At 46.1% G+C, this 286,844-nt stretch overlaps 12 protein-coding genes, 1 long non-coding RNA gene and 3 other non-coding genes across 23 annotated transcripts; 10 read left to right on the forward strand and 6 right to left on the reverse strand.

The window, feature by feature from the left end:
* Window positions 1-5,208: 5,208 nt before the first annotated feature.
* On the reverse strand, window positions 5,209-19,812 carry ZNF143 (zinc finger protein 143). The gene is made up of 15 exons (XM_053448874.1): window positions 19,711-19,812; window positions 15,763-15,876; window positions 15,591-15,683; window positions 14,704-14,781; window positions 14,386-14,463; window positions 13,915-14,111; window positions 13,316-13,390; window positions 12,551-12,670; window positions 12,219-12,294; window positions 11,703-11,828; window positions 10,176-10,355; window positions 9,771-9,998; window positions 6,454-6,581; window positions 6,077-6,223; window positions 5,209-5,874 (listed from the first exon to the last, which is right to left on the reverse strand). The coding sequence occupies exons 1-15, from the start codon at window positions 19,754-19,756 to the stop codon at window positions 5,791-5,793; spliced, it is 1,770 nt and encodes a 589-aa protein (XP_053304849.1). The 5' UTR covers window positions 19,757-19,812; the 3' UTR covers window positions 5,209-5,790.
* A 1,962-nt stretch (window positions 19,813-21,774) lies between these two features.
* Window positions 21,775-34,741, reverse strand: IPO7 (importin 7). 2 transcript variants are annotated; one of them, XM_053448790.1, is made up of 25 exons: window positions 34,563-34,741; window positions 31,137-31,218; window positions 30,775-30,928; window positions 30,391-30,549; window positions 29,962-30,118; window positions 29,784-29,873; window positions 29,557-29,651; window positions 29,311-29,395; window positions 28,676-28,810; window positions 28,373-28,472; window positions 28,209-28,285; window positions 27,976-28,092; window positions 27,560-27,649; window positions 26,932-27,097; window positions 26,124-26,284; window positions 25,731-25,859; window positions 25,491-25,557; window positions 24,989-25,114; window positions 24,611-24,708; window positions 24,383-24,478; window positions 24,051-24,271; window positions 23,681-23,886; window positions 23,373-23,576; window positions 23,039-23,155; window positions 21,775-22,846 (listed from the first exon to the last, which is right to left on the reverse strand). In XM_053448790.1, exons 1-25 carry the CDS (start codon window positions 34,644-34,646, stop codon window positions 22,749-22,751), a joined length of 3,114 nt encoding a protein of 1,037 aa, XP_053304765.1. In that variant the 5' UTR covers window positions 34,647-34,741; the 3' UTR covers window positions 21,775-22,748. The 2 variants fall into 2 exon arrangements, with proteins under 2 accessions (XP_053304765.1, XP_053304764.1); XM_053448789.1 differs by having other exon boundaries at window positions 23,373-23,579; window positions 34,563-34,740.
* Window positions 25,206-25,385, reverse strand: LOC128468078 (small nucleolar RNA SNORA23). The gene has a single exon (XR_008345796.1). It is a non-coding gene; the product is annotated as a small nucleolar RNA SNORA23 (small nucleolar RNA).
* LOC128468080 (small nucleolar RNA SNORA23) lies at window positions 27,335-27,514 on the reverse strand. Its single transcript, XR_008345798.1, has one exon. It is a non-coding gene; the product is annotated as a small nucleolar RNA SNORA23 (small nucleolar RNA).
* Window positions 29,017-29,196, reverse strand: LOC128468079 (small nucleolar RNA SNORA23). Its single transcript, XR_008345797.1, has one exon. It is a non-coding gene; the product is annotated as a small nucleolar RNA SNORA23 (small nucleolar RNA).
* Window positions 34,742-37,696: 2,955 nt separating the features above from the next.
* TMEM41B (transmembrane protein 41B) lies at window positions 37,697-43,629 on the forward strand. The gene is made up of 7 exons (XM_053449159.1): window positions 37,697-37,873; window positions 39,497-39,614; window positions 40,078-40,206; window positions 41,188-41,281; window positions 41,508-41,612; window positions 42,628-42,766; window positions 43,291-43,629. Exons 1-7 carry the CDS (start codon window positions 37,702-37,704, stop codon window positions 43,458-43,460), a joined length of 927 nt encoding a protein of 308 aa, XP_053305134.1. The 5' UTR covers window positions 37,697-37,701; the 3' UTR covers window positions 43,461-43,629.
* A 1,835-nt stretch (window positions 43,630-45,464) lies between these two features.
* On the forward strand, window positions 45,465-60,574 carry DENND5A (DENN domain containing 5A). 2 transcript variants are annotated; one of them, XM_053448847.1, is made up of 23 exons: window positions 45,465-45,669; window positions 48,709-48,780; window positions 50,417-50,526; window positions 50,923-51,574; window positions 51,767-51,954; window positions 52,890-53,228; window positions 53,301-53,516; window positions 53,872-54,106; window positions 54,676-54,826; window positions 55,314-55,407; window positions 55,559-55,690; window positions 55,798-55,950; window positions 56,028-56,109; window positions 56,263-56,347; window positions 56,529-56,657; window positions 57,078-57,199; window positions 57,360-57,505; window positions 58,044-58,162; window positions 58,607-58,788; window positions 58,944-59,026; window positions 59,424-59,547; window positions 59,871-60,039; window positions 60,309-60,574. In XM_053448847.1, exons 1-23 carry the CDS (start codon window positions 45,564-45,566, stop codon window positions 60,490-60,492), a joined length of 3,873 nt encoding a protein of 1,290 aa, XP_053304822.1. In that variant the 5' UTR covers window positions 45,465-45,563; the 3' UTR covers window positions 60,493-60,574. The 2 variants fall into 2 exon arrangements, with proteins under 2 accessions (XP_053304822.1, XP_053304823.1); XM_053448848.1 differs by lacking the exon at window positions 48,709-48,780.
* A 4,584-nt stretch (window positions 60,575-65,158) lies between these two features.
* Window positions 65,159-89,885, forward strand: SCUBE2 (signal peptide, CUB domain and EGF like domain containing 2). The gene is made up of 23 exons (XM_053449109.1): window positions 65,159-65,257; window positions 68,572-68,694; window positions 69,916-70,041; window positions 70,343-70,477; window positions 76,021-76,146; window positions 76,742-76,858; window positions 77,160-77,228; window positions 77,352-77,468; window positions 77,965-78,087; window positions 79,310-79,426; window positions 80,895-81,017; window positions 82,207-82,323; window positions 82,469-82,546; window positions 82,708-82,812; window positions 83,715-83,849; window positions 84,061-84,258; window positions 86,232-86,402; window positions 87,066-87,233; window positions 87,459-87,620; window positions 88,109-88,306; window positions 88,582-88,734; window positions 89,104-89,183; window positions 89,652-89,885. The coding sequence occupies exons 1-23, from the start codon at window positions 65,167-65,169 to the stop codon at window positions 89,802-89,804; spliced, it is 2,985 nt and encodes a 994-aa protein (XP_053305084.1). The 5' UTR covers window positions 65,159-65,166; the 3' UTR covers window positions 89,805-89,885.
* Window positions 89,886-92,384: 2,499 nt separating this feature from the next.
* Window positions 92,385-101,453, forward strand: NRIP3 (nuclear receptor interacting protein 3). The gene is made up of 7 exons (XM_053449327.1): window positions 92,385-92,744; window positions 95,526-95,687; window positions 96,353-96,435; window positions 98,496-98,635; window positions 100,595-100,647; window positions 100,807-100,901; window positions 101,348-101,453. Exons 1-7 carry the CDS (start codon window positions 92,565-92,567, stop codon window positions 101,361-101,363), a joined length of 729 nt encoding a protein of 242 aa, XP_053305302.1. The 5' UTR covers window positions 92,385-92,564; the 3' UTR covers window positions 101,364-101,453.
* A 354-nt stretch (window positions 101,454-101,807) lies between these two features.
* On the forward strand, window positions 101,808-102,801 carry LOC128467518 (uncharacterized). Its single transcript, XR_008345732.1, has 2 exons — window positions 101,808-101,882; window positions 102,027-102,801. It is a non-coding gene; the product is annotated as an uncharacterized LOC128467518 (long non-coding RNA).
* A 3,250-nt stretch (window positions 102,802-106,051) lies between these two features.
* Window positions 106,052-109,066, forward strand: TMEM9B (TMEM9 domain family member B). Its single transcript, XM_053448662.1, has 5 exons — window positions 106,052-106,232; window positions 106,671-106,762; window positions 107,077-107,185; window positions 107,496-107,630; window positions 108,658-109,066. The coding sequence occupies exons 1-5, from the start codon at window positions 106,146-106,148 to the stop codon at window positions 108,811-108,813; spliced, it is 579 nt and encodes a 192-aa protein (XP_053304637.1). The 5' UTR covers window positions 106,052-106,145; the 3' UTR covers window positions 108,814-109,066.
* A 4,312-nt stretch (window positions 109,067-113,378) lies between these two features.
* On the forward strand, window positions 113,379-118,984 carry C10H11orf16 (chromosome 10 C11orf16 homolog). Its single transcript, XM_053449217.1, has 8 exons — window positions 113,379-113,410; window positions 113,468-113,609; window positions 114,003-114,225; window positions 114,453-115,142; window positions 115,517-115,695; window positions 117,119-117,291; window positions 117,900-118,149; window positions 118,558-118,984. Exons 1-8 carry the CDS (start codon window positions 113,379-113,381, stop codon window positions 118,702-118,704), a joined length of 1,836 nt encoding a protein of 611 aa, XP_053305192.1. The 3' UTR covers window positions 118,705-118,984.
* A 592-nt stretch (window positions 118,985-119,576) lies between these two features.
* Window positions 119,577-123,155, reverse strand: AKIP1 (A-kinase interacting protein 1). Its single transcript, XM_053449218.1, has 4 exons — window positions 122,925-123,155; window positions 120,797-120,877; window positions 120,350-120,457; window positions 119,577-120,044 (listed from the first exon to the last, which is right to left on the reverse strand). The coding sequence occupies exons 1-4, from the start codon at window positions 123,087-123,089 to the stop codon at window positions 119,868-119,870; spliced, it is 531 nt and encodes a 176-aa protein (XP_053305193.1). The 5' UTR covers window positions 123,090-123,155; the 3' UTR covers window positions 119,577-119,867.
* Window positions 123,156-132,239: 9,084 nt separating this feature from the next.
* DENND2B (DENN domain containing 2B) lies at window positions 132,240-189,228 on the forward strand. Of its 3 annotated transcripts, none has more exons than XM_053449005.1 (20): window positions 132,240-132,296; window positions 158,507-158,611; window positions 165,774-166,976; window positions 167,116-167,252; window positions 171,782-171,930; window positions 173,002-173,211; window positions 174,562-174,658; window positions 175,236-175,280; window positions 175,530-175,714; window positions 175,800-175,909; window positions 176,171-176,240; window positions 180,658-180,735; window positions 182,949-183,089; window positions 183,320-183,468; window positions 187,401-187,578; window positions 187,897-187,938; window positions 188,258-188,369; window positions 188,528-188,767; window positions 188,912-188,998; window positions 189,166-189,228. In XM_053449005.1, exons 2-20 carry the CDS (start codon window positions 158,532-158,534, stop codon window positions 189,198-189,200), a joined length of 3,348 nt encoding a protein of 1,115 aa, XP_053304980.1. In that variant the 5' UTR covers window positions 132,240-132,296; window positions 158,507-158,531; the 3' UTR covers window positions 189,201-189,228. The 3 variants fall into 3 exon arrangements, with proteins under 3 accessions (XP_053304980.1, XP_053304979.1, XP_053304981.1); XM_053449004.1 differs by lacking the exon at window positions 132,240-132,296 and adding an exon at window positions 145,815-146,127; XM_053449006.1 differs by lacking the exon at window positions 132,240-132,296 and adding an exon at window positions 145,815-146,127 and having other exon boundaries at window positions 167,116-167,183.
* A 6,728-nt stretch (window positions 189,229-195,956) lies between these two features.
* On the forward strand, window positions 195,957-210,080 carry TRIM66 (tripartite motif containing 66). Of its 4 annotated transcripts, none has more exons than XM_053449332.1 (18): window positions 195,957-196,026; window positions 196,910-197,057; window positions 197,353-197,482; window positions 197,878-197,994; window positions 198,817-198,931; window positions 199,310-199,456; window positions 200,058-200,175; window positions 200,365-201,260; window positions 201,540-201,707; window positions 202,050-202,316; window positions 202,686-202,905; window positions 203,414-203,477; window positions 203,782-203,959; window positions 204,320-204,723; window positions 205,144-205,282; window positions 205,929-206,003; window positions 206,630-206,782; window positions 209,798-210,080. In XM_053449332.1, the coding sequence occupies exons 1-18, from the start codon at window positions 196,018-196,020 to the stop codon at window positions 210,050-210,052; spliced, it is 3,603 nt and encodes a 1,200-aa protein (XP_053305307.1). In that variant the 5' UTR covers window positions 195,957-196,017; the 3' UTR covers window positions 210,053-210,080. The 4 variants fall into 4 exon arrangements, with proteins under 4 accessions (XP_053305307.1, XP_053305310.1, XP_053305309.1 ...); XM_053449335.1 differs by having other exon boundaries at window positions 206,648-206,782; XM_053449334.1 differs by having other exon boundaries at window positions 201,540-201,698.
* Window positions 210,081-213,061: 2,981 nt separating this feature from the next.
* STK33 (serine/threonine kinase 33) lies at window positions 213,062-231,631 on the forward strand. Its single transcript, XM_053449336.1, has 13 exons — window positions 213,062-213,184; window positions 222,962-223,078; window positions 223,261-223,374; window positions 223,645-223,749; window positions 223,911-224,049; window positions 224,291-224,379; window positions 224,740-224,827; window positions 225,832-225,907; window positions 228,425-228,537; window positions 230,000-230,085; window positions 230,336-230,569; window positions 230,695-230,778; window positions 230,865-231,631. The coding sequence occupies exons 2-13, from the start codon at window positions 222,962-222,964 to the stop codon at window positions 231,063-231,065; spliced, it is 1,446 nt and encodes a 481-aa protein (XP_053305311.1). The 5' UTR covers window positions 213,062-213,184; the 3' UTR covers window positions 231,066-231,631.
* Window positions 231,632-286,844: the final 55,213 nt, after the last annotated feature.

Here is a 286,844-nt window from a genome sequence, read left to right on the forward strand (position 1 = left end):
ACCATGGAATATTCCGCCCTTTGTGTCCTTAACCCGGCATTCTTCGCTCTCGCCCGTTGTGCTTTTACAGTTTGTGTAGTTTATAAAATTCATATAAACGGCATTACGCCTGCCACGCTCTCCGAAATCCTCGCCTGCAGCCCAGATTTACTGCACGGAACGAGACAAACCGGTTGTGCGGGGGCCGGACGGGGGCCGTTCTGCAGGAGGTTTCAGGTGACACGTTTGGCAGGAGGAAGAAATCAAGTATATTGTTAAAGGAGGAAGTTTGGGTTCTGTGAAGCAGATCTGATGGTGTTTGAACGTTTGCATTCAAATGCATTTAGAAAACGCGGGTAATAAATCAGTATTTCTGCACAATACAGGGGGGGCTTCAGTGCAAGGTGGCCAACGTAGACAAAGACGGGGCCTCGGAGGTCTCTACTTCAGGTAGAAGGGCAGAATAAGGAGAGAAGAGTCTTAGAAACATATAATATGAGCGTCTGAGAGGATTAACATCACGGTAGATGCGGGGCTGTGAGACGGTCCGGGACGCGGGATTAGCGGAGCCAGGATGAACAGAAACAGATTAAGAGCCTGAATAGATCTAATCACAGAAGTTCATAATGAGTCAAAAAACCACAATCTTGGTTTAAAGCAACTCTCTTGGAGTTGATATATTTTAATTCTGAAGTTTTTTAGCCGTGTGTGTTTTTTGACACATTGTATCCGGACTCGCTCCGCTCAACGCTAAAAGTGCCCCAGGAGGCAGCCTTTTCTAGATAATCATCTTTGTCATTCCTAAAATCCGCTGCCGTCCGCTGCCCGCTGTACGGGGAAAGTCAGCCTCCTGGGCTCTTCCCGTAGACAGTTAAATCACCTTCTGTTTCATGAGATTTCCGTTAACGTTCCAAACAAATGAAAGTCTTTTTTTTTAGCCTGTGACGATGGCGTGTTTCCTCCGCGTGCCGCTCGCTCTGTGTTAATGTTTTTAGGGTGTTGTCTGGTGCCATGGAAATGAGTTAAATGGAGCGGGGCGACACGATAATATTCTGGCAGATTGTGTGGTTTTGGGTGTTGACGGTGCCGGGTGACATTATAATATTCTGGATGACATCACGCCGTTCAGATTGTGTGCGAAGAATCAAAAAATAAGAGGGATTTGATTCTTTGGAAATTAAGGCAACCCAGAAAAAGCAATTTTGTATCTTTAAATACGCCAAAAAGTATCATAAAACTACAAAATAGCTCCAAAAACTTCACAGCATGCAGCCAAGGCGAGAATGGTTTGTCTCTTCCATATTGGATGCTCCTTAACAACTTGGAAGATGTCTCTTAAACTTAATCATGTGGCACAATCCCAAAAAGCTGACGGGCTCAAGGCTTTGTTGCCATTGCAGCACCCAAGTTCTCTTTTTTTTTAAATTTGTAAGGAATAAATCTGTAGATTTTTTCTTTGTAACCCCTCGGTTACTGCTTTCGGTATCACGGTTCATGTAACCTATACACTTTATTGGCATACAGGTGGCAGCTCCGGGCTAGGAATTCACCGGTTACTCTGTAAATGACTCTGTAACTCTAGATATCTGTATTTTGGGCTCACCCCCACACACCCTCTTACGGGTTGACAATAGCCGACAGACGGGTCGCCGAGCAGCAACGGCTCGCGCAGGAAGGCCAGACAAATCCTCTCCTAACGGCGGGTGGGAAGCAGGACAGCTGTGCCCTGTGTCTGAAATAGCACAACGGCAAATACAGCAACGGAAAACTAGGCTACACCTGCCCTGGGACACTGGGAATCCAGAGCAACACTTCACAGGGGTAAAGAGGGACACCTTTGCTTTAGGGGTGTGGTTAGAGGCGTGGCTGCGGTGTGACCAGAGGCGTGGCTGGGGTGCGGTTAGAGGCGCAATGGGTGGGGCTTTAACCAGACTTTTTATGTGACTTTAAACCCTATCGCTGGGTATTTGTGTAACTGGGCGGGGCATTTAGAAGAATAATGGGGTTCATTTACCCCATTTAATGTAAAAAATTACTCCCTGCTGTTTCTATGCACATGCGATACCCAGCAAACATTCTGACCTCCTAGAAAAGAGGGGGAGGAATAAGGGGATTGAGGGCTGAAAGAGGGACTATGCCTCCTAAAGAGGGAGTCTTGGGGAGTATGGAAGTTGCACGATGGAAGCTGCAGTCATTCGGTAGATTGCCCTCGTTATTCTGCCCCAAACGTTAGCCGTAACCGATGCTTCAGGGCTTTCCAACTAAACCATTTCAGATATAAAAGGGTTACAGGGCCAAACCCCGTACACGGCGCAGAAGCTGCCGGAACCATCACAGGTTAACAGAAAACCTCACAGGTTTATGTGAAACGGGCACCAAGGTGTAACGCGTGCCGTGCGTATTAAACAAACGGGCCAGTGTGTGCCGGCCAGTCCCGGCGTGCGATGTTTAAACAGCGCCTAACAGAGACTGACAAACAGGGCCCTGCTTTACTAATCAATGGCCCTATGCTTATTCCACAGCGTGGAGACGGCGGAGAGGTGGGGTCGGGGGAAACGCTGAATGCGTGCGTCCCAGGGGTCCCTCTCTCTGGAGGGCCCGTCCCTCTCCGAGACACAAATCTCTCTGTCCCTCTTTCCTCCCCTGTCTGTCCATTCTCTCCGCGGGCTCACAATGCGCGGAGTGTGAGGGATCCCTCAGCCCACGGCAAGAAACGCAACTGAGCCGGTAAATACGTCCATGATTTCCCAGCAAATAAAATCCTCTCTGTTCCAAATGATTTAACCCATTGCTCCGGTAGCCAAACATCGCCATGAGGTCACCCCAAACATCTCCGGAAAGCCCAGCCCCGCAGCCACGGCCCCTAAACCGAGATGTCGGGCGGGGAGCCGGCGGGGAACGTCCGCGTAAAGGGAAAGCAAAAAGCCGCCATCCACAAAGCGGGCCCCGGACGCCGTACACCCTGCCACGGTCCGACCCACGGAAAGGTCAGAGGTCACGCGATGACACATCTCCTAGTCTGACTTCATGAGGTGACTCACTTCTTATCAGCAACACAATATAAAGAGATTAGCCAAAGACGAAAACATTTGTGTCGTCTCAGTGTGCGAAAGGTGAAGCGGCAGAGTGCGAAAGGTGAAGCGGCAAAGAGAACGCGTTACAAACTATTAAAGAGAATGGAAAGGATGCTCCACGTCAGTCGCAAATCATACAATGGCTTTAAAAACTCTCATAAGCAGATATATATATGTACAGATTAAATGGTGGGATCGTTGGTGTATGAGATGCCAATGCACCCCCCCCCCTCATTGTAACACCGCTACGGAATCTGCTAGCGCTCTATAAACGCATTAACGAGTCTCTCTTGTGGTCTGGCACTGCTGGTATACTCGTGTGTTGGGCTCCCAGGGGCCCTGCTGTGGCTGGGAGATGCGGACCCCGACACTTGAGATAATTCCCCGGCTGCAGGGCCAGCTCCTCACATCCAGTTTCTGACAGTCGCTGCCCTTCCCCCACCAGAAACTCCGTCCATTATTACCCAGTCTGGGGTCCGTCTCCCAGTGTGAGCGCAAAGTACCCAGTAGATAAAAACAAGTGGCTGTGTAAGGAGAGCCAGGACAGTGCTTTCTGCCCCAGTCAGCAGGTTAGGGGCAGTAAGGCACTTAGTGCCCCAGCGGGTGGGCAGGTTAGGAAGGGGCAGATGATCGGAGAGGTTACCCATGACACAGGGACCCAGGTTTGTTTGCTTTGTGTTATTGGTTTCATTTGCTTTGAGTTTACAAACCACCCATTGTTACCTTGTTTACTAATCCAAACCAGTTGACCCCCCCTGGGCAATGTTTTTTTTATTTAAGTTGATAAAATTAACCCTATATGAACCCTCAGGTCTGACTGTCCATCAATTTGCCATACTCGGTACCTAACACTGCACAATGTCACGTGGCTTTTTTTGTCGCTGATCTGTTAAATGGGGCACCTTGGTGAGTATTTCTGGAGATCCTGCGGCTGGTGAAGTCATTTAACCTTCGCCCCCCCAGATAAATCTATGCACTTGAGGTATTTGCTAATCCTATAGGAATGCGCTGCCCATAGGGAGTGACTTCCCATCAAACCCTCCCAACAGGGAAAAAAACGACTCATTTAGGAATAAAACCCAGATAAGAAGAGGAATATTTTTAAAACAATTCTCATGCGCCCGGAAAGTAACAAGGAAACATTTTTACGAAATTCCTTTATTAATCTAAGTTTATTTACATTACAGATCTAAGGGACACTACACAAAATAAACAGTAAAAAAAAGCAAAAAAAAGCGTAATTGCATATTTTATACAAATAAAAACACTGCATATGAACGCATCAGAGAATCCGTCTGAAACCCCTCTGAAAAGTAACACTGAATTTCATGCAGAGAAGTTGATTTGGTTGCATTTGGGCTTCAATCAGCTACAATTAAACAACGCGCTGGAAGATACACAATGTAACATTTTTATTAAGTAGCTCAGCAGTTTTTAATTCATTTTCAACAAATGTTCCGACCGGTTTAGCTCTCCGGGGGCTAATCCGGTTTTTGTTTTATTACTGGTGCAGGACTCGAAAGAGAACGACCTTCCCTGGCCTGGAGCAGAGATAACGCGAAGCGCGTCAGGGATGTCCTAAGACTTAGTAAAATACGTTTAAAAACTGCTGAGCGTTTCAGATGACGTTAAAGTAACGTTTCTGCGATATTTCTACCAAGTTCCAGGGGATATGGGATACAAGACTGAAATTCAGCCAAAAACCTATATCGGCTCAAAGTATTTGCTTTAATCACAACAGTAACTCATCAAAATCATTTAAAAAGCCTTAAATATCCCATTTTCCATGGAAAAAAATGAATCTAGAGGAAGCTCTACAATCTACTGTTTTTAACGTGATTTTCCCAGGATTACCTAAACTTTTGACGCCTTGATGTTAGATCTGTATTTTATAGAAAAAAATGCAGAGATCGGGGTAAAATTAGAACATAAAGGATTATGTATTATTAAAAAAAAATGAGCAATTCTTGTGCCAAGTGCTAAATTTAGAGTAACCATCAGAAAAAAAATCACTACAAACGCGGCACGCGGCGCTGGAATTGCGTCAGCTGCGTCTCAATAAATAGGGGTCAATAAATAAAGCCGGGTAACGCAGTTTCTCACATCTCTGAGGAAAAGCTTAGGGGCCCCTGTCATTAACGGGTCTTAATTAGCTAATCGAGGGCAGAACGAGGCAGACGGCCCCCCGACGTGAAACGCTGGCATTATACTTCAGATCTGAAATTCATAGAAACTATTCATATAAATTACAGGAAGAAAAGACATTTCATGTTTAGAATAATCTACAACCAAAACATATATTTTTTTACATAATCAGATGAAAAGATAAAATGGAATTAGCCCTTTCAGCATTAATAATCTTTATTTACAAAGAGTACAAGATAATAGAACAGCCAATGGGAATCAGATGAATTCTGGGAGCGAGAAAATACCTGTCCTTGTCTGAGGGTCTGTCAAAAACGCAGCGAATACTGGAAATGTCCCTGGTTTTCCCTTAAAGTCCAATTTCCTAGAAATTGTCGTTATTATACAAATCCGAAAGCGCTTGCCGTGGTCGCCCGCGGGCTCACCAGAAATGTGCAAACGCGTCTGGTTACTAAAGCTATACAAATCCGCCTTGGATCCGAGCGCCGAGGCAGGCGTCCCCGTCCTCAGCTACCGGCGCGCAGAGCAATCGCTGGAACCGGCAGAGAATGTTCTAATAAAAGCGAGAGTAACTGCTGAGGATTACTGGCCGTTAATCCTCCATCCCCGGGGATTCGCCCTGCTGTATTCTCGATGCTATCCTGATGGCTTCTTCTAAAGACTGCTGCTCCCCGAGCTGATCGAGACACAAAAAACACAAATTAATCATTGAGAAACAACAACTAAGGTAACTTAGTTACAGGGCTGGAGGACCCGGCTAGAAGCGGCAACTACGTGGGGTTGTCTGGGTGCATGCGCGGTCACACATGCGCGTTATTCCGTAAGCGGCAGTGAAATGCGACCGGGCTGCGTAGCTCACGGTCTCTTGCTCCGCTCACCTGTACTGCAATTTGCGTTCCGTTGGACGTGGCCAGTAGCGTCACCGGTCGGGACTCGGTGGTCACTAAGTGGTGACCGTGCTGCTGATGGCCGATCTCTGTGGACGCCGCGTGGAATGCAGATAAGTCTTGGGCCACGATTGCCACCTGCGTTATAAATGAAAGTAATTCACCCATAAAAAGCACTCGGCGGACCGAATCCTAAAGGGGTCTACTGGGGGTTAATTCCACCTCGAAGAACCTCTAAGAACCTTGACCTTGAGCAGAAGGTCACGGGATATAAGCCTGGTCCATGGAGATGGAATAAAACAGCAAGTCATTTTATAGATTAAAAAGCCTTTCTTTATTAAACGTTTCTTGGCGGGAGCCGGACTCACGTGTTGGGTTCCATCTTGGGAAATAAGCGCCAGTTGTTGTCCAGACTGAGTCACGGCGGTCGGGAGACCATCCTCTGTCTCCACCCCAGTCACATAGGTGATCTGAGAGCCTTTCAAGACATCTTCCGCTGAACCAACAAAAAACAATCAGGATTAGGTGCAAGAAGCAAGGTTTCCCCCGAGATCCACAAAAGACAGAAGGGCGGTAGCGCCACGATTTCCACGCACAGGAAGTGACATCACGGCACCACTTCCTGCGCATGAAACACAGGCTTGATTTTCACACATGCTCAGTTTTAATGTTTGATGAATCCCGTTGCTTTGGGAGATACGAGACGGGGTAAGAAACAGATCAACCTCCCACCACATGGGGAGCGCGTCTTTCTGATAATTCGATTACATTTATCATCATTTCCCAACGACCCGGACAGACCCCCTCATTTAAAGCTTTTACTGAGTACAACCCTCTCGCCCCAAGCACCGGACCCAGCTGGTAGCAGGTCACTCGCCCTTGGGGTAACGAAAGGCATCGAAACGCAAAAACAGACACAATATACCCAGCACTGGTTAAACGTTAGCCGCAGAGCACACACTCCGCCAGACTATAACCGTCCCCTCGCCGAGATTAAACTCTGATGGCTCTGAAGTTACACAATAACCGCATTGTGTGCAGAGTGAGGTCATCACAGTGTTTTTGGTTAATGAATAACTTTGCAGAAACGTTGACTTTGATATAAAAAGAGCTGTCGCTCAGCATTTGTCATGTAATAGACCGGCTATTGCGATATAACGCCACCAAACTGTTTTTAAACCATAACGTTCCTAACCTGCCCCTGTTTTACCGCATTACCCCCCCCCCGACCTCTCCCATACTACGAGTTAACGTTCCTATCCTCTTCTTCGTGAAATAACAAGCTCTTAAATGGCGCGTCTTTTTGCACTTATTATACACGGGGGAAGAGACAGCGGCGCACCGGAAAGCAGAAGACCCCCCTACACGAGGGTCCCTGCCAGGTCTTCTTTTGCTTTCTGATGTTCCGTTTGGTCCGGTCTGGATCTCTGGCGCCGGCTCCCGTCTTGTGCGGGGAACGCGGTTGAACTCGGAAGCTGCGAGATCTATGCTTGGCGTGCGGCTCGCTGTACTTCATTAAAGAGACAAAGGCCCCCCCGTGTTACCCAACTGCCCTAAAGCTATAAAGTAGACGATACGGGCACTTATTTCGGGGTGCACAGATCAGATTCTGGCTCGCAGCGGCATCGGTGACCCAGAGGGCCGGTTTGGACCTCGGAACGAGCGTTAGGGCAGACAGGGTCAGGGTACGTGTTGTGGTTCCAGCATTTGGATTATAGTTTGGGCTGCTGAGCGCCCTCTAGTGTTCACTTTAAAGAGCGGGCATCATCAGCCTGCATTACACGGATGTGTTTCTCTATGGCAACGGGTGAAAAGGGCCAATAAAGGTGCCCCCCACCCGCTCTGCAGAAAATATATTTATATGTCTTTACAAAATGAGAAGAATAAGGATGTCCTCCCTAAGGAAACAAATACTTACTGCATCAGAAACATCGTCCCAGTAGTTTTACAAATGCCACATTTTGCCCTATTAGGTGGGCAATGATGGGTAGAAATGCCTGGTTACCATAGCAGCAGGAACTGGTTTTTAAGAACCTGGGTGTTATTTTTGGGAGTTTAATCCTTTTAGGGGTAAAATGGCAGATCAGCTAATGTTTCTGCGGGTTCTAAAATAACAAAATGTTTTCTCTGCGCCTTCAGCGTTTCCGTGTTGTGAAACGCGTGTTGTGGCGGAGAAACATTTCTGCAGCCATGTAATTAAACGTAATGTTAACCGATATCCGCGTATCCCGAAAAGCGTGCTGTCACTGGGGTTATACAGAGCGGGCAGCTGCTTATCTGATAAACTCCGAAAGCTCTGAATAAACAAGAGAGAACCATGACTCACACTCATAACTCACACTCACGACAACCACCCCTGTGCAGTCCGTTCTGTTTCATTGTTAAGGACAAGAAACAAAGTGTGAATAAAACGTGTCAGCCTTTATAACGTACACAATGCCAACAACGCTCCTGCTTTACCCCGTGATTAATCTCGGCCGATATAAACCACATGCTGTTCTGGGCTTTGGTAGAAGGCTCAGCTAATTAGTAGCCGATTTATTAAATAACCAGAAGCCAGGCGGTGGATGTTAGTGATAGGTGTGAATGCTTACACAGAAACAGCCAACTTTCATACCTCACCTAGAACTGGCCTTTCACCAGAATGCTCACACAAACACACTAATTAATTACTCAAATCCACCAAAATCTTTAAATATCCCTCTATATTCCTCATATTATATATTATATACTCCTGTATATATTACATACTCCCCCGTATAACAAATCCCGCCCTTATAACCCGTTATATCCTGTATATTCCTCATATTATATATTATATACTCTCCCCCCGTATAACTAATCCCGTCCTTATAACCCGTTATATCCTGTATATTCCTCATATTATATATTATATACTCCTGTATATATTACATACTCCCCCCGTATAACTAATCCTGTCCTTATAACCCGTTATATGCCTCATATTATATACTCTCCGGCCGTATAACTAATCCCATCCATATAACCCGTTATATCCCTGTATATTCCTCATATTATATATTATATACTCTCCGGCCGTATAACTAATCCCGTCCATATAACCCGTTATATCCCTGTATATTCCTCATATTATATATTATATACTCTCCGGCCGTATAACTAATCCCGTCCTTATAACCCGTTATATCCCTGTATATCCCCCATATTATATATTATATACTCTCCGGCCCGTATAACTAATCCCGTCCTTATAACCCGTTATATCCCTGTATATTCCTCATATTATATATTATATATTCTCCGGCCGTATAACTAATCCCGTCTTTATAACCCGTTATATCCTGTATATTCCTCATATTATATATTATATACTCTCCCCCCCCCCCCCCGTATAACTAATCCCGTCCTTATAACCCGTTATATCCTGTATATTCCTCATATTATATATTATATACTCTCCGGCCGTATAACTAATCCCGTCCTTATAACCCGTTATATCCTGTATATTCCTCATATTATATATTATATACTCTCCGGCCCGTATAACTAATCCCGTCCTTATAACCCATTATATCCCTGTATATTCCTCATAATATATACTCTCCGGTCGTATAACTAATCCCGTCCTCATATCCCTGTATATTCTCATATTATATATATATTATGAACCGATGAGAGGTGAGTGTTGCACGTGGTCACTTACGTGGCTGCGGAACGAAGAAGCTCTCTGGCTCCTCTTCGATGGGCTCCGTGTCGTTGTGCGCCGTCCTCTTGTGCATGGCCAGCGTGGAGATCTGCTTGTAGGTCTTCCCGCAGTGGTTACAGTTGTAGGGTTTGGAGTGCGTGTGAACCACGTGATGTTTGTACAGACTGGAGTATTCCGTGAAGCGTTTGTCACAGCCGGGTACGGTGCACACGTACGGCTTCTCTCCTGCGCAAACAAACGAGAGGCTATCGGCAGGAGCCTGGAACATGGCGGCACAAATAACACGCGCTAACTAAACACGAGCCGTACTAAGAAACGCTGCAACGAATATAGGGCATTTGCGAATGAATGAAAAGACCTGCGTCCCCTCCTGTGGCGTGACCACAGACGTGGGGGCCGTACCTGTGTGTATCCGCACGTGGTTCTTGTAGTTGGTGGCGCTGGCGAACGCTCTCCCGCAGCCGGGCTCGGAGCAGTAGTACGGCCGTTCTCCCGTGTGGGTGCGGATGTGGACTTTTCGGATATTGGATGTTGTGAACGATCTTCCGCAGCCTTCGAACGGACACTTGAACGGTCTTTCACCTGCGCGATAACGGAACGGACCTGTCATTTAGTGCATGCGAGTCCACGTTCTAATTTGGGCCAGGACTTCACTTTGATGGCCCATCCTCACAACCAATCATTCTCAAGAACTGACGCGCTGTTTAGAGCAGGGCTGTCCAAACTCCGGCCCTACAGCTGCTGCATGACTACATCTCCCATAATGCTCTTTCAGCCAAGGGGCTGGCTGAGGAGTATGGGAGATGTAGTCCTGCAGCAGCTGGAGGGCCGCAGGTTGGACACCCCTGGTTTAAAGGCTGGGGGACACATCAACAAGGTGGGGATTGTTGTGTCCTTTGTAGGTCTGGTAACAAGACCCCTGTGGCGCCAACGCACACGATTTCAGAAAGCCAAAGACTCGTCAGCTGTCCTGAGCCCCGGAGAGGGGTAAATAAAATGCAAAAACCTTAAAATATATAAAAAATATAATTATTGTAGAGGATATGCTGGGTGTTTAAGGCTCCGCTGCCGCTGGATTTTGGCTGCCGGGTGTTAACGGTGGTACCTGGCAGGCAGCGCTAACAGCCAATAGCGTTCATTCTGGCGATTTCAAAAAAGAAAAAAGCCGTTACGGCTACTTGTTTCCAGAGAACATCGTGTTTATTTTGGACCGAATGCCGGCTTTTCTGTGCGGCGAATTCAGATGCTTTCTAAGGAAAATATGACAAGAAAGCGAGTCTGTCGGCGGAGAACAGAATGTGCCGTCCTCACCGCTCCCAAAACACACAAAGCTCTGACTCCTGCCAAGGCCCGCCGGCTGTTACAATATTATATAATTTCCCGTTTCCACGGCAGCAGCAATCCTTCCACAACACGCAACGACGACATATGAATGAGCCGGACCGAGACCCACTTTAAAGGGCAAGAACATCAAAAAATAACGGAAAGTCTTATGTAACCAGAGATGAGACGCACGCGGCGGCTATTAATATATAAAGTTACAGGGCCGGAGTCCGTCCTCGGCAAAGAAAACCCCGGCAGCCTCACTAACGTCCTCCGCTCCGGCCTCCCACCTCAAGAAAACTGCACGTTTCTAACATCTTTGGACGTTAGGTTGTTTTTTTCCTTCTTTTTGTTTATATATCAGATAAAGAATACACTGAATTATTGCATTAATGTCCAAAAAGGTTAGCAGCCTCTGTGCACTGCGAGTACAGCGCTGTGCAAACCGTTCACATATCAATGACAAACGTAGCCATACCCCTTCAGCTGGAGCTGATCGCGCGTGATCGGAGTCGGCCATCCTGTGCCCTGTACAGTCCCGAAGGGACGACTATTAAGAAAAGTACTTTCACAAAGTTTGTTTTAAGGCTAAAGAGCGAGCCCGACCTGTGTGAGTCCGGATGTGTTTCTGGAGGTCGCCGGACGTTTTGAAGGACTTGGTGCAGTTCTCCTCCGTGCACCGGTACGGCTTCTCCCCCGTGTGCGTCCGGACGTGGCTTTTTAACCCGTAACCTGGGGGGGGGGGACGCGCACGTTAGTCGCTCTGATCGTGAAACTTTCTGATATTATACACAACACGCTTTATCGGGAAATGAATCGCTTCCCGGCAGAAACAGACGCAGTTTCATTCGGTTAATATTTTTCTAAATAAGAGACAGAAACGACACGGAGAGCGTAGACATAGAAGCTATAATCTGCCCCACATAATCTGCGCGATAACAACCTGAATCAAGATAACAGCGGGAACCAAAAAGCCCCCGTTCAGGAATCATCGCTGAGACAGAATCTGGCTGTATTTTACAGAAATTCTAGGATATAAAAATAATGATAAACGTAAATACGGCCGTTTTAAACTCGTATAACACGATTAATAATAATAATAATTATCGGCCGCACAATTACCTGTCGCGAACGCTTTCCCGCAGCCCCCGTGCTCACACTGGTACGGCCGGTCCCCCGTGTGCGATCTTTCGTGGACCTGAGGGGGCAGTTTGGATTTTTAGGAGATGATCGGGGGGGGGGGGGTTTAAAACATTAACATTAGTATCACAGAAATGCGATGTTAACCCTTGCAAGGTTTTATCTGAAATCTGCAGAAGCACTGAGAACGGACATTAGCGAGCGCTAATGTTACCGGCGCCCGCGGCTTATCTACGGGCTGCGGGTGAGTGGCATGTACCACGTGGCATGTACCGCGTGAAAGAATCACACGGCCCGCCTGGCCGCACGGTTACCTTCAGGTGATGCGCCGTCGTGTAAAGCTTTCCACAGCCCTCGTAGTCGCAGCGAAACGCCTTCTCGTTGGTCTGGGGAGGTTTGGCGGTGACCCGGGGCCCGTGGCCCTGTAACACAATCTGCGAAACAAAAGCTCTTATGAGGATCCGGAAATCATCAAAGAGTTTCTGGGCGGCCGCTCAAAGCTGTTGTTCCACTTGGATAAAGCATTACTTGCACTCTCTGTATGTTTGTGCCGATTTAGTGACAACTCTAAGAATGTTTTTTTAATGTTCTTATGGAAACTGCTTTATTATGTCACGTGACACCCCCCCCCAAGAAAAAAATACAGATGAGGCAGGAGTTGTGTTTCTAATTCTGCATTTAATTACAAAAAAAGCTTTAAAATCAGCAGCTCTAGAAGGACTAAAAGATAACCAGCAGCTTAGTTTCTAAAGGTTCATAATGTTGCCGATTTTTATGGCCGTTTTACTTGAAATTGCTGGTATTTAGATCACGGTATTTTTGCGCAGAGACCATGATACGTGTCGCGCATGTGTGTTAGAGCACAAACCATGCATATGGTGATACGTGTCACACATGCGTGTCAGAGCACAAACCGTATATACGGTGATAGGTGTCGCACATGCGTGTCAGAGCACAAACCGCACATACGTGATACGTGTCGCGCATGCGTGTCAGAGCACTAACCGTACATACGGTGATACGTGTCGCGCATGCGTGTCAGAGCACTAACCGTACATATGGTGATACGTGTCACACACCTGCATTTTCTTCTCCGGGTCAGACTCCGTGATCAGGGCGCCGCTGCCGACACTCTCACCTCCGTCTATAGGCACCTAAAAACAGACGCACCTCTTAACCCTTACAAGTCATAAAATAACGGCTGCGCCCGCTGCTCGGCCCTTCGGCTCAGATCGAGCGAGTTCCCGCGAGAGAGGGAAAACTCGGTCGTCTGGCCCGAGGCCGGGATAGCGTGGAGCCCTGCGGCTGACGTAGAGCCCGCTGTGACGTAGAGCCCGGCCGGGACGCGTCTCCACTGGAGTGTGAGGTTAGGATACCACCTTTTATGTTGAGCACCGAGTATCTGAGCACTCGACCCATCCACGCACTTTTTATGTACACTAGACTTTCAGGCTCGGCATACATTACATTTTTATCACAGCAGCCTAAAGAGGCTTCTAAACAGAGCACTTTTTGAATGCAGTTTAAACATAATTTTGCACTGGTTTTTCCACCATTCACATATTTCCTTCCTTACATGACACGTGACATACGGTGACACAGCACAGCACACATCACACGCCACGGCTGGCATCGTTCACTTATTACTACACGGCGGAGCCCCTGAACCTCGGGTTACCTTCGCTGCATATTGCTCCAACGCGCTGATCGTGTCCGGGTCGATGGTGGCCTCCGCGGTGTGAAGCCCTGCCACGGTGCCGTCGGCTTGGATCGCCAGAATGGTATCGGGTTGCGGGACTTGGACGGTGTGGTGGATGTACGCCGTCGTGCCGTCTTCTAACTGAACGGCCTGCACCGAACTCTGATCGTACGTGTCTGAAGGAGACAAAGACCCAGGTGAAGCAGAGAAGGATCTACATATCCAGCCATGTCTTCACTTCGAATGCAGCCTCCCTTTATACAGGGGTAAGAGTCCTGCTAAGGGGGCATCTTTAAGGGCAGTAAACCTCTGACTACCCAAAAAAGAACATAAATCCTGATCCAAACGTTTGCCGGATTACTCGCTAACAATCCCAGAGCTTCCTTTTGAGTTATACACCGAACGGGGCACAGAAACCCCACCAAGCGGTGATCCCCCCCCCCCGAATACCTTTTGTGGAGTGGTGGATATACGCGGTGGTCCCGTCTTCCAGCTGCACGGCTTGTCCATCTTCCAGACGCAGGCCGTCTATAGTGCAAACACACGCCGTTATTACAAATCACTCTACAACAGACCGCCCGGCTGCTTACACCCCTGAGACCTCCACGTGGACCCGCTGGACCCCCTATGGACACTTCTAGAAGTCCCCCAGAATCATAAGTTCCATTTACAACAACACAACGGGCTCTGCTTTTAGCGAAGGAATGAGGGTCTTCCCCTCTCCAGATGGATGTCAGGCAGTTCTAATGACTTCATATATCCACTTACCACTTTTAGGGACATGTTGTACATACGCAGCAGAGCCGTCCTCCAACTGGATGACTTGTCCTTCCATCAATTTACCATCTAAAGAAATACACAGAATGGAATCATCCCACCGATAACAAGAGGCAGCCAGCGTGATGAAAATCAACACCCATCATTCCACGGGGAATCAGACAACCTCCCCACCTCACTAACCAGAAGCCGGCAATTCACCCCCACCTTACTACCCAGAAGCCGGCAATTCACCCCCACCTCACTACCCAGAAGCCGGCAATTCACCCCCACATTACTACCCAGAACCCGGGAATTCACCCCCACCTTACTACCCGGAAGCCGGCAATTCACCCCCACCTTACTACCCAGAAGCCGGGAATTCACCCCCACCTTACTACCCAGAAGCCGGCAATTCACCCCCACCTTACTACCCAGAAGCCGGCAATTCACCCCCACCTTACTACCCGGAAGCCGGCAATTGACCCCCACCTTACTACCCCGAAGCCGGCAATTCACCCCCACCTCACTACCCAGAAGCCGGCAATTCACCCCCACATTACTACCCAGAACCCGGGAATTCACCCCCACCTTACTACCCCGAAGCCGGCAATTCACCCCCGCCTTACTACCCGGAGGCCGGCAATTCACCCCCACCTTACTACCCGGAGGCCGGCAATTCACCCCCACCTTACTACCCAGAACCCGGCAATTCACCCCCACCTCACTACCCAGAAGCCGGCAATTCACCCCCACCTTACTACCCAGAAGCAGGCAATTCACCCCCACCTTACTACCCAGAAGCAGGCAATTCACCCCCACCTCACTACCCAGAAGCCGGCAATTCACCGGGAGCTGATCAAACGGCGACTGGTCGTCACCCGACATAGAAACATTACCTTTAGAGTTGTGCTGAATATATGCCGTCGATCCATCTGACAACGTCACAGCCTGCAAGCTCACACCGTCCATGGTATCCATACTTTCGCCGTCTGCGGAATAAGACCCTCGGTGAGTACAACATGCGCGACGTCACACAGCACCAAGGGCAGGGTAGAGGGGGTAACGTACCTGCCACGGCCTCGGTGAGGCACAGGGTGACGTGCTGGGCTTCCCCTCCTCCTCCCGGAAACTCGGCCATTCCTTGGGAATCTCGGTTTATCTGAGCGAGCAGCATGTTTTTAACTGAAAGAGAAGCATGCGCCGTTTAGCAAACAGACCCCGAATATACGGGGAGTCTCCGCGTATTTGAGTGAATTATCCTTGGTATTTAGCAAACCCGTTATCAGAGCAAACCGGACGACTGCTCCGGTAAACCCATGGAATGCCGGGGGGTCTGACTATGGCTGCATGAACCCCACTGCTGGCCTGCATGGCGCATGCATTATTGCGACGAGCTCACACGCAATCGTCGCCTGATACCCGCCGCTAAAACAAGTAGCAGGGATCGGTGGCTTCATGAAGCTAAACGGCCAAGTAATGAACAATTATTCCAAATCTGTCATTTACCCCGCAGCGCTGCTCGCTAACACCGGACCCCAACGCTAACGTCTCATAATCCCAGCTTTAAACATAAACATTTTATCCATCGCGCTGTGAAAGGGGCATCTGCAACATCGTATCACCCGGGGCCGACACGCTGCTACATCGAAATCACATCATGGGAAAACCGTTACATTTCAGATTATATCCACTCCCAATCCTTACACCACGTGCCACAAATTAATACTTTTCCTGTTATGTAAAAAAAAAATGTTTTATGTTATACGGGAGCCGCCATCTTGCTCCCCCCCCATCACAGGGTATAAATCTCCCTGAGATATCTGTGATAATAGCGTTACGGAGCGACCTGCGCGGCTGGAAACAATCTCTAGCGCTAGAGGCTCATGCGCCTTCCGCTAAAACACTGCAGGGAGAGAACAGGAAGCGGCTTACAACTTCCTGCTCGGGCTGACGGGAGAGAACAGGAAGCGGCTTACAACTTCCTGCTCGGGCTGACGGGAGGATTCCGACGCATTCCGCACTGAGGGATCATGGGAAACAGAGGGGAATTTGCATGAAGTCTTCTATGGATTTGGTGGATATCTGAGCTGGAGAGCTCCATGGAAAATAAGTTATATCCGAACGCTGCAAGTTCTGCCGCCGGGTCTAAAGAGAACTCACACTGGCAAATACATATTTATATACTGACTGTCAGGCTGCAAAGCTCAGGGGGAGAACTGATAGAAACAATTAAATACTTGAAAGGGATTTAACAAACCACAGCAGGAGAAATATCACAACAATAATCTAAACCTAGACGGAATGGAAGAAAGTTTTACTTTACTGAGAGGGGAGCAGCCTCCCAGAAGAAGTGGTAGAGGGTAATACAGTGAGGGTATTAAACATGGATGGGATAGACATACGGCTCCTGAATCTAAGACGAGGCCAGTGACTGATTAAAGTTGGAGTCTTTAGAGACTAGAAGGGCCGAATGGGGCCGATCTGCTGTCAGGCTCTATGTTTTTCTGTGATAATCTGCGCCGTCCTGTGAGGTATGAAGTATTACCGCGGAGTGTTTTGTGTACCCCAGCGTTGGGCAGTCAGAACGGCCTGCAATACGTTATCATTACGGGAAAAGTGAATCGTAGCATCCCCGATATTCATTCAAACGGACCGTTTATACAGAGACAGAAGTGACGGCTGCAAGCGGGAGATCACACACGCCTTTATTATCGTGATATTACGGGGTTACTGTGACAGATTATCATCGTGATATAGTGCGACAGATAACGGCTCGCCTGCGTCCCACCAGCTCAGTAACATGCAATACGCAGTACTATTGTGATATAATGCAGTATAATTGCCCTGATATGCTGCAATATATATACGGTATTATTGCCCAACTAGTAATGTGTGTTATATACAATAACCAACGATTATTACACCATGACACAGCGCTGAATTATCCTGATATACTGGATTATACAGTTTCCAATATAATCTCCTTGATAACATTTAGTAGGTTATCCCCATAAACCTGAAATATTGCTACAGCTCCCTCGATATATTTACCTAAGTATTGTGTAGTCCAGCTATTATTGTGATATTAGTATGCAGGGTTATTATCCTGCCATATACTGTGTTATAATTCAGCAATATTCTGTATTACTATCGGGATATCAGTCGTTATACGGCGTTACTTTACGATATTCTGTATTACTATCGGGATATCAGTCGTTATACAGCGTCACTCTGCAATATACTGTATTACTATCGGGATATCAGTCGGTATACGGCGTCACTCTGCGATATTCTGTATTACTATCGGGATATCAGTCGTTATACGGTGTTATGCTACGATATTCTGTATTACTATCGGGATATCAGTCGTTATACGGTGTTATGCTACGATATTCTGTATTACTATCAGGATATCAGTCGTTATACAGCGTCACTCTGCGATATACTGTATTACTATCGGGATATCAGTCGTTATACGGCGTTACTCTGAGATATTCTGTATTACTATCGGGATATCAGTCGGTATACAGCATCACTCTGCGATATTCTGTATTACTATCGGGATATCAGTCGTTATACGGCGTCACTCTACGATATTCTGTATTACTATCGGGATATCAGTCGTTATACGGCGTTACTCTGCGATATACTGTATTACCATGGAGATATCACATGGGGATATCAGTCGGTATACAGCATCACTCTGCGATATTCTGTATTACTATCGGGATATCAGTTGGTATACAGCATCACTCCGATATACTGTATTACTATCGGGATATCAGTCGTTATACGGCGTCACTCTGTATTACTATCGGGATATCAGTCGTTATACGGCGTCACTCTGCAATATTCTGTATTACTGTCGGGATATCAGTCGTTATACGGCGTCACTCTGCGATATTCTGTATTACTATCGGGATATCAGTCGTTATACAGCGTCACTCTGCTATATTCTGTATAACTATCGGGATATCAGTCGTTATACGGCATCACTCTGCGATATTCTGTATTACTATCGGGATATCAGTCGTTATACAGCGTCACTCTGCGATATTCTGTATTACTATCGGGATATCAGTCGTTATACGGCATCACTCTGCGATATTCTGTATTACTATCGGGATATCAGTCGTTATACGGCGTTACTCTGCGATATTCTGTATAACTATCGGGATATCAGTCGGTTTACAGCATCACTGCGATATCCTGTATTACTATCGGGATATCAGTCGTTATACGGCGTCACTCTGCGATATTCTTTATTACTATCGGGATATCAGTCGTTATACGACGTTACTTTACGATATTCTGTATTACTATCGGGATATCAGTCGTTATACGGCGTTACTTTACGATATTCTGTATTACTATCGGGATATCAGTCGTTATACGGCGTTACTTTACGATATTCTGTATTACTATCGGGATATCAGTCGTTATACGGCGTTACTTTACGATATTCTGTATTACTATCGGGATATCAGTCGTTATACGGCGTTACTCTGCGATATTCTGTATTACTATCGGGATATCAGTCGTTATACGGCGTCACTCTGCGATATACTGTATTACTATCGGGATATCAGTCGTTACACGGCGTCACTCTGCGATATACTGTATTACTATCGGGATATCAGTCGTTACACGGCGTCACTCTGCGATATACTGTATTACTATCGGGATATCAGTCGTTATACGGTGTTATGCTACGATATTCTGTATTACTATCTGGATATCAGTCGATATACAGTGTCACTCTGCGATATTCTGTATTACTATGGGGATATCTCGGGCCTGTAGGGCTGATATCCCGACACCGGCGGGTAAACAGGGCTCCTGCATGTATATATAACTCTAAACCCGCGCCCGGGGCAGCACTCGGCGCCCTTCTCCCCGTGCGGTGGCTACAGGTCGCTCGAGGCCCGCAAGGAGGAGTGCCCGGCCCTGCTTCTGGCTCCCCGGGCTCCCGGCCGCAGTAAGGCACCCTGGGTAACAGCACATTTATATACCAACCTCCGACACAATTTTCCAACAATTCCTCCGTCCGACCACCATGCATCAGGGCAGGAAACGGCCGCGGACTGGAGGCCCCGCGCTACGGATAGCAGCATAACAAAGCAAGGAGGGGGCGCCGGGGGTGTGACTGAACGGCACGGGTAGGCCTCCCATTGGATAAAGGTGTGGGAGCACTGTGAGGAGCCTCCTGGTGATTGGTGGAACTCGAGGGCTGGCAGTCAGGCAAGCGAAAGCAGATGATATTGTTATACAGCCGGCAGGGCTCCCTTCCTACCCCGAGGGCTCGCTCATCCCGCTGCTCATTGGCTGTGCGAGCCGTGTCGTTCGGAAAACGCGTGCTTTTATTGGGTACTGCCACTGTCAGCTGAAGTGAAGCCACGCCCAGGTGTGGTCAAGCTGATGCTGATTCTGGGGCTGACGAGAAGCGCCGCCATTTTGTAGGTGGCTGCGGGTTGCCTGGGTTGGGAGCTGGATCCGGATTAACAGGCGGGAAACCGCCCGCTGAGGTCGTTTGTGTGTTAGGGGCCCGCGGGCCAGGGCACGTCCAACACTGACACAATAACACAGTGTGTAAACATCAGGTCTGACAAACATTCGCTCGGGGCTCTATGAGTGAAACATTCACCCAGCGTCCGGGGCTCGGAACAGACATTCACTCAGGGGCCGGGGCTCGGAACAGACATTCACTCGGGGGCCGGGGCTCGGGACCGACACAGGCGCCCAGGGGCTCTGTGACTGAAACATTCACCCGGGGGCTTTGTGACTGAAACATTCAACTAGAGGCCCAGGACTCTGGGACAGAAACATTCACCCAAGGGCCGGGGGCTTTGTGACTGAAACATTCACCCAGAGGCTGGGGGCTCTGTGACTGAAACATTCACCCAGGGGCCTGGGGCTCTGTGATTGAAACATTCACCCAGGGGCCAGGGGGCCCTGTGACTGAAACATTCACCCACGGGCCGGGGGCTTTGTGACTGAAATATTAACCCAGGGTTCGAGACAGAGACATTCACCCAGGGGCCGGGGACTCTGTGACTGAAACATTCACCCAGGGGCCAGGGGGCTCTGTGACTGAAACATTCACCCAGGGGGCTCTGTGACTGAAACATTCACCCAGGGGCTAGGGGGCTCTGTGACTGAAACATTCACCCAGGGGCCAGGGGGCTCTGTGACTGAAACATTCACCCATGGGCCAGGGGGCTCTGTGACTGAAACATTCACCCAAGGGCCGGGGGCTCTGTGACTGAAACATTCACCCAGCTTATACGGATTAGACATTTCTTTTCTACGTGGCACTTCCACGCTATTTCATATCCAGAAAAGAACATTTGTGGGGTAAACACCTTGGTCCCGCTGCATTCTCGTACAAACCCAGAACCTGCCGCCCCATCTAGTCTGTTGGTCTCCTCTCTGTGCCATAAGCCTCTACCACTTCTGCTGGGAGGCTGTTCCACTTATGTAGGTGCAGGGACCATGTGCCTATCCTGTAGCAAAGTTCTGCACATTGTGAGGAGACCTAGAAAACCCAGCTTTTTAGTAAGTGGGACAGGATGACAGGCTCATGGAAATTGGGCATGTCACCATAGCAACCAGTTGAACCTTCCTGCTGATCTCACAGGTTGCTATAGTGATAAGACAACTTTTCACCAGAACCATTTCCAGCTTAGGAAGTGGAATAAAAAGTAATTGTCTGAGATACGTATATATTTTTTCATTGATGAATTTGTGCAGTAGTATGTACCGGCGCGAGGGGACAGAATAAGGGGTAACACGTAACCTGATATGGTGACAAATTGCCGCGTCCTCACGGTGATGGCTTTACGGTGTCATCGAGCCGCATCACGGCCCTGTGTCTTGGGGGGGTCTCAGGCTTTATGCATTGAAGCGCATACCGTGATGTCATAATGTAGCTTTAATTACACAATACCACAAAGCGCTTAACAGGCACTTTAACGTTTCAGTAACCCGTGTTTACCATCAGCCACACGAAAAGAAAAAACCATCGGGGGTCCGACCGAGTAAAACATATGAACGTTAACAAACAGAAGGCGGAGGCGCGCGTTAGCCGGATTCATCTTATTTTTAATAGATTGCATATATAGATGTTTCATCCACACACTTCAATCAAACTCTTTAAGAGCTCCATGTCCGATTTACATGCTTCAGAAGAGAAAGGTTTATCTCGGTGCCTACGTTACCGTTTTGTATCCAAATGTGACTCGTACGTTAAGAGCTTTAAGAAAAAAGAAAAAACAAAGGACACGGAGGGTGTTGCCAATTGTAGCAGCGATGAATATTCCTAACGCCTTTTCACAGAGCCGCATTCAAGTCACAACCAGAGGGTGACCTCCACGCAGAGTCACCGGGTACAAAAAGCGGCCAAGTTCATCTTAAATTAATGGCGGCTGCCCCCAGGTCATCCCTTCTGCCAACGTATAAACAGCAAACGGTTTGCCAATTTGTACACGGGGCGAGCGGGTTACTTTCAATATAAAAGTGCCGTTTACACATCTCGTTACTCGTGTAGTGCTACAAGTGTCCAACATTCTACGTTAGGAACAGTCAAGTATTACTCGGAAATGGAAAAGAAGAGCCTTAGGAAGGCCGTACTTAATAAAAGAATTGACATTTGAGGCAAGATACACGGCATCGGCTCGTACACTAAAACTGGTGAAGTAAAATGGAGATCGGCCCTCGCGTGTACAGGAAGATAGTCCCCGCCGCCTGTGGTCTCGTTTGCCTCCGTGATATTTCCGCGTCGGGCTTCAGATGTCCTCTGTTTTTGAAGCTTGGAAGTTGAGCTCTTACTATCGTCAAAGGAAAAATATAAACCCCCGTTTGCTGTCCCAGGGCCAGGCCGCATGATCCGTTCTCACACTTTTCCGGATTCTGATGGTGAATTGCAAAGTCATAATAAGTTCAGAGTGAGCGTCGGACAACATGGACCAGTTTCTGGAACCACTACTGGGAGGAACACAAGCTTTTTTTTTTCTCACTACAACCAGTCACACTTTAGCAGGAAAAAAAAAGAAAGCTCAATTCATTCCTGGGGCTGGCCCGCCGAAATTGAAGGAGCTTGGCACAACTGGAGCGTTAAACTTGTAGCCTCCGTGTTTCTCGATCATCTTGGATTCTGCAAGGAAAAGACCAGTAAAAGAAAGTTAAATGTTATGGACCAATAGCAGAAAGTCCATGGCGGGAAATGTCTGATGTGGAAACTGTGAACATTGGGATCTCATGACATGGCATTAAAATCGGGGATCTCATGAGGATCAGAAACCGGCCAATGGTAGAGAAGAAGAAAACGTCACATCCGTTAACCTACCGTGAGCTGCCCGTCTCTGATCTGCCAGCGTTGCTATGTCCTGTAGCTGTTTTCCTTGTTCTTCATTGAGTCCTTGAGTAAGAGCCTGATACCACTCAGGATCCCCGGCTTGGAGCTCTAATCGGATACACAGTTTACATAGTTTTAGTCCAAGAATATATCCTACAAAACACTGCTTTTCCTAATAAATTATAACTATGTAAGGGTAGCTCGGTAGAGGCTGTGTTAAGACTCATCTAACAGTTTAATCCAATTAATCTGGATAGTTATTTAACCCGCCAATGTGGAGTTTAGATACGAGACTATTGTAGGACATGTAATTCGCTGAACTCACTCTGAAAAATAGCTTTGAATATCTGATATTCATCAACAGGGTTATCTTCATCATCGATAAGCGTCGTGTAACCCTCTAGCGCCGTTTCCTCCGCGTCATCTTCTTCCCAGTCATCGTCATCCAAATCCTCGCCTGCCTGCTTGGCCAAAATCTCCAGGTATTCCTGACCTTCTTCATCTATGTCATCTTCATCGCTTCCCAGCTCTGCTGCAGAGATCCACATTACGTTACTGGGACTTCCGTCCAAGTTTTGAGGTTTGCATTACAAGGCGGACTTAAACAGAAAGGAACATTAGAAGAGACATTACCAGCTTCATCGTCATCTTCTCCATCGTCGTCATCGTCGCTGTCGTTTTCTTGCTCTGCATGGCAGGCGTAGGCTCTTTTCAAACCATTGAACAAAAGGAGGAAAGCTGGCAAGATTTGTGAAGATATCTGGCTTAACACCTGGGGTCTTTGTTCAAGGTCGATAAGCGCACATAAACCGAGTACGCAGATCTTCCGATCATGCAGTCTGAAGGGAAAAAACCAAATGCGTCAGAAATCTCTGCAAACTGATAACATCTGGAAGCCGAAACATGTTTTAAGCTCAGTGAAACAACCTGCTACAATGTAACCAACCCCAGTCCGCACGTGTGAAATACAGGGGCATGTACGCCACGTCTGAGGCAGACTTACCCCAGGAAGCAGTCCACATCATTGAGCCACTGCTTGATGAAGTGGTTTGTGACCGGCTCAACGTTGTTGGGGAAGCGCAGGTTCTCCAGGGTGTTTAGAAGCAGCGGAGGACTGTAGTACAAGGCTGCAATAGCCACCTGTAGGCACATGGTCCGGAGCTCGCTGGTCTTCACTTCCCTGGTCAACCTCTCCAGCGCAGCCTCCACAAACAGCGGAATGACCTAGAACATAGAGAAGCGCGGCACATACTCTTTCAGCACTGGACCTCCAGGTTATTACACATCACAGCAGTGATAACACCAAGAGAGGGAGAGCGCCTTCCTATATCTCACCTGGTCGATGCCGCGGCCTTTACACTGAAGGATGACAACCTCCAGCAGCTTGGCTGCGTGACATTCAGCGTCTTCTCCAGCTACACCCGTCAGTACCTGAGCGAGATGGCCCGGATTAAACACAACATTCACCACCCTACTGCTTTTATGGTAAACCAGAGGAAAGTCCCCAATATAAAAAGGTTATCCTTTAGACCCTCATCGCCATCGATCGGACTCCACGCACACCTTTTTACACATGCTGTAAATCATCTCCAGGTACTTTGTGTCAGACAGGAGGGTGTCTGTATCCACCGTGACGTAATTGTGCAGGAGAGGCATCATGTCTAGATAGAGGAGAAAAAAAAAACAATTAGATCCTAAACACGATTTTATACACTTTCGAATTACTAGCCAAAACTAAAAGGAACAGCATGTAAAATGGCTTCATACAGGAAGGCCGTTGCAGTATATGTTGTTTCTTATAGAATGGCAGCCCTACTCATGCCCTCTTGTCCCGTATTGCAACACGGCTATTGGTAGCCCAAGAAATCAACACATCGCATTATCCTACGCTTGAGGTTGGGCTTTTTAGTATATCACAAGGCAACATGACATTCGACGCACCTGTAAAGTAGTCAAAGCCATCCTGCTGGAAGATCTCAAAAACCAATGGTAAGAGCTGCCACATCTGGGCCGACACCTGCTGGCAGGTGAGACTGTGAGCCAGAGAAAAGATCTCCTCGTAAAACTCTGGAGGACAAGCGGGAGAACTTGATTAGTAAAACCACCGAGAGAACATTCGTCCTCTGGACCTTCCAAGCCAGGTTACCACACAGCATGTGAATGTCTGGGAGTTCGGAGGCCGGCCAGCGGTGTAGATGTCGCGCGGACGTCACTAGACCGGTACTATGATCTCATGTTGATCTCTGGCCACAGGCGATGTGTGAGGAGAGCAGCCGGAATGCAAGACGCAAGCGACTGCTCCCCATAACACAGACTGACACTGTGCACACTGTCCTGCGGCCACCAAAGTCCCTTTACAGAGGACTAAACCGACTATGGCTGAACAAGACACATGGACCCCATACAAGTCTACTGAGGGGGGGGGGGAATCATCCATACATACCCAGAACGTGCTGCTGAAGAACTGTTCCAATCACCTGCAGACAAATTCCTTCCAACTGCTGGGTAATCTGTGAAAGAAAATGTCTCAATGAATCCACATCTAGAAAACCCAAGTAAGAAAAGCGGCCGCAGAACAGAAGACGGTTACTTGTTTCCCCCTCTCGAGAATTCATATCCTGCTAATTATTCCTACAGTCCCACCATTACCACTGCGCAGGCGCAGAACGCAAAGTGTCCTCACCTCCTTGTGGTCCTCAACAACACTGAGCAGAGTATCGATGGTATTAAGGATTCCCATGGCAGTCACAGCTTTGTCGTCACTTCCTTCCTCATCTGGCCCGGTCTGGATCACTTGATTGAAAGTCATTGCCTTGGAAGATATAATAATATGGCCGTTACCTCCCGAGAGCAGACCAGTCCGTGTCCGGTACTTTAGCCGAGCTCAGCCGTTACGGCAGCCGACGTCACTAACTGAAGACAAACACTGACTGCTACACTTACCAAGTGTAACGACCGAAAATACTCAGTCAGCTACATCATCCCTTCCTTTCCGACTACACACATGAATGTATTTCAACTCGCAGCATAGACAGGAGACGCTGCGGCGCGTCCACCAGTCGCACCGAACACTCACCAGATGTTGTGTCATTTCCACAGCAATCGGAGTGACTTCCACGCTGTACTCGCAGATCATTTTCTGAATGACGTTGGTAAGGTCATCATTCTCCGTCTCCCTGATAATGTGCAGCAAAGCCTGCATCACAGGCCTGATGAACGGGGCAATATACTCCTTGGCTAGGGGGAAAAAAAACCAAAAAAACATGCCACATGAAGTCACATTTAAAAACGGAATTCATTCAAGACACTGACTTTTACCCCAATGGGTTAGTATTCTGCTGCAGTCTGTATGTGCAGTCACTCCAGTGACGGGTAGCATGCGGCGGACGAGCTTCTCATACCGTACGGCACAGATTAATTCAAGACAGAGGTCTAAAGAAATAACCCGCTTATCCACAAAAGGAAGAAATAGTCGCCCAGTCCCTGTGAGAATCTATATTCCCAAGAGACACTGACCGGGCTCTCACCGGGCCACCGAAAGCCAAGCTATGGTCAGAGTCGGGCAGAATGGCGGAGGTAATTAATAATACTTCTTACATCTTATTCGTGATCTACTGCTTTTTGTGGCACCCACGACTTTATATTTACACAGCGTTAGGGTTTCATTTGCCAAAGATTAATAAAGGTTACTTTTAACAGGGAGTTCAGGTAGGATTGTTTTCAGTATATATACTGGGATTAGTCCACCTTCTTTCTCAAGTCCCCACATGTTACCAGAGCCGGGTAACCCCTAACTCCACGTACGGTGGAGGATCCTTAAGAACTGGTTTGAAAAATAGGTTATGCTTGAAAATAAAGGAAACGGCAGCAAACAGAAATGTTACCTTTTTCCTGATTGCTGATGAGCACCTGGAGAGCGATGGCAGCCTCCACTTTAACGGGCATCTCCCGGTCATCGATCAGACACCTCCTGGTCAGCTCCAAGGCAGTCTGCAGATTCTGGTCGATTTTGAACTTCACCTCACAGAAGTAGTGGAGAACCCAGCACGCCTGCAAGCGAGCGAAAAACACATGAGCGCAGAAGAATATTAACGCTCCGAAACTACATCCTCCACAAATACGCAGGAAAGAAAATAACCTTTGAGTCTTCATGGCTGGATAGAAATGTATATAATCCCGTACGTAAATGTACATTTTAAGGTTTTTATACATATAGGACATGTCTTAAGGTGTGTGGCCACCATACCAGATACCGTTCTGTAATAAGGGGATGGCAGGTTCGGTAACGCATGTCTGAGAGTTTGGAGGCCGGCCAGCGGTGTAGATGTCGCGCGGACGTCACTAGACCGGTACTATGATCTCTTATTGATCTCCGGCCGCAGGCGACGCGTGAAGAGAGCAGCCAGAATGCAGGACGCAAGCGACTGCTCCCCGTAACACAGACAGACACCGTGCACACTGTCCTGCGGCCGCTGCGATATCGCATATGGAGGACATCCATCTAGATCTTACCCGGGCTCTCATGTAGCCAAGCTCGCTGCTGAATAGAGGGAACACGTGGTTCTGCAGCATAAATTCCATCTGGTCTTTGTAGATCTTTTTCTAGAGATAAGAACACCAGTGTTACAAATAAGAATGTGAGACAGGTGAGTATTTGCATCGTCTGCCGTCTGGTTGGGTTTGTTATACTAGTGACTGTAATTATACTCCCCAGTTATACGATCAGATATACCGGCATCTAACAGAAAGGTTCGGAAACGCTACTAACAAGAGGAAAGCGTAATAAACCGGCAGCTGAAGGCAAAAGCTCCGCCATTATAAGGCGGCAGTAACCAGATAACACCGTCAATCAACGAGGTCTACGCACCAAACAGTGAACCTGAGCCATGGGCAATGGGACACAAAACAAGTTTCACAATATCCCTAACCTTCAATAAAATTTCTGCTAAGGAACCAATCATATGCAGAGCGCCATCTTTCTTCCGAGGATCTGCACCTGGTTCGGTGAGGATCTGATAGCAAAAACCCATAGTCTTCTGGAGAACCTGCACAAAAAGAGCAAAAGTGACAGAGTACTGAGTAAAGCGGTCCTCTCTCGCGGCTCAACCTTTCTGCGTAAACAATTCTGCTACAAGCAGCGGGGCAGAAGATCAAACCTTACCTCCTTCCTCTTACTGCAGGCTGTGAATAGCAGGGTCTGGGCAGCAGTGGTTGGCGAAATAAAATCCTCAAACACATCTAAGAAATACAAAGGAACGTTACCAGCAGCCCTTCAAAACACAGAAACGTTCCAGCCAAACACTGAAAAAATAAAACCCGCCATACCGAACTTCATGCGGATGTACTCGTAGGGGTCTTCCTGCCACAGCTCTTCGTCAGAGTCTGTGTAGCACATCAGAGGGAAAATAACATCTTGAATTATTCCCTGAAGGGGCGAGAGAGAAGCAGATTAGTATCGGGACGTACGAAGAGCTCAAAGCACACTTAACACCAGTATGGCACCCAATTTATAGAGATATACGACCCATTAGCCCACGTGAGCCAGCTTCTCCTACTGCCTTAACACCAGAGGCTTTAGAACATCTAGTGTAAGATCCACAAACACTACCCAGAAGGGGTTAAACTCACCTGGATATGAGGTTTCAGGTTCTTCCAGGTGACGGCATGCGATACCCCCTGATTGAGATAGTTCAGTGTTTGCTGCAGGACGCGGGGGGCCATGTACTGCTTCTCCTTGTACTGGTAGAGAACCTTCAATAAGACCTATGGATGGAAGGAAGCCAGACAGATACCGCTAGTGAGTTTGGTGAAATGCCCCCTTCCTAAGATTTGGCATATATATATATTTATCATAACAGCCCCACGTGCTCAAGAAGTTCCCCCGGTGTTAAATTACCAAGAAATCCCCGATAAATTGGAGCGCAGACAAGTTCTCTCCCCGTGGGAAATCTAACTGAGCTGTAGTGGCGGACTGTCTGAGAGTTTGGAGGCCGGCCAGCGGTGTAGATGTCGCACGGACGTCACTAGACCGGTACTATGATCTCGTGTTGATCTCCGGCCGCAGGCGACGCATGAGGAGAGCAGCCAGAATGCAGGACGCAAGCGACTGCCCCCCGTAACACAGACTGACACTGTGCACACTGTCCTGCGGCCTAACAGAGGAGCTTAGTAACTCCTTAGTAAGGCAGCGGTCCGCACAGGACCAGATTAAACACCTCATGCCTATTTATACCCCTCCATGCAGGATCGCTGGCAATTATTACCTGCTGCACACCAACGGCAAAGGCCTTCAGGAAGACTTCAGCGAATTCATTATACTCCTTAGAGACATTCCCAGGGCTCCCGTACCTGGGGAAACACAGGAGTTAAGCATGTCGCTCACGCCAAACCTGTGGACAGACCTATCCACACAATGGGCCATATTCAAAAAAAACAAGTCAATGCAAAGGTCTAAATGTGGAGCAGTTACCACGGAAACCAACATGACGATCAGCACTTCATACACATACCTTTCAAACAGCCTGGCCATTATATGCAGGGCCCACTTCTTGCATTTCCACCAAGGCAATTCTGGACGGTCATCTTCATCAACCTGGAGGGTTTCCTACCAAGAAGATAAAAACCAACTCAGAGGCCTTTTCCAACCGGGTTCCAACGCACCAAAAAGCATTTAGGGGTGAAGTTCCAAAACAGCATTAATTGTCCCTTTACATTTCTGCGAACCCCAGATACTCACAGCGGGTACGTCTCGATCCACCACAGTCTTCAAAATCTCAACCCATTCTGTCAGGTTCTGCTGATTAATCAGCTCCAGCGGCAAAGTATACTGAAAGCAAATTAAACCGTCATGGTAATGGCGCCATCGATCGGACCCTCGAGATACGGATATACACAAGCCTGCGGAGATCCTTTACCTGGACAAGCGCGTAGAAGATCTTGAAGATCTGTTTCTGGATGAGGACAGACTGCTCGGACGTGTCGGCCAGCAGCTGGATGAATCTGTCCTTCAGCATGGGCAGGAAATGCTGCATCGCCACGATTAGGGGGGTTCTCTCCTCTGGTTTCTTATACCTGCGATTTAAAATGTGTAACAAATCAGGCAAAGCAACAAGAAGAGATGACTGGGGCAGAGGTCAGACCCCTCGGGCAGATGTAAACTGGACGTGCCTTAGCAGACCTGGCACAACGCGTAAGAATTCTCCTAACATGCGCCAAAGGAGATCACCGGGTTTATCTGTTCCTCAAATCATTGGGTAAACCGGATCGGTGCCAGGTGCCAACCCCACAAATCACTTTACTATGAACATGCCACAGTCACGAGGGACTGCGTTCTGGGGTCTTACTCATAGTTCTTCACGAGCTGGTAAAGACAGAGGAGGATTCCCAGCCAGCAGGCGCTGTTATCGGACTGCAGGTAAAATCCGATCTTCTCCACGACCGCGGTCCAGCGATTCGGATAATCGTGTTTAATGATTTGATGGATACAGGTTGTGAGCTGAACTCTGAAAAGAGCAACAAAACCGTTAAGAGAAGGATACAAAATATAAGCCTTTCCACGGAGAACCCGATGCGCACCCTCCCAATGAAGCAGGCGGGCTGCTCATGTGTGCCCCCCAAGCCACGCTGTCTGCACAGATGTGCAACACGCTGCAAAGACGCACACAGGGTGCCGAGTATGCCCCTCCGCCAAGTGCCCCAACCAATATGGACTCCCAAATAGCACATACCTAATCAGTTCTGGAGACTGAATTATCGCCTCTACAATGTTTTCACGGATGAAGTGGCGATCCTCCTCCGGAATGATATGAGGGGGCATTTCTCCTGGAGTCACCTCCCGGTCCGGCCAGTACTGAGTAATCATATTCTTCAAATAAATAACTCCTGCAGGTTTCATAGGAAGAAATCAATACACAGATTAAAGCCAGCAGCTTTACCGCCAACATGTCTGCTCCCCCGCATTACAGACACGCATTGGACGTGTCTCTCGTTCACCAAACCGACGCGAACCACGCCAGCCGCCTTCCACGATTACAAAGTCACCCCCAAAAGCGACAGATCTGAATCCGCCCCGGATGAACGATGAACCTACCTGCCTGCCTTACTGGTAAGTCCAGCTGCTCAGACATGGTGATTTGAAGCAGAGTTGACACGAAGTTTACAATCTTATGGGACTAAAACAGAAACAGAAGTAATTAGAAAGCAAAGTGCAGCGCCCTGGTGGGCTTCATTTACACCGATCCCCCCCACAACGACACCTGGAAACATTCTGAAATTGTTACTCTGATCTTAGTAGAACTTTGTGACACTTTCTGTAACCAGAACGCCGCGTGTCACGCGAATGAGTTTTAAGATTTATAAATAAGGCTGAAATGATTATATTTGAATATTTTGAATGAAGCTCGGAAGCGGCACATCAGGCAAACTCGCTGCAGGGCCACGGGAGGTCGGCCGAGCTGACTCATCACGAAGCACGTTTCAGGAAACCGCACGTCAGCCGGCGGCACACAATGCCACAAAACCCCGACGATTAGGAGGCTGGGAGCCGGCGGACGGTTTGGTTCGTAGCACAGAGGCCAGCCATCCATGAAGGAATCCAGTCTGTGCTAAGACACCACGGCCTCTAACCCTTCACATCGGGAGTTTTCCACTTCTGCAGAACCGTTGGAGCCCCCCCTTTTTAAAGTCCCTTGTTTTCCCCCCTATTTTGTTGACTGGGACATTCCAAACGCCGAGCTCTGGGAACCGAGGAGCACGTGGAGCGGCGCGCTCGGCAGTAAACATGAGCTGGCGCGGCTTCCAGCCACAAGACGATGCCGTTCACTCACATGTCATGATTTGCATTTCAGGGAAACGGCTTCTCTGCTCTCACGGTGACCCCGACAGCCGGCAGGGCGCTATCTACGAGGAATGAGCTGGCGAGGGATCACCCAGAGCGGCAGACAGCTGCGCAGGACAAGCTGAAGAGCTTTCCAGACATACACGTGGGGGCAAAACCACAGACTCCGAAGCAAAAAAACCCAAAAACTTTGCAACTTTTTAATTTTTTTTTACCCATGAAACATGAACGGAAACCATTGTAGGTCGAAAGGGTTAATTAGAATAGACGCGTGAGGGTAGTCGTTACCATGCACCCTACTGCGTTGGCTGTGTATAGTTTGAGCCTAAACAGCAATTTAGGACCAAACCAGGCAGAGAGGCCGTGCCGAGGAACCAGGATCTCAGAACCGCGCTTCATTCCTTCTGACCGACGTCATCTGAGGCAGACCTGGACAGGGTCGCCGTGCAGAGAACTCAGACAGAAGTGAAGGAAGCCGAGGATCCGGCCAGTCGCTCCGCCGATCGGCTGCGGCCCTCGTTATCTGCCCCTTAATCCAGCGGCAGATACACAGAAAAGGAAATCTTACGGCCGGAGAGAATCATTCCCCAAAAAGGCAAAGAAAACAGCCGAGTGCTACGGCTCCACAGATCACATGATCTTAAGAGACGCCCACCCAGCTTTATTGACTGACCCTCTACCCAGGGTCCCCATATTAAAGGAGGGGGGGGGCTTGGCAGGTCCCGGGGTTGGGGTAAGACTCGCCCTTAGACTGTTAGCCTTTCTGCCCAGCTTCACACATTTATGAACACTCTCTGTATACAGCACAGGGGGAGCCGGACGCTCGGGGCAAACCGTCCCTGTAGACCACGGACAGCCAGGAAGTTTGGCTCGTAAAGATGGCTACTAACGCACGTCACATCATATCGCACATTTCTGGATACCATAGGAATATGTTTTACGATAGAGGGATATTACATCATCGTTTTAGAGAAGTAAAGGTTTAACTTGCGTCTTTCTCCAACCTAACGTAACGTTTCAGGCAGAAAGCCTTCTTACGTAACCAGGGCTTTGCATAAAAGGTGTAAGCGGGGTCCAGACAGAGACCCCCAACCTCCGCAATTATCTTGTGTGGTTTACCGACACCTCCCCAACACCACAAGAACTACAACTCCCACAATGCTGTTCCGCCCAAAGAAGACAGCATTGACCGGTCCGTCCGTGAGACGCGCTTTATTTCTTTTACATTCTGGGGAATGAATGCAATGAGCTAAACGGTTAAACTTCTCACAACCGAAATTTAAAGAGAGAATGCGATTGGATGAATACAGTGCGGTCTGTGCCGGGGCCCGTGATTGGTGATTTGTTTTACACGTGTTACATTCATTGTGCGATGAGTATCTGAAGCCTCCACTTCTGCATCTATAAAGTGCCCCCAGACCAGACTCCATGACCCCCCCTCCCTCCAGCAGCAGCGGATCCTGGAGAGTCATCCGACTCCCGGCTGAGCCGTCCGCTCAGGCCCAGAGATCTTTGCAGTAGGAAATGACTAACAGGAGGAGGGCGAGAGGGGAGGAGAGACAGTCCCTGCCCTGCTCTGGGATGCTTCACCCTAGCGGTGGGCTTAACCCTTCCAGTGCTGTGCTGGAGAGTGGCATGTGGCTGTAACAGGACTCGTATAAGAGGGTTAAAAAGCCCCCCAGCAGATTGATACGATGCATAACAGATAACTGCTTTGGGCACAAGATGCCACTTTTCAGGAGTTATTAATATAAATTAACATTTATATGAACGCCTGTAGCTGCGGATGTCACCCGGTTACGCTGTTTAAACGTATCCATGTACCCGCCGCTCATCTGAAGCGTCTGGGTATTGTGGGCTTTTCACACGCCGGATATCCCGCTAGCCGCAGAATGCTGATGGGCCGGGGGTCTCTGTGGTTCTGTGCGCAGGACACAGCTGTCTGGGTAAAGGTTCCGCGCTCTGAGCCGCGGACGCGTCGGTTCTGTCACTTTACGAGACAGAAAGAGAACTTCACGCCAAGAACATCTGTTCCCAGAAATAAGCAGGAAGTGGTCAGAGGCCCCGGCACATAACCCCCGGCCCCTGACACCCGCCGCAGGGCATCACATCCCCGGCGCCTGACACTCGCCCCAGGGCATCACATCCCCGGCGCCTGACACCCGCCCCAGGGCATCACATCCCGGGCCCCTGACACCCGCCCCAGGGCATCACATCCCGGGCCCCTGACACCCGCCCCAGGGCATCACATCCCGGGCTCCTGACATCCGCCCCAGGGCATCACATCCCAGGCCCCTGACACAGGGCACACATTCTGACACCCACCTAGGGCCCCATCACAGGGTGCAGACAAGCACTTTGCTATGAGGATGGTTAGCGGGACTTAGTTATATACACAGGGAATATGAAATATGCGGCACCAAGTCAGCCCTTTAAAGCCCCCCACCCTGTCCTTCCACCTCCCTGCCCAGGGGCTCCCACCAGTCCCTCCACTTCATTGCCCAGGGGCTCCCACCAGTCCCTACAATTTCCTACCCAGGGGCTCCCATTCCAGAACACACTTTGGGCCTGCGGTACGTCACGCAACAGCACATGAAGCAGGCCTGTGTGAGTGACGTCACACAGTCCGACAGTTGCTCACGCGGGGCCCCAGCTACCGCCGCCATGTGGCCCTCTCACCTCGTTGAGCTGTCTCTCGGCCGCCTCCCGCAGGCCCGGGTCCATGGTGCCCCGAAGGGCCTCGATCAGGCGGGCGGGGTCCATGTCTGTCAAGGGGTCAGCCTAGTGCCGAGCTCTGCACATGGAGCAGCCGCCGGCGCGAAAGGAAGGAGAGTGTCCAGAGCCCGGAAACACCTCCCCCCGCCGCGCGTCACTTCTGGCCCCGCCGCGGAGCACCATGGGACCTGTAGTCTGAGCGCAGCCTGCGTTAATAAAGGGAGAGGAGGCTGGCTGAGGTTCTTGGGGGTCACGCTGACAGAGTATCAGCTGGCTGAGCGTAATGTGAGTTATGTTTGATCAGGGTTAGGGAATTCTGCCTCCCCAGCTGGATCTGCATGATGGGAGCCGCACTCCCGGTACATATAATATCCAGAGGAATGTGTGACGGTGGGAAGGGAACTCCCCGGCTGGCTGAGCATCATGGGAATTTCCTTCTTACATGGAAGTCACGGAGGAGGGTCTCCGGCAATCCGGCTGGCTAGATGGGAGTTGCATCCTACACGTGCCGGGGACAGACCTGTGTGCACCGAGTCTGTGTGAGGGTTAAACGGGAGCCCACCATTATCCGGACCTCTGCTCATCACACTCAGCCACGGGTCATGAAATCTCTAAAATTAATCGAAAGGCCAACCCAAGTGTTTAACAGTTGCTTTTGTAGTGTAAGGAAGTTTTACTTTACTGACGGGGTGGTAGATAAGTGGAACAGCCTCCCAGCAGAAGTGGTAGAGGGTAATACAGTGAGGGGATTAAACATGCATGGGATAGACATACGGCTCCTGAATATAAGACGAGACCAGCAACTGATTAAGGTTTGAGTCTTTACAGCAGGAGAAACGGGCGACTAGACGGGGGCCGGATGAGGGCCGATCTGCTGGCAGGTTCTGTATGTAACCCCTAATTTCTGTCCCTCATCCTTTGCCGGAGGAAACCCAGCATTGGTCCGGCGATCACCAAAGCCTCTCTGCGGGGTTACCGCTCATATAATACTAACGTGCTGCCCCGCGGCTTCTATACGACTCCCTAACGCGTGACGCTCGGAAGCTGTCTTTACGACTCCGCTTCCCCCTCAACACCTCGGCTAAAAACAAACGCGTCAAAAAGTCAATGAAAAAATCTATTTCAGGCGGCGATAACAAAACGCAGCGGGGGGGGGGCTGAGCCGACGCGCATCACGAGGAATAAACACGGGGGGGCTCGCCATTTCTCAGTCCTGCTGTCAGTAAGGAGTATATCGTCAGCTCAGTGACATCACAGCACAAAGCCGGCAGCTTACATCCTTTTAATTAATAATAATAATAATTAATAATAAGAAGAGGCAAAACCATTAGCGAGCGTTAGGAAGACTCCGCGGTTCTGCGATCCTCGAGCGCCCCGGGGGAGAGATTTATTTATAAAAAAGTTCTGACGCAAAGTTTTAGAACGTAGTCTTATCACCATAGCAACCAACAGAGCGGTCCAACCAGTGGCAGAATCCGTACGATTCTGTACGCCTTTTGCTAAATTCCTTTTGTTTTTGGCTTAAAACCCCCCCAAAACATTTTAACGAGACCCTTTGAGGAATCCGGGGAGGGCGTGAAGCTTCGTACCCCATCTTTATTCTGGGGCAGTTCTTTCGCGTGACGTCGTCTGTCTCGCAGCTGCACGCAAAGCAACAGTCACCTAAAGAGACGGCTAATTATACACACGCCGAAAATAGGAGTCTATACAGAAGCATCTGATTGGCTGCGGCCGCGATAGGGAGCGCTTCCTAAACGGCGCAGATGGAATGCAAGATTCATCGTACGTTCTAATTAACGCTTGGCAACGGTGCGAAATCCGGCCTCCCGAACCTGACCCCCCCCGATCCGCGGGAACGCCAGGACGTTGATGGGAAGGGAAGGCTATCAGGGCAGAAGTCCTGGCAAAATCAGGGCAGTTGGCAGGTGTATAAGAGGTTGCAAGGCTGTTCGCAAAGGATCCGTTGTGCAAATACCTGAGGAGTAAAGGGTTAAACATGAAATAATTCACCTTCTTAATAACTTATTACTGGTGTAGAAGCTACAATATATATATATATATATATATATATATATTCAGTTCACGGTTACCCCCTTTTACCCCTCCTTTTGCTCCGGTTGGAACGTCAGCTCACGAGCGGGGTCCTCAGGAGCCCAAAGTTCTTGGCAGGAACATTGTATTAAAACGCTGCTATATCTAGATTGCAAGCTCATGCGCAGGGCCCCCAGCTCCTGTTGTATCTGTACGTGTAAAGCGCGTCCTGGATTTGGTAGCTGCCCCGCGGTAAATTGTACTTCGCCGCGGAATACGTTGGCGCTTTTTAAAGAATAATAATTCCTGACGTCTCTGAAATTAGCCGCTAAACAGATCATCAGAAAAGAAACAGGAGAAATCCTCGTTAAGCCGTTTAAAGGGTTAACCTTGGACGTATCAAACGTTACCGGCGGCGATGAGGTCACCCGCAAAGTTTTACATCGTTATTTGTTTATGGTCCGGAGGGGAGGACTAAATACGCTGCGTCACACAGTCTGACTCCTTCCTATTCTCCCCGCTGCGATCATATATAAGACTCCCATTTGGAGCTTTTGCTCCCGGTATGTTATGGGTGATATCCCTGCTTGAATTCAGGTGAAGCTTATGTTTAAATAATGGTGAGTCAAGGTTTCCGTGACGACCGGTATTAGAGCCGTTTGCCGTCACTACATAGAATTACTCACAATGAGCTATTGCAGCACCGGAGATGTTAAGAAATTGATTTTATTCAGCGTCCCAGGCGGTTTGGCCTGCACAATGTATAGATCAAATAGGAAATCACGTGTCTGTTAGAGTTACCCCCTACTCCTGCATCGTCTGTCACAGCCCCCCTGAGTTACCCCTCCTACTCTTGCATCGGCTGTCGCAGCCCCCCCGAGTTACCCCCGTCCCCGGCCTCAGAGCCTGCGCCGTGTTACAGATCCAGTCATGTCAGCGTTACCATAGAGCGGCTCTGTACCAGACAGTAACACTTTACCATCGAGAGGAGGCCTCGTAGCCAGAGCGCCACCCTGCTCCTTGCACTTCCTGGTTGGAAGTGTTCCCGTTGTGCTGAGCCGGCTTGGTGCGCATGTGCAGTTACCGCAGCTCAAAGGTCTCAGGCGGAAGTAGCCGGCTATTGAGATTTGACACCTCGCCGGTGACCGGTCACACACACACCGCAGACATGGCCAGGCCCCGGGAAACCGACACATCTGCTAGCGACACAGAGAGCCGGCGGAAGCAGGAGGAGTATATCCAAGGTGATGACTTGGGGGTGATAGCTAGGGTCACTATGGGGGCTGACAGTGTGTACGATTAAGGGGAGGTAAGAGTGACAAGGAGGGGACCGACCGACGAGCGCGAAATAGCGGGGAACCGACTTGGATGAGTGACTACGAGGGGACAGACTGGCGTGAAGGCTGCCAGTGTGACGGTCTGTGCCTCTCTCTAGTGACTGCTCTGGGGGTGAGTTTGGAACCGAACAGTACCGGTAAGAGTGACAAGGAGGGAACCAGCCGGCGAGCATGACAACACGGGGGCCGACTGGGACGAGCGATATAGAGGGGACCGGCTGGGACGAGCGACATAGAGGGGACCGGCTGGGATGAGCGACATAGAGGGGACCGGCTGGAATGAGCGACATAGAGGGGACCGGCTGGCGAGTGTGACATCGCGGGGGACCGTCTGGGATGAGTGGCAAAGAGGGGACAGGTGTGAAAGCTGCCGGTGTGAAGGTCTGTGCCTCCGGGGTCTCTAGAGTGGCCGCTCTGGGGGTGACTTTGGAACCGAACAGTACCGGTTATAATTTAGTGTCAGTCGGAATCATTTCCGGTATAGGGCAGTTTGGCATCTGGGCTGATACCGGCTGGACTGGCCAGTCCTGTTTAGCTGCTGGTGTTTACGCTGCCGTCGTGTTAAGTCCCGTGCGGCGGATCTCTCTCGGCACACAGATAACTGTCTCGTTTTCATTCTGTTCTGTAATTTGTGGATCGTCTTTCTCTTTGCGCGGCGCGGTAATCCCGCGATGACAGTTTTATTACACAGGCTGCGCGGCGACATCGTCACTGCCAGGATTTGGCTGCGAAGTCTCGACCTGACCTTTTAATAAATATCATTAAGCAAAGCGGGTTTTATTCACCCGTTAACCTCGTGGAAGCCCGCGGATTCTCCGCGTCTCTGTAATTGTTCCTTTAGAACATTATCCATCCCTCTGGTTCCGGTTCTGCCTGCTCTGCAGCCGCTTTACTTGAAGAAGAGGGGGGGGGGGTCTCCTTCCTGACTCTCAGATGAGCTGAGATCTTTGTTGCTGGCTCGATATTTTTTTCTTTGCCAAAAGTAATCATTATAAACCTTTGGCACTAGAAGACGCGTTCTCCTCCTCGTCACGCATGCTGAACGATGCCGCTGACCTCTCTTGGCGGTGAACTCTTAATCTTTACCGCTCTCGCTGTTACGCTCTCTTAGCTTTGCCGAAAGTGAGATCTCCTTAGGGTGTCTCGCGGTGTCGTCAATGCGTTGTATAAATACACAAAACGTGAAGTCTTTTATAATATAAGGGGCCAGGTGCATGCTGGGAGGGATCGGGGGATTTTTGCGCATTGTGCTTCAGAAAGCTGATGTTCCTAGTAAAAAAAAAACAAAAAAAACTAATGCTAAATCCAGATTTGGGTTAAAATTACATTAATTTTTCGTGTCTTATCAGTGGCCGGCAGATACTTTCCTGGAATGTATTAATCGCTCGATGGTTCTAGTGTTCAGCCCCAATAATCCAGCACGCCGGGGGGGTCTGTGTGTCTGCGACCTGCGTGTTTATTGGTGTTTTGTTTGACGGACAGCACATACCGACGCGTTTTACGTTTATCTGCGTTTCTCTTGTTTTGTAGGAAAAGCTCATTCCGAAGGAGGCTCTGCGCGGACGTCGCTCCTCATCCTCGTGTCCATATTCCTGTGTGCTGTGTTCGTGATGTTCCTCGTGTATAAGAACTTCCCGCAGCTTAGTGAGTGCGTATCTTCCACACCCCGTGCGGACAGTGCTGTGTGCCAGTCATTAATGGTTTATACTGACTGACATTATAAATGTAACTTTCCAGTAAGCGGAATACATTGCTGGCGTTTAAAGAAAGGGTTAATAAGGCTCTTAACTCCTGGGGGCCACAGAACAGCCAAAGAAGAGTGTGAGATACTAAAAGCTGTTCTGTATCCCTTTGATTGAAATGTTAATGTTACGGACTGGACGGTTTCACGCTCCAGGCCGCTTTCCCTTTTCTCAATGACCTGCTTAGGATTTTCTGATTGTACTCCGCTGCTGAATATGTTGGTGATATTATGATTGATATACAGTAACTTGGTGCTGGTGAATAAAACCAACTGAACAGGGCAGCTTATTGGCAACAAGGTATCCTTCCTGTGCGACCCAGGCCCGGCGCGGCGTCTTTGGATAATTTGCTTGTCTTGCTTCCTGCAGAGAAGAACGAGAGATGATCAAACTCCCGCGAGACATGGACGACGCCAAGGCGCTGGGAAAAGTCCTCTCCAAGTATAAGGACACTTTCTACGTGGAGGTTTTAGTGGCCTATTTTGCCACATACGTCTTGTATCCTTTTTATGTCCCCTTTTGGTTTAGTCCGTTACATGTTTTGTAGAGCGGTTACATTCTGCGAGGGCAGAGGAAGTCTACCGCCCTCGCACCGGGGACAAGGTGTCCGGCCGGCCCCCTGTCTCCTCTGACAGCCGGAGCTAATGCCGCTTCTGGCTTCAAACGACATCTTTAGCTGCTGCTGCTGCTGCCGAATTTCTCTCCCATTGTCTGCTGATTATTCTGATGCTCTGTGGAGCGCGAGCCCCAGAAGCCACGTTTCCGGCCATACTGGAGCTGCATCTGCTTGAGTGCCAGAGCACGGCAAGTGCAAACAAGAGTCCTGTAGACTCCTCTCTGGTAACCTCCGCTGCTGCCGGCACTTCCTCCGGGGGCTTCTATGGCGGAGCGCCGGCGTGACGTGACCTTCCGGTACTCCATCGTAGAAGCCCCAGCAGAACCAACAGGCAGCAGAGGTTGTCTAGGCGCACTGCGCAGACGACCACTGGCTGCCCCCACTAGACCAGGGAGTCTGGGGAAGCATTGGTAAGTTGGGGGGGTATTTAATGGCATTCAGGTATAAGGCATATCTGGGGGGGCAGATGTTCATAACTGGGGGGGCAGGTTGGAAAATAAAAGGAACTTTAAAAAAAAAAAAAATTCTCAATCATAGTTCTAATTAAATATGAATATTAAACATGTGAATTAATATTTACTAGTAACACTTTTTTCCTAAAGGGCCGTCTTATATTCAGGTTTTTTCTTTTTAATATTCAAATTTTGGGGGGTCGTCTTAGAATCCGGCCGGCTATAAGCTTTGTTCCGTTCCGTGTTTCTCGATCCGGCGCATCCTGCTGGACGATTACAAATCGTTATATTTGCAACATTTTCATTTGTTGCGAAAGCGATTTATTGTAACGTATATTTGTTATTCTGTTACCTTTTTTTTTGTGTTTAGTGTTTTATTTATTTAGAAGATCCTTAGCTTCAATTTCTCAGCCTGCAGACCTTCGCTATTCCAGGATCGATTTTTCTCAGCATCCTCTCCGGGTTCCTCTACCCGTTCCCCCTTGCGCTTTTTCTCGTGTGTCTGGTAAGTATGTCTGTTTCCCGTGGACATGTTTCTTTCCGTGTTTTCCAGCATGGTGACCGGGATTAGATTTCATTGAATTGCCGGTTAGTTGTGTCTAGGGGGTCACTGGTGTGATTTTCGCATCGTTGTCGGAGCAGCGTGATGGTGTTTCAGCCTGAATTTCTGCAGTTAATGTTTCTTGCCATTCTTGCCCCACAATAATCTGTCTCTTCTCCGTGATTTCTAGTGCTCGGGGCTGGGGGCATCGTTCTGTTACATGCTTTCGTTTCATGTCGGACGGCCGATGGTCTATAAGTACCTGACAGACAAGGCAGTAAAATGGTCGCAGCAGGTAAGAAAACCATAACATCCAGTGCATTCTCAAACAAAAGGGAGAGTGTGAGGATGAGGCAGCTGACGGCGCATGCTCAGACTCCTAGTGCAGAGCAGGGGTAGTCGGCGGCAGCTCTCTAACACACCGGTACACGCTTTACGGTCGGGTGCCGGGAGACGCTACTCACACACCAGGCTTTTGCCCTGATAATTAAATGCTCGGCACGATCCTCGTTCCCCTCTGAACATTCGTAACATTTGACCCGTTCACATGGTATTCCGCGTGTAATCTGCGAGCGCTCCTCATACCACACATTCCTCACATGTATGTCAGAATACCGAGCGCAGTATTTGCTTTGGGATGAATTGCTGGCGCCATGTACACGGTTCATAACCAGCACCGCTTTACCGCGTGCTGACTGGCTGTGCCGGCATATTACTGGATACCAGGAGTGGAGGATAAAAGCTGTGCGTGTGAATAGCACCGGTCTGCGCTCCTGTCCCTTATTGCCTGCTTTCCATCCTTGTGATGCCTCCGCTGGATGTCTCGGTATCCGACGTGCCACTTCCCATTTGTGCTTTTAATGGCAGTCTGTATTGGCGCCGTCTCCTCAGGAGAAGTCTGCTGGAATCGCTGGGTTTGGGAAAGCAGTCTCTGTGCCGTCTGCCCTCTCATCGCCGGGAGAGCGTCACTAATTCAGCCCGTCACCCTTATAGTTAAGAGATAATCCGCTCTCTGGTATCAGGCCGTCGCCTGTAATCGCCACGAACCCCAGGACCTGATAGCGCAAACGTCATTGTTGTGCGTCCGTCTGGTTAAATAGGCTACTAGCCACGGCTGTCGGCCAGAAGTGACCCGTGCAGATTTAGGATAAAATGTTTTTATTTGTGCATTGCTTGCCGTTTTTCATCTCGTCGTAGAGCCGCGGTAGTCACAAGAATCGTCCGGCTGAGGGTTTGCGTCCCAGAAATTCACATTTTCCGACTTAAGTGTAATAATTGTGGTTTCGGTTCGTTTTTTCTCTCTTCTCCAGGTCGAGCGGCACAGAGAGCATCTCATCAATTATATCGTATTTCTGCGAATAACCCCATTTCTTCCAAACTGGTTCATTAACATCACGTCTCCCGTCATCAACGTCCCTCTGAAAACCTTCTTCTGGGGAACGTTTCTTGGTGAGTTTTGCCGATCGTTGGTGTCGGGAGCCTCCTGCTGGGAATGGGGGGGGTGGAGGGCATTACTAGCCGCGTTACTCCACCTATAAGTAACACTCACGGCCCGCGGTTATAAATAGAGGTGTCAGGACCGAGATATGAGGCGGCGTGGGGGGCAGAGTGATACGAAGCACCACCACCCGCGTGCTGTGAATTCCAGGCTACGGGGTTATTACGCCGGAATATCACATGGAGACCCCCGCCCCGGGGGGCTCGTAGCTTTGCAACTTTCAGTTATTTTATTATGGGAACCCAAATGAAATAAAACTTTTTTTAAAGGAATTTAGGCCGCGTCCCGCACATTAACATCATGCAGGCGCCTTAATAATAATAATAGATAATTATTAATAATGCGGGGGGCATTACCACGCTCCCCTCTGAACCCCGATAATCACCCGTGGCCCGTTCAGTAGCCGCAGCTTATTGTTACTGCCAGGAATTGTACGTGTCGGGGGACTCTGGTGACGCCGGTGGCTCTTTTGCAGGTGTGGCCCCTCCATCTTTCGTAGCCATTAAAGCAGGGACCACCCTCTACCAGCTGACCACCGCGGGAGAGGCCGTGTCCTGGAATTCTGTGATCGTTCTCATGGTCCTGGCCGTGCTCTCCATCCTTCCCGCCGTCCTACAGAACAAACTGAAGAAGAAGTTTGAATGAGTAATGCGCTCCAGGACTCCAGCCGGGGGGCTCCAGCCGGGGGGCCGGAATTCTATACATTTTCTACAGACTCCGATTTATTAAGATTAATATCGAACATTTATTTCATTTACAGCCTCGATTTACTTTACAGGTCAGACTATTAACTTTTAAACGGCTTTTCTTTGTATTCCGGAAACGGCGGCCATGGAATCGGAATTTTATAAAGCTCCACGACACAGGACTCGGGGGTCTCTGCTTCCCGGCCTGAGAAAGCTCCCTTTTATAACGCCAGCGACCGACCGCACTCCCCGGAGCCCTCCCGGTAACGGTTGTTGGTCGAGTGCTGCTAAGAATGAACAGAACGAGGGGGAATCAACAGCAACGCGCGCTCCGTATGTCGTGTAACGCGACGTGAACGCAGCGGCCCCTCGCTGACCGAACCCCCCCCCCGTGCCTGTATATGAAGTCTGGCCGTTATACTCTATACATCACGGTGCGTCTTTCACACTGAAACGATACGGAACACCGGGGGTCCGGGCCTGGGACACGCTAACAGGACTGGTTATTCCCAACGCGGGGACCACGTGCTTTTTATGTGTTTTTATTTTACTAAACCGTTTCATTTTAATTTATGGTGCTTGTTAGATTTATAACCTGGACCTGGATTTGATGTATGCGCAGCAACCGCCCTTATTACTAGTTCTCCGTGATGATGTTATTCCTCCCCAGTCCCCGCTGCCGGTTGGTCTATAGGTTCTACGTCGGGGCAGCAGCTGTTAAGTTGGAGGTTTTCGGTTCTGTAACTGGACCCCTGCGGCTGTATGAATGAACCTTCCTTGGCGACTCTTTTTCATGCATCCCGGATCGGAACCGGGGGCGCCAGGTCCTGTTTTGTGGAAAAGGGTCTGTTTTTCGTAACTTCCAAAATTTGGACTATTCTTATTGGGATGATGTCATCTTCCACTTCGTTGATTAAAAAGATGTAATAAGTGTTTCTGGAGTTTTTGGGTAATAATTGTGTTTCGGGGGGCAGACGCCGTGGTTTTTAGTAATAGGGGGTACGTCTAGTATTAAGTCGTGTCTCTGGCTGTGTGCAGACCCAGAAGAGGCTGTTCCAGTACATTAACCTTCCCCGCTGCCTGAACATTCCTCCTATCCTCCAACCAAGGTGGGCGCCGGGACCCTCCGTATGCAGCAGCAGCAGTCTGGCTTGGCCGGCCGCATCTTTGTTCCGGACCGCTGTACCGTTCTACGGGGTCTAAGTCACCCTTTTCCAGTTTAAATCTTATCCCGACTGGTTAAGGAACCAGGTGAGAGAACGATGGGGGTATTTTCCGGGGCAGAATGTTCAGTTTTAGGCAGCGTTGTTTAAAGTAATTCACATTTATGCTGAGAATATATATTTACAGTTATATTTCTGTCAGCTTGATTTTTTTCCTCCCCACTGATGTTTCCAGGCACTTTATTCACAATAAACCCCCGGGGTGCGGAGTTTATAGCCTTTGCTCGAGGCCAGCGTGGAAGCGCTCCGTTGTCTCGTTGTTTGTGCTGCGTGGTGAAGCTGATCTTTCCAACCAGAGTCATAGCCAGATGAACGCCGAACAGATTTCCAATTCCCATCACTCTGAGGCAGCCTGCTCATGCAGTGCACTGGAGCTGGAATGCTGGAGGCTGCCTGGACAGAGACACGACCCCCTGTCTATTGCTATCATTACAGCCCCTGCTGATTGGGGGTCCTGACTCTACCTATACCCCCAGCCCCTACCGATTGGGGGTCCTGACTCTCCACCCCCAGCCCCTACCGATTGGGGGTCCTGACTCTACACCCCCAGCCCCTACCGATTGGGGGTCCTGACTCTCCACCCCCAGCTCCTACCGATTGAGGGGGTTTTCTCATTAGACCACCGGCCTCTGCGCTTGCTGGAGCATCTGTCATTATCCCTCCAGCCTAACTCTGGGATGCCGGTGACGTCACCGTCCTGCGCATTGCGCCTGTGCAGCTCCGCCTCCCGCGCAGGAAGCCCCGCCCCCACTCGCACAGCTGGCCGGGGCGCTTCCCGTGATGCAGTGCGGCGGAGCCCCGGGGACCCCGAACCCCCAGACCGGGCCCCAGCGGCAGCCATGAGCGGCGGAGGGGGGAGCAGCTCGGCCCCGGGCCGGTTCGCCGATTACTTCGTCATCAGCGGGCTGGACACGGACACCGGGCTGGAGCCGGACGAGCTCTCCGGTAACGGGGGCAGTATGGGGGGCTGATGGCAATAACACTGGTATCGGGGGGGGGGGGGGGGGGTCGACCTGTCTTTTCCTACAGGGGTATAGAGCCGAGGGGTGGGGCAAATAACGGTCCGTCATTACCGCTATGTACTGGGATATGGAGTAACCCTGAAGGATGTAGGGGTAATTCAGGGGGTAATACAGAGGGTATGGGGTACAATACTGAGGCAGATACAGGGGTATTACTGAGGGGTGTAGGGGTAATTCAGGGGGGTAACGCTGGGGGTATGGGTAGATACCTGGGTATCTCTGAGGGTTAGGCAGCTCTGCAGCACCATGTTTTGGGGCATTATAATACATGGGGTGAGAGAAGGGACTGAAGAGTATAATGCCCCAGTGGGGGTAGATACATGCAGGGGCTGTGATATTGTGGGGAGGGGTAACACCGTATATTAGCCCCCAAACTATTTGACAGGCGGCTGCTTTATATTACAGGTTTTACCGGGGTGCGGAGTGTATTTATCTGAGGTACGGGGTATCACCGAGGGGGTTCTGTGACTGGACGGCACCTGAGCTTCAGGTGTGTGATTGGATTGTACGTGGGCCACTTGTTGTTGGACTGCCCCTGGGTCCCGGGGCCATGTGTGATTGGACGGCCCCTGGGTCCCGGGGCCATGTGTGATTGGACGGCCCCTGGGTCCCGGGGCCATGTGTGATTGGATGGATGGGCCCCTTGATGTTTTTATTAGTTTTTTTCATCATTGACTTCCAAAGTCAACCGGGGGCCACTTTACTGACTTTCCCTGCAGGGGCCCGGGGCCACACACCTTTAGCAGTGGTGGGGTTACTGTGGGGGTATCTGATAAGTATTTGACAGACGGCGCTTTATCTGATAAAGCAGCACCGGAACCTAAACCGGCCCTGTGGCAACTGCCGGTCAGTTTGTCTTTAACCCCTTCAACCCCCACAGCTCTATTACAACCAAATAAGCTTTATTTACATAACCCGTTTAACCCAGCGGCGAGTGGTAACAGTAACCGTGAATTTGGGACCGATTGCTTTGCTAATAGGATTGATGATGTCATAATTATTATTAGGCATCGGCGCTGAGAGGCGTGCGGAACGAGAGGGAACGTCAGCCGGAATCGCGTTTAACCCCTGCGGAATCGGGTCGGCTCTTTGGATATTTATTCATTAATCCTGCGGTTAAAGCACCGGCTTTGGTTGTTTATGTAGATTCCGGTCTCGGGATGCAGCGTTTTTAGGAACCGTCTAAACACTAAAGGTGTCCGGGGGTCCGGTTGGTTCTTCCTTTTCTATTAAGATACAGAATAAATCAATCTGTTTTTCCTTATTTACGGACGGGGCGAGCGCTCGGCGATTGTAAGCTCTGCATCTCTTGGGCTGCGTGCGTTTCTTTTGCCAGTTGCTAAGTAAGAAGAGCGCTTGGTCTATTCCTGGTTAGGGAGCGATCCTCTGAGTGCTGCTCTTTTGCCACCTGTGGCCCCGGGAAGCTCCTCGGAGACACCGTTTGCAGCTATGCTAATAGATAATGGCCCTGCGGCCGGTCGGTATCCAGTTTATTTACCCGCGGGGTGTTATCTGCCGAGCAGGGCAGAGAGTCCCTAAATTACCCCATCTAACGGCCCCATTGACAGGGTCCGGCACGGCGTGTGAATGGACCCCTTCATATGTGTAAAGCTGCTTTCAGACGCGGTGAAGTCAGATCTGTAACCCGCTAATGAATGAACAATAGTTTATTCATTCGCACTCAGGATAAATTATAACCCGACTGCTGAGCAGTTTGCCCCCCCCGCAGTGCCCTGTATCGGGGCAGCTTCTTGGGCAGCCGTGTCCCTCGGGGGGGGGCCGTGTAATCAGCCATTTCCAGATATTTCTTTGCCAAATTACAGAGCGACGGTTACCAGGGCTGACCTGAAATGCTCCTGCTTCGTGATCACAATGCTTGTAATAGACACACAAGGAGACAGTCGGAGTGTGAGCTCCCTTTCTGGAGAGGAGTCGGGAGTGTGAGCTCCCTTTCTGGAGAGGAGTCGGAGTGTGAGCTCCCTTTCTGGAGAGGAGTCGGGAGTGTGAGCTCCCTTTCTGGAGAGGAGTCGGGAGTGTGAGCTCCCTTTCTGGAGAGGAGTCGGGAGTGTGAGCTCCCTTTCTGGAGAGGAGTCGGGAGTGTGAGCTCCCTTTCTGGAGAGGAGTCGGGAGTGTGAGCTCCCTTTCTGGAGAGGAGTCGGGGGTGTGGGGGAGGGGTGCCGTGCAGGAAGCCCCCCAGCCTCACCGCTTCCGTTCAGGGGTTGTTGCTATTTTGGGACTGACTGAGCTCAGATCCGAGGAAATAAGTTTAAAAGCCCGGAATGGTGCGAGCGCCGGCCCTCCGGAGAGGCTTCTGCGTTCTCGCTGTTCCAGAGCAGTGATGTCATAGCAAGTGCAGGAAATCGGAGGCGCGGACTCTGCCAGCGCTGCGTCGCTCCGCTGTCTGCCCCCCTCCAGTGACTGCTAACAGCCCCAGTGTTCACACGGTTAACCCTTTCAGTGCCAGACAGAGCTCCTGAAAGTGTTAATGGTAGCATTGAGCGTTCTGAACACTTATATGTATTGTTGCTAGTAAAGCGTCTGGGTGGTCTGGGTGGTCTCCGCGCTGTTTCCCATCCTTTCATTTTAAGTAATGGCTGCACGAGTCGCCCCGTACATCGTCGCCTTTTATTTAATCAGCGTGATGACAGTGTACTTCAGGACGCTGCTGGTGCAGAATCCGTGTGACGTCTAGAAGCCCCTCTGATGTGACAGCCGGTGGGGGGATCCTGATGGTTTGTAAAGGAGGAAGCAGCGGGTAGGTAAAGGGACTGACCTCTGCATGCGCGTTCCAGCCGTGCCAGATGCAGCGACCTCACTTATCTACGTGTAACCCTGGTCAGGGGAAAGGTTTTCTCGGAGCCCCAGCGACCGTCTCCATCCCCATTGCCCCCGATAGATAAAGCCCCCAGCCCGGTAAATGTTGGTGACGCCCCTTGTAACCCGCTGTTGTTTTGTTGTTTAGCGCTATGTGAGTACATTCAGGCTTCTAAAGCCGGCGAAGGGGTCGGACGTTTCATTCCCAGCAGCGCTGAAGGTAACCGGAGAGGAGCCGTCCGCTCCTCCGACTCCAATTCCCAAAGGAAACAAGTCCCCGTCTCTAGAATGTAGCCTCGTCTGACCCTGAGTGTGCGCGTAGCAGCACCGGGTGTCCCTGGATGGGCCGGTACCGGTACGAGGAGCCGCTGTGAAGACTTCTCTGGGTTCAGCCGTCTCGGGTCTGTCTCTTCCTGTCACAATGTATCGAGATAAAGCGTAACCCCTTAACTCTCCAGCATTCACATAGTTAAGTTCTCTCCCTATTGCTTAACCCCCTATAGTGTAATGTTATATATTATACACGGCGCCGGGTCGCTATGCACGAGCTGGAACGTCTTTTATTTATGATTCCCAAATGAAACCTATTTTTTTGAATCTCTCATTTTATTTTTTCAGAATCCATCAGTTTGTTATGAGACGAGGACATCCCGTTTGTACAGCGCTGCGGAATATGCTGCCGCTGTATAAAATAATATATAATGATAATAATATTACACCACAATAATTCTGCCAGAAATGTCCCAAATATCCAATTACCGCAGCCGCCGTACTGTCCTGGTCCGTTACGGCCGCTGGTTTCCTTGTCACGTTACCGTAGTAACGGATGAAATGGGCAAGCCTCAATTTTTTGGAGGATTGTTCTTAACCCATTTAGTGCCTAAGCATCGATTTGGGTTAAATATGCCCGGTATTAGGTAACTTACGCCTGCAGCGATACATCGACAGGAGCATCGCACACCCCGAACGGCTTCCCGTATAAATCTTTTATTATTTCCCGTATAAATCTTTTATTATTTCCCGAATAAATCTTTGATTTTTACGGTCGGTTCCGGCTTCTACGGCCGAGTTCCGCGTCGGCTACATTCTCAGAGGGGGGGCTTGTGACTTTCTGCTGCCTATGGGCTCAATAACATGATATTCTCTCTACTGCTTTCAGGGCCCTTACTGACGCCGGGCTCTCCTTTTGGGTCCCTTAACGCCGCGTTTGTCAGGGGCCCGATCTCTACGCCGCCCTGTCAGCTCCGAAGGCTCTGAAAATTAACCCTTTGCAGAGTTTCGCTTCTTTACAGCTTCCAGTTTTTTGCGCTTTCTGTGCTGGGATTTAAGCTTCTTGCCACTTGCCTTAAATTTTTTGGTGGGAAAAAAGCAGCAATTCACCTTTTCTGTGATTAGAAGAAAATCTACGCTTTGTGTTAATGATCAGAACCGATGAGAAAGCGCATGTTTTTTCCCCAGCCGTTTCTGATTGGTTGATTTAAGATGAAAGAAGAAGAAGCCCGTCCTATCAGAAGTTTTTATGACGTTGGGCTTTATTCATAATAAAGAACGTATTCTGAATGTGTTCCCATGGTAACTGGAAAACGTTTAATCTCTTAATTTTAAAGCAACAAAAAAAAACCTAGAAAAGTTGAACTGCTGCTTTTTACACGCAAATAAAAAGTGATGTTTTTTGTTCTGTGTGGAAGCCGGGGCGGATGGATCGGAGCCGCGTCCGGAGGGAACATTAACCTGCGAGTCTTTCCTGTCGCCATTCTCCCACCTGTTAACCCGCTTGCCCTGTTTTGAGTCAGAATTCCCGATAACGGGAAAGACGAATAATATGTCCTTTTCTTTTTTTTATATTCCGTATTAAGGAGAGAATTTCGAGCAGACCCCCCTCAGGCGCACTTTCAAATCCAAGGTCCTGGCGCATTACCCCGAAAATGTGGAATGGAACGCCTTCGACCAGGACGCGGTGGGCATGGTATGTGCTGCGGTGGGCTCCGCTTTGGCCCCTGTGATGGTTGAGGCCGGCGCTTTGGCCCCTGTGATGGTTGAGGCCGGCGCTTTGGCCCCTGTGATGGTTCAAACCGGCGCTTTGGCCCCTGTGATGGTTGAGGCCGGCGCTTTGGCCCCTGTGATGGTTGAGGCCGGCGCTTTGGCCCCTGTGATGGTTGAGGCCGGCGCTTTGGCCCCTGTGATGGTTGAGGCCGGCGCTTTGGCCCCTGTGATGGTTGACGCCAGCGGAGGAGCCGCTCCGTGCAGTAAAGTGTCCCTGGAAACGCTGGGGACGTCGCTGCTCGCTGCGCATGCTTTCTTATGGGAATTTGTTGAGGTTCCGTAGCCGCTGGTCTCATGTAGCGTTTCAATGTCTTCGCAGCTATGCATGCCCAAAGGATTGTCCTTCAAGACGCAGTCAGACCCCCGGGACCCTCAGTTCCACTCGTTCATCATCACTAGAGAAGATGGCTCCCGGACCTTCGGCTTCGCCCTCACCTTCTTCGAGGAGGTCACCAGCAAACAGATCTGCAGCGCCATGCAGACGCTCTACCACATGCACAACGCCGAATACGACATCATTCACATATCGGCCACCAACGGCAGGGACGACCCCGACTGTGCGGAGGACTGCAACGTGACGAAGTTACAGCGCTTCAACTCGTACGACATCTCGCGGGACACGCTGTACGTGTCCAAGTGCATCTGTCTCATCGCGCCCATGTCCTTCATGACGGCCTGTAAGAAGGTGCTGGAGCAGCTTCACCGGGCCGTGACCTCCGCCCAGCCTCCGCCACTGCCTTTGGAGAGCTATATCTATAACATCCTCTATGAGGTGCCTCTCCCCCCGGCCGGCCGCTCCTTGAAGTTTTCGGGGGTCTACGTCCCCATCGTCTGCCAGCGCCCGAGTACCAACGAGTTGCCGCTCTTTGACTTTCCCGTCCAGGAGGTCTTTGAGTTACTCGGCGTGGAGAACGTTGTCCAGCTCTTCACGTGCGCCCTCCTCGAATTCCAGATCCTGCTTTACTCTCAGCGTGAGTACGGCACCCCCCCCCCGCTCCAGTACGAGCAATCCGGGGATGCGCAACTCAAAGGGTTAACATGCGTCACTTCATGAACCCGCAAGACCCCCAACAAAGCCCTTCGACCCATTGTCCGTGGCCGCCATGTCCGCACCCCCTCCCCATGGTTGGGTTGGATTAACGGCCATCTTTCTTCTCGCACAGATTACCAGCGGTTGATGACCGTGGCGGAGACCATCACCGGCCTGATGTTTCCGTTCCAGTGGCAGCACGTGTACGTGCCGATCCTCCCGGCCTCGCTGCTTCACTTCCTAGACGCTCCCGTCCCGTACCTCATGGGCTTGCACTCCAACGGGCTGGACGACCGGTCCAAGCTGGAGCTGCCGCAGGAGGTAGGAGCCCCGGAGCCGGCCCGGCAGTCCCGCTAAATAAAAAGCACAGCGGATACCCATTTATTTTCACGATTATTATTAGATTATTATTATTAGATTAGATTATTAGATTATTGTTAGATTATTTATGCTGTATGTTATAAAAGCCAGCTGTAGATATTGTGGAAAAATATCACCCGGAATCAGTATACGGTATAAATCTATTTTGGCTAATTTTTCCTCCCCACTGCTTTAAGACATTTTTTTGCGCAGTATGGCGGACTGTAATGTCTCTTGAAAGGTTACATTGATGGGAGCCCGGAGGCTGCCTGCGCATGCTGGGAAGGCTGCTTGGTATTCAGATGGCTCCCCGTATAATCACGTGATTGTTCTCGTCAATGATCTCTTGTCCCCCTCGTGCCGCCGTCTGACAGAGCCGGATTTCTCCGCCGTCACAGGCTGCCTTTTTATTTATTTCTCCTAAGGAGTGGTGGATCGAGGATCTGCATTGCAGAGGATGAGATAACGAGCCACTTTTCCTGTTTGTTCGATGATCACCTCTGTTTGCCGATCCTCGTTCACGCTGTGCCCCCTTTCTCCGACCCGCGCTGACGTTAACGAATTCACAGACTATTAAAACAGACAGTCAGGACTTATTATTTGAGTGCAGGTGTCTGCGCATGTATTTGCACCAAGCCACTGGACATACACACACACTCCCGGTGCATTCCTGCCCTTCAAAGCGCTGAACCCCCGCAGCTCCCAGAGAAGCTTCAGTAAAGTCAGACTGTCCAGACCACGGATAGATCTTCTCGGGTCCGTGACGGGAGCCTGACGCGTTTCGCGCAGAGATTATTCCCAAGGAGACGGTTTTGGGAAGGGGTTAAAGACTTTCTGAGGGTCTCTGCGCTTTGTCGGGGACCGGAAACATCTAATTGTTCTGCTTTGCCTCATAGGCCAACCTCTGCTTTGTGGACATAGACAACCACTTCATCGAGTTACCCGAAGACCTGCCTCAGTTCCCGAACAAGCTGGAGTTCATCCAGGAAGTATCCGAGGTGTTGATGTCCTTTGGAATCCCCCCCGAGGGTAACCTGCACTGCAGCGAGAGCGTCTCCAAGCTCAAGGACCTCAAAGCCGCCGACCTCGTGTCCGACAAGAAGAACGGCAACCTGGCGGGGACCGCGTTAAACTCCTTCGAGCTCCTGAAGGAGAACGAAACTCTAGCTCGGATACAGGCTCTGGTGAAGAGGACCGGAGTGAGCCTGGAAAAGGGGAGTTCTCGTTCCGCCGGGGTCTTTGGGGCAGCCGCGCCGCTCGTGTCCCCCGTTGGTGACGGCCGTCTGACCGCGTTTTATTGAATGCAGGTGGAGGTTAAAGAGGAGTCGAGCGGCAGGAAGGACGGGACGGCGCAGTGTGACGAGCGTGAGCTTCGCGTCCATCGGCTGAACATCCACGTGCGCGAGGTCTTCGCCAGCCGCTTCACTCAGATGTTTGCCGACTACGAGGTGTTTGTGATCCAGCCGAGCCAAGACAAGGAGTCCTGGTTCACAAACCGGGAGCAGATGCAGAACTTCGACAAAGTGAGTGCCTCCATGACCAGCGCTGGGGGCCGGATGTGAGCGGCGGGACCGCCTGTGATTATTATTATTAGAAATCAGGAACCTGCCGGCAGATCGGCCCCATCCGGCCCCCGTTTAGTCGCCTGTTTCTCCTGCTATAAAGACTCAAACCTTAATTAGATTCAGAAGCCGTATGTCTATCTCATGCATGTTTAATACCCTCACTGTATTGCCCTCCACCACTTCTGCCGGGAGGCTGCTCCACTTATCTACCACCCTCTCAGTAAAGTAAAATGTCAGGGCTATGTATAGCATCCATTCCAAAGTATTTGTACCGTAAAAGTATTTTCTTTTTTTTTTTATTATTCCCCCCCAGGCGTCCTTCCTTTCCGATCAGCCCGAGCCGTACCTGCCGTTCCTCTCCCGTTTCCTGGAAACCCAAATGTTTGCGTCTTTCATCGATAATAAAATCCTTTGCCACGACGACGACGACAAAGATCCTGTTCTGCGGGTCTTTGACAGCAGAGTCGATAAGATCAGACTGTTAAACGTCCGGACGCCGACCCTCCGCACCTCCATGTACCAGAAATGCACCAGTATCGAAGAAGCAGGTGAGACCCGGAAACGCCGCCCTGCGGGAATGGTCCGGACCTCTCCGTCACCGGATACGCAGAGTCTGTATAGGAACCAATCAGTGTGTGTGTGTGTGTATATATATATGTGTGTGTGTGTGTGTGTATATATACTGTGGTTGTGTATACTGTGTATATATTGGATGTGTGTATATTATGTGTATATTGTGTGTGTGTGTGTGTGTTATGTATATATACTGTGGTTGTGTATACTGTGTATATATTGGATGTGTGTATATTATGTGTATATTGTGTGTGTGTGTGTGTTATGTATATATACTGTGGTTGTGTATACTGTGTATATATTGGATGTGTGTATATTATGTGTATATTGTGTGTGTGTGTGTGTGTGTTATGTATATATACTGTGGTTGTGTATACTGTGTATATATTGGATGTGTGTATATTATGTGTATATTGTGTGTGTGTGTGTGTGTGTTATGTATATATACTGTGGTTGTGTATATATTGGATGTGTGTGTATACTGTGTATGTATATAGATAGATATAATTGGCTTTGGATAAGTGTCGTTGTGTTTTTTGCGCAGTAAAAGCGATCGAGTTGCGTCTGTCGAAGATCGATCACACGGCGATTCACCCGCACCTCTTGGACATGAAGATCGGGCAGGGCAAGTACGAGCCGGGCTTCTTCCCCAAGCTTCAGTCTGACGTCCTTTCCACCGGGCCGGCCACCAACAAGTAAGGAGGAGAAAGATATGGAGAGCGGAAAGGGAACGAAATCCCTGCATTTTTAATTAAAAAAAATGGAAAATAAAGGACTCGCGAGAATTAACCTTTATTAGAATTACTTCAAAAAAATTCTAAACCTATAATATATAATCTTAACCCTTCGAACCGGAGCTCCGTTACACAAACCTGGACCTCCTCCCCCCGGGCTGCCTCACCCCGAATGAGATGCCCTGCTTATCCACAGTTACAGAGCGGTGCCGCTAAACTCTCCGATTCCTGAATTATGACCTTAAAATTCTGTCTAGAAGCTGTCGGTAGTTTGATTTCAAACCTCGCGGTTATTAAGCTGGAGTAGCTGTGAATACAAGCAGCAAATAAGAGACCCCCAGAGCCCCTAAAATATCCTTAATGTCACCTGGTGCTGCGTTTACCCCGCGGGGGTCCGGAGCGGAGACCCCCTCACTGATTTTCGGGTGTTTTTGTCGGGTTCTTGCAGGTGGACTAAGAGGAACGCCCCGGCGCAGTGGAGGAGGAAGGACCGGCAGAAGCAGCACACGGAGCATCTACGGCTCGATAACGACCAGAGAGAGGTGAGAGAGCCAGGCGGCCCCTCCGGGCCGACGTCCTCGTGCCCCCCCCTCCCGCGCGCCGGCATCCTCATCGCCCCCCCCGACCTCCGTGTTAACTCTTCGTGCTCCGTTCATTTCACTTAATCCAGAGTTTTTTTTGCTGTTTCTGTAGAAATACATCCAGGAGGCCAGAAATCTGGGCAGTACGATTCGGCAGCCCAAGCTCTCCAACCTGTCGCCCTCCGTCATCGCCCAGACCAACTGGAAGTTTGTGGAGGGTCTGCTGAAGGAGTGCCGCAATAAGGTTCGACTTCCGTGGGGAGGAATAACGTCTTCTAATGTCAAATGTATTTATCTGTGGTACCAGAGCCGGTAGTTTTATAACTTCCGTTATTTATCGATCGTCTGCAGACCAAGAGGATGCTGGTGGAGAAGATGGGCCGGGAGGCCGTGGAGTTGGGTCACGGCGAGGTGAGCATCACCGGCGTGGAGGAGAACACGCTGATCGCCAGCCTCTGTGATCTCCTGGAGAGGATCTGGAGCCACGGCCTGTTGGTGAAACAGGTAAGCACGGCACGACGAGCATCTTAGCGGCTCGCGCCCAACGCTCTCCGACGACTGACCCGTCTGTCTGCCGGCAGGGGAAGTCCGCCTTGTGGTCTCACCTACTGCATTATCAGGAGAACAGGAGAAGAATCGCCGGAGGAAGCGTCGGCACCTCGGGTCAGTTCACCGTATTTAAGGATATTGTACCCGGCGAATGGCGCGCGTCGCGTGATCCCTCCGTCCATCGCAGGCAGCCGGTCCTTGTATAAAGCTGCCCCTTCCGCCGTTACCCCGGCGATACCCCAATAATCTGCTGATGCTTCATTACAGAGATCTTTCTAGATTCAGAGAGGCGTAGATCTGACCCGAACCCCGTGATGCCCCCTCTAAAGATCTCCTTGGTGCAGGACATGCGGTAAGTAACGATACGGATTGCCCCTAGGCTGGGGCAATGTATTAACCCATAGAGGACCCCGATACTTCCAGCTGCCCCCTCCCCATATGGGACCCCTGTTAGTTCTGTTGCACCTCCATATGGGACCCCTGTTAGTTCCGTTAGGCGGTTCGGCGCCTGATCAGCGTCTTCTTGTTTTCAGGCATATCCAGAACATCGGAGAGATCAAGACAGACGTGGGGAAGGCCCGGGCCTGGGTGCGACTCTCCATGGAGAAGAAGCTTCTCTCTCGGCATCTCAAGCAGCTCCTCCTGGACCACGAGCTCACTAAGTAAGACTTTTAACGAGCAGGACCTGCGGCTGAGTGTGATGGGGGTCGCCGGTGTGCGGCTGAGTGTGATTGGGGGGGCGTGCGGCTGAGTGTGATGGTGGTGGCCGTGCGGCTGGGTGTAATGGGGGTCGCCGTGCGGCTGAGTGTTATGGGGGTGCCGTGCGGCTGGGTGTGATGGGGGTCGCTGGGTGTGATGGGGGTCGCCATGCGGCTGAGTGTGATGGGGGTCACCGTGCGGCTGAGTGTGATGGGGTCACCGTGCGGCTGAGTGTGATGGTGGTCGCCGTGCGGCTGGGTGTGATGGGGATGCCGTGCGGCTGGGTGTGATGGGGGTCGCCGTGCGGCTGAGTGTGATGGGGGTGCCGTCTCGCTTATTACTAGCCAGAAACTGTTCTGTTTGTAAAAGACTTTTTCTCCTAGAAAACTCTACAAGCGATACGCCTTCCTGCGCTGCGACGATGAGAAGGAGCAGTTCCTCTACCACCTGCTGTCCTTCAACGCCGTCGATTATTTTTGTTTCACGAACGTCTTCACCACGATCTGTGAGTATCCGGCGGTTTCTGCCAAAAACCCGGCAGGAGATCCGGAGAGACCTCGGCGGATCCCGGCCGCCCTGACGCGGACCCTCGTGTCCAGCATCCGCGGTAAGGCTTTCCTTCGCGCTTCGCTCCTGACCCGCGGCGATCGCTTTTCTCTCCGCAGTGATCCCGTATCACATTCTGATCGTCCCCGGTAAGAAGCTGGGGGGCTCCATGTTCACAGCCAACCCCTGGATCTGCCTGTCGGGGGAACTCGGGGAGACGGGGGTCCTGCAGCTTCCGCGGAACGTCTTTGAAACGACTCACGAGGTTGGTCGGTTTGACTTTTATTTGCGTTTTTCCTCCCGGATTAAGCAGCTGAAACTCGCTGAATACTCTGACAGGACTCATGCCGGCGCTCCAATACCCGCGTGCAGCTCGGCACTGAAAGGGTTAAACGGGAGCTTTAAGCTCCTCGGAGAATTCCTATTTTTGTGCCGCTTGTTCTGGGAAACTTTGTTGTCACGAAGCGCTTCTTCCCACGGGCCTGCGAGAAGCTGCCGGGTCACGTGACCCCCGGGGTATTTGGGTCTCGCAAATTATTTGCCCCGGTGTTTTAGGAGGGAGCAGCGCAATGAGTCCATGCCACGTTTCCGTAAGGTGGGTCTGTCACGGAGGTCATAGAGGTCACAGAGGTCATTGGGGTCACCGGTCACGGAGGTTTGGGGCAGATCCAGGTTAATGGACGGCCAGACACGGTGACGCTGGCTTTAAGCCGTTAGACGCGCAGGGAGATGTGTTTTCGGGGGGCTCCCGGCCGCCGTGTTGTGTAACCCAGCGTGCGATGTTTGTGTCTTTGTTACCCCAGTGCCAAAACCTCGGGAAACTGACGACGGTGCAGATCGGGCACGACAACGCCGGGCTGTACGCCAAGTGGCTCGTGGAACACGTCATGGTGCGGAACGAGATCACGGGGCACACATACAAGTGAGACGCCTACCGCCCCGAGACGTGTAACCGCTCGCCCCCGCGGAGACCTTTACCGCCTTTCACATCCCGCTCCATATCCTCTTTCCGCTTATTCGTTTCTCAGAATTCCAAATGTTTTTTGCTTCTGTGAAGAGAATCCGGCAGCTTGGCTGCCGCCGGACGCTTCGTTTTGTAGCCGTTTCTTGTGCTTCGGGCTGAAATAACGCGAAGCTTACGGGTTCTGTGTCGTTAAAGTGTGAAAAATAATGTAATGATGTCACGGGAGGGGGGGAGGGGGGCTTTAAACCGGATCTCTGGCCAGAACCTTTTGATGGTCCACGCAGCGGCCCCCCCGTCTCCAGGGGTAGAAAGCGGTCTGTAGAGGGACTCGAATAGCCTTTTTCCGCCGGCGGCTGTATAAGCTTTACCCGGATTGGTCGCTGACCGCCGGTTTCTCTCCAGGTTTCCTTGCGGCCGCTGGCTGGGGAAAGGAATGGATGATGGGAGTCTGGAGAGAGTCTTGGTCGGAGACTTACTCACGCCTAATACAGAGACGGAGGAGAGGCCCTGCCGGACGCCCCCGTTACAGCACTCCCCGGGCATGATCCGGAGGCTGGTCGCCATCTCCCCCAGCAGCAGACCCAGTAAGTTACGTGGCCCCCAAATCAACGTGGGACCCCCTGACGGGTTTGGGACCCCCTGACGGGTTCGCTTGCATTGCCTCTTGGCGTCTGCCCACCCAGATCCCCCCTTTTCATTGTTCTCTCCCCATCACCTTCTTTTCTTTATCCTGACGCAGAATTTAATACGGGGCAGATCCAGGAGGCGACCGGCGAGGCGGTGAACGGCATCGTGAAGCATTTCCACAAACCGGAGAAAGAGGTGAGACGCTGGGAGCCGCCGCCGTCCTCACTGTCTCCTCTCGCTGGGAGACACCACCGCCGTCCTCACTGTCTCCTCTCGCTGGGAGACGCCGCCGTCCTCACTGTCTCCTCTCGCTGGGAGACGCCGCCGTCCTCACTGTCTCCTCTCGCTGGGAGACGCCGCCGTCCTCACTGTCTCCTCTCGCTGGGAGACGCCGCCGTCCTCACTGTCTCCTCTCGCTGGGAGACGCCGCCGTCCTCACTGTCTCCTCTCGCTGGGAGCCGGCGCCGTCCTCGCTGTCTCCTCTCGCTGGGAGACGCCGCCGTCCTCACTGTCTCGCTGGGAGCCGGCGCCGTCCTCACTGTCTCTTCTCCCTGGGAGACGCCGCCGTCCTCACTCTCTCTTTACTCCGCAGAGGGGCAGTTTAACGTTACTGCTGTGCGGAGAAAGCGGTCTGGTGGCCGCTCTGGAGCAAGTCTTCCAACACGGCTTCAAGTCTCCGCGGCTCTTCAAAAGCATCTTCATCTGGGACTTCTTAGGTGAGCGCGTTGGGCTTATACCGGGGGGGGGCGCCATGTAGCCGCTATGGTGTTCTCTGGTCTGCAGAGCTTACAATTGAATTGCAGTGGAGTTGTAGGGCGGAGGCCGGCAGGTAAGTTGGTTACCCGCGGGCGGCTTGTGTATAAGAGGCTCGCCCTCCGGATAAAGCAGATTGAATGTGATATTCGGGGCTCCGGGTTTCTTAGCATTTCCTTCCCGCAGCTCCACCCCGTCCGTAGCGCCGTACAAAGCGCTTTATTTATTCCGCCCCCCTTCTCGCTTTCTGCATCCCTGACACTTCCATAAAATGCTTTATTATCAGAAAAAGCACAAGCACATTACGAGGCCCTGGAGCTGAACGATTCGCTACCGGAGGAAGACTGGCGGAAAAGAGCCCGCAATTTCTGCCGTTTCATCAGCGCCATCAACGGCACCCCGAGAAACATTGGCAAGGATGGCAAGTTTCAGATGTTCGTTTGTTTAGGAGCTCGGTGAGTTTGCTCCTCCAGACGCTTTCAAATTCCCTTATTTATACTTTGCTGAGAGGGTGGTAGATAAGTGGAACAGCCCCCCAGCAGAAGTGGTAGAGGGTAATACAGCGAGGGTATTAAACATGCATGGGATAGACATACGGCTCCTGAATCTAAGACGAGACCAACAACTGATTAAGGTTTGAGTCTTTACAGCAGGAGAAACGGGCGACTAGACGGGGGCCGCCGGGGGCCGATCTGTTTGTAATCCACTCCCTCGTCTGTTTCAGAGATCACTGTTTGCACCACTGGATCGCTTTGCTGGCGGACTGTCCCATCATAGCACAAATGTACGAAGAAACGGCGTTAATCAAGGACCATTCGCTGGTGAATTCCTTAATCCGCGTCTTACAGACGCTCCAGGAGTTCAACATCACGTTGGAAAGTTCTCTCATCAAAGGAATTAACATCTGATCCTGACTGAAGCCGTGGCGGGGTTCATACACGGCCCCCGAGCAGCGAGCGACCCCCCCCCGCGCGCTGGACGGGACCGCCGCGGAAATCGCAGCTCCGTGTGAATAAAGGCGCCAGCCAGGGAGCTCTCTCTCTCTCGTGCTTTCTCTCTCTCTCTCTCGTGCTTTCTCTCTCTCTCTCTCGTGCTTTCTCTCTCGCTCTCTCGTGCTTTCTCGCTCTCTCGTGCTTTCTCGCTCTCTCGTGCTTTCTCACTCTCACTCTCTCTCTCTCTCTCTCTCTCGTGCTTTCTCGCTCTCTCGTTTCCTCGCTCTCACACTTGCGCTCTCTTTCTCTCTCTCTCGTGCTTTCTCTCTCTTTCTCGCTCTCACGCTTGCGCGCTCTCTTGCTTGCGCTCTCTTTCTTTCTCTCTTTCTCTCTCTCTCTTGCTCACTCTCTCGCGCTCTCTCGCGCTCTCTTTTGTAGCTGCCGTTAAGTCCTTTCATATGAAAGCGGTCGGCGTGAACGCGGCTCGCGGCTTATTGTAAAGCTGCTTTATTCGCCGGCGCCGACCCCGCTCCGGGGAGAGACTTTTTCTAGAGTCTGTTACATTGTATCGATATTTTGCTTTTGACGGAACGTCCGCCTTTCTTTGCTGTTACAGAAATATCTATAAATATCTATTTTTAAATCTTTTTGTGCGCGGCCGCGTGTGACGAGTCACGAGATTTTTTGTCAGTATTAATTCTGTCTGTGATGGGGGTCCGGAGAGACCCTTTTATATATTTTGCGACACAAATGCACAGTTTTTTTTTTTTTAAATGGTTATTTATTAAACTCTTAATGTTTTTTGCTTTCCTAACCCCTTCGATGCCAGAGCCCGCGGTGCGTTCTTGTAGTAACCCCCGGTGGGGCGCAGCGGAGACCCTCATGGCAGCTAATAAGTTGCCCAAAATGTTCTTATTTTCCGGTGCTTCATTAGCTCCTATGATGCAATAATACAGGGCAGGCGGCAGCCTCGGTAAGAATGAGGAGCCCATTAATGCCGCCGTCTGACCCCTGGATTAAAATTATGTCATGGAATTAACCCTCCGAGCGCTGCCCGCGTGATGCGGGAACTCATTTTGCACAATGCAGGTTACAATAAACCCCTTTACACACCGTGTTTGGCTTTTTGTGTTTTGTTAATGCTCCAATCCCTAGAAAACACTACAAATTGCCCAAAATGGGCCTTGCTCCCGGGAGCTTACAATCTACTGAGTGGGGACCCTCCTCCCGCCTTCCTGGGGCGGCCACGTTATAAATATTTGTTAAATCTATTATTAAGTATACATACGCATATGGACATGCGCCTGATCCTGCGCATCTCCTCCCTTGTGTCTGAAAGCTGTAATGCCGCAGAGCATCCACCAGGTGGCAGTGATTACTCCGGTTACAAAGAAATAATCTTCGGCAACCTACCCCAGCGGGGTCTGACCGTGGGGGCCGCGCGCCTCTGGGGCCACAGCAGGCCTGGCCCTGCCATACTCTCGCTGTGAGGAATGCTGGGGACCAGGACACTGGTCAGAGCTTCGGCGGGGGGTTTGGGGGTAGAATAGGCCTGTTTTACCCCATAAACACGCGGCTGCAGCGGGAAAACAACCGTCACGTCCTCTGCGGAACGGGAACGCCGCCGCGCATCAAACGTTTGGAGAGTAAATAGCGCCGCAAATGCAGGGTTTGGGAAAAGCAACAGATCCGCAACCAGGAGGCTCCAGCAGCCCCAGAGGGGGCACTTTTATTCCCGGGGGTGTGATTAGAGGTGTGGGTGGGGGGATTTATAAGAAGAATATTGGGTTTATTTACCCCGTTTAATTTTTAAAGAACCCTGCGATACCCTCATACCCAGCAAACGTTCTGACCTCCTAGAAGAGAGAGGGGCATCGGGGGGGGGGGGGCGTACAGGTTTACCCCTTCGTAATGCAATCCAATTTAGGGCCTCGGGAATGAAGGTCGGGCAATAAACCCCAACCTGGGGTGACAGCGAGGAAGGGATTTCCCACTTTGGCCAGAGAGGCTCCTCCAATATTCACAATGACCCCGACCCGCCCACCATGGGGTAAGAGACCCCCGAAACCATCCAACCCGCTCACCATGGGGCAAGAGACACCCAAAACCCCCCAACCCGCTCACCATGGGGCAAGAGACACCCAAAACCCCCCAACCCGCTCACCATGGGGCAAGAGACACCCAAAACCCCCCAACCCGCTCACCATGGGGCAAGAGACACCCAAAACCCCCCAACCCGCTCACCATGGGGCATGAGACACCCCAAACCTCCCAGCACCAGAAGACGGACACTTACACCGCCAGCAGCCCGGGGGAAAATGGGTTAAAAGCAGCCAGAATCTAGCGATTTATAGCGGCTGTAAAGGAGATTTACTGACCAGGGCCCCCCCAACCACAACAAAGGGCCCCTCACTCATCCCAACTGCTACAACCACAATAGAGAGGGGCAATTACTGCCTCGGCCGTTAACTCCTTACAGACCGGCAGAAAACGCTGACATTTCACTCGTTTCCTTTTTTTCTGGTCGGAACTGATTTTTTTTCCTTCTTGTAAGGAGTAAATTTGTAAATATTTGTGAAAAACATTTTATTTGATTTATTTTTATTTATTTATTTATTGTTTATTCTCTTAGGAGTTTGTTTAGAAAACAAAGTTACCAAATGTTTCTGTTTACAGGGGGCTAATGGCGGGTTCTTGCCCTAGGGGGGTATCTATCGGCCCCGTGCCCGCAATAAATGTTACAGGGGCCGCCCTTTGTTGGTATTGTTGTGGATCAATTCATGTATCGCCTTCATATTCCGCAGCGCTGTACAAAAGGTAAGACGGAACATGCAGGAAATCACACGATGTCGATAGAAATGAACGCTGACGAGGACCCTGCGCAGAAGAGCTTACAATCCCTGAGAGGGGGCATCAACCAGGGGGAGAGGGGGACATGGAGGTGGGAGAGGGAGGGCAAGGGCCAGGGAGGAGAGAGGGGATGGGGCAGGGGGGAGAGGGCATGGGGCAGGGAGGAGAGGGCATGGGGCAGGGAGGAGAGAGGGGTGTACAGGGAGGTAATTGAGGAGCGGATGGGGGGCAGATGGAGTAGTGGGCAAGGGGCAGAAAGGGCAGTTGGGGAGAATGAAGGTATAATAGTGGAACTGGGGTAGGAGGAGATACTGGGGAGGGGGAGTGGGGCAGATAATGAGGCATTTAGAAGAGAAGGGAATAGGAAAGGCAGGGGAGAGAGTGCGGGCCTGGTGGGCAGCTGGGAGGCAAATGTCAGAGAGTAAAAGAGGGTGAGGGCAGGGGGCAGAATGAAGAAGATGAAACACAGCAGAGGGTGACAGGGAGAGGGGCAGAGAATGTCAGAGAGAGGGGCAGGGGGTGTCAGGGAGAGGGGCAGGGGGTGTCAGGGAGAGGAGCAGAGGGTGTCAGGGAGAAGGGCAGGGGGTGTCAGGGAGAGGGGCAGGGGGTGTCAGGGAGAGGGGCAGAGGGTGTCAGGGAGAGGGGCAGGGGGTGTCAGGGAGAGGGGCAGAGGGTGTCAGGGAGAGGGGCAGGGGGTGGGGTAAAATAACAAAGTCAAATTCACACCTCCCCTCCTCCCCAACCCCAGTGACAGGAGGAGGGGGCAAGAGAGGACGGGGGGGGGGCACCTTCATACTGAAGTGGTAACAAGAAAAAGCTAGGGGGCGTATTCAAAGTTAAAGGGGCAACAAGAGAGATCAAGGGGCATATTCATAGTGCATGGGAAAAAGAGGGCAATCTTATAATAAGAGGCAACAAGTGAGGGCAGGGGCAAAAAGAGCACGCACATGGGGGATCCCTGGGGTGTAGTGGGGTCCCTGGGGTGAAATGGGGTCCCTGGGGTATAATGGGGTCCCTGGGGTGGATGGGAATGCAGGGTCCCAGTGAGTGAGAAGTGGAAGGTGTCGTGAAGGCTGGGAGCGCAGGGTGGATAGGGGGGAGAGGAGGGGGTGGGAAATCTTTAATACAGGGGAGGAGGGGAGTTTGGAGAATATGAGAGGGTGAGAGTGTCGGGGGGGGGGAGAGAGTGTCGGGGGGGAGGGGGAGGGTGACCCGGGGAGGAGGGACCGGACAAAACGGAGCGGAGAGAGGAGAAGAGAAATCAGGAGCCGGAGGAGAAAGTGACAGCGGGAGCCGGACTCTGAGGGGCAGATAGGGGGCAGGGCAGGACAAGAGGGGCAAAAAGAGGTGAGAGACACGGGGTAAAACAGGCAGAGGGGCAGATAAGGGGGTGAGTGGCACCAGAGCAGCCAGGGGAGCAGGGCAAAACGCAGAGGGGCAAAAAGAGTGCAGGGGTGAGAGGCAGGGCATGCAGTGCGCATAGAGGGCAAAGTTTAAGGGGTTAAATAGAGACGCTGGGGTATTGGTGGAGGAAAGGGCAGGAGTGGGGGTCTCCAGAGGGGTCGAGGGTCTCAGGGGGGGGTTGGGGTGTCTGGCGGAGAGGTTGGGGGTCTCAGGGGGAGGGGGTTTGGGATTTAGGATTCGGGGTGAGAGAGGAAGGGGTCTCGGAGGGGGGTAGCTGGGGGTCTCCGGGGTTATTTTCAGTTAGTGAGGCAACCAGTGGTCTCGGAGGGGGTAGCTGGGGGTTGTAGGGTGAGTGAGGGGTCTCTACTCGTACAGTTTGGGGTGGCCCCTGTCACTATGGGGTATTTGGGATCTGCCTCCAGCCTATTCCTGCTCTCGTTGCCCCTGCTGTGTGCATTCAGCCAGCCTGCTGCCCGGACACCCAGCGGTGAGTACCCTGCAGGTAGTGATGCCGTGTGCTGACCTCTCAGCAGGGGTGGCCCCAGGGCAATCTGCCCGGACATGTCTCTGTACCCCCTAACCTCCGAGGGAATCATTTCTGCCCTGTTTATAACTTTATTTACCCCACGTGGAAATGTCTTTACTGGGTGTTACCAAGTCTGGTGCAAAGTGGTAAATGTGGTGCTGTTGTCATAGCAACCGATTCTCCTGGATAATACTACATTCACCACATTGGACCAGAATTGCCCCCCCCCGTGTGTCTCATGTATTATTTGCGTCCATGCTTTTCTTTTTTTTTACTGAAATCTCTCTAATTGAACCCGAATTTGTAGAATGTTCTGAAGACGTCTTATTTCTGTTGAGGATTATGTGAGAAAGTATGAAAACTGGTTTTATCACCGATTGCTATGGCGATAAAAATACTTTTTTACACTTTGCAGTTACTTTTTCATAACATGGATATCCCCCCCTAATACCCCCCCCCGGGGTAACAGGACTGACAAAGGTGCTTCTTGTTTGTGATTCACATAAACCCTTAGTTTTGTGGTGGAATTTACCCCCTGGCTGGATCCATTCTGTGCTTCTGCTTTGGCTGTTGTTTTGGGGGGGTGTTTACCCCAGTGTGCCGCGGGCTGCCCCCTTTCCTGGGTAGTTTGGCCTGGTTTTGCCGCTGGGTTGATGCCCCGTGGAGGAGTCATTAGAGGCTCCCGGGATATCTCTGGAAATATGTAGCTGTACAAAAAATGGGGCAATTCCAGTACAGATTGGTAAATGTGGGCAATCTCCGTAGCAACCCGTGCGATGCTCCTGGCAGTGGCTTCACTTTATCGGTTTGCACCAGAGTTGGTCTGATACCCCACTGAGTCTCTGATCTGCCCCACCAGGTATTAGCCGATTACCCCACACGCAGCCCCAGAGCCTGACAGTACATGGAATGGGGGCTGACGGGGGTCCCGGCCCGGAATGCCCCTGTGGCATTCAAATAGTAAATTCCATAATTCTAACTAACAACCCCCCCCGCAGCTCTGCCAAGCTTAGTTTGCCGTCATGGCACAGATTGCCCCCCCCCCGGGGTTAATCCCATGGCGTTGGGGCCGTTTGCGGAAGGCGGAAAGTCCCTCTCCTGTTTTTGCTGAATTCTGACCTCTCGGCAGCTATGAAATGTCTGGCAGCCGCGGGGTTAAGTGAAGGAAGATTGACCCCGGCTGAAATTGGGTAATAGATTCTAAAATAAACACAAACTCCTGGAAGACGGATTGCAGATGTTTGGGGGAAATGAGTGGAGTGTAAGGCGAGTGCGAGCGGCCGCGTGTCTCAGCCTCCCCGCCGGCGCCTGAGCGTGATGGGAGTCGCCTGTGTGCGCCCGTCACCAATAAGTGATACTTTGTGAATCCGTTCAGCGCTTTGTTATTTATCGGGGGGGATCTGAGGCCCCAAATATAAGGGCAGAAAATGTCCAGCGAAGCTTCCGCCCCCCCTTCTGTTAGGGTGGCGGTAATTCATCGACTCCCTCGGTTCCAGAAATAATAAACATCTTGGACCCAATAACTACCCCCCCCGGTACCGAGAAAAGGGCGATCAATCCCAAACGCGTTTCCCCTCCCCCGCTGCAGCGGCTCCGGCAGGTAAATCCTCTGTCGTGGCCGAGACCCTCGGAGCGTTCGTGGCGTTACCCCCCCTTATGGAGAATTGAACTACCTGCGCCGGGCAGCGGGACCCGAGTGGCTTCCGGGTTTCCATGACGAATTAATACAAATATCCGGAAATATACTGAGAGGGTTATTAGTAGCATTATGACATCATTTGGCTGATGAGGTCGCTGTAGCCCCCCGCAGTCCCCCATATTGGTTCAGTCCAATCCTGCGCCATCAGATACCGGCAAACCCCCCCGGACCGGGTCACTGTTTTATCCCCTCTGATGCCTCCATTCCTGGCGGATACATTTCTGGATAAATTGGTCAATTTTGGTCTAAAACTATTTTTTTTCTTTTTTTCCGAGCTGCGATCGTCCTGGTAACCGGTATATTTTATGTACCTGCGCGTTAATAAACAAATATTTCATGCCGGACCCCTGAATGGAGCCACTATTCCAGCTCCAGCGGACGGTGAGGGAGAGCGTCCGTCGCCCGTCAGACTCGCTGCCAACTTCAACTTTCCACCAAGCAAACCCCCCGCCCCCCCCCCGGCTCCCCCGACGCGTCGTTTATATGATTCAGGGCTGCGAATATTTCACGTCAGGTAGAAAGCCTGCGGTTTTAGGGCAATAAAAACCCTGAGTGTGAACAGAAGCCGGCGGTTTAAATCTCAGCTGCCGGCGCTCCTAGGACCGGAGCCGATTTACCAACGATACGTCACGGGTCACACGGGGGGGGGGGCTTCTAAGGGTTAAAACGTAACCGATCGACCGAATTGTGTCCTTTTCCGTAAGGTCTGGGGTTAAGTAAGCGTTAACTGACTCGGGGGGTCTTATATATAAAAAAACTCCACCGTGTATTTAACCCCCGCAGGGGGCAAGAGAATCGCTTACCTTCTAAGAAAAAAATTTAATGATTTTATTATTTTCAGCTGGCATTAAGAGTTTTTCACCCTAAGTCTTCGGCTCTAATGGATCGGCACTTAAAGGGTTAAGCAGCTTTCAAATCAAGTTATTTTTATTATTTTTTCTTTTAACTTTCCGAAGAAATCAAAGTCTGAAAAAGAATAATAAAATCCTGCGAAAACGTAACACGAATAAAAAAGAATAAAAATACCAAGCCAGCATTTTGTTATAAATTGTAGAAAACAGTATTTTTGGTAAAAAATAAATAAATTGGGGGGGGCGAGCAGAATCTGGGGGTGAAACGCGTTATTCTTTATCCTTCCAGTTCAGCTCGATATCGAGAAAAGACGATTCGTTGTAATTGGTGCAGATGCACTCACGGGGTTAATGAATCAGTCCCGTTTCTGGCGCCGTTTCCTCTCTCGTAGATTTTGTAACATTTTTGGCATAAAATGAGCCGGATTTCTGCCAAAAGTTCCTCCGATTTTATCTTCTGTATCTGCTGGTTAAATAAATAAGATTTCGATAAAATGAAAGAAATGCCTCGGTCTTAATGCCCCCGGGGGGGGGTTTTTAGGGGTCCCAGCCGGATACAGGTTGGAAGGCGAGGGGTCTCCGGTGGATCGGCTCGAGGGGCCCGGATCTCTCGTATCACGTTACCGCGTTGCACATTTAGTGGTTTATGCCCCTGTGATACTCGGCCCCTCTGTATATCACGCACCCCCCCCAGGGCTTTAACCCCTTTCTCTCTCTTCCTGCAGGGGTGGACGAGTGCGCGCAGGGAACCGACAAGTGCCACATAGACGCCATATGCCAGGACACGCCGACCGCCTACAAATGTATCTGCAAAGCCGGCTTCAAAGGAGAGGGGACCTCGTGTGAAGGTGAGACGTGGACTCCGCTGATAACCCTTCCTTCCCCCGAAATATTTCTGCACAATGTGAGGAGCGTGGTTGGGTGCGATGCTCTCCTCCGTGGTTGGGTGGGATGCTCTCCTCCGTGGTTGGGTGCGATGCTCTCCTCCGTGGTTGGGTGGGATGCTCTCCTCCGTGGTTGGGTGGGATGCTCTCCTCCGTGGTTGGGTGCGATGCTCTCCTCCGTGGTTGGGTGGGATGCTCTCTCCTCCGTGGTTGGGTGCGATGCTCTCCTCCGTGGTTGGGTGGGATGCTCTCCTCCGTGGTTGGGTGGGATGCTCTCCTCCGTGGTTGGGTGCGATGCTCTCCTCCGTGGTTGGGTGAGATGCTCTCCTCCGTGGTTGGGTGAGATGCTCTCCTCCGTGGTTGGGTGGGATGCTCTCCTCCGTGGTTGGGTGAGATGCTCTTCTCCATGGTTGGGTGGGATGCTCTCCTCCGTGGTTGGGTGAGATGCTCTCCTCCGTGGTTGGGTGGGATGCTCTCCTCCATGGTTGGGTGGGATGCTCTCCTCCGTGGTTGGGTGCGATGCTCTCCTCCGTGGTTGGGTGCGATGCTCTCCTCCGTGGTTGGGTGAGATGCTCTCCTCCGTGGTTGGGTGGGATGCTCTCCTCCGTGGTTGGGTGCGATGCTCTCCTCCGTGGTTGGGTGCGATGCTCTCCTCCGTGGTTGGGTGGGATGCTCTCCTCCATGGTTGGGTGGGATGCTCTCCTCCGTGGTTGGGTGAGATGCTCTCCTCCGTGGTTGGGTGCGATGCTCTCCTCCGTGGTTGGGTGAGATGCTCTCCTCCGTGGTTGGGTGGGATGCTCTCCTCCGTGGTTGGGTGGGATGCTCTCCTCCGTGGTTGGGTCCGATGCTCTCCTCCGTGGAGGAGGACCCTTTCGGTGACACGGAGGGGCCGCGAGGGCCACGTAAATTGAAAGTCATTTATCAGCAGTGAGTAGCTGTCACGAGTCCGACTCTCACTGCTCTCATCTAACAGAAATCCTCTGTCTAATCCTCATGAAAAGACGTGGCGAGTGTTTCCATTTACCCCGCTGATCCGTGACCCGCTGATCCGTGACGCGCTGATCCGTGACTCGCTGATCCGTGACCCGCTGATCCGTGACTCGCTGATCCGTGACTCGCTGATCCGTGATCGCCTGTGCCCGAGGCGCTCTCATTAATCACACCGACTTTCTTTTTATCCGGCAGACGTTGATGAATGTGATAGTGAATACAATGGCGACTGCGTCCACGAGTGCACCAACATCCCCGGGAATTACCGCTGCACTTGCTACGACGGCTTCAAGCTGGCCCACGATGGACATAACTGCTTAGGTAAGCGATTAGACTGCCGCTCCGCCATATCGCCGGCTGTGTCAGTAGCGATGTACGGTGCAGATTTTATTGCACCCATAGAGGGTAACATGAGTCCCCTTAGTTATAATTTAAATTTGTGCTTGAGCACAGGTGGGTCAGTGACTGCAATCAAGCCTAGAATGAGGATAATGGGAGTTGTAGTTAATACGTATGTATTCTATTTAAGGAGTTCCTTGTGCTGTCTGTTCTCAGCGAGTTGCCCCGGGGCAGGGGGCGATTTTCTTTACCCCTCTAATTCCTCTGATTTTGCCGTTTGCAGACGTGGATGAATGCCAGTCCAATAACGGGGGGTGTCAGCACCTCTGCGTCAACACCATGGGGAGCTACGAGTGCCGCTGCAACAAGGGCTTCTTCCTGAGCGACAATCAGCACACGTGCATCCACCGCTCCGAAGGTAACGAAACCCCCGCGCCACGGGCTGGCTGGGAGTTATAGGGGTTTAAAGACCTAAGGATTGCAAACTCCCAGGAATACCGAAACCAGTTGGAGGCCACGTTCTGCTTTGTTCAACAGGTCTCAGACCCCCCATTCCTTGGTCCCCAGACCTCTCATTCCTTGGTTCTCAGACCCCCCATTCCCTGGTCCTCAGACCCCCATTCTTTGGTCCTCAGACCCCCATTCCTTGGTCCCCAGACCCCCATTCCCTGGTCCTCAGCCCCCCATTCCCTGGTCCTCAGCCCCCCACCATTCCCTGGTCTTCAGACCCCCCCATTCCTTGGTCTTCAGACCCCTCATTCCCTGGTCCTCAGACCCCCATTCCTTGGTCCTCAGACCCCTCATTCCCTGGCCCTCAGCCCCCCATTCCTTGGTCCTCAGCCCCCCATTCCCTTTTCCTCAGCCCCCATTCCCTGTTTCCCAGACCCCCCATTCCTTGGTTCTCAGACCCCCCATTTCCTGGCCCTCAGACCCCCATTCTCTGGTCCCCTGACCCCGGCAGTAGCCCAGGACCCTCCGTCCGCTGCTCCTTGGTGCCTCTCTTCCCGGCTAAGCGTTTTTTTCCTTCCGCTTCTTGAACTTTTTCCACTTTACCTGCTTTCGAGAGGCAATTCTCTGGCGACTGAATGAACACAAAGAGAATTACCCCGCCTGACAAACCCCGAACACTTCATTCCTCGACCGCTTCGCCTCTCGGTTAGTTGACGGATCACATCGCGCTTATTAGCCCAGAAAATGTCACAAAACAGCAGCGTTAATGAGGCTAATTTGTGATGTTATGGGCCGTGCGGGCCGGTGATTGACAGCTCAATGGCCGGCCGGCGCTTTCATGTTTTGTGCTCCGGGTCGGACGCTCCATCTTTGTTTCTGCGGATTTCTCACTGTGGGAAAGGAGTCAAGAAGTCGCTGGAGCAGAATAATCTCCGCGGCTCAGGATCTGCCCCTTTGTTGACTAAAACTCCTTTAATGGCAGCAGAGAGCCCCAGCGTGAAGCCCAAGTGTCAGACCCCAAAAGACCCCCAAACGATCCCATCCAGCCGCTGACTGCGGAGTCACTGGGATCGTCGCTTTCCTCTCCTCGCTCATAAAAAGAGAGAGAGAGAAATGATGTTACATTTATTTATACCCTTCCAAAAACTATATTACAATATATTACACGAAAAAGTGCTGCGGGAATACAAATAAATAAACAATAATAATACAACAAATAATACTCCTTCTCCTACTACTACTACTACAACTACTACTACCAATAATAATAATAATAATACAACTAATAATAATACTCCTCCTACTACTACTACTACCAATAATAATAATAATAATACAACTAATAATAATACTCCTCCTACTACTACTACTACCAATAATAATAATAATAATACAACTAATACTCCTCCTTCTCCTACTACTACTACTACCAATAATAATAATAATACAACTAATAATACTACTCCTACTACTACTACCAATAATAATAATAATAATACAACTAATAATAATACTTCTCCTACTACTACTACTACCAATAATAATAATAATACAACTAATAATAATACTCCTCCTACTACTACTACCAATAATAATAATAATAATACAACTAATAATACTCCTCCTCCTACTACTACTAATAGTAATAATACAACTAATAATACTCCTTCTCCTACTACTACTACTACCAATAATAATAATAATAATACAACTAATAATACTACTCCTACTCCTACTACTACTACTACCAATAATAATAATAATAATACAACTAATAATAATACTCCTCCTACTACTACTACTACCAATAATAATAATAATAATACAACTAATAATAATACTCCTCCTACTACTACTACTACCAATAATAATAATAATAATACAACTAATAATAATACTCCTCCTACTACTACTACTACCAATAATAATAATAATAATACAACTAATACTCCTCCTTCTCCTACTACTACTACTACCAATAATAATAATAATACAACTAATAATACTACTCCTACTACTACTACCAATAATAATAATAATAATACAACTAATAATAATACTTCTCCTACTACTACTACTACCAATAATAATAATAATACAACTAATAATAATACTCCTCCTACTACTACTACCAATAATAATAATAATAATACAACTAATAATACTCCTCCTCCTACTACTACTAATAGTAATAATACAACTAATAATACTCCTTCTCCTACTACTACTACTACCAATAATAATAATAATAATACAACTAATAATACTACTCCTACTCCTACTACTACTACTACCAATAATAATAATAATAATACAACTAATAATAATACTCCTCCTACTACTACTACCAATAATAATAATAATACAACTAATAATACTCCTACTACTACTACTACAACTACTACTACTACCAATAATAATAATAATAATAATACAACTAATAATACTACTACTCCTCCTACTACTACTACCAATAATAATAATAATAATACAACTAATAATACTCCTCCTACTACTACTACTACCAATAATAATAATAATAATACAACTAATAATACTCCTTCTCCTACTACTACTACCAATAATAATAATAATAATACAACTAATAATACTCCTCCTCCTCCTACTACTACTACTACCAATAATAATAATAATAATAATAATAATAATAATAATAATAATACAACTAATAATACTCCTCCTCCTACTGCTACTACCAATAATAATAATAATAATACAACTAATAATACTCCTCCTCCTCCTCCTACTACTACTACCAATAATAATAATAATACAACTAATAATACTCCTCCTCCTACTACTACTACCAATAATAATAATAATAATACAACTAATAATACTCCTCCTCCTACTACTACTACTACTACCAATAATAATAATAATAATAATAATACAACTAATAATACTCCTCCTACTACTACTACTACTACTACTACCAATAATAATAATAATAATACAACTAATAATACTCCTCCTCCTCCTACTACTACTACCAATAATAATAATAATACAACTAATAATACTCCTCCTACTACTACTACTACCAATAATAATAATAATACAACTAATAATACTCCTCCTCCTCCTACTACTACTAATAGTAATAATACAATTAATAATACTCCTACTACTACTACTACTACCAATAATAATAATAATACAACTAATAATACTACTCCTACTACCAATAATAATAATACTACTACTACTACTACTAATAATAATATAATACTACTTCTAATAATAAAACATAATAATAAAACATACTACTACTACCACCAATAATAATAACACCAATAATAATAATAATAATAATAATATAATACTACTTCTAATAATAAAACATACTACTACTACTACTACTAATAATAATAAATCGTAATAATAATAAAAGATAACAATAATAATAATAATAGTAATACTACTACTACTACTACTAATAATGATAATAAAACCAAATAATAATACTACAACTTCTACTACTACTAATAAAATATGATAAAATTAATAATAGATAATAATAATCTTACATCACAATTTCATCAAAAAGTTGCTTTTTGTATAAAATATTTTTAAACTTCGTCACCGTTTCTCCATACACTATGGAAGTAAAGTTGCTACATTTTATTGAGCTGCCGTAGGAAACGATGTAGCGTCACATACAACAAATCATACAATCATACAACAAATCATACAATAATACAATCATACAACAAATCATACAATCATACAACAAATCATACAATCATACAACAAATCATACAATCATACAATACATCATACAACAAATCATACAATCATACAACAAATCATACAACAAATCATACAATCATACAACAAATCATACAATCATACAATCATACAACAAATCATACAATCATACAACAAATCATACAATCCTACAACAAATCATACAATCATGCAACAAATCATACAATCCTACAACAAATCATACAACAAATCATACAATCATACAACAAATCATACAATCATACAACAAATCATACAACAAATCATACAATCATACAACAAATCATACAATCATACAACAAATCATACAACAAATCATACAATCATACAACAAATCATACAACAAATCATAAAATCATACAACAAATCATACAACAAATCATACAATCATACAACAAATCATACAATCATACAACAAATCATACAATCATACAACAAATCATACAACAAATCATACAATCATACAACAAATCATACAACAAATCACACAATAATACAACAAATCATACAATCATACAATCATACAACAAATCATACAATAAATCATACAACATGAGGAGTTTAACAAAGTACAGGAAGGAATTTATTTCATAGGAGGAGAAAAACTACAAGAGACCGGAATCTAACACTAGAGAGTCAGAGACAGAATGGAAGAGATAGAATGGAAGGAAGTTTTACTTTACTGAGAGGGTAGTGGATAAGTGGAACAGCCTCCCAGCAGAAGTGGTAGAGGGTAATACAGTGAGGGTATTAAACATGCATGGGATAGACATACAGCTCCTGAATCTAAGACGAGACCAACGACTGATTAAGGTTTGAGTCTTTACAGCAGGAGAAACGTGTTGTCTAGACGGGGCCGACGGGGGCCGATTTTAATGAATTCAGCTTTTTAGCGGGTAAATCCGGGAGGCAGTCGGAGGTAATTAGACAAACAGCTGGAAGAAAACTGTTATTTGGCACAATTCGTTGCAGACCCTTCAAGAGGTTAGAGGTCAAGCGGCAGATTAAAGGGCACACAAGCAATCTGAAGTTGTAGTTGGAGACAGATGGGGGAGCTTGATGGATGTGCGTGATGGGAGCAGGTGCCCTGCAGGGGGAGCCCCGCTACGTCTGCTCCAGGGGGGCCGCGCTACGTCTGCTCCAGGGGGAGCAGCACTACGTCTGCTCCAGGGGGGCCGCGCTACGTCTGCTCCAGGGGGGCCAGGCTCTGTCTGCTGCAGTGGGGCTGCAGTTTCACAGGATAAACAGAACACAAACCGCACGTTTGTAATTTACAATCTGGGATTTAAGTCCCTGAAATAAGAGCAGCCGACTGTCCTACGTGGAGGAGATGAGAGGAGAGGAGAGAGGAGAGAAGGGAGGAGAGGAGAGCTAAGAGGAGCAGAAATAAGAGGAGAGAGCAGAGAGGAGAGGAAAGAGGGGAGGAGAGCAGAGATAAGAGGAGAGCTCAGAGGAGAGGAGAGATAAGAAGAGAAGGAGAGGAGAGTTCCACTTAAGAACGAGACCCACTGAGTAAAGAAGAAATTATGTATTAAAGGATTTTCTTCAGTTTTTGGAGACCCCCGGAGAGCCGTTTTCTGTGGGGAGAAAGAGGCTGAATTTTCTTTCCCAAATGGGCTGAATGTTTTTTTCGGGGGGGGGGGGGGGTCTTTTCCAAAAGCACTGAGGTTTGGGGGGGGGTCCGGATAGACGCGCTCTGGGGGGCTCTTCTCCTCTGATAATACCCCGTCTGTTTTGCAGAAGGCCTGAGTTGCATGAACAAGGATCACGGCTGCGCTCACATCTGCCGGGAGTCGCCGAGAGGCGGCGTGTCCTGCGACTGCCGGCCGGGTTTCGAGTTGGGGAGGAATCAGAGAGAATGTGTCTGTAAGTGTCCGACGCCAAAAATACCCGGACCCCCCGCCGCAGGGTATCATCACACTAATAACCCCAGTATCTGCCCCCCCATCCGTGGTGTCCCCGCGTGTGTTGTTTGGAAAGAGTTAAATAACTCTCACGATTGTATGGTTGGGGGGGGCGTTTCTGTCAGAACACTAATGAGGCACTCGGGGGGGGGGGGCGTCTGTCACATGCGGGCCTAGAAAATACCCGCGATGGGGAGTGGTTCGGGGCGAGGCGGGTACATGACCCCCCGGGGTGCGCGGCGATTAGAAACAGACCCCTCTGGGGTGTTAGGACGGGGCTCGGGGATCACGGAGGCAGCCATGACCGGGTTCCTCAGTGTATGAGAATACCGTCTATGTAACGGGAATCTGACACGCTACACGCCAGTCACACCGAGCGTCACTCGGATAGAAACCGCATCAGCCAATACCTTGGCCAAAGAGCTAACAGTCAGAAATACAATTACAGTCCCTCCTGTCTGTCTGTCTTTCCGTCCGTCCGTCCGTCTGTCTGTTTCTTGCTATTTTTTTGAAAAAGCCCATTTAATCCAGGTTGGGGTCTCTTGTTTTATTTCCAGTGACCTGTAACCATGGAAACGGAGGATGTCAGCACACGTGTAATGACACGGATGTCGGGCCCGTATGTTCCTGTCACCCTAAGTACACCCTGCACGCCAACGGCAAGACCTGTGTTGGTTAGTAAGGACGGCAAATGCGTTGAACTCGCTTGCGCTCCCATTTATTCCTCCCCATGCGCATTTCACCAAAAGCCTTGGGACTCCTTCTCAGTCACGCTGTCAGTCTATTCCTACCAACTCTCCTGAGTATAACTGGGCTAGTCCCTGCAGAGCGTTTCCTGAATCCGGTTCCCGCATAGTGCTCTCCGTCCAGCGCAGCGTCTGCCGCGCCCCCCCTCCGCCGGGGGGCAGAATCTGGGGGGGGGGGTACCTGGAGCTCGCCTCGGCTTATCTGTCGTCTTCTGTGTTTTCTATACAGAGAAAGAAGAAGCAGAGTTGAACTCCACGTCGGACATGGACAAGCGGGTGAAGCGCCGGCTGGTGATGGGTGAGCGTTAAGGCGCCGGCTGAGTTCCCGTCAGCTTCAGGCGGATTCTCCTGTTAACGTGAGAGACGCCGCGGCGCGACATGCGATGCGTGTTACTAACATATCCCTCTGTCCACGTTTCAGAGACATGCGCGGTTAATAACGGCGGCTGCGACCGAACGTGCCGTGACACCTCGACCGGCGTGCGCTGCAGCTGCCCCGTCGGATTTACTCTGCAGTTTGACGGGAAGACGTGTAAAGGTAACAATTTAACACGGAGAGCACCGAATTCACATTCTATATCAGTGTTAATGTGTGTAACGTGTTAGTATGTGTAAGGTGTTAGTATGTGTAGCGTGTTAGTATGTGTAAGGTGTTAGTATGTGTAGCGTGTTAGTATGTGTAAGGTGTTAGTATGTGTAACATGTTAGTATGTGTAACGTGTTAGTATGTGTAAGGTGTTAGTATGTGTAATGTGTTAGTATGTGTAAGGTGTTAGTATGTGTAGCGTGTTAGTATGTGTAAGGTGTTAGTATGTGTAGCGTGTTAGTATGTGTAAGGTGTTAGTATGTGTAATGTGTTAGTATGTGTAACATGTTAGTATGTGTAATGTGTTAGTATGTGTAAGGTGTTAGTATGTGTAGCGTGTTTGTATGTGTAGCGTGTTAGTATGTGCAGCGTGTTAGTATGTGTAACGTCTTAGTATGTGTAAGGTGGGTCGGGACACGTGGGTGATGTATGTTTTGTGTCCCCGCAGATATTGATGAATGTCAGAGCGGGAACGGCGGCTGCGAGCATTTTTGCAAAAACACGGTGGGCAGCTTTGATTGCAGCTGCAGGACGGGCTTCAAATTACTTACAGATGAGAAGTCCTGCCAGGGTAGGTCTCCAATTGCCCCGCCGCTGGGTTGGGTCGCCAATTGCCCCGCCGTCGGGTTGGGTCGCTGATTGCCCGCCGCCGAGGAGGGGTGGGTATGGCTGCCTGTGTAACCCTTTCAGCTCTGGCTGTTTAATATAACGATCCCACCACATTCAGAGACCGGCCAATCGGGAGACAAGCGGCCAATGCGGGCTTCCTAACATGAAAAATATAACCGAGTAATAATAGTAATAATAATACTAATAATAGCAATAATACTACTACTACTACTACTAATAATAATATTAATAGTAATAATACTAATATGCTACTACTAATATTAATAGTAGTAATAATAATCATAGTATTAATACTAATATACTACTACTGCTATTAATAGTAACAATACTACTAACAGTAATAATGTCAATACTAATATTCTACAAATAATAATAGTAATAATACATCTGATACTAGTACTAATACTGATACTGTTACAAATAATAATAGTAATACATCTGATACTACTACTAATAGTATTAATTCTAATATACTGCTATTAATAATAATAGTAATGCAACTGATACTGTCAATAATGGTAATAATACTGATACTACTAAAAATAGCAATAATACTGATACTGTTAATAATAGTTATAATAACAATAGTAATACTGATACTGTTACAAATAATAATAGTAAAACTACTACTACTAATAATACTAAAAAATAGTAATAATTCTAATATACTAGTAATAACACTACTGATACTACTAGTAATAATACTACTAGTAGTAATAATAGTAATAATGCTAATAAACTAATAATAGTTCTAATAAGTGTAGTACTCCTGATACTACTAATAATAATATCCGGAGTAATATTAATACCGGTAATAATCACAGTTAGCGTCTTGCGGTGCAGGCGATGCTCGTTGGTGAGAATGTATCGATTTAGAGTAATGTTTAGAAACGTTCATCTTGTTGCATAACGTTCCGTATTAAAGGGGTAGCAGAAGGATTATTTTTGGTGTAAATTAAACGCAGACGTTTCCCAAACCCGGTGACGGATCCGCGCGGCGATGACATCACTTTGTGCCGCGCTCCGTCCCGTGAGCTCATCCGTGACCTCGAGGGGGATGAAGCCCACCCGGGGAGTTTAGAATAAATACCCCCTGACGTCTGTTTTCCATTTTTTATTTTTTTACTGACGTTTCGTTATCCGTTTATTTGATTTTATCGCAGATATTGACGAGTGCTCCTTCGAGCGGACGTGCGATCACACGTGCACCAATCTCCCGGGGGCCTTCACCTGCACCTGTGATAAAGGGTACAGTCTGTACGGCCTCACACACTGCGGAGGTGAGTGCAAAGCACCGGATGGGGCAGATAGCGATGGCCGTAGCTGAATTAACGTGGGGGGCGGGGGGCAGTGTTTGCCGCGCTTTACGCAGCGCCGGTGCTCTGACCCCCTGCATGGCCGGCTGGGATCGGTGACCGAATCCTTCATTCATTTTCATTCCTAAAATACGATGCGTTGACGACGTTCCAAACTTCATGCCCTCTCCTTATTTTATGAAAACGAAAGAATGGTGATACCTTCCAGCCTGCGCGCTGTACGTTCTATCGCGCATGTCCGTGCAGTCTGGTGCAGTCCGTTGCGCATGTCCCCGCAGTCTGTTGCGCGTGTCCCTGCAGTCTGTCGCGCATGTCCCTGCAGTCTGTCGCGCATGTCCCCGCAGTCTGTCACGCATGTCCATGCAGTCTGGTGCAGTCCGTCGCGCATGTCCCTGTTATAGCAGCCGCGGGCCGAACATTTGGCTTTCAGGTGTCGGGTTTTCCCGTCAGCGAGTGTTTTTCCGGCTGGCTCGTAGCTCATACAGACGCTCTTATCCGTAACGCCGGTGTTTGGCGAGTCTCGGATTCCAACAAACCGCAATCGCAGCATCAGCCAGACTCTACTGGAGAGGAACGAGACACACGGCAGCTCTTATTAACCCCCTCTGCACTGGAGCTACCCGTAGCAGAGCCGGTGACTGAGAACTGAGAACGTTTCACGTATTTTACCAACAGATTGCATTATTTGGATAAATGCAGCTTTTTCTGCTTCGGGGGGGTCGTGTTTCCGTCCCCCCTGCGGACGTTTATTAGAGGGCCCGCCATAATCCCTTCGGGGTCTGGGGTCCACGCTGTGGCTCAGGGTCTTTTAGCCTATACAATGATTGGTTCCTTTAAATGTATCATGTGATCCGTGCCAAGGAGAGTCTTCTGCCCCCTTACTGGGGTATTATTACACGGAGGGGGGGCCACGTGGGGGGTTGTAAGCCTCTAATTACACCCAATTTTCCTTTTTTTGGTGTAATTTTCCTTTAAGTATAATTGCTCGTGGAATTCTTATATTCCTTCCGTTCCAGACGGAGATGAAACGAGTTCTTTAATAACCGCCTCAGACGTCCCACGGAAATCCAAATAGCCCCAAAATATGTGGTTTGCCGCGGGGAAGACACAAAATAACGATTGTTTTGGTGACGGCGCCGGGCGGAGGTTTCACAAAGTCTTCAAAAGAACCTTTATCACAATATCCATTTTTTTAACCAAATTTTCATTCTTTTACTAATTCCTCCCCCTTTGTGCAAATTTTTATTTTAGCCCACAATACATGTAAAGGCACAAATGCTATTTTTTTTTCTTTCCAAAGCACCAAATATAAGACGTCAGGCGCTATGTAAGCGAGAAAATCAGCCGTCGTTTCGGGGATAGATCCGCGTTTAATTTACGTCGCCGACGTCTGTCTAGAAATTAACCATTTTCCCACTTTTTTGCCCCGCAGATACGAACGAATGCAGCATGAACAACGGAGGCTGCTCGCACGGCTGCGTGAACACGGCGGGGGCTCACTACTGTCAGTGCCCCCCGCGGTACAAGCTGCACTGGAACGGCAAGGACTGCGTCGGTAAGATGCCCCGGCGCAGGGCAGAAGCCCTCTGTAACTGCGGCGGGGGTGGGGTGGGGGGGTGTTTAGTGAAATCCCATTCTGCCAGGCCACAGACCCTTCGGCAGAGAAAGGGTTAATGCATCACATGTCCTGACGTTGGGATGATGGGTTTCCCAGTTGAAACCAGTTCAGAGTCAGCGGGATACAGGAGATACTTTGTCTTGGCCGCCGCTTCCCTTCCGTGTCCATCGCGTGGCGGCATTTGGCGTGTGCCGCGTTAACTCTTTAGTGCCCGTGACGGCGTGTGCGGTTTCATCGCTGTGAAGGCGCTGCTCCACTTTAATAAAAATCACTATCCTAGATCTGTGGGAAACCGGAAAATCTGTGTTTCTAGCTTTTTTTCTTAAAAGTGTGAGGATGGGATTTTGTTGCTGCTATGGCAACGGAGTCTCCCATTGTATCCTATGATACGGGGGCTAGGCGATAGTATCCGTGGGGATGGCCATGATTAATAATATTTTTGGGCAGGGTTTTTAGTGGGAAAAGTGTTAAATTGACCAGGAGTGGAGCAGCGCCTTTAGTGCGCTTGGTACCGGCGGCCGTTTGTCTCGCTCGTGGCAGCCGTGGCGCCGGGAAAAGTTTGTGAACAAGACCTTTGTGACCTGGTTGAGTTGAATCATTCGAGGTTTGGTGAAAGCCCAGGCCAATGATCTGTGAGCCCCCCGGGACTGGGCCGCGGGCCACGAGGAGTCAGTGCCGGCCGCTGCTACCCGGGTAAAAGACCCGACTGACGCCCCGTTACGCTCAAAGTCAGCTCTGGCGAAAAAGGTTTACATTTCTTTTTTTTACGGAGCACGTTTCGCCGAGCGGCCACGGCAGCGGGTTGGCGGCTCCGTGTACGTTTTTAGACGTAGCGGCTCTGAGTTTATTGGTTCCTTTCCCCCCAAACCATCGACCGCACGGACCCCCAACATATAAAAGGTCATTACGGCGGGGAAATGCTTCTTATGTCGGCTTTTGTGACCCCGCCTGGCGCGGCCTGTGCACTCAGCGTCTGTGTCGGAAAATAACGTGGGGGTAAAACGATAAAAATAACAGAGAAACCCCCCAAGAGAATCCTAATTCGGAAACGGTTTGGGGCTTGTGGGCATTTTAACCCCCGGTGGACCGGTCACCCCATCAGCGCTCCTCTTTTTATTCCGTTCAGAGGCTCAGACCCCCCCGGCGGACGCGGCCCCCCCGAGGGTATTCCTACGCTGCGTGAAGAGCGGCGGGGGCGAGAGGTGTTTACTAAGCTGCCCGTCCCACGTCTATTCCGCGCCCGGTGAGTAGGACGCTGCGCCGGTCACCAAAACAGAAGATATTAATCGTTCTTATAACGACCGCCTCGTAACCATAGCGACGGAATAAATAACGGTGAACCCGGGAAGAGGGGCCACTCGGGGTAACGAAACGCTTTGCGTCTGCAGGCCTCCAGGACTCGTACGCCGTCACCTGTGGATCCTCCTCGCCGCTGAGAGCGAAACGCGCGAGGAACGAGACCACAGGTAACAAAAAAGTGTCTTTAATTAGAGCGCTAAATCCCGGGGCAGTTATTGGCGAGCGGCGCATCGTTTAGTTATTCTGGGCCGGCCTCGCCGGGGGTGACGGGGCGCACGAGACTGACCCGCGGGACGGGGGACGCCGCTTCATTCTCTCTTCTTTCCAGATTTTGCAACAATTAAGACGAGCGTCACGTTTAAAGTCGCCGACGGCGCGTGCCGGACGAGGAAGACAGAAGCCCCCCCGGAATTCACGCAGCAGCGGATATCAGGTACCGGAAAGGGTCCGGAATCATCCGCCGATTCGGAGCGACTACAACGGGGGCTACGCGGGGGCCGCAGCCGGCGGATTTGGCGCCCGGGAGGGATCGTGTGTTTGACCCCCTGCTTTATCCCAGAGAATCCCCCCCCCCGGCCCCCGGCCCTGCACCCCGGGGCTCTCTTACCTGTTTCCTGGTGATCTAGGGGGGAGTTTTCACGAGGGGCCACACAGCGCGTCCCGGTAGCTAGCGGGGTACTTGATGTGCGACGTTACCCAGCGGCGTCGGCAGAGACTCAGTGCTCCGCGGCGGCAGGACTGGAGGTCACCGTCTCGAGGCTGGAGGGTTGTGCCGACGCGGGGCCCTGGGCAGATCAGACCACCGGCACGAAGCGCAGACGGCAAAATACCTCAAAAGATTCTCGACCCCCCATCCGGTACAGAGCCGCACCATGAAAAAGAGATTGCAAGCTCCGCAGACTACCCGTCATTGATGTCATAATCTGCCTGATCAACAGACCTAGATAGTCTCCGAAGCTCGCAATCTATTACACTTCGCTCTGTGTCTCTAGCGAACGTTATCGTGCTCTGTGCTCGTCGAATGATCCTTATCTTATATACGGGAGCCCAACGAGGCTTCTTCATGCCGTTACAAGGATTTTCACTTTTCGCACCGATGGGGTTTTTTCTCTTCACAAAGCGCTGCGTTTCGCCCAATTAACCTGCGTGAATCCGGGGGCGGGGGGGGGGGTGGGACGTGAGGTAATTCGGCTCGTGTTTTATGTCGAAATCCCCAAATTCTTTCTTTGATGTGAAGTGCGACGGTCGGGGGGGAGGGCGACGTTTGGGGCGGATGACTTGCGGGGAGGAATAACGTCGCGCTCGGCTGGTTATTCTGTGATTTTGTTTATGCAGAGAAACAGTATCTCGTGTACGAGAATTTCCACTTCTTAAACATAACGTGCAGGAGCGTCGGGAGGAAGCCGTCCGGCAGAGAGGGCGTCATAACGGCGCTGCTAGAGCTCCACGTCAGCCATCACGAGGTCTCAGGTGGGTCGGCGGACCCCAAAACGGCCCATTTCTGCTTAATTATTAACGCTCCTTTCCTTAAATCTGCGGAACTTTCCTCAAAGTATCTCCTGTTTTCTCTCCGCTCGGCGTATCGTCAGGCAGAAGGCGAATGTACTCTGCGCGCTTGGCAGAAGAGCTGACGTTCTGCGGGGACTCTCTCACTAACGTCCTGCTTTTGCCCCCCTTTCAGAGTCGTGCGCCCTCAGCTGCGTCCGGAGGAAAGCAGAGAAACGGCTCCGCAAAACCGTCCGGACGCTGAGAAAGGCGTTCAGCAGGGAGCAGCTCCACGTCCGTCTGTCCGGGAGGGACTTCGAGGTGGCGAGAAAGACCCCCCGAGACGCGCAGGACGCCTGCGGGACGGGACAGGTCCGGGCGGACGGCCGATGTGGTAAGTCGACCGCCGCAAATGCTGCAAAACGTTTGACTTTGTCTAGGGACCCTACTGCGCTTCGCCCCAGAACCCGCCGGGAGATCGGCCCCATCCGGCCCCCATCTAGTCGCCTGTTTCTTCTGCTGTAAAGACTCAAACCTTAATCAAACCTTTAGGGCTCGGGTAACGCCGTCCGACGAGGGCCGCCGAGAGTCTGGGCAGTCCTCCGTTCTATGTGTCTCTGACAACGGGCCGGCCGGCGGGCAAGATAAGGGGGCCGCGTGCGTTCGCGTGTCTCGTGTTCTCACGCGTGTCGGGATTCGGGGCGCGAGAGAATAACTCGTCCGTAACGTTTAAACAAATAAATAACATTTCAAATCTTACGTCGTTATTCCGAAGGTCGGTTCCCAAAATGAAATCCGTTAATGATTATTCCGTCGGGGGCCGGAGCGAGACGCGTTCTCTTCCAGAGACCCCTCCGCCCTCTGGAGACCCGCTTCTGGCGGCCCGTTCCCCCGTCCGGCTCCTCTGTCCACATTGGCCCCTCCACCCTCTGGAGACCGGCTTCTCGCGGGCCGTCCCCCCCCCGTCCGGCTCCTCTGTCCTCCTACCCTCCGATTTCTCGTTTTCTTCCTTTTAGCCCCAAATCTCCTCATGAAAACATCTAATGACCTCGGCCGCTGCGGTCGGTTTTCCTGGGGATTGCACATTTTTTGGAGTAGTCTTTTCTGTCGCCGGTAACCGTCACTTCCTCGCCCGTCCAGCCATCTTCTACCCAAAACCCCACATAAACTGACACAAGTAATGCCTGTGACGCGGCATTAACCCTTTACAGCCTGGAGGGGGGGCGGGCTTATGCTTTGCTTGCTTTTTGGAAATTCCCACATTTGCTAATTATGAACGCAATCCGTTTCCAGGGTACTAGATATGTAGAAATCGCATTGCAGGCGTGATCCCGAGCGCACACGCATGTTTCGCTAGCATGATACAGACCAGCTTTGCTGTACCTCGTGCCGGAGGGGGGGGCTGGGGGGGGGTTACTTATAGACAAAAGGATTCAACACCCGACAAATGACGTCAGCCTTGGAAGTGTTTGGAAGCGTTTACCATAAATAAATATAACGAAGGGCTTTACCTCAGTCCGTCCCGCCGCCGCCAGCCCGCCGAGATGGGACGTCGTTGACCTTTTTATTGACGAGGCTCTCGATGCTCCGCGGGGATCCTCCAGCGATTGTCTCCGGCAAAAGAAAAAAAGAAACTACTTAAAAGACACAAAAGTTCAAAAGGGGCTTAGAGCTTTTTAAATGTCTTTATGAGCATTAATCCGCCCCCCCCGGGCCCCTCTTTGCATCACAAAAGCTCTCGAATTAGAAAAACAGCTGCCTGGGACTTAAGAAAAGGGGTCGTCGGGGGCTGCCGGAGACCCCCGCCGCGAACATCAAGTCTGCTGAAGGCAATTCGGTCTTTTGTGGGAGAAAAAAAAGGACTTTTCCTGAAAAGAAAGGCCTGATGGGAGTGCGAGTCCCGTGAAGACCCCCAAACCACCGGCAGCCCCCTAATCTACTGTAATAGCATTCTGATTACCGGCGGGGGCCGGGGGGATACCGCATGCTATATGGCGTAATATCGGAATATATGACGTAGCAGATACAATGTATCTTGTAAAAAGAAATTGTGATTATTTAACCCTGCAAATTCCGGGGGTTAGCCCACTCATTGCTCCACAGGCAGTGGATTTCAGAGTTTAACTGCCCTTCCCGAGTTCTAGTAATAATAATAGGGGGTCGTCTGCTTCTTGCTGTGTCCATGGGGGCCAAGATTTTCCCCGAGACAGCCTTATAGTGACATTAAATATATTAATACGCTGCGAGGAGTAAAGAATTTATCGCAACTTGAATGTTAATGTTTGACTTGGATGCACCATCTCTGCCGTAAAATCCCGCACGGTATTAACAACTCCGGCTCTCTCTCTGTCCCCTCCTCCCCCCCAGTTAGCTGCCAAGCTGGGACTTACTACGACGAGGAGAAGGAGCAATGCGTTTTATGCCCAAACGGAACGTATCAAAACGAGGAAGGGCAGATAACGTGTGAAATTTGCCCAAATCCTGAGAACCGAGGCGGCCCTAAGAGCCCGGGGGCCCGCGATGTATCAGAATGCGGAGGTAAAAAAACTGGCAGCGAGCGAAATCCGACCGCTTCCCGGCGCAGCCGCATCAAACCCAGCTCTCCGGGGGCCGCTAGGCGCTCGCCAGTCCCGGTCTACAATGCATAGCGATAGGGCGTAGAGCTCTGCCGGGTATCACAGGGCACATACTGTGCATTTATATCCAAGTGGGGCAACTTGGTTAAACGGCTGCGGAATTCTGGGGGTAATTATAGCCAAACGCTGCTTTATGCTAACGCCGGATGGTCACCGTTAACGGCTCGCCTTAAATATTTATTATTAAAGGAACGGCCGGCTGATGACTGAAGCCGTACCAGACGGCAGTCTAAAAAGTGAAAATAGCATTTACTAAATGCCGCTGCACCCCCCCTGCGCCGAGGGTCTGTGTTAACCTCTCGGTGGCCGTGTAAATGGTGCGCACTAAATGCATGGCACGTGTCTGTATTGCGGCTTTATCCAGCAGCGCCCCCTAGCGTGCCGCGTGGTATCTGCAACCTAACCCTGCACCGCTAGCAGGCTAATAACTCTAAAAAATAAAAAAAGCGGATTTTAGATGTTTTTTGGGGAGGGGATTTTTTAATCCGGTTGCATAAATCAGTGACGTTTCTATGAGAGTCGTGCAGGTCTCTGACGCAAATACCTGGAATTGCCTTCGTTGCAGGGCTGTGCCCGGCGGGTGAATTCTCGGCAGATGGCTTCCGGCCGTGTGAGCCGTGCCCGCACGGGACGTACCAGCCTGAAGCCGGGCGCACCTCGTGCTTCCCATGTGGCGGAGGACTCACAACCAAACACAACGGTGCCACGGCGTTTACCGACTGCGAGACTAAAGGTGACTCCATCAATAAGCAACGATCAATAACCTATATATATATATATACGGGGCAGATCCCACCCTGTGCCACCCTGTGCCACGCCATCAGCCCCCACGCCTGAGACTATATATCATACCAGCTTGTTTATTAACCCCCTACATCCTGGTTTGGGACGCGGGGCAGATGTTGGGGTCTTTACCACCCGTTTAATTGTTGGGTGACGCGTTCTCCCCTTTCTGCAGTTCAGTGCTCGCCGGGGCATTTCTACAACACAACTACCCACCGGTGTATCCGCTGCGCGGTGGGGACGTACCAGATGGACTTCGGGCAGAACTTCTGTATTTCCTGCCCGGGAAACACCAGCACGGACTTCGACGGCTCCACCAGTATCACCCAGTGCAAGAGTAAGTGCCCCATTGCTACCCCCGATTACCCCACGGCGATATTCCTACCCCCGATTACCCCACCACGATATTCCTACCCCCGATTACCCCGCCGCGGTACTCCTACCCCCGATTATCCCGCCGCGGTATTCCTACCACCGATTATTACCCCGCCGTGGTATTCCTACCACCGATTATTACCCCGCCGCGGTATTCCTACCACTGATTATTACCCCGCCGCTGTGCGACAGATAAGGGTTAAATAATCCTTGGTTTCATCGTTTTTTCTTTTATACAATGTTACAAAAGCAAGTTATGGCAACGAATACATATATAATACGTATCTGCTCGGTTTCTCGTTCATGAACAGATATTATTATTATCGCTGTATATATATATATATAGCGCCGTCATATTCCGCAGCGCCGTACAATGAGGATTACCGATCCTGATGTGTTTTGAAGGGTTTCCGCTTTTGACGCCGAGGCTCCTGCGCTTTCTTTTCGCAGACCGGCTGTGCGGAGGGGAACTGGGAGACTTCACCGGATACATCGAGTCGCCGAACTATCCGGGAAATTATCCGGCAAACGTCGAGTGCACCTGGAACATCAGCCCGCCGGCCAAACGCCGCATCCTGATCGTCGTCCCCGAAATCTTCCTGCCCATAGAGGACGAGTGCGGAGATTATTTAGTGATGAGAAAAAGCTGTGAGTTCCGTTAGAGTCGATGAGGCGGCGGGCGTGATGATGACATCACACCGCGAGGGGCCGGTATAGAATATTATGGAAACGTAGATATCCACAGAAAAAAAAAGCACGATAGCGCTGTCTCTCTCGTGCGACACAAACGTGCAAATGAGTTCATTAAACGTGATAAATACGTTCTTTCATTTGGTCCGCGGGAGGTGATAAGAGACGGGTAGCGTGTGTTAGAGACTCGGCCGCGTTCTGTCCTCTCACGTGTCATTCTGTCTCTTCCAAAGCTTCATCCAATTCTGTCACCACCTACGAGACGTGCCAGACGTACGAGCGCCCCATCGCCTTCACGTCCAGGTCCAAAAAGCTTTGGATCCAGTTCCGGTCCAACGAGGCAAACAGCGCCAAAGGCTTCCAAGTCCCGTACGTCACGTACGATGGTAAGACTGGCATCTTCTATAGAAAGAGATAGATGTAGAGCAGCCAGCCCTGCCGGGTCACGGTTACATGTATGTACTGTGGGTCGCTGGTGGCGTGTGTGTCCCGGCCTGGGTCAATAATAAAGCTCCGGATCCTTAGGATGGGTATTTATTGTGTATTTAATACGAATTTAGACAAATGAAACCAACCTGGTGCAGAAGATCTGCCCAGAGAACCGCTTTGTATTAAAAAGTATCTTGAAGAAACGGTAAAGAGGGTCATAGGTCGGAAATAAATATTATTATTCATTGTATCATTATATTATACGTATTATGGAGGGTCCGGATCGTCTGATTATGTTTATTCGATGTTCTCGGTCTCCCTTGCAGAAGATTACCAGGAGCTGATAGAAGACATAGTGCGTGACGGACGGCTCTACGCCTCGGAGAACCACCAGGACATCCTGAAGGTATTAAAGAAACGCGCCGTTCCTTAAATGTTAGGTATTCGGGGGTTAAATGTTTAGGGGTTTTCCACTTAAAATCATGCCCAGGGCTGTAATATCAGCATCAGCCACCAGAGGGAGCTCCGGGGGGCACAGGGTGGATCGTTTGGCCAATGTCGACGTCACATCGAAGCCACATCGAGCCTCAAACATCACCCAACCATGCAGTTTTGTCACTTTTAGGATAAATAAAAATATATTCCAACGATCAGCTTAATAATTATAGATATAAATATATATGACATTTGTGCCTTTTTCAAGGACGTGTGATGCTGTTTTTGTTTGAATTACTGCTTTATTAGACATTTGAAACAGAGTATGAATGGCTGAATCGGATCCACGTGGCTGAGCGTGATCTGTGCAGCCGAGCGCGGTGTGAATGCCTGAATGTGATCTGTCAGGCCGACGTGTTCATTATATGTTCTCTTTCAGGATAAGAAGCTCATAAAGGCCTTGTTCGACGTCCTGGCGAATCCCCAAAATTACTTCAAGTACACGGCGCAGGAATCCCGAGAGATGTTTCCCAAGTCGTTCATACGGCTTCTTCGCACCAAAGTGTCCAGGTTTCTGCGGCCCTACAAATAACGACGAGCCCTTGACGTTTGCGGACTCTATGAGAAGATCTTCAACAGGGATTTAACCCCCTCCGTTCCTGTCCTTTTCACGCCAGTCGGAGGGTTTTTGGCCACTTCCGTATTGCCATATTTGTGTATTTATAGCTGATCCTTGGAGCTGTACGTGCCGACGCTCGCCGAGGAATATCACGCGACGCCACGGGGCACCAAAAGGTCTTTCTCCAGAGCATAGTACGGGGACCGTGGGCTTTTCGGGCTCCGTGCCGTCAGCTGACGAAAGAGTCTTGGGTCAAAAAAACAAAAGACTTGGAAAAATGTAACCCACGTGGCGCAGCGACACACGCCGATCTTATTCAGACGTTTTAAGGGTGTCCAATGGTTTGTGTTCTTCGGAAACATTTCCATCCACCAAGGAGTCTCAACAGCTGTCAAAGCGCGATAGCAACAGAGGGGCCAACGGCAGGCGGACCCCCGGCCAACGGCATGCGGACCCCCGGCCAACGGCATGCGGACCCCCGGCCAACAGCATGCGGACCCCCGGCCAACAGCATGCGGACCCCTGACCAATGCCAAGGATCCTGCGGCTTTCTTCAAATCTACAGAATAGGAGCTGAAACATCACAGAGTAACTTAATTACAAGAAGTAGCCTTAAGAAAAGAAAGTTATTTATTTGTTCGGAAGGATTTTTTAGGAGATTTTTTTTTTACAAAGAGCTTCCCTTTTCCAGACATTGAAATGGATTTATCTAGAAGATAATGAGCGCTGAGACCAATGTACTGGGACAGACCGAATATCGGGCGTATTAGACCCAGATCGTACCTTTGGATGATGTACGGAGCGGTTTCCATGGAATCGATAGAATCGGGTCCTTCGGAACCTCCTGAAATGGAGGAGAAATTGTAATAAACGCGAGGGCGATCGCCTGCTTCTCTCCTTGGCTTCAGAGCCTGCGGACTGAGTGGCCGGATCATTAAGGACTCGGCGGTCAGACAGATCCCAGCTGGGAAGGACGCGTGTTCTGTGTTGCGTGTTGCGTGTTCTGTGACACGGAGAACGCCGTTCCGTGAGGCTGGGCCGGGGATTTTCAGATCTGTACATTCTGTAAAGTTTTGGTTAGACGGTATAAATATATGAGCACAAATAACAGAACGTAGCTTTTAGCCTTCTTTCTACTTAAAATGTATGGGGGTACGAAGAGAATATTTTTTTAGTCGGTGTATAATTAAAGCGCTTATCGTCCGGACTCTTAATGCGTGACTGTATTTTTTTACTGTATTTCTTTAATAAATGTATCGTCTCCTCCTCGCCCCTCTTCGGCTCTTATAACTTAAGATTGATAAGTTTTTTGTTTTTTTTATTGAGTTATTTTGTTGCGCAGAACACTGATTTATAGAATCTAGAACCCCGGCTCTCCTTCCGCTCACGGCCCCCCGGAGACGCGAGGACGCGCTCCGTCCGTTGGAGTCTGGAAGGCTGTACGACGCGTTGCGACTCCCCGAGGAATCGATGCTGCGATGGAGACGCGAGAAACGACTAATTATACCTTCCCTCCGACGAGCAGCAAGCGCAAGCAAAGGCTATTAATCCTCCAGATTCTGTATAAACATCCAACGGGCCTTTGTATCTCTTCTTCCATGATCTATCGGCTTGGAGTGCAGACTCATTGGGTTGTTCAGTGAGTTTTTGATCTAGAAAGTAATGAGTTGGGATCTGGACTCATTGAGTAGGTCTGGAGGTCACTGATCTGGAATGAAATGAGTTGACTCCAAACATGTGGTGCAGTCGTAGATAGAATGATAATTTACTTTACTGAGATGGTGGTGGATAATTGGAACAGCCTCCCGGCAGAGGTGTTAGAGGGTAATACAGTGAGGGGTATTAAACATGTATGGGATAGACATACGGCTCCTGAATCTAAGACGAGACCAACGACTGATTAAGGTTTGAGTCTTTACAGCAGGAGAAACGGGCGACTGGACGGGCCGACAGGGGCCGATCTTCTGACGGGTTCTGGGTTTCTGTTTTAAATTCTATATGGAAGCTCCATGTTCATGCAGCCCCCCCCCATAATACTTTCCATTTTATATTAGACGTGTCCTAGAGGTTACTCCCCGTTATCTCCGTCTAAAAATCGTTCATTAAGCCGGATTTCTATATTTAATGTAAAGGAAGTTTAGGAAATTCTCCGTCATCCAAATACAAGATGCAGCGAAACAGTGAAAATGAATGAAATAAGTGATTTCAATTATTTATCATCAAAATTATTAAAGTTTATTATATGTGAAAAGCGACTTTTATTTCCCGGTCGTAAAAAAAAAAAATCCAATTCGTTTTTACCAATTCCTGCTAAAAAAACCAATAATGAGCGGGAAGCGAATGCCGCGGATTCTGAGAAATCTCTTCATTTCTTTCCTTTCATTTCCTGCCCGTTTGGCACTTTTTGGAATCTTCTGAACGAAATCATTAAAAAGAATGTCCCCGGATTCCGTTTTTATTGGATTTGTTCCGCTTTTTATGTTTATTGGGTGAATAAATGTTGACGTACGGCGGGGTGGTCTGTGTGTGCGGGGGGGGGGGGTTCTATTTAGCTCTGTCCTCCAGGGCCCCCACTTGCTGCTAATCCGTCCCTAGGAGCAGCGGCTGTGCCACCTCCTCCCAGTGGCCAAGCACCTGCCTCTCCGCGTACGTCAGCCGATAGCCCCCGGGCTATAAAGCACCAGGGCTGCCGTCTGCTGCCGTGCATCTGGAGAGGCGCGGGGACGCTGGGATATGTTCTATTCCGGGATTCTCACCGACGGCGGCGGCGGCAGGAAAGAGGGCGACCTCCGCGAGGCTGCCTCCCTTCGCCAGCAGAGGAGGATCAAGCAATCCGTCCAGTTCATCCACAAGGACTCCGCCGACCTGCTGCCTCTGGATGGCCTGAAACGGCTGGGAACCTCCAAGGATACGGTAAGGGGGGGGGTCCGGTGCTTCCACGAAATGCCGGCCACCTCGTTGTTAACCCTTTGCGTGATGAAAGCGTTAAACGAAATCCCCATTTCAATTCTGCCTCGATTTATTTTGGGGGGGGGCTGGAGTGGGGGGGGCATGACATTTAAATGTTTACTTTATTCGAAGATGGGCATGGCGCCCACTCCTGGCACTCAGGGGGTTAATGTTGATGGAGGGGCAGAAACTTTTTCATAAGATACGATCTGATTACAGAAAAATCTCGCGGTCAGTTAATATATATATATAATAACAAAATGATAGTTTGAGGTTAAAGAAAATGTGATTTTTAGCGGCGTTGACTGCGTTTGTGCCGTGGATTTTTTCAGGTAATTCATCTCTTTTCACCGTTTTGCTGTTTTTTTTTTGTGTGCCCGGAATCCATTCCTCTCCCGGGTCGGTTACAACGAGCCCAGCGATGGGTTAATTGTTTCACACAATGTAAAAAAAGCTCCATTCCCTCTAAATGTAACCATTTTTGGTTTTAATGTTTCTTTTTAAACATCAACAGTATCTATCGAGATATGAGAGACGTAAACAGTTTCCGCCGCGATTAGAATTAGAATCTCCCCGGCTTCCCTTAGCGCATGCTGGGTAAAGGGGCACTAAATCTGATAAATCTCAGCCACAGAACAATCCAGGGCAGGTGACAGCAGCGGGGCCCGGGGCCCCAGAGAAAAACGTAGCTAAAGATAGATCTGTGACATCAGAGGGGCCGAGGCATGATGTCATAACACAGCTCCATAGTGACTGCTCTGAGCTGTCATGTAATGGTGGGGGGGGGCAGAGATTTGCCTCAGTGGGGGTGCAGCGGTATGATGTCATATCCCCGCGCCGCCTGTGCCGGGAAGAGCAGGCCTAGAAGTCCTATTAGGAGGTTTCTCCATATAAAGTATAAAGCAAAGAGTCCGGGGTGCTGCCAGGTGACGTCTCTGTGACGGCTCCATGAGGGATATGCAGGGGGCGGGGCTAAAAGGCCCAAAATGGCTGCACTCGTGAACTCGATATAATTTAGTAAATCTACTCGCCTGTCATAACCGTGATTATCATTAAATGCGTGAAACAAATAAAATCATCAGACGCATTATATTATTAACCCTGAAGATACCTTCCTTTTATCTCTCTTATTATCTGTTTACTGAGTTGATTATTGAAACTGGAGATAAATATTATTAACGCAGATTACCCGAGGTGACGATGATGAAGATTATTATTATTATCTGTGTAAAGGAGAGAAGTGACGCTCAGGTTTTGTGACTCTCCAGTGGAGATTGACCTGGATTAACACTTTAACGCTCCATAAAGCAGATAAAGGGATGTAATACGGGAATAGTGAAGGAAATACAAGGAAGGGGTTAATTGTCTTGCTGAGGATCTGCAGTCATGTGATTTAGCGCCCCGACAGCCCTTATGGAAAATATAAATTTTGCATTATAATCCATCTCACATGATTTTTTTTTATAAGGGTCCTCAGGTAAAGGCTCCACATGTTGACTTTATGTTAGACTACAATTCCCATCATCCCCAGTTAGCCAGCTTTCTCTATTGTGAAGGTAAGAGCAGATTACAGGAGCTGTAAGCGTGTGATTAACGCTCTGCCACGGCCGGAGGGGCAGTTACTGAAACGCTCCGTTTGTTTTTATGGGTCGGAGGAAATTTTGATGGAGAGATGATGGGTTTTTAATCCCATGAAATGACCGGTTTGCTGAGCGTTGGAGAACGAGCCGGCGATATACTCCCTTCTCTACTAATAAAAAACAATAGAATCCCCAACTGAAGGAATCGCGGCGCCTTAACCACTGAAATAAAACGTAATGAACCGTAACGGTGAATAAAAGTGGAACTTTAAACCCAATTCTCAAACGTAATCCAAGTCCTCATAAAGGACGAGGGGGGGTCTAACACTACAGGATCAGAGGCTGAGATGGAATGGAAGGAAGTTTTACTTTACTGGAAGGGTGGTAGATAAGTGGAACAGCCTCCCAGCAGAGGTGGTAGAGGGTAATACAGTGAGGGGGTTAAACATGCATGGGATAGACATACGGCTCCAGAATCTAAGACGAGACCAACGACTGATTAAGGTTTGAGTCTTTACAACAGGAGAAACGGGGGCCGTTGGGGGCCGATCTACCGGCAGGTTCGGGGTTTTGGGGTTGGGGGTTGCAGGATGTGACTTCCCTTGAGAAATTCTTGTTGTTGTGATAATTTTAGGGGAACTTGTACCGGCCCCGTTACCGGGGAGCGCGTCGGGCGCAGGCGCTGCCAATTTAATTAAACTGGACTCAAGATCCGTCTAAACCAGCTTAACGAGCGTATACATCCGTCTCCTAGCAACTAAGCCTCACCCCCCCAATTACCCCCCCGAATTCCCAGAATTACCCCAAAACTTACATTTACTTATTTACATGTTATTAGAGTCTGCGGGGGGTTAATGACCTGAGAAATAACTCCCTTTCACGGAGATGGATTGCTAGGCGTTTCTCAACATGAAAGCAGCTAAAGGGTTAAATTTATATACATATTTAGAGAAATCTCCTGAATGTAGTTTATGGGGAGTAGCTGCGATACGGCGAGTTCTTTCACCGATATATTACACGTTGTATGTATTATACATATTATTTACTGGGACTGGTTGGTCCGTCCGCACTCATCCGGGGAGATCCTGAAACCTGCGCTGTTGGGGGGCTCATGTTGTTAAGCTCTATTAAGGTGATCGCGCCCCGACGTATTTCTCCCTCCCAGCAACCGCATAACATTCTGCAAAGACGCCTCCTGGAGACCAACCTATCCAAAGTGAGACCGGCGCGCGCCAGCTGGCCCCCGAAGGGCGAGAGCAACAAGTTCCACCAAGCGAAATGCGCCGGGACGGCGGGCGAGGAGGATCTCATCTCCGTTTGGTGTCAGGTTGGGCTTCCTTTCTATTTTATGTTAAATAGGGTTTTATTTCAGATCTGCGGACTCTCCTGGGGTTAATCGGCTGCCCCCCTCCGCCGCGAGTCTGGGGTACGCTGCCTCGACCAGTCCCTGACGCGCTAAGGATTATTTCCATAAAGTACCCCTCATAGCAACGCATGTCCAACAATTACCCCAACAGGGCACATTTTCAACCAAAATCATTGGAATTGAGAAGGTTCTGAAAAAATAGTAATAGTAATAATAATAGTAATAATAATAGTAATAATAATAGTAATAATAATAGCAGTAATAATAATAATAATAACAATAATAATAGTATTAATAATAGTATTAGAAGTAATAATATTAGTAATAGTATTAATAATAATGTATTTTTATTTAGGGGGGCTGGGGTGGGGGGCATGACATTGGATACGGGCATGGCACCCATTCCTGGCGCTCAAGGGGTTAATGTTGATGGGGGGGCAGAATTAAAGTAATAATAATAGCAGTAATATGAATAATAATAGTAATAATAGTAATAGTAATAATAATGGCAGTAATAATAATAAAAGTAGTGATAATAATAATAATAATAATAGTCATATTAATAATAGTAATAATAGTAATAATAATACTAATAAGCACTGTCTCTTGTCTTTGGTCCTGTGCAGTGCGCTGGGAAGGCGATCAGGGCCTCGATTGACACCTCTTGTCAGCATAACCTCATTCCTTCAGCCTGCGTGGAGAGACTCGGGTGAGTAGCTGCGCGACAATGCGTGACAGCGCAGAATGAATGAGTGAATGAATGAATGAATGCGCCGCAGAGCAGGGATTGCGCAGAATGCATGCGCGCCAGGCAAACAGCTGCGGCAATCTGATGCAATGTTGTGGTCTGGCTCAACACAGTTACGACTGGTGAAGAATAATACCAGCACTTCCAAACATCAATAATCTGAAATAATCAGAGCAATAATCGGCGGAGTATTACACCGCTGATACTCCTGAAACCTCGCTATTATTATTATTATTATTATTATTATTATTATTATGTTTAATATTATTTTTATTGTTGTTGTTATTACTGTTTTGTTGCTGTTCTTATGTTTATTTGAAGACATTGTTATCGTTATTGTTATTTATTATTGTTATTGTTCTTGTTATTTTTGTTAGTGGGGATTGTAAAATTCCATTGAACTCCTTTCTTAGTCTTTATACAAATACTCAGGCAGTTTTGGGGTAGAAGCCAGACATCTCACAGTTAAACGGCATCACCTGGGGGTCTCGGGACCCCCTCCTTTCGCTGGTTGGTGATAAGGCGTCCGGAAGGGTTTATTAAGTCTCTGTACTGGATATGGTGTTGCTGGAGTGCGGCATTTTCTGAGTTAATGCCCGGGACGGATTGCCAGCTCCGCGTTTCACGGAAGGCGAGCGCCCACTGATTTCACAGCCCGCGGGGGGGGGGGGTAATTATCACTCGCAGCGAGACGCCGGCCGGCAGCACACATCGCTGGGTCATTTCTAATGATTTCATTTACGCAATATGTGGCGTTTCCAAACTCCAGACTCATCGACACTTACCCCATCCATAGCTGGTCAGCCAGTCCCCGCAAAGACTACATACGCTAATACTTTGCTCCCTCACTGATCCGTTCCTAAAACAAGTGGAATTTGGGGAAAAGGCAGGAATTATCCGCAGAAGGAACCCTCTTGCGCATGCACAGCTCATTATTATTATTATTGGTGCATTTTATCCGTGCAAACATCGGCCCCCAGTTATTCGAGGACCTTCTCGTTCTCCGGTAAATCCTTGAATGCTCCACAAGAAAGTTTGCACCAAATGTCCCCTTTTTTACCCCAAAAATCAGAGTTCCGGGGAAAAAAAAGGTTTATATATAAATTGTATCGTTCATAGAATGTGAGAACAGCGCGGCCGGCGCTACGAGCCACGGATAGATTTCTCTATAGGTGGTTTGGGTGAAGCCCCTAGGTTTGCCCTTGGACTTGTTGATACCCCGATACCCCGATACCCCGATACCCCGATATGCTACTGCTGTTGTTACTAGAACTCCCCGTCCGATCGTGGGGCAGATATAGGGGGCGCAAAATCCATCAATGGGTTAATAGGAGAGTAAATCACAGCGACCCAATCTCCTCTGGTTTAACCCCAGCTGTGCTGGTTCTCACCCCCTTCTGTTATAGGTCACTTTAATGCACTTTGCTACAGAACAGGGCAAATCAGCGAGCGTGAAGGACAGCACCCCTGTAACCCCTGCCGTTCAATCTGCCCCTGCCCAGGGGGGCCGACAATCACTCTGACCATCCATGGACTGCAACTCCCAACATTCTCTCAAGCAGCTGGGCATGCTGGGGGTTGTAGCCCAACGTCAGGCGCTCTGTGATATATATATATCCTGTGCTGGAGCCGACGAGGCGGAAAGCCCCACGCAGCCATTATCAGCTCGGATCTGGCAGAATGAGGTCACTGTCGGCTCTCGGGGGCCGCATGTCCCAACATGGAGGATGTTACTGGAAGATGCAACACGGCCTCGGCAGAGGGAGTTCAGGGGGACGCCATCCCTCTTGGGCTTTTGGAAAATGTTCATTTCTCTCGGCCCCACCGGGCCAAACGCAGCTTGGTGAATAAATCCAAAGTAATAAACCTCAGAATTCCACAACGAGGCAGGTTATTTGGGGTCCCCAAACCCCAGCAGACGGATCATACATACCCCGGTACCCTTGCTAGGGGGTCCTGATTTTGGCCGATCTTGGAGGGGGTCTCATAAACCGTCTCAATTGTTTTTTTCTTTAATTTAGGCTGAAAGAACATTTCCGATCCTGTAAGAACGAGGAGGAGAACGCCGCGCTGCCGTATAACATGACACCCATCGGACAAATCGAGCGATTGGCTGTGACGCTGGGGAGTCTGACCCTGGAGTGCGCTGCGGTGGTCATAGGTACAGATCCAGTCCTGGGGGCAAATGTTTAACAGCAGGGGCAAATACTGGGGGATTTCATTAGAAATTGGCAAATTGGTCTCAAAACGAAAGCAGGGTTAAAAGGGTTAAAAACACAGTCTGCCAAAATCCTGCGCATGCTGACCTATACATAACCTATACACCCAGAACATACACTATCACACACTAACCCTCATCCTATATACACCCAGAACATACACTATCACACACTAACCCTCATCCTATATACACCCAGAACATACACTATCACACACTAACCCTCATCCTATATACACCCAGAACATACACTATCACACACTAACCCTCATCCTATATACACCCAGAACATACACTACCACACACTAACCCTCATCGTTTACACCCAGAACATACACTATCACACACTAACCCTCATCCTATACACCCAGAACATACACTATCACACACTAACCCTCATCCTATATACACCCAGAACATACACTATCACACACTAACCCTCATCCTATATACACCCAGAACATACACTATCACACACTAACCCTCATCCTATATCCACCCAGAACATACACTATCACACACTAACCCTCATCCTATACACCCAGAACATACACTATCACACCCTAATCCTTTATACACCCAGAACATACGCTACCACTCACTAACCCTCATCCTATATACACCCAGAACATACACTATCACACACTAACCCTCATCCTATATCCACCCAGAACATACACTATCACACACTAACCCTCATCCTATATACACCCAGAACATACACTATCACACACTAACCCTCATCCTATACACCCGGAAAATACACTATCACACACTAACCCTCATCCTATACACCCGGAACATACACTACCACACACCAACCCTCATCCTATATACACCCAGAACATACACTATCACACACTAACCCTCATCCTATACACCCAGAACATACACTATCACACCCTAATCCTTTATACACCCAGAACATACGCTACCACTCACTAACCCTCATCCTATATACACCCAGAACATACACTATCACACACTAACCCTCATCCTATATCCACCCAGAACATACACTATCACACACTAACCCTCATCCTATATACACCCAGAACATACACTATCACACACTAACCCTCATCCTATACACCCGGAAAATACACTATCACACACTAACCCTCATCCTATACACCCGGAACATACACTACCACACACCAACCCTCATCCTATATACACCCAGAACATACACTATCACACACTAACCCTCATCCTATACACCCAGAACATACACTATCACACCCTAATCCTTTATACACCCAGAACATACGCTACCACTCAGTAACCCTCATCCTATATACACCCAGAACATACACTATCACACACTAACCCTCATCCTATATCCACCCAGAACATACACTATCACACACTAACCCTCATCCTATATACACCCAGAACATACACTACCACACACTAACCCTCATCCTATACACCCGGAAAATACACTATCACACACTAACCCTCATCCTATACACCCGGAACATACACTACCACACACCAACCCTCATCCTATATACACCCAGAACATACACTATCACACACTAACCCTCATCCTATACACCCAGAACATACACTATCACACCCTAATCCTTTATACACCCAGAACATACGCTACCACTCACTAACCCTCATCCTATATACACCCAGAACATACACTATCACACACTAACCCTCATCCTATATACACCCAGAACATACACTACCACACACTAACCCTCATCCTATATACACCCAGAACATACATTAATCATGAATCCTTACTTTACCTATCTGGTTCTTTGTTAATTATTCTCACATTCGTTTAGGGCTATTTTTGCTTAATTAGTCTTTGAACTTATACGTTAAAATCATGTCTATAACTCCTTCAATATATTTATTATCCACATTATCTTTCTTTTCTAGATGACAACGACAGATATCTCTCACTTGGGCTCCAGACATTACGATCCATGAAGGTAAAGTCCCTTGCCGAGAAGGTGGAAGATAAGTGAAACAGCCTCCCAGCAGAAGTGGTAGAGGCTGATCTAGTAATGGGACTTTAAACCCTGAATCCTTTGCTGGCGAGTACAGGACTTCTCACACCATATAATATAATTCTGTTTATTTTTTTGCAGTGCACTATAAACCTTGACAAGAACCAGCTTGAGATCGGAGGCTCGGATCCGGAGGTTATTCCTTTCATTGTCACAAAACACAATGCAAAAGAGAAGTGAGTATAAAAGGGCAGCCAATGAGGGCCGGGGGGAGGCAGGTGCATGAGACAGGGAGTGCGGACACAGAAGGGTTATTAAACCGGAGCCGTCACACCCTGCGGCGCATGAGATCCATACATTGGGATCGATTTAAAAATTGATACTTTTATTCTTTCTTGGCAAATATCATTCGATTTCCTCCCCTGTGATGTCACCGCCTTATTTGCATTTTGTGCTAAACTCCAGCCAAATTTACAAATACGTAATTATTTTAATTTGCTTGAATTATTAGGGTTTTTTTCTGCATAAACGTCTTGGAATTAACCAATGTTGCATACAATATGATATAGTAACATAAAAGTGGGTTTAGGGGGGCATGTCGTTAAAGGGATGACGTGGGGAGGAATAAAGACAATTTCAGGGTTTTATACCCCGGGGGCAGTAATCTCTCTCTCTGTTCCAGCCCCCCGGATGTGTAGCGGATTAGAGGAGCCCCAAAGAGAGCGCTGCCCTTCTTACTAAACAAAGAGCTTCGACTCCATCCCATCGGAAGGACGGCGCGAGTAACCATGGCCTGCTCTGTGTAAGCGGTCTCTGGCGGTCCAGCTGTCGAGGACTATAACTCCCATCATGCTGAGCAGTGCCCCCCGGGAGTTGTAGTCTGCGGCTCTTGGAGTGGCTGAGGCTGCCCACCCTTGACGTGCTTAACTCCATGTTTCTTGATGCGATCGTTTTATGTGCTTTCTAGAATTCCACAAATCCGCTCATTTCAGGAATAACCGGGAGATCCATTTATTCCGGATTTATAGATAAAATATCGACGCCTTCCGGATCTTCACGTCCCGTAAAGAAAAGAAAAGTTTACATAACGGAATATTTATCATAATGTCCTCAGTTCTCGGATGATTGGTCCGTCGGATGACTGATCTGTTAGATGATTGGCCCGTCAGGTGATTGTTTGGAGTGATGACTGATCTGTTAGATGATTGGTCCGTCAGGTGATTGTTTGGAGTGATGATTGGCCCGTCAGATGATTGATCTGTTAGATGATTGGCCCGTCAGGTGATTGTTTTGAGTGATGATTGGCCCGTCAGATGATTGGTCCATCTGATGATTGAGCTGTTAGATGATTGGCCCGTCAGGTGACTGATCTGACTGATGATTGAACCGCTGTGCTCCAAATCCAAGCCATAAACCAAACCGTCTCCAGGCTGTTCTAAGAATCACATAAAGTGACCAAATCTCTGCTTCTTTTACTTAAAAATGGAGCAGACTGCAGCTCGCAGGGAGGGTCTAAGCAGGGACCCCAGGGCTGGCCCAGTGACGTAACTCAAATTGCCGGCGCCCCTCTGCCGGGCGTCTCCGGGGGCCCCCTTTCCACTGCTGTGACCTATTTTGGATCTATTTGGTTGTGCTCGAAACATGTCATTGCGCATGTACGAAATCAGTGCTCCCCATGTGCATATTATTAACCGATTCCGCCCAAAGTAAGGCAGTGATTGGATGAGAGCTGCGCAGGTCCGAGAGACCCCCAAAAAATCACTGGGGAGTAAACGAGGCGTCACTGAAACGCTCGTTAATGATCTGGTTATAAAATCTGACTGTACTGTAATTAACAAAATGCTGATTTTCATGTGTTTTATAAATAGACATTTTTAGACATGAAAGTTACCCCATAATTCATTTTTACTGGAAACGCCGACCTCTGGGATTTAAAGGAGCCCCGTCTTAAATCACGCAACATTTTTCTAGCTCATAAGGTTTTTATTGTGATTCTAAACGCTTCCTTTTTATATAAATCGCGAGCCAAACCCCGCGCCGCCCGGCCATGCGCCGCCCGGCCATCTCCGCAAAGACAATCAGCCTCTGAAATGTGCCAGTTTTACCCATATTTACAATAAAGCGCGTGTTTGATGATGTCACTGCGTCACTCTTTGTGTTTCTTTTGATTCCGCCACTAAAGAGTTAACTATATAAATTTAGGGGGATCGGATAGAAATAAATGTATTTATTGTTTATGTTTCGGGACAGAGATCTCATGCCTGGGGTTAACTGAGGTCCAACTCTGAGTGTCAGATCCAGCCTAAGGTATCCAGTATACCTTACTGTGAAAGCCAGTTAGTGGGACCTTACTGGGAGAAGTCTCTGTTACTGGGAGAAGCCTGTTACTGGGAGAAGCCTGTTACTGGGAGAAGTCTGTTACTGGGAGAAGTCTGTTACTGGGAGACGTCTGTTACTGGGAGACGTCTGTTACTGGGAGAAGTCTGTTACTGGGAGAAGTCTGTTACTGGGAGAAGTCTGTTACTGGGAGAAGTCTCTGTTACTGGGAGAAGTCTCTGTTACTGGGAGAAGTCTGTTACTGGGAGAAGTCTGTTACTGGGAGAAGTCTGTTACTGGGAGAAGTCTCTGTTACTGGGAGAAGTCTCTGTTACTGGGAGAAGTCTCTGTTACTGGGAGAAGGCGGTTACTGGGAGAAGGCGGTTACTGGGAGCCATCCTCGAGTGTTTGTTTCTAGGAGAGATGGCCATTACTGGGTGCTCACTGGACGTCGCCTGTTAACTGGGTTCTTACTGGGAGAGAGTGGGGGTACTCAGGGAACTGGAATGAGTTAATACACAGAGATTAACCCTCGAGAGAAACGCTCCTTGTCACAGAGATTTCTGTTCTTGGCTCTGAGAAGAGAACGAGAAGAGAAAACGCGTCGGGGATTTGGGACGATTTCTAAGGCACTGACACGGCCTCAATGAGCGTCCGCCAACATATTCCGTAACGCAGTACAATACGGGGCGCAGAACCACAAGATCCTAACGGGAATATCACATCAGGAAAGACCTGAGATATGTCCGGCCCGGGGGGGGGGGCAACATTTAAATACATAAAGGATAAAGGACGGGGGGGGCTGTTTGTTCCACGACGCCCTGGGACGATCTGCCTGCCACGTGACCCACCCTGACATTAAGGACACGTCGGTCTCCTGCGTTCCGCTCCTAGCCGCCCAATTACGTCGCTGCGAGCGGCACCGTGCTGCGCCGGCTCTATCCGGGTCCTGATGAAAGCTTTGCTATTCGCGGCGCGTTTCACAGGCTGTGTGGCTTTTCTCCCCGCGGGTGACCGGGGTGTCCCTGCTGGGAGGCGCAGCACGGAGACACCGGCGGCTCATAAAACATTAACGGGCATCCACATGACGGAGAAGACGACACGCGACGAAGCCTCCACTTTATCCTAATTGGAAGGTCGTGGAAAGAAATCTAAACCCAGAACCTGCCGGCAGATCGGCCCCCGTCGGCCCGTCTAATCTGTAGAGACTCAAACCTTAATCAGCCCTTGGTCTCGTCTTAGATTCAGGAGCCGTATGTCTATCCCATGCATGTTTAATACCCTCACTGTATTACCCTCTACCACTTCTGCTGGGAGGCTGTTCCACTTATCTACCACCCTCTCAGTACATATATGTTTTTTTTAAAACCGCATTCATAACAGTTTAATATGTCCGTGACAACTTGAAGAAATAATCTGCTGATTTTTGTCGCTGGGTTTGATGAGATGAAATGATGCAGCCCCCAGGGGCCGGCTACGGTTTAATATGTGCTCATAGGGATTGTATGTAATCGATATGGTGACGCAGGTTTCCCGTCTTGTTCTTTACACATTCTTCACGTATGGGACGCGGATCCGGACGCCGCGATCAGGAAACACTGAGTCACGCGGGGGGGTTTTCTCCAAATGTAACGAAGCACTCGGCGTAAGATACAAGATGAGCCGTTCGCACACGGTTACCATGGAAACTGTGGACAACTGGGGCATGGGATGACATCATCTGTGTGAAGTGTCGGATGTGCAAAATCACCTAAGATTAACAGCTTGGCGGGCTGCGGGGGTCTCAGAGACACGGAACACGTTATTAACACGTTATGCCGCATAGACACGTTTCACGTATATTCAGCTCAGGGATTCACAGAGAAAATAAATATGGGGGGGACTCGGGGGGCACAAAATTCGTGGGTTAAATTATTAATGTCATCATCGCTCTGTACTGGTGCTGTATTGGTGATGTCATCGTTGCCCTGTACTGGCGCTGTATTAGTGATGTCATCATATTGGTGATGTCAGTACGAGGCGATGTAGCAGGGGTGGTCAGCTGATTTGACACCTACACAAAAAGCCATTAGTATCGATATCACTGCTTGAACACAGGTGGCTTAATCACTGTTGTTGGGCATGACTCACCTTTTTTCATTCAGACTGCTTATTGAGAAAGCTGCAGCGCCACCCGGTGCTCCAAAGCAGGAAGCGCAGCGTCCCTGAGAATCCCTCGTGCTTTTCTGGCTGCATTTGGGGGGCTTATATACACCGTGCCCTCTATACAGTACCGGCCCCCCGCAGCGCAGATCATTCACACCTCTCTTTACATGTCGCTTCTGCATGAGTATCAGATCTTACCCAATTCCATCGATTCCCGCTGTACTGCGCTGCAGACTATGATGGCGCTCTATATAAAAACAATAAATAATTCCTATATAAAAATCAGACTTCGCTTCCCTCACTTCATGCGGTTTCTTGGAACTCTCCGGAAATATTAACCCTTTAATAGCCCGTGGTGAAGTGACTCTCCAAGTGTGTTCCCAAAATGGTTCTTATACTGCCCGGTTGTCATGGAAACCTTGACTTTGTCATTATTTAAAAATACACTTCATTGAGTCACCTCCATTCAAGCAGGGATATCACCCATAACATACTGGGAGCAAAAGCACCAGTTGTATATATATTACCACAGCGGGGGAGAATAGGAAGGAGTCCGCCCTAGGCCCCACCAAAAAACCCTGTGAGTTCCCGGCTTTGGTTATCAGGTACCCTGGCAGGTAAAAAAATGAAGGACTTATATTTATGTTATGGAAACAAACACGGGTTTTTGTTTGTTTTTCCATTTGAAATGTTAAAAAAAAATCCCAATTTTATTTATTAGCAAAATTCTCCGTAAACTAAAAAAAAGACGTCAGGGCAGATCTGCACCATATTGGTTACAGAGTTCTGAGTGTGAGTGGCCCCCAGCCCTGTCAGGGGCCAGTCCTGTGGAATAAACACTGAATTCTCTGCTCCTCACAGAGGGCGGAACCAAGTGTCAGTGGTCAGATTATCTGACGGAAGGCGATGAGCAATGCGCAAGTGCCCGGAAGTTAGACGGAAGTGGGGCCGCGTCAGATGTTTTGCAGTTTGCGGAGGGCAGTTCCGGTTCGGGTTTGACAGGTTTGGTTGTTCTGGATATGGCTGCTCTCCGGGCCTCATGTGCCCTGCTGTGGGCCGTGGTTATTTGCCTGTTGATGGTTCCTGTTCCGGCCTCTGACGAGAAGGTGAGACCCCTGAGCTCCCAGGCCCCGTGTACCCCTTACTCCCATACTGCAGGCCCCTGGGGGAGAAGAAGTCATTGACAGCACCCTGAATCTCATGCTTACGGATGTCAGGGACTCTTGGCTGAGCATGATGGGAGTAGAAGCCACGAGCTCCCTGCAAACCTGTTAAATGCTGTGTTTTATATAGCGCCAACAGAATCTGCAGTGCTGTACAACAGGCTATATGGACAAAAACAAATCCAGATGGAGCCACAGGGCATGGAGGGCCCTGCTTGTCAGACATTTCGATGAGGATGTATCTGACGAGCTGCATTGTAACGTGTGGCTGCCCTTTCTCTAACCCTGACGCTCCAAGAGTTAAACGCTGCTGCTGCTAAATTATAGTTTTGTTTTGGGGCTGAACGGGTTAACGATGTGCGTTCTGCGATTGTTTCACAGAATTCCGAGGACGTTCGCTGTAAATGCATCTGCCCTCCTTATAAGGACAAACCCGGAAGTATATTCAACAAAAACGTCACCCAGAAGGACTGGTGAGTAACCTGCGGCGATCCGATGGCTTCGGACATGTATTTAAATGCACCCCCCCACCTGCTCGCAGCTAAAAGGAGCCTGCTGGACAAAGATGGACGGTTTCCTTTAGGTTGCTGTAATGCAGTTGGCGGTGGTGCGCATGCACGCCGTGACCCGTAGGCACTTGCGCGCCGCGACCCGTAGGCACTTGCGCGCCGCGACCCGTAGGCACTTGCGCGCCGCGACCCGTAGGCACTTGCACGCCGTGACCCGTAGGCACTTGCACCTTCTCTCCTGAAGACGTTGAGTCAATCTTTGCTTTCTCTGCATGCAGCGTCTGCAGCCATGTCGTGAAGCCCATGCCCGTGCCGTGGGCCGACGAAGAAGCTTACTGCCTGCGCTGTGAGTGTAAATACGAAGAGAGGAGCTCCGTCACCATCAAAGTAAGTCCTTCCTCCCCGATTTACTAACCGGAGAGCTTCGGGTCTCTGAACCCTCGCCTGTCTTTGCCGGGACCCTGTAGTCCCATTAAAATGTCTCACTGTTTATTATATGGTGCAATAAATATGTCTTTTATATCCATCTCCCCAAACTCATCCAGAAAAGCCTCCAAGCCTTGAATAAGAAGCGTAAATCTCGCTATCCGTGTATTTTTATTTCCTTGTTCTCCCCGGAATAGCCCCTGTGGTATGTTACATAACTTGCCCCTGGGGGGGGTCCCGTATAATGTGTCCCCCATTGCCTCCCTCACAGATTACCATCATCATCTACCTGTCCATACTGGGCCTTCTCCTCCTCTACATGGTGTACCTGACCCTGGTGGAGCCCATGCTGAAGAGACGGCTCTTTGGCCATTCTCAGCTCATTCAGAATGAAGATGACGTCGGGGTAAGTCTTTTCTCCCTCATGTCCGGCACGTATAGGTTTGTTGTTCCAGAAATGTTCTGAATCCTCCCAAGTGCTCTCTCCGATGATTAAATTCCGGCTCAGCGTCTCCTCCTGCTATTCTTTTTGAGTCTCTCCGAAGCTTCTCATCTTTTGCGTTTCCCCTTCCCTCTGCTGGACTCTCCCCAATCCTTTGCCTCTTTGGCAGTTGCCCCCCATCCATCTGCTATACATGTGCCCTTTGGAAACCCTCCCCTCACTCTCTTGCAATCAAACCTGACCACTGCGGCGATTCTAAACCTGAAGAGGCGTCCTTAGGTTACTCAGCCATTTTTTCTTTTTGACGCTGTGGATTTGGTGGTCTCGCGCTACGAGGAGCTGTCACGTCGGTTTATTGCCGTTGTAACGGTCCAATTGTCTCAAATAAAACAATATTTTGTTTCCAAAACTCCAGCTGAAAGTGTTCGTTTACTGTAAACACACAAAGCTGCCAAGCAGACAATAAAGTAATATTTATCCCAGCTTATCGGCGACGTCCACCTTAATTTACTGTTTTTTTTTTCTTTTTCAAATATTTTAATCCAATGAATTTACACCCAAAACACAGTCAAAAAAAAAAAAAAAAGGCCTCCCCGTTCTATAAGCCTTTCCATAAATCAATAAATAATGATTACTGCGTCTGATTAAACAAGACGAGCGCCAAATCCCCCGGTTTCACATCTTAAAATTTCCGTCTTTGGAGGTGAGTTGCGCTCAGCGTTAGAAAACAAAAGAATAATCTTACCTGCCAGGCGTGTACAGCCATGACATGACGCTCGATCACGCTAAAGCACACGCAGCTCGTGCAAATGCCGCGTAGGAATGTACAGAATCTCATTTGCTTTGCTTCCGTGATCCGTCCCGAATTTATTTAATCAGCTGCTGCACTTTATGGCATAAAAATAAAATATCATAATAATAATTTGTTTTCCTCATCATGTTAAAAGAAGCTGCTTCATTCTCATACCGAGACCACTTTTTACTCTTTCAGGACCACCAGCCTTTTGCCAATGCACACAACGTGTTGTCGCGATCCAGGAGCCGCGCTAATGTCTTGAATAAAGTGGAGCACGCGCAGCAGCGCTGGAAGCTGCAGGTACAGGAGCAGCGCAAGTCCGTCTTCGACCGCCACGTCGTGCTCAGCTAATTCCGAACGTGGCACCTTCTCTCCGAAAGACCCCCTCGCACTCCGTCTTCCCAGCGCTTCCCCCATGAATTTGAGTCCAGGCTGCCGCGGGGGTCTGTGGATTGGCGCAGGCTGGCGGCGGGTGCGCTGGCAGAAGATGTTCTCAACGGAGGCAAAACTTCAAAAGAGAGCGAAACAAGCGAAGGATTCCACGTTAACGTTTCTTTGCGCAATGAAAATCTCTTAATATATTAAAGATGATAAAATGGGTAAATTATTGTAATTCTCTGCCTGTGATTATGTGGTTTTTTTTTTTTTTTTAACACATTCATGATCGTCTCTGTTAATGTGATTGTTGTATATATAGATCCTTTTATTATTTAGTGAGCTCTTGGCTTTGTCTGTAGATATCAATCCTTCGCTTTTGCTGCCCCTTCTGCACGAGTAGCTGCCGGTTAGTTAATTGCATGGATCCGCCGCCCCGCCGGTTACTGAGGCCGCATTATACTTTTTACCAATTAGAGTATTGATTGACACAGTTCTGGATTCCATGCCGCTGTGTAAAGCGCGGCCCCCGTAGGAAAACTTCATGTGTTAAGAACCTTTAAAATACTTCAGTTAGTTGGGTGGCATTTTGTGCTGGACGGTGGCCGTTAATTGGCGTTCAAAGGGTTGGGCTTTCGTTTTAAGATGAAAAAGTTATGTTTCTACGAGACGTAGGGCGATCTTACGGGGATTCCGGGCAGAAAAGGCTACGATTACAGCAGCCACGGGTAGAATGCTCTATTTGTACCTCTGGCATTATTACCCCATCTGTATGGGGGGGTATGTTACCGCTGATAATTTTTGCTTTATTTTACGCTGTATGATGTAATATTATCCGATGCAGGCACTGCTCTGGTAAAACACGTGGCTGTAAATGCTTTAAACCAGTAAAAAAAAAAAAAAGTTTCCTTGTTTTTTTTTTTTTTTTTTTAAATAATCAGTTTCTTTATATTCTGAGGTTTTTGGGGGACCCCTTCCTCTGTTCCGCGAAACTTTCCACAAACATTTAGTTGCTTTTGCTGTAGAATTGGTTGTACTGATTTTTGTATTTAAATAAATACTTAGATTCCCCTCCGCCTTTCTCTCGCTCGTCTGTGGATTGGAAAAGAAGAAATCTCTCGCCGACCTCCAAAAGAACGACTGAAAACCAGTTTATGTTTCGTCGCTGCAATGATGGGTTTCTTTTACTTTCAGATATTCTGTTCTACCGGCGCTTAACCCTGTCCTATAATTTACCAAATGGGAGATTATGGGTTAAAAAGCACTGGTAACCGTAATGCCTGTTACCATGTCCAACGTTTAAAAGATACTTTTATCAATCCCATCATGCAGACCCCTGGGGGAAGGGGGAGTCGCTGACTGCACCTTGTATCTCCTGCTTACGGATTTTAGGATTTCGCGGCTGGGCATGATGGGAGTAGAAGCTGTGGGCGCCTGCAAACCTTTAGAAAGTCTGCCTATGTGAGCGGCACTCCTCTGTCATAGTAATTGATCTGCTAGATATTATCTTTTACCAATCCATATAGGTATCCAAAGTAATACATGGATGGCTCTGAGCTCATTCTTGCTCTCGCCCCCCCATTCTCTCGCTATCGCCCATTCTCTCGCTCTCACCTTAGTACATCGTGACCGCTCACAATCATCTAATATCGGCTGGTAATTCTTATAAATCTAGATTTTTTTTGACAATACTAAAATGCATGAGAAAATATATTTCTGAATCGATGAGTTTATTTTGTTCCAGGAACTCGGCTCAAAAGTGTTTTGAAATAAACACTCGCATTGTTAGCGGGGCAGCTGTGAGCGTCCGCTCTTTTATTTCTCACTGTTTAGTGTTTATATTTCTACAATGACAAAAAACCACCGGTTTAATTTCATTTGTGTCCTGCCCCATGTGATCATCTCTGGGCATATAAATTTATTCGGGGGTTCATATTCACTGTCTGGTTTATTGCCACGGGGGTGAGGTAAGAGGAATCCCGTTTCCTAGAATATTACGGGCATATATTAAGAATTAATTATAAATAATTATTATAAAGCAATATTAATAATAAATCATGATACATTGTTAATAATAATACATCATGAAAATAAATGATTATGAATAAAAATAATAATAATATTAATACTGGTGCAGGACGGCGGCTGCCAGTCATTTTTGTGCGCTAAATACCTAGACTATGTTTTAATACGAGGGACAGAACTTTTTTTTTTATTATTTGTTAATTTAAGAATATTTACATTTTTAATATTATTTGTTAATTTAGTATATATATTTTTTAATATTTGTTATCGCTGTATAATAAATCTTTATAAAACAAAAGAGAAATATCGGTGGATCTAAAGCTTTCACAGAACCCTCTAAATTAGTTGGAAAATCCATTATTCTCTCCATAAACTTACTTGATTTGTTTCGTTACCAAAAACATTATTTTTGAGCCCATCTATAGGCGGTAATAATATTGATTTATTATATAGGTTATAAGAGCCACTATGGAAAATACCCCGTACAGCCTGGCCAGCGATCCCCAGCGTGGTTCTCCGCTGCCGGTTTCATCGTGTTTGAATCCACCGATAGCTTTCCAGCTGAGCCACGAAACGCGTCGGCTCCCGTGGTCACAAGACGCGGCTAATATCTTCCACGCCGCAGATCCGCCTCTCATAAAACATTACCTCGGCCATTTCTATAATATTCCAAATCAACCCAACTGCCAGGGATACAGTCCCTACGAAGACGGCTACGGGCCGTCCTACATCCGGAAGAGGAACGAGCGAGAGAGGCAGAGAGTGAAATGCGTCAACGAGGGCTATGCCAGACTCAGGAGGCATCTCCCCCCGGAGTATCGGGAGAAACGTCTCAGCAAGGTACAGACCCTTAGAGCTGCCATCAGATACATCTGCCTGCTTCAGGAGACCCTCTGCTGGGAAGACACGGACGAGAACAAAGCACGAGACCAAGGCTTTCAGGATCTCCTGAAGAGACCTTGTAAGAATAGCTGAGATTCTAAAATCAAGCATTGTGTTTATTAAAAATATATTATAATATCGCTAAATCTGGTGAATGATATAATTGTTGTAAAATTAATCACATGTTGTCCTACCCAGTGATTGAACTCATTAACTCACCTGTGTTCAAGCAGAGCTATCCAGAGCAGAGCCCACGGGCCTGGAGTCTGACGCTTTATTGTCTTGTTTTATTTCTCGCATCTCTGTCTCCATTTCCACCTCCAATAAAGTTATTTGAAACGATCGAGTCTCCAGCGGAAGGATCTGTACCCGTTTATTTCACAATTATCCCCGTTTTATATATATCAGAAATATACTTTTTAGAACCTGCTTTATTACACAAGAAATAGAGAAATATTCATCGAATTTACTTACTAAATGAAACAAAGTTATGATGCGTAGTTCCAGACTAAACTCTGTTTATTGTAATTATTATGATTAGAAATGATTATTGTTTATTATTATTTTATTTTTTTATTATTATTTTATTGTTTATCATTATTTTTGTATTGTTTATTATTATTATTATTTTATTTTTTTATTATTATTATTATTATATTATTATTTATTATTATTTTTTTATTTATTTTTTATTATTATTTTATTGTTTATTATTATTATTATCTTGAAGCCCCCCATTAGGGTATATGAGGAGCACCCCGCAGAGCTGCTCGGGCCCCCCGGCCCTTGCCCCGGTGTAGGGGGCCGGTCTGTTTGCCCCGTTGTCTCGGTCTATTATCCTTTCTTGGCTCCAGTTCCTAAGAAGCCGAAACAGAAACAAACTCGGTAACCAGGAAGCCTCGGCAGCCACTAAACTCCTCGCAACGCGAAGCAGCTCAGATACACAGCCCCGCAGCAGCGAGTCCAGTCCCGGGGCAGAGACAGGTCTGGGGGTCCTCAGTACATCAGGTCAGGCAATAAACGCAGCTGAACTCGAGGGGTTAAATGATATCAAATCTATATTTTTAATGTATTATTATGAATTACTTTGGATTTTGTTTAATTTCTGGGGACTGATTTTTTTGCTATATTTTGTTAGATGAGTGTCAGTAACAGGATTCAGTGAGTGAGTGAGCGCTCGGTGGGGGGGGGGTAGTGAGAGATTGGGAACTGGGGGGGTTAGTGAGTGGGTGATCTGGAGAAGGGAGTGGGCGCTTGATGGGAGAGTATTTATTGGGTGGGCGCTGTGATGAGGGGTGTTCTGAGTGAGTGGGCACTCTGGCAAGGACCCTGACATATGTTGTTCATTAGCCCCCCTCAGGATGCATCGCTGTGTGAGGCCGCTGTGCATGGATCACAGGTGCTGCAGTGTGCCGCCTCCGCTTAGCGTACACTCCTGCCACAGCGTGAGTGTGCACTCAGAGCACTTTTGCAGATGCTCCCTGAATACTCACTCCTGTGTGACCCACCAGGCAGTACGGTAAAGTATATTAATTTATTCTGTACAGTAGCTCTGACCACCTCTGCTGGCATGCTGTTCCATATATCTACATATCTATCTATAAATGTCCTTATCCGCGTCTCTGCGTGTAATGATGATAACGGTCACATATATGAAGCGTGTTAAGTAACACGTCAGTAGCGGGGGTTATTACAGGACACGTTGTTGGAATGTTTCTCTTAGATGTGGAAGTCTCTGCCCCGACGAGGAAAGCTCCTGCCGTCCGATCTCCTTCGGCTGCCCGAGCCCCGTCGCCCCGCACACCGCGGTCCTGGCGAGAAGGCAGCGCGACGGCTTTTACTACCTGGCGACCGTAAAGCAGGAGGTGGGTCTGGTAAAAAAATTAACTCTATAATTGCGAATAATTCATATCATTCATAAAATGTTAATAATTCACCCTTTCTCCACCTTTCTGGGCTTTGCTTCGGTTCTCAAAAGTATTAAAAATTCGGAAAAGTTTACAATTTGTCAAATTTCAAAAAAGCCAAGTAAAAAAATACTATTTTTTGTCGGGGGATTTTGGGAGAGATCATCGATATATCCGCGCTTTTCACACGAGATCCAGCGGCTGTCACAAAAAACGTATTTAAGGAATTCTTTTGAAACGAGAAAGAAATGTGCGCTTAACGTGTATAAATAACTGAACTTTTATTAATGACATTTTATGACCCTAAATCTGCGCTTTTTTCATATAAATGTATTGCCCCCCCCCGGGTAGGAATGTCGGGGGGTTTTCCTGATAGAGTTTGATAAGCCGGCGGGCGGCCGACACCAAACGCAGCTGCAGAAGACGGCGGCCGACGACCTGATCCCGTACTATGACGCGCTGAGACGTTGTATCGTCCCCGGAGACACTGTCTTATCTCCATGGGAACCGGAGCAAGTGAGATACGGACCGGGAATCGTTACCCTGGGCCTGGAGACCCGGGACCCCCTACGGGGTAAGTCCGAGATCCTGGGGCTCTTAAGCTTGACTCTTGGGGTAAAGTTTTTAAAACTTTTTTATTGATATACGGTAAATCCACTCATTTCTAAGCAAAGCCGAAGAAGGGGGCGGTACTTAGTGGCATGGAATCATTTCATTGGACGAGTTTAGAACCCCGGCGCGTCGCTTTAGATTTCCCCCGAATCAGGTGCTAAGCTGCATTTTTTTTTTTATGTTCCGCAGTCACGGAGGACGAGGAGCTGACAGTCAGTTTCTGGAATGGTAAGAAGGCGCGCGTGCCTCTCGGTGTTGCCGTGTGGGTTTCCCCGTCCGTGTACTGGAGGGTTATGGACGCGCTCCACCAGCCGATCGGCAGCAGGCAGGCGGTCCAGGACGGGGAGGTGGCGGCCCACGCGTGCGCGGACAGGTTCACGTCGGCCCCCCAGCTGTGCCTCGGAAGCCAACTTTATCGCCACGAGTGGCTCCAGCGCCCGGCCTGTTCCCCTCACGCACATCGCCGCTGCGCCTGCTGCTGCTACCCCAAATACCCAACCTGCACCTGCTGCTGGGACCCCAAGTGCCCCGACTGGTGGTCTCTCACCCCTACGGCCACGGTGTACGTTCGGGGCAAGAAGGAAGATGGTGAAGACACTTCGTTGTCCTCGAGACGAAGAGAAATCCCGACGAGAGAAAGATCCCGTCAACTCTCAAGTTCTTCTGAGTCTGAAGAGGAGACCGAAGAGTCCCTCGATGATGATGATGATGACAGCGACCAAGAAACATGGCTGTCCAAGACCACTCTGAGTACAACGGTGGACAGCGGGGTGAACACAGACTCCAGCCTGTGGGACAAGCCGCAAGCGGACATCAGCGAGCGGCCTGAATGGAAGTATTGGAGACGAAGCCCCCCGGAACCTTTCCATCGAAAACCAGGTGAGTCCGTCCTGCCCGAGGGACGCTTAATGAGTTCACGGGAGACCTTCATGGACTTTTTATAATGTTATGTTAAAAAAACCCCTAAAACTTGACTTTTATCTCATTATTATCTGGATCTTTCTTTTAGATGGGATAGTAAATCCTAGATACCGATTACACGTTCTTCCTTATGAAGAAGAGACCTCTGAGGTCCCAAAAGCCTTCGACTAGTGAATCCGTATATAACACAAATACTAGTTTTTAATATTTTTTCTACGCTTGAGCTGAAAATAGTAAAATAATAATAGTAATAATAGTAATAATAATACATTTAGCGATCCCGGCCCCCGACGCGGAAATGTTTGATGAGGATGGGGTTCTAATGTTTCCAGGACACGGCGAGAAGAAGATGAAAGGCAGAACATCCAAAGCGGATTCCGGAGTATCGTGGGTAGACGGCGCTGGATCAACCAATCAGAGCGCGCTGTTCGAAAGGATCGCAGATTCCCCCGGCAAAAGCTTGACAGTAAGAGACGTCCTCGTTCACCAAGACTTCCACCCGTCGGACGCGGTGAGTCAGAGCCGGGAACCTACTTACAGATGGCGGCACATCGGCCATGAAGTCGCGCATGGAATAAAGGGACGGCGATATATCGCATATAATAACGGATAATATGATTGCAGCCGCACGCCTTCTATATACGCATAGAATATATAGATGTGTATAAAATGTAATATCTGTAATATTTATATATTTATATATATACACCATTTATATTAAATACCGGTATATTAAATATTAGATATATTACATTTAATATACATTTATATATCTTATTATTCTCTATTTACATTTATTTATTTTATTATTCTTTATTTATTAAGCACTAACATATTCCGCAATTTAAATATGGACTGATTACATATATACCGGGTATATATACATCATTTATATTAAATATATTAAAGATTAGAGATATTACATGTAATATACATTTATATATGTTATTATTCTTTATACATTTGTATACATATACACCGGCTATATAAAGATAATTTATATTAAATATTAGATATATTACATTTAATATACATTCATATTTTTTTTTTATTCTCTATTTAAATTTATATATTTTATTATTCTTTATTTATTAAGCGCTAACATATTCCGCAATTTAAATATGGACTGATTACATATATATATATATATATGTAATCAGTCCATATTTAAATTGCGGAATATGTTAGCGCTTAATAAATAATAATAAAATATATAAATGTATATTAAATTTAATATCTCTAATATTTAATATATTTAATATAAATGATGTATATATATATATATATATATATATATATATATATATATATATGTGTGTAATCAGTCCATATTTAAATTGTGCTTATTTAATATCAATTATCTTTATATAGCCGGTGTATATGTATACAAATGTATAAAGAATGATAACATATATAAATGTATATTACATGTAATATCTCTAATCTTTAATATATTTAATATAAATGATGTATATATACCCGGTATATATGTAATCAGTCCATATTTAAATTAGGGATAATATGTTAGCACTTAATAAATAAAGAATAATAAAATAAATAAATTTAAATAGAGAATAATAAAAAAATATGAATGTATATTAAATGTAATATATCTAATATTTAATATAAATTATTTATATATATATATGTGTGTGTGTGTAATCAGCCCATATTTAAATTGCAGAACATGTTAACGCTTAATAAAGAATAATAAAATATATAAATGCATATTAAATTTCCAATATTTGATATATTTAATATAAATGATGTGTGTGTGTGTATATATATATATATATATATCTCTAATATTTAATATATTTGATATAAATTGTATATCAGTCCATATTTAAATAGCGCAGCGTTGCGGAAAATGTTAGCGCTTAATAAATAAAGAATAATAATAAATTAATTATAATAATAATATTTTTTTGCAGAGATCGGCGCCCCCGGCCGTCGAACGCCTTGGAGAATCCGAGGCGGAGAAACTGAGACGGAAGCAAGCGGTCCTGGAAACGCGGAAAGAGAAGATAATAAAGCATCGTGAATGGGAAGAAAAGAGAGAGCAGAACGAAGACCAAAAATACTCCGACGGCCAGGAGGCTCACAGGTGAATTAAAGAGGGGAGTGTGAGTGTGAGTAAGTGTGTGGTGTTAGCATGTGTATGTGTGAGTGAATGGTGTTAGCATGTGTATGTGTGAGCGAATGGTGTTAGAATGTGTATGTGTGAGCGTATGGTGTTAGCATTCGCGTGTTTTGCTGTATGGTGGCAGAATGAGTGTGTGTCACTGTATGGTGTTAGCGTGTGTATGTGTGAGCGAATGGTTTAGCATTCGTGTGTTTTGCTGTATGGCGGTAGAATGAGTGTGTGGTGTTAGTATGTGTGTCTGCGTGTCACTGCATGCTGTTTGAGTGATTGTGCGTGTGATGTGTGTATGTTTAGCTGTATGGTGGTAGAGTGAGTGTGTGTTACTGTATGGTATCGGATGTGCGTGTGAGTGTATGGTGTTAGCAGGCATGAGTGTGTTACTTTATTGTGTTAGAGTGAGTGAGACTGCGTGTATGTGTGTGTTAGTGTATGATGTTAGAGTGAATGAGTGTATGCTTAAAAATGGTTCCTGCACCCAGCAGGGGTGGTTTTTTGAGAGATTTCAGTGTTTTGGGGCCGTTCCTTCCGTCCGGTAAATGATGAAATATTCTCTTCCATTATTCTGGAAGGGTGAAGACGCTGCAGCGCTTAAAACACGAAGACGTGAAGCTGAAGGAGAAGGCGTCTCGAGCCGCCCAGAGTATGAAAGCCAAGCAGGAGGCTCGCGAGAGTAACAGTCTGCGGCTGCAGACCATCGCAGCCGAGGACAAACAGAAAGAGCAGCGCAGGATGGAGCACCTGCGCCACGTCCGGGAAAAGATCGACCAGAGGGAGTTTGAGAAATGTGCCGCCAACGAACGGAGGGAAATAAAGCAGGAGGTGAGAGGGGGCGCCGCGCCGACACCAAAACGCCGGCATTTCATTAAAACGATGTCATAAAATACAAATAAAATCCTCTGAATGATGTCACTGGAAGCTGCCATGCCGCACTTTCCTGCGTTATCCCGACTGTGAGCCGACGCATCGCGTGGCCGGTGGTCTCCGTCACCCGGGAAACGATCAGAAGATTTTATTTAGATTTTTTTTGGATAATTTGAGCCACATAAATGTAAAAAAAATTTATATAGAAACATCATAAAAACTTATCGCAACATAAAAAATCTATGATATAAAAAATATTAAAAATATAATTATATATATATTTTTAATAAATAAAATGAATACATTTTCCAGGTGAAAACCCCCAGAAAGGATTGGCTGATTTCCTGTGTTTTTTTTTTATCGCAGGAAGCGAGGAGGAGGAAGGTGAACGATCGTTACAGAGACGTCGCCGAGAAAGTCGCCCTGGCCGAAAAACAAGAAACGCGCGGCGGAATCCGCATCCAGGCAGAGACGTACCGCGGCCCCCGGGATCTGAGCCCCTCCTGGGCATAGAGATCAAATTCTACCTCCGATGAATGCCCTCTTCTATACATGATTTATTTTCTGCTGCTATGGCAACAACCTCTTTCGTTCTATGAATCATCTCCCTGCGGTAGATGCTACCGACAAATATTTATTATTATTATTAAAATTTCCCCACAAACCCCCCCGACCGGAAGTTGTATTTTTTACCGTCTGCTCTCTCGTGGTATTTTTCATGCTGTTCGTGCCATAAATACCAATTTTCAAGCCAAAAATGTATCTGCTTTTGGGAAAGACATAAGTGGCCCTTAAATGGAATCAGGGGCCACGATCATCCCACGTTTCTGTGCTAATAATAAAAAAACATGACAGTGAAAAGTCTGATGGTGACGAGCGGCCTGGGAGAGACAGCGAGTAATGTAACATGTTAATATGCTGGCTGGGTGTTGTGGGAGTTGTAGTTCTGGAATAGTAGTTCTGCCAATGACTGCCTCATTCTGCGCCCAGCTCCATCCAGTTGCCCAGTTGGTGTAAGAATGTAATTAACTGCCCCTCCGGGGTGCCTGACATTGGGGGAGCCCCTGTCTGGTCTGATACACAAAATCAAGCTAATTATATCCCGCGATGGAAGCTGCGATCCCATTGGGTGAAAACCACTTAAAGAAATTAAGAGTCCCAATAATTAAAAAAATATATTATTTTAATTAGAAATGGCAGTAAAAAAAACCAAAAAACAATTGGGATAAAGTGAATTCTGTTACACAGAACATGCGCGATCCCAACGATGTAATTAACCTGAATAATATCGCATTCGATAATAAATGAAAAGGACAAAAACAACACAAAACAAACAGACATCAGTATAAATAGACTGGACATATAGTTTCCAGATAAAGTAAAGGTTAATACAGAAATAAAGGGGTTAATATTTTGGTGCAAAGTCTTATCACCATAGCAACGTCTGGATTGGTTGAAAGACAGCGCAGATATTTCTCTGGTGATTCTAAAACATGAGCACCAGAATTGCTTCTTTTACATCAGCCTAGACAAAGTTATTCCTCCCCAGCCCAATCCTTTAATATTACTTACTTTTAGACAAATAAAGATATAAAGTGCCACAACTGTGAATAGAAAAGGGGGAAAAAAAATGAATAAAATCCAAATTAAGACAATTCATGTTATTTCCGCACAACTCAAAGGTCAAAGGTCAGACCCACAGTGTGTCCCGGGGGGATGTTTAACACGTGAGTCTGTCTCGCAGAACCGCGCGACCCGGCGGAAATTCGGTAAGTCCCCGGCGCAACTTCAATGTTGACATCTTGGGGTCTCCTCTGAACCCCAACAGACTGGGGAGGACAAGCAGCCGGCCCCTAAAAATAAAATGAGATACAATAAGCAGCGCCCCCTAATGGCCAGATAACAGAACATCTGTAACCCCCTTACAACTCTCACAAAGCTCAGCCAGCGCATATTTCTTCAAATACTTTCTTCAAAATATATATTTCAAGTTCTTTGCACCCCGACATTTTTCTACAGCGAATAATAATTATTTTACCCGATATCAGAAACGTATTCTGTTATCAGCAGTAAAAGTAGAAGGGAGGATTTTGTTTCATTTTACTATAAATCACAATAAATGGAAATCATTTTTGATATAAATCTTTAATTATTTTACCCGAGTTGACGCTTGAGTCGGCGGCCCTTGTTTTCTAAGGTGAAACCTGCAGGCGTGTCGCATCTCCTGCGCGTTAACGTCGCTCGCTGGAATGCAGTTATGGTATTTCTGAAAATGCAAATAAAAAAAACCATTTAACTGGAGTGAGAAGCTGAGCAAGACCACAACATGGAAATTATGGGTTTCTGGAAATATGGATTTATAGAAAATTTAAAGCAGGACTCTGCTGCCATCTGCTGGCCTCTTTACTAACTGCACCCTATACACACCTGCTGTATACTGTATATATTTACCATTAATCTCAGCGAGATGCCGACCGATCAAAGTAACAAAGCCAACAAATTAAAATACTTTTCTTAATATATTTTGAGAAACAATAAAAAATCTTAAACATTTACTATCCAACCACACAGTGAGCGACAAAGTCCCTTTAACATCATCGATTACCGCGCACTGCTCCGTGGTGTAACGCATGAAATCCGCCACGGCAGAAAACGCTTCCTCCAGACTGGCGCCATCATCTTCCGCCTGCCGCGAGAACCGCAAAATGTACTGATTGAAAAAGGGAATTTTCAGCAATAAACGATATATTATTATTATTATTATTTATTGTTTTATATAGCGCCATCAAATTCCGTAGCGCTGTACAACGGGTAGACCGGACATAAGTAATATATAACATAACAAATTGACTAACAGAGACAACAGGTGAGGAGGGCCCGCCGCAAACGAGCTTACAATCTAGAATGATTTAGGGTGGATTACACAATAAGTAAAATATAAAATATACGATAAAACTTAAATTAAGCAGCAAAACCGTCCCCAGAAATTTCAACCCACAAACGCCGGCCAAACATTATATTTAAATATGTCAAATTGTGGCCCGTTCCTATTGTATATCACCCTATGCTCCTGTGACAACAGTGATAAGGTTCAGGGACATTGTTGCCATAGCAGCAGAGAAAGGTTCTTTTTTGGTAATACCGTATTTGCTCGATTATAAGACGAGGTTTTTTTCAGAGCAAATGCTCTGAAAAATACCCCTCGTCTTCTAATCGGGGTCGTCTTCTAATCAGACCTCAAATAGAGGTCTGATTAGGAGACTAAGATCCAGATCCCCCGCACCGCTGCAGGGGACCTGGATCCTCCTGTCTCACCCGACCCCCCCCCCCATACACACACTTACCGGTGCTTCCTGCTTTGTTGCCGGGGCAGCGGGTTGACGTCTACGCGATGCGCGTAGACAACGTCCGCTGCAGCCGGAAGGAGGTGTGGCTAGCAGCGGGGGTTGTCTGCGTCCGTCGCATAGACCTTCCCCGACTGTCAGAGTCGGGGAAAGTATACGCGACGGACGCATACAAACCCCCGCTGCTAGCCACACCTCCTTCCGGCTGCAGCAGAAGGCGACGTCAACCCGCTGCCCCGGCTGGAAGCACCGGTAAGAGAGGGGGGAGAGCGGGGGAAGGGGGGTGAGAGAGAGAGGGGGGGGGAGAGAGAGAGGGGGTGAGAGAGAGAGAGGAGAGAGAGAGTGTGTTAGTTAAATGGGGGTATAGGGTGTGTGTGTGTGTTAAATGGGGGCATAGGGCATTTCTGGAGTGGTGTTAAGGGGGCATTTAATAGAGCACTCTGCCTCCTGAAATGCCTTATACCTCCCTATATGCCACTCTGCCCCATAATATGCCTTTTAACCCCCTAAATGGCAGAGTGGCATATAGGGGTATAAGGCATTTCTGGAGGCAGAGTGCTCTATATAATGCCTTTTAACTCCCTTAATGCCACTCTGCCTCCTGGAATGCCTTATACCTCCCTATGTGCCACTCTGCCCCATAATATGCATTTTAACCCCCTAAATGCCAGAATGGGATATAGGGGTATAAGGCATTTCTGGAGGCAGAGTGGCACATAGGGGGTCAAAAGGCATACCATGGGGCACAGTGGCATATAGAGGGTTAAGAGGCATATCATGGGCCACAGTGCCATATTGGAGTGGCAAGCCTGGGGGCAGATGTGCGTAACTGGGGGACAGTTTGGAAAATACAAGAAATAAAAACAAAAGAAATCTTTTTCTCAATCATAGCTTTTATTAAAAAAAATAGTTTACATGAATTAACATTTACTGGTAAAACTTTTTTCCTTTGGGGTCGTCTTATATTCAGGCTTTTTCTTTTTTTCCTAAGTTAATATTCAGATTTTGGGGGGTCGTCTTATAATCGAGCAAATACGGTACTTTTATGGGGGTAACGCATTTAAAGAGGGAATAAATTACAGTTCTTCTAAAGCTCCTTCGGTGAACGCGTTTGACACTCGCTGTTCTGCCTGGACCAAAAAAAAAAACTTTTATACAGAAAAAAGTCCCTCTTTTTAAGGCATGAAAATTATTATTAGCCCGGAATCTAACACTAGAGAGGGTGGTAGACAAATGGAACAGCCTCCCAGCAGAGGTGGTAGAGGGTAATACCGTGAGGGTATTAAACATGCATGGGATGGGGATACGGCTCCTGAATCTAAGACGAGACCAACGACTGATTAAGGTTCGAGTCTTTACAGCAGTAAATCATGGAAGATTAGCGCGAACCTCCATCCGATCCGGTTCCTGGTGTTCCCAACGCGTTTCGCGCCCCCGTTTGTATGATGGCGGCGACCGACTGACCTCCCGCCGCCTCGCTCGCTCCAGGACCTCCCTCCCCAGATCGGACGTTTGCTTCAAGGAATATTCAATCCGTTCGAATTTATTCTCCATTCGGCGTATTCTGCAAAAAAACAAACATAAGAAATGACATCGGATCCTTAACGCTAAAATTCACAGATTGGGCGTTTAACGCATTTCACGGACCGGCTGAGCACGAGACTCGCGAGCAGTGTTCCCTCGAAGCTCTGCGCTTGCGCGTGCACATAGCGTTTTTAGAGAGCGCACACGTCCAAAAATTGTGCGCACAACACTTTTTCCCAAAAAAAGAAAAAATAATAATAAGTAAAATGAAACATCTAATGAAACATCTTTTGCAAATACCTGGTGCACATATAAATGTGTTATCCGAGGACATTTGATTAGTAGAGCAGCACATCTAAATAAAACAAAATCTAAAACACTTACTGATCTATATATTCAATTAGAAGATTTATGCAGGAAAAATAAGGCACGATCAAATCTAGAATTAAAATCTCAAATTGAGTTAACAAAAAAAACTATTAATGAGATACTGCTGGAAAAGGCAAATAAGATACTAACTAAGTATAAACAAAAATGGTATTACCTGGGGAATCGCCCGCACCAGTTGCTTTCCCGTCAACTATCATTTCGAACAGCCAATTCAAGAATACATAAAATTATTTATAAAGATAAAAACTGTATTTCACCAGCACATATTGGAGAAGCTTTTCGTACATTTTATACAGAATTATATAATCTCCAAGACAACAGTAATAAACGAGACTTAATTAAGAACTATTTAAAATCTTCAAAAATAACACAAATATCCTTAGTCCAAGCTAAAATTTTAGATCGTCCCATAGAAGAAAATGAAGTGATAAAAATAATAAAACAACTAAAAAAGGGTAAAACTCCGGGCCCCGATGGATATATTGCTGAATTTTTTCAAAGTTTGGAAACTAGTTTGACTCCCTATCTCTGCAATATGTTTAATGAAATAAAAAATCAGAAAAAATTCCCACGAGAAATGTTACAAGCCCACATTTGCCCTATTCTGAAACCCGATAAATTTGCTTTAGACATTAAAAATTATAGACCAATATCTTTAATAAACTTAGATACTAAAATATATTCGGCGATCATAGCAAATAGGATTAGACCTCATTTAGAGACATTAATACATAGGGATCAAACAGGCTTTATAAAATCAAGATCCTCTAGCGATAATGTTAGAAAGATAATAGACATTTGCAATTATGCAAATATCACTCAGGTTCCCCTGCTGGCCCTGTCATTAGATGCTGAAAAAGCATTTGACAGGGTCAGCTGGGAATTTCTAGAAGAGACCTTAAAGGAGATGGGCTTTGGACTAGGTTTAATTGATGATATAATGGCATTATACACCACTCCTACAGCTAAAATAGTGGGTCAGGGATTTGAATCTCAATGGTTTAACATATCAAATGGCACTAGACAGGGATGCCCCTTAGCCCCTATTTTATATATTATTTCTTTAGAACCCTTTGCAGCTAGAATAAGACAAAATTCTGATATTGCTGGAATTAAAATTGGTCAACTAGAAATGAAAATGTCTTTATATGCAGATGACATCCTTCTTATCCTAGATAAACCTAATGCCTCGATTCCACCCCTACTACAAGAGATCGAGCTTTATGGTAATACATCTAATTATAAGTTAAATATGGGGAAATCACAGGCAATATGTATTGCAATGACAGAAGAAGAGGAAAATCTAATGAAACTTAGTTTTAATTTCTGTTGGCCAGACACAGGTATAGACTACTTAGGAATAAAAATCTCGGCAGAAGGAACTAAGATAATGGAAAGAAATTGTCAAGTCCTTCTAAAACAGACACAAGAGAAATTAAATAAATGGAAGTCTCTTCCTATTTCGTGGATGGGGAGAATCAACATTGTTAAATCATATATACTACCAGCGTGGCTCTATAGATTTAGAATGATCCCGGATATATTGTCTAAAGAATGGATTAACATAATACAAGCAAAATTAATGAAGTTTATATGGCGTGACAAACATCCTAGAATCCAAAAAGAAACCTTATTTTTACCTAGGAGTCGCGGAGGACTAGGCCTCCCCAAAGTGCTTAACTATTGGTATGCATCCATGATGTCTCATATATATAAAATGCAATTGTTGCAATCCAAGGAGTCTGACTGGTATAAAATCGAAAAAGCTATCTTAAATCTGACAGATTTAGAGGTAGCCCTGTGGCTGCAGAAAAAAGAATTAAAAAAATATACGAAACATCTTAAAGGGATATTACTAGACTCAATATTATCATTCTGGCAAAGAGTTAAGAGGAAAATTGGCTTTAATGACTCTATAACTAAAAAGGCCCCTATACAGCTCTTAAACAAAAACATCCAGGATATAAATCTTAATGAATGGGCAAAATGTAACATAAACAGAATAGAGGATCTCATGATAGGTAATAAACTTAAAGATTTCTCTACCTTAAGTTTTGAGTTTGGTCTTATTAACAAAGAAATATTTAATTATATGAGAGTTAAGAATTATTTAACTCATCACCTTGTTGAAGACACTAAAAATGAATATCTAAAAAAATTTGTGAAAATATTTGATAATCAGACTAAACAGAAATCCCTAAAACTTTGTACAGACCTCATTCTGACGATTGATAATCTTAAACCCCCTCCTGCTTGGAAAAAATGGGAAAGAGATCTAAATACAGACATCTTGTCCTCTACAGAAGACCGCTGGATGATAGCTTGGAATCAAGTTATGAAAAATATCCACTGCTTAAACTTACAGGAGATATACTTTAAAATCGTAAATCAATGGTATATGATCCCAGAAAGGCTCCACAAGATAAACCCAGCAAATTCAAATCTATGCTGGAGGTGTCAAAGAGCTGAGGGCACGTGGATACACATCTGGTGGTCGTGCACCAAAATAATCGATTGTTGGGATAAGATATTTAATGTAATATCTGGCATAACAGATAAACAAATAGATAAGTCACCAATTAGGGCATTACTACTCCAAGATTGGGAGATGATTTCGTTAAAACAAAAAAAATTAATAGATCATGTGATCCTAGCGATGTTAGCTGTCATTGCCAGAAATTGGAGGCAGGAAAAGACAATATCCTGGATATATGTTAAAAATCAAATTCTTAATCAAAAAAACATGGAATATGGCTATTATAGAGCGAATGGGCTTATTTATAAATATTGGGAAATATGGGGAAGACTAACCTTATAAAAAAAAAAAACTTACAAGATAGAAGATAGAAGAGTAACCCACTTTGGAGAAATATACATGAAATGACTACACAGTTACCATAAATTAGTTTTTTTTGTTTTTTTTGTTTTTGTTTTTTTATGTATATCTATTGTTTATGTGTATTTTATTTAATCTGTTTTATTTATGTATACACCTGTAGCTGGAGGCAACTAACATAATATATAAACCTCTAACTACAGTCGAGACTCAATAAGATAATATATATGCTACAAATTAATGTAAATGTATATTTAAGTCAATGTCTTTTATATGTTGTAACTTATTATATGAAAATTAAAATATTAAAAAAAAATAATAAAAAAAAAAATAATAATAAGTAAAATAAAAAATGAAACTTTATGCGGCGCGGATATTGTGCGCGCAAAATGTTTGCTCTGTGAAACTTTTTGCACAAGAGAAATTTCCTGCGCACGCCAGATGGAACGTTGCTCGCGAGAATATGGTATTTAAGTTATTTTGGCGAGAATATGGTATTTAAGTTATTTTGGCCGAGCAGCACTTCCTGGGAAGATATCAGATTAACCCTTCAGTGACAGCCATGGTGCCTCTAGATATCAGACACAAAAGGAGTGTTTGGAGCAGTGATCAGCCACCTGCAGGACAGGGCAGTTAGAGAGGGGGGGTCAGTGGCTCCTGCCCTTCAGGGGATAAACACGTAGGGGTCCCACATTCGGGGGGGGGGATGATGAGCCCCTACACTACGGGGCCAGAGGAATGAAGGGGGGGCTGCAGGGACCACTCACTGACCTCTTCCCGTTGGCAGCTGTAGGCTTCATGCAGTATCCACTGGTAGTGAGGCTGCTGGGAGTTGTATTCCTGTGGACTGCTGGGAGTTGTAGTTCTTAAGCAGTTTAGCTTAGCAGGGTGGTTTCAGTTCAGCCCGGAGGGTTTAGCAGAACAGATGCATGCTGGGAGATGTAGTTTTCCTGGCTTTAACGCTGGATTGAGGGCAGGTGCATGATGGGAGTTGTATTCTGTAGTATAGTCGCGTGTGGCACAGATGCATGATGGGAGTTGTAGTCCCGGTCCTGCCGTTTCAATGTCATTCACTGATGTAAATATTTATAAATATTATAAATGTTGTTGTTTATAGACAGACTGATACTTTGTATCCTTTGTGTTGCTCTTATTGTTGTTTCTTTTCATTTTGTTTCAATAAATGAACCAATCGGGGTCTTTACTGTCCAACATACATCCTCTCCGTATTATCCATTGTACAGCGCTACGGAATTTGATGGCCCTATATAAAACAATAAATAATAAATAATAATAATAAACAGATATACAAATATATATATATATATACAGTATACACGGAGCGACGCACAGATCATTTCCTGTGATATATATATATATATACAGTATACACGGAGCGACGCACAGATCATTTCCTGTGATATATATATATATATATACAGTATACACGGAGCGACGCACAGATCATTTCCTGTGAAATATATATATATATACAGTATACACGGGGCGATGCGCTGATCATTTCCTGTGATATATATATATATATACAGTATAGACGGGGCGATGCGCTGATCATTTCCTGTACTATATATATATATATACAGTATACACGGGGCGACGCGCTGATCATTTCCTGTACTATATATATATATATATACAGTATACACGGAGCGACGCACAGATCATTTCCTGTGATATATATATATATATACAGTATACACGGGGCGACACGCTGATCATTCCCTGTACTATATATATATATATACAGTATACACGGGGCGACACGCTGATCATTCCCTGTACTATATATATATATATACAGTATACACAGGGTGACGCGCTGATCATTTCCTGTACTATATATATATATATACAGTATACACGGGGCGACGCTGATCATTTCCTGTGATATATATATATATATACAGTATATACTGGGTGACGCGCTGATCATTTCCTGTACTATATATATATATATACAGTATACACGGGGCGACGCTGATCATTTCCTGTGATATATACATATATATACAGTATACACGGGGCGACGCGCTGATCATTTCCTGTGATATATATATATATATATATACAGTATACACGGGGCGACGCTGATCATTTCCTGTGATATATATATATATATACAGTATATACTGGGTGATGCGCTGGTCGTTAGGTCAATGACATCACCGAAAATCATGACATCGTGAGAAATGTGTAGGTTATGACCTCTCCCTGGGGGGGGTTGAGAATATTCACTGCCTCCTGGTAAATTAACCCTTTATTAGAACAACCGATTCCGACCTCAGACAATTCTGCCCCAAATTTCAATTAAAATGTCATAATATTGTCTCTAATAGATTTTTTTCACACATTTATTTATTTTCCTATAAATTGTTTCACCCATCAGATGAGGGCACACAAACTATGACTCCCAAGTGTCCCTGTTTTATTTGTGCAGTCCCTCTGTGGGCCAAACCCCTGATGCCCCTCTCTCCTCCCCCTGATGCCCCTCTATCCCCCCCGATGCCCCTCTTTTCTAGGAGGTCGGAATGTTTGCTGGGTGTGAGGTAATACACGATAATGTGTATAGAAACAGCAGGAAACGGCTTTATACATTAAATGAAAGCCATCATTATTCTTCTAAACGCTCCGCCCGTAACACAAATAGCCCCGCCCCAGCCACACCTCTAACCACACCCATGCCCCTCTCTGGGCATTGTAAGGTTAGTAGGTTTGAGAGAGCGCATGAACTGCCCCCAGATGTGTCGGCGTCTGTGTAATGGGGAATTTTGCCCCCCTCTGGATCTTCTCCGCACCCCGTGGAACCATCCGGTGATATTTTAGCCGATCCCGTTCACTTCATCCGGCGGCTTCTGCTTCTTCTCCGGGTGAAACGCGTCGGAATCTGACGGGAAATGCATCCCACGTCTAAAGTCTTATCACCATGGCAACCAACTGCCGCAAATGAAACCCTTAGTGTCTCTCTTAGGTCTCTATGGATACTCTTTTAGCACCTGCTGTAAGTCGGAGTCGTGGTGTCAGACGTACCCTGCCATAAAGCGAGTCCGTGTCCCTGGGGTGCCGTAACATCTTCTTATGGATTCCTACAAACTCCACATCACTCAGATCGAGAAAACACTCGCCCTCCGCAGGAAGCTTTAAAATGTCTTAAACAGACCCCAGCGCTGCGGGGAGGAATAACGGCCAGCTACGGGGGAGGAATAAAAAGAACCAGCTTCCTGGATGGAGGAGCAGGGGCTTCAGTAACCTCGTCAGGAAACGCTCCGAGGCCCAAGACAAATAAGAGAGGAACATCCACTTTCCATATTATCTGCACCCGCAGGGGGTCACGGACAAAACTGCTTTAGGAGTAGCAAAACCACCACAACCTAGGCACTGATCAGCGCGTGAAAGGGGATTCCTGTGACTCTGGCACCAAAATCTAGACATTATCAAGTTTTTAGTTAATACGTTTGTAGTAATTTTTCTGTGTAAAAAAGGTGAAAATGTGTTCGGACAGCTCCCAGACATAAGCTGAGTCACCTAAACATTCGAGACCTCATAAGGCTCTTCTTCACCTGAGGAAAGGATCAGTTGTCAGATTCTGCACATTACTGGATCTGTGGGCATTTATGGAGAACAGAAGTTGAGGCATTGTTTGAATTTCCAGCCGCAGAGACAATATATAGATACCTATAAAAACATATAGATATACAAATATATATACATTCCATTACATTTATATATAAAGCGCTGGCAGATTCCGCAGCGCTGTTACAATTTAGAAACACCTACAATAACATATACAATAACACATACAATAACACATACAATAACACATACAATAAAACATACAATAACATACAATAACACATACAATAACACATACAATAACACATACAATAACACATAAAATAACATATGCAATAACACATAAAATAACATATACAATAACACATACAATAACACATACAATAACATATACAATAACACATACAATAACAAATACCATAACACATACAATAACACATACAATAACAAATATCATAACACATACAATAACATATACAATAACACATACAATAACAAATATCATAACACATACAATAACACATACAATAACACATACAATAAAACATACAATAACATACAATAACACATACAATAACAAATATCATAACACATACAATAACACATACAATAACACATACAATAAAACATACAATAACATACAATAACACATACAATAACACATACAATAACACATACAATAACACATACAATAACACATAAAATAACATATGCAATAACACATAAAATAACATATACAATAACACATACAATAACACATACAATAACATATACAATAACACATACAATAACAAATACCATAACACATACAATAACACATACAATAACAAATATCATAACACATACAATAACACATACAATAACAAATACCATAACACATACAATAACACATACAATAACAAATATCATAACACATACAATAACATATACAATAACACATACAATAACAAATATCATAACACATACAATAACACATAAAATAACATATACAATAACAAACTGGTGCAAAGGAGATACACATCATATATATAAATGCACATAGATATACAGATACATATATATATATATATAAAAAAAATATAGAAACATATAGACATGTATAGATACATATAGAAACATAGATACATATAGAAACATATAATATATACCGATACATATAGATACATATAATATATATATATAATATAATATATATACCGATACATATAGAAACATATAGATACATATAATATATATATATATAATATAATATATATACCGATACATATAGAAACATATAGATACATATAATATATATATATATATAATATAATATATATACCGATACATATAGAAACATATAGATACATATAATATATATATATAATATAATATATATACCGATACATATAGAAACATATAGATACATATAATATATATATATATAATATAATATATATACCGATACATATAGAAACATATAGATACATATATGTTTCTATAGGTTTCTATATGTTTCGGTATATATATCTATATGTATCTATATGTATCTGTATATAGAAACATATAGATACATATAGATATATACAGATACATATAGAAACTTATAGATACATATAGATATATACAGATACATATAGAAACATATAGATACATATTAGATATATACAGAAACATATAGATACATATAGGTATATACAGATGCATGTAAAAACATATAGATACATATAGTTATAAACAAATACATATAGATACATATAGATAGATGTAGATAAATATAGAACCATATAGATACATATACATATACCGGTAAATACATATAGAAGCATATATATATTATATGTATATATATATAGAAACATATAGATACACATATAAATATATAGATACATATAAATACATATAGATATCTAGAAGCATACATATAATATATAGATACATATACATAGATAGATAGATATATAGATAGATAGATAGATAGACGGATAGATATACAGATTCATATAGAAACATATAGATACACATAATATATAGAAACTGATATTTTCCATTTTATTCCCAAGTGGTATTTGGGGGGGGGCGGTGTTTTTATGACATTTCCCCCCAATCTGCTGTCTGTTTGGTAAGGAGCTCCGGGGGTCCCGAGAACGTCCCCCCATCCGTCGGTGGGCTTGGCGCGGCCGGCGTGTTCCCCCCGCTTCTCCCTCCTTCGGACCCCGTCCTGGCGGTTGGGGTTTAGAGTTTCACATTCGTCTCCCGTCTCCACTTCCTGTCTTTGCAATTTTTTTTTCTTTTTTCTCAGCTCCCAAAAAAAAATTAGTTTCAGGCGCAGAGATCTCAGCCGAGGCTGGCAGCTGGAAAATACCGCCCGTCCCCCCAAAACAGGCGGAAAACGACCCAAAATCACCGCTCACAGACCTGCTTCATGAAACGGCACGCCGGTACGTACCGCTCCAGCAGCTTTTCATTTATTTTATTAACACTTTTTGGGGGAAAAAGAGGGTTTTTAACCTTCCCGTGAATGGAAATGGTCCTCAGGAACCGGACCGTAGAGTTGATAGGCAGATCGGCCCCCGTCGGCCCCCCGTCTGGTCGCCTGTTTCTCCTGCTGTAAAATCCTTAATCAGTCGTCGGTCTCGTCTTAGATTCAGGAGCCGTATGTCTATCCCATGCATGCTTAATGCCCTCTACCATTTCTGCTGGGAGTCTGTTCCACTGATCTACCACCTGTCTCAGCCTCTGACCCGTAGTTTCCGATAGCTTCCAGCATCTTCCGGCTGTATTTCCATCCTCTGTACATCATCAGCGGCACTCCGTCTACCCGGGTACCATCCTGATGACACCGAGCATCCAGCCACCTCCCAAAATCTGTGGGCTTTCAGTGACCCCCCTGGCCTGTCTGTGTCTTGACCGGGGCAATAAGGGAAATCAATGTTTGCAACCCCGCCACGGAGGCATTTAAGGGGAACTTTAACCCTCCGAGTGCCAGGCATGTGCAGAAACAGGCAGCGCCTCGGTATGTCGGCGATGCTGTGAATGAGGAGATCGCGTCGCTACATTTCTTTGCACTGGTTTGGGGCAATTTCTTTTGTTTTCTGGATTTCTTCTGAATTTTTGTAACGCCTTTGCTCACGAGTTTTCGGTTGGTATATTGGACCACAGGAGCTTACAATCTTGCATGAGATGTATAGGATTTCCGTCAATGTGCGGTTAGGTTTTCGTTGCCGTAGTGACGTCTGTTGGATTTGTTTGATCTGTAAGAAGTTTTTTTTATTGCAGTAAATTCTGTAAAAACCACTAATGGCGCATTCAGGATTTTTTACCATTTTATTAGCGATTTGAAGGTTTTGCGCTCGACGTCATCAGCATTAAATGTTGACTTCTGCAAACAGTGGAAATAAAAGCACCAACATTCCATTTGTTTCCATGGCAACTGCTCCACATCGATAGCTGCACTCCATAGATATGCAATTAATTCTAATGCAAAGTTTGAGAAGCGGTCTTATCGCCGTGACAACCAATAAAATGTTCCTGTTGATTGGACCATTCTGTGGGTTGCTATGGTGAGAAGACCGCTTTGCTTTGGGATAGAAACTTCTTTCTGCCGGGTTACTCTATGACCGGGGGGGGGGTCGGGGGAGTCGGGGGGGCCCCTGGAGACCGTGTCCTTCAGATGTAGGATAAACACAGACGAGGATCGAAATGAAAGGAGGTGACGGCGGCGGCGGGCGGCCGATCGCTGAACACTTCATTTCCACCGAGTGCTGTCGGGAGACGTGACTTTGAAGTCTTTGCTGGAGAACATTTCTTGGAATCCTGTCTTCTGTCGGATCGCGTCCCCCGGCGGGGGCTTTAAAGGGTCTCCAAGAATTTCCAGCAGGGGGTTCAGAAAACAGAGCTTCACGCAGAGACGAAACTATCCGACCCCCCAATAAAGTGCGAGAGCGCGGACCGCCGGAGACCTAAACGTCTCAGCAGATGCAGGAGAAACGCGTCGGGTCATGGTGAAGGTTTGTAGAGTCGTAAGAAACCTTCAGATCTTCTGCTGGGCGATGATGATGAAGATGATGATGAAGATGATGATGATAATGACGATGATGATGACGATGATGACGATGATGATGACGATTCTTGGTCATCAGATGGAACACGGCAGATCTTCCACCGCCATGAGATTCACGAGAGTTCCGGCATTTGGTCATCCAAGCCTGAAACTCCACTCCACAGAAGAGCCGTCGGTCCCGTCTGATCTCCTCATCTTTCTGGCTGGTTCCTTGTCTCATGTTCAGGACAGCATTCATGCTTAAACTGGACCAACCACGACTGCATCTACTGGAAGGCTGTTCCATGCACCCAACACCCTGTCAATGAAATGCTGCAGGTCGCCATAAGATAGACGGCCCCGGATTGTCTTCTCCTGCAACCAGCTGAAGGCCCACCAAAGAACCAAAGGCCTCCTGGCAGTAATCCATTTACCTCTAGAGAGTTATGGGGGCTGCTCACGGATCGCGGGGACATAAAACTGTGTCAATAAAATGTGTTCAAGATGTTCCGACAGGGGAGGACTAATTAAAAACAAATTCTAACAGCCGTTCCCAGCTCTGCTCCTCTTTGGGAGTTGATGCCCTCGCTGTCGCGCTCTGGAATGTGAGGATCGTGTCACGTCGCGTCCCGCTGTTTTTGTGACGGAATTCAGAGACGTTTTTGGACTCACAGATCATCAGAGGATGTGGGCCCAAAAATGTTTATGCCTCCCCAGGGCGACGGATGCTGTGTTTACTCCTCTATCGGACTAGCTTTACTGCAAAATTCCAAAAGGAACAAAAACAAAATCATATTTTTTCTGAAGCACATAATAAAAATAATAAAAATAAGAAAACAATAATAATTATTATTATTATTAACAACAACAACAACAATAATATTAATAACACCAATCATAATATTATTAATAATAATAATATTAATAATAGCAATAATAATGGCAATAATAATCATAATAATAACAATTATAATATTAATAATAATATTGACAGCAATAATAATCATAATAATAACAACGATAATAATAATAATGATAATAATAATAACGATAACAATAATAATGATAATAATAATAACGCTAACAATAATAATGATAATAATTATGATTATATGTGAAGAGTTTTGCATAATAAAAATGTAAAAAATGCGAGAAACAAAATTTGGGGTTTTTGCATTTTTTTCACAATAAGAAAATTGTGTCAGCAAATTCATTTAAACACAGAATCTTCATTTTAAACTGAAATGGCTTTTCCATTATTTCCCCTCAATTTGACAGCTAGAACCTTTTATTATTTTAAGTGGAAATCTTTCCAGGAAGAGCATTTTAACCAAAGGAAGGGATATTTTCTCATCTTTTCATAAAATCTAGGAAAATTCCTGCGGTTAAGGTTACAAAATAAACACAACAGTCCGTTTACAAAAACGTTATATACAAAACGCAACGTATTTTGATGAAAAACAGATTGTCCGCAAATTGTAACAAATTTCAGCAAAAAAAAAAAGAAAAGAAAAAAAAAAACGGAACGGGGGCTCTGCTGCCGACAACGCCTTGCGCAACCTCTCAATAAATATGTTATTGTGCTTTGGAGAAAAAAAAACTATCCGTTGTCATGACAACAGGACAGATAAACAGGATCTTCTCTCCCAGGCGATTACATAAGGGAGCGTCGGCTGCTCCCCGTGGAGCCGGTGTGTCTGATCCCGTAAGGGCCGGTCGGGGATCGGAACGTTTATTGAACTTCGTTACATTAAATTCATCTCTAGAATTCTTTCTAAATAAAAAACAAACCAATTGTTACTTTTAGGATTGTTTTGGAGATGAAAGAGTTAAGGCTGGGGGGATTCTGCGAAAAATATGACTTTTGGAAAATTTGTTGGAAATATTACACTTTGGGGTCCTTAACCCGGACCCCCCATCTACGGACCCCCAAATAACCCAGTCTAAAATCCACGAGTGCGTTCGGTTAGAGGAATGGCCGCGCATGTTCACGCTCCCCACCCAGCAGCCATGTTTGTCGTCTTTTTATCTCTGTGCCGCCAGCTGGTGCGCCGGTGAATTCTAACGCCAAGGTCAGCCTGGCACAGAGACCCGGAATACCAGCCTAATCTCCGCGTGAGCTCGATAAACGTTGGCGAGTACAGGCCGAGGGTAGCCTTCACCTCGTGCTACAGTGTAAGTCAGACCGGGGTCTGCAGTCATTTCTCAGGCAGCCTGGAAATGCCGCCCAGCAGAGATGGTAGACAGAATTAAAACAGGAGATTTATCATTCCGACTCCATGTTATAACCAAATCTGACATTTACTTAATTTAACTTCATACATCGACGGGCGAAATGATTTGTATTTTAAGCAATAATCGTACAATAAAGGACGCTCTGTCACATTATCTCCCCTGCTCAAAATTAAAGGGGAAATCTCATTTTGCCCCAAAACACCCAATATCTGCTGATCTGGAGCCGCCGGTGCTCTCAGTCATGTGATATTTTGGGTGACTTTCCCGGCTCAATCACCACACTGAGCTGACGCTTTATGGCAATGCTAATGAAGTCCGTTCCTCCATGGACTTTCATTAGTCAGAGAGTCTATCTGGGTGAATGAGACTGAGGCATTCTATTGTTCCCCACAGGCAGTATGATGAGGAGTCGGGGTGTTTAGTAGATCGGGGGTCAGATAACAGAGCGAGAATCATACAAACGGCTGATATGCAGCTGCCTGAAAACATTTATATTATATTATATTATGGGGGCAAAAACTACAACCGGGGTTTAAAACATTCAAAAATAGCAATATTTTTGAAAATTTTGTAACAAAACAAAAAATGACAGTTCCTCTATAAATCTTAGAAGGATCTTTAACAATGGACCCAAAACCTGGTGATTTGGTAGATGTTTTTCAGGTTCCCGAGCCCGGCCCTCAGACCCCTTTTAATAAATCCTTTGATTCCGGTTGTTTTTCTGCTTTTCATGTCTTTGACATTTTCTTTCACAATCGCATCTCCTGGAAACATCTCTGGAGCGTCACAGAGATTCCTGAGTCACGAAGGAAAAAAACAAATCGGGGCTTAGAGGAAGACGAAAAACCATGAAAGCTTCATCTCCCAAAGACATTCATTTCCACCCCAAAAATCCATACTTTAATTTTATATATAAATACGTCAATTATTTAAATTCATAATATTCGTATGCAGGCTACTTAAAACTAGCCAATCAGAGAATAGCCACGCCCACCGGGTGCTGACTGTGGCCACTCCCACTAAGTGCTGCCCTTACGAAAAATTACTGCAGTTTTTCTGAAGTAATACTGCTATTTTTTGGACATGAAAAAACTGCAATACTGCACATTTACTCCAGTTTTACTGCATTTGTACTTCACTGCACTGCAGTTTTACTGCACATTTACCGCACTTTTTTTTTTTATATTGCAAACCTACAGTTGCTCTTCAATGTGCTGCAGCTTTATTGCATTTGTACTTCCTTACAAAATAACTGCAGTAAAACTGCAGTACAGTGAAGTACAAATGCAGTAAAACTGCAGTAAAAGTGCAGTATTGCAGTTTTTTCATGTCCAAAAAATAGCAGTATTACTTCAGAAAAACAGCAGTAATTTTTTTGTAAGGGATGTATTCACTAAACTGGGAGTTTGCGGGAGAGATGAAGATTTCGGCTCAGTGACCCCTCGGCTCTGCCCGACGTGGCACAGAGAGACACCCTGGCCAAATACCCCCCTTCTCCATAATAACCCCCCCTCTGCCGAGAAGATACACGCCAGGAACGCAGAGCACACGCATGCAGCCGTTTCTACAGGGTGCCCACGGGCCGTTTTAATGAAAAACACGCAGGAAACGGCTAAAGATGTGGTTTTTATTAGAGAGGCGGCTCGGCCGGAGGTTTAAAAGCCCATGCAGCGAACGCGCTTCTGCCGTCGAGGTTAGAGAGAGGCCACGAGAAAGAGACAGACCGCCGTCACAGAGAGAGCGCTCTCACTAATTCACAGAGATTTCACCCCGGGACACAGTTTGCTTCGGGTTTCGTGAGCCTCTGGGATCATTTTGGATTTTGGGATGAAGCTCAGGACGGGGTTTATTAGAGCGACGCTGGAGGCAAGTGGATCTGGCCACACGCCGCTCACTTATGCCTGCGCCGCCATAAAGGGTACCAGAGGGGATATCTGAGTCATTTGGGATCGGGAAAGGATCCAGGGCATGCGGAATGTACCTCTATGTCAGTTAGTGATAAGGAGATGCCACATACTGTAAAGACTCAAACCTTAATCAGTCGTTGGTCTCGTCTTAGATTCAGGAGCCGTATGTCTATCCCATGCATGTTTAATACCCTCACTGTATCAGCCTCTCCCACTTCTGCTGGGAGGCTGTTCCGCTTATCTACCACCCTCTCAGTAAAGTAACATTTCCTTACATTACACACCTTCTTCTGAAGATCTCTGACCAATAACTCTCTTACCTGCACCCCTCTCCCTTCTAATTATTAGTACGGTTCGCATGCAGTCTGTCAGGGAGAGTCTGGAACCTTCCAGAGAAACTCCATGAAAACCGTTTTCTTTCATTTCCTAAATCCCACGATAGAGAGTTAAAAAAAACGGCACTTTTTCCCCTTCTGAGTATTCCCAGTTTCACAAGACGTAGCGTCGCCTCGTATGTGTTTAAAGGACAAAAGGGGCAAGGCTGCTTAAAGAAAGGTGGCTGATGTGTGATAATTGCCCCTTTGCCCCTGCTCTGTACAAATCATGCATTGTGAGTCTCTGTAACAAGGAGCTTACACTCTAATGTCCCCGGAATCAAACAATAAAGATGCCAAGGCAGTGAAATGAGAAATGTTTTGGATTCTGTAAACCTGATCCGAATAATAATAATAATAATAATAAATAATAATAATAACAATAAAAATAATAATAATAATAATAACAATAAAAATAATAACAATAAAAATAATAATACATAGCAGTACTAACAATAATAATAATAATAACAATAATAATAATAACTGTAATAATAATAATAACACATAACAGTAATAATAATAACTGTTATAATAATAATAATAACTGTAATAATAATAATAATACATAACAGTAATAATAATAACTGTTGTAATAATAATAATAATAACTGTAATAATAATAATAATAATAATACATAACAGTAATAATAAATAACAGTAATAATAATAATAATAACTGTAATAATAATAATAATACATAACAGTAATAATAATAACTGTTATAATAATAATAATAATAATAATAATAACTGTAATAATAATAATAATAATAATACATAACAGTAATAATAAATAATAGTAATAGTAATAATAAATAACAGTAATAATAATAACTGTAATAATAAACAATAATAATGATAACAGTAATAATAATAAAAACCAGTAAAAACTCTTAGATTTCTTTAAAAAAGTTTCAGAAGACGAGGACTAAAAAGGGTATAAAAACGATTAATTTGATTTAAAATCTCATAGCGCTGGATTTATCATAACTGAATTTTTTGGTTTAATGGATGATTTGCTCCGTGACGCGGGGGGGGGATTGGAAAATTGCTGCTTTTCGTGGATTGTGGGTATTGGTGTCGTCTGGGTTTGGAATCCAGATTTAACGGAATGATTTTATCGGGATAACTCCCATCTGCTACCCTCGGCCAATCAGGACTCTGGGGGCGGAGCTTGGGAGGTAGAATGTCACTCAAACTGGAAGCGCTACTGAGCATGTGCACAATTCTGCACATGCTCAGTATACATTCTCCGGATCCAGCTGTCCCACCGAGCTCTACCTCTGTTCCCGAAAAGCGGGACGGACATAGAACTCGGGGCAGCGGGGCAGAGAGGAAGAAGCGGGGCGGTTGGGAGGCATGCACGGGAAAGGAGCGCTAGATTTTAGGGGGGTCTTGGCTTTTCACTTGTTGCATGGCGATGGAACAGGGACGTCCGAGGCTTGTTTGTGGCCCCTGACATTGTTTTGTACTGATGAACATGAGATCAGCGTCGCGTGGAGTGCCGACTCATTGGCGTTGATGACATCACACGCCGCCATATTTGCTGCTCACCAAAGCCGCAGTTAGAGGTCTCTGTGTCTCGTTATCACGTAAAGACGCAGAGCCGGACGGGAAGGAGGGAAGCGTCCGGGGCTCTGGTTGTCGTGGAAGCTCCACACCTGGCCGCTATCAGTTAAAGGGTTAAAGCCTGGACGCTTCCCAAACATGTCCGCTGTGACATATTAACCCCTGGCCCGTGGGCTGCTTTGGTTTCTGTGCAGATGTAAAGCTGCAGGGAATATCGCAGACAGATTCAAACTCGCAGCTCCTGCCAAACCTTCCCCGAGCCGACTTCGCAGACCGTGAGTCACTCTCATCGCTCTCAGCGCCTTCACCTCCAACTCGCCGAGTTTCTGCTGATGCCGAGCTTTTCTCCCCTCTTTCCGCTGTCCCCGTTTTGCATGAAGCGATGACGTCACATAAATAATCCCCGTTTATTTAAAACACGTTTCAACCTCATTTCAAAGTAGGTGTGATGAGCGTGGCATGCGCTCCCATAATGCATTGCACTGGTGGTAAGGGGTTAACGAGCTAATGGGAAAAGGCTACGAATATCCCCGACATTCCTTACATGCAATGCAAGGAAGTGTTACTTTACTGAGAGAGTGGTAGATAAGTGGAGCAGACTCCCAGCAGAAGTGGTAGCGGGTAATACAGTGAGGGTATTAAACATGCATGGGGTAGGCATACGGCTCCTGAATCTAAGACGAGGTCTTCGCAGAAAGATATTTGGACCCAAGCTCTGCAGTGTATGGTTTTGCCCTCAAGGTGGCAGCGCAGTTTGAATGCCACGCAACGGGGCAAAGGCTGCGTTTATTCATCCGACCTCCAGTCGCTCGAGATGTGAAGCGGCAAACATCGTTACTTTATATTCAATTTAAATATAATGTATATTGTTTCATCTCATGCCCTTCTTAGACCCCACAGGCAGATCGGCCCCATCCGGCCCCCGTCTAGTCGCCCGTTTCTCCTGCTTTAAAGACTCAAACCTTAATCAGTCGTTGGCCTCGTCTTAGATTCAGGAGCCGTATGTCTATCCCATGCATGTTTAATCCCCTCACTGTATTACCCTCTACCACCTCTGCTGGGAGGCTGCTCCACTTCTCTACCACCCTCTCAGTAAAGTAAAAGCTCCTTCCATTCCATTTCGGCCTCTGACCCTCTAGTGTTAGATCCTGAAACGCCCCAAAACCAAACGTGACTCTTCAGGTCGTCCCAAAACCTCTTAATTCACCCAAATCATTAAAAGACATCTTTGGATTTAGTAGAATTTTTGGAAAAGTCGCCGCTGCCGAGGGAATAAAATCTGCCTCCCGGTCAGAGAAGGAGAGAAAGAACAATAATAATCATTTTATAGTATTTTATATTTTTTTTCCCTTTATGATTTATTTTTGGGGAGAAAAGCTCTGTTATGGCAGAAATATTATTATTATTATTTTTTATGTATTCTGCTCGGACGTCTCTTCGCTCGCCTGGTTAATAATATTTTGGGAACCAGAGAGGTGCTAAAAATATCCGGGTCGCCCCGGGAAGCTCCTCTCCAAATTCTCTAAAACAAAGCCTTGGTTTTATGGAATCCGCGGAGCCAGACCATAAAAGGACATCATTTTAACATCGTATTTTTGAGCGGAGAAACAACGTTTTGGCCTCTCCTCAGAAAATAAAATTGGCAAAGACGCTAATAACGGTTAATACATAATAAATCGCTTTATCGAGTGATACTTTAATTGCAATTAACTGAAAATTTGGGGAAAAAGTGTTATTTTCCCAATTTAATAACAGACTGGATGATTTTTTTTTTTTAAATATTCTCAATTTTCATTTTTTTTCCAAAAAGAATTTGCCTTTTTTGGCACAAAGAGACAGTTTGGATTTAGAATCAATTAACAGCCCTAATTAATTAAATGTAATTAATAAAAATGTATTCATCAACGATTAAATATAACTGCTAAATATTCAAATTAATTCAAAACGTTTCAAACTTCAGATAAAAGCCGTAAAAAACACCAAAAATAAATTCTGGGCAGAGGAGAAAAAGTTTTCAGTTAATTAGCTAATTAGTCATTTGTAATTAGAGGCAGGCGGGAGGCTCGGGTGACGAGGCGGATCAGACGGCGCGCGAAGAATTAAGATTATTTTCATTATTATTATAAACAGAAGCAAATATTATCCCAAATATTTGGCAAAATCTGTCAGCGACGAGACGCTAATTGCAACGGAATTTCTGGATTCTGTGATTAATTGGGGCTTTTAGGGCTGTAGAACCCTGCGATACCCTCATACCCAGCAAACATTCTGCCCTCCTAGAAGAGAGGGGGCATCGGGGGAGGCAAGGGAGGAAAGAAGGACATCAGAGGAGGAAAGATTGGCATCAGGAGAGGAGAGAGGAGCTACAGGGGAAGGAGACAAGGGAGGAAAGAAGGACATCAGTGGAGGAAAGCAGGCCAACACATAAATAAAGAGGGGCATCAGGGAAATATGAGGGGCATTAATGGAGGAAAGAGGGGCATCATGGGAGGAGAGAGGGACATTAGGGGGAGGAAAGAGGGACATCAGAGGAGAAAAGATGGGCATTAGGGGAGGAAAGGGGGATATCAGGGGAGGAAAGAGGGGCATCGGGTTTATAAAGAGGGGATTCAGGGGAGGAAAGATGGGCATTGGAAAAATAAAGAGGGGCATAGGGGTTTGGGGGTAAAAGAAAAAGGACTAGCTGGACTAAATAAGGATGCTTGGGGGGTATGGTGCTTGCTGGCCTTTGTAAGTATGTTCGGTATCGGATTACATGGAACAATACACGCTATGAACTTCACAAAACATATACAGTAAAGGGCAGGAGGAGTACAACTCCTATGACACTCAGCCGTAATGCACAGCGAGGCTGCCGATTAATGAAGCTCCCGCCGCTCTGTGGATAAAACTCAGGTGTTCGATGCTGAGATTTATTGGGGTAATAAATGACTGACAGGCGGATGCACAGAACATATGACATTGAATCATTCCGTGTACTTCTCGTGTAATGTGTTTAGCCGTCAGCTATACACGCGTCGCGTCAGGACACATTGATAATAAAATACCCGTAATTACCAGAATCTGAAACGCACATATTTGGAAGAAACGAGTAGGTGATGGCTGGTTATTACGCGAGTCTGATAATAATAATAATAATAATAATAATAATAATGGTTATTACGCGAGTCTGATAATAATAATAATAATAATGGTTATTACGCGAGTCTGATAATAATAATAATAATAATAATAATAATAATGGTTATTACGCGAGTCTGATAATAATAATAATAATAATAATAATAATAATGGTTATTACGCGAGTCTGATAATAATAATAATAATAATAGTGTATAGAAACATATTGTGATTCTGTAAAATGAGAAGTGAAGATGATATTTTTCATTGAACCAACGTAGAAAGAGAACTAAAGTCATATAAGGGACCTCAGAGGTCTCTCCTTCAGATAGAAGATGGATATTAACGCGTAATAAGCAATAGTTCATTTTTTATATGCATGTGGCAGGGGCTCTGAGCCCCTGAAATGTTTTTTCTGGGGGGATCTCTCCCCCGGACCCCCTGATCATGTGCGCCCGTTCTGCTGCGTTCTGCTGCTCGGGTCCTGGACGTTCCTGCTGAGCGGAGGAGATTAATGTCGGACTTTGTAACTCCCAGAACTGAATGTGAGAATCCAAGGGCTGAGATAATGTCCCGCGGGGGCCCCTGAGCGGCTCATGTTACTGGGCCTGGCCGCAAAATTCTTGCATTAGTTTTCTTAAAACATATAAAATCCTACAACCAGTACATATCTATTCCTATCATTCACCTATACATTCCTATCACTTACCTATACATTCCCATCTCTTACCTATACATTCCCATCACTTACATATACATTCCTATCTCTTACCTATACATTCCTATCACTTACCTATACATTCCTATCACTTACCTATACATTCCCATCTCTTACCTATACATTCCTATCACTTACCTATACATTCCTATAACTTACCTATACATTCCCATCTCTTACCTATACATTCCTAACACTTACCTATACATTCCTATCACTTACCTATACAGCCCTATCTCTTACCTATACATTCCTATCACTTACCTATACATCCCCATATCTTACCTATACATCCCTATCTCTTACCTATACATTCCTATCACTTACCTATACATTCCTATATCTTACCTATACAGCCCTATCACTTACCTATACATTCCTATCATTCACATAAATATTCCCATCCCTTACCTATACATTCCTATCACTTACATTCCCATCATTTATCTATACATTCATATCATTTATCTATACATTCGGGGTATTCCTGCATCTCTTGTGAGTCTGCATTGGCTGCAGTTGAACTCCCACTCCCATGATGTTCGACCAGTAGTAGACTTTTTTTTAGGATGGTAACTGTTGATTGTGGGTGTTTCCCACCTGTAGAAGGGACCTCTGAGGCTTTGGAACTCTAAATTTTGACACCGACCCAGCTCTGACATTACAAAAGGTTCCGGGGGCAGTTGGAGGCAGTTGGGGGCAGTTGGGGGCAGTTGGGGGCACGTTTGGTGAAAATCCCACTGGTGGCCGGTATGAGAATTGCAATCCCTGCTGAGCTCTATAGAGACTTAGTAAGTTTTAATTTACTGAGACGGTGGTAGATAAATGGAACAGCCTTCCAGCAGAAGTAGTATATATATTGGTTTTCTGAATGGGCCCCTAATTAGAGCCCCGTGGTACGCTTTATACCCCAGCATTGCCTATATTGCCTAATCTAATTCTACATTAATCCCGGCTCAGTGGGGGATGGGACAAAATCATGAATGAAGCAAACAGGATTGACACATTCCTGGGAATTCCGAAAGGTTACCTCACCCTGCCCCTTACGCTGGTCAATGTATGTACTACGTATTAAAATGGAGATATTTTTTATTGCACATTTATATCACTATTTAATGATTCCCAACATGTACCCGGCCCCTGATTGGCTGGCGTTGAAATAACTGGTGCAGGAATCAGATGGATTATTCATATGACCAGTGACTCCCAGGCAGGTGGACTGAAATCCGTAACCCTTAAAATACTTTTATGCTTCTAACACTACACAATATTAATTAATATAAAAGGAATCGATGACATCATACTGCGAAAGAAAATTCCGGAAGAGGCCGTTGGATCCGGGGCCGATAACGATTCAGTTCCATCTATACTGATTAATATTGAAGGCGTATCTTCACTTTATTATTTCTATTACTTATTTAAATGACAGCTCTATGGAATATGCCGGCGCTATATAAATGTAACGTATATATATATATTAAAAATAAATCACGCTGTCTCCACCTGGTTTCCGACCCTGAATCCCAATCCCCGAGAGCCGGTTACCGGGGGAAAGCCCGGAGAACGGCGGAGACAGAGCGCTGGCGACGTCTCACAACGAATAAAACCAGAAATGATGGTAAAACCGTCACAAAACTTTCTTTACGTTCCCCGCCGGCGCTCCTTTTCTTGTGATCTCGCCGTTTGGGCTTTGATACATCTGTTAAGGGTTAATAAATAAACAATAATAGGAATAATAATAATAATGTAATTCTCGATTTCTTTGGGACGTTGAACTATATCCGCCGGGAAAAGCATCCTTCGGATCCCGCTGTTTATGTCCCTTTGTGTCACAATGTATCGGGAATGTTCTGGAGATAATTCCCGTCTTCCTGGTAAAAAAGGCTTTGGGGGTAAATAAATAAACAGCTCAGGGGAGGCAGGGGCAGCAGGCAGGAGACAATGACTAGCGAGGGGCGGGAGAAGCTGCGTTCATTGAATAAAGCCCTAAGCTGTCGGCCAGGCATGCAGTCCCATGGAGTCCTCCCATAGCCGGGGCTGATTCTGTCTGCCGGACTCGAGCAGGGGGGCAAGAGACAGGGGTACAAAGTATCTCTGCGTCTCCATGACAATAACCCGGCTCAGCCAGCGACCCCTCGAATACCCCCTACTGGGGTCACAAACACTGTCCCGGGAGTTCCAGACCAAGCAGATGTAGGAAGCGGAGAGGAAGCCGGTCTTCTGGAGAAAGACCAAGTTTATAGGAGAAAGATTTGTCCGGGAAATACAAAGGATGGCGCGGGGAGTCGGGGTCCGCAGCGACGAGGTAAACGAAGCCCCTTTCTACTGACAGATATCTGCTTTTTTTTATTATTTCGCTCCCAGGGGAGCTTTTTATTGAATTTTTGTCTTGCGTTGGGGGTGGAAGGGGTTAACTCCGGGGCTGGTTACATTTTACCCACAAATGACATGTTCTGGAGATCGCCAGGAATCCAGGAAAAGTTACTTTTGTTTTAGATAAATGAAAATTTTCTTTTGTCATGAAACACATACTTTGTTTACGGATATTTTGTTTACAGATATTTTGTTGACAGATATTTTGTTTACGGATACTTTGTTTGTAAATATCGTTGTTTTGCGTGCGATCCGCGCAGAAAGATAAAAATTCATAAAAAAGAATAGAGCGAAATAGAGAAATGAAGTCATTTCTGTAAATTGGATTCTCCAGAGAAGAATTTTGAATTAAATTTCACGTTTGTGTTCTGTGTGCCGCCGGTGCTGGGGGGGGGGGGCGAGTCGGGGCCATAAAATTGGTTTTGCGTGGAAGTAACACGAGGGGGGTGCGGAAGTTTCTAGTCTGTGGCTGGGGGGGGGGTTAGATGTGTATTTTTTCTGCATGGAATGCGGCTAATACGTTTTCTTTCCCGTGAAACATGTTGAATGCGTGTGTCTGCGTGTACACGCGTGTACGTGTAACATGGGTGCTCTCATCGAACATTTTTCTTTGTTCTGTGGATATTTTTACCCCGGTCAATTTAAAATGAACTTTTTTCGCCTCCTTGCAGAGCGGGGAGGGGGGTGTTGGGGGGGGGGTGTTGGCGTCGTCAGGTTCTGTTTAAATGTAACAGACGAGGTGGGGGGCTCTTTTTTGGGGGTCGACGAGGATTTCCTTTCCTTCCTTCATGATGGTTTTGACAGTTGAGTTCCTGTTTTTTTTTTTTCCCTTGAAATGAGTATTTTTAGGAGTTTCTCCATCCCATTGAGGGTAGGGTGGGGGGTGGTGGAGGGGGTGCAAGCTTAACCCTTTGGTATCCAGAAAATTGCATGCCCTGTTCTGTTGGGGACGTTGACTTTTTAAGTGGCGGGAGAGAAAGACTTAAAGGGTTAAATATGAGAAAGAGCTTTTTTCAAAGAAAAGAAAGGATACAAAAGGTTTAAAAAATACCAAAAAACCCCCCCCCCATATTCCTGCATCTGCTGATGATCCCGCCGCCGCCGCCGCCGAGGAATTTTGCCCCCGGGCTGGGGGTGTAAACAAGGCAGGCTCCTCCGTGGGCATTTTATCGGCCCTGCTGCCATGTCTGTCAGTCTGCTCGGTGAGTCTGGACAGAGGGACGGATTCCCAGCTCCCTCCGAAGCTCTACAAACAGAGCGTCTTTTGTGTCGGTCGGACAATGGGGCCGGACTGGGGCCGGCTGGCAGTGATTGTGCCGCCTCGGAATCTGCGGCGTTGGGGAGCGATGTGTTAATGAGCGATCCTCGGGGTCCGGGGCCGGTGATGCGCCTGTAAAGCAAACGTGAAATTGGCAGAGTTTGGCCAACCTGAAAGGGTTAAAAAAGTCTTGGGTGACACGTAAAAAGTACCGTGTTCACCCTAATTCAACGGGGTTTGTGTGACCTCTGACCTCTAGCCTATGGTGTGTTTGGGAGTGGGGGGGAATCCCCGGGGGTCGCCCGGTCCCATAACCCACATTAATATGAATATCGCCCGCAGTCCGCGATGTACTCGCCGGAACGTTACAGCAACTCGCGCTTTACTCGTTGCCTAGGAAACGGACGACGTCGAATGATTATATGATAAATCCCCGGGAGCTTTACGAGGTTTGTTACGTTTTTTTTAGATTTCAGAAGAAAGCTGCAGCTCCAAAGTGTCGGTGATCAGGAGTTCCGGGTTTTGGGCATGGAACCCAACTGGGATCAGGCGGGCGACAAAACGTAGAACTCTATAGAAAGTTCCAGTATAGAACCATTAACTGGAACATTCACTGGTTTCCATGGTGACTGCTCCACGTTTCTGTTAAGGGGACTCGATGGTTCAGGAGGCCGCCGTCGCCGTGCCAACGTCTCCTCCATTCAGCAAAAAAATGTATTTTCAGGAATTTCAGTTTTCTGAAAATGTACCTTTTTTCCCCCACAAAAAGATGTCACTTTTATTAACAAAGATTGAACTTTTTTAGGAAACCCCCCGGATTAAACGCTTATTTTACTGCAGCGCCAGAAATCATTTCGCTTACAAAGTTTCTTAATACGATTCGCTGATTGGCTAATCTCCGCAGAAACAGGCGCAGGGGGAGGGGCAACCGAATATCACATGATCGCCCACAATGGGGAGCTTCTTATTCTTCATGGGGGTCTCCAGTTTATTAACAGAAAGAGACCAGCGGCTCTTTAATAAGCTTCCGGAGAATTCTCCCCCCCCTCGCCGTGATCCTCTGTGAATGGAAGTTGCTGCGTGTTCAGAAGTATTGTCTGTAGCGAGCGCTAATCGGCCCTCATCGGCCCTCATCTGGGAACCGCAGGCAGGTTATGGATGGCGTTCAAAAATGTTAATCAATTGGCGTAGCGTGGGCCGCCACCTGGCCGGGCTTTATCCGGCTTCCAGGGAAATCAATTATTTTTCCGCCCCAGCCCCCCCCCAAGGTCGGTTTATCATGAGCATTGCAGAAGCTGCCACTTAATGAGCGCGTTTGGAATAAAGGCGGGCGCGAGTGAAGCTGCAGTGCCACTTCTCGCCAAAATAAGAGATAATGGAAAAAGGGAATTCTCGGCAAACAGCGCCTTCCAAAACTTTTCTGCTGATATGGCAACAAAGCGCTGAAGCCTAGCGATTCTTGTGTGACATCACATTCAGGCTACGATCATCAGACCTGCGGAGAATCGGAATGAGGCGTAACGCGGCGTCGCTGATTTATCTGATTCTGAAAATATTGACCCGTTTCCTGCTGTTTCTATACACATTACGGGGCTTTTAGGGCTGTAGAACCCTGCGATCCCCTCATACCCAGCAAACATTCTGACCTCCTAGAAAAGAGGGGCATCGGGGGGGAGGGGCATCAGGGGAGGAGAGAGGGGCATCAGGGATATGGAGGGACTGTCTCTCCAACTCAGGGACATTTGGGAAGTATGTTAATCTGTAACCCCAGTGACATGGAGCGCAGCCCATTTAATCATTACCTGGGTATAGACGAGCGCGCCGTGTCCTGCTGCTTTAAATGGGGCCGTTATTCCTCCCCTCTGGAAGGATCCCAGGGTGACGCGGCGGGGCTGGCACGGCCGGCGCTCCCCGTTTCCAGGGGAATTATTTCTGTGTACTTTGAATACAAGGTGATGCGGCGTTCAGAGCATAAACATACCTGCGCGACCTTGTCGGGAGCTCTCAGAACACGCCTGCAGAGACAAAGTAACCGGCCGCTGCCAGGAGCCGACGCGTTTCCCTGGGAGCTGACGCTCTGCCGGGAGCCGACGCGTTTCCCCGGGAGCTGACACTCTGCAGGGAGCCGACGCGTTTCCCCGGGAGCTGACGCTCTGCCGAGAGCCGACGCGTTTCCCCGGGAGCTGACGCTCTGTAGGGAGCCGACGCGTTTCCCCGGGAGCTGACGCTCTGCCGGGAGCCGACGCGTTTCCCCGGGAGCTGACGCTCTGCCGGGAGCCGACGCGTTTCCCCGGGAGCTGACGCCGGGAGCTGCCGAGAGTTCTCCGGGAGCTGCCGAGAGCCGACGCGTTTCCCAGGGAGCTGACGTTCTGCCGGGAGCCGATGCGTTTCCCCGGGAGCTGACGCTCTGCCGGGAGCCGACGCGTTTCCTTGGGAGCTGATGCTCTGCCGGGAGCTGACGCGTTTCCCTGGGAGCTGACGCTCTGCCGGGAGCCGATGCGTTTCCCAGGGAGCTGACGCTCTACCAGGTGCCGCCGCCAGCCGAACTCCAGCATGAACCCGGCAACAATCCGCGGCAACAAACCCCAAATCACTTTCCTCGCTCATTCATCATCCCGAGGGAGAGGGAGATGGGATGGGGGAGATAGAGGGAGATGGGATGGGGTAGAGAGAGAGGGAGATGGGGAGAGAGAGATGGGATGGGGGAGATAGTGGGAGATAGGATGGGGGTGGAGAGGGAGACGGGATGAGGGGGAGAGAGAGATGGGGTGGGGGGGCATTTCAATACAGAAAGGGAAAAAGGACAGGAGGGGAATTTATTTCAAAAGAGTAGAAAATGTATAACGAGAGAGCGGAATCACTAGAGACAGAGACTGAGATGGAAGGAAGTTTTACTTTACTGTAGAGTAGAGGGTAGTAGATAAGTGGGACAGCTTCCAAGCAGAGATGGCAGAGGGTAATACAGTGAGAGTATTAAACATGCATAGGATAGACATACGGCTCCTGAATCTAAAACAAGACCAACGACTGATGGGCCAGCGGGGGCCGATCTGCCAGCTGATTGATACATGCAGCGTTCAGCGGATTCTGTCCGGATCAGGAAAGTTCCCGGCTTGTGCTGGGATGCAGTTGTGGTTCCGCCAACGCTCCGGCGCTGCGTACAGAACGTGGTTGTTACAAATTCCCTTCAGAAAGTCGCCCATTTGTATTTATTTATGAAATATCCCCCCCCCCGGAGCGCGTCTCCTCCTCACACATTATATCCAGAAAAGGGAAAATAACATTAATAGAGTTTTGCGGCTGGAATTTCATAAAACAAAGTATTGGGGCGCGAGAATTTAACAACCCGGCTAAAAAACCCCCGTTTTCATCTACAAATAGATTTACCGAAATATAAAGTTTTGGTCTCGATTCTTGAAGCGTTTTGACCGCATTTCTTGATAATTGGCCAAATAGATCTATTTCTGAATCCTCCTCGCTTTCATCCCTCAATAAACATCTTCATTTTATTTCATTATTCTAATTATTTCTTTATTGGCCACAAAACATGGCGGAGATTCTTTTTGATGTAAAACTTGGCGGAATCGGTTTCTTCCAAGCTGGTTCTAGACATTATTTAACTGGAGAGACCCCAAAGAAAACAAAACGGGCCATTTCTCCATAAATCCGATCGATCCCGCCGTTATGACTATCTAAGGTAACGCTCTCTGCCGCCGAGCCGACGTCTTTACTGTTATTCCAACCAACAATACAGATCATTTCAGATCATTTTGGGCTAATTCTAGAATTATTCTATATTTATGTTTATTTACAGTTTTCAGCTGGAGAGACCACTTTGGGCGATGACGTTTTAGACACTTGCTTCATTGAGCCGTCGCTTATGTGAATTTTTTTTCCCCCCGAAAAAAACATTTTTTAATTTTTTTTATTTTTTTCATTTTTTTTTACCCAGGCTTGATTCTAGAAAAATTCCAACACTTACACTGAAATATTTTTTTCAAGATTAAATGTTGGAAATATCTTTCTGGAAAAAATATAATTTTTTATTATGTTTTTAAACTTTGATTCCAGAGAAAAATAAAAATCTACTTTGAGCATATATATATATTTTTTTTTAAATTCCCTTTTAAATCCACTGATTTTTATCCGTCTTGGAAATATCTTTCTGGAAAATATATAATTTTTATTTTTTTTTTCTTAAACTTTGATTGATTCCAGAGAAAGAAAACTCTTCTTTGAACATAGTTTTTTTTTTTAAATTTTTTTATATCTGTCTTAGAAAATAAATTTAAATGCTGCCCCGACAGCTTCCGGAGATGAAAACAGAAATATTCTCCTCTCCCGGCTGCTTCGGCTGTAAAATCTAGAACTGACCAAATATGGCTAAATGTTCTGCTCCTCGGCCGGCCGGCGGATTTTCTGGAGGAAATCTCTTTATACGACATATACAAGGCCCACGGCCGCTGTGACGCGCGACACCTTTCACATGACACAGCCCTGATTTATGGACCGGTGGCCCCCATCCTACCGAAATTGTGAAAAAAAACCCGATTCAAGGGTAAAGCATTTCTCTCAAGTGTCCCTGTTTAGCGTAGCCAGTCCCTCTTTATGCCCCAAATCCTTTGACCCCCTCTCCTCCCCTGATGCCCCTCTTCTCAAGCAGCTCTGAATGTTTCTAAATCCCCCAAAAGCCCCCATAATTGATACAGAAGATGGAGAAAATGTGATTATTAAAGATACTGTGCAGCTAACTTACATAATAAGTACAGCGCTACGGAATTTGATGGCGCTATATAAAACAATAAATAATAATAATAATAAATTATTGTTATTGATATTATTTTTGATTAGATATATTATTATTATTATTATTATTGATATTATTGTTGTTGATTATATTTATTATTATTGATGTTATTGTTGATTATATTATTATCATGATAATTATAATTATTAATATTATTTTTGATAGTGTTTATGATATTATTATATTCATTATTATTATTGATATCATTGTTGATTATTGTTATCATTATAATTAATATTATTTTTGATAGTGTTTATGATATTATTATATTTATTATTATTATTGATGTTATTGTTGATTATTATTATCATTATTATAATTATTATTAATATTATTTTGTTTATGATATTATTATTCTATGTATTATTATTATTGATATCATTGTTGATTATTATTATTATTATTTTTATTATTATTTCAAATACATTCATAAGTAAAAAAAAAAATAATACAAAAATAAATAAAAAAGTAATAATAAAAAAATAGTTTCACAGCCCCCTCTCCTTATGAAAGGCAGAGTGTCAGGTGGTCCGTGGCTCCGCGATGAATAACGATCCATCCTCGGTATTAATGTGTAACGCACTTCACACAGAAGGCTCTTTTGTTGGGGTTTAAATCACGGGACGGGGAGAGGCCACATCATTCGCCGTCATTTCCATTCGGAGCGGCGAAGTCACGCGGCTGGGACAGGAATGCCGGTGAATGACCGGACCCATTCATTAATCCCCTCACTCATTAATTATTGATAAAGCCCACACAATGGCCATTTGTCCCGATAAAGAGTGGTGAGTATGTTATAAAGTGACACGCTGCACGGGGCGTGATGTCATGCGTTTAAATACCTTTATATTGGGGGATTAATGGAATTCTGTAATATTAACAGAATTAACAAATATTTCCAAGCACGCAGAAGGAGATTGGGATCGATCAATAAATAACATTTCTTGGTTTGTTCCGGATATCTCAGGGTTTTGCTGACGGGGGGGGGGGGGCGATTGGGGGACGCGGAGGGGGTCCGAGGACTTGGTGGAGTGAAGAAGCTCTGATAGGAAAGCGTTTGGGGATGAGGAGGCCGGAAATTCCTTTAAAGATACGAAGTTCTCAGAGTAGAAACGATTCTGGTTCAAAAGATTCAAAGAATCAAAAGGTTTTATAAATAAATTGGTTTCTCTTTTCCGGAGAAGGTCGAATGTACGACATGATCTCCTGAGAGGTCTCTGTAATGCGTGCGGATATTTAGGAGCTTTTCGATGACGGACAAGGGGCAAGAAGACCAAGAGATTTTGTGAGACTCTAGAACTCAAAAGAGCAGAAGCGTTGCTGTGATTCCGGGCACGAGAGATTCGCGTGTTCTATTCCTTGATACATTTTGGGCAACCAAATTCTTAAGTGAAGGAGACCAGGGGCCGGAACAATCATGGCCGCAGTGGTCACAACTTCGACCAGGCCTGGCATTCTAGGGGGGACCCCTGCGACAGCTGCTTTAAAAGCTGCTAGGCTGTTTGGGGGCAAAGATGGCACAAATCAGCTGCTGGGGCAAAGATGGCACAGATAAGCTGTTTGGGAGGTTGTTGGCACCGACAAGCAGTGTGGGGCCTAAGATGGAACAGAGAGGCCGTTTGGGGCCTAAGATGGCACAGAGAGGCTGTTTGGGGGCAAAGATGACACAGACAAGCAGGGTGGGGCCTAAGATGGCACAGATAAGCTGTTTGGGGGCAAAGCTGGCACTGTAGGACATGTAACTTGGCGAAGTCGGCGACCCGCACCGGAGCCCTGTGGTTTCTGGTTACGCCCCTGAAGGAGACCCATTTTTTAGCAGAATCTGCTGTTTTTCTGTTATCTTTGAAGTTTCTTCACCGTAAACAATAAGCCGAGCCTGAGATTTGGGGATAAAAACGCTCTATTTGGTTGAATTTGGTGGACTTGTTACTATGTTACGAGACTCTTTCCCACCGACGCGTCTCAGCTGTGGATTATCTACGGGTCGGGCGTCTGAGGGATGTTAGGACTTGTAGTCTATCCAGAGCCGCAGAGCGCGTCGGGTTTCTGGAGGGACTCGGCCGTCTCTCCCGGGCGCTCGCACCGTTTATGGATGGTGGCCCCGGTCCCCGAGCTATCGATGCGGGCGATGATGTAATGCGCTGCGTCTGAGTCAGATAATTGGCCGCAGCTGGATGGCTGAAAACCTCTTCCTAATAGTGGCTGTTGTGGTTACTCCAGAAATGTTTATTCTCTCGGGCTCCAGAAAGAAGTTCGCGCATTTTAACTCCGCTCCGCCGCCGCCACAGGAATGATCGCGCGCAGACTGCCACTTTTCTGCTTCAATAACACACGCGGTGAGATGTGCAAGGTGTTCTGTTTGAATGTGGCTTCGTGGGCTGATGCCGCGTCGGCCCCTGCGGCCCCTGGGTGTTTTTCCACATGGGGGGGTGCATCTCTCATCGAGTTAGGCCAAAAGCTTTCTCTTCTTCAGACGGAATCATCATCCTTATTGTTTCCATCTGAAAAAGAGACCTCTGAGGCTTCTGTGACACCTTTTCTATGTCAGCCCATCTTTATCCGGATCGAGTATCACCAAAAGATTTTTCTCTGATGAGGGGTATTTCCGAGTCCCCCGTGACATTTAGATCTGGACGTCTGCCAACGCGTTTCGTTCCACGTCATGCAGCTTATTGTCTGGACTGGCGCTGTGGAAGCAGAGCGGGAGATACGTCGCTGGGCGTATAGAAAGGCCGTTTTGTGGCGTGCCGCGTTTCTCTGCGTTCGGAGCCGAGTGGCCTTTCTGCGCATGAGACTCGCCAAGTGTACACAGCGCGTTTTATGAGCCGGCACCGATAACGGCGTTACTCATCATACGCGGAGCGGGGCTTCATTTCTGCGTGACTTCAGTGTAAAGGAATTCGCGTGACCGGAGCGAGACATCAGCAGGCGGACTGGGTTTGGAAACCGCACCGTTTAACCTCTGCCATATCTGCCGGAATGCTGTTCCACTCATCTACCACTCTCTACACCCAATTAGCGCGATTGCCTTGGAGATACTTCGTTCCAAAGTAAGGGACCTAAAGAAAATCATGATCGGTCAGGAACCTCTAGGACCGCTTTAGCGCTTCTTTAACAATCACAGAAGAAGCCGTAGAGTCGCATCGCCTTTCAACCCCGAGGACAGGGGCTTCCAACCTGCGGCCCTCCAGCTGCTGCAGACTACATCTCCCATCATGCTCTTCCAGCCAAGAGGCTCCAGTATTCAGGTTCCGGTTTGGTTATTAACACAGAGCAAAACTATTCATATTTGGCTTTTGCTATAAAAAAGATTGGTAGCTTTTCTACCAGATAAAGTATATTCCATTAAGAGCAGGACTAACTCCAATTACCTTCAGCCGGCCAAGGCGCAGTCGCCTATAGACTGTAAGCTCCTAGGAGCCGGGCCCTTGTAACCCGTGTCGTGTTATTGTCACATGAAACATTCTCCCCTGTTGTAACAGCGCTACGGAATCTGTCGGCGCCATATAACTAAATGGAGTGCCGTATAATGACGTAGCAGCTGAATCCCTCGCGTCCGAGACGTAAACGAATCCCGGGCGCGGCGGGAACCGCTTGGAATGATCTGCCCCGGGGGTAAAATCCTGCCCTGCCATGTGGTGGCCGGAGCGGAGCCCCCGCCGCCGAGGTCCTCGAGCGAAGCCCCCGAGGAGTCTGACTCACATGTCCTGAAGCGTCTTTTATTTTGTCGCTGACGGAATGACCCAAATCGTTTGTTTTTCTGCATTCTTCGGGGTTTAAAGATGTTTCACAATCTCCTTTTTTCCAGGAATCCAAATTTTGCGTTTTTATTCTTTTTTTTCTTTATCGCTCCAAATAAATTCGGATTTTTTTTTAAGATCTGTGTGTTTTAATTTTTGCTTTTAATGTCTTTTTTTTAACCCATAAAGCCCGTTGGGTATTTTGGCGATGTTACTGATGCCCCGGGGCAGATGGGTATCAGGGTCCCAAAAGCCCCTCTGCCTATCCCGAAACGATCGCCAGATGGTTTTCCTTCCTTCCTTATAAATCTTTATGAGACGAAAAGCAACAAAATCAATAAATTTCTCGACAAAAAAAGTACATTTATAAGAAAAAAGTGAAATGTCTTTAAAGCTACCGGCGAAGTGCCCAGGAGGGCCCCGGACGCTGCATACTCTATGCCGTGAGATGAAATTGCTGTTTTTTTGCATCATCTCCTGTTCGGGAAATGTAATCCGGCGTTGTTTTCCGAACAAACATTCCTCTTTATGGTCAATTTACAGAAATAAAAAAAAGTAATTTGAAGCTAATCCTTGAAAGACGAATCCTTTTGTAATTTTGACCCTTTCAGTCCCTGGGTGGGGGATGGTAACGCGTTCCTTACCTACTTGCCCTTAAACGGTTAAAAAGTCACTTACCATCTGGTTACTATCTGGTTATTTTCTGAAACATTATGGCAAAACGTGTAAATATCGCGTAACGCAGCCAAGAAACCCGCAGAATTGCCGAGCTCGCTGTCCGGGGAGCCGGGCATTAACGGGTTAATTATAATTGTCTTTTATAGTCATTTGCTTTTGTTGATGGCGCTGCCAGTAAACCGGATCCGTCTGTTCTGAGGATGCAATAACCTTCCTGATCCTTATAATAATAATAATAATAATGCAATAACCCTCCTCATACTGACGCGTAAATAAATGAAATGATGAAGAATGGGGAAAAAATCCGATCGGTAAATTATTTCCTGCGGGAAAGAAAAGATTTCATCTCCCAGATCATTTCACGAATATTCCTTTAATACATAAAATATATATAAATAATAAACGTCCTATAGGGGGAATCCACGCCATAGGACGAACTGGGTGACCACGCCCACTCCTACCGTAGCTCCTCCCCAGTCAACCTTCTGACGCACATCATGGGGAAAAAAAGAAAAATGTCTTTTTTTTTTAAATAAAACGTTACTTTTGGCTGGAATATCCCACGTCGGACGTTTCTGAGGCTTCATCTGTTTTGTGTTTTGTCCGTTTGTCACCAAAGCGATTCATTTATTTATCCTTCACGGTATTTTGGGGCGGATTCCGGGAACTCTTCACGTCTGTAACATGCAAGCCCTGAGCTGTGTCACACGTGGCCTCAATACGGTTATTTCTGTGATTTTGTTTAAAGATCTCGCTAACGTAGTCCAGAGGGATTCGTGTCTCAACTGCACGGAATCAACAGCCATGAAACAACGTATCCAATTCTAAACAAATGTATCAGCAGCTGACTTATGATGTCATGATTGCTTTAATTCCCCTTCCTTACATCACCCAGATCGGCCCCTGTCGGCCCGTCTAGTCGCCCGTTCAGCTCTGCTGGGAGGCTGTTCCTCTTATCTACCACCCTTGAAACCTGGGGTCAGCAGAGTGCGGCATTCAGGGCTCCGACATTCCGTTTGTGGATTTAATAACTGAACTTTAGTTCGTAGGATGACTGCTCTTCTCCAGGAAGCTCTCGATAAAGGAATTTACTCCCCTTATAAAAATATCAAGCGGAGAAGTACATCGAACCCGAAAAATGATAAAGAACTCGAGGTTCAAAGAAATGTGTGGTGCGGGGGAGGGGCGGTTATGCTTTTAAATCTTTGTCATAGTAGGAGATCCATTCTCTGCTCCCACAACTCAAATGCTTGCCATCTTCTGATATGTCTGAAAACAGAACTAATGGATTAAGTATTTTATTTGTTAACCCCTCGCCCTGTTCCCAGAGGGGGTCCTTGCCATGCACCCCTGTTTCATTATTTAAAAAAAGTTTGTTTCTATTATTAGGTTTTATTTAAGCAAAAAATATCGTTAGGTTTTAATTTTGCGAGTTGCAGGCGAGGGCATGAGAGTCCACATTGAGCTCAGATTACCTCGCATGCCCTCACCTGTAACTCTCAAATTTTGCACTGGCCAACAAATTAGGGCTTTCTCAGTTTGAATTAACACTCTAGTGTTCCGTCAGAATGCTCGGTATCTTAGCGTAGACTCAATCATCTAAACAACCCAAAGGGTCAAAACATTAAATAACAAGTCCTCCGACGCGTTTCTGTCCCCGCAGTCTGACGGAGACCTTTTGGAGACGGGTCATTGTAGTTAAGGAACCGGGGGAAGCGAGAGGCGGATTTGCGGAGCAGGGATGGGGCGTAAAGGTTGTTGGGGTTTTTGGGAGGAACGCGTTCTAGAATCATCCTTCTGACTTGTGCTCCTGTGTTTCTCACTTTAGCTTCTTCCGTCCACCGAGGGCAGATATGACCATGACGGCCAACAAGATCGCAGCCATCCCTCAGAGAGCGGCCGGGAATAAAATCCCGCGAGATATTCTGGAACGGTAAGGCCGACGGGTTTATTAATCCTCATTCTGGATCCTCTAATAATATCATTCATACATCTCTGCATCGGGCGGGATGTTTGCTGCATTATCCGCTATTATCCGCTGTTATCCGCTATTATCCGCTGTTATCTGCTGTTATCCGCTATTATCCAAGCTGTGTGGGGCTGCAAAGCCTTTGAATCTTTCAGTGTTGGCTGAAGTGTTGGGAGTTGGAGATGCTGTGTCTGGGGCAGGCGGTTGTCTTCCTCTTGATGTGATTTGTGTAGCGCTGTGTAGGCTCTTTTGTGTTTTGTACCCGTTGCACGCGGGTTGTGTTGTATTTGCCGGATGGGCTGTGTAGTCTGCGCCGGTCGGTGGTTTTTCTTTCCCGTAGACTGTTTAAATACTAAAAGGATTTAACAAAAGAAAGGGGAGAAATGTTACAACAAGAGGCTAGAATCCAAAACTAGTAGGACGTTTTACTTTACTGAAAGGGTGGGAGATAAGTGGAACAGCGTCCCAGCAGAAGTGGTAGAGGGTGATACAGTGAGGGGATTAAACATGCATGGGGTAGGCATACGGCTCCTGAATCTAAGACGAGACCAACGACTGATTAAGGTTTGAGTCTTTACAGCAGGAGAGACGGGCGACTAGACGGGGGCCGCTGGGGGCCGATCTGCCTTTCTCTGGCTTTCTCTGTTGTAGGTTTTGCTGGTTGTCGTCTTCCGCTCTCACGCTATCGTTCTGCGGTTCCCCTCTCTGACCCTCCCGTCCATTGTGTGCTTTGGGAAGAGCCCATTAAACGCTTAGCGGTCGGATCGCGTCGAAAGCCTCGCTCCTGGATTGCATCACTAAACGTTCTCTGTGGGAAGCGCGGCTCGTCCAACGCGGCTCACACTTTGCCAAAAGGAGGAATCGTGCGCCGGGATCATCAAATCATAAATCAAACCTGCAAATAAAGTCTCCAATGCAGTCATTCATCGCAAACCGCCTCCCAGCCCCGATGCCTGTACTAGGCTCCCTCTATGAACATTCCTATATTTTTGTCCTGAATCCAGACGGTTCAGACGCAGAACAAATAAACTTCCCATTCGAGAAAAGGATAGAAAATGTTCCCAAATCATAGCATTATTTTTATTATTATACATCTCGCTGTACAATCAGGGGCAAGTCATCTAAATGACACGACAGCAGTTTTTCCTCTATCAGCATTTTCCAGGCTGCGTTCCACGCATGATATAGAATAACGTAAAGGAAAAGTGCCAGGTTTACTAAACGGTGCTCTGTGCCACTTCATACAATCTGATACATTTGAAGCTAATAATATCATTGTTTTCATTTTAACTCATTAGAGGATGGTTTGTGCTGTGAGCTGAGGATTTCCTTTTTTTAACCTCAAGTGATCATGGGTAAAAAGCCCAGTTAATTTGGGGAAATATAACCCCCATTAGGGCTACAGGTGTGAAACACCCCAAAGCACCCAAAAAGCTATAAAGTTAAAGGTAATTTTTATAGAAACTGAAATAAAAAAAGCTTTTCAAAAAATCGTCAGTGTGATTTTTATACGTAAAGATCTAACATTTAGCAAGGTCCTTAGCTGGTGCTGGAGCGTGCTAGCCTCAGCGGTCTCCTTTAAAACCATTCTTTAACTATTGTTTTGAGATACTAGGCTTTGAATCCCTCGAGCAGGAAGTTTTTTATGAGCCAAAGCTACGAAAAGACACAATAGCCAGACGCGGCGTTACATGGTGGACAAAGTGCCGGGGCCGGTCACCTAAATACAGACACAGCGGAGCTTCGGCGTGTTTGGGTTTGGGGGGAGGATGCCGCATCCCGGGCTCGTCCGTCACAGGTGACCAAGTGACCCAAATAACCCACACCGGACGTATCAGGGGATGGAGAGATTTACTGCTTTATTATTTATTGTCTTATATATCGCCATCATATTCCGCAGCGCTGTACAAACACCTAACAAGCAATATATAACATAACAGAAACAGGGAGTCCGGCGGGCCCTGCGCACAGGAGCTGACAATCTATGTTTAAGTTTAGTGTTTAAATAAACTGCGGATCCTGTAGTCGGGGTTCGAAATCCTTTGCAACAAAGTAACAGCCGACGTCAAGTATCAATACCCGGGTAACTATATATATATATACACAGGCTCTGTCTGTCTGTCTGTCTGTCTATCCATCCATCTATCTATCTATCTATCAATCTATCTATTATCTATCTATTATCTATCTATCTATCTATCTATCTATCTATCTATCTATCTATCTATCTATCTATCAATCTATCTATCTATCTATCTATTATCTATCTATTATCTATCTATCTATCTATCTATCTATCTATCTATCTATCTATCTATCTATCTATCTATCTATCTATCAATCTATCTATCTATCTATCTATTATCTATCTATTATCTATCTATCTATCTATCTATCTATCAATCTATCTATCTATCTATCTATTATCTATCTATTATCTATCTATCTATCTATCTATCTATCAATAATCTATCTATCATCTATCTATCTATCTATCTATCTATCTATCTATCTATCTATCTATCTATCTATCTATCTATCCATCTATCATCTATCTATCTATCTATCTATCTATCTATCATCTCTCTCTCTCTCTCTCTCTCTCTCTCTGTCTGTCTGTCTCTGTGTTACCAGTAAATCATGGCTATATGTATAGAATATACGGATGGGGCAAAAGCCAAGCCTGTCACTTTAACTGCCCCCGGGCATCAATGAGTTAATCTTTAAGACGCCGGGAATATAATGGTATGGAGTATAGGACGCTGTGGAAGTATCCGCCCTTTGGCAGGCTTCCCCGTTGGGACTTTCTTCCTGCAGGTATTAAGTGAGACGAGGGCAGATCCGGCGGTGATTCCAGTCCCCGGGTGACGGCACGGAGAGGGGCTGAGAAAGCCGGAAGGGATCAGCTGTCTGGGGGGGGTGAGGCCGGATTTTGGGTCGCAGAGCAATGGTCTGACAGGTGGGACCTTATTATACGAGACTCAGGTGAGTGCATACGAGGGGGAGAGAGGGCTTGGCCCACGGGGGTGTATACAAGGAGTTAATTGCGCAATTCTCGTTATAGGGACAGTGGGTGTATAGAGTGGTATTTAAAGAGTTAATTGCGCAGTGCGTGTTATGGGGACGGTGGGTGTATAGAGTGGTATTTAAAGAGTTAATTGCGCAGTGCATGTTATGGGGACGGTGGGTGTATACGGGGTATTTATACCGTCTCCAGGTGTGTTGTGTGCAGGTGTACGGGGAGTTGCCGGCTACGTGATGCGCAGGAATAAATAAATATATAAATAAATATAACGTAAAATGTCGGAATAAAGCGGGAATTCATCTCCCTGCATAGCGGGGACAGACGTGCAAAAAAATGAGGAATATCTGGGAATCGGGTATTATGATTAATATCATTATTTATTTATTTATTTATATTGCGCCTGGACACGTAAAACGAGGCATTATCAAGGCTTTTGGGGACTTAATTAGGGACGTGGTGGAAATGCATTAACCCTGTAAGAACGGAGGGTGTTTGAGGGCGCCTGGAAGCGGGCGATTTCAGGGCGTTTCTCGGGAAAATACATTCTGGGTGAGAACGGTCCAATCATTTATGGAAAAAAGAGGAGAAAAGCTCGGCTTAGTTGCTGTTTCTTTACTTTGTCGATGAGGACGGGGTGTTTGGGTTCTGCTGGTGCCGGGGCGGACGGCCTTGTCTTACGTTGTTGGGCTGAGCGCCTCTTCTCGGAATGGATTTGCCCCCGCGCGTTTTACCATGTGAATCGTTATTCTGCGAGGCGGGAGGCTCCAAGCTCGGGATTTGGGTTCTCGTTCGTCCTTCTAGACATCGCTCTTTACCCCAAACTGCGGCCGTCGGACCGTCTCGCTGAGGTTTTGAGTTTACGTGAGAGGTTTAAGGCTTTGGACGTCGCAGAGAGCGAGACAGACAGCGAAGAGACGGACAGCGAAGAGACGGGGGATTCCGAGACGTTCTTTAGTTTGGTGGGAAAACAAAACATTTGGGAAATTTTACTTAACGACAACCAATCATTGGAACCAAGAGATATACTTACCCGTCCATCCACGGCCGCCCATCCGCACCCGTCCATCCGCCGACCATCCGTTAGCTGGGGGTCTTCATATAACTCTTGGGTGTCGAGCGACTCTGATCCACGACAACGACTGTTTGACGACCTGTTTAGTAGAGAAGTCCCTGATAATTGGCCTCATCCGACTCGCCGGTGATTATTACAGATACTTTCTGATATTTCCCAGCATTACTTGCAGCTGACGGAGGGGATCTCAAGACTCAGAGACCAGCCGGCTGCGCGTTTACCCGGCTCCGCCGCCAGGAGCTGAGGAAACCGTATTATTAGATCCTGAAAATTGCATTTAAATGACCCAACGTGCGCGGCTGGGAATTAAAACATTAACTCTGTCCCCTTGGATATAAAAGCAATCGTCGGGATACTGGAAGAGTCACCGTAATGTGCATTCCGCAATCATCCCAACCCATCCTGAAGGCTTCCTGTACCGCAGGCCGACCATCCAAAAACTCAGCGTATAATAACCGAGATAGATCGGGACTGGTAAATTAGAACTATTACGCAGTAACCACAACTCCTGCTTGAGTACAGGTGAATAGTAGGTGTTCAGTAGGGTTTCCATGAGGACGCGGACTACCAGTCACTCCTCAACAAGCGTCAGCTCTATGGGCTGTTAAAGCGTCTCCGGCTCATCTAGGAAGCTAACCATGGGTTTTTTGGGGGGAGAATTCCATGAATTGGGTCATTCAAGAAAAACAACAATAAATAAAGGAGCGGCAAGGGGTTGTCGCAGATCCTTACACGGAGAAGATGCCTCCTGCCTCCAGTATTTACCATATTAGCTCAGAAGCGGCTCCTTGTCGCAGACGTTCCTCGGCCCCGGCGAGGCAGCCTTCAGTCTGGCACCCCGTCAGGAGCCCGCCGTGGCCCGCGGCATCCGTCTGTTTGCACCCCATCAATTCACGTGGCAAAGCGCTCTATTCACTAAGGCGCTCTTGGCTCGCCTGGTGGTTTCTAACCCTTTCAGAACCAAAGCCTGGAGAGAGACGTGGTTTCTCCCCACGTCTTTTCTGCCCACACAGCCGGCCCCCACTGCGTCTCCCTCGTCTCACGTCCTAGACATGCCCCGGGGGCCGTTAATCTTTTAATAGAGATGCGTTTGAGGAGTTAAGTACCTGCGAAGTACGCTTTCTTGTGCTTAAGGCTTTTTAAGGCATTGTTATGCGCGGCCGGGAGGTTCGTGGAGCGCAGACCTGACCCGTTATGTGTCACAGCTGCTTTTTATTTCCCTCCAGAGGTTCTGACGATCTCTGCAAGGAACTGGCAGCTTCTTCCGAGAAAGAAGGGAATACAAGGAGTGTGCGGGTTACAATAGAACAAGTGGGCCATGTCTTCTAAACAAAGCTCCGAGGCACGCGTGGTACCCCCGCCACTACCCACCGAGACATGGGGCTTTGGGTGCTTTGCACAAAGGGGTCCCAAACTCCCACCAAAGCCCTAAACCCGGAGAATAGATCATAATATGGAATTTTAGTAGCTTTTCTATTGGACTTTATGTTTTTTTCACTTATTTTTATTCTCTGGGCATTGTGCCGACATAACGGAACGTAAAGGGTTAAAAGCACGTTTTATTTTAATGTACAGAAACGTTTTCCGTAGTCCCTGGTTATTAAAATGTTACGAGCGACACATCGTAACGCCGGCTCTGACCTCCTGGAGAGACGTCTGTCATAACCGTGAAGCGATGGCGGATTGTGAGAGTTGTAGTTTATCAAAGAGCGGGTCGCACCAGATTATTATTTTTTATAATTGATGTAGACCAAAAAAAAAACTGGGAAATTTGGTCTTAAATTGTTCCTTTTTGATGTTTTTGGAATTTTGGGCTTCCTGTTTGAAAGCTTTACGTGGCGTTTATAGAAATAGTCGCCTTCCCAATCTTTTTGGTCGTTGGGTTGAAAACGTTTGGCGGGTTCCAAAGTTCAAGCTTTAAATGCACCGAGGGAGCGCGAGATATTTGTTTTTTTTTAAATGGTTGCCATGGAAATAGGGTTATATATTTGTCTTTGACTTGAAAGCTAAAGATAACGTTTGGCGGACATTTCTGATAGCGTTCGGGAAATATTTATTCTGCATCGAATGTCTTCCATTTCTAGTTGGCCCTTCGTGTTCTTTACCATCAGAGTAGAAACGGCCCTTGATAATATGTAGCAATTTATAGATCACCTGATACAATCATCAAAATACTTTTATTTAACCTCAGATTCGGATAAATGTTTCATGCCTAGTCCAGCGATTAAGTTCTACGTCTTCTAGTTGGGGAAATCATGAAGGTAGATATTCTGGTGGCCTTCAAGGCAGGTTCTCCATGTCTAGAACCTGCTCATCAACAATGACAGGACAATCTATGGTGAAGTGTGACCACGGTTTCCTATAATATATATATATATATATATATATATACTTAGACATGGTCTATTTAAGGAGGTGATCAGTGAGGCTAGGTCTCATCAACCTTCCTGACCACATGGTCATCCGCATCTTCATGGGAATGGAGGTCTACCAAAAAGTAATAGTTCATCCTTAAATTGCCGTGGCATTAACATTCCTTTTGTCAGAATGAGGGATTCCGTCTGAATTGAGGACCAGAATTTGTTGACTCCGCTTTAATCCTCGTTCCTCCTCTTTTGTATTATTCTGCACACTTTGACCTTGTGCTTTGACCCCTGCTTTGCTCCAAAGTTAAACACTAACGCCGCTCCGTTTCCTGGGTCAATCACACGCGACCAGGACCCAAAATATTGATTGCCGTCCAACTTTTATTAAAGCCCTTCCAAAGTTCAGAGAGCCGCTTGCATTTAAGTAAATCCGGTAACGATTTATCTCCCTGCTACATGCAGCGAGTCCTCTGACGCTGGACATAAAGAAGGGACGTTAACGGGGATATCGCTAAGAAGCCAACATTTTAAAAGAAAGCCAATAATCAGACTGTGTTTATGTTTAGCGACTGAAGGGATCGGACTTTTGACTTGATGGAGTGCTAAATTTGACTTTTTTTAGGTGTTTTCATTTAATTTCTTTATCTTTTTTTTAATTTTCAGATCTCAGTCCGTGTCGCCGCCGCCTGTTTTGTCTCCGGTCCGAACACAGTCGTACCCCCTGAGCGACAGCGAAGAGTTCTGCAAAACCGGGAGGCTGCCCCATATACCCAGCACCAAGCTGGTTATTAAAGACTGGACGCTGAGAGGGTCAAACCTACCGGACCCCCGAGCCCGAGCGTCGGCCGCCGACTCTTCCAACCATCTCCTTAAGTCGGTCAGCGTCGCCTGTCTGGATAAAAGGCTGTCGGTGTTTAAAGGTCCCGGCCAAAAAGAAAATGCCCCGGAGAATAAGGACAGCGATGTGATTGGCAACTGGCAGCTCAGTAGGAGCGCGCTCTCTCTGGGGTCCGCTGCCAACCAGCGCAGCCGACCCCACAACAGGAACCCCGTGCGCTCCCAAGCTCTTGACATTAAGAGGAAGATTTCAGAATGGGAATGCAGAAGGGACTCCGCTCCCAGGCTCAGCTTGTTCGTGGACAAAGTCGACCAAGGAGACAAGTCTACCAGTGAAGGATGTCCCAGCATGCTGGCGTCGCCATGCAGTGAGAAGACGTTCGACTTCAAGGGATATCGGAGAATGAGCAGAACATTTTCGGATTGCTCCTACCCAGAGACAGAGGAGGAGGAGGCTTTGGATCGAGACTCGCTGCACAGGTTTGAAAGGAGGTCGAGTCGCACGGAACCGGCCAATGCGTTCATCAGAGGGCACTCGAGGAAAGAGTCTTCTGCTGTACTCAACAGAATCCAGAAGATCGAGCAGGCCTTGAAGGAGAATCCAGGGATGGGCCTCCCGCAGCTGCCGAGTAGTTGTTACAGCGTCGACACCGGGAGGAAAAGGTCTGTGACGTCGGGTACGCTTGACCTTCTTAATGACTCCGTGACTAGCAGTAAAAGTGGGAATGTAAATATTATAAGCGAGCCGGAGAATTTTATGGAAAAAAATGCCAAAACAAAACAAGGGAATATCTCAAACTCTAATGGTTCCGGCGCTGTTCCGGAGAGCCCCGGGGCCGAGGTCAATCCTGTCCCCAAACCCAAACGAACCTTTGAGTACGAAGCTGATAAAAGTCATAGAAACGCATCCAGCAGCGGGGCGCCATCTTCTCCCTCGCCCGTTTCCCCACCACCCCTTCCATCCACCCCGGCACCTCCAGTCACCAGGAGACCAAAGAAAGAGGGGCACCGGAAGGCATCCCAAAACAGGTAAAATATTCTCGACTGGTTACAATAATGCAGGAAACGGGGCCCCTGTGCCGCGGCGCACGTTCCTTCACCAGGAACCGTCTTAAGTTTTCCTATTAAGTCTCTTAATATTTGGATTTGTGTCCCCTTCTTTTTCTAGAAAGTCTCTAGAATTTGAGGATGCTTCGAGTGTCCGCTCCCTGTGCCCCCCATCACCTGTAGAAAACGGTACGGAGAAAAAGCACCGGTCTAGTTCTAAAAGCACTTTAGAAGATAACACTTATGAAGACATTGTAGGTAGGAGGCTGATCTATACCTGCGCATGCCGCATGCATATTAAAACTTCTAGGACTCATGCCTTTTATTATAAGAGGGAGGAGTAATCTTATTGGCTCTATGGCTTTGGCCAATCGGAATACTACTTGCTTTTTCAATATGGTCGCCGACCAAAAAAGCTTAGACAACAGCAAAAAAACAGATTTCTTCGGGGGGGGGGAAAGAAAAACCACAAAATGCACACAATTCCCAAATCTTTATGTAGATATTTAAACTTCCACAACTGTGCTTTTCCTTATAAATGGATCTAAAGTATTATTGGCCGTTTGATTTGTGCCTCGCATTAATTTAGGGTCCGATAAGATGTAAATAAGGCAGCTCCGTTAAATCCCATAAATTTATATTTTAAAATTGATTTCCCAGATATTCTAGAATAAAAAAAACAGCTATATCTGAAATGCGGGGGTTTTCTGGGATTGACCTGGCTTTAGAAGAGGATAATGAGAATTGTATTCTATTGCAAGATAAAAAGACCTTCATTTCCCTTATTTTAGAATAGAATTTTAGTTGTGAGATTTTGGATATCTCCATAAAGATACATTTTGAAAGAAAGTAGATGAAAAGGAAAAAAATACATATTCTGTGTTATTTTGGGGTAGATGTTTTAATTCTATCCGTTTCTGAATCTTTTTTTCCATTACTTTTTCTTTGTAGTCAAGAGAAAAATAAGAATAATATTATTAATAATAATAATTATTAATTCTAAGCGCTGAAAGATTTCTGTCACTAATTTTATATAAATGGCAGGCGTTTCGGGCGCCCAATGAGAGCCTCGACAACTGCCTTGGCTTCCTATTGGCTGAGAGACAGTCCGTCGGGACAGGATTGGCGGGTGTGACGCGTTTTTGTGTTACTATTTTCCTTCCTTATTTGGGGCGTTTGGCACCTGCTTAAATACTTCATTTTTCTAGTAAATAGTCATTAAAATAAATTGTTTGATTGGGCGTTTGAGATTCTCATCGACTGTCCATTTTCCGTTGTTGAAATAATGAAAAACAAAATATCAGTTTAATTCTGAAAGGTTTAGGGTGGGATCACCGGACAAATAAAATTTGGGGTCGGAAATCATAATTCCGGACACTTTCTCCTGGGAATCAGGAGATCTGGCCACACTACTGTCCCCCCGCCACGGACTGTGAAATAATAATAATAAAAAAAGGAAAATATAGATATTTTTACAAACATCAATTTGTCTTTAAATTAGAGCGGATTTCCTTGCGGAATTAAACAGAAATTAAACAGAAATCCGCATGCATTTGGGGCCCTTAGGTGCTATCCAGCCCGGAGCCCCCGTTTGAGTCTCAGTCGCCCCAGATTCCCATCTAAAGACGGATTTAAATGCTGGGCTGGAGATGTAATGGAAGAGCGCGTTCCGTATTAAAGCCTGCAGACAGCGTGATCTTTATAGGCAGGGTGGGTGAGGGGTGGGACTAGGTGGGGGAAAAAGGGTTCAGTTGTAGGTGGGGCAGATGACTAACCCCACCCAAAGCCACACCCACAAAATGCCTGGAGAGCAGCGTCTGTTGAGTAATGGGTTCTCTTGTATAACGGATCCTGTTACCCCGTCGCAGGTTACCCCGCCGATCCCGGGTGAGACGGTTCCGCAGCTTATTGCCCTCGAGATGGCGTTTTGTTTTTGCTGGAAGACGGCGGCCGCGGTAAAACTTGGCAGGAGCTGAGCTGCCGCTGGAAATTTGTTAGATGTATATTTTCCTTGCTCGGCTGTTTGGCTCGTATTCCAGCTACATGCACCGCAGCGTTTAACAGGAACAAGTCGTCGGCTGAGAGCGCCCGCCGGCGCGTTCCACTAAGCGGAAACGATTAGAGAGTTATTAGGATTAGATTATTATACGTGACTTTAAAGTACGTTTATTCCCCGTATTAAACTAAAAGAGATCCAAAGGGCTGACTCTACAGAGAATTCTGAGCTGAGAGTTAACGTACCGAGACCCATCCGGCCCCCCGTCTAGCCGCCCGTTTCTCCTGCTGTAAAGACTCAAACCTTAATCAGTCGTTGGTCTCGTCTTAGATTCAGGAGCCGTATGTCAATCCCATGCATGTTTAATCCCCTCACTGTATTACCCTCTACCACTTCTGCTGGGAGGCTGTTCCACGTATCTACCACCCTCTCAGTAAAGTAAACCTCCCTTCTGTTCCATCTCAGTCTCTGATCCTCTAGTGTTGGATTCCGGTCTCGTGTTGTAACTTTTCTCCTGCTTTGAAATAAATTTCCCTTCTGTCTTTTGTTAATCCTCTTTATTATTTAAGTGTCTCTCCCCACCCCCTCTCTCTCTCTTCTCTGCCCGTCTTCTCTCTCTCTTTTCTCTCCTCCAAGCTATCTCCATCTAAGTGTTTTTTTAATCATTTTACCCAATGACCTTTTTTTGTGACCCCAAGTGGTCGGGGTGAAGTCCCAACAGAGGAGACGGAGAGCGTTACTCCTTATCACAGCGAACTGGGCGTCTCGGGGGGTTTTCTGATTAAACAGATTTGGGAAATAGAAGCACAAAAGGGTTTTATCCGCCGACGGCGAGAACTGTCAGAATAAAGCAAAGATGCGTAAAACGACACAATCATTCACGTAAGAAGAAGAAAAATAACGATTATTCATCTTTTTCCTCCCCTGACATTGTGACCTAAACGGGAAAAAGTGTGGTTTATTCCCAAAATGGAGAGGTTTATATAAAAAAAAAAAACCAGTGTAGTCATCTCTTCTCACAAGTCACGTGGCTGTAAAGCAGCTTGAGCCGCGATCGAGCCAAACGCCCGCAGATCTCGCAGTTGCTCAATCACAGGTTTATTCTGTGGCGGCGCGGGGCGAGAGCGCTTGCTGAAAGCTTTATCGCAATTCCCGTTTCACACTTTATTTTTTTTTCTCTCGAGCCGTTTTTTTGGATGAATCATGCTTTTTAATCCGTGGTGAAATGTTCTGGTCTTTATCTACGTACGTAGATCGGCATTAATCAGGTAGAACGCGTCGGAGCCGTTACCTGTAACCTGATCTCGCCACAAACCCAAGTCTTTCAAGAAAGTCAGATTTTTATTAATGCTTCTGGAATCCCCAAAACCCTGCATTCCATAAACTTCATTCTAGAATGTTTCAGAATCGTATCGGATAAAATTAGAACCAGAAAGGATGGAGACAAACGATATCCACATGTAGAATGTATCCCGAGCCAATAAGTCACCGTATCTGTCCGGTCTTGTTGCAGAAGTTGTTGCTCAATCTAAGAAATGCTACTTCCTCTTGAAAAAAATACAATTTTGTGAATTTATAAGACGCAAGGGGTTAAAATATTACAAATAGTACCACGAGCGTCTCTGCAGATCCCACCACGCAGCGGCTGCAGCTTATACCCGCAACGTGCATTACAGTTCAAAAGTTTGGGGTCACTCAGCTGTTTTCATGGAAACCAGAAGATTTCTGTCTGTAACATAATTACAAAAGGGGTTCTAACAATCAATTATCCTTTTAAACTTAAACTTGAATCAGCGAACACAACGTGCCATTGGAACACGGGAGTGATGGGAGTGATAAAGGGCCATTGGAACACAGGAGTGATGGGAGTGATAAAGGGCCATTGGAACACAGGAGTGATGGGAGTGATAAAGGGCCATTGGAACACAGGAGTGATGGGAGTGATAAATGGCCTCTGTACGCCTATGAAGAGATTCCATTTTCAGCTACAATAGTCATTTACGACATTAACCCTGTCTGCACTGGATTTCTTATCCTTTTTTATGTTATTTTAATGGACAAAATTTCCTTTTGTTTCTTTCAAAGTGACCCCAAACTTTTGAGCTATGTGTATATTGGTGAAGAATTGCACATCCTGCATGTTATTACCCGGAATATTTTTTACCAAAATTTGTTGATCACAGCACCATTTTGCATTCGGATTCCCCTCCCCCATGGTTTCTAACTACCCCACTTCCCATGGTCCCACCAGTAGATCCGGGGGTAATTATTACTAATGTTACACAGGACTTTCCTTCTGCAAAAAAAAATTAAGGAGCATTTTTGGTATAAATAAAAATAAATAAATAAATAAATAATGCAAAACAAAAACTGGAGATTCTGTAAAACAGCCAAGAAACCTGACCCCCCCTTCCATTAAATTAATTAAAAATGAAACTTTTTCAAGAAAATAACCAGCCTGCGGCTCGGGAGGGGTTAACATGCTTTATTTTACGAGAATACTGTACTAGATATTTGAACGTTTACCCAGCTGGTAACTCTCAGTAGCGGGGCTCGGGAATTTTTTTCTTGTCTGGAGTGCATGTATGCGTTAGAAAAAAAAAAAAAGAAAAAAAGTAAAAAAAAGTAAAAAAAAAAAAAAACCCCGATCGTCGAAATCCTTGCCAGATTCCAGCTGCGGAGCGGAGAATGAGTCACGCTGGAATCTGAGGAGATTTGGAGCTCTTGACGAGTTCACATGATTTTATTCCTTCTAAACCAGTATCTGCTTCTCCTTCTTCCTAAAAACAAGGCGAATCGCCCAAGGAAAACCCCTACGAAGATGTGGACCTGAAAGGACGACATTCGGGTCGAAAGACCCAGCCGTCGGCCGACGTCTCTTTGGAACCGGCAAACAGGATGTGGCGGCTGCACGACAGGAAGTACACGACACCTACGCAGGTAGACCCTCATGTTTTATGATCCCTCCGTTAGCCTTCAGTGAGTCGAGGGAAACGAGGACAAAGCAGAGGATTTAGACCCCGGCCGTAGATACCCGTTACCGACCCAAAGACTCATTATTACTTTAAAACTCTATGTTTTTTTAAATGTTTTCATTTTCTTTACTTAAATGGCCTCTAACTTGGTCCGTCCTGAAACTTTCACTAACAATCAGAACGTTATAAAATTAAACTGGGAATTAAAAATAGAAACTCTTGCGACATTTTTGTTGCAAATCCAATTATTGCATGAAAAACAAATTTCCTGAATTCTACAAGATTTATAGTGATTCTTTGCCAGTGAATAAAGTGTTTGCGCCGACAGCTGATTAGCATTTTGTCCTCACTTAAAAGTTATACTAAGCCATTTTTTAAGGGAATTTTTTTTTAAAAAATGAGAGATAAGCTTTTCTAAAACATAGTAAAATAATGGCCAATGGTTCATTATCAGAAATACACCACTGTTCAAAAGTTTGGGGTGACATCCATTTTCTTGTTTTTGAAAGAAAAGCAGATTTTGTCCTTTAAAATAACATGAAGTAGATCAGAAATCCAGCGCAGATGGGGTTAATGTTGTAAATGACTATTGTAGCTGGAAACGGCTGTTTTTTAATGGAATCTCTTCATTGGCGTACAGAGGCCCTTTATCACTCCCATCACTCCTGTGTTCCAATGGCCCTTTATCACTCCCATCACTCCTGTGTCCCAATGGCCCTTTATCACTCCCATCACTCCTGTGTTCCAACGGCCCTTTATCACTCCCATCACTCCTGTGTCCCAATGGCCCTTTATCACTCCCATCACTCCTGTGTCCCAATGGCCACTATTCCAAGTTTAAGTTTAAAAGGCTAATTGATGGTTAGAAAACCCTTTTGTAATGAAAACAACGAGTGACCCCAAACTTTTGACCGGTATTGTACATTTACACAAACTGACGGATAGAGGTCACCCACGCCTGGTGCCACAAAGCTTTAGAATCAATAAAATGTAACTCTTTCTTAACTCAAGTTTGTTGGTGTGTTTATTTCCGAAGACGCCCTCTAAAGCCAGCAGCCAGTCGCTAAGGATCGGAAGTGCCCCTGAGCGCAAACACCGCGTGCCCCGGCTTCCTAAACGCCACAGCCACGATGACATGCTGCTCCTCGCCCAGCTCGCCATACCGCCTTCACCCTCCAGCCTCAACGAGGACAGTCTAAGCACAACCAGCGGCCTCCTGGCCCGGCGGGCACGGCGGATCCCCAAGGTAAGCCGTTCCTTAATGATTAAATGGGGGATTCGAAGCAGTGGAGAGGATACTGAATGCGGTATATCATCGATATATCCTGTGAGCTGCGCGGCCCTCACCTGCGGTGTTAGTCTCTGTAACTCGTTTTATTATATTTTTATGTTAACATTGAAAATGTAGCATTTTTATTACAGCAGACCTTTTTTATATTCGACTGGAACTCCATACTTTGTAAACCTGAATACAATCTGTTACTTAAGCTGCGATCTTTAGCACTGAAAGGGTTAAATAGGTAATTTCCAGTTTTATAAAGGGGTTTTATTCACACACATTACATAATCGGCGCTATCCTATTTCAGTCTGCAACTAGAAACCCAGAACCCGCCGGCAGATCGGCCCCCATTCGGCCCCCCGTCCAGTCTGCCTGTTTTTCCTGCTGTAAAGACTCAAACCTTGATCGGTCGTTGGTCTCGTTTACCCTTAATGACCGAACGAGATCAAAGCCCTCCGCGCGCTCGCTTACAGACGGGACCTGCTAATTGCTGCGCCCGGGGCCCTTTAAACAAAGGAAACAAAATATCTAAACACGGTGCTTCCCGGCGCGGTGCCTGCGAGTGATAACCCTGCCGGTCCGACGCAGAAATCAAACGGTCGCAGAAGTGCTGACAAGCAGGAGACTTTCATCTGTAAAGCTTTCCAGCGCTCGGCTTCCTCTGCCGCGGAGCGATCCCCGCGCGCCGTTACAAAGCAGCCGGGTAAAATCTTTGGTCTGTCCTGCTTATCGAGCTCTTCCTGATCCACTTAGGAAACTTTTTTTTAGGCTGCGGTTGTTCCATGAGCTAAAAAAACGCGCCGCGGTCACACGTGTTACAAATCGTCCAGCGGGGGTCTGAAACCGTCCCGCTCCCCCCTCTCCATTCCGGGATTCTGGCGCGGAATTGCATCGGGAGCCCATAATTCCTTCAAATGTAACCATTTCATGCAACTTTGTTTCTTTACCATTTAACCCCTTCAGGACAATGGGCGGTCCCTAAACCCATTGAAAACAATGCATTTTGAGCCCGTACATGTACGGGGTTTGTCATTAAGGGGTTAAAAAAAACCAAAAACAAACGGCAAGGTCAATAAAAATGAAATGACTATTTTACTTTAAAATGTGGATTTTTCTGTAATGTAGGAAAAACTCAACTCAACAAGAGGAAAGATCTTCATGCGATTTTAGGGTATTTTATGTTTTTTTTTATAAGTTCGATCCAAAAATCAAAGAAGACCGTGTTTCGGAAGTCATCAAACCGGTCCAAGAGCCAGTTTGTAAGCGGCAGGGGCTGCGCCAGATGACGTTAAACCGCATTTCCTTTCCCCCCGCAGCTTGTACAAAGAATAAATTCCATCTACAGCGCAAAACGAGGCAAGAAGAGACTCAAAAAGCTGTCTATGACCAACCTGGAGACCGCGTCTTTGCGAGGTACGTTGACGGCATAACTCAGAGAGCGTCTTCCCCGGATTCTTATCGGAACTCTTACTCTGTAACCGGTTGGGTTAGAGGAGAGGAGACGAGTTACCAGATGTCACCGTAGAGAGCGCTTGTTACGGAGGTCATTCGAGGACAATGTCGGCAGTGGGTGGCCAGCAGGTGACCCTCCTGCTGCTGCGATGGCTCCCTGCCTGTTGGCCCCTCTGGACTGGTAGACAATGTCTGCCCAGTTTCCTCCGCTCCTTCGAGGGCAAACTAAACCAATATTATCCAAAGTCTCCATATTCACCAATCCTGCTCTGTTTCCAGTGACAGCTATCGCTATTTGTAACAATTATAATTTGATTCTTTTCCGTTATTATTTGTGGCCGGGCTGCCTGCTTCACCCTAATCCCGAAACGCTCAGAAATACAATTAACAACTTTATGGATTTATTTTTTTTTAAATTGGGAAATTTACACATTATGGGATTTTACGAAACTATTTCTGTTGCATTTTCTGTTGCATTCTAGAACTTTTATTATACGTTTTAACTTAAAATCATTTATTTATCATATTTTTCCCGCAGACGATAACAGTGAGAGTGAAAGCGACTCGGATGACAGATTTAAAGGTACGGTTTGTCTCTGTCCAATCAGTGTGCAGATATCGCCTGGATACTGGGGACGCTGATACATTTTAACCCATATTTTAGACACTTTTAGGCTCAGGAATTCAACATTTTATGACATGATTTAGTCATTTGTGGGGTTTCCTAACCTCTAGAGAGCCGGTAAAGGGGGCAGCGGTGACCTTTACTCACTGAGTGACAGCGAAAGCTTCATGAAATGCGATATGCGAGTGTTTGTTGCATTCTCCGCAGCGCATACCCAGCGCCTCGTCCATATTCAGTCCGTGCTGAAGACGGCGCCGAGTTACCGCACCCTGGAGCTGGAGCTCATTGAGTGGCAGGAACGGGAACTCTTTGAGTATTTCGTCGTGGTGTCCATGAAGAAAAAGCCTTCCAAAAACGCGTACTCGCCTGAGGTCACCTACCAGTTCCCGAAGGTATGCTTCGGCTCGTATCGATGCGGTGAAACGCGTTACCCCGCTGCTATCATTCTCATTTCTCACGACGCTCCTCTGTTTGCAGCTAGAGAGGCCGACCAAGCAGGTCCGGGAAGCCGAGGAACGTCTGAAGGCCATTCCCCAGTTCTGTTTCCCCGACGCCCGCGACTGGCTGCCTGTGTCTGAGTATAACAGGTATAGGACTTGGATGTTCCTTTTCCTCCCCGATTTCCCTCCTGCGCTCCGGCTGCTGCTTCCACGAGGCCGGCCAAAGAATGAAAATATTTGAGAAAGTAGCTGCCAACGGCATGCGGCGAGGATAACGACTGTAACTCGGCAAGCGGCCATTATCTGGAGGGCAGGGGGTTAATAGCCGGCTGTAGGAAGTGCCCCTCGGTAATAGGGATTATAGGCATTATAGTGCTTTGTGTTTTACAATCCTCTCTTTTCTTTCAGCGAGACCTTCTCTTTCATGTTAACCGGAGAAGATGGCAGCAGGCGGTTTGGATATTGCCGACGGCTGCTGGTAAGGCAGGAAGAAGGTGACGTCTCTCTGACTTCCTAAAGTTTGTAGCTACTGAGGGTTAACTCGATCCACGTGGAGTTGGTTCTGGTTGAGGGACTCGTGGGTAGATCAGGAAATGTCCACTCCATGTCGCGGCGCAAGAAATGCCGCCTGCGCCTTCACACAACATGCCACAGACACTTTGGGTGGAAATACTGCATTTTATGTAAAGTTTCTGAGAGGCAGAAAGCGGGGTTTTCTGCCGTATTAAGAATAATGGTGACAGTTTTCGCTCACTTGGACTCGAGTTGTGGTTAGAGGCGCGGTTTGGTTCCCATCTAGATTCTCATTCATTTTGTTGGACAATATTTGCCTTCAATTAACTCTTTAATGTGAGATCTCTCAGACCGTTGATAACTGCCCTTTTAAACACATTATGTGTCGCCTAATCCTCAGTCTCACGACTTAATGAAGTTCCCTTCAGCGGGAAGTCCCCAAATCCCAGAGCTCCGTACCCGGATAATTCATGCGTCTGATAATTCATGCGTCTGATAATTCATGCGTCTGATAATTCATGCGTTTGATAATTCTGCCGCTAAGACACAAAGTAACCAGTTAATCAGGCTCGGGGCAGATGTGTGAGATTCGGGTAATTACTCTTTCTAGCATTCTATTCACTTTCCTCTGCACTTAGAGGTCGGGGTATCGACCTCTTTATGTTCAAATTTACCCAAAAATTCCAGGCAAACGTCATCTCGTTGCAGCAGAATCGCTCCTAATAAATATAAACTTTTTGCTCCTTATTTCTTATTTAATGGGCTAAATATTCATTGGGCTGACCTATAGCAGGCTTTAGTTGCCTGTTGTGTTAAGGGCCGCTCAGGAAGAGCCCCGGGGGTTCCCGTGAAGACATAATTGACTCAATCAGCTCTGTCGCATTCCATTCAGAAATGATCAGTGAATAAGCAGCGTTCTGATTGGCTGGAGTGCCCAGAATTCCCACACAATCCCAGCCGCACAGCCTGTTATCTGCAGAACGATTGGTTGTCAGAGTCACCTGCAGCCATATGCCTGGAACATAATCTGCCCCTGCTCACCGTATGCCCGTGGCCTCTGATTTCAGAAGGTGTGTGGGGGATGATGGGAGTTGTAGTGCATAGTGGCGTACCTGCTTCTACACGCGCGGAATGTCCGCGGAGTGTTTTAAGGAGTGTTTTGTTCTGTAATACAGACTGAATCTCTGTATAAATAAGTTCTTCTTTATATGTTTGTATGGCGGGAGCGTGAATGAGCGTGCATGTGTGTGAATGAGCGTGAATGTGTGTGCACAGCTGTGCAGAAATACCGCCGGTCGCATTCACACGAACAAGCCGGTGCTCGTCGCTGCGCGGTAATCACTGAACTTCCAGAACAATCTAGGTGAACAGTTCACGGTCTGAACTCTGTCGCTCCAAACAAAAGGAAAGCAAGTTTAATGTTTAAAGGAAAAAGTGCTGATGCTGCATCTCATGCAGGGCTGGCGAGGGGGGCAGGGACGGGAATTGCCCCCGGGACTGCTCTCATTTGAACATTCAGGGGCCACTGCCAGAAACCTTTTTTTTGTGTATTTGTAATTATATGCAGCGTTTACACTATGTCTGGATTATTTACATGATCCTTTTATGGGGTCCATATTCTATGTAGCCCCATTTTCCACAGAATTATTTTGTATCCCAAATCAGTTCCAATGTAATGTGTTAATGGGCCGTTAATGGATTCCTGCCCTCCTGTGACATCATCACCTGCCCCCATATGCAAATAATGCAATTCCTCTAATCTAACATTAAACCCCCCCCGGGGGGCAAAAGACCTCAGGATGACCGCTAACCACCATCAGAGGTCCGCATCTCCAGACCGTAATCCCACTTTAAACCAATTTATTTGTTTTGTAACATTTTTTGCATCGCGTGTTACTATGACGACGCAACTTTACATAAATCACGGGGTTTCGCAAACGGCAGAATGTCAAATATTTGTATTTCTGTCACTGGCTATAAATATTATATTCAGATTATTTCGTTTTAATAAATTATCCTTTTAGAAAAGTCAGCTCCGGTTCTTGAGCCAAACTCAGTCATTTTTGATCGAATTTGCAGGTTGTCATAACAACGGAGAAGTAGTTTAGCATTATTTACTTTTGTGTTTATTTTAGGAGGCTCCATGTTTTCAAAACGATGGTCCTAGCTAATAGTGCGCATGCTTTATAACGGGGGGGGGGGGGTATTAACCCTTTCCAAGGGGTGGGGCACAGGCAGGAATAGGGTGGCATTATCAGCCAAATTTTGAATTGTTCATCATTTTTGCTGGGCGCATGTAATTGTCACATGACAGGAAAGCAGGCCCTGATAGGCTGTTGCCATACAAACGGAAAACAAGTATATATATATATATATATACCGTATATGTTAATGATTAGAATAATATGGCAGATTTTGCTGAGAAATTGCAAATAATGATTTTTTATCGTGGAGCAAAACCTTTTAAAAACCTACCCCAGCCCTCCATTATTCTATGTGTAGTTTTTCCTCCCCGTTAGCACAGTAAGGGTGCGGGCTGCAGCCGTGGAGCGCTTTCGCCTGACCCAGGAATTTCATGCTTTTGCTGGCAGATCAGTAACGTTGCTTTTTTTTTTTCCTGGTGGGTTTCCAAGCCCCCCTGGCCCGCGCTCGGCATTCCTTCACATTCGACACAATGGAGTTTTAACCGAAATCCAACATATTTGATTTAATCGCCGATGCCGGCCGTCTCCCCTTCCTAATAAGGACAAAAAAAAAAAGATTAACCCCGTTTCTGGGACGCGGATATTAAGGAAGTTACTTTATTTTACCGTTTCCTCGTAGCCTCAAACGCGAGCACCTGTCTGTCCGCCCGGGGCCGAAAACTGTCATTACCCGGGCGGGGGGGGGTCAGGGGGGGCATTTCATGTTTATATTACCCTAGGAGAGGATTCCTTACAGATACGGCCGCCAAAACCAAACCACATCTCGGAATATCCAAGACGATCAAATATTTCATTATTTCATTTCTAAAAATAAAAAAGTTTCAAAAGTTATAATTCGCCCCTCCCCCTATTTTATGATAATGTATATATTTTATGCTTATACATATTATTATATATATTATATACGGTATATGGAAATATATATCATGTATAGAATGGTAAAAGATGAATAAAGTGAGAGATCTACGAAACATAATTATAGTCATAGAGGGTAATATTGTATGGCTTGTTACCATTACAATACCATTCTGAGAGGGTGGTGGATAAGCGGAGCAGCCTCCCAGCAGAAGTGGTAGAGGGTGATACAGTGAGGGGATTAAACATGCATGGGATAGACATACGGCTCCTGAATCTAAGACGAGACCAACGACTGATTAAGGTTTGAGTCTTTACAGCAGGAGAAACGGGCGACTAGACGGGGGGCCGGCTGGGGCTAAAATTTCTAATTATTTTTTACATAAAAAAGTAATTTGCCTTTTATGGTCGGAGTACCGAAGACATTTATCGTAGAAACTGAGCCTAAACTCCCTGTTTTTCTTAGTGTAATAAAGTAAATGTAATTAATATTAATGAAATAATGACAGTAATTAGAATATATTATTATCGAGAATCGAAGGTTTTTATTGAAAATTTAAGGCAATAATGCAGCTTTTTAGCACAAATTTGATGCCCGCCCACCCGAGACGCGTTTCACCTAATAATTTGACGTTTAAACGGCGGAAAATATCTGTTCTCGCCCCACGCGGACCACCCGCTGAGCAAAAAATACCAAAAAAATGAGCTTTGAATTGAATGCGAGTTGATCTGTGTTAACGGTAATGTCAGCAACGAGGTTTCTAACCCAAAATTATAGAGCAGAGCCCAAAAATTACAGGGTGCTGAACCACCGCGGCGTTATAAGTAACGGGGGCCGGCCGGGCCGCTCTTACATACACAGCTTAATAGAAATGGAAACCGGACTCGGCGGCCAAGATGTTTCTTCTGGCAGAATAATATCTGGAATATTTCCACCTCTATGTGAAGCCGCTGCGGCTCCGCGGGGCCGACGGGTTCCGTATGATGATTAACGGCCTCTGAAGAGTTAATGTTTGCATTGGCTTCATCATCCCGTATAGAATGCGCTTCCTAATCCATCCGTGGGGGGGGTGGGGGGTGTTTCCAATAAATCAAATCCTATACCGTGGCGGAGTCCTAATCAGTCGTTGGTCTCGTCTTAGATTCAGGAGCCGTATGTCTATCCCATGCATGTTTAATACCCTCACTGTATTACCCTCTACCACTTCTGCTGGGAGGCTGTTCCACTTATCTACCATCCTCTCAGTAAACTAAACCGTCCTTTTAAAAGCCTCTGACCCCCTTGATTTGGATTCTGACCTCACTACTTTTTATTTCTCACAGCCGAGCGGAAAAGGCCCCCGTCTGCCCGAAGTCTACTGCGTGATCAGTCGGCTTGGCTGCTTTGATTTGTTTTCCAAGGTAAGATTTGTGTTCGTTTGCAGTGATTTCTTTAATCCGTCACCCACCGGGTTACTCAGTACTGGCCATGTCAGGGTTTAACAGCCTTAAGAATGTCTAAACACGCTGCTCTACATCAGGAAACTATTGAATTCCTTGGTCTTACTGCCCACTGGGACTTTTTTGCCGATGATGTTTTATAGGTACCAAGCTCTGCCATTAAGCAATAAACACGAGAGGTGATCCCAGATACCACGTGATAACAAAAAAATGGTGAGCGCCGTGGAAAAATAGTAACACATTAAAAAAAACAAAAAAAAAAACATTGGGACACAGGAGTGATGGGAGTGATAAAGGGCCATTGGAACACAGGAGTGATGGGAGTGATAAAGGGCCATTGGAACACAGGAGTGATGGGAGTGATAAAGGGCCATTGGAACACAGGAGTGATGGGAGTGATAAAGGGCTGTTGGAACACAGGAGTGATGGGAGTGATAAAGGGCCATTGGAGCACAGGAGTGATGGGAGTGATAAAGGGCCAATGGAACCCAGGAGTGATGGGAGTGATAAAGGGCCATTGGGACACAGGAGTGATGGGAGTGATAAAGGGCCATTGGAGCACAGGAGTGATGGGAGTGATAAAGGGCCATTGGAACACAGGAGTGATGGGAGTGATAAAGGGCCATTGGAACACAGGAGTGATGGGAGTGATAAAGGGCTGTTGGAACACAGGAGTGATGGGAGTGATAAAGGGCCATTGGAACACAGGAGTGATGGGAGTGATAAAGGGCCTCTGTACGGCTATGAAGAGATTCCATTAAAAATCAGCCGTTTCCGGCTACAATAGTCATTTACAGCATTAACCCCGTCTGCACTGGATTTCTGATCCACTTCATGTTATTTTAATGGACAAAATCTGCTTTTCTTTCAAAAACGAGATTTCTAACTGACCCCAAACTTTTGATAGGAAACGTGTATTTAATACCCAAAGGAAAAGGTTTTCTCGGTTAACCCTTTCATTAAAATTCCTCCTAAAAGTCTTTATTGTATCCAAAGTAAGACAAACACTTGATAACTTGTAGCAAATCCTGTGTCGTTGAGAAGTCGCCGGGTGGCAACAATGTTAATATTTTCCCGTCTCAATGCAAACTTCACCAAAAAAAAACATTTTTTGGCACAAATTCTATGCAACTCCCCAGCATGCTTTGCACCGATGTCCCCCGGTGAGGTCGCCCTTTGCCCCGTTCCGAGTCCCTGACCCTTTTTTCGTTCTCCGCGGGGAGGAATCCTTAATGAACACAAAGAGAAGTCATCGCTTTTTGAGGCAGGCGACGCCAAGAGAAACCCGCGGAGAAACCTCGGGACTGGTTTACGATCTCGTGGATCGCTGGCGCTGGTGTTAAATGCCCCCCCCCCCGGTTATAAGCGATTTAACGCCGGCCTTCAGCTCGTTTTCTTTCTTTATTGCGTTATTTGCCGGCCGTGGTGGGAAAGCAGAGCTGCGGCTTTATTTGTTTTGGCCGAGGCTGGAAGAGGAAAGCAGTCTCTGGAATATTAAAGGGGGCCGTCTGCCCTCCCGCCAGCTTATCCCCTGATTCTTCCTTAAGAATGCGAGGAGGGACCGGAGGTGAATGAGCGGGGGCAGCTTCCCGGGGCAGGGGGCCGGAGGGGGCCGGAGACAGGACCGCGGTGTACAGCTGGGGGTGGGTCGGGGCATTCTGCGGGGCGTTAGTGTCGCGATTGCGCAATAGTTCCAGGGGTGCATCACTTTGTACCCAAAAGGATTGGCTTCTGGGCAAATATTATTATTATTATTATTATTAATACCCTCTCTGCTAATAATCATCTAATAGTTGTGTTTTCCCCCTTTTTTGGGGTGTTAGTGGTGTATTTTGTATTTCTGTAAGTCGGGGTGTTGGCCGCAGTAGTCTGAGGATGGAGTACGCAGGAGATCGTCCGTCTCACCCCCAAATGCCACAAGTGTCAAGGGCAAAGTGCACGTAGAAAGACACCCTCACTGTATTACCCTCACTTCTGCCGGGAAGCTGTTCCACTTCTCTACCACACCTCTCACTAATCTTCCGCTCCATTTACCCATGAACCTTGAATCGTTCCCCTAGATCCTAAGAAGGGCCGTTTGAGTTTGTTTTTATACCCCAGGGCCCTCGGGGGAGATTCGGGGGAGATTTCTGGGCACGGAGTTACCCCTGTAATGTTCTCTCCCTTGTTCTCAGATCCTGGACGAGGTGGAGAGGAGGCGCGGGATCTCCGCCGCTCTCGTGTACCCGTTTATGAGGAGTTTGATGGAATCGCCGTTCCCAGCCCCTGGAAAAACCATCCGGGTGAAGACCTTCCTGCCTGGCGCAGGCAATGAGGTAGGGTCATCCGTGACAACGAGGGGCATCCCTGACAATCGGGGGCATCTCTGACAATCGGGGGCATCTCTGACAATCGGGGGCATCTCTGACAACGAGGGGCATCTTCGACAATGAGGGGCATCTCCGACAACGAGGGGCATCTCTGACAATCAGGGGCATCTCTGACAATCAGGGGCATCTTTCCAAAACTAGCCCCTCGATAATATCGTCCGGATTCTCCCCCCCAGGTGATCGAGCTGCGGAGGCCCATGGATTCCCGCCTGGAGCACGTGGACTTCGAGTGCCTGTTCAGATGCCTCAGCGTCCGGCAGATCATCCGGATCTTCGCCTCCCTGCTGCTAGAGAGACGCGTCATCTTCGTGGCCGAAAAGCTAAGGTCAGGGCCGGCGAGTCGCTTCTTCTTTATCACTAGGAGGGAAGGAGCCGTCCTCCTGCGCTGACTTCTGGCGCTTCTGTTACGGAGGAAACATTGTTCTTGTTTCTGTTACAATGTAGCAAGCGAATTATGTGAGCTAATTAATGAATGATTTTAACGAGCATGCGCCATCACACATACAAGCGAAACCGTAACAAGGGGCTCTGAAAACGGGTTAGATGTAGCACTTTCTGGTACGGAGAGACTTTAGAGGTTAAAAACCTTGTGTTGAGTTGCGACGTATACGTCACGTGAGGATTTCTGTAGAAGTAGTCACAAAAAGCAGCTTTCTGTGTTAACTCCCATTACGATGCGTTTGAGAGGGTAGTAGATTAGTGGAACAGCCTCCCAGCAGAGGTGGTAGAGGGTAATACAGTGAGGGTATTAAACATGCATGGGATAGACATACGGCTCCTGAATCTAAGACGAGACGAACGACTGATTAAGGTTTGAGTCTTTACAGCAGGAGAGACTGGTGACTAGACGGGGGCCGGATGGGGGCCGATCTGTCGGCAGCTTCTGTGTTTCTATAATTTTAAATATTTCGCCCCAAATCGGGCTGCAGCGACCTGTTAACCCCCTGTAACTTGTGAAATTGTAACAGTGCGAGGGTCTCCAGGCGTCAGATCGCGTTGTTTTCTCTTGCTGGGGTAACTTCGGACCCGAGCTCTGCGGGGGGTGTAAGCGGGGGGTATAAGCGGGGGGGGGGAGGATAATAGTTGTCTTTGGCAGGTCGTTGAGATCCCGGTTTATCTGCGATCTCCCCGGCAGGAACTCTCGGGAAGTTTTACTGAGCCGGTGATTTCATCTGCTTTTATTATCCTGGCGGGGAGTCGGAGCGACGCGGAATGTCTCAAAAACCCTTTTATTACAAGAAATACCTCCACGGAGAGACGGGGGGGGGACCACACTTCTACCCCTTAGCCTATTGTGCAATTGTCTTTAGGGGGCACATGGAGCTACCCTGGGGCGGGTGGAGTTGCCCCGGGGCAGATGGGGGTGCCCAGGGGCGGGTAGGGGTGCCCTGGGGCAGGTCCTTGGGTCACGTCGGATGTGGCTCAGATTTTAAAGGGACAGAAACTCCTTGAGCGCTCGTTCAGAGCTTCGGGATTTCCGTGATGAGCAAAATCAGAAAGTTTTCTTTACTGTTGATGGCTTTTTATATACAATAAAAAAATAACAATAAAACAATAACAATAAAAGAATAACAAAAACAATAAAACAATAACAATAAAACAATAACAATAAAGCAGTAGAGCGCGCACGCACAGGTTTGGGAGCCCCCCGTTATGTGACCGCACTATAATCCGGCCGTGGAGTCGCTTTGTGGACCCTGCGGCTGCGAATCTCGGATCGGGAAGCGTTTGGTGAAACTTCTTCCTTCCTGAATGAATGAATTTCAACATCGCGGAAAATTCCTGACGGATTCGCCGAAGGATTGGGTCAGGGGGCAGCAAAGCCCCGGCGATAGGGACCACCGGCTGCTGCTACCCGGGGTGTGCGCATAAAACGGGGGCAGCTTGTACTGGGGTACAGGGCAGAAGGGGCGACATAATACTGGGGTACAGGGCAGAAGGGGCGAGATAATACTGGGGTACAGGGCAGAAGGGGCGACATAATACGGGGGTACAGGGCAGAAGGAGTGAGATAATTTGGAGGAGAAATTTTGGGATTTCACAGACTTTATTATTACATTTTCTGTCTATTAACGAGGTTATAATTGATATGATGCAGCTACTAATAAATAATGGTGATAATAATAATAATAATAATAATGTATATTTATGCGATGTCGCCGTGCAGACTGATGCCAGGCTATAGGCGGCAAACACAAGGACAAGATACTGATTGGCTGTTTGTTTTGTTGCCATACCAGCAGAAAAAGAATAAATTGCTGTTTTTGGCTGGGATTCTAGAAGGGATTTAAAAACAAAAACTACATAGATTTGTAGAAAAGACCTCTGAGGTCTTAAAGCATCCGCGACTCTTTATCATTTATACAGACATCGAGCGAGCAGCCAGGGAACGGAATTAAATGTTGGGGTTCACATCTTTGGGGTGGCAGAGGGCGGCTCAGAGTTGTGGGAGGTGAAGTCCGCAGTGTCACTCTGTGTGTGGCGCTCAGAATGGTAACATTCCTTTCCAGCGCTTTGAGGGTTAACGGTGCTTTTCAGTATATTTCTGGATAATTCCAGACAGGGAAGCGTGGGAACAAGGCGGCTTTAATGCATTTGGACCCCGATTAACGTCATTGCCCAGCGCACAGAACTTACAGCGCACAGTAGCAGGACGGGGGGGGGGATAATGAGAGGATTGTTCTAGAAAAGAAACGGGGTCTTTTTACGTCGTCCGACTCAATATTCAAAATATTTAATCATAAAGATCTCTTTCCATCACTTCTTAACCTCTAGATTGTAAGCTCCTGTGAGCAGGTTATGCGATTCACTACGTGTTATGCCCTATTTACTCATCATACAGCGCTACGGAACATGATGGCGCCATAAACATCGGTAAATATTAACTTAAGGGAGTTGAAGAAACTATGCACTGAGCCTCCAAATGAACATGTGTGATAAACCCTTTAACCCCAGGGTCATGTAAACACACAGCTTATCTCCCTCCTCTCCCTCGAGTCCTGCACCAGTTGCAAATGATAAAACTGATGCAGATGGCAGGGGTTAAAACTCTTGGGCTCTGAATATTGTGGAAAGCAGAAGGAAGAGGGGTCAGATTATAATGTACAGGGTCTCTGGGAATTTAACCTGCAGACCGGGGTCACATTTCAGGAAAGGTCAGAGGTCGGGGCAGAGGTCACGATGTGAAGGCCAATAAGACAGGGGGCTGCACAATTTCAGCCGGGCTGTCAATGGGATTCCTGTGTATGGCGTGCGGGGAGACCCCCTGAACCCCCAGGTTATTGTGTCCTGTAATCCTATATGCAGTTTGTACAGCGCTGTAGAATATGACGGCGCTATAAAAAACAATAATTAATAATAACGCAGATACGCCGCTGCCCGTAACACATTTTATTAGCGTTTGTGTTCTTGCGATGTATCAGATCTTTGTGTAACAATGCAAACGTTTGATGTTTATAAACAGAGCGATTGTGTTGGAGCCGGCAGATGTTAAGTGCGCCGGGGCCAGGAAGCATTTAAAGTCTTTTTACCCGATAGTAATGGGGCGTCTTAATGGGACTTTACTGCCACCTAGGGGCTGAATTGCTTCATGGCATGCGGGGTAGGCTTTGAGGATAATGTTACTTGTGAACGATTGTGAAATTTAAAAAAGCACCCAGAATTAGAGAAATTCCCTACCGGTCGCTGGAGGCGATTAACAGGATTATTAGGAGGAAATGACAAGGAAATGTCAGACGGGAGAGAGGGAAGGATGAAAAAGAAATCAGAAGGATAAAACGCAGAGGGGACCGGTATACAATGTATCAAGAGGATAGGGGGAGAGTAGGGTAAAAGGTAGAAGAAGGAGAGAAGAAAGAAGAGAGAAAAGTAAGAGGTATCAGGAGAGGAGAGAGAGGATAAAAGGAATCAGAAAGGGGAGATGAGGGAAGAGAGTACGATAAAGCATATCACAATGAGAGAAGGAGAGAAGGGTAGGATAAAAAGTATCAGGAGGAGAGAATGAAAGATGTCAAGAGGAGAGAAGGGAGAGGAAAGTAGGATAAAAGGTATCAGGAGGAAAGAAGGCAGAGTTCCATTCTGAGGTCTGCGGATAATGAATGATAAAGTGTGATTATATATAATGTTTGGTAAAAGAAGGGTATAAAATATAAAAACAAGACCCTAAGATGTAACCCTTTAAGTACTGGCGGACTGTAAAGCGTTGCTGTAAGATGCTTTGTGCCTTTCTCTCTCGTAACGCTGTATCTCTGCCCACAGCACCCTGTCCAGCTGCTCGCACGCCGTCGTGGCCCTGCTTTACCCCTTCTCCTGGCAGCACACCTTTATACCCGTCCTGCCGCTGTCTATGATCGACATCGTGTGCTGCCCGACTCCCTTCCTGGTGGGGCTGCTGTCCAGCTCTTTACCTAAACTCAAGGAGCTGCCCGTGGAAGAGGTAAGTCCTCCCCGATGCCCGGAACCCCTAAGCTGAAGAATCATTAGTGAGAAAGAGTTTATTTTAGGGCTTTTTAGTCGCTGAGACTTTTACACTCCGATCGCTCACTAGTCCAGGTGACTGAGATAGAGATGTTACTCGGATTATCTATATTATTGCGGTCTATTAGATGTTCTGCTATTTGAGGGCCGTCGCTCTCCACCCGTCGTCTCCCATCATGTAAAACGCGCTCCTTAATGTAAAAGAAGCTGTAACCAGGACCGGCTTTCTTCTCGGATCGGGCGTTCCGTGTTCATTATCTGTCTCTTCTTTGTCTAGGCTTTGATGGTGAATCTGGGCTCGGACCGGTTCATAAGACAGGTGAGAGCGTGAATGTATTTTGGGATCTACAGAGTGTGTTGACTTTCTCTTTATCGTCACCAAGACGTTTGGTTGGATGGCAGCCAGCGTTCATAGAGTAAGATGCAGAGGACATCTGAAGAAGGGACCTCGGGTGACCTGAAGTCCACCTCTACATCTCACTGCATGAACTTCGGCCACTAGAAGGAATCCCAAAGCTCTTTAGATTTCCTTGTGACCGATCCTCGTAAACCGTCCGCCACATACATGTGAAAGCCCCCTTCGTTAGCTGGGAGCGGTGGCCTCGTTGTCCATGTGAATGTGTTTTGTTCTCGAGCAGATGGACGATGAGGATACCCTGTTACCCCGGAAGCTGCAGGCGGCTCTAGAACAGGCTCTGGAGAGGAAAAACGAGTTGATTAATCAGGATTCCGACAGCGATTCGGACGAAGGTAACGCCGCTTGGACCTTGGTTTGGCCAAAGACACTCTGAAGGCCAAATGAGCCGAGGGATAATGTGTCTTTCCTACTGGCTACATCATAATATTTGCGGAGCTCTGTTGACTCCGTGCCGGCACCTGTTGGTGACATTTCTGTCTCCTCCATACAGAGTGTAACACGCTGAACGGGTTGGTATCGGAGGTCTTCATCCGCTTCTTCGTGGAAACCATCGGCCACTATTCTCTGTTCCTGACTCAGAACGAAAGAGGAGAGAGAGTCTTCCAAAGGGACGCCTTCCGCAAATCCGTGGCTTCCAAGAGCATCCGGCGTTTTCTGGAGGTCTTCATGGAGTCGCAGATGTTTGCTGGATTTATTCAAGACCGAGAGCTCAGAAAATGCAGAGCGAAAGGTACCGCCCCCCCATCCTAGAACCCAACGTGCGCCACGCGTAACACCGGCGCCACGCGTAACACCGGTGCCACGCTATTAACGCTGATACAATGTGGCCATTCCGTGCGGACCTTCCGGCTCACCCCGTACTCTGTCATCACAGGGCTCTTCGAACAAAGGGTGGAGCAATACCTAGAAGAACTTCCCGACAGCGAGCAGAGCGGCGTCAACAAGTTTTGGCGAGGACTCGGTGAATATTACCCTTTAATATATATTTTATTTTATTAAATAATAATTCACCAATCTTATATTAAATACGTTTTTTCTATAAAAATATAAAAAATATCATTTTAACCTTTTTTTCTATTTTTTTTTAAATGATTTTCTCCTCTTTTTTTTTTTTTTTTTTTTTTGCAGGGAACAAGATGAAGTTTCTTCACAAGAAAAGCTAGACCCCCCCCAAAATAGCGAGTGACTATTTCCGAGACTGTGCCCCGGGATACAGACCACTTCTTCTGATCCAAGATCACGAACAGAAATAAGCTCTTAGAAGCCTTTATTTTTTTTAGTTTTTTTTACTGGTTATGCTGCTTGAAAGAGCGTCATCATGGCGGCCCCCACCGGCTCCACGTTTTCGACGTTTATATATTTGTAAATATTGTGCTTTTTTTCTGCGGGGAAGGCATTTAGTTTCCGGAACCCTCTTCTCCGCGGCGGGATTTTGGTGCGGTCGCTACGGAAAAACCTGCGCGGTCGGGACGCGCGGGCCGGATCCGGACCGTCTGCGCTGATGACGGGATGACGGATTTCGCTCGCGTGGAATAACTGGCCGCGTGAAAGGGTTAATTGTCTTTTTTTTTAGTTTTTCCACTTTTCGAGGCTTCCACGCGGCGCGTGTACATTCTGCAAAGTTTTTAGTTGTTTTTTATTGGTCGGTATACTGTATATCGGACGCTCTGCACTACGACCGCTAACATGAAGACCTCCGTGCTGCAAAGATTAGGTGCAGCCCTTCATAGTGCGGTCAATAAACCTGTAAATACTTCAATACCCCCCCCGCTTGGTGTTTTTATTACGCTTTTTTTACTGGTTTTTGGGCTCGGTTTGTTAAATTTTGGGTTTTAGCCGTGGATCAAAAACCTGAACAGCTTGGAGGAGAGAAGAGAGAAACGTTTAAACACATAAAGGGGTTAATAAAGGACGGGAGGGAATTTATTTCAAAGGAGGAGAAAAATGACAACAAGAGACCGGAATCCAACACTAGAGAGTCAGAGACTGAGATGGAACGGAAGGGAGTTTTACTTTACTGAGAGGGTGGTAGATAACTGGAACAGCCTCCCAGCAGAGGTGGTAAGGGGTAATACAGTGCGGGGATTAAACATGCATGGGATAGACATACGGCTCCTGAATCTAAGACGAGACCAACGACTGATTAAGGTTTGAGTCTTTACAGCAGGAGAAATGTTTATTCTAGGCGGGCTGAGCGGTAGTGTAAGTGTGTGTTAAACTGAGTGTATGTGTGTGTTCGTGTTAGTATGAGTGTGTGTTTAATTGTGTTAGTATGAGTGTGTGTAATTGTGTGTTAGTATGAGTGTGTGTGTAATTGTGTGTTTGTGTTAGTATGAGTGTGTGTAATTGTGTGTTAGTATGAGTGTGTGTAATTGTGTGTTAGTATGAGTGTGTGTGTAATTGTGTGTTTGTGTTAGTATGAGTGTGTGTAATTGTGTGTTAGTATGAGTGTGTGTGTAATTGTGTGTTAGTATGAGTGTGTGTAATTGTGTGTTAGTATGAGTGTGTGTGTAATTGTGTGTTTGTGTTAGTATGAGTGTGTGTAATTGTGTGTTAGTATGAGTGTGTGTGTAATTGTGTGTTTGTGTTAGTATGAGTGTGTGTAATTGTGTGTTAGTATGAGTGTGTGTGTAATTGTGTGTTTGTGTTAGTATGAGTGTGTGTAATTGTGTGTTAGTATGAGTGTGTGTGTAATTGTGTGTTAGTATGAGTGTGTGTAATTGTGTGTTAGTATGAGTGTGTGTGTAATTGTGTGTTTGTGTTAGTATGAGTGTGTGTAATTGTGTGTTAGTATGAGTGTGTGTGTAATTGTGTGTTTGTGTTAGTATGAGTGTGTGTAATTGTGTGTTAGTATGAGTGTGTGTGTAATTGTGTGTTTGTGTTAGTATGAGTGTGTGTAATTGTGTGTTAGTATGAGTGTGTGTGTAATTGTGTGTTAGTATGAGTGTGTGTAATTGTGTGTTAGTATGAGTGTGTGTAATTGTGTGTTAGTATGAGTGTGTGTAATTGTGTGTTAGTATGAGTGTGTGTAATTGTGTGTTAGTATGAGTGTGTGTATGAGTGGTCCTGTGGTTTTACCTGCAGCTCGGGTCAGAAGGTGACAGCCGTGCCCTGGACTCATAAATAAAGTCTCTTTCAGGTTCTCTGAATATCATTTATTATTATTATTATTAATATTATTATTTACTATTATTATTAATTATTATTTTAATTATTATTATTTAATATTATGAATTATTATTATTATTATTTATTATTAATTATTATTATTATTAGTTATTATTATTATTATTTATTATTATTATTATTATTTATTCTTTGCGTAAATCCCCGGCCTTTGAATGATTTTCTCTGAAGCCCCCCGCGGGTTCTCTTTGTTTGCGCTCGGCGGGCTGTTTCATTTTCATGCGCGTTATTCCCTCATCACGAATACAGTCACCCGTGGCAGGGAAATCTGCCCTCTCTGGGGCAATTAATCTCTCCCGTGCTGTTTCAGTCCTCGGCGTTAATGAGGAGCACTCCCCGTTACCGGCTCCTGGGGCCGGACGCAATTAACACATAATAATAATAATAAATGTATCAGCGGCTCTCGGAACGGAGAATGGGGCTGAAAACGTGATATTTAGTTGCTTTTTACAAAAAAAGTCTAAAAAGCCCTATAAGGGGTTAACACCTCCTGCAACTGGCTGAGCTTAATGAGAGTCCTTGTCTAAAGGGTCATCACCCCAGAGCTCTAGGTATAAAGGGAAGTGGACACGATGGGTTAAGCAGGATGGGTAACTTCTGTATAGTGCATGCGCAACTGCATAGAGACCTAGAACACGCCGGCAGATCGGCCCCATCCGGCCCCCGTCTAGTCGCTCGTTTCTCCTGCAGTAAAGACTCAAACCTTAATCAGTCGCTGGTCTCATCTTAGATTCAGGAGCCGTATGTCTATCCCATGCATGTTTAATACCCTCACTGTATTACCCTCTACCACCTCTGCTGGGAAGCTGTTCCACTTATCTACCAGTAAAACTTCCTTCCATTCCTTCTCAGCCTCGGGCCCTCTAGTTCTAGATTCATGCTCCGTAGTTCATCCCCCTGTTATGTATCAGAGAAAAGCCCGGTACAGAAGCAGGTCACGTGACGACGGATACAGTCTAATGTTACAATGTTCCAGACGTGTTCCGCATCGCGTGTTACATGTAGCGATATTTACCTTTTTAGTGTTTCCATTTCATTTATATTGAAAACAAAAAAAGTAACCAAATTTTATAAAAGCTACATTTTGTTGGTGTGCCGCGCTGCTTCCCTGGCAGTTAATGGGTTAAGCTGCACTCTTTGCATCGTATTCCCCGCAGTGGCAACGGAGAGAAAGAAGCTACCGGCAAACGCCTTCCTACCCCCCCGGGGGGCAGATGCTGCCTCGTGACCCGAGCGCTGGTCTGGGTCCCATTATCTTTGGCTACAAGTGGCGGATTCATTCGCTCTCGGGGGGGGGCAATTACCCCCCCCAATCTGGATTGATTGAAGCTCTTGAGCCAAACGCTGGGGTTATTGATTTTATTCTCTAAATGCAGATATATTTTCTGATAAGTAATTAGCCGCAGCGGGAAGATTCTCTGGGTGAGGAATTATAGTTCTGGGGTAACAGGCAGGTGCTCACTGTATCACCCTGTACCACTTCTGCTGGGAGGCTGTTCCATGAATCTACAACCCTCTCACTAGATCACCATAGCAGGAGAACAAGCACTTTGGCACCTGAAGAGTTAAGGCTCTGGAATTGTATACCCCCCCCCCCCCAGATACGTCTGAGAACTCGATCCGGAACCCAGAAGATCCAGAAGCGGGGAGTCTGCAGGAAAAGCCCCCCATAGTCCCTCATTAGATCCCGCAGTAATTGCCCCGAGTCCCCGCTCCCACCTGCTGCCGGCTGGCTGCTGCGGGGTTTGAGGTCTCCGCGGGGGCCGATATGATGTAACTCACAGTGAATGTGTCGCATTCTCTGCAAATGAATTGGAGACCCACGAGGAGGTCTGGCGAAGGATGATTATTTATCGATTTATATAGCGCCACCATATTCCGCAGCGCTGTACAACGGGCAAACAGGACATAACGAGCAGCCAGGATCCAGCACCAAAGCCGTGACGCATCCGCCGCCGGGCGCATGAGAGGGAAAATTACAGCGCAAATATGGGCTTGTGTATTAATTCTATTGCGGTGCAATCACCATGGCAACCAAGTGCAACGCTTCACTCAGTTTGTCATATAATATGTCATGCAAGCTGAGGGCAAACCGCCGGGGGCATCTAGGGCCGGGGAGATCTGGTAATTTAACCCCGTGGCTGGGTCTGGAGAGTGGGAATTGCAGTCTAGAGGGCCACGTGCTGCACAGCCTTGACCGAAGGAACGCGGGGATGGTGGGAGCTGTTGTGAGGCCGAGCCCCCGTGTGGCTGGCAGTGATGGGAGTTGCGCTCCCCGGCAGGTGCTCCCTCCCCTGTTCGGAGCCATTGGCTGCGGCGTCCCAGGTGAGGCTCGGCTGCCAGTCCCTTCTGGGTCCCCGTGCAGACTGCTTGCATCATGCAGGGCTTTGTATAAACAGCCAGCCGCCTGGGACCTGCCGCTCCTCTCCCACCGACACAGCGACTCTCCACCGCGGCAACGCCAGCCCGCAACAGGAGTGGAGGAGGCTGCAGCCGGAGATACAGGTACGCCTGCGGTATAACCGGGGAGCGCTGGCAAAAGGGGCAGCAGGTACATCAGGGCAGCAGGTACGTGGGTATAACCGGGGAGAGAGAACAGCCGGGGCAGCAGGTACGTGGGTATAACCAGGGAGCGCTGGCAGCCGGGGCAGCAGGTACATCGGTATAACCGGGGAGAGAGGGCAGCCGGGGCAGCAGGTACGTCTCAAACTCGCAAAAACTCTGTGATTTCTGATACCGAATTTCTGGATAATATTAGAATGTTGAGAATTCTGTGATAAGCGTGTATTTAATGAATTTGCCCATCGAGCCCCTCCAGTGCCAGCGCTCTCTGTCCTCTTTCCCAGTGATTCAGTTATTGTAAGGTTACTCTGGCCGCTGTACCGGGCCATGGTATATGTTGGTGATTTATCAATAATAATCCCAGCGAAGCCTCTGCTCCGGCTTATAAATCGGAGCTAACACTTTCTATGTTCATGTATGACGTATTCTAACACCTGAAAGGTTCTAAGGCAAAAGATAGAGGGTGGTAGATAAGTGGAACAGCCTCCCAGCAGAGGTGGTAGAGGGTAATACAGTGAGGGTATTAAACATGCATGGGATAGATATACGGCTCCTGAATCTAAGATGAGGTTAAGGTTTGAGTCTTTACGGCAGGAGAAATGGACGACTAGATGGACCGACGGGGGGCCGTTCTGCCGGCAGGTTCTAGGTTAGGCGGTAAAACAGACACCGCGCATGATCAAAGTGGGTGGAGCCAGGTGGGATGTGGGCGAGGCATCTCGGGAACACCTATGGTCCTGAGGCACGTGGACAGGCGATGGCGCAGTGTACTTGGCGCTGTATAGGAAGCAGAGTCATGAACCAGAAATTGTCGATCCACGTAGATAATTAATCAGTGTTATGACCTTCACCATTCACCTGGGGGTATCTGAGGATATCGGGGGCTATCTGGGGCCATCTGGGGGTATCTGGAGGTAGCTGGGGGTATCTGAGGGTATCTGGGGGTAACGGGGTATCTGGGGGTATCTGGAGGTAACTGGGGGTATCTGGGGGTAACTGGGGGTATCTGGGGGTAACTGGGGGTAACTGGGGGTATCTGGGGGTAACTGGGGGTAACTGGGGGTATCTGGGGGTAACTATGTCATCAGATTGCCTCAGCCGGTCTGCCCTCCGCGGTATCCGAGGACTTGTGATGCAATCAGTTTGCCGAGGGATTCCCAGCCACCTGCAGATGAACCAATGACAGCGCGTGGAGGGTCCGCCGCGGCCCCCCCCTCACCCGGCGCAGGGGCTTTAAATCTTTAATTTTTAGGGTCTTGTGTCGTATTCTCTGGGGCAGATTGTCGGGGCACGGGGGCAAGTTCTCAGGCTAAGGGGCAAATTCATGAAAGCTACAAATGTATTATTTCACACAAAGACCCCTCAATATTCCAAAAACCTGCAAATATCCCCAGTAAAAAAAATTCTAGACCAATTTGTGCCAATTTTGGGGTAAAAACCGCTGTTTTTTGCTGTTATCATCCTGAAAATAGCACCATTTGGCGAATAAGATGATGAAACCGCGCTCAGGCGGCTGCTTTTGAAACCCAGGAGGATGACATCATATCTCTGTAATTACAGCATCTCATTTAACCCTTTCGTGCGCTGCAGAAAATATCCCAGAAAATACCAAAAAAAAAAAAATGTTAATTCAAATTTCCAAGATGGGAAAATACGTAAAAATGTTTGTTTTTCCTCAAATAAATGATGCGTTATTTTACGTGCCGGGATTTCTTCCGGTTCCTTCCCCGCATGGGGCTTTTATCACATAAAAAATAGATCATTTGCAAAATTTCATGTTTAGAACCCAAAAGTTTAATGTAAAAGCTCCATCCCGCCGTTTATATTCCTCGGAGGCCGGAATAATATATTTTTATGTTTTTTATATTATATTTTTACTTTTATTCCCCTTTTTCTGATTTCTGTAGTTATTAACAGAAATTAGATTCTAAGCGACGGCGCACTATTACAGAACAATATTATCTGCAGCAGATACATCCTGAGCGTGATGGGAGTGGGAGTTGGCTTTGTCTGCCCTCCATGCACTTGAGGGTTAACAGTTTGGGGTAAAAAACGGTGATATCTCTCTGTGTCGGTTGATTTTTCTTTCTTTCTTTTCTTTTATTAGATCCGGCGAATCCTGTTTAGGGTAGAATCTGCTTCTTGTCGGTGTTACCCCCGCCCGGCAGGCAGGGAGACGCGCGGCTGAGGGGGATGTGATTGGAGACCCTCGTCTGAAGGACCCTCTATAACATGGCGAAGGTAAGTGGGCACCGCCTGGGTTACGTTACCAGCGCTGCGTGAAACATGAAAGCATTTCCGTTAAAGGAAGGAAGGAGTAATATTTCGGAGCGGTAGTGGGCACTGTGGGCACTGGAAAGGCTAAAGAGACCTGGGCGGGGGGGGGGGATGCGCCTGCAGGGGGCGCTGCCAGCAGGTTCTCCCCTATAGTATTTAGCGGGGGCATCATCCGTGGCCCCTGCGCTTGGCCAGATGGCGCTGGGTTCCTGTGAAGCTGCAGCTTTGGCTTCCTGTGAATTCGGCCGCAGAGAAGCAGCTGTTTCTGGAGAGTTTTTTCTTTCCGTTAATTAACTTGTTTTCTTCCAGTTCTGGAAAATCTCTATATTTAGCGGAGAAGCTCACCTTGCGGCTGCGATGTGTAATTAGAGGGCGGCCGTGGGGTATAGACGGCGGCTCGTGGAGCTTCTCCGACTCCTGGGCTCAGATTGGCTGAGCATGATGGGAATTGTGGTCCCATCTAACGATCCAATGATCTTAACGCAAGCCTGATGTGCTTTCCATACGTTGTGACAGACAGCGTGGGCTTTCTTACAAAGTATTTTTCACGCGTCAATAGATTAACACTTTGAGTGACCAACTCCCAGCACTCCCAGCACTCCCAGCACTCACACTCCCAGCACTCCCAGCACTCACACTCCCAGCACTGCCAGCCTTCCCAGCACAAACACTCCCAGCACTCCCAGCACTCCCAGCACTCACACTCCCAGCACAAACACTCCCAGCACTCCCAGCATAAAACGCTCACAAGAAATGGAATTTGTTTTAGAATCAGGTGCATTTTTTAGCATTTATTACATGAAACAGATTTTTGGGGTTAAAATGTTCTTTTTTTGTGATGTTTCAGAGCTGCTTCGATTGCGCCGAGAAAAACCCGGCTCACAGTCTCTGCACCCACTGCAATAAATGGCTGTGCAGCACATGCGCCGAGCAGCACCGACACGGCAAGGCGGCCGGCGACCACTACCTGCCGGCGTCTCAAAGAGCATCTGCAGGTGAGACCCTCTCAGAGACCCCCTTCGGCACGGATTTAAGGGTTTTGGGCCATAAATATAGCAATCCGCGCGTTCGAGCCTTTATCACACCGAGGGTCTGCGCGAGGGGTCAGTGGGGGTCCCAGCGAGTCTCCCGCCGGGGGGTCTGCACGACGGGTCAGTGGGGGTCCCAGCGAGTCTCCCGCCGGAGGATCTGCCCCCCGATGTTCTGTTGCTTCTGGGTCTGCAGGGCTGGCGGTTTTGGGTCTTTTTCTCCCGACGTTAAATGACATCATTTTCTAATTTTACTAAGCAGGGGCAGATGGCGGATCCGGGGGCTTCCTGTTTTGTCATCTTCACAGCCAAGAGACCCTGAGGTTGTTTTGTGAGACGTGCGACCTTCTCATGTGCCGTCACTGCCTGCTCCTGGAACACAAAGACCACAGGTGGGTACAAGCCGCCCCGGTGACATCAGAGATAAGGGGGCAGGTACACCCCACCCCGGTGACATCAGAGATAGAGAGATAGATACACCGCACCCGGTGACATCAGAGATACGTCCCACCCTGGTGACATCAGAGATATGGGGGCAGAGATATGGGGATAGATATAGTCCACCCGATGACATCAGAGATAGATAGAAAGAGACAGCCCACCCCTGTAACATCAGAGATAGAGAGATAGATAAAACCCACCCCGGTGACATCAGAGATAGAGGGATAGATACAGTCCACCCGGTGACATCAGAGATCCACGGCCAGGCACCCCCTAGACGGGTGACATCAGAGATTCGTTGTGTTTGGGTCGATACATTTTGTAACAGAGTTCTATTATTCGGAAGGTTCCGGCGCCTGGACGAAGCTCTGCAGAACCAAAGAGTTCTCCTGGAGAACGTTCTCAGCCAAGTGGAGGAGAAGAAAATTGGGGTTCAGGCGGCGGGGAAGCAGATGGAGGAGCGGTGAGAGGTTCTGCGCTAATCTATGGGATTGGCCAATGAAAAGCCGGCAGGGAGCGGCCCGTCCGACACGATAACATTCCGCACCCCACAATTTACTGAATGCACCCCAGAAGGGGCCGGCGGTGGCCTCTAGGGAAAGTCCGCTGATTAGCGATACTTTGTAATTCTCACAGGGACATTTCTATATAAAAAAAATCTATTTTTGGGTCCATTAAAAAAAAGCAGATTAACAAACAATAGGAGACCCCAAAGTATAATATTTAACCCTGAAATCCAGCGGAACCGGGGACTCCAACTCCCAGGATACTTGGCCGAAAGTGAGTTAAATTTATCTAAATACTCGCAATTTAAAATAGAAAAAAAAGGCTCAAAGAGCAAAGATTCGGAAATAAATAATAATAATAATAAACAAAACAATACTACTACTACTAATAATAATAATAAACAATAATAATAACAAATAATAATAATCCAGAAATATTTAGGGACTTGTTATTTACCTTTTAAACCTCCGTTAATTTCTGGGCGGTTTTAAGATTTTATTAACATTTTCACCGGAATTCTCTTGAAATCTGTCCCACTGCCCCCCCTGCGCCCCCCGGGGAAGGTCACATTTCTTGATTTTATTATTTATTAATATCTCGTATCCCACAACAAATTTGAATTCAGCAAAGAATCTGCCTTTAATGCTTCGCCAATCGATGATAACAGACCCCGTATGCAAATGTGCCGCTAAATTAGCATACGGGGTTGGCAGGATACTTTAACCATTCGTGTCCCGCCACGGCCCTCAGCTGACCGGCTCCTCGCGTCTCTTCACAGGCTGTTTGAAATAAAACACGTTCACAGGAAGGTGGAGAATCAGATCAAGATGACCAAGATGGTGATTATCAACGAACTAAACAAACGCATCAACTCTCTGCTGGAGCAGCTCGAGGTGAGCCCCCCGCCGGCGGCAAGGTTCTAGATACCTTATCTTATATCTTATGAAAGACGAACCTAGAACCCACCGGCAGATCGGCCCCATCCGGCCCCCGTCTAGTCGCCCGTTTCTCCCGCTGTAACAACTCAAACCTTAATCAGTCGTTGGTCTCGTCTTAGATTCAGGAGCCGTATGTCTATCCCATGCATGTTTAATACCCTCATTGTATCACCCTCTACCACCTCTGCTGGGAGGCTGTTTCATTTATCTATCCCATGCATGTTTAAATTCCCCTCACTGTATTACCCTATACCACCTCTGCTGGAAGTCTGCTCCAATTATCTACTACCTTCTTATGAACGCTAATAATCCTTTTTTGCTTTCAAACCGTAGAAAATCACAAGTGAAAAGCAGCACAAGTTTGAGCAGCAGCTTCAGTCCGTTCTGGTTCTGAACCGGCAGCTGGAACACGTCCAGAACTTCGTGAACTGGGCCACGTACGGCAAGAACAGCATCCCCTTTCTGTTCAGCAAGGAGCTGGTACGTCGGCCCCCGGGTGCACCTGCTTTACATCTGGTTACAGCCAATACCCAGTACAAACCCAGAACCTGGCAGCAGATCGGCCCCCGGCGGCCCCCGCCTAGTCTCCCCGTTTCTCCTGCTGTAACGACTCAAACCTTAATCAGTCGTTGGTCTCGTCTTAGATTCAGGAGCCGTATGTCTATCCCATGCATGTTTAATCCCCTCACTGTATTACCCACTACCACTTCTGCTGGGAGGCTGTTCCACTTATCTCAGTAAAGTAAAATGGCTCGGGCACGAGTCTTCTGGGACCTTGTTAATTTCTGAGAAATGCCAAAATTTGAGAGAGGGCCACAAGGGGCCACTAATGTGGATGTATAAGAATAAATCTGTGATTGATATCTAACCATGCCAGCCGGTCCAATAAACGCCAACACAGCCGTGCTACGGCAGAAGCTCATTTCTTAAATATTCTCAAACCAGGCAGGCGTCTCGGAGGCAAGGCACGGGGGTCCTCTATAAGCCCACCCATGATAGATACGAGAGATTTGTGATGGAGGGAGGCAGGTGTGGGGGGGGGGATTCGCTATTTGGTTTTAACGGGAAACTTTGTATCCAGATCGTCTTCCAGATGCAGCGCCTCCTGGACACCGGCTGCGGGACGGACTTCGCACGCCCCTTGAAGCTGAAGTTCAGTTGGGAGCCGTCCTATTGGAGCAAACAGATCGCAAATTTAGGTAACCCCGCGAATTCCGTGAGCTCATCATTACAGCGCGGCTGACTCAGTCCCCGACTAATACCTCTAGGACTGTTATAGAGCGTGGTTTAGGTGACAGGGGGCAGTAGGGTGGGGGGCAGTAGGGTAGGGGGCAGTAGACGGTAACGATGGCGGATGTCACCACCTGTCTTTCTTACGGTGTCTCCAGGTACCATATTGATGGATGGAGCCCCTGCTGCTCAGACGGAGGTCCCAAGCTACGGCCCGGCGGAAGAGGCGCAGTCCCTCTATTACCCAGCCCACTACCCGCCTGGGACCCCCCACCCGCCTGGGACCCCCCACGCCGGGGCTATCCCTAACCCGCAGACTTTGCCCTCCAGCGTCCAGTGCCATACCCCGGTGTGCTGCGCCCACTGCTATACTTTGCCGTCAGTCACAAAGGGTCAAACTGCCAACAGCAGCGGCAATCAGCCAATCCCCTACACCCATCCCGGCGGAGCGAAGCACGCGCAGGTCCACCCGGCGCCGTATAACCCGGGCAAAGAGCAGCGGTGCACCTCCCGGCCGGTGAGGGTCATTCAGCCGTGGCTCCCTCACCAGCCGCAGGCGGACCACGAGAACCCCACGTTCTGGCCGGAGAACCAGCAGCCGAAGCCGCAGACCGCGCCGCAGACCGTGCCGCAGACCGTGCCCAGCGCGCCGCCCGTTTGCTCCGTGACCACCCAAGACTTTGGCCAAGTGCACAACGTGCTGAGCGCGCCGTCTCTACAGGCGCCGTCCGTGCAAATGCAGCTGGGTCCGGTGCACAGCGTCAACCACGTCCCGCAGCAGCGACACCAGGTTCAGCCCCAGACCCCCCTGTGCCCCGGCGAGGGGGTCCACGAGCAGGTCGTGCACCACAGCCTGGACATCATCAACCAGCAGTTTGAGCTGGAACAGATGCAGAAAGGTCTAGAACTCCTTCTCCAGAGCCAGCCGTCCAGCGGGCAGCTCAACCAGAGCAAGCAGCCGCAGCACGTCCAGCAGACCATAGTGGGCCAGATAAACTACATCGTGCGCCAGCCGGCCGCCGTGCCCATGCAGTCCCAGGAGGAAGTGCCGCAGGTGAGAGGGGGTTTCACTGTTTGGGTATCTTAACGTATAGCTACTTGTGAGCAAGAGGCCTCCGAGGTCTTGAGGATCTGTGAACCTTGGACCTGAACGTCTGGGGCTCACGGCAGCTGCGGCCAGCAGATATCTGCCCATAACCGGGGCAAGAGGAATTGGGGAAGAAACCGGCCCTTTGAGGGATATTATCCGTCGACGCCGCCGCTAATTGATTCATTATGGATTAATACAAAGTACCGACGCGTTTCACTCGCTCCTCGTCTCCGGTGTCCGCAGGTTTGCGATGACGTCATATCGCCCGACGCTCACACCGTGGACCTGTCGCCCGTGGCGGCCGCTTCCCCCGGTAACATGCAGACGCAGTCTATCGCCGATGAGATCATCGCCGCCGTGGAGAACGACGCGTGCCGGATGAACCAGTTCTCTGCCAATCCAGTAAGGAAGGTACTTGCGCAGGCCGGGGAGGGGGCAGAACGGGACGGGTATTTACTGTGCCACGAACCCCAACCGTTACCCCAAACCCCTGCCTCTGAAGGTCTCCGTATGAGCTATAGGCAGAGGCTGATGGGAATTATAGTCCTGAAGGGGATAGCTGCCCTCTAGGGCTTTATACTACCATTCCAACAACGCACAGCCGGACATTACGCCATATCGCGTGTTGACTGGTGAGGTGTGAAAGGGTTACAGGGGGTCACAGCTGGGGCGTTAGGGATTGAGGATCATAGGAGTTGTAGTGTGCCGGTGCTGTAAACGAAGCTGTGACAGCCGTCTGTTTTTTCCCCCCAGCGCTCAGCATCCGTGGGCTTCCCGAATACGTCCGACCTGGAGTTCTCCTCCCCGAGGCTGTCCCGCTCCGCGGACCCCCAGATGCAGCCTCTCTCCTGCCAGTTTTTTGCTCAGCCCCCCGAGCGGCCGTACTCCCCCGTCACGCCGGACGCCGAGAGGATTCCGGGCTACGGCAGCGTGGAGGCAGGTGTCTCCGACGCGCTACACCTGGGTCCCGTGGATACCATGGCAACCAGCATGACCCTCATGGGAAACGCCATCTGCAAGGTAAGAGTCCCACCTGCTTCGGCACGCAGAACTCACACGGGGGCAAAAACACCTTTATTACCCCAGCTTTTGAGGCTACAGCGTTAACCCTTTCAGTGCCAAAGCAGCGGCGTTCCCTGCATTGGGGGGGCTCTCGAAAAATGAAAGGGTTAAACGATAGTAAGACTAGGGGCAGATCGATTAAACGGCGAATTGCTTTTTAAATAACGAGGCTCAGGAGGCCGCAAAGCGAGAAATAAAAAATACTTTGTATCAAATCCGGGGGATTCGAAAAACGTTTCCGCTACCAAATCCCGGGGGGGGGGGCTGCTGAAGGGTTAATGTTTTAAAGGGCCAGATCCCTAATGATTCTTTTTATTGCCCCGATAGGTAGAGAATGAGGATTACAGCTGTGGAAACGGCCGCGTGAACCCCGACGCGGGGAGCGAAAACGCAAACACCCTGAGCAGCCTCGTTTTACCGTTAGAAAATATGTTCGAAGAGCCGATTAATCTGTCCGTTAAGAAATCCGCCCCCCCTGACCCGGCGCCACGGAAGAGCGCGACCCGGCAGCCACCCGTCCCCTTAAAACAACCCAAACACGAATCAGGTATTTATATCGTTAGAGGGTATTTAATGAAAGGACGTTTCACTTTACTGAGAGGGTGGTGGATAGGTGGAACAGCCTCCCAGCAGAGGTGGTAGAGGGTAATACAGTAAGGGTATTAAACACGCATGGTATAGATATACGGCTCCTGAATCTAAGACGAGACCAACGACTGAATAAGGTTTGAGTCTTTACAGCAGGAGAAACAGGCGACTAGACGGGGGCCGAATGGGGCCGATCTGCTGGTGGGTTATGCCAACCCAGATTAATAAATGATTATTTTTTATCTCTATATCGTCCTGGAAGGGCTCGGAGCGAGGGAGTCAGCCCAAGACAGTGCGGGGTCGCACCACTTAGTAAATCCCCCCCACAGACACACGGGGAGAGTGAGAATAAGATATACAGGTGAGGACCGAAACTCCTATCATCCACAGCCAGCCTTCAGCTACAGGCAGGACCAAAATATATATATATATATAACCAAAATATAACCGAATCTCATTTTTTTTAGAGGAAACCCCCGGTTTTCAGATGAATTTTACCGAAGACGTTAAACCCAACGAAAACCCAAACAGGTAAAAATCCAGCGCGGCGGAACCGGAAATCCAACCCCTAACCCGGCCCGCGGCGGGAAATCGGAATATTATGTCCATGCGCGGAATGTATAATACATAACACCCCGCAGAGCTCTGAAGAGGTTATAAGTCGAGTCCTGGGAGAGAAGCCAACCTCGGGAAGCGTATAACGCTCTGTAGAAAAGTTCTGTACATGGGGCAGTCGCCATGGAAACCTGTATATTTTTTCGCAGCAGGCTTGTGAATGCAGCCCGGTGAGTCTGACCTCACACCCAGGAATGTGACGTCATTGATATCGTTTCAGGTCGGAAGCGAAGGAAACTAAGATCCCTTACGTGCGTTTGGAGAGGCTGAAGATCTGCGCCCCCGCTTCCGGAGAGCTCCCCGTCTTCAAGGTGCAGCCGCCGAAAAAAGACGAGGACGATGGCTCGCTGCGTTTGCTCGTTCAGTGCGGGGCCAAATCCAAGACCATGTCCATAAAGGTCAGGTTATCCGTTTCACAGAGCCGCCCCCAAAACGTCTCACGCGGGTCCCGTTCCTATGGCGATGGGGTTTGCTCACTATTTAGTAAATAAGTCCCTGAGAGATGCTGCTCCGTCTACTCGCCTTCACTTTAAAGTCTTATAACTAAACGAAGCGTCAGAAACATTCTGAGTCCTGCTGAAACCCCAAACCGTTTCCGGAAATGATTCCTTAATCACGTAACCTAATGCATAAATTTGCAGGGAACGCTTAATTGTCATGTGACACAAAAGCTAGCGCTGATAGGCTGTTGCCATAGAGATGTCCGTTAATGAAACCTTCATATATCCTGACCTGCAATTTACATTTTCATGTTTTAGGTAAATCCAGAAAGCCCATTCCCTCCCCCGCTAGCCACGGACACGACCCCGCAGCCCACAGCGCCTTATAGGGCAGAGTCCTTTCCTCAAATGCCCCCAAGGTCGCTTCATCAACTACCCCAGCAAGTGAAACCCTATTCCAGGGCAAGTTCCCTGGCTGGGAGTTCTCAGGAGTGCAGGAACCCCCTGGAGCTTCCCGCTGGTCCGATGAACGACCGGCCGCCAGAATCCAAGGGCCACGGCGGGCCCCCGGCGATGAAGACTTCCTCTGAAGCCGCGAGGCAGATCGAGAACGAGGACTTCTGCGCCGTGTGTTTGAATGGCGGGGAGATGCTTTGCTGTGATAACTGCCCCAAAGTGTTTCACCTCTCCTGTCACGTCCCAGAGCTGTTCAGCTTTCCAGGGTGAGCATCGCGTTCTGCGCAGGACGTCCGGTGGGGGGTGTGGCTTTATCATATGCCTTGGAGAAAGAGTTGGTGGCAGTTAATTAATTGCCCCAGTCGCCCCACTTCCGATTACAACAAGCAACATGTTCAAACAGCCTGTCTGTGCCATCTTACCCCCCCAAACAGCCTGTCTGTGCCATCTTACACCCCCAAACAGCCTGTCTGTGCCATCTTACCTCCCAAACAGCCTGTCTGTGCCATCTTACCCCCAAACAGCCTGTTCAGATCCATTAATTCAAATTTTGGTGAATGGAAGGAGGAGCCGTTGTTGGTTTTTCTGGAACATTAAGCACATTTTTTCTTATAAAATTGCTAGACCCGTGCGGGGGCCGGTGCTCTCTGTTTTGGTAGTAAATGGGTTTTTTTGGTGTCTTCCAGCGGTGAGTGGGTCTGCACGTTATGCCGAAATCTGACCAAACCCGAAGTGGAATACGACTGCGATAACACCCGGTACAGCCGCGAAAACAGGGCCGCCGACGGGGAGAATCTGCCAAAACTGGATGAATATGACCAGAGAGTAAGTGAAATGCTCGCAGATTCACTAAAAACGTGCAAAAAAACCCAAATACACTTCGAAAAACGGCAAATGAGATAGACGGGGAGAGAAGAGAGAGAGACGGGGGGAGGAGAGAGAGAGACGGGGGGAGAAGAGAGAGAGACGGGGGGAGAAGCGAGAGAGAAGGGATGGGAGAGAGAGAAACTTTACAAGAGACCAGAATCTAACACTAGAGGGTCAGAGGCTGAGATGGGATTGAAGGAGGTTTTACTTTATGGATAGGGTTGTAGGTAAGTGGAACAGCCTCCCAGCAGAAGTGGTAGAGGGTGATACAGTGAGGGTATTAAACATGCATGGGATAGACATACAGCTCCTGAAGATGAGCTCAGACTAGATGGGCTGAATGGGGCTGATCCGCCGTCAGGTTCTATCTGTAATTAATATAAAGCGAGTCGAGGTTGCCGGGGGCATCTCTAACGCTTCTGGGGCAGATGACGGCCGCGTAAACCTGAACTGGAGATTCGTCCCCAAAACGTATTTTTATTAAACAGAAAATCAACGCGTTTTACAAAGATTTTTGTCCCGATCAAACCGTATATGTGCGATGACCTGAGCTGCCCCGGCACCGGCACTCGGTATAACGAGCGCCCCCTTTCTGTCTCTGCAGCGCTGCGAGAAGCTGGTGCTCTCCCTGTATTGCAGTAACCTGAGTGTTCCCTTCCAGGAGCCCGTCAGCCCTTTGGTGAGTAAACGGCACTTTACGTTTCATCGTCTCTATAATTACTTTTGCCGCCTTCTGCTCAGTGACAGGAGAGAGAGAGACTGTTATGTCCTCTCGGCGAGGGATCCGTCACCCCGCAGACATTTACACATAAAAGGCGACGCTGCCGATTGCTTTCTCTCCGGTGCCTCAGCCGCTCTTTAAAGTCTTCCAATCATTCAGACTTAATACAACTTATAGATGTGTCAGGACAGAATATACTCTAACTTTGGGGGTAAACAGCAGGCATTGCTTTTTTGTTTTTTTTACTTTACAAAAATGGGTGGTGGGTGCATGAAACAGCCTGACAGCAGAGGTGGTAGGAGAGATAAATAATCCCTAGAATATACTGGAGGAAATGAAGGAAAAAGGATAAGTTTTATAGATAAGTAGGATAGAGAGAGAAGAGATACATTGTATCTCGCTCCGTTTATAAACAGAATGTTGGAGGCGGAATAAGCGCGAGGGGGCGGGGCTACGGATAAAAGCATCGATTTCTCCATTTTTTTTATATCAGCGCCTCGCACTTTTATTTTTTTTTAATCGGTTCCATGAGGTGACGGGAGAGAGAATGGAAGTTAATATTCTTGCTTGTGTTTTTAATTAAGGCACGTCACTATTTCCAGATAATCAAACGGCCGATGGATCTGTCCATTATCCGGAAGAAGCTGCAGATGAGGAGCGCCCCCCATTATTCCTCCCCCGACGAGCTGGTGTCCGACATCAGACTCATGTTCTGGAACTGCGCAAAGTTTAATTACGTGAGTAACACGAGTCTTCCCTTTCTCCTTCGGCATAACCCCCGGCGCTGTATACAGTAATAACCCCCCCACCCCAGCGCTGTATACAGTAATAACCCCCCCACCCCAGCACTGTGTACAGTAATAACCCCCCCCACCCCAGCGCTGTATACAGTAATATAACCTCCAGCGCTGTATACAGTAATATAACCCCCAGCGCTGTATACAGTAATATAACCCCCAGCGCTGTATACAGTAATATAACCCCCAGCGCTGTATACAGTAATATAACCCCCAGCGCTGTATACAGTAATATAACCCCCAGCGCTGGATACAGTAATATAACCCCCAGCGCTGTATACAGTAATATAACCCCCAGCGCTGTATACAGTAATATAACCCCCAGCGCTGTATACAGTGATATAACCCCCCAGCGCTGTATACAGTAATATAACCCCAGCGCTGTATACAGTAATATAACCCCCGGCACTGTATACAGTAATATAACCCCCAGCGCTGTATACAGTAATATAACCCCCAGCGCTGTATACAGTGATATAACCCCCCAGCGCTGTATACAGTAATATAACCCCAGCGCTGTATACAGTAATATAACCCCCGGCACTGTATACAGTAATATAACCCCCGGCACTGTATACAGTAATATAATCCCCAGCGCTGTATACAGTAATATAACCCCCAGCGCTGGATACAGTAATTTAACCCCCAGCGCTGTATACAGTAATATAACCCCCAGCGCTGTATACAGTAATTTAACCCCCAGCGCTGTATACAGTAATATAACCCCCAGCGCTGTATACAGTAATATAACCCCCAGCGCTGTATACAGTAATATAACCCCCAGCGCTGTATGCAGTAATATAACCCCCAGCGCTGTATACAGTAATATAACCCCCAGCGCTGGATACAGTAATATAACCCCCAGCGCTGTATACAGTAATATAACCCCCAGCGCTGTATACAGTAATATAACCCCCAGCGCTGTATACAGTAATATAACCCCCAGCGCTGTATACAGTAATATAACCCCCAGCGCTGTATACAGTAATATAACCCCAGCGCTGTATACAGTAATAACCCCCAGTGCTGTATACAGTAATATAACCCCCCCAGCGCTGTATACAGTAATATAACCCCCAGCGCTGTATACAGTAATATAACCCCCAGCGCTGTATACAGTAATATAACCCCCCAGCGCTGTATACAGTAATATAACCCCCAGCGCTGTATACAGTAATATAACCCCCCAGCGCTGTATACAGTAATATAACCCCCAGCGCTATATACAGTAATATAACCCCCCAGCGCTGTATACAGTAATATAACCCCCAGCGCTGTATACAGTAATATAACCCCCCAGCGCTGTATACAGTAATATAACCCCCAGCGCTGTATACAGTAATATAACCCCCAGCGCTGTATACAGTAATATAACCCCCAGCGCTGTATACAGTAATATAACCCCCCAGCGCTGTATACAGTAATATAACCCCCAGCGCTATATACAGTAATATAACCCCCCAGCGCTGTATACAGTAATATAACCCCCAGCGCTGTATACAGTAATATAACCCCCCAGCGCTGTATACAGTAATATAACCCCCAGCGCTGTATACAGTAATATAACCCCCCAGCGCTGTATACAGTAATATAACCCCCCAGCGCTGTATACAGTAATATAACCCCCAGCACTGTATACAGTAATATAACCCCTAGCGCTGTATACAGTAATATAACCCCCCAGCGCTGTATACAGTAATATAACCCCCCCAGCGCTGTATACAGTAATATAACCCCCAGCACTGTATACAGTAATATAACCCCCCAGCACTGTATACAGTAATATAACCCCCAGCGCTGTATACAGTAATATAACCCCCCAGCGCTGTATACAGTAATATAACCCCAGCGCTGTATACAGTAATATAATCCCCAGCGCTGTATACAGTAATATAACCCCCCAGCGCTGTATACAGTAATATAACCCCCAGCGCTGTATACAGTAATATAACCCCCCAGCGCTGTATACAGTAATATAACCCCAGAGCTGTATACAGTAATATAACCCCCAGCGCTGTATACAGTAATATAACCCCCCAGCGCTGTATACAGTAATATAACCCCCAGCGCTGTATACAGTAATATAACCCCCAGCACTGTATACAGTAATATAACCCCCAGCGCTGTATACAGTAATATAACCCCCAGCGCTGTATACAGTAATATAACCCCCAGCGCTGTATACAGTAATATAACCCCCCAGCGCTGTATACAGTAATATAACCCCCCCAGCGCTGTATACAGTAATATAACCCCCAGCGCTGTATACAGTAATATAACCCCCAGCGCTGTATACAGTAATATAACCCCCAGCACTGTATACAGTAATATAACCCCCAGCGCTGTATACAGTAATATAACCCCCAGCGCTGTAAACAGTAATATAACCCCCAGCGCTGTATACAGTAATATATACCCCCAGCACTGTATACAGTAATATAACCCCCAGCGCTGTATACAGTAATATACCCCCCAGCGCTGTATACAGTAATATAACCCCCAGCGCTGTATACAGTAATATAACCCCCCAGCGCTGTATACAGTAATATAACCCCCAGCGCTATATACAGTAATATAACCCCCAGCACTGTATACAGTAATATAACCCCCCAGCGCTGTATACAGTAATATAGACGTTCATTAGTCAGAGAATTCAACTGGGTGAATAAGACAGAGTCATTCTATTGTTCCCCACAGGCAGTATGATAAGGAGTCGGGGGGGGTTTAGTAGATCGGGGATCAGATAACAGAGCGAGAATCATACAAACGGCTGATAAGCAGCTGCCTGATAATGTTATATTATATTATTATATTATATTTTGTTATTATATTATTATATTGTATTATTATTATATTATATTATATTATGGGGGCAAAAACCACAGCCGGTTTTAATAAAGAAAGCAGCGATGTTTATATTTCGTGATGTTGATCGTTGCTCGCGTTGCGTTGCAGCCGGATTCGGAGGTGGCGGTCGCCGGCCGGAAGCTGGAGTTGTTTTTCGAGGACATGGTGAAGGAGTCGTTCCCCGGCAGGATCTTTCCTTATCCCCAGGAAGACGACTCGGACGCCGAGGACACGGACAGCGAGAACTGCCCCCTAAACCTCAGAGGGCTCCCCTGGCTGCCCTACGGGCCGGAGCACATGCAGCCCAAACGCAGGCGGCGCCACACGCTCAGCCACAGGGCCAAGGACTTCACCCTGTGCTAAACCACCAGGCGGCGGTGTCTGGGGCCGAAAAACCCCAAATAAATGGAGATAATGGATAAAAACACAAAAAGTGGCATTTTTACCAATAACTGGGTTATTCTTCCAAAAGTGACCATTTTTATACAGACTCTCGGAAGTGTAACAGACGTTTAACGTGGATCTGTTACCGGCCCTTAACTGATTGATTTATATATCTATAGCGCCATCATATTCCGTAGTGCTGTACAACGGGCGGATCGTCGTGATGAGGCGATGCCACGGCCACGATGCCTTCTCCTATCACCCTCAGCCACCCAGGCTGCAGCTTCCCAATGTGTTTCACCGACCTAAACCTTAACCCTTTGCATGCTGTTATGCTGTACCCCCCCCGATCTCCCGCATTTGACAGAATTCCGGGTTTTACCCCCGAAATCAGTTTCCTAAATGTATAAAAAGTATACAAAGCTTTATTATTAAAGGGCTGACCTGGGGTGTGGGGCGGCATCTTTAACTCTTTAACCGCTCTAGATGGAAATGTTCGGAAAACGTTGCATTTATAACATTTATAAGATGCATTAATATCGGGGCAAATGTATTATTTCTAGGTTCATAAGAACAAAATACAGAAGATTTGTCAAAAAAAATCCCTCCTTTTTGGCCATGTTTGTTTGGTGTTCCTTTTTCTCGGGTAGATCTGGAGTCGAAACGCGATATCGGATTTTATGCACTGGAATTGTGAGAAATATCCAACATTCTATTAACCCTTTCTGCAATTATCCACGGACAATTTAGTAACTTTCTATAATTTTAAAGAATTTCAGAATTGGAATGTTCCTTATTACTAAAAAAAACAAGAAGAAAAAAAAAATTCCCACCTTTCATCTTTTTTTACCCAGGCGGGAGAAAAATGGCTGAATTTTGGCCTCAGATTATTTTAAAGCTACAAATTATAATTTTTTTTTTTTTACTAAATATTTTTTAAATATTTTTCCGGTCTTTTTGAAACATTTTGGTGCGTGAACAGGAAAAGTATTTTTTTTTAAGTAAAAAGGGCATGGTCTTTATTTCTTAAATAGCTTTTTAGAGAATACGTTGAAAAAAACTTGACAGATTTAAGAAAAAAATGCTGCTCTACGGTGATTTGCGTGTTTTCTCCGCGCCGACAGATACGTTTTGACATTTTTAATTACTCCGCACAGACGCTTCCCGAGACGTCTCACTCGGCTTCACCTTACATCGCGTTGCTGTTGCGTTTCCGCCCATAGATTAATTATAATATCATTTCTTTTATATAATTAACAATCCATTGTGCATCACTTTTTTTCAGTACTCGGAGACTAGGAACGGTGCTTCTAATGAGACATTTAGTTATAAAAGCCTTCAATTCAGCAGAGTAGGTGGAACAGCAGCTTTAAAGAGTAATGTTAGTGATTTAACACCAGGGGGCAGCATTGTAGCTGCTCATCTACACGTACCCTGCGGGGGCCGGAAACATTAACCCCGCAGACATCAGTAACCCCTTTAAATAAGGATCTCACCTCTCCTGAGGCGAAAGTAACGCCCCAGGGTCGCGCTGGGGTTAACAAAGCAGTCCTGGCCCTTTAGCGGCAGTGGGGTGACCTGCCCCAGTGGGGTAACTTGTGCCAAAGTATTCAGCGTTGGGGCAGGCTGGATCTATAAAGACCCTCTTATGGAACGACCCCGAGGAGCGGCCGCATATTACAAAAAGGCAGATTTTTGGGATGAAGGGGTAGATTCTCAGAGCGAAGGGGCAGATTCTCCAAGCGTAGGGGCCGATTCTTAAAGCGAAGGGGCCGATTCTTAGAGCGAAGGGGTAGATTCTCAGAGCGAAGCAGCCGATTTTGAGCGCAAAGGGGTAGATTCTCAGAGCGAAGGGGACGATTCTCAGAGCGCAGGGGCCGATTCTCAGCAGAAGTCCCTGCTTGAAGACAGGCAGGGCCGGCCCTACCAAGGAGCAGAGTGGGGCAATTGCCCCAGGTGGCAATTTGCCGCCCCAAGCGCCTTTTTTTTTTTTTGAAGCAGAGGAGAGAGAGGGGCCGAGTGGTTTTCGCTTACCAAGTTGTCAGTACCCGCTCGGCGCCCCTCTCTCTCTCCTCTGCGAGCCCTCTCGGTCGGTCTCGGTGCCGTGTTGTAATGCTGAGCACCGGAATATGATGTCATTTCCAGCGCTCAGCAGTAAAGCAACGCGGACCGCGGCAGAGCAGGGAGACTCGCCGCAGGACTGCTGAAAGGCAAGTACAAAGGGGGGGGGGATAGGGTAGATAATAGGGAGGGAGGAAAGATAATGAGGTCGGCGGGGGGGGCGGTATTTTAAACTTTGCCCCAGGCGGCATTATGTCTTGGGCCGGTTACACGGGTGTAAATGTACAGGTGATTTCTACTTGGAATATATAATGTGTCTGAAGAGGAGACGGGGGTCGCCTGGAAAGCTTGCACTCTATTGGCTTCAGTCGGCCGATAAATCATCGTATTCCCCCGATCTGCTCTTATCCGGCCGCTCCGCGTCGCGCGGTACCGCTCCGCCTGCCCGCAACAACAGCAGATCTAATAATAATTATAATAATAATAATGAATCATGTCAGACCCTTTGAATGTATGGATGGTAAGAAGCGCTGCGGGATTTGTTGGCGGCAAATAAATAAAAGAAAAAAAAATAAAATTAATAATAAAAATTATTTTGTCTGCTGTCATATGGATTCTACAGAATAACAGAAGAATAACAAAAACAACATTAACGCTCCTAACAATAATAACAATAACCCAAAAATAACAATAATAACAACAATAACCAAAATAATAACAATAATAACTGTAACACTAACATATAACAATAATAATAATAAATTAATAAACACTAGCCGGGTGGGCGGAGTTGAAGGCCAGGCCCTCACTGTAGTCCCACCCAGTGGTAGCTCTTTTGCTCCGCCTCCCACCTGAGCCATGCTATCGCGCTGAGGCCCGCCCCTTCATCTATCCCCACCCCGTCCCGCTGTGTAGCTCTCAGGCCCCGCCCCCGGTCCCGCCGCCCGTGGCTCCGGTCTCCTCCGCTGGGAGAGTTCCTCCGAGTGCCGGCTCCGGAGCTGCCGCTGACTCCGTACGTTCTCGGGAGAGGCACCCGACCGAAGGCTGACGGTAAGCGTGTTGTCCGGGGGAGGCGGAGCGCAGACCGAGTTGTCCCGTTACCATGGCAACGAGAGCTGCTGGGAAAGCCGAGAGTAACTGGGCAGACTGGCAACATCCGGGCACCCACGGAGAGGGCATGGGCAGAATACAGGGGGCATGGGGGAGACCACGGGGGCATGGGGAGAATACAGGGGGCATGGGGGAGACCACGGGGGCATGGGGAGAATACAGGGGGCATGGGGGAGACCACGGGGGCATGAGGAGAATACAGGGGGCATGGGGGAGACCACGGGGGCATGGGGAGAATACAGGGGGGGCATAGAGGAGAGTGCATGGGGGAGAATACAGGGGGCATGGGGGGGCATAGGGGCTGTGGGAGGACACGGAGGAGAGGGCACAGGGGGTGCAGTGTATATTGGGGTCCCGGGCCTGCTGAGGGGGTAAGAGCGGTGCCAGCTAGGGAAGGTATTACCTGCGCTTGGTAGGGTTATTGGTGCCAGGCAGTCGAGGGTTATAAAGGGAATGGCTGATATGGAGAGGGCATGAGGGGTGGGCGGCAGTAAGGATGGTGCCAGGCTGGCAGATAATTCTGTGTGGGGGTCCGGGGGGCCGAGCTGGTGAACAATATGTGTCATTAAATCTGCTAAACTGTCACTAAGCACACGAGGCACAGGAGCTTACACTTTAGTTAATAACGGGATGTTCTTCTTTCCCAAACCCGTCTCATGTGGCTCTCCCGCGTGATGGGAGATACTCGCTCCCGCTATAGGAAGATTTTAATGTTACTTTAACCTCTGTTAACAGATATTTGCATTTCTTAAACCAAGATGGTCTTATCAGGCCTGCCATTGTGATATCCGGACCTTTACGGTTTAGCACCGGTGGCAGTGCCGCAGAGCAGTGCTGGTGGCAGTGCCGCAGAGCAGTGCTGGTGGCAGTGCCGCAGAGAAGTGCTGGTGGCAGTGCCGCCGAGCAGTGCTGGTGGCAGTGCCGCAGAGAAGTGCTGGTGGCAGTGCCGCAGAGCAGTGCTGGTGGCAGTGCCGCAGAGAAGTGCTGGTGGCAGTGCCGCAGAGCAGTGATGGTGGCGGTGCTGCGGAGCATTTTTAATGTCAATTTGTAGGAGACGGACAACATTAATGCCAAAGCAGACAGCTTAATGAAGGCCGATCTGCGTTACGTGGGGTCAGATTTCTAATTTATGAGGCAAAATTTGGGTAAAATTTAAAAGGGGCAAAAATCCTGCTTTTAAGACTAAAAAGTGGTATTTGTATCAGATGTATAATTTTATATTATTGTTATTTATTATTTAGGATATTTTACATTGGTGGGGTCTCGCCAACGGCAAACCGGGGTCTAATAGGCCAAACACTAGCAACGAAAGGCATCTGGTCGGTGACCAAACAGTCTGACTGATTTGTGTGTTGGCTGCGGATCTCAGGTTGTTGGGTGTCTCTTGCCTTGAATTACGTCTCTTTCTCGTTACACGTCTCTCTCTCTCGTTACATGTTTCTCTCGTTACACATCTCTCTCTCTCGTTACACATCTCTCTCTCTCTCTCTCTCGTTACACGTCTCTCTCTCTCTCTCTCGTTACACGTCTCTCTCTCTCTCTCTCGTTACACGTCTCTCTCTCTCTCGTTACACGTCTCTCTCTCTCTCTCGTTACACGTCTCTCTCTCTCTCGTTACACGTCTCTCTCTCTCTCGTTACACGTCTCTCTCTCTCTTGTTACACGTCTCTCTCTCTCTCGTTACACGTCTCTCTCTCTCTGTCTCTCTCTCTCTCTCCCTCTCGTTACATGTCTCTCTCTCGTTACACATCTCTCTCTCTCTCTCTCTCTTGTTACACGTCTCTCTCTCTCTCTCTCGTTACACGTCTCTCTCTCTCTCTCTCTCTCTCGTTACACGTCTCTCTCTCTCTTTCTCTCTCTCTCTCTCGTTACACATCTCTCTCTCTCTCTCTCGTTACACATCTCTCTCTCTCTCTCTCGTTAGACATCTCTCTCTCTCTCTCGTTACACGTCTCTCTCTCTCTCTCTCTCTCTCTCGTTACACATCTCTCTCTCAGTCTGGTTGGGGTGCGCTGGTTGGATTAACTCGGCTAATTAATTATTGGCTTGAATTGTCTGTCTGGGGTTTTCTCGTCCGCCGGCGGAGTGCTGAGGAATGTTAATGAGCGCAGTCTGGCGGTGATTCTGTTACCCAGCCTCTACCTGCGGCCGCGGACTTGGCACAGACTGGACCTTCGGCGTTAATTACCTGCAAACAAAACACAGGAGACTCATTTCATCTGTGCTTACAGTGGGGCATAAGCAGGGAGTATGGGGTATGGAGTGGGGTACGGAGTATGGGGTAAAGGGCATGGGGTATGGAGTATGGAGTACGGAGTACAGAGTACAAAGTATGGAGTACAGAGTATGGGGTACGGGGTATGGAGTACTGAGTATGGGGTATGGAGTATGGGGTAAAGGGCATGGAGTACGGAGTACGGAGTACAGAGTACAAAGTATGGAGTATAGAGTATGGAGTACAGAGTATGGGGTACGGGGTATGGAGTACAGACTATGGGGTATGGAGTATGGGGTAAAGGGCATGGGGTATGGGGTACAGAGTATGGGGTATGGGGTATGGGGTACAGAGTATGGGGTATGGGGTACAGAGTATGGGGTATGGGGTACAGAGTATGGGGTATGGGGTACAGAGTATGGGGTATGGGGTACAGAGTATGGGGTATGGGGTATGGGGTACAGAGTATGGGGTATGGGGTACAGAGTATGGGGTATGGGGTATGGGGTACAGAGTATGGGGTATGGCGTACAGAGTATGGGGTACAGGGTATGGAGTATGGGGTACGGAGTATAGAGTATGGAGCGCAAAGTATGGAGTATGGTCCGTCAGACCCGTGTGATGTTCGATACGTCGCTGCAGTCCACAGAGGAACCCTCTCGGCCTCTGATTGGCTGCGGCTTGCGCCGGTCCCTCTGCTGGGTGTCAGAGCACGGCGATCCCGTTGACTTTTGGCGCCATCACTCCGGGGCGTCACAGATCCATAACTCGGCTGTTTGCTCAGCGGAAACAAAGAGGCCGAGGTGTGAAATCGCTTGTCTTTGGCATTCGCCGCAGATTGCGGCAAACAATGGACGTCTCTGACTTTCTCCGACTCGTTTCCTCGTTATGCGTTCAGCGATGGGGAGACCTGAAGCAAACAGAAGGTCATCGCTGGGCAAATATACTTTGTGAGGGCAAACAGAAGGCTTTGTCCCGGATCTCAGGGATGTATCACCGTATCACCGCGCAGACGGATAAGTCTAATTCATTTACATCGTTTTACATTCCTCGCATCGCACGGCCAGGATATCGCCCCACGCGCCGTAGCGCTGTCCCTCCGAGGTATGCGTCTCGGACTCGCCGTCGCTAAGCAACGGTGAAAAGCATTTGGGACGTTCAGTACTTTTACTTATGTTAATAACTTCGAACGTTCCCATCCGTGGCATCGACCCGCTCTCCGTGATTGGCTGCTCAGAGGGGAAGCGATGGTCAGACGAGTGCCCAAAGTGCCCCAGGTATCATATAGCGGTCTTTGGTAGTTTTACGCTCTAGTTATTTACTTTGTGAGCTGTCTCCGCTGTCTCTGCTGTCTCCGCTGTCTCCGCTGTCTCCGCCGTCTCCTCGGTCTCCGCTTTGGGTTTCATGCATCCCGTTCTATGAGCTGCACGGACCCCTCGGCCGCGTCCCTCACCAACAAAGGCAGGTATCGGAGATACATTTTCTGCCCCATCGGTGGGGACCTTGTGCCCCGGCCCGGGATGCCGCGCCCCGCTTACGGTCTTATTCCGCCCCGTCTTTTCATGCTGCGCTGTGTAAGTTGCTACGTTGTTACCGTCCGCGGCCACATGTTTTTGTCGGTGCCTCTCATTGGCTGTGAGTCGGAAATATCTCTGTTGGCTTCTGCCCTTTTGCCCCAACATCTGGCCCGGCGCGGGGTTAACCCGTGCCGCGTATCCTTGTTGATCTCTCTGACGGCAGCAGCACGGAAGGTTTTGGTGTCTGTGGTGTTTGCCCGTTGCTTGGTGTTCAGGCCATTGTTCTGCGCTGATGGAACCTGCGGGGCTCTTATTGTCTGTTTTACGGCCGAAGGGGCCACGACCTGGCGTCTCTTTATCTCTTTATCTCTTTATTAGACTCCCGATTGCGGTGGGACCTCCTTAATTACATATTGTACCGATTTCTCTCTGATATTAGCCCCCTGTAGCCACGGTCGGGGGCATTAGATTTGGCTTAAACTATCCCACAAGAAGACGGACCCAGCCAAGTCCGGCCGGTGAATCATCGTGAGCTGGACACGGTTTGACCTTAGTGAATACGTTTTTTTTAACCATTCCATACCATTTTTATTAAATAAGTGTTACTCTCCCCCGTTTCTTCTTTCTAGTATTGGAGACGAGGAACTTTGAGAGTTATTGGCTCGGACTCTGAAACCTTGGGCGTTTTTTCACACCTGTATATAATTCTATAGCGTTTGAAGCGGCCTCCGTCAGACATTTGGGGGCCTTATTATATATAGAGGGGCTCAAAGCCCCCGGTGATAGCGCAGAGTCTGCTGTACGTGTATTTAACATTACCCGCGTATAACGCCTCTTTCCCGCGTATAACATGCCTTACCTGCGTATAACGCCTCTTACCCGTGTATAACGCCTCTCACCCGGGTATAACGCCTCTTACCCGGGTATAACGCGTTGCCGGGCAGGCGTCAGACGCTTTAAACTCTTCTGCTTTCCCGTCGCCCTCGGCAAGTCCTTAAATAAACCGAGCGGACCGGCTTTAAAATGCGTTGAATTTGGTTTCCAAGCAGCGGCTGCAGATAAAGAGCTACTTGACATTCACCTCCTTTTGGCAGAATTGCCGTTCCCACATGAAACAAATTCGCCGAAGAGCGCGTAACACGCCAGCGCCCCGCAAACACCACGTAACACGCCATCGCCACGCGTGACCCGTGTGATTTACTGTGTGACGTGGTCATCGGTGTAAGAGGAACGCTCTTCGCACTCATCCCGGGTAACAGAAAGGATTCACGCGCCGCTATCCCTGATCACCTACTGACCCCCCCCCCCCGCAGTCATTCTCACGGTTTGGGACAGAGGGCTTCAAAGAAAGAAGAGAGAAAGGAGATCGGAGACAGAGACGAGAGAAAAGAGAGAGAGAGAGAGAGAGACGGTGGTAGATTTACTGAGAGGGTGGTAGATAAGTGGAACAGACTCCCAGCAGAGGTGGTAGAGGGTAATACAGTGAGGGTATTAAACATGCATGGGATAGACATACGGCTCCTGAATCTAAGACGAGACCAACGACTGATTAAGGTTTGAGTCTTTACATCAGGAGAAACGGTGATTAGACGGGGGCCGGATGGGGGCCGGATGGGAGAGAGGAGAGAGGGGATAACTCAGTGCCATCTCCTTGATCCGCCGTCACCCGATCCATCTCACTAGCCGGTATCTGGACGTTCCCATTAAACTCCAGGGCAGGGTTCAGAGCATCCTCGTGTCATCCGGCCCTGGTTGTCCCCGCCGTGGCCCCTGTAGTTACCCCAGTAGCTGGGACTGTTCTGGACGTAGCAGACGGTGACCCGAGTTCCTGATCCAGACCCCCGCTTTACAGAACTCGCACGAAACTGCCTGCGAAGGGCCGTAATAAAACCCTCCGAATCAGGGGGCAGGTAAGAGTCCCTTTAAATCTGCTTATTACATATTGGATATTACCCGGTACGTATGTGTCATAGAGAACGTTAACCCTGTGCCGCATATTACACGCCGTTTATTACACGCCAGTCGTTACGCGAGGCGGTGCCGCGGCCTTTACAAATATTCGCTCGTTTTCCACACCCTTTCTTCTTTAGATTTTTTTTGTCTTTTAATCTCACTTTGACGTCAGTTATGGAAAGAAATGACTCGGCTGAAAGCGTGGCCAGGATAGCAACGCAAATAAAGCGAAAGTGCCCCGAATCCTGCTTTACCGATGAATACGCGCCCGCGGGGAACTTCAGGGCCGCTTTTAGGGGGGAATCACCCAAAACGTGGCTGTAATTCGCCTCCCATTCAGGGGCGTCATCAGGGCCGGGCTGGCGATCACGAGGGGGTCCTGGCACTCTAAGACCGACTGCCGACGTCTGGTAATGGGGTGAGAACAGGGCGCTGACGCCCGGCAGCCCACCATGCGCCATGTTTTATGGTAACCCTAACATCAATTTTTTAAAACTTTTTTGGCAGAATTTCTAATCCTCAGAATTTGTGCAAATAACCCCGAGGATTTTGGAATCCTTTACACTGCTGTATGTTTGTATATGATTATTATTGTTTATTGATTTATATAGCGCCAACATATCCTGCAGCGCTGTACAATGGCTGCACCGGTCATAGCAAGTAGGCCATAATATTTTGGAGTTATAGAAACAAACAGTAGGGAGGGTCCTGCTGAAAGAGCTTACAATCTAGAGTAAAAAGGTTACACTTTAAACACAAAACAGCAACGTTACCGTTTATTGTTACAGATTCATGTTTTAAAATACACGGGTAACGGGTCACTCTGCGTGATGGAGTCATCATAGGTGTACAGAGGCCCTTTATCACTCCCATCACTCCTGTGCTCCAATGGCCCTTTATCACTCCCATCACTCCTGTGTTCCAACGGCCCTTTATCACTCCCATCACTCCTGTGTTCCAATGGCCCTTTATCTCTCCCATCACTCCTGGGTTCCAATGGCCCTTTATCACTCCCATCACTCCTGTGTTCCAATGGCCCTTTATCACTCCCATCACTCCTGTGCTCCAATGGCCCTTTATCACTCCCATCACTCCTGTGTTCCAACGGCCCTTTATCACTCCCATCACTCCTGTGTTCCAATGGCCCTTTATCACTCCCATCACTCCTGTGTTCCAATGGCCCTTTATCACTCCCATCACTCCTGGGTTCCAATGGCACGTTGTGTTCGCTGATCCAAGTTTAAGTTTGAAAGGCTAATTGATGATTAGAAAACCCTTTTGTAATTTTGTTACAGCCAGAAATCTCCTTGTTTTTCATGAAAACGGCCGAGTGACTTTTGACCGGTCGTGTATATAATTATCTGGATTAACGAGAGACTCTGGCTGCCGCATTCCGCAAATCAAAAAGAAGGAAAGCTGGCAGTAGGTTTCCGTATTAAATAACGAAACGTCTTTATTATTGAATGTTTAATATTAGCTCCAGTCACCCCCCGGCCCCCGGAAGGGCCGGTCCCCGTCCAGTCTTTGTACAGGTCAGACCTGTTGAGCTGAGTGTCTGCTCGCCGGCCGTTCGCTCTCCTGTATGGCGAGGGATAAAGACACAATGAAGAAGTACTTGTGGTCTTGTCGCTAAGATTAGTCGGGACAATGCGAGGTCTGCGTCGGTTCGCTCATGTGGGCCGCGCGGCCGATTTGTTGGTAAATAAACACAGTCTGGTATCTTAGTGGGATGAGCATCTCCTGCTCTCCAAGCACCCTGTCTGCTGGACGTCACGCCGTCTCCCTCACATTACATATTCCTGCATGAGCACAGGTGGGATCTGCCAGGGACCAGTGTGTTCTGGCATGTGTGGGGGCATCAGGGATGGTCCAAATTCAGGATCTAAAACTAGAGGGTCAGGAAATTTTACTTTACTGAGAAGGTGGTAGATAAGTGGAACAGCCTCCCAGCAGACGTGGTAGAGGGTAATACAGTGGGGGATTTAAACATGCAACGAGACAAATGACTGATTAAGACTTAAGTCTTTACAGTAGGAGAAACGGCAGACTATACGGGGGGGCCGACGGGGGGCGATCTGCCGGCGGGTTCTGTCTATATATGTATATATTTAAGGACGTCTCCTTATTGCTGCTGGGAGTCTGTGCTATTTGTTTTTTCGCATTCAGTAATAAATTCAATATTTAAAGAGCTTTATTTAAGTAATTCCGCGAAATGTTTGGAAAAACATAAATAAGGCGGCAGAAGAAAAAGAAAATCCGGATTTGGGGTCAATAAAAGCTCACAAAAGGTTAGCAAACAAGCAGAAGTAAGCGATGGGCGCGCGGAGCGCAGGTTTCGGGTTGCTGTTATTTGAGTTGCGGTGCTATGGTATCAGACACAAACAATGCTAAACGCGCCGGGAGAACGACCAGGTAACCTAAGAGCTCGGGCTTCGTGACGTCCGCCGGGAACTGGATGTTTGTGACGTCCGCTTTCATTCCTTCGCCGCTCGGAATCACCGAGACGCAGCGAATGACCATCCGTCCCGTGAACTGCGACGGAATAACACGAGGAAGACACGGATCGACTGGCCCAGCTTCATTAACCGATACAATGTATCGTTTCTATATGTCGGTCCAGAACACAGCCGGACGCATCTCTGACACGGCAAACCGTGTTATAATTAATAAAGAATGATGAAATCTTCAAATGACCAACATAAAAAAGTTTGGGCTATACTGGGGGGTCTTAAAGACCCCAAACCTTTTTAACAACGCTCAGTAAACGTCAGTATTCTGTTCCAGGATTCGTTCCCTTGATATTGATAATACGGGGGGCTCTTATTTAATGTTCCGGCCCCTGCTGTGTGTTGTCGGATGACAGATCTGCCCCCAGAGTGAGAAGGAAGAGTGTTACGGGGCTTCGCGGTGCCTTCAATGACCAGGAATTCCATTGGAAATCTACTTGTGGGGCGTTGGCGCCACCTTGTGGTACAACTTATTTATCTCACTTTTACAAAGTAACCGAGTGAGACACTTAGAAGAAGAATAATGGAGTTTATTTCCCCCGTTTAATTTATAAAGCCGTGCCCTGCTGTTTCTATACACATTATCGAGGCTTTTAGGGCTGTAGAACCCTGCGATCCCCTCATACCCAGCAAACATTCCGACCTCCTAGAAAAGAGGGGCATCGTGGGAGACCAAAGGGGGACTGGACAAACTAAGCAGGGACACTTGGGAGGTATGACAATACTAGGGTACTTTGTTATCAACTTTTTTTTTGTGTGAAATTGACAATTCTTGGCGTATTCGGGGGTTATTTTAATGTTTTGCTGCACATGGCCTCATCTGTTTGTCTCACTCCGTGTCTTGTACTGCGCATAAAACAGTTTGTATATTCAGTGATATGTGAGTTGTTTGCGAGTGCATGCGCTTGTATATTTTAGTTGCAGACCAGGCTATTTTAAGGTGAATTAAGCAAAATGTAATATTTAAAAAAGCAACAGCCTAAGCAAAAAAATGCCAATGTCTAAATTAGGGGTATATCGCCCCTACCACTCACCCCCAATTGGATAGGGGGTAAAAGTGAATCAAATACATTGTGGGAGGCATGGAGCTCGTCACCTCCAACTCGGAGTAAATATCCTCCAGGGGCATAGAACCCGTCTATGTGTCCCCATCCCCTGCGTATTGGGAAGGAGAAGTCTAAAGTAACTTTAACCCCTTGGAGACCCAGAGCCCACCCTGTATCTCTCGTCCTCTCCCCATCACTTGTCAATTGGGATGGGGGTTAAGTTAATAAAAAAAGATGTCAGCGAGTCTCCCAAAAGGTGCAACCTATAGGGAAAAATATGGGTTGGGGGCCACTTTTCTGTAATGGCCTTCAAAGCCATCGAGTCCATAAATATATATATATATACTCTCATCCACCACTGACCCCTAGTGGTTACTGTGTGTATTGTATCTGCCACTCCTGAGTTGTGGATTATTTGCCATATTATAATCCTGTTTTCAAACAAAAATACTTATTACACCATTTTGTTTTATTTTAAGATGCTGAAACCAGAAGTCAGAGAGATTCCTAGAAAAATGGCCCCGCCGTGGCCCCGTAGCAGCAGCGCGGAGAACAAGATTCCACATACGCGAATGGACGACGAAGCAGCGATACAGGTATGGAAACGGCTTTCAGATCTAGGAACGGGACAGCTTCATACGGCCCACACTCCATAATAAAGTGTACCTCTGGCCAATACATGACGTGGGGTCCGTCGGCTTACTCCCAAACGATTGGCTGCAGATCGCTGAAGTATCAGGAGCCTGCATTTCTCTGATTTATAGTTTTTATTTTCTAGCAAATCTATACGTTTGGAAAGAAGTTGGGACAAGGCAGCTTTGGAGTCGTGATCGAAGCCACCCACCGGGAAACCGGGAAGAAGTGGGCCATTAAAAAAGTGAACCGGGAAAAGGTAAGGTCTTCTACGTTTTGTAGGAACAGCGTTTCAAGCCGGTTAGTTCAGGGTGACGCGGATTTACTTTAGTCCTCCGCCATTGCGTCCCAAGTGTTAGCTTCACCATGTGGTCCAGCGGACGGAGTCCTTCCCTGAGTAACAATGTAACCAGAGAGTTTCTTTCATGGGACGCGACTCCCGGAGGGCGAGATCTCCTGCGTAACCTCCGTACCGCCCGCCATGGATCCCCGGGATAGACTGACCATCTCTCTCTCTCGTGTTTTAAAGGCTGGAAGTTCTGCTGTGAAACTGCTGGAGCGAGAGGTTTCTATCCTGAAAATCGTAAACCACGAGCATATCATCCACCTGGAGGAAGTGTTTGAAACCCCCAAGGTCAGTCTGTGCGCCGAGTGCGTATAACGTGTGCTGTCGGGAGGTTCTCGTGCCGGCATCGCATGCGCGCGCTGTATCTGCCGGTGCCGACACAATCTTCTTCCCCGTATGTGTGTTTATTTGCGTTATTCCGGTCTCTCGACGTCTCTCTGTATGATCAGCGCATGTATCTGGTGATGGAGTTCTGTGAGAGCGGGGAGCTGAGAGAAATCCTGCTGCGGAAAAAGCGCTTTTCGGAGGCAGAGACCAGACACGTCATTCACAGCCTGGCATCGGCGATCGCCTACCTTCATAAAAAGGGTAATGCCCAACGCTCGGGGGGGAACGGCCGGATTACCGGGGGTCCCTGGGGCACTTTGTTACATTTCTATATGAATGACCCGGGTTATTGGATGCAGAGTGATTATTTAATTCGGAAACCTGACACATTGTTGGGTCACACTTTTGTTCCGCGCAGAAATCCAAGCGGGGGGGGAGGGTTAACAGAAGGCAATGTAAAGGCCTTTTACGTTGTATTAACGTGCTTTCTGTGCCTGCGCAGACATCGTCCACCGGGATCTGAAACTGGAAAACATTCTGGTGAAAAGCAGCGAGAAGGCGGACACGGAGGAGACGCAGCTCAACATAAAGGTACGAGACGGGACGGCAGCTTCTCCACCGCCCCAACAGATAAACCCACTTTCTTTCCACCGCCAGAACTTACACAACTGCGCAAACGGAGCATTCTGGAACTTTACGATAGAATGTGCTTCATGTCGCTAATGTGTTCATATTTAAAAATTACAAAAAAAATAAAATATATTATTTATATAATTATTACATATATTTATATTAAAAACATATTGTAATTAAGGCTGGTTTTGTGCCAAATTATTGCGAATAAATGAAGAGAATCAGATGGCTGTAATGCTGTTATTATTCGTGGATCTCCTTCCCTCGTCGCCGGCGCCGTCATTTCTTCCCATTCTGCCCATTTTTTACCCGCTGCAGGTAACCGACTTTGGTTTGGCCGTGCAGAAGGGGGGCGTTGGCAGCGAGAACATGTTACAGTCCACCTGCGGGACCCCAATATATATGGGTAAGAGCGCACGGAGCCCCCCTCTCATGTACACTGAGATGTTATTCTTATATGAAGCCCGCGGCTTATTCACTAACCTGATAACATGACGCCCGACGCCTCTCCAAACCTTGCGGTGCTTCAGGGCACGCAACACTAAGGGGTGAGTTCCAGCCCCGGCACGCTGGTGCACTTTAACAGCTAAATTACCCCTTGGTATTTTTATTTAATTAATTTAAGACGTTCCGTATCGTGTATTTTTGATATTTTTTCTAAAAAGATTTTATGGTTTGGAGCGTGAGCCGCGGTGCCAGCCGCGCCCAGGAGTGGGTATGAAGCGCTTTCCATGCCAAGTTGCCTGCGTTTGTCCTCAAACCGGTCACCGCGCCGGCCCTTAAAGCTCTTTTTTGTCTTTAAATGTTACTTTAACTCTTCGTAAACCATTTTCAACCCAAACTTTTTACTCGGCGGAACGTTAAGGAAAGTTTTTATTTGAAACCGCATATAATGCCTATCGAACGAATTGTTTATGCTGCGAGAAGCAAGATTTCTCCAGAAGACAAACTTTTTCTTAAAATGAAATTTACTTGAAATTTATCGGCAGATTCCCGTTTTTCACATTGCGTTTCTCGTCTCTGATATTAAGTATTTTACAATCCCGACTCTCCTCGCTGCTTAATGCGGTTAATTTAGCCGCCGATCCCCGGCTCTGTGGAGCTGACGGCTCGCGCCGCGTCAGCAGCCAGCCCATCAAACATTAAAAAATGATATTCAAAATACCCCCCTTTCCTGCCCCGTCTGCTGCCTAACTGCCTCCTAACAATTAAAACGGAAGCCGTCACATTCAGCCAGCCATCGCTTCCGAGAGGGCGAATTGCTAAAGTCTGTACATAATTCATTCACACATCTGCTGTCGTTGTTTCCTCATCAGGGAATAAATTAGACGCCATCAGCAGATTCCTCGCCGCAGCTTTACGGATTTATAAAGCGTTTCTTTATATTATTAATATTACTCTTTTCTGCAGCCCCGGAGGTTATCAATGCCCACGATTACACCCAGCAGTGTGACATATGGAGCACGGGGGTCATCATGTACATGCTGTAAGTATCCTGTATTTGTTAACATTACCAAAAAATAAATAAACAATTAAAAAAAAATATATATATTTTTTTTAATTTTTTAATTTAAAAAAAAAAAAAAAAAAAAAAAAATAGTGTATAATTTTTTTAAAAAATATAAAAAAAAAACCCTTAAGAATTAAAATTATTAAAAAACCTCAGAAATGTCAGCACCTGTAAAATTCTCCCAGTGGCGGAATTAATCACAGGCACGCGACTTCCCGAGCGGACATTTTTAAATGATGCAGCGTAACAGAATATTTATATATATATATAGATTTGCATTTGGAGACGAGGCTTGTGACTTGCTTAAAGCCTCTGTAGAGAGAGTAATAGAAACGTCGTATAGTGTAATCGGGGATTGCTCTGTTGTGTCGTTATTTACATAACCCCGCCCCCTTTCCATTAAAACCTTCCCGATAAAAAAGAACGGCGAAAACGTGTAATTGAAGATAGATTTTATTTTTTTCTTTAGCTCCAGATTGTAAAAGGAAACCAGCCGCCCCATAAATCCAATCGCATCTCCTTTCTGCTCCTTCAAGTGACTAATTGTGATTTTTCATTATTTAGGCCGTAATATCTTTATGTTTTTTTGAAAAACAAACACAAAAATTAGCATTTTGATGGCTGTCGTTATATAATGGCGTGTTTGATGACAGTTGCGGAATTGGCTTACACCGAGGGGGTGAAATAATTGAATGGCGATACATTTATTACTGGTTAGAATAACATGTTCGGTTTAACCCTTCGATGCATGCAGATTAACCAACATTTTTTTTTTTTTTTTTTTTTTTACGATTTATCCGATTCTTTTTAAAAATCCATTTTGTTGAAGCAAATGGTTCAGGATGGTTGAACGTTCCGATATTTAGGGATTTAGGTTTAAATGGCGTGAGCTGGTTCATTAAAACGGAATTATTTGTAAATCTCCTCTCTCCTCCGGGTCGGATTTCCTTTTTTTTTTCCGTTTATTTTTTGGATATCTGTCTGTCTTTGCGGTAGTCGGATCCATAGACGCCGAGAAGAGCTTCTGGGTCATCTTTATCATTCCTGAAGCTACGGGGCAAATACACAAAAAATATCTTTATTATTTATTGTTATTATTTATTGTTTTATAAAGCGCCATCAAATTCCGTAGCGCTGTACAATGGGATATACCGTATTTGCTCGATTATAAGACGAGGTTTTTTCCAGAGCAAATGCTCTGAAAAATACCCCTCGTCTTATAATCGGGGTCGTCTTCTAATCAGACCCCAAAAAAATGCTGGCGCCATGCTGCTTACCGGTCGCGAGCAGCGTCTCTTCTGTTAGAAGCAGGACAGGAAGCTTGCAGCGTCCTCACAGAACTCTATCTCCCCCCTCCCTCCTCTGAGGGCGGGGCCAGAGAAGTTGCTACAGCCGGTCCCCTGCAGAAGTCTGCGAGTGGGAGATCTGCAGTTCAGGTGAGGGGGTGGGGGAGGGTTTTTGAGTATGTGTGAAGTGTGTGTGATTAAGGGAATGAATGAGTATTTAAATGTTTGTGAATGAGTGTGAGTGTGTGTGTGATAGCATGGATGTGTAAGGGGGGTGGGGGTTGTAGCATGGCATATGGAGGCTGTAATCCCACTGCTATCATCCCCAGGTTCCAGCATGTACTGGCTGCCTTGGCTTGATAGGAGTGTGATTGCTGTTAGCAGTTTGATATATATATATATATCAAACTGCTAACAGCAATCACACTCCTATCAAGCCAAGGCAGCCAGTACATGCTGGGTTAAAAGGCATATCATGGGGCTGAGTGGCATATAGGGGGTTAAAATGCATTTCTGGACCTCCAGAAATGCATTTTAACCCCCTATATGCCACTCAGCCCCATGATATGCCTATATACCTCCAGAAATGCTTTATACCCCCCTATATGCCACTCAGCCCCATGATATGCCTTTTAACCCCCTATATGCCAGAGTGGCATACAGGGGTATAAGGCATATCATGGGGCAGAGTGGCAAATAGGGGGGTATAAAGCATTTCTGGGGGCAGAGTGGCATAACTGGGGGGGGCAGGTTGGCAAATAAAAGGAAATTTAAAAAATATATTTTTCTCAATCATAGCTTTTATTAAACATGAAAATAATTTACATTAATTAATATTTACTGGTAAAACTTTTTCCCTATAGGGTAGTCTTATATTCAGGCTTTTTGTTTTTTTCCTAAATTAATATTTTGATTTTGGGGGGTCGTCTTATAATCGGGGTCGTCTTATAATCGAGCAAATACGGTATGTGTCCGAGACGCCTTTATGAAGGTACCATGGAGAGCAGCGCTGCCCTCTTTGCCCAGGGGGTCTTTGGTTCTGGTCTGCACAGGACCCGGTTCCAGAAGATCCAAGTTGGGTTTATTGGACAGACTCCCCCCTTGTGCCCATGATGATGAATTAAGCTGTCGCCCGGCACGTCTCCTAAGAAGAACTTGATACAATGTACCGCAATTAACCCTCGTTCTTTTGCTTTTTTTTCGGTAGGCTTTGCGGGGATCCGCCATTCATGGCCGCCTCGGAGGACAAACTTTTCGAGTCGATTAGAAAGGGCGAGTTGAAGTTTTGCGACGAAGTTTGGCAAACCGTGAGCGAGGCTGGTAAGTGCATGTTTACCGACTTAAAACAAATGGCTTCATGATCAGCGTGACACCCCCGGAAAGGAGCTTTTAATAGAAGGGACTGCGATACAATGTACCCCCAGGGACAGCAGAGTCAGTAGGAAATAAAAGGCCTTTTACCGGCCGGCCCTCCAGGCGAGTGGCGGCTATTGTGTCCCCTTACAAGAAACTTTACTTAAGAAAGGCTGTGGTATTGATTGGACACATTAGCCCCGCGTCCGCACAATGCACAACGCGCCGCTTCATTTGTTGTGCGATATGGTTTTGGAAAACACTTTGCGATAACCGCGCGGCCCGAACGTTTTAAGCGCGGACCCCGAGTCCCCTCTTAATGCACTCGACACGGGGGGCTTTTGTTTCGTGCCCCGGTGCTGATGTAAGTGGAAATGTTTGGCGCCGCGACATGAATTCTTCATTATTTAAATTGCCCGCTCGCCTTGTCATTTTTTTTTTTTTTTGAAAGGGCTCTCAGGTCAGAAAAGTTTGTTTGTAAGCGATTAGGAGTTTATTCCGGCTGATACTGATGTAATTGTGTGTACTATATATATATATATTATATAAAATGCACTATATATATATATATTATATAAAATGCACTATATATATATACTATATAAAATGCACTATATATATATATATATATATACTATATAAAATGCACTATATATATATATATATATATATACTATATAAAATGCACTATATATATATATATATATACTATATAAAATGCACTATATATATATATATATACTATATAAAATGCACTATATATATATATATATACTATATAAAATGCACTATATATATATATACTATATAAAATGCACTATATATATATATACTATATAAAATGCACTATATATTTAAATATATATATATCGATCACGGCTCATGACTGGAAGTCAAGAATCGAAATGCTATGAAATATTAGTAATATCCACAGAATTTCGCAGCCAATGAAAATCCTGATCATTCTTGGCACTGATTGGCTGAGCACTCTTCTCTTTAAGAAAGTGGATACCAGGTTTGGGGTATTTTAATTTACTTTTATCGTAAAACCATTAATTTTTTTAGTCGGTAAGATATATATATATATTTATTTTCTTTTTTCTTTAATAGTGGCAGATAAAAGCAAATTAGAGAATATAATTTCTGATTCTATTCATTGGTGCAATTTGTCCACACCGGTGTCTGATGCGACCTTCCTTGCACCCGTCTGTAGAGTATATACATATAACCGGATGTATACATCATATACCGCGTATAAGTATATATATAAATACATTATATACGTTATAAGTCAGCGCTGCGCGTCTTGGGTTCACCCACCGGGTGTATATTAATCCGGCCGTCACTCTCAGTTCAGCGGACGGGCGGCTGCCCCCAAAGTGCGCTCCCCATGATCGGTTTATTCATTTTAAATCATTTTTTTTCACAGCCAAAGATGTCCTGCAGAGGCTTCTGAAGGTGGATCCGGCTCAGCGCATCACAGCTAACGAGCTGCTTGATAACCCCTGGATAACGGTACGTCGACGAATCGCTTACGGACGTCACCCCCTCTGTATGCGTCACGTGTAACCTCCGGCGCCCTAACCGTATCGGATTTTCTCCTTTAATATTATCTCTGCTTCAGATTCATTCTAGAAACTCTTGTTGCAGGAGGCTGGCACTGATAGGTGGATCATTATTGTTGCCATAGCAGCAGAGAGAAGTGTATGGGTTTTTTAAATGTGAGAAATAAAATGATTTGTGTATAAACCCCCTGACGCTCTAGGGGGAAAGGAACATTGTGCAAAGACCGTTTAATGTCATCGAGATGATGAAGGAATGGGGGAACAGCCTGGACATGGACGACACGGAGCTCCCGGACGCCGAGTCCAACGGTTTGTGCGAGGCGCACTCCGAGAGCCCCCTCGCCCCAGAGGAACGAAGCAGCCCGGTGAGCAGCAATGGAGCCTCCGAAACCGACAGCAGCAACAGCAGCAAACCTTCCACCCCAACGCAGCAGGTAAAAGGGACCTCATTACGTCTTTTATCTCCGACACCCGTATCTAGCTGCTTCACCTGCCTTCACGAATCTCACCTCGACTACCAAACAGTTCTTGCATTCTGACACATTCTGTACATTTCTAGATACACAAGAAAAAGACGCCTCCCGGTTCTCTGCCCAACGGGATGATTAAGAAGAAAAGTTCGGGCTTCAAGTCTTCTAGCGCTGTAAGTAGAATTTGGAATTCTAGGATTTACTTGTGATTTTAAGCTATATTTGTATAATGAGACCCCCACGTACTGTTCCATTGTAGCCCCCACCAGACAGAAAGACCTCTTCACAACCCAATCTCCGACGGACCCAAGATAATCCAAAACACGCGGCCTCGTCTGCATCCAAACCGCCGTCGGTTTTGGGGAAAGGAGAGCCGGAAAAACTCAGTGTTCACACAAACCACGGACATAAACTCACGCAGAGACCTCCTGCCTCCCCCAAATCCAAGAAAACCTTCTAGCTGCAAGACAAACCCTCTACCCCCCACCCTACGGACTTTATTAACGTGCCAAAGGGAAAGGTGTGGACCCCGGAGATCTCTGCACCCCGAAGCCACGTGACCCACCTACTGGGGTACAGTGGGGAGGACATGTCAGTCCGGAACCTGCATAGATCATAGAGGTTCAGATCAAGTCACCAAACTGGGGTACAGTTACCATAACAACGTGTTTTTAGATTTCTATTCCGAATACTCAGCAGACCTTCTAATGGCGCCATACGTGTTTTACAATTGTTATTTTGTTGCATCGTTAAAAACAAGGAACCGGGTTTGAAACTTCAGCGCTGCGGAATGTGATGGCGCTAATTATAAAATAATTAATAATATAAATAGTCCTTAATATATTCCTCATGAGGTGTCAAACTCCACGAAGTAGCAGGGAGGGTCACATAAGCTTTTTAGACGGTTGAGGTCCCCTCTTTAGACGAAGGATGATCTTGGAAGCCAATGTTACTCTAATCTTACTTTGGTAAGACCAAGACCAAGTCACCAAGACCAAGTCACCAAGACCCAAGTCACCAAGACCAAGTCACCAAGACCAAGTCACCAAGACCCAAGTCACCAAGACCAAGACCCAAGTCACCAAGACCCAAGTCACTAAGACCCAAGTCACTAAGACCCAAGTCACTAAGACCCAAGTCACCAAGACCAAGTCACTAAGACCCAAGTCACCAAGACCAAGTCACTAAGACCCAAGTCACCAAGACCAAGTCACTAAGACCCAAGTCACCAAGACCCAAGTCACCAAGACCAAGTCACTAAGACCCAAGTCACCAAGACCAAGTCACTAAGACCCAAGTCACCAAGACCAAGTCACCAAGACCCAAGTCACCAAGACCAAGTCACACATATCTTTGGATTGCCTTCTCCAGGACAGCAATAGATTTTCTTTACATTTTTAGGTTCTACGGCTGTTATTTCGGTAAATAAGGTTCCGTCAATAAGAGTAAGTTAAGAGCCCTTGTTTCGTCCAGATCTTTTTTGATGCAGGGCAGAGTGATCCGGAGTTTATATATATTTTCTATACATTCACAGAAGACGACGGACACTTTACTTAGCATTGCATACATTTTTAATGTTGACTTTTACATTATTCACGTTACGTTTTATTTATAGAGCGCCGGCACATCCAGTAGCGCTAACTCTTTAGGTCCGATGCATATATTAGTGTGATGGAGAAAAAAACCCCAAACCAGCAATTTCTTAACGTTCCTGGGAATTTGCGGTTTTTCTTTCGCCTTTGTTTTTATTTCCTAGCAGGACGATCGCCGAGTGCGTCTGCCGACAGCGGGGTCCGTGCCACCTGCGCTGTTCATATTATCTGCTGCTAAACTGGTCTGTTTATCACCGGAGAAAGTCTGAAATCTAACTCGGTATTAATTAGAATAGTTTTAATATCACAGATTCTTATTTTTCCATTAAAGACATTTTCCTGCAACAAAATACTGACCTCTGATTGTATTTTATTTACCCCGTTTAATTTATAAAGCCGTTTCCTGCTGTTTCTATACACATTATCGGGGCTTTTAGGGCTGTAGAACCCTGCGATCCCCTCATACCCAGCAAACATTCTGACCTCCTAGGGGCATCAGGGGGGGAGAGAGGGGCTTCAGGGGAGGGGAGAGGGGCTTCAGGGGAGGAGAGAGGGGCTTCAGGGGAGGAGAGAGGGGCTTCAGGGGAGGGGAGAGGGGGCATCAGGGGAGGGGAGAGAGGGGCTTCAGGGGAGGAAAGATCGGTGCAAAGGAGGAAAGAGGGGCACAGGGTGAGCAAATTGGACACAGAGGACCAAAGACAGACCGGACAGCCTTTACCCTGGGGGGCAGTAAGTTCGCTCTCTCCACTCCGATTACACAAGGCATTCACTCCATTCAAGGTCTTATTTTCTTGGGTTTTTTTTTGGGGGGGGGGATTTCTAGGACCCGGTAAGAGCGCGTCGGAGGCAGCATATGGCGTTTTTTTTCTTTCTTTCCGCGGGAAGACCTATCAATCTCTTAATGACGTTCCTTATTTTAAACTACTTTGTATTCAGGACTTTTTGCAATTATAATAAATGAGTTCATTTAAACTTCAAATCAATCAGTAATTTCACCAGAGGAAAAAAATGTAAGTAGCAATTAAGAACGAGAAAGTGATGTACATCATCTGATACAATATTAATACACTGTGATGGCTGATGTCAGCCGGGCAGATGCCGCGCAGCTGCGCCGGTGCTGAATAGGAATAAGGTGCGTATTTTGGGCTCCTTGAAATCATTTTCTGAATAAGATGTGCTCTATTATTGCTTCCGCAAATGAATCTCTCATCAGACTCGGACGCAGTGACACGCGGCACATTCCTATTAGGCTAATAAAAAAAAAAAAGGTAATATAATAATTCGTACGGAGGCAGAAGGGAGCCTGAAAATGAGTTTTCTAAATGGCCGCGCTTATGGGCCGCTATTCGGAGAGGCGCGCGCGGTAATACGCGTCCTGCGGTCGTTTACGGCACCGCCATTAAATGTTACCGCTAATCAAAAGGAGAAAAAAAAGCCCCAAAAACGCTTGCGTGAAATCGAATGCACTTGATCTTTCGGATTTCGCTGTCAGGGTTCGGTGTTGAAGATTAAATCGGGTTACATTGTAACAGCGGCAGCTGCAGCTAAAAAAAAAGGTGCTTTTATAGCCATGCGGGGGCTAAAGGGTTAAAAATCATTTTCCGTGCGTATTGGTATATTAGTGGCGATGGGGCTTTATTTGGTAAACTGGGGGTTCGCAGGAGAGCTGAAGACGTCTGGCGACGAGGCCTTGCTGCTCGTTATTTGATGCTTTAGCTGTGAAGATTCCATCGTTCCATCATTTCAAGCAAATCTGTTACTTTTTCCAGAACTCACGTTTAAATGTTTTCTAAAAAAAGATTTAAGAATCAAATCAATAGAAATTCCTCCCTTTCATCCAGCAGATGTCTCTATAGAGTTACCGGCGAGACCGCAAAGCCGAGTCTCAGACGTCGGGGTCCCCGACATCCCTGTTTATTATTATTACTATTACTATTATTATTATTATTATTATTATTATTATATTTTATTTATGGAGCGCCAACCTTTTCCCGCGGCGCTTCTTACAGTCCCTACATTTAAAGTCTCTGACAAAACTATACGACCCGATACGTTAGGTAAAGTATCTTAGTCCATACACACTGAGCGCATCGGACGCTTGGTGCCCAAAATAAAGTTATGTAAGAAAAATTATCCCCTGGCTTGGCTTCCCCAACATCACCAAGTCCTGCCGGTTCCATGCCGGTGGAAATCACCAGTAATATATAATAGAAGATATAATACAAGAGATCTAGACTTAATCTGGAAATATTTTGTATCACAAACACAATGGTTCCACCAGATTTATAACGAGATCCTTTATTGGTTCATCTATAACTCGCATGGTTGTAAACGTAGAGGTCACGATGTCAAATACGTTCTGAGGAAGCATAAAGTTTTTTTCTAATACAGAACAATTTTACATTTTCTTTTTTTTTGTAGAAAAAAAAAACTTTAATGAACTTTTAATTAAATTGTTAAAAAAAAAAAGGCCAGAATTTTGGGAGATTAAAACCTCAAATCCACCGGGGGGGGGGGGGGGTCGGAGATTACCTTTTGAAATACTTAATTCTGTTAATTTGGTGCATAAAAAGTGCAGAATTCTAACACTCAGGGTAAACACAAAGCTATTAACGATGACCTCATTCATTCTATCTGCAATCCGGAGCAATCGTCAAATTCAGCTTTTATTGGGCTGAAATAATAGTTTGGGGAACGGCTGCTCCGAAAGTTCATTATGTTGAGACAAAAAGACTTATGTATAATCAATACGACAAAGCCATTATTATTGACGTAAAAATGAAATGAGTGAACGCGTGGAGCCCGTTTGGGAAGATATGAATAGTGGAAAATCTCTTTTTTAATAATAAAGGATTAGCAGTATCCTGATAATGGACAAAAGTGTGCCAGGAACTACGTTTTTATCTTAAATGAATACTTCTCGCTACTTTGTTATTAAGTGTATTTCTTGTAATTTAACTAAGACCGCCGGAAAAGCATCGGAGGTGAAATATTCACAACTTAACGATTGGGGACTTGATTTGACTGCAGAGGCCGTTACCTTCTGTAGGGGTAATAATGTTATACGGGGGTAGGTTCACTCACATTGTTTAGGGCGAGAAGAAAGAGCTGGGTGGGTGGTGATCCGTTAGAGAAGGAAGTTAGGGAGATGGAACCTGGTGAGTAGGAGAGGTATGGACTGGAGTGAGGGATATCTTGATGGAGATGTTTAGATGAGGGGAAAGAAGGTCATCCAGATGGTGATGGTTTATAGGAGTGAAGGAGGGTCATCTAGACCCTCTAGACCCTGGGGAAGGATGGTTGTGTAGATGTTGATGGTTTGGAGTAGGGAAGGATGGTTGTGTAGATGGCGATGGTTTGGAGTGGGGAAGGATGGTTGTGTAGATGTTGATGGTTTGAAGTGGGGAAGGATGGTTGTGTAGGTGACGATGGTTTGGAGTGGGGAAGGATGGTTGTGTAGATGGCGATGGTTTGGAGTGGGGAAGGATGGTTGTGTAGATGTTGATGGTTTGGAGTGGGGAAGGATGGTTGTGTAGGTGACGATGGTTTGGAGTGGGGAAGGATGGTTGTGTAGGTGACGATGGTTTGGAGTGGGGAAGGATGGTTGTGTAGGTGACGATGGTTTGGAGTGGGGAAGGATGGTTGTGTAGGTGGCGATGGTTTGGAGTAGGGAAGGATGGTTGTGTAGATGTTGATGGTTTGGAGTGGGGAAGGATGGTTGTGTAGGTGACGATGGTTTGGAGTGGGGAAGGATGGTTGTGTAGATGGCGATGGTTTGGAGTGGGGAAGGATGGTTGTGTAGGTGGCGATGGTTTGGAGTAGGGAAGGATGGTTGTGTAGATGTTGATGGTTTGGAGTGGGGAAGGATGGTTGTGTAGGTGACGATGGTTTGGAGTGGGGAAGGATGGTTGTGTAGATGGCGATGGTTTGGAGTGGGGAAGGATGGTTGTGTAGATGTTGATGGTTTGGAGTAGGGAAGGATGGTTGTGTAGATGGCGATGGTTTGGAGTGGGGAAGGATGGTTGTGTAGGTGACGATGGTTTGGAGTGGGGAAGGATGGTTGTGTAGGTGACGATGGTTTGGAGTGGGGAAGGATGGTTGTGTAGGTGACGATGGTTTGGAGTGGGGAAGGATGGTTGTGTAGGTGGCGATGGTTTGGAGTAGGGAAGGATGGTTGTGTAGATGTTGATGGTTTGGAGTGGGGAAGGATGGTTGTGTAGGTGACGATGGTTTGGAGTGGGGAAGGATGGTTGTGTAGATGGCGATGGTTTGGATTGGGGAAGGATGGTTGTATAGATGGCGATGGTTTGGAGTGGGGAAGGATGGTTGTGTAGATGGCGATGGTTTGGAGTGGCTAAGAGGGTCATCTATATGGCAATGGTTTTTGTGAAGGGTGTAAGAGTTGAGGAGGTGCTAATTGTTTATGGATAAGAAGAGTTCTCAGGGTGTTGAACGATCAGACTAAGGAGGGAGAGTCGTCCAAGGGGTGACCGTTTGGAACAAGAAGGCAGTTATCACAACACTAATGAAAAGTATTTGAGGGAAACAGAAGTTGGCGGATGAGATCTCAGCAGAAAACGAAGATGAGATTCTCACTCCTGCGATCCCGGAGAAGTGCCTGCGAAGGAAGCGAAGGATTACTGTAATCGCGTGCCGCCATTATTATTTTTTGACGGGTGATTAATTTGCTTCGGCTGTGAAGGCTTCCTTTTTCTTCGCTGTGGTAGATTCTCAAACAAAGTCATACCTGAGGTCAGGTTTATAGCCGGACGACACCTTTTATATTCCTCGATGTAATATCAATACTCGAGCGGTTTTATGTATTTAATTGTAATTGGGGGGGGGGGGGTTGTATTACTGTATACAGCGCTGGGGGGTTATATTACTGTATACAGCGCTGGGGGTTATATTACTGTATACAGCGCTGGGGGTTATATTACTGTATACAGCGCTGGGGGTTATATTACTGTATACAGTGCTGGGGGTTATATTACTGTATACAGCGCTGGGGGTTATATTACTGTATACAGCGCTGGGGGGTTATATTACTGTATACAGCGCTGGGGGTTATATTACTGTATACAGCGCTGGGGGTTATATTACTGTATACAACGCTTGGGGGTTATATTATTGTATACAGCGCTGGGGGGGTTATATTACTGTATACAGCGCTGGGGGTTATATTACTGTATACAGTGCTGAGGGTTATATTACTGTATACAGCGCTGGGGGGTTATATTACTGTATACAGTGCTGGGGGTTATATTACTGTATACAGTGCTGAGGGTTATATTACTGTATACAGTGCTGGGGGTTATATTACTGTATACAGTGCTGGGGGGGTTATATTACTGTATACAGCGCTGGGGGGTTATATTACTGTATACAGCGCTGGGGGTTATATTACTGTATACAGCGCTGGGGGTTATATTACTGTATACAGCGCTGGGGGTTATATTACTGTATACAGTGCTGGGGGGTTATATTACTGTATACAGTGCTGAGGGTTATATTACTGTATACAGCGCTGGGGGGTTATATTACTGTATACAGCACTGGGGGGTTATATTACTGTATACAGCGCTGGGGGGGTTATATTACTGTATACAGCGCTGGGGGGGTTATATTACTGTATACAGCGCTGGGGGTTATATTACTGTATACAGCGCTGGGGGTTATATTATTATATACAGCGCTGGGGGTTATATTACTGTATACAGCGCTGGGGGTTATATTACTGTATACAGCGCTGGGGGTTATATTACTGTATACAGCGCTGGGGGGTTATATTACTGTATACAGCACTGGGGGGTTATATTACTGTATACAGCGCTGGGGGGTTATATTACTGTATACAGCGCTGGGGGTTATATTACTGTATACAGCGCTGGGGGTTATATTACTGTATACAGCGCTGGGGGTTATATTACTGTATACAGCGCTGGGGGTTATATTACTGTATACAGCACTGGGGGGTTATATTACTGTATACAGCGCTGGGGGTTATATTACTGTATACAGCACTGGGGGGTTATATTACTGTATACAGCGCTGGGGGGTTATATTACTGTATACAGCGCTGGGGGGTTATATTACTGTATACAGCGCTGGGGGTTATATTACTGTATACAGCGCTGGGGGGTTATATTACTGTATACAGCGTTGGGGTTATATTACAGTATACAGCGCTGGGGGTTATATTACTGTATACAGCGCTGGGGGTTATATTACTGTATACAGCGCTGGGGGTTATATTACTGTATACAGCGCTGGGGGTGATAATGAGTGAAATGAATGTAAGAACTCGATCGAGACGTTATATTTTTATTTCTCTCGTTAATTCGTGTTTTTTGTGCTCCTTCCTCTTTTATAAATGAATAATAGTTTTTGATTGTTTGGAATGTAAAGCAGACCTTTTGTCTTCTGAAGGCGTATTCCGGGCAGATGTTTCGAATCCTCATCCTTTCGTCAATCACCGGAATCGCAGACCGACTTTGTCTTAATTATATTCCCCCCGCTGTGTTTACGACACAGACCCCCCTCTGCCCATATGCCGGATTGTTAAATGTTTATGTACGCGGCGCAGGCAGCGGTGCGAGTCTCCCTTTCCTGCGGCAGCTGTAGACTACAACTCCTATCATCCCCAGACAGTGCATTCAGTATTTTAAAGTTTCCTATTTTCCCTGAAAAACTTCTACAAATCAGCTTTTTTTGTTCCTAAAATAAAAGTTATTATCTTTGAAGATATTTGAATATTTTCCTCAGCAGAGCGAAGAGCGATGGAAAAACCTCCATAAATAATCACTTACCATCCCAAGCCCCGCCTCCTTTCTCCTAATCCCTCCTCCTAAGGCTTCAAGAACCAATCAGCTTCTGCAAAAAAGAAGAACGACTTAATGAGGAGGAATAACCAATCAAATAACGTGACAAGCGTTAAAGATGGCCGCCCCATCGGCCTACAGATAAACCGTATTTCTCAATTGTTTAGGATAAAGTGACTTAAAGACTTGAATTGCTTTTATTTACCGCTAAAGTCTGAAAATTAGCATTTTCTATTAATTTGCATTTTTAGCTGTAACTCGGGGTCCGTTTTTCTGATTGACAGGTGCGTCTGGCAGTGAAAGGGTGCCGTAAAGCTCCGGCTTAATTTATGTAAATCAGGAAAGCAAAGAAGCGGCGTCCGTATCTCTGAATAATGAGGCCGGATCTTCCATTATTAAACAGTTCAGGCCTCAAGGTGTTTGCGAGTTAATTAGCGCGCTCCGTGTTTAGGATTATGGCGCCGCGGGTTCTCCCTATCTTTTTATATCAACCCAATGTAATAAACTTCGTTAGGATCCAAAGCGTGCGAATCCCGCGTGGTGTTAGCGTGACGCGGGGTGTGTCTATGGCGAAGCCCAAAAAATAATCATTAATATTCCATAATCAATGACACGTCAAGTGACCGTAGCCAGGGCTGCCTCTCGGACTTGTGGAACCCCACATATTGGATTCATTTTTATTGCCGGTACGCAAAGGTATGACATCATAGGTGCAATATGATTCAATGGGCTTTTTTCCTTTTGGCTCAGGGCCAGGCGACCACTGCCTTGCTAAAGAAGCTGAGGGTAAAGGTGATGGCCAAGCATGTCTCCAGACCTAAACCATCCTCAAACGGAAGGTGGGGGAGCGCGAGGTCTCTGACATCCCCCAGCTCCGTGATGTCATCATGAAGGAGTGAGGAGGACTCCGGCGAGAACCTGTGAAGTTCTGGTGAACTCCATGCCTAAGATGGTTAACGCAGTGCTGGAAAATAATGGTGGCCACACAAAACATTGACACTTTGGGCCCAATCTGGACATTTCCACTTAGGGGTGCGCTCAATCTTGTTGTCAAGGTTTAGACATTAATGGCTGTGTATTGGGTTATATTTGAGGGGTTAATGGCTGTGTATTGGGGTATATTGAGGGGTTAATGGCTGTGTGTTGGGTTATATTTGAGGGGTTAATGGCTGTGTGTTGCGTTATATTTGAGGGGTTAATGGCTGTGTGTTGGGTTATATTGAGGGGTTAATGGCTGTGTGTTGGGTTATATTGAGGGGTTAATGGCCGTGTGTTGGGTTATATTTGAGGGGTTAATGGCAGTGTGTTGGGTTATATTTGAGGGGTTAATGGCAGTGTGTTGGGTTATATTTGAGGGGTTAATGGCAGTGTGTTGGGTTATATTTGAGGGGTTAATGGCTGTGTGTTGGGTTATATTGAGGGGTTAATGGCTGTGTGTTGGGGTATATTGAGGGGTTAATGGCTGTGTGTTGAGTTATATTTGATGGGTTAATGGCTGTGTGTTGGGGTATATTTGAGGGGTTAATGGCTGTGTGTTGGGTTATATTTGAAGGGTTAATGGCTGTGTGTTGGGGTATATGAGGGGTTAATGGCTGTATGTTGGGTTATATTTGAAGGGTTAATGGCTGTATGTTGGGTTATATTTGAAGGGTTAATGGCTGTGTGTTGGGGTATATGAGGGGTTAATGGCTGTGTGTTGGGTTATATTGAGGGGTTAATGGCTGTGTGTTGGGTTATATTTGAGGGGTTAATGGCTGTGTGTTGGGTTATATTGAGGGGTTAATGGCTGTGTGTTGGGTTATATTGAGAGGTTAATGGCTGTGTGTTGGGGTATATTGAGGGGTTAATGGCTGTGTGTTGGGGTATATTTGAGGGGTTAATGGCTGTGTGTTGGGGTAGATTTGAGGGGTTAATGGCTGTGTGTTGGGTTATATTTGAGGGGTTAATGGCTGTGTGTTGGGGTATATGAGGGGTTAATGGCTGTGTGTTGGGATATATTGAGGGGTTAATGGCTGTGTGTTGGGGTATATTTGAGGGGTTAATGGCTGTGTGTTGGGTTATATTTGAGGGGTTAATGGCTGTGTGTTGAGTTATATTTGAGGGGTTAATGGCTGTGTGTTGGGGTATATTTGAGGGGTTAATGGCTGTGTGTTGGGATATATTGAGGGGTTAATGGCTGTGTGTTGGGGTATATTTGAGGGGTTAATGGCTGTGTGTTGGGGTATATTTGAAGGGTTAATGGCTGTGTGTTGGGGTATATTTGAGGGGGCAGTAAAGTTACTCTGTTATACAGGTTGTACACTCACCGCGTTACATTGTAGCAGAGATCAACCGGTAACTTACTGATTTTATATAAATTGCCCCAAAATCTCAGGCCAGAAATCCATTAATTTTTTTAAGCATTAACTGGCGTTTCCCGCTTATTTTCAACAGGACCCCCTCGCTAAACGGCTTCTCTCTCTCTCTTTAAAGAAAATCCCCATTTCTGGAGAAATTAATGGTTTGACGGCGTTTCTGATTTTCATCTTTACTTGTGTCGTACGAGTCGCTTCCCGCTGTGGACTTGCAGGTAGAATCTGTTTCCTTCCCATCTGTTACAGACCTCCGCTGTGACCAGACGTTTATAAATGTCACTTTCACCCGCACCACGCACTCCCATCCCCACTCATTTGTAAAGATGATTTGTGCCGCCGCGTCTCCGACCGCATTACAAAAAATAAGCCTTTTCAGGGCGAGTGGCGATAAATAGGGTTTTATTATTTTTACGGAGCTTTTTGTGGTTTGGAGGTTTTTACGGGAGAAATACAAGTAAAACTTAAGTATAGATTTCCGCGTTTCTTTACGGAAGCAATGAAAACGATCACGTTTCTGTAGGATATGATATTGCCCAAATAGCAAATATCTCACAAAAAGCAAAAAAAACAATACTTTTTAAGGTTGCAGGGAAAAAAAGTGCATTTATCCAGAATAAAACGTTAAAAACGACATATTTTATAATAAGGAAATGTGTTATTTGTGTTAATGTGTTTACACACGCACTCTGTCACACACTCTCTCTCTCTCTCTCTCTCTCTCTCTCTCTCTCTCGCGCTCTCTAAATGTTTCCCTAACTTCTCTGCCAATCACTTCCACTTCTGCATTTTCTCTCTTATCTTCTCCCTTCTCTCTTCTCTCCTCTTCAATCTCCTATCCTCCTCCCCCTCTCCGGAGACATCAATCGGGGGAGAGGACATCACTGAAAGCGCCGTCATTATCCCCAATCTGAACTCAGGGAAACATGGCGGCGGTTGGAGGATTGGGGAGAGGACGTCACCGATAGCGCCTTCACCCCCCCCCCTGAGTTCACTAGGAAGTGAGAGGACAAAACAACGGATTTGAAATGAAAATTCTGAGCTTCCTCCTTTCGTTTTGGGGCTCCGTCCTAGTTTTCAAACATTTATACGAATAAACGAATTTAATGAAATTTGTTAAAATTCTAATTCGCCTGAATTCAATTCGTCTGCTTTACATGCACAGAACCATCGCCCTAACGATGCCTGCTCGTAATTACCGTTCTAAATCATGAATAAATAAGTCTCTTTTTTATATCTTTTTTCTGCCATTTATATAATTTGAATATTATGTGTATTACGGTCACCGCATCGTATACTCGGTATCAGTGTCATGCCAGACATTCATTAACCGATCCACGATGTAATAATATAAAAGAAACAAAAAGCCGCGACTTCAAGATTCTCCAATATTAGGACAGAAGATAAACTCCAAGATTCTAATTCAATTACATTTTAGTGTAAAATTCTATTCTTTTTATTTGGATTTATCATTTTGTATCTTTTTTTTTGAAGAGGATAGAATTTTCAAAACAGATAAAAAAAATGATTTCCTCCCCAGAATCTAAAGTCCCCGATACATTTTAATGTCTTTTTCTGCGCTGGTTGTCTGAGTGTTGTGGGGGTTGAAGTTTAATTACAGAGTTGTAAAAGTGCATTTTTGGTCTTTATTGCCCCGTTCCAGGCTCTCGCTTTATAAAACGCCCCATCGGACGGGGGGGGGGGTGTTTAGAGATTTAGACATAACCTTGAATGCCGAAGGCAAACATATCCAGCAAAGCGGGGCGCAAACAGATTAGAAATTAATTGCTCTCATTAACATTTTGCGATTCTAATGACTCGTAATCGATATCCTATGCAAATAACGGTATTGATGCGGCGCGCCGAGGTCGATGGCTGTTTAGCCGTGTTTTGCATCAAAAGGGGATTTGTGGCTTCCTTTTGCGGAATCCAAATGAGGGCATTAATGCCGGGTCAAACTCCTGTTCTTTTCATATTTTCCCTTTTAGGCAATTAATTCCCTTTCAGGTCTCATTTATCGGAAGGGGTTTGACGGGGCGAGGAGTCCAAGAGAAGAAGACACCGAGGGATCAAAAGCCACCAACGACACGGACTTTATAACCCGAGAATTCCAAAAATCTTACTTATTTAGAATACAAATTGTGTTTAATGAAACAAAATCTGCATATTATTAGAGCCGTAGGCTTGAACTTCTTATTAATATCGTTTCACGTTCCAAAAAGTCACCCGTTAGGTCCTTAACTCAACCCGATGTGAACATTCCAGGCAACGGAAACCAGCATTCTAATCCTCTCGTGGCTCAGTTTGTCGACCTAAATCTTCAGGTTTAATTTATTTCTGAAATGTAAAAAAATCACCATTGTGTAGAGAATAGAAATATAGAAAATAGAAAAATCGAATGTGTCGGCCCTCACTGTATTACCCTCTACCGCTTCTGCTGGGAGGCAGTTCCACTTATGTACCACCCACTCAGTAATAAGCATACACTTATGATTTATACTTTCAGCATTTACCAATCTTTTAATGTTTGGCCAAAAAAAAAAAAAAAATGTATTTGCACATGCTAAAATCTAATGAGCTTTTTTGGAAACACTGAAAAAACAATTATTTTTTTCACAAAACATGTGCAAATAATTTTATTGTTTCTAAAGAAACATTATTTATCAGAATAACCGTGAAAAATTGTACTATCCAAAAATAAAAATGAAAATAAAAAATTAAATAAAAAAATTAATAAAAACTTCCATTGTGAGAATTTCTTTCACATCCTTTTAGTTTATAAATTATATATTATATATTTTTTATTATAAATATATATTTTTCTTAATTGCAGCGGTTTAGGTTACTGTCTCCCGTGATGAAATCGTACATACTGCCCTGTTAAAGTTGCGTTTTTATTGATGTTTAATCTTCCTAAACATGCGCGGGTCAGGGCCGCGTTACGAATAAAGTGCGTTTTGTGCAGAATCTCTTATAAACGGGATTTTACACTCAAGAGGGTCTGATGGCCAATTAATTCCGGGGGCTGGCCGGCTTCCAAAACAAGTCTTCTAATTCCTGGCTAATTTCTATCAGAGGCGCCAGGCGAGCGCTTCTCTCTCAGACGGGAAGAGGGGCCGCGGCGAGCGGACATTGATTGCTCGCTCTCCGGGGGTCTGCCGAGGCCGTCATGTACCCGGCAGAGGCGGTATTTAAATTATGACCTCGTCGAGGAAGACACCGGCTTTGCGGGCCCCCCGGCGGCCCCCCCGGCAGTCGACGACCTCTTTTGCTTTCTTTTCCTAATTAACGAAGTGATTTTTCTCCAATGAGATTATTTTTGACAACAATTGAAATGACAAAAACGAGGCATTTGGAAATAATTTAAAATAAAAACGGCCACACAGAGAGGTGTAATTAAACCCGCTTGGCCGACGCGTTTCGCTGCCTTTGTCGTCACTAATTCCAGAATCGGTATAAAAGCCCCTAAGAGGGGGGGTCTATGAACAGCCTACTGTACGGGACGGGGCTGTTTTTAGGTTGGTTTGACCAGTTTTGCCCCACCTACGGTAGTAAAATAGTTACATTGTTTTCTAAGCAGGCACCATAAAGACGTTAGCTGGCCTCGCCTGGCCCACGGGACGCCAAACTGCCCAACTGCGGGGTACCAAGCGCCTCCCAGAGACTCAATGAGAATAATTGGTTAAAAGAGACGAATGAGCAGCAGAGAACGAGCCGGAAACAAACCACGGCCAGCGGACAGGAAGTTCTGGAATGGGAAACGCGTTGGGCATACCGGCTCCGAACATGACCAGACCCAAGGAAAACATGGCACCGGAGTGTTGTGTCAATAAGCTTTATTTATAGTAACGGTTTGCAATCTGTTAAAAAATCTTAGCTATTTTTCCTCTGTGGTTATCGAGCAGATTGATTTTCGGACACAAACGAGAAGAGATTCAAATAAAACAGAAACAAACAAGAATTTAACGATAAAGAAGTAAAAATATATATTTTCTATTCCTATGCATGACCCGGACTTATTTCAATGTCTGCGTCCCTTTGAAGTGATTTACATTATCTGGCGGAATCAGGAATAAAAATGATGATTTTTCAGAAGCGGAACTTTCCTTCTCCGCTCCTTTCTTCGTGTTTTTTTTTCCCTCTTGCCTCCGAGCCGATTCGCGCTTTGCTTAAGTCTCTTTTGTTGAGATTCCCATCTTTCCGATTTTAACGCTCGGATCAAATATTTGAAATGAATTTATTTTTTTTTCTCCGCCGGACAAGCGGCGAGATAAACGGACGTTAACCGCCGGAGGGTGAATAACCCCCCTCTTCCTAAAACCGGCGGCTGGAGGGGGGGGAGGAAGCCGGGGACGCTCGCTCTATCCGAGATTAAAAAGTCCCGACAAAAAAAAAATAAAAAGAGCTTGCCTGAGATCCGTCGGGATCTCATTAAAAGCGGCTCGCTCGGCTCCTGTTAGGGCCGGTAGATTAATTGCGCCGTCGCCGTTAGAAGAGAAGAGAAAAAAACGTGTTATAAATGCAATGTGTCTTATTTTGGGTGAAATCGCCAGGACTTCGAGACTTTGGAAAGTTAGCGACTTTTTTTTTTTCTTTATAAAACTTGCGACGACGAAAAAAAGAAAAAAAAAAAAAGTGATTGAACGCGAGAATCGATAAGGAGCCCCGGGTTGCTGTTCTGCGCCGAGCAGGTTTAATCTTCCATGCGCAAGAAAGCAGCCTTGTTAGTCGGAACGACAAGAGCCTTAATGCAGACGCTTTTCCCAAGTGAGCGCCGGCGGCGTCCTAGAAGACGGGTCAGATCTCGGCGGTTACACAGCGGCCGCGTCGTTGGGCTCTGACATGCTGTCGTTACGGACAGAGTCATTCACTAAGAGGCGGCTTCGCTCAGCCAAATAAAACACAGATTGACGGAATCGTCTCCAGCGCTCGGACTCCACTTCCACGCTTCTTCAAAGTAACGATTTATGATAGACTCCGAACTTTCCGGTAAAGTCCAGCGAGGGGTTAATTGGGGCACGAACAGTAACGATGAGCACAGAACCCCCCTCGTCTCCAGAGGGATAGTGAGAGAGAAAGAGAGAGAAGAGAGACAAGAGAGAGAGAGAGAGAGGGAACGGGAGAGAAGAGAGGGAGAGAGACAGGCAAGAGTAGACAGAGGGGGGATAGGAGAGAAGAAAGAGAGGGGATGGGAGAGAGGAGAGAGAGAGAGAGTTAGAAAGAGAGAGGGGGAGAGAAGCGAGAGAGGGAATGGGAGAGAAGAGAGAGAGAGAGGATGGGAAACAAGAGACAGCGGAGAGAAGGGAGAGAGAGAGGGGATGGGAGAGAGGAGAGAGACAGGGGAGAGTAGACAGAGGGGGGATAGGAGAGAAGAAAGGGAGAGGATGGGAGACAAGAGACAGCGGAGAGAAGGGAGAGAGAGAGGGGATGGGAGAGAGGAGAGAGACAGGGGAGAGTAGACAGAGGGGGGATAGGAGAGAAGAAAGGGAGAGGATGGGAGACAAGAGACAGCGGAAAGAGAGAGGGAGATGGGAGAGAGGAGAGAGAGAGGATGGGAGAGAAGAGACAGCGGAGAGAGAGAGGGAGATGGGAGAGAGAGGGGATAGAGACATTTAAATACATGAACGGATTTAACAAAGGACAGGAGAGAAGTTTTATTTCAAAGAAGAAGAAACACCAGCGCGTCAGAGGCTGAGATGGAATGGAAGGAGGTTTTACTTTGCTGAGATACTTTGTAGATAAGTGGAACAGCCTCCCAGCAGAGGTGGTAGAGGGTAATATAGTGAGGGGGAATTTAAACATGCATGGGATAGACATACGGCTCCTGAATCTAAGACGAGACCAGTGACTGATTAAAGTTTGAATCTGATACAGTTTGGCCTCTCACTTTTATAATATTAAGGGGCCGGTTTAATGCCTCAGGGAGATATTCCAAAGATTGATGCAAATCAGAGTACTTTCTGGGTACTTTTTTATGCATTTTTGAAAAAGTAAAAAAAAAGTGCTTACTTTAGGTAGAAGCTGCAGCTCCGGTGCTGCAGCTCCCAGCCTCCTTCGTGGTCCGACGGTCTTCACCACCAATGGCAGGAAAGCGAAGTCAGAAGGAGCGCCTTCCGTGTGAACGCCGATCGCAGAGACGTCTCATCAGATAGGGGAAGTCGGACGCGGGGGGGGGGCTCCTGGGTCAGCGCTGGCTTCGAGGTCTTTGTTTGCATTGATACGGACCGGCGGTGTGCTCGGCGCTTAGCAGAACTTTATAACACGAAAGAAGCTGCTATGATTGCAGTGATTACACCGGCGGGCTGGGGGGGAATAATTCCAGTCTGTGGGGTGTAGAAATATAAGAGCCGTTTCGGGCTTCTCTGACAAGTAAGGGCAATTGGAGCCGCGGGACGGCACTTTACGGATACATTCCATAAACGCGCTTTTACGCTGAAGAGAGGCTGATGAGGTCGGCGTGGGGAAGCACTACAACCCCCATCATCCTTGGAGAATCCAGACCGGTCGGTGAGCAGGGCCGGCCGAAGACTTAACGCCGCCTGGGGCGAAGTTTAAAACGTCGAACCCCCCCCCCGACGCCGTGGGCGGGCGACGTCGGGGGCATTTTAAACTTCGCCGACGCCATAATCTACGATCCCCCCCCCGGTACTTACCTTTAAACAGTCCAGCGGCGACTCTTTCTGCTCTGCCACGGTGCCGGCTTGTAATGCTGAGCGCCGGAAATTGACGTCACTTCCGGCGCTCTGCATTACAAGCCGGCACCGGGACCGAACAGGGAGACTCGCCGCAGAGGAGAGAGAGAGAGAGGGGCGCCGAGCGGGTAAGCGAAAACCACTCGGTGCCCCTCTCTCTCTCCTCCGCTTCAAAAAAAAAACAAAAAAAAGCGCTTGGGGCGGCAAAGTGCCGCCCCTTCTAAAGTGCCGCCTGGGGCAATTGCCCCAGTCTGCCCCATTATAGGGCCGGCCCTGTCGGTGAGGTTACACAACGACGTCGGTGCCTGTCTGGAACCAGAGAATGGGATTAACGATCTTCTCCATCGTCTATTAAAGGGTTAATATTTCAAGGGTCTCGGGTTCGGCCCGTTTAATGAGTTTGCAGGTATGGATACCGGTCTTAGACGCGCCGCGACCCCTCCTCGACCCCTCCATGACCCCTCCGCGACCCCTCCACCAGCGGCAGAAAGACGACTGGGAAACGGTCATGGACGCCAAATCCCCCTTTGGACATCTTTTCCCTCTTCCTTCATTTCATGGAGTTAAAAGCCCACCCCGCGAAACGCTCTCCGAGTCCCCGGCTGCGGCTTCAGACGTGGTTGGAGGGACAGGAATGATTCCGGTTCGGAAGATTCCGGAGACTCCGTGGACAACAGTTTTGTTCCATTAAAAATGTCCATTAAATTTGGGTGAATTGTCTCCGTTTAGCCTTTTTACATCCTTTTGATTTGCGAAACTTGCTGAACGGATTAAGCGGAATCCGCGCCTTCCCTTGGCTCTTAATAACTTGTTTTTTTTTTATGGGAATTACTATAGTTGGATGAACTTGGCCAAAGGCCACCAAAGAAACCAAAAATCCCATTTCTTATTATTTTTTTTATATTAACGTTTTTCAGAGCGCACGCTAAAATTCTAGGAAAAAACAGAAATAAAGCGGCGAGGTTGCTTGTAATTACCAGAATTTTGAGAGATCCATTTCATAGGACGTTGGGCCGTAACTAATAAATTGGCAACCTGAACGTCGAAGGCGGGGGCAATTATTTGGGATTAGTTGCTATCACAAGCGAGCAGATGGCTCCGGTGACATTAAATGGCAGAAGAAACGTCGGAATCGGGCAACAATTTAGATTTTGGCCCCAAAACAAATCATTTTTATTGTAAATATTTTATTTTATCTATTATAACTTTTATCGAATGATCTATAAAACGATCTCCTGCCGATCCTCACCGCGTAAGAACATTTTACGCTACAATGTATCAATGTTAAACTCCTCGACCAATCGATGAGAGGCTTACTAAAAAAAGGGATTGTCCACTCCCACTCTCTTTTATTAAGCTATCCTGCAAAACGATTATTTTTTCAGTAACGTCGGCGATTGTCAGGGGCGGACGATACAGTTTTATGAATAAAATATATATTCGGACAAAATGAAGAATTAAAAATTCCATTTTTTTCCCCCGACGAGGTCAAACTATGAGAGAAAGAGGATTAAGAATTGATAAGGAAGAAGAAACGACTCTCTCGGCGGCTTAATTATTTTCCGCGCACGTTTTCAAAGGATTCAGACATTTCCTTATTAGAAACAAATGGCATTTGGAAATGTCTTTTTTTTTGGGGGCAAAAACCGATAGAAATGGTTAAGATTTACATTTTCAAATATCGTCTGACCTTTTTTTCCTCCTTTCCTCCTGACTTCGTTTGTCATCTGCATATAATTGAATCGATATATTTCCTGATCCGCCCAAAGATTGAATAAGGTCAGGGGAAGCCATGTGTGGACATTAAAAATCATTATTTCACTCAAAATGAGCCGAAATGGCACAAACCGTGGAGGGATCCAAATGAAATTCTATTAGGACTCCATTACCCTCCACAATTATGGAACGGCTCCGACATTACAAGTGGAAATAGAATCGCCGTAAAAAAAAAGCCCAAGGGTGTCTCGCGCAGGAACGGCCTCTATTTTTACACTGAAAAAAAGAACAAAGTTTTTGAATTTTTTTTTACAGTCCTTTTGATACGACCTTGTTAAAAAAAAATTTAGCGAAGGAAAATGTATCTTCTGGCGGCTTCTGGGCTGAGATGAAAGAAATATTCTATTCTTATGGACTGGGTTCTGCCTTTTCATACGTGTAGAAACGCACACGCGTGAACTCCATGTATTAGCCGGAGGGTGGGTTATATCGTCGGCTCCTTCAGGGGGTCCCCATGAGGCCACCATTCTCGCTTTGTATGAAAGTGGCATAAGGTTAGAGTGTAAGCTCATGGGCTGAGTCCCCAGAGGGGTAAAGAGGGTGCATCCACCACCCAGATGCCCCATGATCTGCCCGGTTCTATGTTCTACCCCAGCCCTGCCCTTTACTTTCAAGGGGACATTCTAGCAAAGGGTTAACAGGGCTTGTACATTTCATTCAATTGTCTGGTGTTACGTCGGACTATATTATAATATCAGATATGAAGTTTATGACCCGTTCATGTGGAAATTTTCAATTATAGGCCCCCAGCGGACAGCCCCTTGGGATCAAAAACCACATTAAAAAAATTTACAAGCTGCAACAAAAAAATAAAAGATTAAATTCAAGACAGTTGGCAGCTATAGATGAAGTATAGCAATAGACATGGGGGGGGTATAGTGCTGGAGATGTTTGCACAGAAAATGTCTCGCCCCTTTCCAGTGAGAATGTAAAGATGTGATGTCATAACTTTGATGTCACAGCATGGGGTGGGACCTTAGTAGACACGCGTTTTAGGGCATCCTCAGCGCCACTCACCCTTTATCCAGGACTCGTCATAATCATTCATTTTCACCCCAGTCATGGAAATTATTCTTTGACTCAAACCTCGTGTTTTTTTGGAGCTTTGACCGTAAATGAACCAGACAAAAAAACAAAAAACCCCCAAAAAAGGGTTAAACGCAATTTACCTCCAGACCCGGAGCGTTTCGCTTAACTGGGAAACGACCCAATGATTGGAACGATTTGCTTCCGTTTCATTTCAAACTAATTTTCTCCAAAGTCCGCCGCGCCGGCGAGATGCGCGATCGGCCCCGGCCGGCCCCTCGTTCCGCTCATCACCCGTAGATTGGAAGCATTAATAAGGCCGCCGTCCTCTGTTTTCTCCCAAATTGCCCGCGTGCCGCTCAACGCGCGGAGAACCTCAGCCAATTTTAGGGAGACTAATGCACTAAGAAGGAGAAAGATCATAAAGGAGCGGCGGAAGGAATAGAAGAACATAAGAGAGCGCTTCCATTACTGATAGTGTACTCGGCGCCCGCTCACTATCGCTGTAATGAACCATTAGAGCGGCGCTGGAATTCTGACGGGAAATGGCTTTATATTTTCACGTCTATAACAGCGGTCACGTCTGCGCCCGGCGCTTTGTTTGTCTTTACAGGGAAAATAATAGAATCCGTATTTATTATCGCGCATGCTTCGGAAAATGGTCAATTACTATGTTGGTTTTTAGTTTCTGCCCTAAATCATTTCGTGCTGAATAATCACTCTGCCCGGTCCTCGAGAGAGAGAGAGAGAGAGAGAGAGAGAGAGAGAGAGGGAGAGAGAAAGAGAGGGAGAGAGAGAGAGAGAGAGAGAGAGAGAGAGAGAGGGAGAGGGAGAGAGAAAGAGAGGGAGAGAAAGAGAGGGAGAGAAAGAGAGGGAGAGAGAAAGGGAGGGAGAGAAAGGGAGGGAGAGAAAAAGAGAAGAAGATAGAAAGAGAGAAGGGAGAGAAAAAGAGAAAGAGTGGGAGAGAAAAAAGGGAAGGAGAGAGAGGGGGAGAAAAAGAGAAAGAGAGGGAGAAAATGGAGAGAAAAAGTCAAGGAGAGAGAAAGACAGGTGAAGAAAAAAGATTTAGCAGAGAGAGAGAGAGTAATAAACAGAAGGAGACAGAGAGAGAGCAAGAGTGAAAGGGGGAGAGATAGAGAGAAAAGAGAGAGAGAGAGAACAGCAGAATAAGGTTACAGCGGACAGCTTTGGGGGTCCGTAATTTCTAAGAGACACCACATATTTTTTAATATGGGGGTTTTCACGCCGGAGAGAAGACTTCGTGGCTCCACCGTGACAATTATTATTTGTTTTCCATTAAAAGTTGTCTTTTTCCGTTAAGACTTTACTTATTCCTGACAGAATCAAGGTAATTGTGAAGCGGAATTATTCCAGGCACAGCTGAGCGGGGTCGGACTTCTCCTCCTGACAGACATGTTTATTAATACTTACCACTTATTGAACCAAATATGAATATTCATCCTCATTTATATTTCAAGGCCTCTCTCGGTCCTCGAGGACCGCGAGGCTTTTTGACCGATTTCCATCCCCGCCGTTGAAGTGACAGCCCTCACTCCTGGGCCCTGGCAGCGCTCCACGGGCTCGTCGGAGGTCTTGGAACGGAGGGATCCCAGCTGTCCACAAACACTCATTAAGAGAGGCAAATATCCAGCCCAATCTCCGCGAGGATTTTTAATCACGCCAAGGCTTTGCTAATTAGGCAACGGATGGGGCGCTGGGAGCGCAAGGACGGACTCTTTAAACAAAGGCGCCGGAAACTTTGAGAGCCTTAATTACTTGGGCTCAGAGTTCATCCCAGAACTTGGAGGCAAATTATTCTCCTCATAAGAGCGGGCGTATGAAGGGGGATCGGGCCGGAAGTCCGCGTTATTCCTGATTGTAGGCAACGTCGAGGCAACCTTTACATCGCAAAGCTGCTTGTTGCTTATTTTGTCCACCGAGAGGACGCGGCAACATTGTATCTGCCGCAGAACTTCGAGAACGTCCCGAGTCCTGCAGGAACGGGCTCCGATTAGCAAGAACGTTCCGCTGGTAGCTATGGAAACTGCACCAGATCTTCTTCCTGGAATTTCTTGGGCAACCCTCTTAAACTTAGAACCGAGTCGCAGGGACACAGACCCGTCCTGTCTCTGATTATTCATTTTATTTCTACTTTATTTATTTATTTCGAATTCCCCTTTTTTTTATTTTGCCCTATTAGATATCCCATTTTTTTTTGGATACTTTTGTCTCTTTTTTCATTTAGCGTAAAAAAAGTATTACCGGAAACCCCCCCCCGAACTGGTAAACACGTCACATTTGAAAGTTTTAATCTTCCCAAATAAAGTATGGTAAATGTGTCCTCGCCTCTCTGTGTTTGAGTTGTCTTAATTAGAATCTGGGAAGATGTCAGATATTTGGGGAGGCGGTAATGTGCGCCGTACGATACGCGCGTGTTCTCGGGGGGGGGGAGGCGGGGAGGAATAATGTGTATTTGGGATATCAGCTGCCGTTTCGCTCAGGAACACCGAGATAATATCTGCTATTATTCAGACTAACAGGCATTTGTCATCTTAATTGATTCATGTTTTTTCATGTCGGCGCCGGGGCTCCTTTTTGCGTAAATTAAAATCTGAAGCACGCGGGTTTTGTTCCGGCTTTAATATTCTTAATGTTTGACTGGCGTCACGCGGTGATTAAGCCTGAACGCCGTGTACCCTGCAACGGATCTGATATCACATAATGGAAATGTGACAAACCTTTAGGCTTCCGCGCTGACCGGCCGCGCCGTAATGCACTTCATTATTCTTTTGTCAGGTTTCCACCTCCGCGCCGACCCAAAAGCTTTCGCTTTTGAAGTTCGGAAACTTGTCAGAAAGCTGATTCCAGGCGATGGTTAAGAGAAATGTCACACATTAGGGGCTACTTTGTTGCTATTTTCCAATCCGATGGAAGCGCGTTGTCGGAAACGCTCCCACTCACCCCCTGAGGCGTTTATTTACCGCGGAATTGTCAGATTTTATCATGGATTATTATTTGCATTAAAGGATATTTTTTTAGATGGTAGGAATCGGGGGCTCGTTGAGGCTTTGATTCTCCCCTCCTCACCGCTGGCATAGTTACCTTGGGTGCTGCCGACGCAGTCCCGCCAACATGGCTGCCACGGTTGCTGCAGATCGCGGGGATATGATGTCATATCCCAGCACTCCGTGAATAAAAGGTGCCTTTTAAAGCCGTCTATGGATGCTTTAAAAAGTTCTGTGTGCCTTAAATTCATGAACATCTCCCATGTAACCGGCCCATTGACCAGTGGCCTACTGGGGGGCCTGACTGCCCAAGATGGTGGTCTGCCCCCTAGTGTTGTGGTGCGGTGACTGCCATCCTTCCCGGACCGGTCACTCAAGTTTTAGGCCAGAATACGTCGCTGCTCCTCACCTTGTCTATATGCTGGATTTTTTTAACCCCTTAATGACAAAGCCCATACATGTACAGGCTCAAAATACATTGTATTCAATGGGTTTAGGGACCGCCCATTGTCCTTAAGGGGTTAAAAAAACCGCTATTACAACAGTTAGGAAATGTAGAAAACATATAAAATGTATGATTTGGAACAGCAGAACTTTTCAACCAAACAAGAAAGAATTTATCCACAAAGAAAATGAACTTTTATTTATTTATTTATTTTTATTTTTTTTTTTTGCTTTTTTTTGCAAATAATAAGAAAGCATGATTTAGGACCAATTTCTATGCAATACTCTGAAAAGTAACAAGTAATGAACTCAGCACACGCATGATATATGTATCAAATTCCAAATACAGCGAGATCCCGGCTCCGCCGCGGTCACCGGGGCTAGCGCTGAAATGTTGTGTTGCCGTACCTATTTTTTTTTTTTTTTTATTATTTTTTTTTTAGTTGTAGGTCACATAAATTTTATTTCAATTCAACCGACTATTCATTTTCCACCAGGAATACTGAAATTAAATGTGTAATGAAAAATGATACCACATATCAAAACTATCATTCAAAGGCACCCAGGCTGCTGTCACCGGTTCCGTACACAATCCGCCGGGCTGAGCTACCGCCAGGAAAAACAATTTCACCGGTTTTTAACATCTTATTTATATTCATCTCCCCGCAACTATTTGTTTTGTAGCCTTGAATATTTCCCGATCTGCTTTATTCATGGTTGTCGTGTTCGACAAAATTTCTACCTCCCTACATTGTAAACATAAATATAAAAATATACTTTTTCCTAATAATTTCTCATCAACTTAACTCATGGGAGAAGCAACAATTTTGGCAACGATTCTTCAACGTTTGGAAGACTAACTTTTTAAGCTAATGACAACTTTAACTAAAAGTCTAATTTTCAAATATCCGTCAAAATTCTCTTATGAGCATCCCTTTAAGAGATTTCCGGATAAAAATCCCTTTTTCTTCACTTTCTTCTGTTTCGCCTTATTCTTTCTTCTTTCTTTACCACCTCTGTCCTATTGTCTTTTCTCTATTCATCCTCTTTTTTTCTCCCATTTTCTATTTTTCCATTTTTCTTCCTCCTAATCAGTTTATTTTTCTCTTATCTCTCTCTAGTCAATTTTCCTACTTTGTTTCTCCTCTTATTCCTTGATAATCCCATCTCTCTCTTTCAGAATTTCTTCCTCTTTTATCCTCCAAGCGATTCTTTCTCTAAACAGGCTTCTCTCTTTTCTCCCCACCTTTTTTCCATCTATCTTCCCATTTTCATCCAATCTCTTTTTCCTCCTCCTCTCCTCCCACATCGTTATCCGCTTATTATTTTTTTAATCACTGATTCATTTCCCATTTTACCCCGTTTATCTCTTGCAGCGCCCGCCGTATCCTAGTACGCTCAGGCATGCTTCCATGTCGATTGGTACGAATGGATGGGCCTTGCCTCTACATTTGGGTAGATCAGCGGAAGACCTTTCAACAGGATGCCAAAGGCTGCACAGACAAATGATAGGGTGGTATATGGCAGGGGTAGGTGGATTCCAACTCTTTGCAGCCCTTACTGTACAGAAGTATTATCGCTAATGAAGCTATAGACCCTTTTTCTTTCATCAGTGGTATATATTACTTTGGGGCCACCCTAGGCCGGACCTAGGGCATTCCTCCAAGTTGCCTTCACCTCCGTTGTTGGTGCCTCCAGTATCTTAAAGGCATCCAGCGACTGAGCGGGCACGGCCTCCATGGCTTAAATAGGCCGGTTGGGGAAATCAAAGATCTCCCATTTATCCGTCCCACTGTGCGTCAGGACATCGGGGGGGGGCTTGTTTGCCCCAAACGCCCCCTCTGCCTTGCCTAGTTGGCCAAGGCCAGGATCCGTCACTGCATTTAATCTGGGATATTTCTGGCGGTTTGGTCCACCTGTGGAATGCAGTACATAAAGAAGTCGTCATGGTAACTGTTACTATATATATTACATAGTATTGGGATTACCTGTTAGTCGCCAAGTTCTGGGTCGATCCAAGCTGGTTATCCGCTTTGTACTTTTTTGTGACTTATAATCGAAATTCTCCATTTACTGAGAAGCAGTGAAAATTTTATGAAAATCGCCTAAAAGTAAAATATTTCCCCTCTTTTAAGACAAGAACGTAAGGCTGATTGTCTCACGTGTAAACGTTCTTTATTCCTCCTCATTAATTAATTACATTTAGCAATATGAATGGATCTTGTCATTCAAAACTCCTTCCCTTCCAACCTGAGCATTGGAAACGCGATATTCCATTCATTAATATTTAGAAAAGTAATTAGCTCTTATGAACGATCCGGTTTAGTTTGTCGTTTGCCCCTGACAATGGCAATTCATAAAAGAGCATTAAAGTTACCTTCCGAAGACGGTATAAAACTCAGAGACTCTAACTTTCTTTAAAAGAAAATTATATGTACAAGGAGCAGTGCAAAAAGTGGAGCAGTCAGGAGAAAAATTCTATTGATTACCATGGTGACTGCAACACTTTTACCATTTTCACTTGTTCTTGATACCAACCCCTATGTGTTTTGTCCCGTCTGTTCGTCGATCAGGATCAGATCAGATTGGGATCAGACACGCATTCTACTTGTTTCCGCCAGCAAAGATATACCCCAGAACTTTTATTATCTTTATTTAGGGCACTTATTGGGCCCCTCGTGGGTCTACATTTAGAGAAAACTTTCATCCAGTTGAACTCTCATTTCCAAACAGAAACTTTTATTTGTATCAGAAACAGATGCCTCCACCCCGGGGCTAAGCCCAATCTAAACACATGGATGTAGACATCAAGCGTGGCCACCTACATACCATGGTCAAAGGAAGCTTGGGAATAAAATGTCCGAGTCACGGGAGGCAGAAGACAACGAGGGCTTCAGAAGCTGGAGGAACTAATCAGAGAAAGAACTAAAATAAAATAACTCACATGACAGAGAGTACAGAGGTTTCATACGTTTCTTACACAGATTAGGTGATTAGGTGGGAATTGGTGATTGAGAGGCAGAGAAGGTAGACATTAGGAGCAGGACAGACTCTGTATCCAAGCTCTTCTGTTGTGTTGCGAAAGACATCATTTGTTTAATGAAATAGATGATGAGGTCTGAAAAGACAAGAAAGGAGTCCGGACACGAGAACATCGTTTGCTTCAAGAATACGTCAATTACAAAGTGGAACGATGGGCCATCCAACACACCTCTGATGGAGTCAGGGTCAACACTGAAGTTGACCAAAGTGAAGAGATTATAACCCCCAACTACCACCGCCATTGTCGTTAAGGATGACCATAGTGGGTAGAGTATCATCAGTGCTGGGCGATTTGCTTATAAAAAGGGGTTCTGCCTGCTCAGGACCAAAGAGTCGTGACGGCCCCACGCATGGACACAAAGGAACTGGCCAATGTAGGACTCCTTACCCCCTTTAAATATGCAAATGCAAGTAAACCACTTTACTAATTAACTCGCCAGTCGGTGTTTGATTTGCATGCAGAGAGCCTGCAGGAGGCGGTCATTGCCGGTTTTCGTCAGGTTTAATGTTCCATCGGGTGACAGTTTTCAGTTCCTAAAGTTGCTGACAAGAATAATTACGGGCCGGGGATGCTACAGGTCACAAAGTTTTTAATTCCGCCCGTTAATAATAATGAAGAGTAAGAGAGAGAGAGACGCCAAGTACCAGTTGGCCAGAAGGACTAAGTCTGATATCATTCGAGGTAATGAAACCATTACAAAAATGCATGGCCTGTCATTCCTCTGCGATGTCATCGCTCCGCGATACATTAAACTCCAGAGCGAAATTAATTCAAAAACAGAAAAAAGGACCTCATTTCTTTCCTGTTACGCAAGGATTTGACCCAATAAGTAATATGGGGAAGTCAGAGATGGGCAAAGACGTTAACGACTGCCCCGCAAGGGTTAAAAGTCTAGATGGGGCCGAATGGGGCCGAATTTGTGTTTCTATGTAAAGATCCAAAAGGATCCTCTTGTTAAACCTGAACTCCAATGAAAGAATTAAAGGGTTATTTCCTAATAAACATGATTTTACTTGATAGTAACATTAATGATTTTGTTTTAGAACTTTCCAGATACTTTTTCTTTTCTCCCATCACGTCGATTATGAACGTCCTAAATTGTAGAAGGTCGTTATTTTTCTGTTCTAATTAGTAAGCACTCATTAAGCATAGGAAATCCTAATCCTCTCGTCGGATAACCAATATATTTGAAACTATGTTTCCAATCTCCTCGCGTTACTGAGATATATTTCCTCCCCGTAGCGGCCCGAAGTTTCCTTCACGCGCGTTAAATGAACTCCCATTTTTTTGGTACAGTATTTCCCAGGATTATTTATTAGCTAATAAAAATCGGTTCTCGATAATTAAACTCGAAATTAGTCGCCGGCGCACCATCTGCCGCCGGGTTTAGCTCCTAAATCACGATTGCGCTGCTTACTTTTCCAGGTCATAAAAACCCGTTAACGAAAGAAGCCTCGGATCTTCTTTAAAAACAAAAGTGACGTGTTTTTTTTTTGTTTTTTTTTTATTTGGATTTATTTCCCGCGGAGTTCGGATAATTTAATCGTCGATTGTACGGACGCACCCCCCCCATGAAAAAATAATAGAAAAAAAAGTCATAAGCTACAAATCCGGGAATGAAAATATGACAACGGTAACCCCCCCCCCGTGATTAAACCCAATCTCTCTCGTTTTCAATTTTCCAGTAGTTTAAGAACATAAATGAAAGCCGGGTAAGTTTGACCGCACGTCAGCAGCTTCACCGGGAAATTAAATAGCACCGCGGGCTCCTTAAATGCTAACAATAGATTGTGGGACTCCGGTAACGCCGCTGACAGTCTCTAACTGGGTTATTACGCCTCTCTGCCGATGGCGCGGTCTCACCTCCGGAGGGTCGGAATTATGTGCTATTATATTAAAGAGTAAATTATGCGCTCTCTCCGTGGTCCGTCCGACGCGTTCCGAAGCCTTCTTGTTGTTATCGCTTCGCTGATACGTTTCTTTTTTTTTTTTTTGCGTCGGGTAAACAAAAGAAGTCGCCGACAGCCCCGAGCTTTGAATGGGAAACGTCTGATTGATACGCCGGTTGCAGCCAAACCTGTTCTTTGCTAATTGCCTTTCAAATGCCCTCATTAATCACATGGAGGAGAAGCTCTGACGGCGAGGCCTGTCACCGCGCTTTCCCCGATTCCCTTCCACTCGACGCACAGCGTGAGGCCAGAAACGTGGCCTTTAATGCGATTCTGATGCCTGCTTGCCGCAGAGCGCACCTGGGCTGGGGTACCAAAGGTCTGCCCAAATCCGAGCCGCCATCCGTCTCCAGGGGCCAATTTAGCAGTTATTTAATGATTCATAACTTTCATGCTTGTAATAGAGATCTCCGCGTGATAACGGAGATAAACAAATTTAATTAGTCTCCTCGTTTTAAATGAGTAGCCACCTACCGGCGCGCGCATGTACGGCCAAAATACAAATTGAACGCGGCGCAAAAAAAAAACCCCACCAAACCAACCCGGCAAACAACGGGAAAATATTAAAGCAAAGTCATTCATGTACTTAACCCTGCTAATGGTGGGAATAAGTCAATTATAAAATAATATCTATATCATATATGTTGTCTCTGTGCTGGATAATCCCCCATTGTGTTAGCAGGAACCACCATCTCAAGGAAGCTCTTCCATGCAACTACTATTCTTATTTTAGGGCTTTGTTTTCTGGCTCCCAAGACTCTTGTCCCACGAAATTCCGCTCTCATTAGATCTATACCAAGGGTATCCCCGATGCGTCTTGTTACATTTGTAACTTGCCTTCCTTTGGCGATAAGAAATCAGATACATTTTCTTAGAAGCAGATAAAGATTAAAATAAATTAAAATTATAATTATTATTATTATTATTGAATAAAAAAGGCCTTTTTAAACCGTTAAATGCCCCTCTGCTTCCATAATCGTGTTACAATGTAATTCTACCAACTAATATCTAATAAGAAGACATAAAGAACCAAACAATGATTCACAAAGTTCAATTAATTCGTAAAAACATAAAGAAAAAAGTATAGACAACAAAGTATTTTAATTGCGTGATCTATAACAAACATCCGCGTGGGGGACACTCAGCCAATCCTGATTAATTAGATGACATTTACCAATCTAGAAGGGCATTGGCTGGTTTAAAGACCCTACATGCGTAGGCCGCCGTAGCTATGGAGAACACGCACACCCTCGCCCTTAACTCATAGTTTATACCGAGAACGTGTTAAGATCGGCTTCAGACGTGTGAAGGACAGTAGATGTTACGATTCCGGTGATCTGTGAACGATGCTAATGTCTGAATAGTAAAAAACTGCTGAGGACTCAGAGGTCTCACAATGGTCGTGACCAAAAGAGGCATAACTGCGAGTTCTCTTAGAGATGGCGAGAAAGATAAACCGAAAATGTGACAAACAATCAGAGCTACAATTTTTATTATTAAGGGTTTTATAAAGTTGCAAAGTATTCCTGAGTGTCTTAAAACAGAGTCACCCATCCACTTAAAGACTTCAAACATTAGCTGGAACCATAAGAGCTTACATTCTATTAAGAAATACAGCTATTCCGAAATTCCAATGGTGCAAACTGATATATCCCGGAACATAATGGAGGACAGAGAATGTAAAAAAGAAACAAAAGGTATAATGCAAAAAAAATAATAGATAAATAATAAAAAAAAATATCTATATATAATGTAAACTATTTTAAAGGTAAATTTATAGAGAAAAAAATAAAATGTAAAAAAATATATATTTTAAAACTGATTTCCTGAAAAATAAAATATTAATAGGGATATCACCCAAATTTTAAATGTTACAGGACAGTAAATGACCAAAACTCACTGGTAGTTTGAGAAATTGTTTATGAAACATTAAAAAATGCACAAATAACAAAATTAAATTGAAATAAAAAAACAAATGATCTGGAAATACAAGAATAAATCTGGAATGGCTTTGATAAAAAATAAATCTGTTATCTAACTATAAAAAAAGTTAATTTACAGATAATAAAAAGCCTTTAGTGGCCATTTTTTTTTCCAAGAGGGCATTTTTTCTCCATTCCCATCCTATCAGAAAATAATGCCCTTCAGTGTAATTCTGAAAATGTTCTCTCCGCTAATGGTAATGTTTAAAACATTGGAGGAAAAAGTTCACACATTTAAAATTTGATGCATCTTAGTGCGCTTTCTCCGGCAGATTAACATTTCAAACGTCTTATAAATGTTTCAGCGGGAAATTGGTGTAAGTGGGAATAATAATGGATCCAGTATAAGGCTCTTAATTTCGACAGTGCTGTCAGCATTCAATTATGATATGAAAGCAATCAGTAGAACACCCTTGAATAATAAGCAGTTTTAGGAGTTGTGAATCCATTTTGCATGATCGGGAAATATGTGGGATAATTTCGTAAGCGCCTCCGTTTCTCTATTTGTTGAAAATATGCTGGCGGATTATCCACTAATTGCGACCTGGTTTATAAATCGCCAAAGTGCGTGTTACGTGTCTTCTTAACGTGGATCGGCGAAGTCGCTCGTCAGAGAGACTTCAAAATCTGAAAAAAAAAAAAAAAAAGGAGCTGCTGATTTAGTTACAAGAATTTTTATAAAAATATGCCTTTTAGTGGTGATTATAAAAAAAAATTAATATAATTGGATTTTTGTGCGATAAGCAACCCTGCTGTGATAAAAGTGGAGCAATCTCCATGGATATGTTGGCAAACTTGTATATGTTCTGTGTTTTGTATGTAAATTATGGGCTCATTCATGTAAATAAAATAATAATTGCAAAAAAAAAACCGTATAAAATGTAACTGTTCTGAAATAGATTCTGTGTCCCGAGCGTGACTCCGGGGTGTAGAAAACTAACCACTAAAGAAAAAAGTTTTTAGTTAATTTTTTCTAACAATATTCTTTTTCAATGGCCCAGGGATCCTCGGGGGCGGGGCGATTCTGTAGAAAATATGCTGCTTTGCAAAATCTGGTGTAAATATAACACTTTTGGTGACGCTAAAAAGAAATATTGCGCATCTATGACCGTTAGCCGTGTGCTGTGTCCTGCCCCGAGCCATGTATAAGCTCAGATGAGTGGCTCTGTTTTGCCCTGTGGCTTATTCCCCCATAGAGGGTTAATCAACCTCAAATAACTCGACACACATTGCAGCGCAGGTGACCTCGCATGGGATGTCAAAATCGCCAATTCACAAACACCAGTCACGTTAACCCTTTAAATAAAGGGACAAAACAACATTTCACGGACTGACGAGAGCAAAATGAACCTGTTTGATACATTGTAACCGGAGGCCGATCCACGGCTTCTCTGTCTTCCACCGTGGAGGCCTATTTGCTGTTAAGATACCTACTTATTGGTAAAAAGACGCGTTTCCTGCATGATCTATCAGTATAGCCAGAAAGTAAAAAATTCCAGTAGATTATCTTCCTTGCTCCGGGCTCCAAAATGTCTGAGACACGCGGCCGGTCTCTGCACGGTTCTGGGTAGAAAGCTGTATATTCTTATAGTATGATTATAAATCATTTCCAGTCCCATTATTACAAAGTTACCGCATCCATCAAACTTATTACTTCAAAAAAAAAGAAGAAAAGAATTTAGTGTCAAAAACCATAAAGAATAAGATTTTAAAAACGACAATTCTTTTAAGTAATTTTATCTACTCTGCAGCTTTTTACACCAATTCCACGCATTCCTAGAAATTATTAATTTATGAACGCGACAACAAGAGTTATTTTCGCGGGATAAATGTAGCACTTTACTGCGGAGCGTTTCCTCTCGTAAAGACGCGGTAACGGTAATTCCCACGTCCTTTCTGATTCACGCTGAAACAAATCAAACCCACTCGGGACGGAGGCCGTTAGGGTCCTAGAAACGATATTCCTTGCCGCAGAAGGATGTCTCCAACATATACTACGGTGCAGACACCCTGCACTGCGCATGTAACATCCTCTTATAGAATTAGTAACATAGTAACGGGGAACCTGCCGGCAGATCGGCCCCCGTCTGGCCCGTCTGCTCCGTAAAGACCTTAATCATTGGTCTCGTATTAGATTCAGGAGCCATATGCCTATCCCATGCATGTTTCATCCCCTCACTGTATTACCCTCTACCCCCTCTGCTGGGAGGCTGTTCCTCTTATCTACTACCCTCCCTGTGCGGCCCCTTATATCTCCTTAAATTTACCTAAACTTTACCTAAATTCTATTTCCGTGACCCGGAGTCCCTCCCTTTCTTTATTTCACGCTCTGCTTGTAATCGTTATTCCGTATCGTATCACTCCCCGCGCCTTCTTTGCCTTCGTCTGAGAGGAGAAATATCTATTATCGACACCCCTCGCCCGTGATTTCCAGTCTTCGTGGCAGAATGAGAAATGCCGGCCCTTTAGGGGGTTCTGAAATTGCTTTATGGAGACGTTTTTCATTTGTACACGAGCCGACGTATCTCATCTGTGTCAATTTCATGCTACTTATTATCTGCTTCCACTTCCTCGCGCCGGCTGTAAATTAGGAGTGCGGATGTTTCTCTATTTTATTATTATTCCTGCAGCCAGAGGAGCTCCGCCGGACCCTCGTTTTATACGACAGACCAGGCAAAAAGGCGACACCTGCGCCGGCGAAGATATTTTTACCATCAAATCTCCAAAATAAACTATTTCTAAAATTAATTAAATAAAAACTCACGGACTGGCGGAAGGAGAAACCCCTCGCGCATTCTAAATTAACATTCTATATATATATAATTTACTTTTTTTATTGGAAAATATAACTTTTTTTTATTTACCTTTTTATTGTCAAATTTCACTTTTTTTTAAAAAAAAATACTTTTTTATTGGAAAAAAAATTTCATATCGGATTCGTGCCTGCGTCGTATATATTTATATATATGTATATATATCCCTTCCTTTTCCTACATACCACAATATATTCCAACAGGATATACGCTGAGAATCGGGTTTTTTATCTTTATTTTTGTTTTTTTACAGAAAAATAGAACTTTCCATTTTTCAGCAAATAGGGTTTTCTTTTTTATTTTGATGTTTATTGCCCAAAAACGGATAGGTTTTCGGTATAGAAGTGATGGGGAAATGGAACCTGTTCCAAACGGTGCAATGATATCGGGTTATGGAGAGGAAGGCGCTTCTTGTCTGATTTTATCACCAGGCAGCTCCTGTAATGGTAATAAGGACCAATTAGAAATGCGCGGCGCCGTCCGCTCGCGATCTGTCAAACTGTTCCTGAAGCCCGACGTGCCGGTCCGCTATTGGTCATTAGATAATAAGGATTGATAAAACGTAAAGGGCCGAGGTGTTAAAAATGCTGCTATCGATTAGAAAGCACCTTAATAATGAAAGCGCGGGCCGAGGGACGAAAGCCATGGATCATTCTGACAATTCCGCCCGAGATGGTGAATGAGACGGAGCGGGGACAATTAATCCCTCGGAGTCACAAATCGCAAATAAAGTGCTTTCGAGCTCATTATGTCCTGACCTTGCTAAATGGCCTTGAACAAGCGGCTGACCTTTCACTGTTTGAAAAGTTTATAACGTCTGATTGAGAAATAATGGCGGCTTTCTCCCCCCCCGTCCGTCTGCTCCTGCGCGGTGATGATGATGCCCCCCCCCTGTTAAAGGTTTAGGATTAGGAATGCTTTGGCGAGACGATGAATAAACATTCAGCGCACAGAGATTGGAGCCCACGAGGTACATTGACTGGAGGCGGATACGTCCCGGCAACTAAATGTGATATTTCCGCCAACCCAGAAACGCGCCTTGTGCATTATTTCTCATTAACCATCGGAATTAGATTTCCACCTTAACGGCTGTTTATGCAGCGAGGTCCCCGAATCCCTGAAATCTAGGGCACTGGCATGCCCTCTCCCCGCCTTATTCCTCCTCCCACCCCATATAGATTTAGGGTATCTGAGGCTAGCCCCGCCACACACTAAGCCACTCCCCCTGAAGAGGAGGGAATTCGGGTAGTCCGAACCAGGAAGTTGCCCGCTGTGCTCATTACCACAAAGCTCCTCCCCCGCAGATGGCGTCCCGGGTACAGGAAGCGAGGAGTGCCCGGTGCGCCCCAAATATTTAACCCTCTCAGCAATATTTAGCCTCCTGAGCTTCTTTAGACCCTAAACCTTGGTTCCTGACCTTAAAAAAGCAAGATATTACTCTTTAGATATTCTCTTTAGAAGAGACCTCCGTGCCCAAAGCGCATGACTTCGGAAAGCCAATCCCAGCTTTATTATGTAGATTTGTGAATCTTTCACTAATATCCTGTTTTTTCCCCCATTTATGAATCCTCCGCCCAGCTTCCGGACACACAAACTGTTATATTTTGAGAAAAGGTTGTGAAATAATCTCGTTACTTCACCTTTAGATCTAAACTCCCGGCTTTTACGTCGAGCCGCTCGCTGCCGGCTGCACAGAGCACTCGGCTGAAAGCTGACAGCGTCCGCCTGTCATTATAATTATTATGGAGTAGCTCCACTTAGTGGTTCAGCCGTGAAAAAGCCCGGCTTTGTTTATGAAAGAGCTGCTGGAACATGTTAATAATCCGTTCCGTGTCTCGCGTGTCACAAATCGACACGAGGTGACGCCGCCGACTAAACGAGTTCCCTTCTTCTTGCCTAAGAGCCGATATTTCCATACCTACTAAACCTTTAGCCTTAGACTCAAACCTTAATCAGACGTTGGTCTCGTCTTACATTCAGGAGCCGTATGTCTATCCCATGCATGTTTACTACCCACACTGTATTACCCTCTACCACTTCTGCTGGGAGGCTGTTCCACTTATCAACCACCCTCTCGGTATAGTAAAACTAGTTCACCTGGCCCTGGGCTGTTGGCCTGATAAAGGGCTTAGCATACGAGAAAACTACGGAGTGATAAATGGTCTTGACCAGCCGGCCCTTTGTGAATAATTTTGGACTCTCCCAATGTGGCCCCCTGGGACGGACCGCCACCCCCACCACTGATGTTAAGACCCCCGAATGTCACAGCTTGCCGTTAAAGCCCGCATCGCATGCGTCACCCGCAATAAAACATTTCTTCCCCTTAAGAAAATAGTTATTTCTATCGATTGCCTCCAACTATTTCTAATTAAAAGGAACAATCAGAGCGCCGGGAAACAGAAATATTGAATCTTTTGTCCGGCGTTCAGAAAAATCCACGGGAGATCCGCTGATTGGGAAATTATTAAAAACAAAACAAAAGAAGCACTTTCCGTTGCCGGGCACCCAATGGATCTCTTAATATAGTTGACGTATTTTCTTGTACCAATAAATTATCCGAATTAACTCTTTTTATGCAGAAAAAAAGGCGCATTATGGACTTTGCTTTGACAAAGTATAAGAGCAACATTGTATCTACATCATATCTCGTTACTCCATCTGTGTCCGCGCTCGTATTCTATTAACGTTCAACAGAGCCTCATGAAAATCGTGCACTTACAGATAGCCGGTGACCTGAACGCTGGCGTCTCTTCGCTTTAAAGGTAAACCAAAAAAATTCAGTGCCCCGGCTCCGTAAAAAAGGAAAAATACAATGTTTTTTTTTACATATATTCCAGACAATCAGTACAAATCTGCAAGATTTTTACATTTTTAAGTTCACTAAAAAAAAAACTATTGAAATTAAATGCATTAATCAGGTTAGGACATCGTTATACAAAAGTAACACAAAAGTAACACAAAAGTAACATAAAAGAGTAGACTTTTAGTGTAAAAGCCATGCCTTTCGGCAAATAATTGTGGTCATCGAAGGTCCTGAATGACTTTTATATGAGAAGGTATATCCTCACCGATACATAACGTGAGCCCAACACCACGTATCTTCTACAGTGATCCCATCCAAAGCCACCACTCCATAGTCTGGTGCATGACGTCTAACGCTTCCACCCAATGGTGGAACATCCTTAAAACAAGGAGCACCGGGATATGATGTCATATGTTATTTCCCATGATTAAAGGAGCGTCTCTCAGATGGTTTATATGGATGCCATTTGGCCCACCCAACGGTTTAGGTGCCCCATCATCATTAAAAAAGACAATCAGTATGACTCATTGTATACGGTGGAGACCCTCGCCCGTTGGCTCGTCAAGCGTGGCCCCGTGTCCTGAGGATATTCCCCTAGAACAGACAACAAACGTACGCTCCCCAAACCAAGTCCAATAATAACTTCTTGGACTTCAAAAAGATGCCGTTTTTCCTGAATAAACCATATTTCGGGTTTCATGCCCTTTTCCATTCCCAACAATTTGATGTTGCGATTAAATCAGCGAACGACATCTTAAAATTCCCTTAGATTCTGGAAAAAAACGGATACATTTTCACTCTCTTTGTGGGTTCTTTTTATTTTTCCCTTTTTTTTTAAAATCCGAACACTGAAATCGCCAGTAACAGAAAGCAATACACAAACTCCAAATGCTTTTAGAAGGATAGCTTTTTCATATAATATTTGATATCATTTTCACAGCAGGAACTAAAGCTCCACACTGCGATGGCTTTTAACATCAAGTTTAGCTGATTCATTTTTGTAGTGGATATTTAACTTTTTATGAGAAAAATATGAGTGGAACTTTCACAGAGTGGAAAGAACGGCAGAGTTAAGTAAGATACAGTACTATTGCAAATTACGAACCCAACAATAACACTGGGAGAAATGGAAAAAAAAAAAGAATAAATTGCATACTCAGCGTGAGTTATTTCCCTCCTTACCGTTCAAGTCATGAAATTGATTCTCGAGGCGCTGATGGCAGCCTTCCATTATTTCGCTTGGCTGTTGGTCCTGTAGACATTACCCCTAAACCTTTTGGTTTCTCCCACCTACTTGTTGTCTCCCTGGTTTCTAGATGGTACCCCATAACCTTGACGTCTACAGGATCCATCGATGCTGATGGTTGGTGGTTGACCTTGGTTGAGAAGATGGCTATGACTTGGGAAGTCAGAGCAGTTGGCCATCCACCGCACTACGTTGACCATTTATGACCTTCTCATATATCTCCAAGGAGATGGATACAATATATCAAGGTCCTGAAACAGCTTTTGTCCCCTGTCTGAACTCCTGCTTCATCTAAATGGTTTCTATAGACCCCATTAGGATGATGGCTTGCGCATGTCCTACAGGACTGGTCAGACCGTGCCATGTATGTTGGGTTGGTGCATCAATGTTGTTTATAGGACACGCTATTACAAGCTTGGCCCCGAGGCAAGTAACAGAACAGTGAAAAGAAGAGATGATTTATCTATTGTATATAAGTCTCAGACTAATTATTCTGGATGAGTTGGAATGTGAGTTTGCCTGTAATTCGGGGTAACTCAGTGAGTAGGGTGTGATGCCTCGTGGACTTGATGACAATGCTGCCAACGCAACCGGTCCATTTTAGACCATGGAATCTTGGATGAAAAACAAACATGTCGAGGAAAATGGAACACAGACAGTTACTGGAAAAAAGCTCAAAATGTTTCAATTGCAACAAAATAGGGAAAAAAGATCTTAAAGACATTGCAATTTTTTAATCATAAATTCTAACTCACTGGGGTGATAAATCTCAGTTCGTCGAGGGTGAAATAGGAGACGACTGATACAATTTAGATTGAAGGAGTGGAGGAAACCTTCGTTATTACAGCCAGGCAAAACAAAAACGCATCCAAATACACGAGAATGACTTACGGCTGAGAACTTGGACGGAGTATTTTGTTATCACAAGGAGAGTTCATTAAACTCCGGCCACGAGTTTTTGCCCTTTTGGAGATGGTAATAAAATAAAATCTCTGCCAAATAAAACAGTATTTTGTGTATTTTTTTTGCGAATGAACGTATCATTTCCCCGCTGTTTCCTTACGATGCAGACATATGGAGAAAGTCCAGCATCTCCTGGAAAAGGTTAAAACTTCACAGACCTGAAGACCGTCTCAAGCCTTTGCTAAAAGTTGCTATTTTTCCTGAACTTCAGACTTTTTTTTCCCCCTGCAAAATCTTCAAAAATAATGTCAGACGAGGCATTCATTATTCCGAGTAATCTGCGTTAGGAGACAGATTGGTCGCCCCACATGTGGTTAAATCTCTTCAAGTGGCCAAAAGATTGTCCACTTCATAAACCAGGCTGAACCACTTCTCTTCTTTAGAACTTTTAATGATAGCGTTATAATTATATCTGAAAGATTTCACCGCGTTGCTTTATTATGTCGGATGAGCTGGAAATCACATCATACTCAGCCACCAGGGACTAAATTCTATGCCCTCTGTCTACAGACGCCCAGAGACCCTCCAACGTGTCCTCCAGCTTCAGTCCATCAACACAGAATGAGTTTCAACATCCAGAAACCTCTGTTTTTGGGGTTCAGTGACCTCTGAAAAACAACCCAACCCAGCTCTGACATTATTACACCCATGTTTACTAAATGCAGCGTTGGCTTCAGCGTCCCTGGGGTGTTAATCAGACCGTGTACACGGGTCACATTGTAATACAGAAGTAGAAGATCAAGCTGTCTCATACTTGGCACTTTATGGAAGCAGAGATGGTTCTCTATCATGGGCTGTCACTCATCGGTGCGCTGTCCCTTTAAGTAATGCGAATTACTGCCGCTAACTATGGATTTTGTAAAATAATATTCCATGAAAGGCAAATAATTTAAAATAAAGGGATTCCATGTAACAGCCGGACGAGTAAAAGGTACATTTGGAACACAAATCCGTGTATTGTAAGAGTAGCAGCTGTTACAGTAACGATCTCTGCGGCTCCCCCTTTATTTATTTTTTTTGGGTTTAAAATTATTAATAATAATCATATAAAAGCGGTTTCTATATTTGGCTTAAACAAAAGGTATCAGGAGCGAAACATCTGATGATGTAATATAGGTTACTGATTGCTGAGCTTTGATGAAAATCACGCTGTGAAAAATCAATTGTGAATTTCTACCTCCCAGCGAGATCCTTAATCCATTCCAATCACTGTTCTACACACGCGTTTAGCGGTCGGCCACAAACCTCTCTCTTAAGGAATAGGCCTGAAAAGCGTTCATTTCTAAGAGATAATTCTCAAATCGCAAGTTTTATTGCGGTCCGAGGTCTCATTTCATTTTCGGAATACGTTGAGGGTATTTTGTCTTTGAGATCCGATACCCGCGATCGTAGCAGAAGCATAACGGGCCATTTATGTTTAAAAGACAAACAACCCAACACCCCCCAAAAATACAGACATGTATCTGCCCCAGATCGATTTGTTACCAAGGTCGCAATCTTGTAACTGCTACTAGTAAGTACTGATCTGTTGGTTTCCATGGTGATTGCTTTACTTTCAGCAATTTGCCCTCAGATTGTTAGGGTTATTCATGCTCGATTAGGGACAGACTTCATTATTGTAACAAACTTCATAACTAACTCCAGGATAGCGTTAATAGACACAAAGACTGATATCCTTTTTCTCTCCTTGTTACATTGTATCAAACTGTATCAAAATTGTTCACTTTTAACAAATTGAAAACTGCTTGTTACGCCGTCGCGGTGGGAGTTCGAGCTCGTGGTTTATTTTTTGTTATTTTTAAGGTTGCAGCCGCCCTCCTGCCGCATCAAGACTCTAAGGTTATCGTATGGGGTATCCAGGAAAATGTAAGACTGTCTTGGGATGAAGTGTCACACCGGCAGTGAACCCCGGACTGTGAGTTTTGTAAGATGAAAAATGTATCCAATGCTACCTGATCCAGACCCAACCTTTGCTGGATGCTCTGTTAGCGTCATCGCCACCCAATGATTCTCCAGTTTTTGGGTGGATGTTGTGTGGGAAAGATTGGGGCGACTTCTATGCGGAGGTAAAACTGGCAGATAAACCATTTTTGTTTGGGTCACTTGAATACACCAGATGAGTTGAAAGAAGGAAGGTTCTAGTTAAATTTTAGTCTAGAGCCCCAAGTGGCCAACTGTGGTATTGCAAGTAAACAAAATACCTTGAAGCTCTCTTGCAAATGCTAATTGGTCGGTTGCGCTTTGTGTTTGGAACTGACAGAATAAAAATGGTTACATTGTATAAGAAATTCAAATTATATTATATGCTTTTTCCCTGTTACAGTGAAAGCAGGTAAAACCCTCACAGCTCCATTACAGAGAAAGCAAATAATTGGGGTCTGGCCGCTCTCTGGAAGCCACGCAGTGAGACAGCTGAATGTTTAGTAACTACAAACCATGAAGGTGACACTTTATTAATCTCGAGCCACAGATGCAAATATCCCTCTAGCAGTCAAATTGTGTCATATATTTATATAGAAAAGATATACCCACAGAAAATAATCGGAAGGGCGTTCCAGCCCTAAGAGATCGTAAAAATGAATATAAAAATAAATATAATATAAATATAAAAAATATAAAACTCTAATTTACACAAAATAATGAAAAAAATACAGATTTTTTTTTTAAATGATAGTTTATTGTGATTATTTCAGAGGGAAGCCTGGGGTCTCAGGGGTTAGCATTACAGGTGCTTGCAGTTTGAACTCTGAGGATATTTTTAAAGAAGCATGTGAGCAAGAGGCAACTATATCCTCGTGTATGCAATCTATATTATTTATGGTCATATTCAATATAATATATAGTTTGATGGGGATTTGTATCATGACATGAACTATAGTAAATATTTATGGCACCTAAAGCAAAAGGAGGAAGTTAATTTTGAGTTATATTTCGCTTTAAGGCTTGTGGGTTTAAGGGGCAGCAGGGGCAGAGGTATTGTGGCTGCCTCCTGGAATCAGGGAATAAGGGCTGGACTGGGGGTGACTAAAAGGCCCTGGCTGGTAGCCATAAAATGACACACATGGAGCCACGTGTTGTCTTTATGCTCTCCGAGAGAGTGGCTACGGTGTCTGAACACTGCAGGTACTGATCCGCCACTGGAGCTGGGGTAAGGGTAGTATGGGCATTATTAGCAACTGCCCACAGGGCATTTACCCCGTGTGCCATCTGGCCAGTCTGTACCTGCAGGCACTTGGGGCCATATTAAGTCACCTGGGGCTCTGGGGTAGTTATACAAAAAGGTCCCCTGTTTCCCCTCTGGGGTATTTACAGCGTCTACCACTTGGCTCCTGGACGCTCCTCATGACCCTTCCAGTAAGTGACCACAGAGATCAGATCTCAGCTTCGGGGGGCAGATACGAAGTATGGAGCCCTCACCATGCCGGGGCCCTGGAGCTATTCCTCTGTGTGCTCCGAGGTTAATCCAACACTACCTGTCACCAAAGATTAAAGGGAAAGAACAAATGGATGCAAAGAACTAAAAACAGTTTGAATGGTAAGGGAACCAGCATAAAGACTGGGAACAAATGGACAATAAAACCTCAACAGAAAGAAAAATGGAACAAAGTATCCAGTTTCAGGAGCTTCCAATCTGACAGCGAAACATGACGGCGGAAGAGAGGCAGCGCAGGATTACTCAAATCAGGCTGTCTCTCGGCGGCTGTAAGCAATGATCTCTAACTATGCCCTAAGGACCTAGTTAAAAAGTGGCTTACATACTTAGAAAAGCACTTTAATGCAACTGCATTAGAAAGCTGTCAGCCGCTTGTTGGCAAAAACAGGCTTTTTTTGTGCTTGGTAAGGATTATTGAGCTATTTCTTACAAGGCAATTTGGAAATCATAATAAAAGTTTCTAATTATTTTTTCTCTCTCGCTCTCTCTCTCCTCCAGCGTCCGACTAATGGGTCAGCTTCCGAGAGCCCCCGACAACAACAAAATGCTGCCGGCCCGTCTCTAATTGGAGGGGCGAAACGGTGGACAATGGGGGCTTTGTCAAGGATACAGTTTCCAAAAAAACATATAGAGAAATGTGCTTTATGATAAACGTCTACTAAAAAAATAAATAAATGAAAATAAATTCAGCAAATCATTTATTCGGGGGGAAAGTCACATTTTGAGCTGCGGGCTGATTATTATGTACCTGCTTCTGGCTTCTTGCAGCTAATAATTCGGGAGCCTAATAAATTCCCTTCAGCTACTCGGCTTTTGTATGGATGATACCCAATTACTCCAGGGGATGGATTCCGTGCGAGGTAATAACCCTAAATCACGCGCTCACCGCCTGTTAGTCGTTAGGTCTCTCGTTCGCTGTATCGTCTGCCTCTCTCTCATTCCTTCTGTCTCTCTCTGAAATGTTTCATCTAAATCTAATACTACCGACAGCTCTCTCCAAGAACCATCACCGTGATTGGTCATCGTCTGCGTTACATCAATGTATGACATCAATGCTGAGTCTCATCCCAAAATGGTGACTGGCTAAAAACGATTTGGAAAGACTAAGAAGTTCAACAACGTTGTAACTCTTTCTCTTGATGAGTAATAACCCCCAGCATCCCCGCTTCTTTTGTTGCTAGTCCCTAATTTTAATCAGTTGTATGATGTATCTGCCAGCAGTCTGTTTTCTGTCCTTGGGATTTATTTTCTGTGTCGTTAGAATTTCTTGTCTACCATATTGAATCAGGGCTGTTGCTTTTGTCCATCTTTGAGAAGGAAATTTCTCCATTTTCATTCCATTATCAAGGTTATAAAAGCAAAATCCAACAAGGTGAACAATTATGGACGCAAAATGGTCGCATGAAACCTTAGAAGAGCCTATACCCTATTCCCTATACAACAAATGCATTGTTTTTTTCAATACAATAACATTTTAACCAGTTTCCCCCAGTATTTTGTAAAGTAGTCAAAGAGTTAATGGGGGGGGGGGATTTAATGAAGTTAAACATTTCTCCCGAGGAGGAGATGTTCGGAATGCCGAGCATAAAAACTCTGGAATTTTTCTGTTTCCATTCCTTGCGACTCTCAGTAAAGAGAAAGCTAATTGAGCCACAACTGAGCAGACGGGAGAGAAGGAGGCAGATAACCGGCTTGGGACCGGCCCCGGCATTCGCTGCTGTATAAAAGGAGCCCAAAGTGCATCCCGTTCATTCCGCGGGCGGGCGGCGAGGCAGAAAGCCGAGGGTATGAACCCCACAGCCGCTCCGGTACCCGGCCGGTTGGTTGACGAAAAAAGGAGAAAATGTGAAATCCATTTTTTTTTTCATTACGGCTCAACAGCGGGCTTTACCCAACTTCACAATGTTTATTAATTCCAAAATACTCATTAATTAATTAAAACGGCAAGGCTGACTTAAAGGTTGACTTAAAGAAGCCAGAAAAATAATGGTTCTTATGGTTCTTGGGAAAGTGTTCCTCTAAGAAGTATGACAGCAGGTTGATGTTTACTGTACTGAGGGGGTGGTAGATAAGTGGAAAAGCCTCCCAGCAGAAGTGGTAGAGGGTAATACAGTGAGGGGATTAAACATGCATGGGATAGCCATACGGCTCCTGAATCTAAGACGAGACCAGCGACTGATTAGGGTTTGAGTCTTTACAGCAGGGGAAATGGGCGACCAGATGGGGGCCGACAGGGGCTGATCTGCCGGCAGGTTCTGGGTTTCTATGATTAGGCCAATTGATTACATTGTCCATGGTGGTTGGGCAGACCATTGATCTCAGAGTCATCTTCTCCATCCTGATGTGGTGGCTATAGAAATAAGATGTGGACTATATAGCCTCTCTGTCTCTCTCTCTCGCTCTCTCTCTCTGAAGGGAAGTTGGATTGACGGTCCCTTTAGATAGAGTGCATAGCCAAAGAGCGTGTCTCTCTCACAATCGCTCTCTTGTAGTGTCTTCTGATATGTAGTCAGACTACAGACTAATACCGATGGCTGCCGGGCTGCTGTACCCAGCATGATCTACTATTATATAATTTGATCAGTTTTTGATTGAAACTGGATACCATCGCCATAAAAAAAGATCCTAATGTGCAAACAAATTCAGATCCCCAACCCCATGCCGCAGGATTACTTTCTATTTCCCGGAATGTAACAATAGCACTAAATCATTAGAATCCCTACGACAATGAATCGCCACGGTAACACATTATGTAGAGATGTCTGAATGATACAAACTTCGAAAAACCACCCGGGAATCCAGAAACCAAATAAAACTCCAGGAGCCAATTCCGAGCAGATACTATTCATGAAAATATTTTTAAGCCAAATAAATCGATTTATTTTCAAAGTTTCCACGGCTTTGTTGATGACATTTGTAATAAATTCCCTTTTTTTTGTTGAATATTTGCGAGTTTGGAAGTTCTCTCCGTCGATTACATTTTCATCTCTTATTTCCTGATCCAAAACTCTTTGGTGGATGACTTAATGAGCTTGTGTGCCAATAAGTATTTCATCTGTATATTTATCTATGAATAGGGTATTTTCCTAATTTGTTCATTTTTTGTTAAAAAAGGAAATATTCCTGTTTGTCTGAAACTCATTTAATTCTTTTTAATCAAAAAAGTCCAAATTTTGGTTCATTGTTCCAAACGTTTCATCTTTTTGCTAACTGAATTTCCATTTTTTAATTTAAAAAAATCCTTCAATTAAAAAAAATAAATCTAAATAATACTTAAATAAGTAAAAGGGATCAGGGATAACTGGTTTAATGTACGATGCATAATACATATTTATTATTAAAGTTAAAAAACAATTTTTGAGAGGTTTCATAAAAATCAACTTGGGTTACAAACCAAACCCGGGAAGGATTTGATGGTATATGGTTCATTTAACCCACCGGGCGAAAAAAGTGTTTGTAAGAGACATGTCAAAAAAAGGTGAAATGCTTGTATTTAAGAAAGACGTCCACGTTAATCCTGATTTATTGGCGATACAGCAGAAGAGACGATCGGGGAGTCTGACAAAAGGTAGAATTCCGGGAGATTGTGTCCACCGAGAGCCCTGCCGTATAAATAGATTGTTACAGATTCCCCTGATACATGGAACATTTATCTAAGTATGGACTTAAAGACAGGGCTTTCGAAATATTTTTCATCTAGGAGCCTTATATATGAGGATCTGTACTTAGTTGAAGAGCCCAGTTCGATGTTTCAAGCCAACAGTGATACAATGTGATGACAATGTGATGACAATGTGATGACAATGTGATGACAATGTGAGGATAAGCACCAGGGTCCACCAAAGGTGGTCCGTATCTCATAAGATAGAGTATCTGGGCTTGGTTTAAGGAAACCAAATGATGGATTATCCCCCTACAGAAGTCCCTGCAAATGTCTATACTCTGGCGACCATTTATGGACCAAACTATGTGTTGACCCCCACATCAGTTCTATTGACCCACCTTCCTTCTAAGATGTCCAGGCTGATACAATGTAATGACAATATAAACATTGGGTCCACCGAAGGTGATCTATATCTCAGGGATAGGATTGTTGGCCTTGTTTTAAGAATGGTCTCTACGCAGAGGTCCCTGCAAATGTTGATTCTCTGTTGGCCTTTTATGGACCGTACCACATGTTAACCCCCAACACACCAGTTCCACTCACCCACCTTCCTTCTAAATATAATCTCAAGAGGGAACGCCCTCTTCTAATTCAAAAATGTGTTGACATTTCTTTCTTCTTTTTTCTCCTCCTAGACAATGAAGCATGAGCCCCATCAGATCGGCCCCCGTCTGCATCATCTATTCATCCATTCTTCTTGCTGTTGGTCTCGTCTTAGATTCAGGAGCCGTATGTCTATCCCATGCATGTTTAACTTTCCTCACTGTATTAGCCTCTACCACCTCTGCTGGGAGGCTGATCCACTTATCTACCAAGTACAAAAATGTTAATGAATCTTGGAGTTTGAACTTGAAGACTGATCATCTCGCAGCTCCATCTTTATGTATACTTAAAAAAAAACTCCATATCAATTATTTGCATTACTATGTGGTCCCTCATGGTCAGAAATGCCCTCCAGCGGGACGATAAGGAGGATGTGGGGCGTGTTATAAACCCAAGAGTCATAAGAACCAAAATGCTATCTGCCCTACAAAACATGGCCTTTTAGGCTCTGCCATATTGTTATTCCACCGACAGAGGTTTGTAAACCCAAAAGACAAATCATCATAAACATAACCTGCTACATAGTTCCCTCGGCTGCTGCTATATTTCAGTTTCGCAAAATCAAGCATGATAAAAATCCCAAATCGCTAAAACATAAAGATTCCAAATTAAATTACCATTTGGGACCTCATTCGGTTCAGAAGTCGTTTGTCTATTGACCTTGGTAACAAGGATAATAATTAGTTTCGGTCCCAGATTAGTGGAACAGATTACTTTCCTGTTGCGGCATATTTAACAGGCTACCCGTCTGACATAATACAGTTGTTTAATGATTAACCCTCCGAGGGCATTGCTTTTGCATCTGGCATCCACAGAGTTAAATCCTAATGTCGTTGATTAAATAAGCAATCGTCCGCCGGTGCTCCGGGCATTAGAAAGTTACTATGACGATGAATTTAATGCTACAAAGTAGCAAAGAAATTGAACAAATATTTCATTACAGTATTTTTTATGTTACTTGTCGAGAAAACCAAAAGAACTTTTAAAATTACATTTTAAGAAGAAAAAGTGGACTCATTATAGACTCTCGTACATTCAAGAAATTCAAGTCTTAGCTCAACGGTTTATATTATTATTATAACTCACTGTTAATCTTAGAATATAAAATACAGATTATTATTATGATTATTATTACAGTTATTATTATTATTATTATTATTATTTTAGTGTTGTGCTATAAAACCCGTGTTACATTATTTTGGTATTTAATCTGAAAATAATATACGCAATTAATCTATATATATGTCTTTATGTATAATTATATATATATTTATATATGTATATTGTAATAAATGTATTATATATATTTTAATAACCCATTTTTCCGGGGGGGGGGGGGATCTCATATTCACGTAATTCAAACTATATTTAATTATTCAAATAGAATAATTTCACTTGCATGTATTTTAAAAATGGGAAAGGGTCCTCATTTACTACTTTCACCCAATGGGTATTATCTTTAAATAAATCCACCTCTTCTGCCCCCCCGGATGCTATGTCGCCCCTAGGCAAGCATAGAAAAAAGTCTAAAAACCCCTACAATATTAAACATTTTCTCATGTACATAGGATCGTCCAGACAAATAGGGTTAATAATGCACTCTATACAGAAAGGATCCATTAATAAACTCTAGACCCTCCAAACCATCGTGGAAAAGGGACGCAGTATTTGGAGTTTGAGATAATAGAGACATTATCCCCAATTAGTCTTGTAAATGCAATAATATTTCAATATAAAAAGCGCGGCGCCACGACCCTGGCGTTTAGAGACCCCCCGGGTATTTGGGACGACCTCTGATCTATTGCTAATTCACGAAAGGTCCCCCCCTTAACAACCCTCCCCGAGATAGTTTATGATAATGACCTGATGTATCAGTAGTAGGTGAATTGATTAACAATCGGAATATGTGCCCCTCAGGCAGGTAAGGGGTTAATTTATTGATCGCCATGGATAGCTTTTTCTCCATTACGCAGCCCGGTGTATTTGAATTACGAGGAACGTCGCAGGGTAATAGATTATTATATCATCAATATAGAAACCCGCAGAGAGCGGTAGGAAGGTCCAAATGAAAGGGGTTTGATGGCCGGGTTGTAAAAATTCATGATTCCCCTAAAATAATAATATGGAGGGGCTTCCCGGCCTCTCCGTGCGTGTGTGACGGTAATTAAATCACCCGTCGAGTAATATTTCATTTTCACATTTTAAAACACTTACGGCCTCACAAACCCAGAACCCACACCAAAGGCTTTTCTCATGAATACTTAAAAGAGCACTTTTACGTCGAATGAAATAGAGATGACCTAATTATTCAGGGAGCTTATAAAACATGATTGGAAAAAAAGGAGATGGTTTGAAATCCAAGGAACGCCAATTACTGCCCTTCTTTCAAATAATATTGAAGAATATCCAAAACACATAGCGGGGACAGGACGGAAACAGCTAGGCCGAAGCCATCGGGTGCACAAGATGGCGTCATATTCACATATTCTTTGTCTTTTGGGTCTGTTCGCTAAGAAGTCGCGTTGAGTTAAGGGAGCAGACTTGACTTCAGTCGCATGCCCTCACATGATAACCGGTCCACCACTTCGCAATGGCCTGCAACTGTTAATTTACAGGTGAGGGCATGCAGCTCCAATGATACATCTGTCCCTATTTGAACCTGCAATTGTATCGCAAAATTTGCTAAAAGTAGCATTTTCTGCCCATGTGGGGGTGCAGCGTTTATGTCACATGACATTTACTTTGTGAAGCATGTGATGTTCCAGTAAAAGCAACCAAACCCTTACGAAAAAATTACTGCAGTTTTTCTGAAGTAATACTGCAGTTTTTTGGACATGAAAAAACTGCAATACTGCACTTTTACTGGAGTATTATTGCACATTTACTGCAGTTTTACTGCATTTGTACTTCACTGTACTGCAGTTGTACTGCAGTTATTTTTGTACGGAAGTACAAATGCAATAAAGCTGCAGTACATTGAAGCACAACTGTAGGTTTGCAAGATAAAAAAAAAGTGCGGGAAATGTGCAGTAATACTGCAGTACAGTGAAGTACAAATGCAGTAAAACTGGAGTAAATGTGCAGTAATACTGCAGTAAATGTGCAGTATTGCAGTTTTTTCATGTCCAAAAAACTGCAGTATTACTTCAAAAAAACTGCAGTAATTCTCCCTACTTATACAGTATTTAATGCAGAAGGGCGACATTTTGAGGTTTCCATGGAGGCAAATTCTACTTTTACACCCAACTTTGTGCTGAAAATGTAGCCCGCAGTCTGGATAGGCCGCACCGGTCTCAAAGTAGGGGAGAGCTCCGTCTCCAGGCGACTGGAACCTTCAAAAGACTGATTTGAACCTGAAGTTTGATAAATTAATGATAGATGTATAAGAAGCCACCATGGATTTTCCCAAAGCTGCATTCTCACAAAATGGCTTCCAACTTGGTGTCCTTCTAATTATTTTACAATCCAAATAAACATAATCGCAATTACCTAAAAAACAAAAAAAAGGTACATGTTTTTCATTTTTTTTCTAAACTAGAATAATCCATCTTGTTATTATAAATATATTCACATTAAGCATCTTATGGATGAGAAAATCTTAATAAAAAAAAAAAAAAATTAAGCATTTCTCCTTCTAGAATAATTATGCTTGGGCTTTGATGACTTTTAGTCAATTTATATGACCGGTTCTTTTAAAAGGATTTTAGATACATGTGGCATAAACTCCCAAAAATATATATATTTATATGTTGTTGTTTTTTTATTTTTTTAAAGCATAAAAAAAGAGAAAATGTGATCTTTTTCAAACAAACTCGACAAGTGGGCATATCTCCGCAAATCTGTCAGACGCACGTCAGTGTTTTTCCAGGGTTGATTTATTATAGCGTAAGGCAGGGAGCAATTATTTAGCCGGAACCTTGATATAAAACGTAGGAACGGGAAAGTAGAACCAAAGAAAGTAAAAGCGCTCCTTATGAATAGATAATCACCTGAGAGCGGAGCCGCTCGCGAGAAGCCTTTATCTTCATTGCTCATGGAAACCTTATTGTTAAGATTTATCATAATGAAAAGCTTTGGCAACAAAAAAATAACAAAACCACCGCTTTTTATCAATCTCAGTTACTAAAAGCGGCTCGTTATTTGTTAAGCTAATAAAAAAATAAAAAAACAAACAAACAAAAAATCTTATTTTAGTGTATTATAATTTCAGAAATGTTGTTCTGAGGCCTGGCGGTGAAATAAAACGGGTTCATTTTAATTGATGTATGATTTTCATTATCGGTAAATTCCCTTTTGGTCCCAGGAAGACCCAACAAGGAGACATCTAACTTCTGAATTCTGAACCCAATTAACATGCCGGTATCTCTGGCTCCTTGTTTATACCGAGTGGCGGCGGCGGCGGCGGCGGCGGCGGCGGCTCGGAGTCTCGGAGAGAACTCATTACGTAGTTTTACTTTGAGAAAAAGTCACAGCGGACTTCATTTAAAACAAAGGAAGAAGAAGAAACTATTTTTTTTTACACGTAAAGAAAAGGAAACCAAGTAAAAAGCATGAAGACCGAGTTCTAAATTCCATACTTTTAAAGATGCGCATGTCGCGCCCCGAGCCCCTATCTGCCACATGATGTATGGTCTTCATGTCCTCGCCCGTAAAACACACCTTATTAATAAGATCCGACTTCCAAGCAGGGCTCTCTCCTATTCATTATTCTGCCTAAAAAACGCGTTTTTTCGCCTTTTTTTTTCTTTTTAAATATTGTTCCTGTTAGACCGCGCAATTACTTCAAAATAAATTTTCCGGCGATACAATTGAGCCTCTTGGGTCAGCGAGCGGCTTGTCTGTTTTTCACGAACAGACAAGGTGTTTTTTTTATTTTTTGTTAAGGACCTCCTTAGTTTACTATGTACTGTTTTCCAGCTTGAATAATCGTCCAATTAAATATAATTTGGAGTTTCCAGCTAACCTTACGCTCCTGTCGTACGCAGTGGAAGTATCTGGAGAACGCACGTTAATAAATCCCGCTGAGATTCCCTGCCTTCCAATAATTTTTTGTTTAAATTAAACAAAAGGGAAAATGATTTGTACAAGATCTGTAAAACTGAATTAGGAAAGAAAAGCTGTTTTAGGGAAAGTAATGCGCAGGCTCGATTCTATTAGATTTCGCGGAAATAATTGTAATCATAAAATGAAAAAAATAAATAAAAAATTCCAAGTTTTATGTTTCCAAACTCTAGCGAATTGCCGTAAATTTTTTCACAGTGAAACATCGGCAATTTGTTTTTTTTTTGTTTTTTTTTGTACTGGGATTTCTTTAATATACAATCCACGCTGCAATTTATACAAGAAAAAAAAAATAATAAAATAAAATATAAAACCGCAAAGACGAATGACCGAAATATCTCAAGACACGGATTTGTAACTTAAAATTTTATTCGGTTTCATAATAAAGAAAGTCGACTTCTTATTCGAAATGATCGCTGCTAATTTTTGTTTTTACGGCGCATTGTTTATTTTTTATCTTTTTTAACGCCAGCATAATCCCAAATTAATGAGGGCTTATTAAAATCAGAGCAGCATGAAGGATGGAAATACATAAAGGAGAGAGAACTTTATTAAAATGCACATTACCATTTCTGAAATAAAACAGGAGAATTCAGATACAAATATAAATATCTACCAGAAAGAGTCTGGAAAGATTGGGGTAATTGTAGGTATTGTTCAACACAATCAGAATCCTTTATAAACCAGAATTTATTTATTTATTTTTATTATTTATTTGTATTTTTCCGCGGTTGTTATTTTTGTGTATTGCGAGGCTGGATACCCCTAATGCCCAAAACACCAAGCTCCTCTCGTCTTGTCGACAATTTTCTGACTTTCCCAAAGGACGCACGAGCCGGACTCGCCTCCTACATCAACGGCGACTGAAGTGATCCGGGATGAAAGAAGATCAATAAAAGATGGCGGTTACCCCCCCCCCACTCTCCAAAGCCGGTTTGAAGCTGAGATGGACTCCATTTCAAGCATGGGGGAGCTCAATAAGATTTTAGCGCGTGTTTGAATGAACGGTTATTCGTTTGTGTTTAGCTCTGAACTTCTTTAAGAGTCGTAGCCGCTAGGATCGGGGTTGGTGGTCAGAAAGGATCTGATTTGGTGGTAAAGCAGGAGAACCCCGTTCCCGTGGGAAACGACTTAGTTCAATGGGAAGAGTTTATGGATAAAAGTATATGAAGCTTCCATCCCCAGTCCTTTCCACGCGAAAAGTGTTCCCATGTTCGAGGTTTTGAAGGAGCTGACATGGAAATCTGTAGGTTCCAAAAAGAACAAAAGAAAAAGCATCACAAACATGTGTTTAGAAACATTTACACGTCCGTGTATTAAAAGACCACCCCGCGTGTATATTTAAGTCGGAGTAATAGCTGATAGAGACACTCGTGAGGCGTAGACTTTGTTTGGAAAAGAATCGTGAGCTCTGGAGACAGTTGGCATTGGAGAACCCAGAAACAAAACTGATTTGTAGCCTTAAGACTATGGCAAAAAATTGCCCCCAACAAACCCCTGGGAAAGAGGAACGAGTGGGACTACAGTTACCCTCACCCAATCTGCCCTGAAAGATGTCACACTTTCATAAGTATTAGGAGTCTCGAGGCACATAAGGCGATTAGCCGCACGTAAAGTCTTGGCTGACAGTGACCGCTCTCCTCCAGCGACTTCACTTATTTCTTAGCGGCTTCAATGCTGGTTTTTTTAGTTGCATCTACAACAAAAATGTATCTGGATGGAAGCCTTCGTTTAATGGCCGGATAGAGGCCGCGATGTTACTCTAGAGACGTTTCCTCGTAAGGAATGCCCCGATTTTCCTGCTAACTCCCTATTCAGGAGAAGACTTCACTCCGCGTCTATGAGGACTTTGACCGACTGGCGTTTGCAGCCTGTAATTGCGTTCTCCTGACTTTTGACCTTTTTCTGACATTCTTTCACGTTCCACCTCTAAGCCTTTGGTCTTCTTTCTTACGAAGCAAGGATGCTGCCTGCCCTGACTTGGACGGTGAATGATCTCCTTCTGCCCTGATCCTCCATTCCTTGCTTCTAGTAGCTGAGCGCATTCTTGAGTGTCTACTCAAGGCAATTATCATTTCCGACAAAGAGTCTCCGTAGAACATTATTTCTTCACGATCCCAAACAACGTGTATTGTTCCCTTCTTTTCCCATTTTTAAATTGATTATCCGCAAATATCTTTCCAGTAACGCTTCAACGATGCGGTATAATACCATTTGGAGCCCTTCCTTGAGCATCAGTTGGTTAACACATAATGACATCATCACCACGTGTCATTTTACCAACATTCTAAATAAGTCTAAGCGTAGAAAATCTATAAGAAAAATCAAAGCTGTAACATTCTCTTTATTTAAGGGAATTATGCTTAAAATCATTTCCCTTGAAGCTCACAAACAGCATGAAGACATTTTAATAATTAGGTAATTGCTTGAGCTTTTGGATTTTTTTTTTACATTTTATTTTAAAATAAAAGTGCGGTAACCGCGCCTGCCTCTGGTTAGGCGAAGAACGATGAATGGCGTAGATAATTTTTTATATGTTTTTTTTTAAATCTCTTGGTATGAGTCAGTTCGGTTTCCACGAAAATAATCAAAACTGTTGGACTTCTTTGAAAGAAAAATACTGCAATGATAATTTTGATTATCTGTCACGGCTTACTTTGAAGATTTTCGACACACACACACAAAAAAAAATTATCTCTAGAACAGAGAGGATTATAGAAGTGTTGTTTAGAACCATCCGACTAAGAGTGACATCTAATTTCAGAATATATAAGTTGCATTAGAGGCCGTGGAGACTTTCAATGACTTTCAATATCTTCAATTTTGTACATTTTTTTTGTAAACGGCTTAAATGGGTCTTTTTAGCTTAAGCAAAAAAAAAAAAGAAACAAAAATGAGAGTTTCCATCAGACACACAGGGAGCAACATAAAAAAAAGCTCCCAGTAATTCCTTTTCAAATAAAGCCGGGATGGGTTATATCATTTTTTCAAATGGGTTAACCCCTTGCATGCCAATAACAATCCGTCGCATGGTGAACCGAGCTGTCGCCCAACCAATATTGTAGTGTGCGCAGAGAAATCTCCGTCTCTCTCTTCTTTCACGCGTCCCTTGCGTCTCGGCTAGATTGTAATTCATGAAACGATTTTACTGGCGGGATTTTTCAAGGTCTCAGATTTTGTTAGATTCTCGAGCGCTAATGGGGTCATTTGTATCCGAAGAATTATACAGACTTATCAAGAGAAACAGCAAGGGCTCTCGAAGTTCTAGGACTGCTATCAATTACCCATTTCAGCCCTATTCACCCAAGAGCAGAGCTAGAAATCTCTCGGTGACAACCGGGATTAGCATTCTAGAAAAAAAAATGACACTTTCATATATTAGAGGAATCTTTTTTAACAAGCTTCTTGCTTGGTTTTAAGCAAAAAATGAGGGCGTAGAGGCTGCACCGAGTGGGATGACTTCGGAAACATGCGAGTGATTCGGAAGACATGCAGTCATAGGCCAAACAGCCAATGGTCATGATCACGGAGCAATGAGACGTGAAGAAGTCCTGCTTAGATGTTAGGAGGTCCTCGTCTACAAACTCGGAATTAAGAAACAGCAGCTCTTATGACACTAACGAGACCTCAGCCGCTGGCGCTAAGTTGGGTCTCATCAATGATTTCTTGGTACCATAATGACCCCAACATGCAGATATGTACCAGAAGTGAAGATGTCTCTCTGATGAGCCTAGTAGCTCTAGCTGTATGGACTGTTTTGGCCACTTTGCCCGGATCTTGTTGTAGAGTTGTTGGTCTGCCATACAAAGACCATCAGCCACTTGCTTGGTGATCACCAGCCTGTTGTTGTTGAGCTAAGACAATCACCATTGGGACAGGACCAAAATGTATGTGGGTCTAACGTGGAAGCTTGAGCCACCATGAAATTCCATATGAAACACATAAAAAAAAAGAATGGCGTTGTCAGAATATTTGGGAAACTCGCTGCCCACTTGGTTGCATCAAAGTTTCCTCAATTTCGGTTCTTTATCTGTTTGTCGATTGAAGCCGGAAGAGCGGTGTTATATTTTTTTTTAATGTCCCCAATTATTGGTATTTGGCGTTAGTTTTTGCCCAGTATCGCACTTTGGAAATACCCCGCCGATAGCCACAATGTACCAAAAAAGGCTCCACTTTCTTCCCAAAGGGAGTCCATCATTATCTCTAAGCCCTAAATTAATTCAGCTCTAAATATGCTGGAGGTTTTTAATGGGAGAGATCTGGTATCAGCAGCGGATAACGGGGTCCCGGTGTGACATCAGGACTCCTTATTGAGTAGAGGAGTCTCTAGCCTTTCATGAATCACGTTACCTTCCCTATAAACATCAGATAACATTTAAAAACATTAAGATTTTATTTAATCTCCCCTACCGGGAAACGCAGGATGATGCAAATATTAGTATTTTAATTTATTTTATGCTTTAAAAGGTCAACTTTAGACAAAAAAATCCTCATCTTCCACCCTTTTCCATCAACGATCATTTCTAGTGAACACAGATATTAACTCCTATTAATTCTTCTTTTAAAGCATAAGGTAATCCATTAAAGTAAAAATGTTGAGCTTTCTCGTTGCTGGTAGGCGTCCTGAAAACCTCACAGAAAACGGCTCAATCTGTTTAAAGAATTAACAGAAAATGTCACACCGAAGGATAAATAATCACTGGAAGGACACGCGGCTGCTTTATGCACGACGTCCATGGGAGTCATCACTAACCGGTCCGTGTAATTATCGAGACTTCTGTCAACTTCACCCCCAGCGGAATTTACGCCAAGTAATTCTGTCTTAACGATGATTTAAGAGGGAAAACGATGCCTCAGAGTGATACCTTTCTGGATACATTATAAGAGCAGCAGATAATGTCTGCCTCCGCATGCCCTCGCCCTTAACTCATAACCAGTAGATTGAAACATATACGCTGTCAGAGCCCCGGCC

This window comes from Spea bombifrons, chromosome 10 (assembly GCF_027358695.1).
Source record: "Spea bombifrons isolate aSpeBom1 chromosome 10, aSpeBom1.2.pri, whole genome shotgun sequence".
NCBI classification, from domain to species: Eukaryota; Metazoa; Chordata; class Amphibia; order Anura; family Pelobatidae; genus Spea; species Spea bombifrons.

Coding starts and splice junctions, on each gene's coding strand:
- DENND2B (XM_053449005.1), top strand. CDS start 158,532: ATGACCATGACGGCCAACAAGATCGCAGCCATCCCTCAGAGAGCGGCC. Junction 166,977..167,115: donor CGGAAGGCATCCCAAAACAG/GTAAAATATTCT, acceptor TTCTTTTTCTAG/AAAGTCTCTAGAATTTGAGG. Junction 171,931..173,001: donor AGTACACGACACCTACGCAG/GTAGACCCTCAT, acceptor TTATTTCCGAAG/ACGCCCTCTAAAGCCAGCAG.
- IPO7 (XM_053448789.1), bottom strand. CDS start 34,646: ATGGACCCCGCCCGCCTGATCGAGGCCCTTCGGGGCACCATGGACCCG. Junction 24,272..24,382: donor AAGGCCGCGGCATCGACCAG/GTGAGATATAGG, acceptor TCTATGTTCTAG/GTCATTCCGCTGTTTGTGGA. Junction 23,580..23,680: donor AGAAGATGACGATGAAGCTG/GTAATGTCTCTT, acceptor GGATCTCTGCAG/CAGAGCTGGGAAGCGATGAA.
- TRIM66 (XM_053449332.1), top strand. Junction 202,906..203,413: donor ACAACCCAAACACGAATCAG/GTATTTATATCG, acceptor CATTTTTTTTAG/AGGAAACCCCCGGTTTTCAG. Junction 205,283..205,928: donor TGGATGAATATGACCAGAGA/GTAAGTGAAATG, acceptor CTGTCTCTGCAG/CGCTGCGAGAAGCTGGTGCT.
- SCUBE2 (XM_053449109.1), top strand. CDS start 65,167: ATGGGGTATTTGGGATCTGCCTCCAGCCTATTCCTGCTCTCGTTGCCC. Junction 82,324..82,468: donor CCACGTCTATTCCGCGCCCG/GTGAGTAGGACG, acceptor TTGCGTCTGCAG/GCCTCCAGGACTCGTACGCC. Junction 84,259..86,231: donor CCGGGCGGACGGCCGATGTG/GTAAGTCGACCG, acceptor CCTCCCCCCCAG/TTAGCTGCCAAGCTGGGACT.
- DENND5A (XM_053448847.1), top strand. CDS start 45,564: ATGAGCGGCGGAGGGGGGAGCAGCTCGGCCCCGGGCCGGTTCGCCGAT. Junction 54,107..54,675: donor CACCAGTATCGAAGAAGCAG/GTGAGACCCGGA, acceptor TTTTTTGCGCAG/TAAAAGCGATCGAGTTGCGT. Junction 59,548..59,870: donor CTTCATCTGGGACTTCTTAG/GTGAGCGCGTTG, acceptor CTTTATTATCAG/AAAAAGCACAAGCACATTAC.
- STK33 (XM_053449336.1), top strand. CDS start 222,962: ATGCTGAAACCAGAAGTCAGAGAGATTCCTAGAAAAATGGCCCCGCCG. Junction 225,908..228,424: donor GGGGTCATCATGTACATGCT/GTAAGTATCCTG, acceptor TTTTTTCGGTAG/GCTTTGCGGGGATCCGCCAT. Junction 230,086..230,335: donor TTGATAACCCCTGGATAACG/GTACGTCGACGA, acceptor CTGACGCTCTAG/GGGGAAAGGAACATTGTGCA.
- ZNF143 (XM_053448874.1), bottom strand. CDS start 19,756: ATGCATGGTGGTCGGACGGAGGAATTGTTGGAAAATTGTGTCGGAG. Junction 13,391..13,914: donor TGGAGCAATATGCAGCGAAG/GTAACCCGAGGT, acceptor GTCTGTTTTTAG/GTGCCTATAGACGGAGGTGA. Junction 11,829..12,218: donor CGGGAAAGCGTTCGCGACAG/GTAATTGTGCGG, acceptor CCCCCCCCCCAG/GTTACGGGTTAAAAAGCCAC.
- TMEM9B (XM_053448662.1), top strand. CDS start 106,146: ATGGCTGCTCTCCGGGCCTCATGTGCCCTGCTGTGGGCCGTGGTTATT. Junction 106,763..107,076: donor AACGTCACCCAGAAGGACTG/GTGAGTAACCTG, acceptor CTCTGCATGCAG/CGTCTGCAGCCATGTCGTGA. Junction 107,631..108,657: donor AGAATGAAGATGACGTCGGG/GTAAGTCTTTTC, acceptor TTACTCTTTCAG/GACCACCAGCCTTTTGCCAA.
- TMEM41B (XM_053449159.1), top strand. CDS start 37,702: ATGTGCAGTTACCGCAGCTCAAAGGTCTCAGGCGGAAGTAGCCGGCTA. Junction 40,207..41,187: donor TATTTTGCCACATACGTCTT/GTATCCTTTTTA, acceptor TCAATTTCTCAG/CCTGCAGACCTTCGCTATTC. Junction 41,613..42,627: donor CAGTAAAATGGTCGCAGCAG/GTAAGAAAACCA, acceptor TCTCTTCTCCAG/GTCGAGCGGCACAGAGAGCA.
- NRIP3 (XM_053449327.1), top strand. CDS start 92,565: ATGTTCTATTCCGGGATTCTCACCGACGGCGGCGGCGGCAGGAAAGAG. Junction 92,745..95,525: donor TGGGAACCTCCAAGGATACG/GTAAGGGGGGGG, acceptor TCTCCCTCCCAG/CAACCGCATAACATTCTGCA. Junction 100,648..100,806: donor AGACATTACGATCCATGAAG/GTAAAGTCCCTT, acceptor ATTTTTTTGCAG/TGCACTATAAACCTTGACAA.
- C10H11orf16 (XM_053449217.1), top strand. CDS start 113,379: ATGATAACGGTCACATATATGAAGCGTGTTAA. Junction 115,143..115,516: donor ACCTTTCCATCGAAAACCAG/GTGAGTCCGTCC, acceptor TAATGTTTCCAG/GACACGGCGAGAAGAAGATG. Junction 118,150..118,557: donor GGAGGGAAATAAAGCAGGAG/GTGAGAGGGGGC, acceptor TTTTTATCGCAG/GAAGCGAGGAGGAGGAAGGT.
- AKIP1 (XM_053449218.1), bottom strand. CDS start 123,089: ATGGAGAATAAATTCGAACGGATTGAATATTCCTTGAAGCAAACGTCC. Junction 120,458..120,796: donor ACACCACGGAGCAGTGCGCG/GTAATCGATGAT, acceptor TTGCATTTTCAG/AAATACCATAACTGCATTCC. Junction 120,045..120,349: donor CGACTCAAGCGTCAACTCGG/GTAAAATAATTA, acceptor TTTTATTTTTAG/GGGCCGGCTGCTTGTCCTCC.